Source organism: Zosterops lateralis, assembly GCF_965231275.1.
Source record: "Zosterops lateralis genome assembly, chromosome: 14".
Taxonomy (NCBI): domain Eukaryota; kingdom Metazoa; phylum Chordata; class Aves; order Passeriformes; family Zosteropidae; genus Zosterops; species Zosterops lateralis.
Genome location: NC_139774.1, coordinates 6,924,540 through 7,212,897, shown reverse-complemented (window position 1 = coordinate 7,212,897; position 288,358 = coordinate 6,924,540). Strand labels below are relative to the sequence as shown.

The 288,358-nt window shown below is 37.3% G+C and overlaps 1 protein-coding gene across 3 annotated transcripts; it reads right to left on the bottom strand.

Moving 5' to 3' along the window:
* Nucleotides 1-129,043: 129,043 nt before the first annotated feature.
* GABRB2 (gamma-aminobutyric acid type A receptor subunit beta2) lies at nt 129,044-265,170 on the bottom strand. 3 transcript variants are annotated; one of them, XM_083871413.1, is made up of 10 exons: nt 265,036-265,170; nt 264,821-264,912; nt 263,633-263,700; nt 217,857-218,077; nt 189,049-189,131; nt 151,417-151,554; nt 150,058-150,210; nt 146,646-146,890; nt 134,916-134,966; nt 129,044-131,230 (listed from the first exon to the last, which is right to left on the bottom strand). In XM_083871413.1, the coding sequence occupies exons 1-10, from the start codon at nt 265,110-265,112 to the stop codon at nt 130,883-130,885; spliced, it is 1,476 nt and encodes a 491-aa protein (XP_083727539.1). In that variant the 5' UTR covers nt 265,113-265,170; the 3' UTR covers nt 129,044-130,882. The 3 variants fall into 3 exon arrangements, with proteins under 3 accessions (XP_083727539.1, XP_083727540.1, XP_083727541.1); XM_083871414.1 differs by lacking the exon at nt 134,916-134,966 and having other exon boundaries at nt 146,586-146,890; XM_083871415.1 differs by lacking the exon at nt 134,916-134,966.
* Nucleotides 265,171-288,358: the final 23,188 nt, after the last annotated feature.

Here is a 288,358-nt window from a genome sequence, read left to right as displayed (position 1 = left end):
TTATTTTCCTCCCTAGACTCAAATGGTTGTTTCAGTGGAGGAAAATGAGCCATCACCATCATCCAGCAGAAGATTTCCTACAACACCATCTATTATGCACAATGGCTACCATTAACATATTGCTTGCCAAGAAGTGGAGTGTTAATCATTACTTCATTAATGCATTTTTTACCGTATTAGATAAAATTATGGAAACTGGGATAAAAGCGGGAACATGATTAAGCTTTTAAATAAATCCATCATGGTATGTTTCAAGGAAAGACTGAATTCTCTTAATGACTTGCAACTCCATGCTGTGCATAGAGAATAAACCGTAAATTTGAGAACAACTATATAGTAATGGAGATGAAAAAAGTTGGCTTTTTTTATCTCTATAGCCAGACATGTAATGATAGAACTTCATCTACCTTTTGATTAAGTCTGACCTTGAAGCCTGCCTTCTTAGAAACACTGCAAGTCATTCTCTAGTAAGCTGAGATTACAATTAAAAATAATAGTTTTGTTTGTATTACAAAACATTTTCGCAAACAATTCAAATATTTGCTTAAAAAATTAACTACATTTTGGCTATTTGCTACATCAACTGATTAGCTATCAGATCACATTCACTTAATTACCAATTGTTCATTTTCAGCAGTTAAGTTTGAATTCATGATCAGAATTCTCATTAAACTGTCTTCCCCATCAGACAGCACATTAAAAATTACACAGCAGGAGGAACGAGGCTCTCATGGGCTCATTGCAGACAAGCTTTGGACACAGCTCCCCCTTTGCAGCACAGGGTGGGGAAATATGATCCAGAAACTCCATCGTATAAAATATATTATTTTATAGTTTCAAGTGACTGTTGCATTTGTAAACCTCCTAAATCTTAACCTGTATGAAACAATTTATCTGCTCTTGTAAACCAGGATTTATGGAGCAAGATGATTATATTTAAGCAGAAGATTTTAAAACAAGTGCAAGACATTGACAGGTGGTAAAGTAAATAGTTATATATATATATATTATTACAAAGTTTCCAATATATGAAATGATTCCAGCTACTATGGGTAGATGGGGATATTTTCTGATTTTTTAAAAACCTTTGAGAACTCTTCAGATAGAAACAGGAATCAAAAGACAATCACTTGTGATAAATTTCTAACCACAGTACAGTTACTAAATCAAATAAAGATGGCATATTAGGATATGGATCTAATTTAAGTAAGTTTCTGTTTCAAGCAACACTTTGCAATTTAATTTTAAAGATATGGTGATGAGACAACAGTAATAGAAACCAAAACTATTTTTGTCAAGACAAGATATGTTTGCAGGATTTTTTGTTTATTGATTTCTCAACATCTTCTGCCCCACTTCAGGATGATGAAACTATTTCACTTTCTGATACCAACCCAGTTAGTCCCAAAGTAACTCTCAGGTGACAATTTCTGCCCTAACCGCCCTCCCTTTTTCAAGGAGACAAAACTGGAAAGAAAAAGTCTTTTGGCAAGGTGTTACTGAAACAGCTTGAGGCAGTGGCGGCTGTTCAACAGAACACAGTCAAATTCATGTCTGCTCCCTGCCAGATATACAGGAAGAATAAAGAAAACAAACAGGACAGAACAAATTAGTTGATAGAAACAAATAGACCTACCCCAGTCCTCTAAACTGTCTTTAGCTTCCCTTGGCAGTGTCTTGCAAATTAAATATGGAGGACTCAAGCAAGCAGGATAAGAAGCAACACCACTCTACTCATCCTCATTGGTGGGAAGAGGGGAGCTACAAGCAAAGGTTTGATTTGGATATTCTCAGCACACAAACAAAGCCATAGGAGAAATACTGAGTAGGCCAGAGTAAGTTTATTATCAATTATGAATCATTTAATTGCTTGTTAGAATGCACACTGAAAGTATAATCCCTCCCAAAACATAAACTAAAAGAACTTAAGAATGTTAAATGCAATTACCTGCTCTATAAATTGCCCAAAGCTTAAAAAGATATCTAGTTTTGACTATAGTTGAAAGTTGGCGGATTTTAAATTTAAATATCCAACATCAGTGGCAAATTAAAACTAATGCAGGAAGCAATTTAAGACAAACATAATGACCTACAATTTCTAAAAAGAAAATGGATATTGAGGACCAAATTATTAAAAAGTTAATCCCATCTCAGAAGTCTAAATCCATGTAGCTTGAAGTTTCTCTGATATATCTCTGATATACAGAAAGAACTACAATATTCTTGTAATAAAACTTGTTTTGGTATAAACTCTGACAGAACTTAAACATGGCCAAAAATTTTAGCTCACTGTAGAATCTGAGGAGTGTGGGCTGTCATTTCATTGGGTTTCCACAGAATAATACAGGAGGAAAAGCCCAACACTATCACAGACATGAAAATAGACCATATTTATGGAGCCCTAAGGGGTCCCAACCAGACTGTAACTAAAACCCAAACCCAAAACTGAGGTACTGCTGTGTATACCATAGTCATGGACTGAATGTATTAACAGGCTATGTACAAACTCTAGAGAATTACCAGGAATTTGATGTCGGAATAAAACTGAACTTCCCAGAGAAAGTGACAACCACACTACAGGTGAAAGAACAGGAACAGAAGGCAAGGATCTGAAATTTCAAAACAGTGCTTTGTTAAAGACAGTTTACTTTCAGATCCACTTAAAGCTGAATATAATTTGTAGGCTTAAAAATTCTGAAAATATCCTATCAAGTTGTCCTGGCTGAAGTCCAGCTCTGAATCTTCCTGTAATTTGGAAATTCTCTAAAGAGAGATTATATATTCCTGTCTATTTATTCTTTTTGATTTGAATAAGCTTTTATAAGCACACGAGCCAGCATATATTGTTTTGTTTTTGTTTTTTTTTATAAACAGCAACTGTGATAAATACAAATACAGTCTTTTGCCAATAAGCCAATTTAAATCATTGCTTAAATAAAGATTAATTGTTTGGTTTCATTTAACTTTGCACTTCCTGAAATTAACTGCCCTGCCTCCTTCAAGGAGTTGATTTACATCAATTTTCACTGACGGCTGCTGGGGAGAATTCATCATCCCTGTAACAGAATTGCCAATGCTGTCAAACATCATCTTTTCATTCTGCAAACATAGAAGAGCGCAAAGAGTGACTTGGTCGAGAAATAATTCTCCAAGACTCTCTGCAAATGTCTGGTTTGACAAGACACAATTTGTGCCCGAAGGAGCAGAGGCCAAGCAAATTTGAATCCAATACTTTTAAAAACTGCAGTTGAGGAAAGTTGAGTGTTACTTCACATTTTTATGAAAAACAAAACAAAACAAAACAAACAACCCCAAACCCAGAACACAACAAATCCACCTAGGAAAAAAAATAAATCTAACCTGAAACCAAAAGTATGTTTCACAAACTAATCAGACTAAAAGTAAATAATTCACTGACTTCTGGCTTTGCCTTTGTTACTGTTTTTCCCCTTTAATGGGTAATTGGTGGCAGCAAAGGTAGCTCTCATCTTTCTAAAACCATTTCCATTCAACTATCTCTATTCCATCCAAAAATTTGCACTACTATAGATCAATCGAAGAATCATATTGTGCTAAAAAATAAGGCAGTTTCTAGCATTAAGATACAATTTCTATGTGCCTTGAGTTTCTTTTTAGAAATAATGCATGTAGAGCTTAAAAAATTCTTCTCTGCAATGTTTACAAACATTGTCCTCATTTTATGGGAAGCTGAAAAGTGAACAAATGACTTGTTCAAGTAAAGCAAAGTTTTGGAAAGAGTCCAACAGACCAAGTTCTTGTCTCCTCTTATAGTAAGGTACAAGTATGTACAAGTAATGTACTCCTCTAATAGTACTCTCATCTTTGGAGACTTGTCAAATGTAAGAAAAAAATCTTCATATCTCTGAAAACATGAACCTTATCAGAGATTGAGTGAAAAGAAGTGTGTGGGAGAATCACAGATGCAATGAAATTCAGCAAGAACAAGCTAGAGGCATAGTCCTGGCAGACTAAATTTACAATTTCATATGAGGATGTATGACAATGTGTGTCCTATGCACATGGATCCTCAATCAGTGACATTTAAAAAGCAGTAACCATGTTTTATGTGTGGGGGATTCTACAATCAGGGAGATACTCCCTGAAAGAAAATGAAGTCTAGTGAAAATCTGAGATTTGAAACACTTGGAGTCTAACTTTTTGGAGTGGGTTTCAGCATCAAGATGTGATTTTAAGCATGATATCATTTGGAAGATGTCCATCAAAGGAACACAACTCACTGGTTTTGCCTTTTCTTTCAAACCCCATCTCAATTACATGGAAATGAACATGCTAGTTAGTTTGGGAATCTAAAGGGATGAACTACAGAGATTTTGAACTCCACTCCATTAAGACAGAAAAACTTCATTACCAAATATACGTGTTTTTAAATGCTTTGAAAGTAATACTCAAAAATTAAGTCTGAAAGACTGGAATTCACATGGAATTAATATGTCAACACTCTCAAATTACCTCAGTAACGTTTCCAGCTAATCACTAGGGTTAATAAGCTCAAAGAAGAATATTAATTTTTGCTTTTAGACCCACACATTTAAAACTCTGAGATCTACAGATTTGTATTACAAGGTTCAGAAAATCATTAGAGTAGGTTTAACTCTAACACTTCTCAGTTACTGGTTGCCTTGCTTTTACAATTGCTTAAAATCAAGAAAATAACATCTATAAAATCTATTCTTGAGATAAGCAGGGGTCAGCAATTCAGTTCAGTCAGACACAAGATGATTGTTGCATGTGTTCATTTTCTCAGTCTCACAGACTGGGGGCACTGTAAGGGTCAGACGATCATGAAAACCACAGTGAGGCTCCATCCCTAAGAGCTCAGCAAACAGAGGCTGCACACAAAGAGGAAAAAGTTCTGTCTGTCACTGTTTGCAGCTGAGTCCTTCCATTTTCCTTCAGACTCTGTCACTCCTGTACCCACGCAGCGTATGCAAACAGAAAACCAAATCCCTGTTTGGCTGTGCCTTCATCTATAATGGAAACAAATTGGATGTCTCTCAGAGCAGCAAGTTGTTGACAACAAAGCTTTCACAGTCAGAGACATGACTGCTCAGTAACAAACATATTGATATAAATGTGGGCACTAAAGCAGGTTAGAAGGAGAAATCATTCACCCCTGAAATAACACTTCAGATAAACACTAAAAGCTACCCTGAAGAAATAGAAATATAGAAAGAAGCTTTCTATATTTAAATAACATGCAAGTTCTTCAAAGTCTCATGAAGTCTCACGTAGATTAAACCCAGTGACTATCCATCACTTTCTGATATGCAGCAATTACTTAGATAATAAGAGGGTGAGAAAAGGACCAATTTCAAAGTGTCATTTAGAACTCAAGCACTCTTTCCCAAGGCAGATAGTGAAGGTGAAATGCTGCTCTCTAGAAATCTCTTTAAGGTCAAACTATTTTGTCCAAATTAACCCCAAGAGTCCATTTCACTGACATTGCACCAGAACTGAATGCAACTACAGGGTCCAATGAAGCAAACAGAACTGTATCAACCTGACTTAAGCAGGCATTATAGAAAGCTGCACACTATTTATATACAGAATGGAGAACTTCATCTTCATATCAGGTATGTAGAGATAATTTATTGTTAGAACAGATATTTTTGTGGTTTTGTTTATTTTTTTTGTTTATTTTTTCCAAAAGTTTAAAAAAAACAATTACAGCCAAAGAAGTACAGCACAATACTCTCATGTGAAGCAAACCTGGAGGAGTTTATTCCTCCAAAGCTGCTCTGCCATATTCTGTTACTTTTCAAAGAGCTTTAAGTCAGAAATCATTCCACTGAGCCTTTAAGGAATTCCTTGGCTTTAAGGAATTTAACAGAATGTTATATAGCTTAGAAGCTGAAACTGTAATATTTCATAGATAATTATATTCTTACCATACAGTTCTATCCAAAGAGCTTAAGAAACATAAAAATGCATTAATCTCTAAAAATGGACAGAATTTTAGAGTGATTTCTATAAAGTTGAATAGAATACTCAATGGAGAGTTTGTGCTAATGGCAGAGAATAGAAAGTTTGGCACTGTTAGCTACTATGAAACAAACCTATCACAATTCCTAAATAAATCTGAATAAGCAGAACACTTTGACACCAGACTGGGGCTTTGCATCGTGTGGCCATAGCATTTTTGATTCAGGGTGGAAGGTCCCCAAACCATAATTTTATAGTGTCTAACCACAGCCATGTTTTGGTTTCCTACCTTGTGGATTTGTTTCTGTGTTTTTCTTTAAAAGAATTCTAATTGCCTGATTTTTCATTGACTGAAAAGGTCTGTGATATCTTGATTTTTTGGCCTTAGCCAAGTACAGCACAACAGGAAGTTAATTTCTGGATAATCCTTTATTTTTCATAATAACCATCAAAAAGATAGGGGAATTGAAACTTGAACAAAATAGTCTTAATTAGCCACATGTTTAAGGTAAGTTCTCAGTAAACCAACTTGCACCAAATTTTATGCTTCAGAAGCTAAAGAAACGTGCATAAACAAGAGAATAGAAACAGCATCTGTGACACATGAATGAAAAGAGAGACCGTTTGAGAATAGACTAAATTATACTTTTGTTTGCCTTTGGTTAATTGGAATTTATTAAAAAGATGCCTTTTGCTACAGTCTGCAGTAAGAAATGGTGAAATGTGGTCAGTGGATTTCACTACTAACAGGAAACGATTTTTGTTATCAGAATTGGTTTTCAGGGAATTTGTAACTGCTTAGAGGCTTAGAAGCCATCTGTAGAATATGCTTTCTTAACCATTCTGCAGGTTACAACTCATATATCTGCAATTTGAAAATCAAGCTTCTAATCTATGAACAGTGAGCAAACAGCTTCTGCTTCTTACCTGTTAGGATTTTCATCTTAAATAGTTGAAATGCTAAAGGCAAGCAAGTGTGTCAGTGTAACCAGCTGAATTGGGGATCTTCATTCTTTGGCCTTAAGCTGGTTTTAAGGTAAAGATTTTTTTTTTCTTAATCCGTTTAGTCAATTCCAATTGAATGCAAAAGGACAGAGTTAAACCAGTAAGCTGAAAGCTAGATATATCCTGAAACCCATATGAATGTATTCTGGGTGATAAAACTGGAAGTTATAAACAACACCCCACAAAAAAAAAAAAAAAAAAAAAAAAAAAGGCACTTCCCAGTTAATCCTCACATTATCAAGAAATCTAAAGAAGACTTTTCTAAAATCAGTTCTAAGTGCTAACCAGCTAGACAGTATTTAATGCGATATATGCCAAGACTCACCTTTGAGATATCTGCTCATACCAGAAATGAATGATAAAACAGATTCCTTGCTGGCATGAAGAGGGAGAATCACTACACATTTTCCCAAAGTACTTCTATGCATAGGGAACCATCCTGTCATCACTATTAAAGATGTCAAGCTCTGGTTGCTTGAATAGGGCTAAAGTGACTACAGCACACACTTTGGTCTGAGGCCACCACCCAGGTGCAGGCTGGACAGCTGCACAGGCCAGGTGCCTCAGGTGTCACCACCATAAAATGAGAGGATTGTTCATCTGCTCCATGGGAAATTCCATGATTCCATGGCATAATGGCCTTTCAAACAGTCAGTCTTTATGCATGCACTAAAGGGGCAAAGGGAAATTTTCATAATTTCCAGTGTTGCCTAAAATAAAAAAAAATGGAAAGAGTAACTTTTTTTTTTTCTTTTCTTATTTTTTTCCCCTGCAATAGTGAGGATGGAAAACATTTAGATCTATGCTTAATAGTGGGATCCATGTACCCTCCTCATAATTTCCAAAACATGATAAAGATCAGATCTATGAAAATGAGAAAATGAGATCAAGAAAAAGTGAACCTAAGAGAAACAATTGTCACCATAGGAGAAAATATATAGTAATTTTTTTGCCTCAATTTCCCTGACTCTTCTTAATGTTCTTGAAAATTTTCTCAGATGTGTGGAATCCCTGCAGCCCCTCAACATAATACCCAGGGCCTGGCCTTGGCAGGACAGACCATAGTTACCTGCCCAGCCTGAGAGGGTTGGACAACCATGGGAACTGGGAGGACCTCAGCCCAAGGAGCGTATTTTGACATTTGCCAAAGTGACTAGAGACTGATTTACTATATTTCTGCACACACCTGAGCAGCAGGATGCTGCATTCCCTTGGCACAGCCCCCAGCAGCCCGTGCCAGGCACACACAATGCTGTGCTAACAACTACATTGCTCCAGGCACTCACGTGTCCAGCACACCCACCCTGGGACATGTGGTCACTGCACTGGCTTTGGTGCACCTACCAGCAAAATGCATTTAGCATTTAGAGACATGGCCTTTGCCTTCTGACAGGCACCCAGCCTGGAGCAGCAGAGGTGTTGGAGACCAACAGTTCATGGCACAACACGTGGCAGCAGCCACCTGACTTCAGCTTGGGAAGGATTTTGGGACAGTGGGATCCTCACAGCTCTAGAGTTTCACTGCGTTTGAGCACTTCAAGAAAACAGCAAGCATGGTTTGAGCTGCTTCTTTTAAGTAGTAAATTGATTAAAACTGAGCTATAGACAGGTTGAAAAACTTGGAAGCCTAAAATCATGCAGGAAGTTTGTTTGGAATACAGAGGCTTCCATTTAACACAAAAATATGACTGCATATGAAAGTGTTTTTATGTTATTTCATTTTTTAGACAGTAGAATTGTCCCAGAGAATATATTTTTGGGGAACTGATTGAATATTGACTCCTATGAATTAAATAATAGCATTAATGAAAAACAACTTGGTGCTTTACCTACAAACAATTGCAGGCTTCATGACACTGTTAAAAAGATTCATAGTATTAACCTACTGAGGTACTTCATTTGCATTTGAAAGTAATGACTAAGGTGTTCCTTAAGGCTTCTTATTTTATAACATCAGTCCAAATGCTTACATGCCCAAGGAGGAAGTGTTAGTAATATTTTAATTTTAAAAAATCCCAAACAATATATATATACCACTGCAGTCTATTTTAAATTTTGATTTTAAAGTTCTGTCTTTGTGAACTAAGTCAAATTCTCATGTTTGTGACAGTAATTTCCTTGGAAGAGGGACAGCATCACTGATTCTGACCTGTCAAAATTTTTTAAGCAACATGTAATGTTTACCTTAAAAAATAAATTAAAAAACACCATTTCCCTTTTCTAAACAAATATGTTTATGCTTGTTCCATAAAAATTTACTATTAATAAGATTGTGAAATATCTGTCCCTACAGAAAGAGGCATTCTGCTGTGACACACTGTCTTGTTTGCCTTTCATCACTGAGAACATTAGTGCAGTTCCTGCTGGGATAAGGATTTATAGTTTCTTAGATTTTTGAAAACAGTTAATTAGGGAGCTGCACTGAGTTTCAGTAAAAGGAAGCCCAGAACATTTTGCAAAATGTGAACTAAAACTCCATTTTCAACCCTTCAGTTCCAGCTGGAGGAGCTAGAAAGAAGACAACAACTGGAGAACCCCAAAAATAAAGGAAGGCCTTTTCTAGACATGGAACAATCCACATATTTTATAGTCTCAGCCTTGGCACTTCCACAATTAAGTACCAGGACAAACAGAAATAGGATTGTAACAAAAGTAATCTCTTACCTCCTTGGAGCATGCACTCAGGAAGAAAAGATCCTGTTTGAAGGGAAAGCTGGATCCACAATTAGCCAAGGGCAGGCAAACTTGGTTCAGAGTCACAGGTTACTCCTACTTTATTTGTTTTATTAGAATGTGAAACCAAAGTGGAACTGAAAAGAACTTCCTTAGCTGTTAAGATATAAGAAAAAGAGAATTTTTTTCCCCTGAGAGGCTCAGGAGAAACAGTTGAGCTAAAGATGAAGCTTAGGGTACTTTCCAAATTTTCCTCTTTATAAAGTGGTGTGTCATGTCTAGGAAGGAATAAAGGAGGAGTTGAGAAGTTTGATATCTTTAACCTCTTTTATATCTATCAGCTATCAAGCGAAGCAAAAGATGCTAAATGGACTAAAGTCCTTATTTGTCACTATAAACAACTCATATCCTGGAATTCCCCACTCCCTTGCAGACACGCTCAGATGGTGCTTTACACTTTCTTCTCTCTGGTTCTTGGCCCAGAATAACGAGATGAGAGGGGAGGTTATGAGCTGAGCAGCTCCTGGAGGCCCTACAGAAGGACTGGCTGTGCTCTCCCACATCAGCATGCCAGAGAAGGATCACTGAGCACGGGGGCTTCAGCAGGAATGTTACACTGAGCTTGCTTTCTTTCTTTTTCCTTTTTTTAAAAAATGATATTACACTGGAGTTTTCTATCCAAAGCTGGTGGGTGGAAGCAAATACCTCAGGGACTGTTGGCCTCCTCACATTAACTTGTTAATGTCTGCTCAGAGTCCTGAGGAATTTAATTGTTAACAATAGGAACCAGTTAATGCTGTAATAACCAAATAAGATTCTGCTCCCTGACATTAGCTAGGCAGAACTATATTAACAATATTGGATTTAAAGGAAAAAAAACCCCAACAAATACATTTTACAGTGTGAAAAGCTGAACAAACCTCTCCCATTGTTTTGGGTTTTTTTCTGAATAAGAACCATAGAACTACAGAATATCCTGAAGTGATGATCCTGGAGGGATCATCAAAGTCCAACTTTTATCCCTGTACTGGACACCCCCAAGGATCACAGCATGTGCCTGAGAGCAATGTCCAAACACTTCCTGAAGAAGGAAGGATTAGTCTGGGGAAAAAACCCCAAACCCAAAACCAGAAACCAAACTAACCCAACAAACAAACCATCCCCCACCAAAACAAAAACCAAACAAACACAAACAAACAAACAAACAAAATCAAACCCCCCTTCCCAAAAAAACCCCAAACCCCAAAACCAACCTGCCCCATCCTCCCAAGAAATCCTGGAGACATATTCTATTATTAGATTGCTTGAGGGAAATGAAAAAGAGAGCACTCTGAAGGAGATTTGGCCCTGGAAAATAGGTGAAATCTGGAAGATGTGAGAAGAAAAGCAGATTTTTAAAAGCCATCAGTCTATCCCTAAGTCTCTTGTCATATAAATATCTCCAAATTAGTGAGTTTCTATAAAAACTTGGAAGTTTTCATCATTTTAAGTTGGTAGGTTGTAAAGTCATCCTTATTGTAGACTATTCAGTTTGATTTTCAAAAGCCAGAAGAAATGATTTTGCTTTACTAATCAAACAAGAGTTCCTTACTGTGGTCTCTATCAAAGATCAGTGAATGTGCTCTCATAAACCCTGGCTGAGTTCTGAGGAGTCTTGTGTGAATGATTTGGATGTGAATAGAGCTGCCTGCTTGGAACAGCCAATGCAGTTAATCAGATCTGCACACTGAATACTCTGCTATTTGTACTATGCACAAGAAAGAAAATCCTTTGTAGCAGAGACAGAATTTGCACAGTTTTAGCTTCCACTGATTTCTATAAAAGCCATTTACTGACTATGCACAGCTTTAATAGAGAGTATAGTTTTCACACCCATTGGTCTATAATAGCCAAGAGAATTGATGGAACACCAGCAGAGGACTGGAGAGCAAAACTTTGGTTTTTTGGGGAATATTTTCACAGTACTGTGACAAATAGGACCTTTCCGAACAGTAAGACAGCCCCAGCTGTTTGCATATGCATCAGGATGGATGATTTTAGCAGGAGTTAAATTCTCTAGAAATGCAGAAGCATGGCCAAACCTGTAGCACAAATATATAATTACATTTCTATTCCATTTCCTTTGTTCTGCCAGAATCAGGCCAATGAACCATTTAATAAACCAGGTAAAATAAAGATGAATAATTACTGAGGCTCTTTGTTTTGAAGAAATGCAATATGGTATCTTTCTGAAAGCTATGACCTATGAGAATGATTTCAAGATAATTGCTCATAACTGTTGTCATTTACTGCAGCCTTAGTGAACACACTTGTTTTGCTGTTCCAGGAGCATTCAGAAGACAAAATCCCACAAACATTTTCATAGCAAGATAAGCAGAGACTGGCATTTCCAGGGCTTATTTCCTACAGTCAAAAAATGACTGTTTCTTGCTGATGTCTACCATCTTCTGTTTGCAACTTCATATTTATCTACAAACAGCAGTTGATAAAAGTCTCCTAGCAACTCTGCCAAGAAAGGAAACTGCCTCTTCCATCATATGGGAAAACACAGCGATCTTTGCCCCAGAATACATCTGCAAACACACAGTTTTTAAAGAGGAAATTATTAAAATATCAAGTGAAAGTCCAAATAATGCTATGACAGAAGACCACTTTTCAGTTAAAATTTTCACTGAGATATAATGGTTAATTAGAAAGACAGGCTGAAGGGGGCATTTTGGTTTGGGTGTGAGGTTTTCTCCCCTTCTTTTTTCTTTTTGCATTCTTACCATGTTGAGTATAATTGGAAAGTACCTTAGCTTTAATTGTTCCTCAAAAAAGGCACCTTAAGCTGAGCAATGACAGTAAATTTGAAGACCATCAATTCTGCTAGCCCCTACAATATAGACATTGCAAATCTGTTATGCAAGTATTAATCTACTAAATTGCAGTTCCTGTTGGAATGCCACCAGCAATACAGGGAAGATGGCCCAACAGGGAGGTCTGGGATCTGAAAACATCACAGGGGTGATACAGCCTCACATCATTTATAAACAACATTAAACTGCTAGTTCTAACTCTCAAGGTATGACTATGACTCTTGTTCAAGTTAGGAACATACCAGAGTTAAACACTTAATAAATAAAGCAGTTTGAATAAAATCCCACCTTTAATATGTATATTTATGTCATCAGCCCTGAGCGAGAAGACATGTAAACTAAAAAGGGAAATTTTTTCTGTCATCTGTAGGTAGTTACCTACAGACCATCAAAACAGTGTTGGACATGACATTGCTACAGAACTTCAGCCTGAGTGCCTGGCTGGAATAGGACATAAATCCAAAAAGCCCTGGTTAACCCTGTGATCTGTCTCATCTGAATGTCATCAGCCCCACTTCAGAGCGTTTACACTGCACTTGGCATAAGTTAAAGATTGAAACATCTGATGCTAATTTTAGTCCTACTTGTGACTTTCCGGGGTTTTGTAGGACTCACTCAGAACACTGATGCTATTCCAGGGTAGAATTCAGCCATGCCATGTTTTACAGAAAGGAAAATATTTAATGCAGAAGTACTGTGCTCACTTGGTGAGTGGTAAACCTGTTTAATGAAAGTTAAATTGTATCAGTCTCACAAAATGTGAATTTCTCTTGGGCTACATAGAACAAAAACACTTTATGGGCACGATTACAGCTCCAATACAAATGGCAGAGAAAAGTGTGAGATGTCCTAACCCAACACTGGCAAACGCATACTCACACATCACCACTCTCAAAGCAGCTCTTTTCAGTAACACAAGCTCTGCTTTATGGATGTGGATGTTTAGGAGCAAAAGTGCAAAGCAATACTTGCTGCAAATCTCTTCTATCATTTTTGACAAAGGGAGAGTATATTTTCTTGTCTCCCTCTCAACACTTTTTTCCCATGTTCTCTTTACAGTGCAGGGAAGAATATAATGTCAATTCTAAAGTTTAAACCAGTGAGACTAAAGCCATGGTGATGCTTCTTTAATTAAAGCATTTCTCATAAGGGCCTTGAGGTGCAGGAGAAAAAATAATAAGGCACAAGGATTGAATTTTATTCAAGTTCTTCATTGAATTGCAGACATATACAATCTGATTTAAATCAGTGAAGGAAGGGAGCTTGAGCAACCAGTCAGGCTCCACTCTTGCATGTTAATGAATACCCTGTAGAGCAGTCTGATATCCAAGAGCAGACTACCAAAATTATATTGCTTTTATTATTTAGAAACATTCCATGACACAATGTAATGCAATATCAGCTCAGCAGAACAGCTAAATGCCTTGGGAAGTAGAATAGTTATATCACAAGTATCTCAGCAAGTACTTACACAAGCAAGAAGCACAAGACTCTTTCTGTAAGCCTTTTAGACAGCAAGTCTGTATTTCCTTCTGAAATACTGGCAATTTAATTAAGGCAAATTAAATGGGACCCATCAGTTTAAACTAGATAAAAATCTGAAATCCTGGATCTCAGATGTTCAAATGTAATGGCTCTACATCCAACTTGTTTCTGGTAATTAAAGAATTGCTATAAAGAACACATTGTCAGCAAAGGTTTCTGGATGTCTTTTTTGGCACCACTCTTGCCAGACCAAAATGTGTTTGTTGGTATTTGGTTTGCTTTATTTAATTACCACATCAAAACCAGATTATTAATGTGACATTTTATCTCAAAGTGAAAAAGGCAAACTCCTTTTGGACTCCATTTAGAGTTTTCTTCTCCATTACCCAAATATGCACTGAAACTTCAACAGCAGTGCCACTCTTGCAAGTAGTGACAAATAACATCTGCAATGGGAACTGCAGGGAGAATTAGACAGACAGAATGTAATTACTTGCACTGGAATCTAGCCAAGACATTCAAATTAGCAACAGGACAAAGAAAAAAAATCTTGTAAAAAATCTGAAGTCACGAAACACCTGGAGTGCTCTTTTTGTTAAGCAAATGCAATATCAAAAGCTGGAGGATGGCAGCAGCAGCCAGAAACTTAGCAAGACTGACCCTAACACCAGATGGATGCCACTTGTAGGATGCACACAGAATGTCTGCCTGGAGGATGTGGCAAACCACCTCTAGCTCTTCCTCAAGCATGAAGGGAATTAAAATCAACTTCTGGACAAAAGGACTAGAACACATTGGCATGTGTAGAAAAAGAAGTTGGAAAAACTGTCATCAAGGATATAGTGATTTGGGCAAGTTTTTTTTTTTATATATTAGGGTTCGTTGCACTTTCCAGAAGAGATTAAATAACCACTGAAACTGGTTCTGACTTTATTCACTGTGATTAAATGAAATAACATTTATTTTCTTAAGATTTCACCTGTAGATTAGCTCTGCCAAATCAAAACCTAAGAAAACAGATCAGACACTCTGAAAACTAAATACTGCACAGAACTTCTGCTATAAAACCTCCATCTGCACCTATGCTGCTTAAAGATGAGATGGGCTTAGTGGCATAATGGTCTCTAACTGTTCAAATTAATTAGAGTTTGATTCTAGAATCAGCTTACTCTCTCTCCTTTCTCTACTCTCCCTTCACTGTAAAACCAACAAAAGATGTTTCTATCATAGAGAAGTAAAGAACCTGAAGGTCAGGATGAAGTCTGTTGCTCATCTCTGGTTCAATTTCTGCCTGGTTATAGGCAGCTGGGAGATGCAGATTGGCACCTACTGACTTTTCCATGGTGGCCCTTCCCCCTGCCTGCAGCTCCTTTCTGTACAAGGAAGATAACAAGGCTTGTTTGCTGGGGAAAGCAAAAGATAAAAATAACTGGTGTCGGTAACCGCTGTGTAAAAATGTTGTGTTCTCTTTAGATAACTCTTGTGTGAAGAAAATGAAGATGGAAAAATAAAATCTAAACTTGGGCTTGGAGTAACTAGGAGGCAAAAAAATGAGGCTCCTAATTGTTACTGAATCAAAAATATAGTAAACCCAAAAGATTTAGCCTTTAATAACCTTACCTGGCAGATTTTACCATGATACATTATTACTGGGGCTAAGGAAATGCTCCCTCTGTGATGCAGTATGGAGCACCCTCTTGTTGGAACACTGGCTGAATCTCAGTTGGTTTAATAACAAAGGTAACATGGCTGGTGATAGTTTGAAGATCCCAAGTTATCTGCAATATTTTGTGGGGATGGATTTGGCTGAAGGACAGAAGCACAGTCAGTAAGAAAAGTCCCAAAATCTGAATCTGGTGCTTTTGACAGAGTGCTGGGCAGCTCTGCAATACCACAGGAATGTAGAAGGAGAAAAGGAAAGCACACAGGCTAAAAAAAAAAAAAAAAAAAAAAAAAAAAAAAAAAGAAGAAGAAGAAAAAAGAAATAAAACTGCTGAACTAGGAATTCCAGCAAGAGCCACAATTATAATTTCTAAAATAACCTCTGTTCAAGTAATTTCTGTGAAATTTTGGTGTGAGAGATATTGTGTTATATAATACAGTCTCACTCCAAGTGTGTCTGTTATCTAAACTTACTGCTTGTATTTTGTTTACCTACATCTAGATTTCAAACCATCCAGCTCCCTTAATTTCAAACAATAACTTTTTGATTCTCTCAACTGTAAGCAAGCCAACATCAGAAGAAGCAAACAGCTACAGGTCATGGTCTGCTGGTTCTCAGAGAAGCAAGAAAAAATGCAGTAAAACTTCGAAAGGGCTTTGAATATCAGAAGCATCATTAGTAACCCCCAAAGTCTAGAGCATTTCTGAGTTATGCAAACATAAAGCAATAGAAAGGATGAGAAGAACAGAACAGGCTTAAAGACAGCCTCAAAAAATTAGTGCTGCTCGGAGGTTACAGGCAGCATGAAACATGCCACCAGAAAGGTGTGCAAGGAACAGTTTCCTGAGGAAGTTTCTGGTTTAATGTCAACAGGATAAGAAAAACACTGTTCTGCCATCCTGATGAGACAGCCTGAGTACACCCCAAAGAAATACTCAATGCATTTCCTTATGGATTATCAGTACTGTTGGTTATCCTTCCAAAAGTGCTGATAACCCAAAAACTGGCTTCAAATCATCATAGTCCATATGTTTCCTAATGCCTGGTCATATACAATGTCTCTGCTGTTACAGAACTCAATAAACACTTCCTATTTCTGACCCAGGACCAATAAGTGCAGCGAGGTTCCCAGTGAAAAAGGGATTAGAGTGGGCAAGTGTGCCATGAGTGAGGCAGGCAGGCTCCACAAACAGGGAAGCAAGAGCTGCATGCCAGCTACCTAATTGTGGAGTTGGTGTCTGCTGGGAAGCCAGCTGCCTTCCCAGCCTTCCAGATGGAAATGAGAATGTTTAAGATTGTAGACAATGAAGGGTACATGAAAATCAAATTAAATAAACACTCCTTGCACCAAAATTGTGGTCTGTTCTGGCTGACCTTTTTTTGGGAAAAGCTCTTCAGGGTTTTCCTTTTTCAGCATGAGGTAAAAAAGTTGAGTATAGAAGAAAATTATGAAAGAAAAAGGAGCAGTTTTCTTTAATCTCCAAGTGTACAACCACATATAGCAGCTATGAGGGAAAAGTTCAGAGTTTCCTTTTGAATTATTATAGTTTGCACTTTCCCATGAATCTTTTCAAAATTCTTCCCTTTTGAAAACTGAAATAACTGCTTGTATTTTCTTCTCTTTTTCACGCAGACAGTGATGCCAAGACATCCTCCTGGTCTTGATCAATGAGAACAAGAGACAGCAGCTCTTTGGAGCCCCAGAAGAGGGTAGGTAATTTCTGACTCACACAACATTTAGATGATGTCTGAGATAAGGTGAACAGTCATCTGAGCAAGCTTCCCTATACAGGATATTAGAAGAACATCAAGGGTTGAGCTCCAGCTGGCTCACTGATGTCAATACTGTGATATTTATTTCACCAGGGGATATTTATCCTTAATTACAAAATAAACCATTTTCAACAATGTCAAAAGAATGTAAAGTTAAGTCACACCCTCCATTGCTGGTACATGGTTATGGCCATTAAGCTGAAAATATCTGCAAAAATCTGATAAGGTCATTGCTAGAGTACAAATCACTACAACTTCAGTCCATCCAAATCACTATACAGTCCTCCCAAAATGCTGGATTTGACCTCATCAAGAAGTCCAGAAAGAAACATACATATTTCTCTACATGACATCAGTGCCCGAGTAGAATAAGAGCTAATTGGGGTGATTTCACACAGTAAGTTTAGATTTACATAAAGAAAGATACAAGTTTTATTACAAACAGAACAAAGGGGAGGACAGATAGGAACAAAACAAATCAGAATGTGAAAAAGTAGAAGTTTTGGGAATTTTCACCTGTCTCTTTCTCGAGATACAAATATTTTGCAGAGATACAACATGAGTTCTTAGGTTTTACAGGTATTTTCCTCCACAAGAAACAGCCCCACCAGATTTTACTGCCAGTAAATGTATCTAGATGTATATTTCCATATTTGTGCTGGTATTCTTATGAAAGAGTCAACTGATTTCAAGCAGAACAATAATCAAGTAATGCGTATTACAGAATCAAACCTAAATTCCTTTTACCCTTAATTCAGCAAGTTAAGTAATTCAGTTCTTAATGTTGGAAAAGTGTATTTTCCAGAGTTTCTGAACCTATAAAATGTAATGCACAAACAGCAAACAAAGATTTAAGAACAAAATCAGATTCAGAGAAAAATATTTAAAAGTTACTCTGGTATAAGGAAAAAAAATAACAGACCTAGGAAGACTAGTTGATTCTGAAAGCCAAATTTGTCCAGCTTTATCCATCAGCACTTTAGGAATTGCCTGTACTGATCATATACTGCTTCTACACTGAATTCCTGGACAGGAAGGATAGGGGAATCCTGGACTTCTCTCCATCATGTGTTTTAAAATAACAAAGGATGTTGATAAACATGGAATGCCACAATTCTACATTCCTAGTTACCTCCTCAGGTGGTATTTTCATAAAATCCTAGTTAGCAATTGCCTTCCAAAATGTAACATGTACAAACAGAGTCCAAGGTCATTCTGAAGATAATGAAGTCCTTCATATTACTGTCCATGGATTTTCTTCCTGTCAGGAACCCACCCTCTAAGTACTATTTGTCCTTAGTGTAATGACAGACATAATTTTTAAATTTTCTAGTGATGCAAAATTTAAGAGTTAGCTCAGGAAAACCAGAATGAAATTTGAAGAATCATGTATTAAATCTTTTTGTAGATTTCCTTAACCATTACATGGTTGAAGGAATAAGCCCAGGTTCTTTGAATTATGATGTAAGTAGATCAAAAGGATTTTCTTACAACCTGCCTGTTGCTGACTTATGGGTTCTGTCCACAGAGATTTCTGCCAGTAAAATGAACTTCTACCCAAGTTCACAACTGATGGAAACTAATTTGAATGTGCTTCACAATTGGTGTGAATTAGTGGAGCCCAGATGACCTTTCTCTAATTTGAGAGCTTCTACCACTCCAGATTTGCATTTAGAAATTACTCATCAATTCAAATTCCAAATACTTTCATATCCTTTCCAATCACAGAGACCATAAGAACTGTGTGTTCTTTGGCCTTTCTAATGTAATTATTAGTCAGAAAAATACTCCAGCTAAATGAATCTCTCTCTCACCATCTTTCATATTTTCTAGTTCTGCTTTACAATGCTTTCCCTCTACTTTGTGTTCCATAATTCACCTTCTTCTGTTACCACGACTGAAACCCAAGCACATAAGTAAAGCAAGCCAATGTTTGTTAAAGTGCTTTCTAAACAAACACAGAATTTGCTCCAAAGAGCAGTAGACTGAAAGAATGGAAATAGTTAAATTTTTCAGGGTGCCCACTCCACGATGAAACATTAAACTGGCTGTCTTGTAGCTAAATTAATTGGTAGGATGTCATTGATGAGTAGATGCCAAGCCCAGGTCCCCAGACATTCTCAGACCTTTAAAGTCCTGTAAATGTCTCCTGGAATGTGTTTAGAAATCTCAGTCAGTGTTGCAGGAGTCAGCCTCCTCCCTTGTCAGCACACATGCAGCTGGCAGCTGTCCCTGCATCACCTGAGAGCCTCCAGTTCACTTTTTCTTCCTATTCCCTCTGAAGTTATTCAGAATTCCTTTTATTTCCTTTAGCATCCTGGGAGTCCCTTTATTTTTCCACCCTCAAAGTGGTATTTATCAGGAAACCATTTCTGGCATCCAACACCTACACAGCATCCTTTCTTTCCGTTTTTATCATACCTATGACCTTAGAATGTCTCCTGTAGCTTTTCCACCTGACACTGCTGTAGCTACATGCCAGATATCTCCAGGTATAACAGATGGTGGAGGAGCTGTCTGTGCTTTCAGTTCAGAGTCAATCTTTTCAACAGGTTATGACACTTATGGAACTATCTATCTTTTTTTAATCTTTTTCTGCCTTTTCTTTATTATTTAAAAAACAAACACTACCCTGTGCTTTGCAGCAAGTGAGGGCAATTGGAACAAGGAAGATGTTTGGGGTGGTGCAGAGTTAATTACAGTTTTGATGTGTGAGTAGATGTGAAGTAGTTCATATTACTAGGATTGAGAAGATCTATTTCTTCACACATCTTTGTAAAAGTATCATTTAAAGCGTCTGTTCATTATAATTTCTGGCCTTAAAAGCCTCTGTCATCTCATAGTATGGGAGAAAGGGGAGAGGCAGAAACCCAAGTCCTATTTAGCATCTCTATTGCTTTTTAATGATCTCTTTGGAGTCTTAAATGATCATTTAATATCTTCTGTCATCATTTTTCAGCTTCACACAATCCTAAGCGTCACTGTTGGTTTTCATGGCTTTTAGCTCTCTAGAATTTCCAGGCACCAGCAAACTTTCACTCCTGTCTAAGCTGGCAAAGATAATAGTTATATTCATCACAACAGGAATTCAGTGACAATTCACTGAGCTCATCCTAAACATCCTCAGTGCAGTTCATTACTTGCAAGTCCATAAAGTCTGTTTTTCCTGTGCTCAGTGTGAATCTGCCCCATTTCAGCTCCTTTCAAACCACTGTCTCCTATACTTGGAACACCAAATGCTGCATATTCCAGCTCAGTGACATCAGTGCCTGTGAAAAGCCACTGCCTCTCATTTGGGTCCTTGCTTTACAGCCATCTATCTTGTTTTATAGTCAATTAATGGTTTTCATGTCTGCTAAATTCTAGTTTTTCTTTTTGTGGAACTGAAGAAATAAAAATTATTTTCACTGAATTTTTCTGACAAAAATGATACCATCTCCTTAGCAACCTCTCCTCTTTCACCTGTTTCCCAGGATCTCATTAAAATTTTGTTATTTTCTCCCCTGTTTTTATTTTTATCTTTGTTAAATATGTCTGTGCCTGCTTTCACATGTCTCCTCATTAACATCTAATTTATTACTATTTTATTTTGCTAGAAGTATCTTGAATGTAGTTTTACATTAACCTGTATCTCTCATAAGTTCATTTGAAATTAGGATCAATGCATATGCCCCTTTCTTCTGCTTTTACTTCTCGAAATATGACAAATACCCTGGAAAATGATGAATTTTTTTTTTCCTCAGGAATTTCTAACATCTGCTTAGACATGTATAAACTGATTTCCAAGTTCTAGCAAAACCAAAGCCAAATGATGAGTACCCATAGATCATTTCACAATTTGTACCCTCTAAAAAAATAGTAAACAAGCTATTAGAAATACAAGCAATAGGTACTCTCCAAAAATGAAAGACAAAGTGAAGGACGTAAAGGAGTAAGAGGGTAAGAGAAGAAGATTTTAGCAGCATTCAGAACCCATGTGTAAGTGCACATGGATGCCTGTTTTAAGCTTAGATGCCCCATACTGATCATGTGAAAAGTGTGATGTTAAAACATTTCTCTGAGATTTCCTTAAGATGCACTCCTTGGGTGCCTGTCAGGAGCACAGCCTCAGCTTGCTGAGATTACAAGGTTGGCAGAAACATGCATTGTTGTGCTTCTTTTTCTAGTTGTTTTTTTTCCACACAAGTTTTTCATATTTAGGGTTGAGAGGGAAGGGAAAAATACACCATGTGGAGGGCTGTTCAAAGTGAATAAATTTGTAACTTTTTATTTACACTGGTCACAAGGTACTTCCTCATGATATAGAAAGAGAGCTCCTGAAAGTAGAAACTCTGCTGAATTTCCCAGTCAGACAACACCTCCCCAGTTTAATGGATAAAAGCAAATTGAAGGGGGGGAAGCTTTCTTCCCTTCCCTTGAAGGAAGCAAAACCTACAACACTGGTAAAATCTGAAAATATGGTTTTCACCCAAGCTGAATGCAAAGATAGGTAGAAGAAAAAAAAATTAAAAAAAAAAATTTAAAAAATATATCTCTAAGCTCAAACCTACTGTTGTCTCTGTTGGGAGGAAACAATAAAATCCAACACTCCCTCCTCTGCTCCTATAAATTTAGCACTTGGCTAAATTTATTGAGCAGTTATTTCCAGGAAGCTTTCTCCACAATCATTCTGTCTTCTGACTCTCACTACAGTCAGCAGAGCTGGGAGAAGTGTGACCTTCTGACAGAGGATGGCACTGAGAGGAGACAGAAGAATTAGATGACAACTGGGCACAGAGTCATCAATTCTCTGGCTGGAATATTTTTCCTTTCAAGGTTTCAGATTAAAAAGTGTGAGTAGGGGTAAGGGAGAAGGTTTAAAGGAAGGCTCTGGAAGAGAGAGAGAATGGGGCAGGAAAAGCTGCAATGTAAGCAATATATATATAGGTTTGCAGGATGCTTTGTGTGTCCTGAATGGGAAGCTTATCAAAAAGAGCATAAAGCTGTTCTGACAAGATAACACGGTGCGTGGTATCAGGAAAAAAGGGTAATCTGTTCACAGAGCCTCACAAAAGGCTTTTTTTTTTTTTTTTTTTTTTTGTTACATAAGTGCACTTGGGCATTCATAAAGTGAACATGGCAAACCTCCCGATGAATGGCTTAAAGTTTAAATGGTTGGTCTCTGAGCAAACAGAAAATGCTCAAAGAGAAGTTGGTTATGGAAAGCAAAAACTTTTCAAAGAGCAAGATGCTGACAGGCAATTCAGTGTCTGTCAGAGATGTCAATACTGTTTTCAGGAAATATTTAACTCATGATTATTTACTTTCTATATGTGACTGGGGTTTTAATATTTTTTAAACTTCTACTTGTGTCTGGGAAACAGCAAGAACAAATCATGTGCTCTATCTGCTCTGGGTAAATAATGATTAACATCTTTATTTCATTGAAATTAGACTTTTTTGAAACTTATGCATGTGACTTATTGTTTTCTTTGGTTTTTATCAGCATATTTTGCCTCATATAATGCCACTTCAATATCTTTTAAATTTGGATGCAGGGCATGGGAGTTTTATTTGAACAGGCTTGAGAACCCCATTAGAATGAAAAAGCATAATCTCTTATGTTTTAAATATAGTTTTAATCCATAGTTATCACTGCAGATCGAAAGTTCCAGAATTATTCAGCTTGCTGTAAAATAATTACAAAATCACCAGGGACTCTTGAGGAATTTTTCAAGGAAGTTAAAAAAATTAAAAAAATCTGGGTGCATGCCTCAGAATTTTGATGCAAGGAGATAAGTTACTTGAACTGCAGGGAAAAAACCTGAAATGCATCCAATGTCCAGGCTCTGCTATAAAGGAGAACATGTATCACAATAAATGTTCTCATTCAAAGTTAACTAGGCAAGAAGGAGTTCACAGTTCATGGTAAACTGTTAAGAGGAATTAAACCACATTTTCTTACATAAGAACATAAGGAATGAAGGGTGGTCGTAGACAGCTGGGGGTTGGTCTCTTTCTCCTGGCAGCAACTGACTGAACGAGAGGACACAGTCTCAGGCTGCGTCAAGGGAAATACAGGTTGGATATTAGGAAGAAGTTTTTCACAGAAAGAGTGATTAAATATTGGAATAGTCTGCCCAGAGAGGTGGTGGAGTCACCATCCCTGGATGTGTTTAAAAGGAAACTGGATGTGGCACTTGATACCATGACCTAGTTGAGGTGTTAGGGCTGGGTTGGACTCGATGATCTTGAAGGTCTCTTCCAACCTACACATTCTGTGATTCTGTGATTCTGTGAATGGCCTACTGAGTAAGATATTACTCAGTGTTATGTTCTGCTCTGGGCAGTGCCATACAAAAACAGTTTTAAGAGAACAAAAGGCTTTTCCCTTTTGTACAGTCCCCTGGCCTTGCTGTTCCCTTGCTCCCCATCTCACTGTGGTAGTGCATCTAGAGCACACATTGCTGCAAAGTTCCTTTTAATGGGCAATTAAAAATTTAGTTCTTTTACAGAAGAAATGTGTCCAATTGCTTCTACTCCTGGCTGATACTGTTCAGCTGTCACCTCAGCCTGTTGTGGCAACAAATTCCATTAAATTCATAAACATCTTAAAAAAGTACATCCATTGTCTTAAACCAACCTCCCACCAGTCCAACCAATCTGTTTGTTCCAGCATCAAGGGATTTGATGAACACCAGTTTTTTACTCACTTTATTTTCATGACTTTGTAGACCTTGGCTGTGTTCCCTACTTTAGCCATTTTTTTCTCCAGACTGCAGAGACCCAGATTTCTTTTTAATTTCCTTATAAGACAATGTCCACATCCTTTCACACTGCAGTTGCCTTTCTTTGTGCTTTTTTCTAACTCCATCAAGTCTTGAAATGCAGAAGACAAATCTGCCTACAGCTGAGCACACCAAGGTTTCATTTACTCAAAAAGTGCTGCTTCTCTCTTGTTCCCATTTATTTTCTGACTGAGCACACAAATTTACCACCTTTACAAACCTCCTAACCTGCCTTTTCACTCTTCTTACATCCCTGATTTCACTTACATTTTATAAGCCTCTTAGTCCTTCCTTTTCCAACTCAAATGTTGTATCTCACTGAACTCTGTCACATACAGGAGCCTGACAAGGCTCATCCCATTCAACAGCAACTTCATGGACTGCAGTGCCAAGGAACTCTCAGATACTTCTGTTTGTTTGCAGTTGAGTGGGAATCACAACAGACCTGCCCACATCTACTCCCAAGCTACTAAAAAAGCCAAAACAAAACAGGTAAATTTAAACCACACTGGAGAAGGTAAAGTGGGGGTTTATTTTCAAGTTCAGAAATTCCCCTTTTGGTGTGTTGGGAGAAAGAAAGAAGAGAAAGCCTTGGGAAAGCCAATTGTATTTAACAAAAGAGAATAAATTTTGAGGATTTTTTTTCCTGTAGAGTAAGCACACCATGAATGACCTTAAAAACCTGATGATGCTTTCTCTTGGACTCTGAGCTTAGACTCCTTTAAGAGTTCCATCTATACCACAGGGAACAAGAAACTACTTACTGCATGTGTCAATTTTTGAGCAGAACTCCCTAATACTTCACAATTATTCCCCCTGCCACCCCTCATATATTGTACAGAAAAATAATCTTTATTGGGATTTTTTGAGAATTTTGAAGACACTTCTCTCTAAAACACAGCTTCAATTATCTGTACACAAACACTACATACTTGGCTTTGCCTGTTATAAACAAAATTCAGCACATTTTTTTTATTTAAGACTTTGGTCCTTTTCTCACTTGTGGCAAAGGTTTATTTATTTTAAGCCTTGAAGCTGTTCTAGGCAGCTCCCCTCACGCTGAGAGAAAAGCATGCTTCATCCATTACTATCTCTTCAAACCTCTTAGGAGATAATTAGGCATCGCAATTGATTGCAATTTATTAATCAGACAGTCCGCTATAACTTTTTTCTTGTCTTGTTTTTAAACCATAACTTTATAGTTTCAGAAAATGACGTGGAAATCTAGCCAGGTTTTCTTAAGTGCAATTCATTCTAAATCATTCTTGTTTTCTTTTTGTCCCTTATGTCTTGTCAAATATTTTTAATGGATCATGGAAAAGTGTTCAGTTACGTGTTATGGCACACACCAAATTTGTTTCATACAAGAAAACAGACAATATTTTATCCATCCATATTATACCACTGATTTTTTGGCTCATGTTTTCCTGTAACCTCTACTGCCCACCTGTATTGTTTGTGACTGATAAAAAAACCACAATCCTATCTCAATATTCATGTCTTACCATTTTTTTGGTCACCTACAGCAAGTTTGAGTATAATGTTCCAGTTGTTGCCCAGACACATATATTTTTGTGGAATTAAGAAACAGTCAGCCATACACGATTTCCTGAGGGAAATGCATATTTGGAAACAAACATATGAAAACATGCTTTAATTTAATTTTGTCCTATTGTGTGTGATGGCACTGCTGAAGGGCTTCCCTGACATGTTTAAGGATACCACGGGGACACATTACACTGGCATAATATCTGTGATGTGCCCAACAGCATTTCAAAATGAAATGGTGGCTCTGATCTCTCAAACCAGAAAACTACAGAACAAAAAAGCATGAGTTCTCAACAGATTAATTCAATAAAGTTCCAGTACTATATCCAGGCAAGTCAGAATCCCTCACCTACAGAGTGCTTATACTCACTGCCTGCCCTGCTGGAACTGTACAGAGCTGTTACAGTAAAGGCAGAAAAATCTTCCAAAGCTGAGCAGTAATCATTTACTGGAAACAGATAACACAGGTTCATTTTTAAGATGCATTTCCACAATACTGATTTCAGCACTTGCAACAGTGTGTCTTGAATTTTTTTTTGTTTTGTTTTGGTTTGGTTTTTTTGTTTTTTTTTGTTGGTCTTAGGACTCTTCCACAAGTTTGTAAATACACAAAGCATAGCAGAGGTGCCTTGAATGTTCTGCTATCTTTATTATTGTGATCTGCCTCAATATCAGTTTCATTTTCAAATGTGTCAAACCAAGATGACCAAAACCACTCCTCACTCTCTTCCTGCAGTACTTAAACTCTTCACAAGATTAAGAGATAATACACAGAAAACCAGTCATCCTGAAACACTGAACAAGCTTTAGAGTCTAGCATTGGAGTCAAAGGGAACATTGTGCTGGGCTTAGGAGCTTTTAGGACAGGGAGGCTGAAAGGTCTGAGTTTCATTTGTCTCAAGCTGCAATTGTCCCCCCCTTTTACCACAAGGTACACAAACCAGCCATTGTTTCTGAAGTGCAGAGGTCCTTTCAAACTGGTAATATTAGACCTTACTCCTGTTTTCATCTGGCTGGCAGATATTGCTCATTTCCAGCCTACGAGAAGGAGAAAAAAGCCCCCTCAGGTATGCTCCCTCTCCCAAATCTTCCTCAATTACAGCAATAAAAGTTCATTTATTTCCCATTTATCATCTCCCATACAAAAGAACTATACAGCAATATATAGTTATAGCAATCATATGCCAGCTTCCTGACCTAATTCTGCTCCTCACAAAACCTTTTCTTTGGGACACCTCTAGAACAAAATGGCTTCTCTATCTCAGTTGCCGTTTCATAAAAAAAACCAAACAAAACCACACAAACCACCAACCCACCATGTTTTTTGAGTAGAGAAAGTTATTCTGATGCAAATTTTGAACAGATATCTTGTCTTGACCATTTAACAGAATGACATTTTCTTGCCTAAAAGAGATGGAGATCTATCTATTCATCTCAAAGTCACTTGCAGCTCAGATCTACAGCAGAAGTTGTAATTTACAGCAGGAGAACGGTGATGCCCCCTCTTCTCCAAGAAATGGATTGAACATTACTTCAGTTTTGAGCCATTTTCAAGCTTTGCTTGGTTTCTTCTGGCTGAAAACCTATGTACATCTGCCCTATATCACTGCAATGAACTTTTACTGCTATAAAAGATTCTTCTTAAAATTCTTGGTAGATTGAGAAAAGAGTAAGAACATTTTGTCAAACTAAACACAACAAAAAGTACCTGTGTTAATCACTGGTTTTGCTGTGAGTGGGTTTTGCTGGAGATCTGTGAAAGTCCAGCTCCACAAGGATGAGCAGTCCTACACATGGCTTGTTACAGGAAAGAAGTGTTTAATTCAGTGTAGCATTTAACATTGCTACTCAGTTTTGAGTGGGGCTCTCTGTAAATCAGAATCTTTTTCGTTTAAGTCTTCAAGGATTGAATATTGTTGAACTGAGCAGGGAAATTAAGAGAAATTCACCAAGTTCACTTTGACCATAGGACTATAAACTGGTGTTTTACCCTGGTTAACTTACAGCAAGAACCCTTAGAACCTTTCTGACAGTATTTTCATGTGGTTGGTACTATTTCCTGATCTTTTACCATCTATAAGTGCAAGCTGATATGCCCTCTCATCAGTATTTCACACAGGCAGTGCTCTCCACATTACACAATTACATTTTTCTTCTCACGTTGATACCTTGCAAAAAATTATCAGTGCAAAGCAAGCAAAGTATGACAGGACCAGGTTATGTGGATAAGAATTGCTATTCAGTGCCAAAGAACTCCTACTGGTGTCTTTGTAAAGAATCACAACTAACTGCTGTTTTATAAAAAACATATTAGCTTTTTTTCCCTATCCTAGACACTATCTCTAAATACAGAAATTCTGGGAAAAAGCATTTTAACACATTAGAATAAAATCAGCAACTAGGCATTTGAGCTAAAGTTAGGGAATAATCAACATCCTCATGAGAAATGAGCATCTTCTTTTAATCACAGTATGCAGCAGCTGACTGTCAAATAGATGTCATTGCTTATTCTGCCAAAGAGAACCCTCTGAGCAGTTTTATTTTTATGGACTCTCTCAGTCTAAGGAGAGACACGTTTGTGACATAGAACACAGGCACAGAAGAGAAGCACACTGAGGTGAATGTTACAACACTCTTGCAATGGTCATTCTTTCAAATTTTATATTATTTTGCTTATTCCATGGGATTCTTGAAAGCTGAAGTTTGTGAATAATTGTAAACAATGTGAATATCCTCTACAGAAATGAGAGAGTATAGTCTTCCGGAATTTTGTGTCAGCTCACTTGATGCAAGAAACTAAAAATTCCTTTTACACACACACACACACACACACACACACACACACACACACACACACACACACACATATATATATACACATACACACACATATATATAAATACACCTCAGATAGGAAGAAACATTGATATATGAAATATTCATCTCAAATGTTCCCAAATTAGGTGAAGCACATAAATTCACAAAGAATGCCATTTTCTTACAGTCTTCCATATCATTGTATGGGATAGATTTTAATGATCTAAGCAATAATTCCATTCTGATAATGGGAAAACATTATTTAGGAGAACATACCAACTACATCTTCCTTACATAAAATTAATTGATGAATTTTCCAATCTCTATAAAAATAATGGTATCAGAAAGATACTCAGCAACTGAACTGCTAAAATTTTCTGCCTGCAAGTATCTGCCATCAAGAGTTAGGCAAGTCAGTAATTTAAATGTAGGAACCTAGCCCCAGGGAAACAGTGCCAGGAGCAGCAATTACTTTTCCAAAGTTAAAAAAAGATAGAGTCAACACTGCTGAGGTGTTGAAATTGAATGGAATATTTTATGCAGAATCCAGAAGCCAAAACTCATTAGCACTGCTTGTCCAGTTAATGTAAGTAACAATTGTGGAAATAAGTTTCCCAACCTGAGAAAACTGAGACACTATTAAGGTGCTAACTATAATTTTCCTGTTTCTAAAAGCATTGTGGATATAGAGCATTCCAGAAGCAGCTCTTATCTAAGGTCTCTCTCATACTCTCTTAACTAAGAAAATATCATGATTATGTCCTTACTAGTACAATTAAATGTTTCCAGTTTATATATGAAAGAAGTTTATATCCTACTCAGGAAGAATTTTTAAGCATTTGTAAGCTCAGACAGGTTTTTTGTTTTCTTTACCTAGCACAGTGGGCAGAAAGGGAATAGCTGGTTCTTCTACATGTTTCCACAGTATAAATAGTGTTTAAAAAAGAATTTACAGTTTAGCAGCTTGGGTAAGATTCTCCAAATCATCTTTAGTAGCCATACTGAAAAGACTTAATCTGAAACATTAACATTAATCTAAACCCCACAATTTAAAAAATATATGTCCCCCATATTGTTATTTCAAAACCGAGCCAAAGGAGTTAAGGCAAGAGCAAGGGGAACACGCACCAGAAACTGAATTGCAGACATCAGCATAATGAGAACAAATTGTTGCCATGTCCATGCTTGATTCTATCTGCTCCCCTTTCCTGCCTCTCACAGCAAATGACAGTAATTACTGCCTGATACTGCTTTTGGACAGTGTATGAAAAAGCAGGGGAGAAGAGGAAAGGACAGAAATTTTAAATCTAGCAAAATATTCAATCCATTTGCTAGATTTTTTTTTGCTTTATTAGGACCAGGCTCACTCAAATTTTTAAGTATCAGGAACTTGCAATCAAGGTGTGATGATGACAGTGGAATATATTTATACCATGAAGAACCTACAAGGGCTCTAGACCTTATGAAAACTCACAGGTTTCTGCTACTGGCAGAATTTGTCTCTTTATATAATGATATCAGATTGTGTATAAAAAAAAGTTTAATAAAGGTTTATTTCTCATCTAACTAAAAAAAAAAAAAAAAAATGGATCTCACATCTTTATGTGCCTGCTTGAAACAAATAACACTGATTATAGTGAATAATGTCAGCCTGTGGCAGATCCCTTTGATGTTGTATATGTCTATGCCACTCAAAAACCTTTGTTAGGAGAATGAGTTATGTTATTATTATTCTCCATTAGCATGAAGAAATTATTCAACAACATTAATCATGTGAAATTCTTTGCATATGACTCCTTTCAGTGCTATAAGATCAAAACCTAATCTTTTCACTACATCTCAGTTGGAACTTACAATATCTATTTAAGAACAAAGAAAAGCACTGTAGATAACCATATGACTTGCAAACATGTAGCTTTTGTCTTTGCAGTGCTGGGTTGTCTAGAAGAGATTAGTTACTTCAGTCTGGATAAACAGATATACACTTCAGGCTGTTGAGTTATTTTTTTCTCCAGGAGCCCCTGTGCTCCCCCTGTGACAGCAAACAAAGGAAAGCTGCAAGATGACACCTGGCCATGAGGATAGGTACAATCTGAATGTGCATTGCCAAGAGATGCTGGTTCTTCCCTTATTTCAGTTTGTTGGCATCAACATCCTGTGAGGACCCCAGAGGGCCGGCAGGCAGTGATCAGGAGTGGTGCAGGACAGATAAAAACATCCTGCACAGGGAGATTCTTGAGAGCCCTTGTGTCAGACGGTGCTGATATTGTCTGCTGCCCTCAAATCCTGCCTTTGGGGTCCAGCACCTCACAGGCCATCAGGGATTTCAGACCACACTTCACTGCCAAGGAATGCCTTTTGCTCAGCTCTCACTCTGTGCTTGTTCCTAGCCTTAAAATGTGAGGCAATCTGACACAGGCACTAAAATCCAATCCATTTTCTTGGTTTGTCGATCATGTTATACATTTTGTATCATCTCTCCACATTTTCCAGTGTGTGCAAACCCTAAACACCACTGCTAAAGGTGATCTGGTCCTTGACATGCATTCTTTTCTGTCACTTCTGAACACAGCAAAGATTTTGGAACTGGCAGCACTTGCAGAATATACCTGTGCCATTTTGGTATTTCATGTCATGCCTGTTCCTGAGAGGTTGTTCTAATGTGTGGAGCAGACACCAGGGACTGAGCAACATGCAGTCAGGTCAATCATGCAGAACTGAAGATCAGCAGTGCCTAAAGAATGATAACTTGTTTGCCACATCAGGACAAAAATCACTGAATGCTGTACCAAATGATGCAGATGGTGAACCTATTAAAATTTATTGCTTGATACCCAGCCAATTTATTCTACCCTGGATGTAAATTGACATGATAATCAAATGCTATAAACAAAATTAGAGTGCACTGTAGTACAGAATGATATACTAAAATTTCAAAGCAGATACCACATAATAGCTACTGCTTCATGATTTCGAAACTTTAAGAAAAAAAGTTACTTCCTTTGGCACAAATTAACAAAAGCATTAGCTACATACCTTAAAAAGAAAACCAAATTACAAAAATTCAAAATGCAGACATTTGTCAGCACAGATTATTTTTATTAGCATGAAACCAGGAGCAGATTTATTTGCTTTGTTTGAAATTTACACAATAAAAGTTCAGGCTTTCCCTGACTAATGTGTTGTCAGTGCATAACTGCCTGGTTTGATTTGGCTCAAGACTTGCAAAAGCAATCAATCACTGTGAAATGCCTGACTCTCCAGCTGAATGCACTGCTTACAGAGGGCTGAGCAGATGCTTTAAGGAATAAAATCATGAACATTAACGATTTCTCCTTTCTCCCCACTCTTCAAACAATTTTTTGTGCCCAGAAAGAATGGAAGCTTCATTATAAATATATTTATGACATCTATGAAGGACATGTCTTGCCCTTTCATGATTCTACTTATATTAATCTTTCCACATGTAGAGCTACTACTGAGAGATATGTAACACGCCAGTGATAAGGTTAAAAACTGAAAAAAATGCCATTGTACTAGTAAGCACAATTCGGCCTAATTAATATCTTTCTTTTCCAGTCTGGAAAAATATTCTAGTCAACAGAAATTAGCCCACTCCTTTATCTATCATCACCTCCTTTTGAAATTAATCTCTGTAACATTACAAAGGAAAAGTTTTTACATGCCATAATTAAAATAAAACTCCATAATATCACATGTGAGACATCCTGCATTCCTCTGCCAGATCTTGGTGAGACACACTCACATAGACACAAACAAAACTGAGGATCTGCTGATGACATCTCTGTGCCTGTGCAGGGATGTACAGAATGGTGAGATGCACCCAAGTTGAGATGATGAAAAGTCAGATATTACCCTCAAAATGTGGAGGGAGCTTGTCCTCCACTACCAAATTAACTTCTCTCTTTTTTGCTGCTGTGAGCACTCCCTGCTTTACCAAGGAGCTGTTGGTTTTGCTACCATTGACTCAAACAGTGCAGCAGTTCTGCTCTTTGTTGAGCATTTCCTCCTTCTGCTCATCTATTCAGCATCTGTGTACATCCTGAACCTAAATTAGGCACTCTAGAGAGGGCTGGAAGGGAAGAACCTATGAGGATGACAGAACAAATGGGCAGCCAAAAAAATTGTTACAATGGGAAAATCCCTTAATAGAAGTCAAGACTACAAACCAATCCAGAAATCATAATTAAATAAATGTTTTCCAAGCCAAGATTCCCTAACAAATAAAAACAAAGCCAGGTCAAGAAACTGATTTTTGTTGTATATATTTTTACCTTCCTTTTCTCTGCTGTTTCATCTTTTTCTAGAAGCAATAAGAGCAAGGAAAATGGACACTGTCAATCCAGTGTGGCCCAAGAAATTGTCCCTGCTCCTTTCTGCAAAAACTTTTTATTTTCTGAGGAGCTGGATAAATCCAAGACAGAGTAAAAGAGGTGTTTATGTTCTAAAACTGTTGAAATAATGTCCCTATGCTGCATAACTTCTCATCCAAGTACCTGCTGACAAGGTTCCCCAGTTTGAATAAGTTACATACAATCACGTTGCCTGGAAAAATGTGAAAAACAACCCCAGAATTTGGTATCAGAGATTTAGATGACTACGTACTCCATTCCATGACAGCTATTTAAGATAATCAACATTACTGAACTTTGCTAATTATGTGCTGCAATTTGTGTTGTGAATACAAATAGGATTCATTTCTTCTTTTTTTATCCCTAACATGGAAATTATAATGAGTAATAGGAAGGATTAGGCATTCAGAAACTTACAGTAAAATCCTGTTTGCTTATCAAGGAGAAACAGTCCTACAGAACTGGCTTGTATGCTTTTAAATTTTTTCCAAACTGTCATTTAATATTTTGGCAATAATAGGGAAGTATTATGTGATATTTTCTAACTTGCAACAAAGTATAAGAAGGTATTTTTAACTTGGTTCTCTGTTTAGAGAACAGAGTATTTGGGCACTGCTTTTTTTTTTTTTTTTTTTTTTTTTTTTTTTTTTTTTTTTTTAAATGAAATCAGTGACAATACACAACATTACTGTCTTGGCAGAACACAAAGAAAGAGATTTGACCTTAGACAGCATTATTCAGAAGCTTTATCAGTCCTGAAGTTCTTCTCAGATGGAACATATTATCTGAAAGGCAGTTATTTTTAACTGAGAAATTTGGTTCACAAGGGAAATTAAAGTGATCCCTTGCTTTCCTTCCAATTCTTCACTCTTATCATAGGAATATTTAGTAGCATTTTCCTAATAGACAGCTTAAGGGGGACAGGGATGACAAGGTTCTAGATCCAATACATGCATGTCTGGTGCTAATACACATTTGCTCACCTCCCAGCCATTCCTGGGCAATCCCTTTGGTCTGCTCCCAGCATTTGGCTCTATTTAGTAGACAGCAGAATCCTCTGCTACTCTCAGCCTGTGTAATTGTGCTTTGATTACTGTAATGTGGCAATAAACACAGCATGGACTCTGCTGTTGTCTCAAGACTAGGGCCTAAACCAATCCTATTATTCATACAGCATCTCAAAATGCACTAAAAAACAGCTCATGAACAGCTTGAAGCATTTGCAAACTTTCTTTGCAATTATTTTGCAATCTTCCACATTTCCTATTTTTTCTCCAGTGCAGCACAGCAAGGTGTATCTGCTGATTTTCAAAACAGATTACTTAATCAAATAACATCAATGCAAACTCTGTGGTCCTCAGCCCAGAAATTGTTTACTTATAAAAGACCCAAACAAATGCATTTTCATTTTACGGTTGATCTGCACTCCATGCTATTGCCTACAACACACAAAATACTTCTGTCAGTGATTTGAATGACCATTATCTATTTAGGAGATATAAACAAAATTTTACTAAAGCAGTTAAGTCAGTCTAATTCCTGAAAGAGATGCCCCTCTAGAGGTTGATCAAAATGCTGCTGGAAAATGAAGTTTCAATTTACTGTATACTTGCAATCAGAATATACCTCTCATTGAAATTAAGCTTTCATTACAGTACATGAAACAAGAGAGACTTGAGACATTTGATAGAACTCCTAAGATGATATTCTGAAGGAAACAGTTAGGGTCAGGCCTCTAGAAAAGATTGTTTTTTGATTTTCAGGTGTTTGTGGCACAAGAGAGAAATATTAACAAAGCACAAGATTTATGCTAAACATATAAATGTGGTAGAATGAGAAAAACTACATGTTCTAATGCAGACTGTGAAGAAACAGCCTCTTTCTTCAAGGTTAATTATTTTAGCCTAGTGAAGAGCATTCTCTGTGCCTTGGGGTTGGGTAAAGAAATTCATAGGATGTTCCAGAAGTTCAGAACTTTTTGACTTATGTTCCTCTGGCACTCGACTTTTGAAATACTCCCTGCAGCTGAATTTTAAGCAGGCAGAACCACCTGTTCCAGTCCATTTGTATTGCCCCTGGCTTTGCTGGCATCACTGGCTGTGCCAGAACAAGCCCTGGGATTGTCTTCACTGTCATTGCATTACTGAGCAGAATATTAGTTCTGAATAAAAAGAGTAAGGGTTTGTTCAGGGAAACAGTTTCAGGTCTCACCTAAAACCAACAGAAGAGGAGGGTCTGAGTTTCAGAGATACTCAGTTGAGAAGACCCTGTTTGCAGCAGTAAGAGGCTGGGATATGTGGTCACTCACCTGGGACAATTCCACTCCCTGGAGTACTGGGGAAAGAAAAACCCCCACCTCCACCAACTCCAGGTGATTATTTCTAGGCAACTTGCACTGTTGCATCTTTTAAGGAAAAACCAAACAAACCCTGCCAACAAACCACCTCCATTTGATTCTCTGCTTTTGATCTACTTTTCCAAATAGGAATTGCATTTAGGTGACAAGTTACAGACAATGAAAACTCCCTTCCAGGCAGGTTGAAAAATGTTCAGCATCTTAACTCGAATGAATACCATTCTGCATACTCTTGTATTAACTAATTAAGAGCTAATCATCAGGCTGTAGGTAGTGGTGAGTGATACCAAACTAAGTATCTGCTCTAAGGCAAATTTAAAAGAAAATAATATTTTCTGGAGCATTGAAGGTCATGGCCATCTAAAAAAGGATTTGTGACTATGTGAAATTGGAAAAGAAATTGTATATTCTGAAGCTATTTTCATGTATTAGCTTAAGTCAGAAAGAATAAAAGCAAATGTTGCTTCAAAGACTAGTTTAGAAATCTGATGTACAAAGATTGAACATGACTGGCACTTCTCCTTTCTCTCATATCTTTTAGATTGTGTTCATTCTTTCTTCACAGGAACTCAAGTGCAAAGATTTTTAAAAACAATTTTTTGCCTGTTTTCCAAGGACAGGATGACCTTTTTTTTAAAAAAATGATCACATTCACTATTTTAGGAATTTACTCTTACATTTCAGAGGACAATTGGTCAATACTCCAACAGCTTCCTATGGTTATTCACAAGCAGAACAGGCATCCTGATAGTTCACTTTACTGCATCACTATCACCCTCCCCTTTTTTAAAGCTACCTAGTGATATCAAATGATAAAGGGCTTGAAATATCAGTGACTCTGATCATTCTTAGGGCATTTGTGAACTCAAATTTCTTCATAGAGTCTATCTTTAATTTGTTTTATTGTAAATCTAATTGTTTTTTTAAACATTGGATGAAAAGTAAAACCTCAGTGTTTCAGCTGGAATTAACTGCTGCCAATTAGAGCTGAATAATTATCTCACCCATTTTCTGCATATGTCTCTTACAGATGAACTACAACAAAAATACAATGTTCTGACTGCAACATTATTTTTGTTAAGAGAGTTACAAAACATCTGAGAACAATGGTTAATCTAAAATGCACCATGGGAGTACCTTTAATTCAGTTAATATTTCCATGGAACAAGGCAAGAGTTGAAAATAGAGGTGCAAAATGAATGGCTTTGACTACATAAAACAAATAGATATCAAAGGGTAGTTAGTCCCAACATAGCTAATTATTATAGGTCTTAATAAAATTGGCTGAAGGCTCTTCAGTTCTAGCCACCATCTGCCAGGCAGCACATTTTACTTGGAAAGTACCAAAGGCCTTTTACTAAGGAGAATGTTCAATGAAGGCTTTTTGTTTCATTATATGTTTCAAATCAGAATTGTGAGAAGAAGTGTTTTGACTGCAAGTTACACATTTCAGTCAGCTCTATTCTTAATTTATACACTTTTTGCAACTTTAAATCTCCTGTCTAATAGTTTTGAAATATATACCCCCGACCCCTCCAGTTTTATGGCACATTAGTACCCAAAATACAATTCCATTAACTTCTTAGCTGTGAACATAAGAATTAAGGCAGAGGCACAGCATGCCTTTTGCACATAATGTGGGAAATGTGAAGAAAGATTTGAATAGCCAGGGAATATATTCTTTCACAGATTAAGGCTATAGAAGTATTTGAAGTTCTCTGGTTTAGGTTGTCTCTTGAAGTGATAATACTTGAAATGAGGAATAATGGATTTTTCTACTCATTGGATTAACTGGAGAGACAAATTGAAAGAGTAAGAATGTGAATATCGGGATTATTGCCAGATACTTAAAAGCATAACTAGAGTGTAAGTCAAAGAAAGAGGGAAAAATTAAAGTTGAACTCAGTTAAATGGGAGTTTTGAAAAATTTAATGTTGAAAATACACTTTGTTTAAAATTATTTCAAATTATGAAAAAAACTACTAGCAATAATTTTGGCTATAAAAATTATTGCTCAGCAGTAATTTGAATAAATTTTTAAAAATTTTATGTTTGAAAAATGCTCTGTAATATAAGACATGCAATTCAGGGTTCTTAGACACCTCAAACTGCATGTTGTTTGTGCATTGAAGGTTTTAAAGAAATCGTGTTATGGTGCCCAATATATAGGCTTTCTTTATTTAGGGTTAAATTCAATCGTCTTTGGTTTCTGTGACCAAAACCATGATGAAAACATTATTGAAAGTATATCTGGCCTCTACCCACCTGCTTTGCCCGTGGCAGAAGTACAAAGCTTGCTACCATTCAGTGAGTATGCAGAGGTACTGAACCTTCTCAGCTGGAGAGAGACCCCTTCTACTGCAAGCTCAAGATGCATTCATCATGGAATCTAGATGTTAAGGCTGGGATAAGTGTAACTCTCATGGGAGGAAATCCCTAACACTTATGTGCATGAGAGAGAAGAAGTGGGGGGGAAGAAGTTACCTGAGCAGGCTCGTAACAGCCAGGAAAAAGCAATTTTCTTGGTAAGGTTTGTGTTATTTGCATTTCTACATTTTCCCTCCTGGAAGGCAATTTTCAATCTGTTAAACCAACTGCATGGATTACCTGAATGTCAACTCTTCCTATATTGTAATATTGTAACCAGCCACAATATTATTCTGTTAATGTGAAGATGTGATGAGAACACAGACATCATAATGTCACTAGTTCCATTAACTCATCCTATTCTTCGATGTATTATGAGATATAAATTATTATGAGATATAAATTATCACAATTCATTAAGTTTAATTTAAAAGATTGATTTCCAAAGCATGAAATAACTGTTTTCTTCTGTTTCAGCCAAAGTGATGAAACGTAAAGTCTGGTAAAAACTCTTACATTACAGCAAATTGCCTTAGATTCAATCCATATACTAGAGGTCTCAAAGCACCATAATCTGCTTCAAAACCAATTCACACAGTACAGCAGCCAACACTAGAGACTGCACTAAGACTGCTACATCCATGCAAACATTAAACAGGTTTTTCCTATTTCTTTAAGGAACAATGGCTGAGGGTATTGTACTAACCAATAATTACAGCACAATAGTTTAAAAGTTATTTCAAGAGCCCTTTTCTCTCCATTACTTGTTGTCCTATGTTTTGTTTTCCAGCTGCTCCATTTCCCCAAATCTCTTTGCTCCCCCAAAATAATGCAATTAATTTATATACAGATCTACTAAGTAGTAGATTAGAAACTAGGACCAGAGGATATTTTTAGATGGACTTATTCAGTTATTCAAACCACCCTAGTTAAATTTAGAAAACACCTACATCAGCAGCATAGAGGGAAGGTTTCTGACTCAGTAGAAGAAAAGATTTAACACTGAATTTATTATATTTGGTCCACAGGGTCTTGGTTTGCTGAGCTGTAAAGGATTAAATAAGCCTCCAGGGTAACACTTATGATAAACTGCATAATGTTGGAGAGGTCCAGGTGATATTTGCCTGCCTGAAGATTGTGAGAATTGTGTCCCAACTGTTGATTGACCTAAGTGAAGGCACAGAAAAGGAAGCAGTAGGGAGAAGAATGTATTTCATGCTAACTGACCTCAAACTGCAGATGAAGAGCATCCAAGGTTTCCCTTTGCACCATTTATGTTCTTTATTTAAACAGGAATTTTGTCCTCATTGTTTCTCTATCTTTATAGCTTTTTAAAATAGCATATTATATAAGCACTGATGACTCTGAAAGACACAGGCAGAGAACCTCTTCTGCTCTTCATACACACCAGGGGTGATTACTGACTACTTCACTGCAAAATAGTGGTAGAATGGTAAAATTCAGTCAGGTCTCCCATCTGTGATTGGAACACTGAGGTAAACAGTTCCAAGTTAATTAATTCTTCTAGAATTCTCTAAACTTCTGTAATGATCTTAGCAAGTCACAAGTCACCTCCCCTATAGTTCCATATATCTAGAAGTTTTGGAAAAACAAAACAAAGAAGTCAAGCACCTGAAACAATTTTAAATGCATAATTTGGCTTAACAGCTGAAAATAACTGGACTGATAGCAAGGGAACAAAGAACACGTGGAGAAAAGTGAATTATGTCAAGCTATCTCTGCACTCTCTGAAACATTATCCTTGACCTTTTTGTACAAGACCACATCCTAAAGTCGTGTTTGAGGCTACAAGCCAGGGAAACAGTCAGCAATAATTGCAATTTTGTTAGTATGAATGTGTATTTAAAAGACAATGGGGTATGTTTGCAAGACAAATTATGCCAGTTTATGAGAGATAATAACAGTTGGTTGCTTGGCATTCCTAGAGACTGCACTCTTGAGTTATGTGCACGGCACCAGACTACACACAAATCTGTAAAGCTGTTTCTGGATCTTAAATCAAGTCGTTGTCCCTTCAGTCAAGGTGATAAGAGTTCATCACAGACAAAAGATGATCTAATTAATGATTAGTGAGAACAGGGTTATTTCTCACCTTACAAGGAAACCATGAATCACACAGGCAGGTGAACTGTGTGAGGGCACTGCCAACAGTTCAGAGACAGGTGCTTTGATTATTTTTAGAAACAGAACACTGCCAAAGAAAAACATACAGGCCAGGTTCGGAGTGGGGATTGGCACAGCAAATTAAACAAGAAGTGTTATTTATGCACTGAACCCATCTTTGTAGTCTCCTGTTTTCTACTAGAGACATGAGAACAGCATCAGAAAACATCAAGAAACACCATGCTGTGCAGAGAGCCCCATTCTGTATTCCCTCAACATGCCTGATCCATAGCCTGCTCCTCACCCAGAGGGACCAACACTGTTTGTATCTCTGGGTGGTCATGATGGAATAATATAACTGCTCCTGAGGATACTACAAGTATTCAAACTGGGATCACAAACAAGATTAATGCACTCTGAGGTAGTTTATAATAAAGCAAGCCAAAAGCTCAATTTAGTTTACAATAAAGCAAGTAAAAATCTCAGTTATCCCACAACTTCTGAATGTCACTCTACAAAATCTAGATCTCCTTCATGCTCTCTAGGGAAAGAGTGAATGTCCAGGATAGTTGTAGCCCAAATAAAGCTGGTCAAAGGGGCTTAATTTATTCTTATTATTGGAAGGGGATGTTTCTCAAGCAAGCTATTAATTTCTGAACTAACTTGACAGTAATGTCGCTTGTCCATCCATACTGGTCCACATAATAAAAGATTATGTTGTGGGACTCCAGAAGCTCCCCCATGATATGTGTGGAAGACAAATATTATTAATGAATATCTCAGGGACACCATAACTTTCAAGGGCAAACTTGACATAAGAAAGAAGAACACTTATATAAAGAAATTAACTTGCTCAATGCATTTCACAGAGTCGGCATCCCTCTTTCTTTTCACTGTGAGTAGATTAATATTGTCTTTAACCCAGCCAATTGTGTGCTACTTGCTTCCCTGATAGCCCTGCCTGCTCATTAACACAGAATTGATTCTCTCCTCTGGCCTCTGTTACTCAATCACTTGTCAGTGTTATCACAGGAGAACACGTAATCATTGTGGCTGTAAGGGTCAAGCTTGTCTCTTGGCATATTTAAACATGCCCCTTGTAACTGCTGTCTTCAAGAACAAGCAGCTTGGCAGTGCTGTCTCTGATGAGATGCTGAATTTTCATGGGATTATCATTAAAAAGGGCCTATTTCACAATCTGCTGGCAAATAGTGTTTATAATGTTAAATTCTAGAATCACACAAACCAATCTGGTTTGGACTTGAGGGTGCTTTTTTGTTCTAGATGTGGCTTTTTTTTTTTTTCCAAAAAATCATTTAATCAATAAGAATGTTCATGCACTGAAAGCTATTCTACCAGAATCATATCCTCTGGCAGAATCTTCTCTTCTGAAATTGACTATTTAATTACAAACTTTGTTAGGTTCTCAGAGGCAGCAAGAACTTAGGAAGAAAGCTAAGTAAACATGGTATCAGAGGCATCTTGAAATCATGATGAGTCATGTCTGGTTATCTTTTATTGCCTGACAGGATAGTGTGGAGAAAAGTCCTCTCTTTGGATCATGGAGTTTTATGGGCAGGTTTAAATCAGACACATTTCTAATGATACCTTCCAGAATGTTATTTATGTTGAATATTCCACAGTTAGATCTTACAAATAACAGGCCAAACAACACATTTAGAGCTTTGTAAATTGTTTCTGTCACCCAGACAAATTTATTTGGACAGAAAAGCCCTTTCAGTGTTAGTCTTCAACAGCAAAGTGGCTAAAAAACATGACTGAAGCCCTTGGTGTAAAATCTGTGCCATAATGCCAGATTATATCACTGCACAGTTATCACTCAGCTCAGATATTTCTGTCATGGATCATTAGCCAGGTGCTAAGGAGACAAATGGCAGCATTTGCCACGTGACAGCTTGTCCTGTTTTTATACACAGGAGCATATTTTATCAACAAAGTACAAATAGTTCTACCTGCCTGAGTCGTACTCTTCATGCTTACAACAATTCCATTAAGATGTTGAAGTAAAAAGTTTTACTAGAGAAAAAATTACTTTCTTATACAAAATTAGCTCAGAGTTTAAAACTCTAATTACAATTCATCTGCCATAATGGCATTTACGAGTTGTAATTCACTATCCTTGAACTTCAAATTTTGGGTTTCATTATACAGCTCTTCTGGGACCAGTGAGTTAGTGTTTCACAGAGCCGTCACACAGTTTAAAGTAGGAGCCACCACCAACTTTCAGTGATTGTTTTCCTTTAAAGATTTGTATGATAAATAACAGATCGATGCCATCTTCTAAGTCATTTCATTTTGCACCTGCATCAAAGGAATGGAATAAAGCAGGTTGTAAAATGGAGATCTGGATTGGTTTTGGGATGGTTATTTAGGTCTGATATAGTGTGTGCACTTACAGTGGCATTACGTCGTTTCGCTCTTGTTCCGTCACATTAAAACACCATCAACTGCTACGGGATACTGGAGCTTCACTAAATCTCTTGAATATTTTACAACTTGGAAACAGCTACTCTAAATTATTTAGATATGTATTTTTTATATACTTAAGGCCATGATGGCTTTTAGATATAGATTTACATATGATGTTAAGAGAAAAACATGTCTCTTCTCTCCTCAGGCGGGGTTTTAAAAAAAACACCAACCAAAACCCAAATACTTTGTCAGAATTTTAGTGTTAGTTGCAAGCACTTAGTCAAATTTACCAAAATCTTTCTAAGCACTTAGTGGAATTGGGACACAGTAAATAATAATTTAAGAGGTTCCAAGGGTGAACATAATTAGAAAAATAAACTGTGTCAAGAAAATAATTTTTTTTACTCAATATTATCCAATTAATTAGGAATCTTTAAAAAACATTTAAGACATTTACAACTCACATTCTTCCAAGGCCTGCAATATAATGTATGTAAGGCCATAAATGCAATGTATGAAAATGCATGAGCTTAGATCAATATCAATTGCTAGAAAATAAATTTTACTTATACTTTCCTGGTTACTTTATAACCTCAGGAAATAATTAAATGCAGCACAGGTGGATTTGAGTAATTGGACTGAGTTAGCCTAACTATCTGTAACAAGGTCAACAGCTTTGCTTTGAATAGCCTCAGATTCCTTAGCTAAAAATGGATTTTTGCTATTTAATATAGCAAGAATATGTTTTACAATGGAAATAACCAGGCAAATATGGTCACTAATTAGCTGAAAGAAATCTTCAATTGAATCTTAAGTAAGAGGCCTTCTAAGAATGGTGTTCTACACAATCAATAATTGTATTTAATACATACCCTGAAAATTAACCTTGCTTTGAGCAGGGGTTAGTTATTAAAAATGTAAGCACACAGCAGCTGCTCATTATTTAACAAAGAATGCCAATTTTTAATGTACATTTGGCTGTTTCCTCTCTGTTCCTTGAGATAAGCAGTATATGAAACAGCAAATAAATAAGAGGGCAGATATAAACATATCACAGTGAACTTAATGCAAAGAAGCTGAAGTATTATATGGTCCTGAAATCAGACAGAAGATGTATCTTAGCAAAAAACCCAATCTATTACTGACTACGTATAATATCTGTATATGCATCACGTATGTCTTTGGGTTTCCTCATGGTTGAATTAAAATTAAGTACAACAGAAATACTTCATACATTATTGCTAAACTTGAGATGACATGGAAAACATTCTCACAAAGAAGCAAACCTATCCTAGAAAGGGGCCTGATCTTCCCTCTTAATGAAGAGGGGACTAGAAAGTTTAAGAGACAATGTAGAGACAATTGCTGCATCCGTAGCAAAAGAAATTAAACTTCGGCAAAAAAATCCAAGTCTCAGATAAAAAGTCTCAGAGAGCCCAAAAGAGAATAAGCATTGACTTAAAAGAATACAATAGAGTCCACAAGGATAGAAACAAAGTGCAAATTTTCAAGAATGTAGCAGTGTTTGGCCATGACAAGTAATTAAGATAATTTCTAAAGATAAACTACTCGGATATTGTTACAGTGCCAAAAAAAAAAAAAAGATAAATCGGATCCATAGCTTGGGCTTTGAAAGTTTATGATGGCAGATATAAATCTCTGAATGCAAGGACTTTTCAGGGATGGTCCTTCTTTTAAAATTAGGCAAATTGATAATTAGTAATTTTCCCCTCCCTATGCCATTCTTCTTCATTCCACCTAAGAGCTTTGCCAGTGGATCAGAGCTCCACTGGTGCTTGTCCCCCAAGCAGTGGCTCAGTGTAAAAGAAATTTCCAGAAAATTCCCATTTCATGAAGTAGAACTCAATTTTGTTCATCCATTATTTTACTTGAGGACTCCTGCTTTTACAGGGAAAGGAAATATTTCTAATTTTCTGCTTCACCATGAAAGATTTTTTTCCTTGCTCCATGATTGGTTAGCCATACCTTTTTACACAGGTGACAATGGCTCTCTGCTGAGAACCTTTCACCCCATCAAAACTGGTCATTAGTTTTTCACTGTGCTGCTGCTTCTTAATCCAATCCTTTGACCACTTGACTCTTCTGGTCTTTTGACAGCTTAACCAGAGGTTCTGCTGGGGAGAACTTTCTAGAATATATTTTAGTACTCAAAACAGACTCCCTCAGCTGGAACTTTCATGCCAGCTTTCTTACTATCAGCTCACAGAATGTAAATGGGTTTTCTCTGAGTCATGACTTCATTTTTCAGGTTTTGCCAACTATCTCCCCCTTCTTTTGTACTGATCCCCATATCCATTAATTCCACTTATTTGGCCAATATGGACACCAGACTTAAATTCTAGTTCCTTAGACACCTTTAAAATCTCACATAGATTGAGTGACACACTAGCCACTATTAGTCTTCTTCCACACTTTTCCAATCAAGGGTATCATTCTACTCAATAGCTCATCTTTCCCATTCTTAATTTCTTGTTAATTTTATGGATTTATACCATCAATGCAATGTACCTAGATGACTCTGTATTTATATTGTAAGGAATATAAAAATTTCCAGAAAAAACCCGAGGACCTATTTTTCATCAGAATCAATAATAGATGGTAAAGAGTATAAATAACAAGGCAATAAAGGAGGAATAATCTCTTTTATATCTCTGTGTGTATTGAGTGTGTATCAATTCCTAGGATAGAGGATGCATTCAGATCATGGTTTTATGGCCACAGGTGAACTTATTTTTTATGAATTTGCTGAAGGACTCAATTTCTTTTTTTCCTTACACAATAAAGTTTGCAATAGGTTCTACAGAAGAAACATGAATTGCATTAAAGAACTCCAAAAGTTTTAAGAGTGTTTACACATTATTTTAAGATTCCGTCTGCTAAACAACATTTAATGAAAGCAATAGGAGGAATAATGAATAATCTGTCTCCTACTTCTCCACAATAGTAATATTGCTAAGGAAAAACCAGATATGAAAGCCTTCTTTTCCACTGCCTTTCACCCCTCCTTTTGTGGATATAAGCATAAAATATGAATAAGCATGAGACTAAGCATGAAAACAATTTAGATCTGTTTGCATTGATGTGACATATTTGCACAAAGAATTTCACAAAGAAAAAGGAAGTACTAGATAAGATAATTCTTACAAATTGTGTTAACCTGTAAAGGCATAACTCAAACTTGTAAAGTCATGCTGATCTAAGCTGCAAGTCTTTCCTTGTTAATAGACTAAGGAACCCACTTTATTTTGCCCGTCAACTTTAGTATTACAGTAAATTTTTCAAATCCATGAATTGAATTCATTAGCTCTGAGGAATAGAAGACAGAGATTTGAAAGACATGAGTAATTTTCTTTCCTAGTGCAAAAGGTTCTTTTCAACGCTCTAAAGGTTTTGTCTTACTTCAATGAACATGAGGGTGTTTGCACTGAGAATGTATAAAAAAAGAAAGTTTTACTTATATGTCAAAATACGAGATATCAAAAAACCCACACTGAATTTTCTGGAATGCTGGAAACTTCCTCATATTCTAAAATGCACAAATCACCTATTTATATGTTTATAGAGAAAGACTAGGAGAAAGCCCATAATTATGCAGTGTGGCCCTCCAATGGTTTTTGGATCACAAGTAATTACTGTTATCAGGCTTGGTGTTCAAGACAACCTGATAGGCTCTGGTAGAATTGCTATTATCAGGCAGAAGAAACCTGATAATTTGTTGGATTTTCATATATAAACATAAGCAACCTCTGCCAGTGGTCATTGCCTTCATAGGTCCAGTTCCAGAATAATTTCATCTGACAATTAGAAACTTTTGACACTTTCAAACTTGCACCTCATTAGCTAAAGATCTGTGACTTTTCATGAACTTAAAATAATAACGTTTATTGACTGAGGATCATGCAAATCCTCACTTATTTAGTGCACATAATAATGAATCATTAGCAAATAAAGCCCTGGAAAGAAGACATAAAAGAACCAAAACAACCAGGTTATAAAGATGTAAATTTAATGATTATTTTCTACTGGTTGTGGTAATATACATAACTGATCATAACTGATGAAAAACAACCCTTTCAGTAGTCTTGGATGGTTTCATGTGAATTTCTAACACAAAACGGTAAAATAAAACCAGAAAAAATCCCCACAAGCTACTTGTTTGTGCAAGTGATGACTAAGAATGGATTATGTACCAGGCATAACATATCTTTAGGCTATTAACTTCCAAGTGGGAATGGATTACTTAGTGTGGTCCTCAATGCATAACTGGAAACAGCAACATTAGATTATGTCAAAGAAAATGCAGGCTATATATAGAGAAAAACTCACTGATAGGAAAACGTGGTACTTCCTGAGAGAGGCAATAAGAACTAAATATCAAGAAATTGTAAGACTGTTCAACTCCAGTGCATTAAAAATTACATAATATAGGAGATTTACCTGAGGATAAGTACTTACTAAAATCACACTAATTCTGACTAAAGTGCAAGCAGGCTCCAACAGAATGTATCTTATTTCCACTTGGTTGGCTTATTAAGGTACTTGGGAAATGAGAACTCTCAGGATCTATCACCACTTTACAGTCATGAATGTTTTCCTAATACTCACATTTATTGCTGGCCTTGGGATCATAAGTAAATAACCCTTTCTCCTAATGTTCCAGCCAGTTAGTAAAGATGGACTGATGCTCCTATGCACCCCTGTGTTTTGGTTTCCTATAGGGAAAAGATATATTGCTCAAGATTAGCCTCTAAAGAGAAGGTTAGAATTATTGTTTGTTTTCTTTTAGCTAAAGCAATTGTTCTCTATGTTATTTGAAACAAGTTTTACATCTTTTTATCTTGCAAGAACAATGAGTGTCAGCTAACTAATAGATTTAATTAGCAGGCAATTCACTTAAGAAAGGAAAAATATCATCCAGGTCTCAGAAAAAACATCCCACTAATGCCTTCAAAGCATATCTAAAAACCAACTATCAACATTATTTTTGATATTACATCAGTATTGCAGATACTTGGGACTTATGAGACATAGCTTAACTGTAGGTACCCTCCAGGACAGATATTCACTCTTGATGTAGGTTTTCAGTATTAAATGATTAATATTTACCAGTAGGCTAAGAAAAAGGCAGATCATTCATTCAGTGGAATGACCAGTTCTCATTCATGTCCTGGTTTTTTTCTGTTACCAAGCAAATCAAATTAGCATTCCATGCTGTGCTCCAAGTCTCAGTGCCTCTGCACTCACCTTTCAAGAAATAGCTTTTCTCTAATAATTGATAGGAGCCACTGAAGTTATTTAAATGCCAAGCCGCACAACAGATTTTGATTTTGACAATCGAATTTCTAGATCTTTACAGATTAACTGGTAAGTTTCTCTAACCTCCCCTGAATCTTAATAACTTTGCATTTCATCAGATGAGCATCCCAGAAAGCTTGCTGTAAATGTGTACTTGTTTGGGTTCACATATCTGGATGCCAACAAGAATGTGCTTTGTGACTAAATGCTATTTAAAAAACCCCCAAACATTGTGTATGTGTATATACTCTATATATACAAACACATTTTCGAACAATACTGTGATGAATAGAGGTTAGAAAAGATCTGGTGCAATAATATAGAAATGGACTGGTTGTCATGGTGAATAAAGTGGTAAAGAGTAAGCCAAACATGTCTCATTTTATTTAAACTGCTATTTAGATACTCATGAAAGCATTTTTCTGTTTGGAAGAAAAATACCAGAGACCTACAAAAATGGATTTCATTGACATAAGTACATGCAATATAATGTAAATATCTTTTAACTTAAGGCAAAGTATTTACCATTTTAATATTAAAACAATCTCCTGTAGAATTCCACCAGAAAACCTGCTAGATCAGTAAGTTAGCTAAAGCTGAATACATGCCAGTGTCCCCAATATCCTAGGTGACAGATATCGAGCCTGCAGCCTTGGCATCTTGCCTTTCAAGTCCTGAGTAGAATGCATCAAATGCATCATTTGTCTGATAGATAGACCTTTGGAACCAGTGCTGTGTAGAAGCAAATACTGTATTCTTTTCCAATGATCTGATCTATACATCAATTTACAGGTGATAATTTAGTGGGAGTGCTAGTAACCAAGGTAGAGGAGGCATCACCTAACGGCCTTCCACACGCCCATATGCTTAAGTGTTTTTGCAATCTTGATCCTATGCTACAATGGCTCTTGCTATGTCTTCCCTCTGCCTTTTAGCTGAGAATATCCAAAAATAGAAATATTTCTCTCAGTAAGTTCTAAATGCCAAAACAATTATTGAAGTTATTTAATGCTACAAGAATATAATGTGTTTTTCACAGTTTGGTAGTTCAGCTTCATGCCTTTCAACAGTACCTATAGCACAAAATTAGGTCTTTTCATTTTCTTCCAGCTGCCACTGTCAAAACATGAGTGTATCAGAGGCAGTGAAATGCCAAACACATTTTGGAAAACACAGAACGTTGCCAAAGATTTACTTAAGTACTGTATGCTGTATGGAGTCATCAGTTCCTGCTGACAGCCACAACTCACTGTTGTTTCATACAGTAGCCAGGGCTTTGCAAGAATCCTAATTCACTTGAGTTCACATTTGAGTAGTTACTGTAACTATAGAGAATGCTCAGCTCCTAGCGAACAGCAATGCCTTGCAAGAAATTGAATAAACATTACTTTTATTTAGGCTGCATTTCTATGCAAATTTGTGCAGCATAATGGAAATAATTACAAATGAGTGACATTAATGAAAAATCTCTATAAGGAAAGAGAACAATGTAGTGAATCATATACGAGATGTATAAGATGACAAAATGAGAACAGTAGTCAGGTGATCAGCCTGAAAGTAAACAATGACAACAAACACTGCAGCAAACCATTTTTCATGCAGAAGGGATCATGAAATCTCTTTTGTATGAATTTTTGTATGAACAAGAAGTTTCTCCTGCTGAGTTCTGGAGATTCAACCCTGTGATATTAGATTATAACATCTATTTTCAATTACTTAAGTGTATATTTAAAACCTTTATCTCTCCCCTCCCACCACATCCTCCTTTAAGAAAAACAACACCCATGAAACTGCCTGGGAAACATTTTCTAATTATATGGTACATTCTGAGTATAAAGAGGACATGACAGACTTAAGTACTAGATGAAATTTTCTCAGATAATTTTTTTTAATTGCTAGAACTTTCAAGCAGGCTAAGAGCTAAAAAATTCTAAGCTATGATCTCTTAACATAGGCACTTGAAATAAACATTTGATTTCTCTGATGGTTTGGATGATGTGTTCAGAGCAGTCCATTAGATTTCAGCTCACGGTTTTGTAGCATTCCACTGGTTTCCGAATCACCAAGACTACAGGAAGAAAAAGTACAAATCTTTATAAGGAAAGGAGGCATCACATAAACAAAAGTTGGATGGAACAATCAAAGACAAAGCAATGTTTTCATAGTGACTTCTGACCTTAACATCATTCTGAGCTCTTTGCAAAAGTGCTGCTGAACAGACAACACTATTATTACACCTTTTTTCTCAGTGCAGCAATAGAAAATATTGCTGGATCCTCAGACCTTCTGCTCATGGAGAGTAAGGGCTGTTACACACAATATTATTCATTTTGAATATTTCAAATATGTACCTGTATGTTTACATCTTGTAAATTTAAGAGCTATTTTAAGCAATATAAAGCAATGACAGAAAATGAAAACCTTTAAGGTGCAATAGAACTGGAAAACTCTGTAACAAGTTGGAGATGGTGAAATCCTTGGGCTCAGTTAGGATTTATTCCTTTTGCAATTTATAATAGATTTTTTTCCCAGTTGTGCTAATTTCTAAAATAAATTAATATTTGTTTCTGGGTATAAAGTAGAAGAGCTCTGTATCTTTTAGGGTGAAATTCTGACTCCCTCACCCCCAAATATTTAACTTCTAATTGTTACTTAAAAATCAGAAAGAAAAGAATGGGTCTCACGTAGAACTTTCTTTGGTAACTAAATATTTCAAAGGCTGTCAAATTATATTTTCTCTCATCAATTACAACTTGATGCAAAAAAGCCTGATACATGTCAACTAAAATTCTACCCTTTTAGGAAGCAGCATTTCAGTCAAAGTAATTTTTAGCTCTGCTGAGTGAAGGCTGTTTCAGAGGAGTTATCAGCTCCATAATCCTATAATCCTGCAGATGAATGGGGAGCCATCACTTAGCAGGTTACAAGCAAAGCTTATTGAAACACAGCATGCTCTGGCCACCATCAGTCACAGCTTAGGGCATCCAAAGGGGAATAAAGCTGCTGTACAACCTTGACAATAAATGTACATATTAACATAGGTACACCCACAGAGCTTTTCAGTGCTAAGGTATTATTTCTCAAATTCAGTGCAGACTGACCCAGCTTAAGCTCCAGCAAAGGTAGCAAAACTTTGACAGTTTGTATTTAGAGGAATGTTGGATTTTTGTTAGGTTGGGTGGTTTCTCACTAGTTGGATCCTCTGCTTAGGATTAAAAATAATCAGTTTCTATACGTACACAAGATGCATAAAATACAGAAATTAAAAAAGATTTTAGCTGGACAAGCCACTTGAAGGCCCAAGGCACAGAGATAACAGATTAGTTAACTAAGAATTCTCCCTGCAGGATCTTTTGCTACTGCACTAAATTTTGCAAACAATGCTTTCTTCAAGAGAAATAAACTGCTATTCCACTTATGAGATAATTTATACTTTCTGACAACTGTTAACTCACTATTTGCTAGCAAGGAATGAGGAGCATTGTCTAGAACAGACACCACACAATGGAAAAGAAGCAAGAAAATAGTGTAAAATAAGCTACTTTGATGAGTTAAAGCTCTACCCACTATCATTTAGCCTCCACCACTTGCAGTTTGATGAGACATTTGAGAAAATCTATACATTATTTTCCTATCCAAAATGAAAGAAGAGATCTTCCCCTAAACCAAACTATTAAAAAAAAAAATTAACTCTACATTTACAAGCATCTGGTACCAGCCCACAATCTGGAGTAATAAAGATGCTCTGAACACTCCTTTTCAACAGAATCCAGGGGAAAAAAGGGGTTCTTAACAGTCTGTACCAAAACTTCTCAAGAAACTTTGGTGAAGTTTTCTTCCAAGATAAATATTAGATTACATATGGCTCTTGATCAGCAATACTTTCTCCCCTATAACATTAATCTTTCTTGTAGTTCTTTACTGATATATGATTTTCTTTTTAATACAAATTCACCTTCAGATTTTTTTTCTGTTTTCCTCTCTCCTGTTCTCTTGAACACTCAAATCTCAGTGGAGAGTTCTCAGTTGCTTTTTATCCCTTCTAAAGGGCCCATTACCCTCCTGTGTCTTAGTCAGGTGGGATTAATGCTTCATTGGAGCATCCTGCTTGAATTTTCCCCTTCTGCTTTCCTCTGATAGAATTCAAGGGTGTGAATGCAAAAGATTATTTAATTTATTAATGATCTTATTTCAGAGACTTACTAAAATCTTAAATTAAGGTTCTATTGAAATATATATGAACAAAAATATGCCACAAACAGCTTCCTTCTATTCATCCACTCAGAATCAGGTCTATTTGCTTTTTTTGTCAGACAGAAAATTGTATTGCTCTTTGGACTTATGGAGCTGATTCAGCTCCAGTGGGAATGGATTCCTTCTCCAGAGGGAAATAAATGGAATTTTGTTGTCCAGTCCACAAATATGTTGCCACTTACAGGAGGCAGTTTTGTTTAACTTAGGGAAAAAAGTTGCCAGGAATAGGATGATCTGGGAGTTTCCCACCCAAAAAAGTAAAAATAGTATTAATCAATTTTGATTTTAAATAATGAACAAACAAATCTTGATCTGAAACAATGTTGCAGGAAAGTGTTTTGCTACAAATGCACAGAGCTCCTTGCAGTAGTATTACATTCCAGCTGTGAAAGTGTTTGCCCCAGCTCTGAGAATGCCTGTTTCCCAAGCTAGGCTTGCATATAACATTTTCAAATCCAGTACAACTTCATCAATGTCATATTCAAAACCAGCCTCCAGAATATATTTGGTACTTTATATTCTAGTGGGCTTTAAAACTTTGTTTAAAGGTTCTGTTCTTTTTTTATTTTGGAATTTAATTTAGTCATGGAAGGTTAATTAGTCTTCAGATTTATAATTAGAGCAGTGAGTCAGCTCTTCCCATCCTGTGGTATGGCCAGTTTTATAGTAGAGCCTCAAAAAAGAGAATGCAATTCATAATTTTATGCAAATATCCAAACAGCTTTAAATGAAATGGAGATGGAAATCTTTCAGCTCTTCTCTGTATAAGACTCCAGTGCCAAAAGATTTCATTGGAAGCACTAGAAAGAATACAAAGGATTCTTCACATCCCCCATATATGTTCTAAATCCCTTATATATGTTCTTACATGCCTTATATATGGGCAACTCTTTGCACAAGTGGGGAATTAGTTCCTGAAGGGAGGGGAAGGCTGCACTTCTAAGCAAACTGGTGTGCATAGTTGTTTACACAGACCCCAAATATTTCACAAAAATGCATTAAATTCATCAGCTTTTAATAAAACATCATGGTAAAGATTTCCTACAATTAAATATTTTTACTCGACTGATAATCAAGTATTTCAATAAGCGAATTTTGCAGGAAGTATTTTTATAATTTAAGCAGAAAGGAAATTATTCTATTGTCAGAATTGCTGGAATTGAAATCCAATATTCAATCAGATCTTGAAATTCATCTATTAACCATAAGAGAGCAAAATCCTCAGTTATGCTTCTATCTTATATGGGCTGGTTTATTTCAGGTCACATTAAGAGGGAAATAAGAAATCCTTAGTAAAGAATCACATAATCTACAGACAATGGATGTATTCCTTATCCAGAATAGGCCATTAAAGTTCAGCAAAATTATGGCTGAATCAAAAAGATAAAGTTATTCTCACATCAGATGTAATGTTATACAAGCAAAGGAGAATATTTATGCAGACAGGTTTAACACAGTATGGGGAGAAATGTCTTTGGACATTCAATTGTTAGAGCAATATCTGAGAATGTCCAAAGTAAAAATTCAAAAAGACAAACGCAAAAGGATTTGGCAGATTTTTCCCACTGCATGCATTATGAATGTCTATAGGTTCATTTTTATATGTATTACATTTTTAAAATTTCCTGTAATAAACTTCATGCTAGGAATACTTCTCTCACCAGAGTTGAACCAGCTCAGCTGCCCCTGTAAATGTCCTCAACTGGAAAGAGAGAAGTGCTTTTTGGGAGTGACCCATTGCATCCCAACCAGACACAGGACAAATCACTGTTGAATGCATCTGCTTCTCCCCACTGATTATAGAGAGAGCCTGGACTAAATGCTTCATTTGTGAACATGTAGAAAAAAAGACGCCTGTAAAATGCAAATTTCTATTAAAAAGTTATTTGGGAAAAGAATACTGGCTAGTTTAATTGATGAAGGCCAATTGGAAATGAGAAAGCACTGAAGCAGAATTAGTTACAAATACAACCTTGGAGGTTATGGAATTTCAACTTGTTCAGAATTCATTTTCTCTACTCCCTAAACTTGAAAATAATGAGTCCCTGAAACAAAGAATTTGTTAGAAAGTAAAAGTTCCTGATAGCAAGAAACTGACAGCTGGTTTTCAGACATCATGTAACATTTCATGAGATAACTCCATGAGAAATGTAAAAAAATCATTATAAGGCAGTTCTCAAAACAGAAGTACATAGAAAATATATTCTTCTAAGCCTACTTGATCAAATCTAGCTCAGAGGAAATGTATTATGGCCTTAATGTACAAGAAAAAGCGCCTGTATATGTGTCTGCTTTCATGCAAAATTTTGAAAGAAAGGAATAACTACAGACACATCCTGAACAAGCAGAGATATCTTTTTCAGAAGGGTTGCTACAGATGAAGTAGCAAGGGGATGGAGGATCTAATGATCTAACAAAATTATCCTAAAAGTTTTGCATTACCAGTCTGGAGATAAGTACTCTAAAATGGAACAAAATTGTACCTCCTGAAGCCACTAGTGCTGCACACTGGGGACTGGAGTGCCATCAGAAGTACAGAAAAGCAGATAAAATGTTACCATCATGCTTCTACATTCAGTGAAGCTGTGACAGAAGCATTATCCCTCCTGAAATCTTACTCAGTGCTTACTGACTTCATTTTGCCTGCAGATACTGAAGGGTGTTACAGGACTCAGCCCAAGGATTTTCTCTCTATGGAATGCTCAGCTGCATCACACTGAGGAATGCAAGGGCAGCTCTGGATACCAAACCCGCAAGTGAACCCCCAAGTGTGGTCACCTTGCTCCCCTTGGCTATGACACAAAGAGGTTTCTTTGCTTGCTTGTAATGAGTCACCTGAGAGACATAAAGTGAGAACACTTAATGGATTACAAATGCTGGGTTGAACCTGTGTCCGCAGAAGTTTGTGTTCCACCCATGAAGGTATTTCCTAATGGGTTCCCACAGTGTTCCTGTATCACAGCTGTCAGCAGAGATAAAGCCTGAAAACTTCTGTACTAAAGCCTCTGCATTTCTTTGAAATGGAGCTTTCTCTATTCTACTGAAGCTACCCCATCTTACCCACCTAACATTTTTGATTCCATAGGGGAACTGCAGAAAATACATGCTCTAGGACAGTTTAGGACACACATAGTACACAGGGATTGTTGGGAAGATGAAAAAAGGATTTTTGTGTTTAAAATGTGTTTCAATTTTTGTCCATCTCACTAGATTTTCCCCACCTCTTTCACTGAAATAGCTATATTTCTTCTCCAAGCTAAAGTATTATTTAGAGGAAAATATAACTGATAGAAATGGGCTTTTTGTGGAATAAACTGTGACTTTGTTGGCAAAATCTGCACATCATATCTTTTTATATCCCACTGACAATGGCCTCATTTCAATGACATTTCCAGCCTGTCTGGTATTATCCATACCAATGGGTGGTTTAAAGTTTCAGGTGTTGTAGCATGTTGGCAGCTGAACTTTAGTCCTGAAGTTGGGCTTTTTTTCTATTCTACAATACAGAAAGGACTACAAGGAGCAAAAGAATAAAAGAATAGTAAGAACTGTTTGAAGGTGTAAATATGGTGGAGTGCATTACTAATAGCATCTGCTGAGGCAACTCAGCTTATTCTGTGATTTTGTGAATTCACAGGATAAACATTCATTATAGTGGGAATGTAAATGGAAACAAAATTGTCCTTATTAGTCCTTATTAGAAACAATTAAAAGTGCTGAAAATATTCCTGCATTAGGAATTTTGGGCCACAGAGTGCCAATATTTTCCTCACTAATGGCTTCATTTTTTTACAGCTATATGCCTTATCAAATGGCACATAAATGAAAGGCTCTAAAGTGACAAAGGAGCTGACATTATATTCCAACCATAAATGTCAAAAGGACCACCATTCCTCTGTTCCTAAGTGTTCTGCTCCAGCCCACCTCAGGTTTGACTGATGGAAGCCTTGCTGCTTCTGTTAATGACAGTGGGAGAAGAAAACAGCAGATTTGGAAAAGGCATCAGAGGACAGCAATCACAATACTGATTTTAGGCAAATAACGGAGGTGACTGAAGCAACAAACACTTCTAAAGGACAGTTCAGGTAACAGATATTAGTAGTCAGCCCTTTTTCCAACTCCAATCACTATAGAAATAATCAAAACTTGCTGAGCCTCTAAGGTTAGCATTAAAGTGGGATACAGAAACTGGGCAATGAAAATTCTGGGCTCCCAGGAAACACAACAATAAATCAGTGGGAGAGAGACATAGACAGAGAGAAAGAGGAGAGGAAAAAAACCCCAGCCCTTACTCTGGGTGTACTTATAACTCTGGAATAACTACACAAATATCTTGGATTTTATACCAAGAATTTAAGGGTAGTATTCCTACACATGTCCTAACCCTGAAACTGAAGTTCTACAGGATGTGAGTATTGGCTAGTGAGTTTAATATAAAGTAGCAATCCACCCTGCAGTATTGCTCATGCTACTGGTGTGTGGTTTTTTTTTTTTTTTTTTTTTTTTTTTTTTTTTTTTTTTTTTTTTTTTTTTTTTTTTTTTTTTCCCATGAACTTAGATTCCAGCAGCAATTTTTATGTTGGTGGTGGATTTTTACCCCGAATTTATTGGTGAAAAGAAAGTGTCTAACTGTGCAACACTGTACTGCAGTACATAAACCTGGATAACAGTAACTGGAAAGCAGACAGGTAGGAGGGGGTGTGTATCTCTGCTTAGTTCAGAAGCAGTAACCAGGCATCTCTTACAGCAGCCTGGCAGCCTCAGCCTGTGGAAATGGCTGCTGGGAACAAGACACATCTCTGGGATATCAAAGAATCTGGATAATTTTTAAATTTCTCTTTCATTCAACCTAATTTATTCCAGTCTCATACTCTGCAGACTTACGTGACTAGAATCATATCTTGAATTTATGTATAACTAAAAAAGCATTTAATTTACATTTTGAATCATTTAGAAATTTCCCATATTCAGTTTTTTGGTGTAAATTACAGTCCAATGAAGCTGGAATTTCTTATATTTCTAGAATATTTCAAAACTGGGTTTGGAATTCAGCTGTATTTTTGAATCTGACCCAGGACTTTCCCACTGACTTTAACTGATTTCATTTCACTGCTATGGCATTGTTTATACTTGTCACACAGTGTAATTGTCAGCTCATAATTCTCATATACTACTCTACATCCAGCAAGAAATCCAATTTTTTCTTTCAGTCCTCTTGTGCATTTTAAACAATATTCTTATGGAAACATAATGGTCAGTTTTAGAGGTTCTGGCAATAGGATTTCTACAACATCATTTCAAGTTTTATATCCACATCATTAACCCTTGTACAAGTCTTCAGCTTTTTCGCTTCATGGACTGTTCAAAATTCAGCAACTGTCATCTGTCTTCAGCCTCCTAATAGCTGCATTTCTCCCTCATGTTCTTCACTTACTTTAGCACTCTCTTACTGGCATTTTCTATCCCTTTCTGATACTCTATTTGCCCTTCTTTGGAATCTTTTCTCCATCAGATATCAAAACTGCCAGTGTCTTCTTAACTTAATTCCTAACTACTTTAAAACCCTGTCTCAAACATCTTCTAACCTGACCAAATAACATTACTGATTTTCTCTCAGCTTCTCTGTGAGACTGAATCAAGTGGCAGCTTCAGGTTGTCAGAGAGTTTGCTTGTGCTGTCATCCAGCTGTGTGACTGCGACAGAGAGTTCACTTCTCTCTTTTAAAAAGGAAAATTTGAGAGAGGGTGAAAGTTTTATGAAGGGATCTGGTTTGTCTAGTCCACTGTGCCACCACTATTTGTTTTGGATGGACTTCTGCTCACCTTGCCTATAGTAATTAGTTTCCAGAGAAGACTTGGCTGTGTCCATATGAATGTGCCATGTCATTCCTGTGGCCCTGCAAAAGATAACTATTTTTTAATTATTTTATTTATTTCAATTGCCTAAAATTGTGAAAGTTCCACATTGTAGCCTGTAGAAGTATTTGTTTAGGGTGGCTCTTAGAATGGGTGTTTAGCACCCCAGCCTTGAGGCAGGAGGGTGTGTGACCAGCTCATCTGAGGAAAAACAAATCAGTGGGAGCCAAAGTATTGCACTGTGTTGATGCCTTGGGAAGGCTGCCCTGAAACAGACACTGGACAGAACTAGTGGATAAAGTGTGTATTTATTGAAAGGCCTCCAGGATACAGCTTGGGCAGGACAGGGCCTGACCTGGGCTACACCCAAGCTGGACCCAAAATGGTCACAAAAATGGATGACAGGTCACAAAGTCTCACATTTTTATAAGTTTTGGTCCGTTTGCATATTTGGGTTTAATTGTCTAATTACAGCTCCAGGTTGGGAGGTCCCATCCTTCTTGTACTTCCCTCCAGCCCACTGTTTGTGCTTTTGAGCCTGAAAGTTGTCCTTGGTCCTCAGCAGGAAAAGGATTTATTTTGTCTCCCTGCTCTGTGAAGAGCTTACCAGCACTTAATATGAGGCAGCAGCACAGAATGTGAAAAACAAGAAAGTTAAAACTTAAGGGATCAGTGTGAGTCCAGCTCTGGTTGAAGGACCCTGAAGACTCTGTGGGCAGCTGTGCAAAGACTCCCAGAGAGATTGAGCTGCTCTGGAGGGAGCCCTGGAGGAAAATCAGGCTCTGTAACAGCAGGTGAGTAGATCTCAGGAGCAAAACAAAGAGCCAAGCTGACAGTGTAGGTGTTGCCTGAAGAATCCCACTCCATTTCACATCTCTATAATCACACCACTAATGGTATTAACTGGAACAGGTATTGAACTTCTTGGTAGATGAGCCAAGAACCTAAACAAGCACAACAAGGAGACTACAACCAAGATTTACAGTGAGTCAGGACAGAATACATTTCATATAATGCCTGGAATGTTATTGGGTACTTTTGTCAGTCCATTAATTTTCAGTTCCAGAGAAAATATTCACTTAATATACAAAACAACTACATAAAGTATCTGAGTTCCTGTACAAAACTTTTTAATTCTAGATAAAACTGAATAATATTTCATATTCATGTTGTGTAAAGGTGAGTTTGCTATCACTGCGGCTTATAATGCAATGAAGGAGGGAAATAATTGCTTTGTGTACTCAGTAGCCTGAAATTTCAAACAAATCTGGCTAATTATTTATGAAGTTCTGCCATATGTGGATAGAAACTAGTGAGAAGAATAAAATGCCTGTATCTCTAATCTAATGCAGTGCAATTCCTTTTCTAGGTAAAGATATTGTTTACCAGAACGCAAGACACAAAACTGATATTTCATCTCTTTGTCAAGACCAAATAGGAGTTCTTTTTATGTCTTTTTTAACACATAAAGAGCATTATTATGTTTTAAGATAGGAATTCCTTTTATGTCTTTTTTGCTTTCCAATTAATCCCTTACCAAATCAGACATATAGAACAAATGAGAGTATGGTCAGAGTTTTAAAACAACTGTCTTTGTGTATTTGACATATGCTGGAGTAACTTGTTGCACATGAAGAATCCAAAAGCCCAGTCATCCATGGTGTTAGTACTCATGGCTCAATACTCCATTATAAATTAAATATGTAATTCCATAGTGTCTTTGTCGCATCATTAAATTTAAAGCATTATCTTGCTTAGAAAAGCTCATCCAAGTTCAACTGACAGACTAATGCTGAAAAATGACCACTTCAAGGAATTGCTTAAATTATCCTTTATTGAAATAACATTTCCCCTTTAGAAGCCAGAAAACAGATCTTTGAATTATATGTTGCAGTCTACATAAGATGGAATAAAATACTTTAAAATATAGTGATTGCTTTTATTGTGTTGTGACATTTGTTTCCATGGGTTTTGAAATATATTGATAGCAATGTGATTTAAACACTAGATGTAATTTGAATTTTCACAGTACAAAAGCATTACTTGAAGTTTTTAATAAATGACATGTTATTTGCTATAAACACTCTACAAGAAGCCACAAGCCTGTATTAACTTCAAATCTTCTTAAATTAATATCACTCCTATTTATTGCACACCACCCTAATAGACAATAAATCCTCACAGGGGAAACACTTATTTGCAAATTAATAACTTACCTCATACGTCATGTAAACAACCCTTTTACTGTTGTTTCACCTCTAGCATTCATTGGATTTGACATATGAACAATTTTAAGTAGCTTTTATAATTTTTTTGTCCATAGTTTTAAAAACAATAGGAAATAATTTCCTAATGAATTCAAATGCAGTACATGGGCAAAATCCTGATATACATCAACACATACTCATGAATACACAGTAAAATGCATCCTAAATTTAGCTCAACAATAAAAATGGTCCAGAAAACATAAAATCTCTAAGGGGGTGAATATTCTAATGTGCTGTGCTTTTAGTCACATTACTCAACCTAACTGTGACTAAGACAAATCTGCCCTGTGCCTCTTCTAAGAAATGACAAATGGAGTGGTCCTTTTCTAATCAATTTATGGAACTGCCAACATCAATAGAGCTCCTGCTTTCATCTCTGGGTACACAAGAGCTAAAGTTGTCCACTTTTTTTTTTCTGAATTTCTGTAAAATGGACTTAAAACACAACATTAATATGAGGCTGCCCTGATCTGCAGAAATGGTCATGTTTTAAAATGACAGGAGTCACACTGAGCATCCTTGGCCTCCTACAGCCTGAAGACAGAAGTCTCTAGCTGTACCTTGAGTACCAGACTTGGGATCTTTGTTTTGGTATCACTATGGAGACAGAGAGCTCCCTCCCTCCTCCATCCCTCCTCCATCCCTGCAGATGTGCCAGACCTGAGCACATATTCAGCTCTTGATTTACAGCACACCACCCTGAGGTTGCTGTTGACTCTGATACCAGAAGGAAGCCTCAAAGCTTCAGTTTAGAGATTTTGGGGATTTGGTGAGCTCAGCCTACAGTCTAGGATCATAATAAATCTGTAAACTTACAGGACAGGATGTTCTGGCCACAGCTGTAACTTTTTAGTGACTCAGAACAACAAAATGAGCATTCACTTTTAGCATAACCTGTTAGTTTGTCCTACTAGAAGAGAACAGCTTTTTTACTCTCTACAAGGATTGACAATATTGGTTCAGAGCCTACAAATGGCTAACGTGGTTGTGCAACAAAATATTTGGTTACCTTTTATATTGCAAAGAATGTTGTCAATGGCTTAATTATGGTTTAAATTCTTTGCAATTGGTGTAAAGGCATGAAATTCTTCTTTTATGTCTAAGTTGACTGGGTACACACTCTGTAACTGCTATATTGAGTTTAATATTCTCTAATTTTATTCTCCTTCTTTCATGAAGATAAGCATTTGCAACATCTCATTTTTTCTTTGGAAAAGACTCTCCTTCACCTGAAACTTTTCTCTCTATGAACTTGGACAATTATGTCCTTTTCAAAATATGAATTTCTATCATAAGACAAAAAAATAAAAATAAAAATAAAATTAAAAAAATTAAATAAATAAATAAATAAATAAATAAATTAAGTCATAAAAGGAAAAGTATACAGCATTTTGGTGCAATGAATTTTCCCACAATGATGGATTCTTCTACTGAATTTTCTTCACCATGTGCTACCATTATTCTGATTTGTAAACCAATGCTTATTCGGACACGTTTTTATTTTTGTCTCAGAAATCTTATCATAGCTGAAACAAATCAGTGGGGAACTACAGATGCAGTATAATGCATTTTCAAAATATTTTATAAACATCACATATCAGGAAAAGCTATCATAAAATTATACATTCATTTGTGCATTTGTGCACAAATTTTAAGCAACTGAACATGAAAATTTGCTTATTTTTGCTAACTATGAACATTTGCCCTTCAATATATGAGGTTCTTTACATCAATTCCAGCCAAAGTAACCAGCCTCACTCACTAGGTATGTTTGTGGCTTAATTACAGTTTCCTGCTGGAATTACTGAATTGGAAAAGCCTGTCCAGAAATTAGAGTGTGCATGTAAATCACAGACTCACCACCTGACCTTGGACTGAATATGGAGGCTGAGATTCTGCCCTTCAGAATTCTGTCAAGTCCTTGCAGCTATTACTGTCTGCTGTTGGGAGTTATAAAAGCATATAATTAAGTAATTTTGGGGTTTAACCTCCTTATACCTTTGTTTTAGAAGCTGAAAATAACATAATTACTGAATTTAATAGGATGTTGTGAGGAGAGATATGAAAGTTGATATGTCTGAATATCTGGTTTGAGGAACATAAAAGCATCTAAGACAACTGAAGACCATCCAATTTAAATCTTGGATCTTCTCAGATCATATACAAGCTATGTGGAGAAACTAAAAATATGGTGCAAATTGCACATGTCTAATCATATCAGGATTTCCAGGTGTGAGAGAAAGAATGGGTGGTTTAGTGCCACCCTCTGATTAACCCTTATCTCAGAGGGGCTGGTGCTCTCATGCAGTGTCACAGCAGGAGGAGAGAACTGGAGGGAAAATGAAATCTGGAGCACTCAAAGCGCAGCAGGGTGGTCAGTGCTGTTGTGTCCAAGCCCAGGTTCCAGACCAGGGACAGCTGGGGATGCAGCAGCCTGGGATTTCAGGGGATAAAGTCCTTCAGGAGCAAGCAGCCTGTTCCTATCTATAACCCACAAGAGAAGATCCTCTCCCCACATTCACATCAAGACTTTCCTCCCATCTCTATCTAGCAGAGGGATCAGGAAAAATAGCTGGATGTTTGATCAAAGTCTTAATTGCAACATAAACCCAAACTGATTTGCAATTTTCATCTCCTCTGCACCCACTTCTTTGGAAACTATAATTGCTGAAGTGGCATTTTATAAGAGGGTTCTACCTGTGACATTCAGACACACTGGCATTTGAAAGAGGACTGAAGATAAACAAAGGCAACTCACAGAATCTCTCTGGAACTGCACAATCTGGTCATTTTATTATTTACCCATCAGTAGAAGCAATGGAATAAAAACAACTGTAATCTGAGGGGGAAAAATTTTGTTTATGAAAATCTGATTGTCTCCTCTTGAACTCTTACTTCCTGCCAAGCAGTTAGTTTATCCTGACAATTCTATCCATCATAGGTTTTTTAATTCTGGGCACCACACACCAGAGCTGCCAGGACAGAACAGGGAGGATGAAATGAGACACACAGTCCAAGAGGCCACAGCATTTTTCAGGAACCTAAAGGTTGTGCCTTTATATCACATGTTTTTTAAAATAAAAGTAAATAGACAGTCTCAATAGGAATATGGTGACTGAGTGAACCAGAATAAGAGATGCTTGAACCCAAGACTCCTTATTTGTGGAGCTCCTTATTAGCTAATTTTCCAAGCTATCGACATAGAGTATAATGAATTAATGCTTCAGTGTCCTGGAAATCCCATGGCTTTTATTTTAAAATACTGATTCCATAAAGTGCACATTCTAATGATGTGGTAAAAGTGAAAGTAACAATAAAACAGCTCCTCATTAATATTAGAAAGGTAAAAACTCAACAAACAGAAGCTAAGGCAGTTTTTCTAAACACGTCTCTCCCCATTTGAATTCAGAATTGAACACAGAAAGCACTCCAGTTGCACTTTTGCGATATCCTCATTTTCTACAACAATAAGAAAGTGAATTTAATCCTATGTGGCAATAAAAAGGTTAGACAATTTCAGGCAGTGGGCTCATAAAACAAAATCACTAAAAAAGCCCAACCACTGCACAGTAAAGATATCTGCAGTAGCTTTTAAATTCTGTTCAAGCACACCATTCTCAGCTATGCCATGTTTTGGAATCTGGTGCTGTCATTTTAAAAATGAATAAAGTATATCCCTATTCCTCACTATGAATCATCAGTTTGCATTAAAAAAAAATTAGGAAAAAAACCAAACCAACAAACAAAAAAAACAACAGCAAAATAAAGCAGAGAATTTAAAGCTTAGTGAGAAACAGGGGGATGGGGACAGGGAGGAACATCTTGAAACAGCCCAAAGAATCTTTGATCTTTATTGTGAATTGATCCTGTAATTTTGAAATTGCATAGGAACATCAAAGTATCTTTTTAAAATTTATTTCAATATGCTTGAATCAGACCCTTAAAGCCTTGTCAGATAATTAATGCTTTGCAATGCAGTTAGCAAATTTTTGTGCAATATTATTATTTTGACTTTTATTCCTTTTTATTGGATAAAACAATAGCAGATCACTGTCTACATTGTTAAATCTTGTAAATTCAAACAGAAAGACATATATTTATGATAGGGTTTTCTTTTTAAAGCAACGTTTGTTTTCAAGCCAAATTTCTGTGGGTTGGTACTCAGCACATTCTGAATAAAGTTAGATCCTCCCACACTGAAAAGATTCCAAGTCAGGCAGGCAAAATTGATTGCCTATCATTTTTAGCATCTTGCTTCTCAAAATTGAAAAGTTTGCACACAGTCTGCTCGATAACTTGTCTCTGAAAATTAGGTGAAGCTTAGGCTGAGAAAGTGATTTGTTTTCAATATGGAAATAATTAGTAAGAAGTACTAACAAACAAGAAAACTTTTCTTAATTGTACATTACAAAATGCAATTTAATTGTAACCGAGTAAGAGGCTTTCCATACATAGGCTTTGGGTGAAAGCATAAAGCTAAGCAGCCCACTTGAGACATTTACATTTTATAATGATAAAATAAAATGGAAAATGTACTTTTCCTACTCCCCATAGGATTTCATATTTGTAAATGTTATTTGCTCAGCTAATTTTATTACAGCTCTTTAGAAAATACTGCATCCACAATTATGATCCTTAGCTCTTTTCTTGTGAAATGGTGGAAAAGTCATATTTTAATACTTTTAAAAACTAATGCTTACTATTCCTTCATCCTTTTTGCCCAAATTTAGTAATAGTTCTGTCCATTAGTGTACATTAATACCAGAACATATTTCATTGCTGCAGAGGGAGGATTCTGCATCAGTTCAGAAATGTACTTGAACAGGGACAAAGTTCCTTAAGATCCAGGATATTGCATCAAGAACACCAAATGGATAAAGTGACTGGTTTCCAGTTAAATAGGGGGTAATCTTAAGGAAGATACCCAGTGGGTCAAACTCAGTTGTGTGTTACCTGAATTCAGGGCTATGTGAATAAATAATTGAAGCCCTGTTGCACCAGGAAACTGATGAAATAATGTAATTATACACATCCCTTGCTATGGCAGTGTTGTGGTTTGAAAGCAAAACGAGTGAGAGGCTCCAAGTCAGAAATATAATTTAATAAGAAAAAAGGTAAAAATAAAATAAAATAAATGCAATAACACAAAGGATCACTGACAGAGCGTTGATGGGCCATTAGCAGAAGACATCCTTGGGAAAACAATAGCCCACCTGGTTTCAACAGTTCATGAAGATGGTGAGAGAATAAATACTTTGTGTACATCCTACACTACAACCCAGGACAGGCAGAATACATAAAAATGTTCTATGGGTCTGATTGAAAGACACAAGATAATGGATCAAAAGTAACTTTTAAGTCAAGAAACAAATCAAATAAACCACTGCAAATACAGGTCAATTTTAGGGGATATGCAGGAATAATGAAGTGTAATACAACATCTCTTTATCCACCAAAATGGATCAAATAAGAAAAGTAACATGAAGTATTTTGTGATTATGGCATTCTCAGAATTTGGGATGTCACTGTGAGTTTTCATACAGTGGGGTCTTGAAGCTGTTTTTATAGATGTTTTTAATGAAAAATTGACCCACTTTTAAAAACGTCAGCTCCAGCATGTCTGGGGAACTGAAAGAAAGTTTCCAGTGTAGAGACAAAATAGCAATGCATTTAAAGACTACCAGTCACTGAAATTGAAGACATCTACAGATGCTCTTGGCAATTTTGGCCAAATATGTTAAGATTATGCTTATATCCCTTCAAGGAGACAATGTTCAGGAAGTATCATGTCATTGATGGCTGTTTCTCTTGCCAGGAGAGTAAATAAAACTGCCTGGCAGGAATTGCTCAGCCCGTGAGCTTCTGCTTGTTAGTGCCCTCTTCTTGTGTTTTTATCTCTTTTCTAAGGTCTGCCCTGACAAAATATTTAAATTGAAGTTCTATGTGCATTTTAATGTGATTTAAAAAATAAACAGTATATTTTTTCTTCATATAAATGCACACAGCTGTATTTGGAACATATAGCAAGGTATTTTTTTCATTCTTTTTCAGGTTAGCTCTCAGGTTTATGACATATTAATAATTTAAACAGTAGAAATCAGAGTTTAGAGATCAAGAAAAGGAAGTCTATAACATGGCAAATATCAGAGATCCCAAATTCACCTGTTAAATAATAAGAAATTTACAATAGGCTGACATTTGGAGCACAGTCTAAAGGGCAGCAAATTAAATTAATGAAAGATTATGAAAGCAAGAAAGACTTTAGGATAGAAGCATATCTGGAGCCTGAGAAATGATGATGTTGGTACTTCTGGACAAGTAGCAGGTGAAGCAACAAGTGGTGAAAGAGAAGCTGGACTTAATGGTGATTATGTCTGTGAATGAAGCAACTGAGGTAAAGTTAATAAAATAAATGCATGCTATGCATCGTATTAACTGCAAAACTAATTTCCAAATTATAAACCCCACCAAAACAGCATTACTTGCTGTTTAGCTCTAAAAAAGCCCTTTAGCAATAAAGGCCCTTAAGCTCTCAATTTGCTCTTTATCTCTCCCCATCTTTTCAGGAAGTATATAAATACATTTGATAATTTTCTGCCCATTTTATTCTCTTTTGCACACTCATATTTAGTTTGAGTAGAAGTGCTTTATTGGGTAAGAGAATGATGGGTGTTGACCAAGATTCCACATAATTTCACATATTTCAAGCCATAGTTGTTTAAATCCCAGCATTTTTCTATGTATCAAAAAACCACTTCTTTAACCGAAAACCTTTTATAGTGTACGTCAGATATCCTAGTGAGATGTTGATTCAATAACTTATTCAATTAATAACTAATAAGTTATCAATGGAAGTTTGCATTCAACTACAACGTTTTTAGTACATATTCAAAAGAAGTTAATGTCCTTAAAACATTCAGAAATTATGAATTTTGTGTCATTACCTTTCCTGGTATTTTACAGTTGTAATGATTATTCAGCATGTTAACACACACACACACACAAAAAAAATCATAAAGATTGTTCCACTGGAGCATTAAACTGATTTTTTTCTTTATGAATGAGTAGGTTAAGAAATTCTACACTACAACTTTATTTCTAGATTTTTATTTTCTTGAATTGTTTCTAAATCGGTGTGGGGTTTTTCTTAAACATAACTAATGCATGATGAAGACTTTAAAAGATAGTGATGTACTCTGAGATTTTGTGTCTTTTTGAGAAGCTTTTTCCTCACAGACCATGCCACCTTTGATAAAGTTGTTAATTCCAATTAAGACTCTTATCACATACTGTTTAAAGCCATAAATTCTAATATAGTTCAAAAAATTGCAAAATCAGTGTAGAATGTTGCATAAGAAAGAAGAAATAAAGCTTTCTTCTACTTTTTAAATAAATATATTTGAGTGGTTGGGATTCAGGCTTATAATTATAAATTAATATAATTTTGGTAATAATTACTGCTTTTCATCTACTCTGATCTCCTTTGCTCTACAGTTGATTTTCTTGGAATTCCAGTGGATGATCAACCTGAGAAATATTGGCAATATATCCAGAAGAAAAGTCAACAGAGCAGCTTTATCAAAAGTTAAAAGCTACTTTTATAAAAGCCACTAATGTTATAAAGTAGCAGCATTTCAATATGTATGTGATCCTGAGTCACACCATGAGCAGAGTTCACAATTAACAGAGCACACACACACAATCAAAAAGAAAATGAGCTGGCTGAAAGATGAGCAGAGCAGCATCAGTCAACACAGCAGCAGGAAAAACAACTTATTGAAGATACAGCTGCTTCTCCAGCACACGTTTAAAGGACTCCTCCAGAAGAGCACAATAGGAACGGCTCCTCTGAAATAATTGAGCTCTGCAGCAGCTCGTTAGTCAGATGAAGTCTTTTCTACTGGATTACATAAAAGATTTCTTAACAATAATGCCATTAAAATGAATCAAAAAGGAAAAGCAGCAAAGTCAACCACAATGCAAACCTGGTCTTGAAAAGAGCATCGCAGGAGCTGCACTAAAGACTGTTAATAATTTGAACATAATAAATAATTAATTTGAACATAATAGCTGATGTTTCCTCACCCTCTCCTATGATTTTGTCCTTTCTGACTTCAAACTAACCTTCATTTATGTTTGAAGTGCTGGTTTTGACCTTGGCTTGGAAAGAATGCTTTGATTCATCATAGACCGTACCATTTATTCTAAATTCTGCTTTTCAGAATTTTCTGATATAGCTGCTGCAGGCACCAGCAGCACGTTGGGCTGTATTTTCTATGTTCTATGGCCACACATACCCCACAGGTCTGTCAGAAATAACTTTGGAGACTCCTGATTTCAGTGGGAATAACTCATGTTTCTCCTGTTAAGACAAAACTAATATTGCCATGTGACACTGCACTGAAAGGGAACACGTGCACATTCCATGGTGGGAATAAATGACTTTTGTACAGCTCAGGAAAAGAGGAAAGAAAAGTTGACTCAGTCACAAAACCAATCAACTACTGTAGATGACACCTGAGACAGATAGTGAAAGTGTTACATTTCCTCCTGGACACCATTTGGCAAGGTTTGTGTTTCAATTTGTTGTATTTTATTTCATGGACATTGTAAAATTTACAGTCATGAAGCAAAGATTTCAACACCTCCTTATTTTCCTAGCAGATTGAATCACTGCACTTTACTGTACAGCTCAGATTGCCTGAACAGCCTGATCAGGGCAGCTCAGGTACCATGAGAAGTGTCTGGTTATCCACACTGTCCCCCTTAAGGCTTCACACTACCACACCTGAAACAGTTCTGATGCTTGATACTTGCCTCAGTTACTTTACATATTTCAGAGCAATGCAGGCATATTATACCCCATTTTCAGTAAAATTCAAGGCTGGAAGACATATAGAGATACAATATTCCTAGGCACTGGAGGCAGTTCTCCATGATTTTGAGGTTTACTCCATTTAATTTTAAAAAAGAAAGGAGAAGCATTGTCAAAGCAGAAGGAAGCATGGGCATGGGGTTCCACAAGTGTACTTTCTTAGTCCCTTATTTCATATTGTCCTGGCAGACAAAATAAAGATTAGGTTTATTAAATTTGCAGAATAAGAGAGATTGCCATGAGATAGGAAGATAGGTTCAGAACTCATATTGATCTCAACAAAAGGGAGATTTAGTCTGGAAAAAAAAAGATTCTATTTAAAAGAGTAAGATAAATACCTAGCAAGAATTTTAAGGCACATTAAAGTCAGTGTGAGCAAAAAATTCTGCAAAAGATGTTCCTGGGGCTATTATGGAGCCTTAGTTAAGTATATGTCATGATAATGAGTAAAATCAGCCGCTGTATTATGATATAGAAACACATTTGTACCAGCTTGAAGTTGGTTTTCTGCTCTTGTACTGACACTGAAAACACCCCAGCTAATGCTTTAGATCTGATTTTAGGCACTGCCAGTTGGAATACCAATAAGAGAACAAGGATAAAGATACAAGATTTAGAAACAGGTCCTAAATGTGCTAATTTCTTCCACAGGAAGTTGAACAGATAAGAGAAAAACATCATAAGAGGCTTCATAAAAGAGTCCTGGGGAGTGGTAAGGAGCAATCTCTTCTTGTCACTTGGTAAAAAACAGAACAAGAAATAATAGCAACAAATTTCAGGAAGGACTCAGGTGAGACATTGGGTAAAAAGCAGTCACGACGAAGTCTCCATGAGCCTTCCTGTAGAGCTGAACCTCCAGCCACTTAGAGAGAGCACAGTGACTGATACAATCTGTGAGAAGCAGCACAGCCCTGCCAGCACTGCCCAGACAGGGAAAGAGAGGAGTCAAGATGACCTTCTGCTGCTTGTCTTTTGTACTGAAACTGAGTTGTGAGTGGAGAAACATGTGATTAAACCTTATTCTCTTTAGTAGGGGGAGCTGGTGTGGGAGAAGGGAAGAAAACCCCTAAAATATAATGAGTATATGAGCTCCTCTACTACATCAACGTGCACAGTATACCCATACATCTGCAAACAGACATCATCCTTAGTCCTGAAAACTGATCTCAGGACGTGAAACACGGATTCCAGGGTCACTTTTAAGTTTCTTGGTTTAACTTTCATTTCAGAAACCTTGTTAGAATGATTCATGAATGTCTTGTGATTCTGAATATTTTTGCAACATTACCATGGCAACCTGATGTGATAGAAGGAGTGAATATAAAAATATATCGAGACATCTTTTAAGAAAAGAAAAAACAATGAAAATAGAATATAAAATAATGGAAATTGTATACTTGCAGCATTATATATACTGAAATTCAATAATGGATCCTGTGGAGGCACTAAGGATATATTCTTCTACTGCTGAATACAGGTGCAGAATTTACTTCTCAATATTGACACCAGTTCAGTAATAACTAGTTGAAGTCACCAAAAAAAAAGCATTATTGACAAAGAAGATGGCTGTTGGTTTCTGGTCACCACTATGAAAGAAGTCTTCATCCATCCTTCACCCTCCCTGCAGTTATAAAATAAAGATAACCATTATTCTTACTGCTTAGCTCATTTGGGGATTTCTCGCTTGCTTTTAGGGATTAACATTTGATTTAACTTCCCAAATTCCTCACGGATTACTCTTTCTTGAAATTTCACTATTTATAAAAATATGGCTTAAGCTTTTTTTTCCCCCTGCTTCTTCTCCTTTCTTATTCACCATTACTCATTTTGAAAACAGGTGCTGCAGACATATGAGATTTAGACAATTCAGAATATAAATGGCAGACCATTTCCCTTTAATGTTTTAATCACTGTCTTCTGAGATTGTGGCTACCTCATTTCAAATTTAAGAGGTCTCCATTTATCCAATTTCTCTAAGAGGTATCAAAAGTACTACTGAATTTCAATATCTTTAATTCCTCATTTTCTTTTAATTTCCCTGAAATACAAAGAATAGGCACAATTCATTTTCAGACATACCTTTTGACCTTGGCCTGATCAGACCAACTGTCTCATAACTACTACACTCTTCTATTCTCACCTAATTCCGAAGTGGTTTTGTATCTGGATACTCAATTTCCATTGTGAGCTCACTTTTAGTTGAGTCAGAACAAGTCCAGGTAGGGAGAAAGGACTCCTATTGCCTATACAGCCTGGATCCTTTCTCCTGTGAGAAAAGTGTGGTTAATGTAGGAGAAGGAAAGAAGAGCAATGATCTGGATTCAGAGACCTCCAACAGTTCTGCATCGTAATTGCAAAAGGACTTGAAAGCTGATCCTGCTTCTCTATTAACCACAGGACAGGTAGGTAAAGTTCATTCTTCCTTACAATGATTATTTCTAAGTAGTGCAGAATCAAAAAGTATGAAAGTGGCAGAATTACATGATGCTGACAAGTTTCTTACCTACTGGATGCTTGGTGAGCATGGAATTCCCTCAGGAGGTAACTCCCATCTTGCCCCTTTTCCAGATGGCTCCATCCCTTCTCTGATATGCCTTAGGGTTGCACTGTATTAAACACCATGTTATCATGAATTTCCGCAAGGAATTCCTTCTCTGTTCATCAGTGATAATTAATTGACCAAGAAATTTCATCTGTATATCAAAAAAAGCTCAAAAATATTTTTTCCAGAAAAGTTTTAAACTAAAAAATACTAATTCTAGGATGACTTCTTATTTTGACTTATAAGGCTAGTTCACTTTTTCTGTGAAACAATACCATTTGCTTAAAAAATATAATCTGAGTTTGCAAAAATTCTTCAATAATGTTGTGTAAAGAGCTCAGTGCTTACAGACTGCTTTCTCATAGATGTTTTGGTAGAAATCGATTTTTAATAGTCACAATATTATCATATTATTACATAAGCTGATGTGAGTCTTTTGCTTTGGCAGAAGCAGAATATCATGAATCTCACTGAGCTGCTGGAAGCTTTCAGGATCACACAGAGGAAGCAAGAGGGTCCTGGAAGATCTGCTCTCTACTTTTCACTTCTGTTTATATTATTTACATGAAGTCATTACATGAAGTCACTTCACTGACTTCAGAGCATAGAAACATACATACTACTGCATTTTCCTGTGCCCACCTCTCCTGATACACAGGACAAAAACCCACCTTTTCTCTTCCTGGCCTTCTGTGTCCCAAACCCAACCTGATTAACTGGAATTACCATTTTAGTGGTCTTTCAGGATTTCTGTATGGACTGGAAAGCTCCACACATCAGCTCTACCACACAAGTGAACAACTCCCCAAATGCCTGAATAAATCTCTTCTGCTTTTGAACTGCAGCAAAGAAAAGCACCAACAAATCCAGACCACTTCTTACATACTACACTCCTGGAATTATTATAAATCCTGTCTTAATTTAACAAGAGTTTATCTAGTTAATCACAACATCATGTCTAGAACATTCTCTTTTCTAATATATTATAGCAGACATCTTATTCTCTTACATGGCTCCAAATGGCAAAAGGGAGGAAAGCAGCTCTAGCTGCAAATGTGCAAAGCCATGAGCCATAAGCAGACAAGTGTGCCCAGCAAGGAGCAGGTTTAACACTGTAAGTGTTAAACACAACCTGTAGTCATGAAATTTTTCCATAAATAACCATGGTACTACATAAATATTGACTTTGTGACCCTTTTACTCGTGGCCTCCAGGGTCACTAATACTGCTGCTCTGACTGGAATGTGGACTTTTCACGGCTGTGGCACAAGCTTTTCAACTGTATCTTCTGCACACCTGGATGTTTAGTGTCAGTCTCAGCTGTGTCAGTGACACACATATCAGAGCAAAGTGCTGTAGCAGGCAGATCAAAGTGAAACAGCACAATGGACTCAGGAGTAGCACCCCTGTGCTTTCACTAAAGGTTCAGGGAATTTCCTGGCAGATGGAGGCAAGTATACTCACATTATGGCAATTCCATTTTCCTAATGAGGCCATTGCAACAACATCAATATAGAGCAGCCCAGCTGGCTGCAGTATCTTGTCATCTCTGATTAGGAAAGTGCAAATACATTCCTCTTGCTCTGCAGACTCTCCTTTGTTGCCATAAACACTTGTTCTCCCATAGGATGAGCTAGTGGATGGCATATTGTCTCCCATTTTTCAGATGAGAGTTTCTTTATTCCTCTCTACTCTTTACTAAATAATTTCATTACTGGAAGCTGAATTTTTCTTTAAGTGAGAGGTTTTTTTTGGAGAATATTGTCAAAGCTGTTTTCATCGAGTAGAATTAATCAACAACATTGTTCTTTTGTGTGTTTCAATGGGAGATTATTATCTGTATGTGGGCAGTGTAGCCCCTCAGTCCCCTCAAAGGTCTCAGAAGAGCTCTGAGCATTTTTACAAGCTTGAAACTTGCCTTTAGCCCAGAATAAATAGGATGAATATGAATTAAACATAGACTTTTCCCGTATTGGACCAAACAAGCTGTATCTGGTGAATGGGGTAGCAGACCTGTCAGCTGGACATTTCAGCACAGCACTGTTGTTATGTCCTCATAAAATCATGTTTATAGGAAATGAACTTATTAGAGATAATTCAGCAATATTTTCTCAGTTTATTTCCATTTCATTTCTTATTTATACTAGATTTATAACATATATTACCCATACATAATATGCATCCTTTTTTATTGTTTATAAAAAAATTAAGGAGATAAAGTGCATTCTCTACATAATTTGCATCTATCAGCATGCCCCCAATTCCCTTAATCTCAATTGTTAACACTATTATAATGCTAAAACAATAAGGGAGCATCTGGCTGGATTTTTTGAAGCAAATAGCAAACTAGGTTTATCTTAGGACTTCTAAGGTGCTACCAGAAGGTGGAGGGTGCACTGTTGTCCTCATATAGAATATACTGAATTTTCACTGTAGGAGAAATTTCCAATCACAGAAATCCCAAGAAGCTCAGGCTGATTACAGTTTGTTTGTTGTGCTCGACACCACAGGATAAATGAAAAGCTTTTTGGAAGGATACCCATTCCCCCTGGCATAGCATTCATTTAATGATGTTCACAGTTATCTTTACAGCAAAGATACTGGCTTATTATGAGCTATCACCGAGCTTGTGGTGCCATGGCTCTCGGAAGAAATTGCCAAAATTGATACAGACTGCATCAAAATCAAGCTGTGTAAATTAGCTGTGTAGGGAGTCACATAAAAGTGCATGTTAGGAATGGAGCTGGGGACACTCAGTCTGTTCTGTATAGCACAGATCAGTATGCAGTCACACGGTAAAAGAGGAATACAGGGTTTTCATACAGATGTGTCCATGGCAACTGACAGACTATTTCCACTTGTCTCCTAAGATGTCTCCAGCATAAAGGGCTCCATTAAAACTCACAGATAAATCCACACTCAGAAAGGATATCAACCAAGAGTCTTTGTTAAACTTATATTCTGTTTTGACAGGGGCACTGGACTTTGTTTCTCAAGCCATTAACCAGTCCATTTTTATGGCGGAAAAAAAAAAAACCAAACAATGGCAAGGTTTTCTATACACAACATATAAAATTCAGGAATTTAAGAACATTGTAAAATGATATTAAATTTAGATCATCCTGTACCCATCCACACAGTGAGTTATGACAGAAGGTTAAATGTCATCTATGAACAGCAAGAATCAAAGTCATAAACAAGTAGATGTTGGACCCCTTGACTGGAGCACACAAACAAAGAGACCTCAGAGCCTTGCTGGTCTTTCCCTGCCTGAAATAGCTGCAATGTTACAGTGCCCTTGAAACAGGTTTCTCAGAAGTGATGAGAAAAGCTGAAAGAACACTGAGGAACAGCACGCTATGAAAAACCTGTGATCATTAGATTACAAGGAAATTAAGCAGTTTGAGACAGTATGAGGAATAAATCACACTATTTGATTTTTCCATTAAGATGGCCATTGCACAGATCCATTGCAATGGATCACAATATTAAAGGAAAACTCCACATCCACTTCTGGAGCAGAATATCTACTACAAATTCCTACCAAGCATATGCCATATCATGCAGCAAGTCTTTTAGTCTTTAAAAAAGCCCATTTGAAATTTTGCTCCAGCATAGCAACTTTTCAGGGCTCTTCTGATTATTCTTATCATAGAATGACCTGTCTCCTCCTCCAGTTCAACATTGCTTTCATTGAAAAACAAGTAACATATTTCCCATTGAAAGTAGAATTATTTTTTTTTTACTCCATGGATCTTTCATATTTTTTTTTTATTTCACCAGATTTAATTGTTTTAATTTTAAAATTTAAAAGTTTAAAAATTAAATTAATTAATTTTAATTTTAATCAAAATACTTTTTTCCCCCCCAGTTCTTACCTTTTTATAATAAGCTTTCTGTCTTCTGAATCACAATTGTTTGCTGATCAATCTGTCCCTCCATTCCCTACAGGCTCTCTGCATAATTGTATTAGAAATTGTTATGAATAGTTGTGGGGGTTTAGATAAGTCTCTGCCTTTTCCCCAGGCCTCTGGCAGCAGGCAGTAGCTTTATTGGGGTGGCCAGCACCCCAAAACCCACTCTTGTTCTCAAGTTCTTTAATAATGGCTGATTCAGTCTATTATAGAATGAATTATTTATTTAATAGATACAAAGTAACAGAGCTAAACTAATACTATACAGGAATAAGGACTAAAAGAAACTACTAGTAGGTATATACAGTGTGAGGTTAAAGGTACCATTAATTTTATAGCTAGTGAAGAATATAACTTAGGACTCAATATATCTTACCATCCAATTGTTGGTGGGGCACACATTGTGATCCTTTCCCTCAGTTTCCAGGAAAAGTAACCACATAATCTGTGTCCAAACTCCAGGAAGGAGTCTCCCACACCTCCAGGGTGTGTGTGTAAGAGGCATCTGCCTCAGTGATAACTCGTGTGTCTTTTATAGTTTGTGAAACAGTGTCTCTCAGTCAAGAATATTTCTTTTATCTCTGCCCAGATCTGCTCTCCAGACTAAGATGTTGGTTCTTAGCTGGGCTTGAGCCCTTTTGGTGCCAGAGGTGACCCTTTGGGCCTTTCACCCTGAGTTATCTCTTCCATATGCACCAACTATCTGTGGTAGAGAGCAGGGGGACACATCCTGCCACAGAAATAAACTCACTTTTGGATACAATGAAGTGGGGGCAAAGTCTTTAAAGCAAGAGTAAGCTGTTTATTTTATTATACTCATTCAGATGAGGCAGCTGTGTGCCTCTCTCCCCCATGAGCCGAGTACACACCTTCCAACAAAATGGCAATTTTTAATGGCCTTTCGTGGCCAGGGCAGTCCCTGTCCCCTTTCCCATCAGCTGGGTACTCAGGAAATTACTTTCTCTCCTGAGCACCTACTTTTGTGTCCCCTCCCCTCTCGTCCCACTTCCTTTTGGTCAGGTCTTCAACCCGCCCCTCTCCCAGCTCACAGCAACACCCAACAGATTAACTGGAGCAAATCCAGTTATATATGTGCACAACACATAGAATCAGCAACTTTCATTCTTTTACCTAGCAACCTTCTGGCTGCACCAAAATATTACCTCACCTCTCATGACTGTAATATTCTTCTCTTGAGCAGTCACTCACCCAGTAGGTTTCTATTTCCTATAAATGTAAAACTATTTCCTGCAAGAAATTCAAAAGTTTGTAAAGACAACTCTGGGAAGCTGTGAAATATTGATTAATAACAACAAACTCAAAAATATCAAGCCTCATTGACACTGAAGAGTTTGAGCTCTTCAGCATAGCTGAATTCTCTGATGAGCTCTCTTAATTTCTCAAAGCTTGCCCTTTTGAAATAATTAAAAAACTGTAATTACTAATCCACTTGGTTTATTTTTCTATTAATTTGAAATGGACTTTACTCAGGGTCACTCAATCTGTAATAATTTCCTGGGAGCAGCTCTTTTCAGTAAGTTATCTCCTACCATTCAGGCTGCAAAATTATACAGCCTGTTTTTGGTTCGATGGTTAGTAACAAGTCTGTCATCTGGCATAGTCAGAAACTCATGGGACTACCCAATACTGTCAGTATTTTGTCTCCAAGCTACACAGAGGAAAATTAAGTGTCCCACAGTGAAACAGTTGTATTCAGAATAATAATTTGTTTCTACTAATATTAAATTGGTCCTGAAGTTTTATAACAATATATCAGAGACATGCCTGTGGCGTATTTCAGAATTATATTTTGCAGCAAACCTAAGCTTGAGGTTTCAGTCTTCCAGGTTCAATCTAAAACTCGGTGTATTTAGTGTCCAAATAAGTCAAATGGTCATGAATATTCCTCATCGCAAAAGCCACCAAGCAAAACGGACCTGCAGGATTTATTTCCTTCTTATTGTTTCTCTTGCTCATTTATGGTTAAATAGATTGAAGACATTCTGATGTTGAGGTCTGGCATATACCAGTTGCGACTTCTGAGTCATAAACTGGAGGCAAGATATTTAGCAGTAATTAGTAATAGACTGTGACTGAAGCAAAACCATGGAATCTCCCATTCACATCAATGATCTCTTTTCACTGTCATTTAAAGTCACAAGTCCCCTAATTTATCATAAATTTGTGAGCATACAGCATGGAAAATGAGAAAACTATGTGTCTGAGCTAACTTCGCTTTATTTCATCTAGAAAATTACCCTTTTAGTGGATAAGATATATTTTTCCTATGACATTCAAACAGACTCACACATACTGTTTGTATTTGATTCTTCTGCACCAAAATGGTCTCCTAATATTCATAAAAGGCCGTCATCAGACTTGTAGGCCTTTTCTTTCATCCACATTCAGCCAGGAATCAGATGTAATGGAAACAGTGCCTTTTGATGGATTTTCAAAATCCCTTTGGTACTTTTGAAAAACCCTGATTTAGTAAGTCCTCAGCCCTAGTCAGTCTGATTTATCTTGATGAGAATACACACATGCTAAGGGTACCAAACTGAAAAGAGATACAAAATTATACTGAAAACCTTGATGTTCCCTTAGAGAAACTTCTTAAGATAACACTTCTCCATGTGATAGAATTGCAAATGCAAGGCTTTCACATGATTAATTTAATGAATATTAAAACTGCTTTATTTTCATCTAGTTCTCATTACTTTCATAATGAGATATTTGCATGCATATGCATTTGTGTGTAGGATAATGTGCTCCACATCATGACTTAAGGACAGATAAAATGGTAGAATGTGTATTCGTGCTGTACTTGTTCAGGGTCAGGTCAAATAGGATGGTCTGGATGTATGAGCAGGTTCAACAAGCAATGGAAAATAAACCAAGACTTGCTTAAGAAAATATGAACTAAAATAAATGTACAAACATATCAGAGCCAGTGAAAGCACTAAGAAAAAAGACTTGTGGCAATATGAGCAGTTATCCATTCATATGACTAGGAGCATAGTTGATTAAGACAGAAAACTTTTCAGTATCTATTATTTTGAATGAGATTTAAAGTTAATTATTATCCACCACTTCAGTCCCTGCAAATCAGTATGAAACAGCCTGTTGTGTGGCTTGTTGCCTCTGCTTTATTTAGGAGTTAAGCTGCTTTTAAATACTTTTCTTTTTTTATTGGATCGTCAGTGTTCTTCAGCTTTGCATAGTAAAACAGGTTCTTTTAAACCTATTTGCATTTAATTGTAAGAACACAAGTAAGTAGAGCTTAACTTTTTCTTAATTAAACTCTAAACAAAAAATCATCATTACTACAATACCCTGCAGGGACAGAGATTAGAGACACATACCCAAACCTTAAAATCTGTTTTTGTGCCTGCAATGCAATATTTACAAAACTATCAGAACAGTTTGTGTGTTTGTTAAAAAGGCAAGAATATATTAAAAAATTATATAAGAGTAAGTACTTTATGCAGTTCCATGTTCTCTTCCCCAGGGAAAAGGATCGCCTGTCAGGAAGCAGCAGACACAACCAACAGTTATATTGCCTACATTACTAATGAAATCTGACCTTGAGTTTATCCTTCACTGACTCAGGGATCATCAGTACAGTCTGCCACTCGATGCTGGTGATCCTCCCATGGCTTCAACCATCCTATTAAGTCTGCCCAGACCTGAGGTATGTGTAGAACAAACTGCCAGCACCAGGCACAAAGTCCTATCTTGCTGATAGGCAACTTTGGCCATCTGTGATTAGAAACAAATTCAGGACAGGAACAAAAGAGTTTCAGGTTTATTTCTGCATCGCCTTTGCTTGGAGCAGTTCAAAGGGATGAGTTCTACTTTTCAGTATCAGAGGATGAATGTGAATCATAGCCTGAGCATTTCAGTGTGGGCCAATATCATGAAGAGAAGAACTATAATTTATATGGTTCATGCTAAGAGTAGCTGCCAGGCCAGTCCAGAGGACCACTGATGTCCTCATTACACTCCATCTGTTTGGCCATGGACGTTCAAGTGCCCAGCCTGAGGTGCCCTGGTCCATGATTAGTTTCTGGGAACTAAAATAAAATAAATACTAATGAATTTATATAGTCATATCACCAGTATTCTCACTGAATAATCATGGGGTGCACCCTAAAGATTTCTGAGTATTTATTAAAGACTACAGTTCCTTTGTTTTTAATTTTCTTTTAAAACCTGAATCATAGAGCTACAGGTCACATTTTCAAATGCTCATTACCACTGAGATGTCTATGACCTTACTTATTTTTCTTTTTTATTTATTTTTTAAAAGTTGATACTTTTAAATAGCTAACAGTATCTGTACTTGAGTTTTAAGGCAAAAAAAGAGACATGTTATGACTATCTGTGATTCAGAATTCACAGGATCATAATTAATCACATTCACCAAAGTGAAGGACAGTCTGCAAATAATATCTCTTTATGATGGTGTGTGAGAGGAAGAGGAGACAGACAGACAGGTGGAGGCAGATTCTCTGGCTTGAGCCAATTGCAGAAAGTCAGGAAGCACAGATGCATGTTATAGGATTTTCCTGTGAATGTTTTAGTTGTGAACTGTTAACTATTGGAGTCTGCCCCCTCAAATTAATCTTAATGGTCACTTGAGATTAACAATTCATGAAATAGCAATTCCTAATAGTGACAACCATACATGAACTTTAAAGCAGACTTTTCCTTTCACTTTTAACTTCTGATACTCTAGAAATGCTTCTGGGTTTTGAATTCAATGCTAATTAAAGAACACAGAGACCATGCCTGTTTTCCTTTGGGAGACCTTCTGCCATTATTTGTGAAGAGTTGAGTTGATTGATATGACCTATCCAAGTGAGTGATGAACGCATATATTTATTAAGTTCCAAAACAACACCACTCTTTGAAGTCTGAAAACATCAGAAGACAGGATTAGAACCAATTATTATATTATTGAAGCAATCTGATATTACAAATGCAGGTTCTCTCTTTGTCAGTAGGCAATTTCTTCAAAACAGGTCTTTGATTTCAACTAGAGAAAAATCAAGAGTATTGCACTTCTGGGAGAAAAGCAAACAATGTGGGAAATAGGCAAACCAAAGTAATCAATTCACTGCATGTGGTACTTGTTGTATCTCAGCTGCAGACTGTGTCTAACTCAAGCAATAGGTAGAATGAGTGGAGGAAAATCCAGGGAATGCAAGAATAATAAGCAACCTGGAAACATAAGATATAAGTATGGTTTGAAGAAATGGAATTTGTTTAATATAAGGAGAAGAGGTGAAATATAAAACTTCATATACACAGCAAGTGCCTGAAAAGAAGAAGAAAATAATCTGTTCTTTCTGTCAACACAGATAAGATTAAAAACACCCCAAAGGTCTGTAGCTGGACAGGGAAGACAGCAGGGATTGCTAAGTACTGAAACAGATGGACCACATGGGCTGTGAAATCATCCCCCAGCTAGCCTGTTTGGGTTTTTAAAGTAAAACTAATGAACAAAAGGACAGTTCTGCTTGGTATTAAGAGAAGCAAAAATAACCCTATAAATGACACTGCTTTAGTATGTTCTGACAGTAGGACATGATGGCAGTGTGTGTGTAGGTGTTGTAACACTCAGATATATAGGACAGCAGCTTCACAAGTTTTCCATTGTGATTGGAGCTATGTAGTCTCCACCTGGTAGCTCTGAAAAGATCACATAAATTTGTGACCAAAAAGCAAAATACAGATGATTTTTGTTGGTATTTATTGTGAATGTGTAAGTATTAACAGAAGAGGGAAGCTGGACTGCAGTGACTAAGTTGATTTGTTTATGTGGTTTTCTATTTTGCTATCTTTTTTATTGCCTTAATCCTGTGTGGTGTCGTTCAAGAGAATTTGATATAATTCCTCTTTTTTTTTTTTTTTTTTAAATAGATTCTGTGTTATGATACAGCTAGAGAACATTAAAAAAACCCAAACCAAAAAAAAATCCACAACACCCCCCCCCCCAAGATTGTACTTAAAAACCCCAACTTTTTTAACATTTCAAAACAGTCAAATACCTGATTAACTTCAGTTTTTAAAGATCAGTTCTGCAATGGTACCTTAATAATTACCTTAATGATGCATTCATGAACTACATGATTGGAGAACTCAAACATCTTTCTCCAAGAGTGAATTTCCTTGTGCAACCCTCACCCTCAATCATTCACGAAGGATAGACTCTTTTTTATGCCAAAAGTGCATACTGTTAGAGGACCTAGGTAATATGAGGCTGCTGATGGACAGACATCCTTGTCACAGTGAGGGTGGCTGTGACAAATCTTTGAGTCCCTGACTTCAGGGTGAGTGTAGTGTGAAGAAAAAGGAACAGAAACAATGGAGTACCCCAAAAGAAAATTACTTTAATGAGAAATAAGAATGGGTCGATGCCCAGACACCAAACGCAGTATAGGGACAAGCTCCAAAGCCCAGAAACAAGGGGGAAGTAACAGTATATAGTCTTTGGGGTGGAACATTCTGGAAACAATATCATATATGGAACACAAGTAACCAATAGGGGAGTAGACCTTGGACTAATTAACATAAAAACTCCAAAGGCTCTTGGGAGGAGATTTCAGGCTTCCCCCTGAGTTAGATGAATGTTTCCCAGGGCTTGAAGCCAAGGCTTGGCTGGTTAGGGATGAAATCTGGCTGAGCCTGTGTCCCAGTCAGGCTGACTCCCACACATCCTCAGAATAGGCTCATACATTCTCCTAGGCCCTATTTTCCAGGCATTTTAGGCCCTTTTAATTCAACAAAGGTACTTTATTTCTGCTTTATAAGCCCAACTGCTGCCTTAATATAAGGTAGTGGGAAATAAAGGTACAGATATAGAAATAAAGGCAGAGGAAAAATTGGGCTATTCTCAAATCCAATCTACAAAGGGATAGGACACACAAAGGGTGAGGATATAATGCTTTCTATTTCACATACTTATATCAGTGGGACAACTTTTTTGCCAGCATCAGACAAAATGTTAAACAGCCTCTAATAATCTGTTTCTCAGACAGGAAAAGAAACGAGACAGAGAGATGTACGTTCTTTGTAAAACATACGTACCTGTACTGCAGGCTGGAGTAGAGTAGAAAATACAGCCCTCTCCATTCCCAGACATCTGCTCAGCACAGTGGATTAGACCTGATTGGATAGAGGAGAAGTCAACTTTTAAAGAAAATACACAAAGAATATGCTTCTAGTCAGTGCTGTTATTTCTTGGGAAAAAAAGACAACTCCTCACCCCCCAAACATTTTTCAGCTCACTGATGATTTTTAGGCAATAAACATCTTGTTTTAACATCTAGCATACTTAAGATCTTTCCATTGACTTGGGTAAATACTTATTTGTTCAATGTCACTGCTGTGGTGGGGTTTGTCATTATTGATCTGCCACCAGAACAGATCCCGTCAGGACAGAATACTTTGGCTGCCTGTATGGTATTACTACTCTGAACTAAAGGAGAAGACACCAAACTTCTTCCTCTGTTATCTGGATCTCAGTAAGAGAAACAAACATTAATTTCACCTTAAAAATGCTTTTGGGAAATAGAAACTTTAATTCAAAGTGACAAGTCTAATAATATTTCCCATTCTATTTTGAGCTTTCTTCAGGTTGTGGAAAAGAATTTAAAAAAACAAAATGAAATTATTTGAGCAGAAGGAAGATAGAGAAACTTAAACAAAGGGGCAGACACCAGAGGTTGCAATCAAGCAAAAATATGAAATTAAGTATGTTAGGTACATTTAGTCTTTAATAACCGTAATTAAGCCTAGTAAACTTTTTGTGGAATACTTTTTAAGCAGTAGCAAAGCAATTTAAAGTTGCTGTTAACCACTTTTATATGGCCAGTATTTTCAGAGACAAGGATCAGAGCAGATTTTAGTTTGCCCCTAGAGTACAAAATAACCCTTTCATTTCAGTCATGTATTATACAATACTTATATAGTACACATCAAAAGAATAGAGTCAGAGGCTTAAGCATGTTCTGAAAACTGTGTTTTATCCTGCTCTAGGAATTTGTCATGACAAGGAGAAAAAACCCATAACGTTATCTTCTATGTACTACACATCAGACTATCTTTCCTTGGAAAGTACATCTGCTTAGTAGCAATCAAGTCAAAACATCAACTGAGTTATATTTAAGGACATAACTCTCTAGGATAAGACTTTTGCCACATTTATCTGAGGGTACTCTAATTTGATGTCCTTTTATAATTCAAAGTGATTACTAAAGGTAAAAAATTAGGTAGATGTCTTTGTCAATGTATAGGTATGTTCCCATAGAATGACATGATGTTTACAATTTTATGTCTCCAGCAGAATCAAGAAATAAGAAGAAATAAGGAGTAGGAAATTTAAGGCTCCAGCAGCCTAAGTGCTAGCTTTTAGCTCCTGTATGTTTATTACTTTCGAACCTGATTGAAATGATGTAATATCCAATCTCCATATTTTATTATTTTACCCTACATGCCTTTCACTCCAGTGACTGACCATAATTCCCTGCAGTCATTCTAATAATGAAAGAAATCTCTTTATATGATTTCCTCCGTAGAATATTTAATATTCAGAAGACCTAGATAACATAAATTATTTATATTGTGAAAGTGAAAGGAAGAAGGCTTCAGTTCTATTCAAAACTGAAATTTTCAGGTATTTTTAACAGTGCCTTATTATATCTTTAATATGCCAACTGACCCATTTTGACTTCATATCAACTGGCAGAAAATGAGCTTTTGGTGAAAGAAGAAAGAAGTGAAACTAAATTATAACTATTATGTAATAATATTGTCTGGTCATAATGCACTTTCTTCATGTAGGTCTGTTTTCATGAGGGCAACTTGATTATGTATGAAAGGGAAAGAAAAGGGTTTCCATAGAGTTGAAACTGCAGAATTAAATCCTGCTTCCATGGAATTAAATGAGGCCAAAATTTCATCTCTGTCCTTACATTTTCAAAATTAACCTCCTAAAAAAATTTAAAATATTTAGGCCTGTTGAATTGCTGGATCTAAGTTCTCAAAAATCTCCTTGGTACCTTAAAAAATGCAGCTATGTTAAATTCAGGGTATGAACTGAATAGAAGAAAAAAAGCATTTACTTGTAGGAAAAATTTTGGACTTAATATTCCTTCTTAGATTTAACAACATATAGTAAGGTGATAAAACTTATATAAGAGAAACTTATAAAAGAGAACACAGTGGAGATGGTTTGCAGGAAGTGATAATGGAACTCTAACACTGGAAGTCTTCCTTGAAGTAAGTTAAGGGAAAAAAAAAATCTGAAATGGACAATTTCATCAGATACTAAAGAAGAATAGGAATAATCTTGGCAGTTCTCTCTTATGAGCTCTACTTCAAGTGGAAAATTTTCATTTCACGTAATCCAGAAATGCATGTAGCATCTCGTTCTTATCTTTCATTGAATGTTTTAAATATTTGAAACTCTGGAAAAGAGAAAAGGGGAGTTTTTTGATTGTGTACCCTGGACAATGCCAACATTTCTTAGAAAAAAGAAATAAAGCCAGTGCCAAGAACAGAACAAATTTACAATATATGGCCTACTTTCTGTGAAAACCCACTGCAATTGTTAAAGATGATAAATTAAAGATAAAGATATGGTGTATTAAATATTTATAACAAAATAGGAATTACAATTTAAGAACCTGTAAATCCAGGAAATCATGACTTCTTTGCAGCTACTTAAAGACTTTTTACTAGACTATAAAAGAATATATCATCTTGATATATTTCAAATTGTATTTGATAATTTGATACTATAAAACATCTAATCCAGTCAGTATAAACCAAGGTTTTACCATACATAGAGGAAAGAGAGGGGAACAAACCTCTTGCTAAGAATCCTAAGGCAGAGAGACTGTATTTTGTAGTGAAGATGGTTCACTAGATCTCTAGAGCAAACTTACACCTAAGTTTTTATTGTGCTTCTTATTAGGTCACATTACATCTTGGTCCCTAGGCTCCATTGTCTTTAGATATTCTATTTTATTAAGTGAAGATAGCTAAATTCAGCTTTCTAGTAGCAGACTGGTGAAATATATTTTTTGAGCACATTTTAGAGCAGATTTATTTTAAAGTAAACAATTTTGCTATTTCTTAGTTGACTCTCAGAAATGAGGCAACAACTTATTTTTTCCAGTTTTGAATGTCTGAAGACAATCATTGACTTTTAAATATTCTTCTTCATAACATGTGAGGAATAAAAACCTTCTAGTCTGAGTGTGCAAGGCTCTGTCCTTTATCAAAGTGTTCTTTATCAAAGGATGGTGACTTCTGATGTCCTTAACACAACATTGGGCTACATAATGTACTTGAACAAAATGAATCCAACGATTTTCATTTTAAGAGCAAAGCCTGGCCTCAGATCATACAACTCCCAAGATGACTCTTTATTGCTTTCATCACTGCAGAATTCACTCATTGACCAGGGTGAATGAGGAGATTCACAATCTATGCACTCAGTTTAAAGGGTGATGGTTCAGGCTAGTAACTCGTTCACCATCCAAGATTACAGACATGGATTCCTGGAGTCACTGTTTTATATATGCAACTCTAAGAATTAAAACATGCTTTTAAAAGAAATCACTCACATCACTAGGGGTTTATTATCTTTAACTGTTTACCAAAATGCATGGGAAAAAACATTACATAAAAGGCTGTTTGAGAAACATTCTATTTTCCATGTCAAATGGGTACAGCAAGGTACTGAATGTGGTGTTTTGTATGAATTCTATTAGCAGCATCTTTCCCAACCTCCTCAAGCAACTGCACTTACCACTGATGTAGTAAAACCTGTAAAACAAATTGGAAATAACTCTTATTTTGTACCCATCGGTAAATTACATGACATTTCTGCCAAAAAAGCCTCACAAGCTGCCATACCAGCTGGAAATCCTTCAGTTTAGTATAACAAGTGCAACCCTGAAGAGCTTTTATAGATATGACTAATTCAGTTTATCTTCATTCTAAATTAATGCATTGGGACAGCCAATAGTAAAGCTATTAAAAGAGTGAAATGACGGTGTAATTGTCAAAATTTCTCCCTTAGCCAGCATTTAGAAAGACAGTTTTAGCTACATGGGTTTCCAGTCAGTAGCAGAGACAGGCATACATTACATTCAAAGTTACATGAGGTTTTTGGGGACAAGACTTGAGGAAAACAGTGTTAAGCACTATATGCATGCATATGAAATTTATTTAACATGACAAAAGGGATGACACTGAAAATAGACAAAGAAGACCCCCTATCAGGCAAAAGCCTGTCCAAGCAGATGGGCTTTCCAATACACTTGAAGGTCAAGAGATTCTAAATCACCGAGTGTGTCAGTAATCATGATGGTTAATAATCTGTCTCTGATATACCTACTGGATTTAATCTGTACATATCTCAGCAGTTAATACATAAGGTCCTGAAGGAGCTGTCCAAGCAAATGAGAAAGAAACTACATCCTCTTTTCTAAAGAGAAAAGAAATCTTGTTGGCTCCATTTGAATCAGGTAAATACAGAGAGGTTTGTTTCCACTGTGGGCTTTCACATAAGCAATTCTATGAGAATAATTTCTCAAAGACACAGCAGGCTATCTTGGTTTGAAGGACAGGTATGTAGCAAAGAAGGTGGGAACCTCTCTTGGAATGGAAAATATGACTCCCTTCCCTCCAAATCATTATAACTGTGAAATTAAGGGTCTTTTAGGCAAATATATGGGAAAAGGAATAGCAGTGCTTTACTGCTCTGTATGTGTATAACAAGGCAAACCACAACAATGGCTCCAACAACAACCCAAAGCAGAACCCAGCGAGAGCCTTCCCTGGGCTGGGCAGCCTTTTCCCTGGGTGCAGTTCCGGTCACGGCCGCCAGGGGCGCTGCTGGCCCCGGGCCGGGCAGGGCGGGTGCAATGGTTCCCCTGAGTGCAGTTCCGGTCACGGCCGCCAGGGGCGCTGCTGGCCCCGGGCCGGGCAGGGTGGGTGCGGTGGCTCCCCCGCGGCTGCAGGGGGCGCTGTGGGCGGGCCAGGCCCTGTCTGCCCGTGGGTCATGGCGGGCGGGAAAAGGGGCTTCCCCCGCAGCGCCCCAGGGGCGGCCGGGCCGGGCCCTCAGGGCGGGGAACGGGCGGGAGCCGGAGCCAGGTTGGGGCTGGGAGGGCACGGGCAGCCACCCCACGGGGGAAAACAAAGCGCAGCACTAAGCCCTAAGCAGTGACAGAGGCAGAAGCCACGAGGGGCCCTGGGAGGCGCTGGGTGTCAGGATAAAGTGTAGCAAAAAACCCAAAGCAGCAGCAAGAAATGCCTGGGGCAGTGCAGAGGCAGCCGGGCTCCCACAGGCAGCCGGGAGAAGCTCCCTCAGAGGGGCTCCGGGCCCTGGGTTTTCCCCTGGGACACCCAGTAGATGGTGAGGGCTCTTTTCCAGTGAGGTCAGGTGTTGATAAGGTCCCAGTTCAACAGCTGCTGTTACAAGCTCTCACCCGCCATAGGAGAAGCTTTGGGAAGACAAAAGCTCTGCACTGGCAGCAAATCCTCTGGGCAGCAGCGGGTCTGTCACCAAACCCCATCTGTCTCCAGTCCTGAGAGAGAACAAGGAGTCGAGCCCAGCCCCTCACCCCCAGCCAAAATATCACAGTTTCTCTGCCCTTCCCAAGGGAAAACCCCTCAGCTAAGAGTAGCCAGCTGCACCCTCACCCTCCCTCCTCCCATCCACATCTTTTTATCTCCTAAGTACTGGTTGTTATCATCTCTTAGGCAACAAATAGGAGAAAATTTCCTGAGAGAAAGAAAAGAAAGGAAAAATCCTAACCTCCAGCACATGCAGTGGATATTTAATCCCAAATAATGATGTCAATATTATAGTTTCAATAAATAAAATGCTATGTTTTGTTGTGCTGATACAAGTCTTGCATAACAGAAAAAAAAAATAAGTGACATTAAGTCTATGTGAAAGCTGTAAATAAAGCCATAATTTAAGGTTTTCATAGTAAAGTTTTCCAGGATGTGGTAGTCAAAGGATGTCAGAAAATTAAGCTACTCCCTAAATTGTAGTGGTTGATAAACCCTCATTCTTCATGTACCCTTTTTAAAAATCTCTATCTTCATCTAAATTTGCTTTCTGCATTTACTTTTTTTTTTTTTTTAATCTCTGTCCCTTGTGTCTTAGAAGACTACATTTGAACAAAAGCACCTACAGCTACTGGTACTTAAATCTCTTGCTTTCAGTGAGGTTCTCTTGTCTCTTAGTCTTTGCTCTTGATTAATCTGTGTTTACTTTATCCACTCCTTCTCTCCTCTTCTTCTTGAAATGGTCTTCCTTTGTTTTGGAAGAAAAAAAGAGTTCATAGAATGATTAAAATCCAGCCTGAACTCTGATAAATTACCATCATCTAAAACTAAATGAAGAAAATTTTAATCACCTGGAAACACTCTTTCTTACCTTATTAATCAAGCCCATTCTTACAGTTAAGAACATAGAGGGAAACTATTTCTGTTTCTTCGCTGTCTGAAAGGATGTTCCCTTCCATTTCTTCTCTTAACATGCTCCTCTTTGTCACAGGGAACCTTTGAATCTCCCAAGCTTAACTTTAACATGTTAAAGAATGCACACCCACTCATCCCCCCAGCATGCCAGATGGAAAATAAAGCAGTAGTATTTAAACACTGGACACAATATGAGTCACTCCATCTTCCTGGATGTATACCATCCTACCAGACCCTATTTCCTGATTTCTTGCCTATATCTCAAAGCAATAGTTTGTTTTGAGAACCTAGATGATTGTCACCAGCACCTTATTTTGGGATTCCATTCACCACACTAACCCATTGTAGTAGCTCTGCTCTCTATCTCTTTGTAAAGAAATACTGCAGGGATTTATGTTTCAGAATAATGAAAGATGCCTCTCTGCATAGCCAATATCACTACAAGTCAGAATGAGGATGATATTCTTTAAAAGACTCATCCCTTCTGTCAACCCAGCACAAGTGTGTAGTGCAGTGTAGGGTTTCAGTCAAGAAAAAGTCTGGTTTTCTTATTTTAACAAAATGAAAAGTTTTAAACATTAGAGAAATGAATAAAAGAGCTGATGGCAAAATATGCATGTTTAGCACTTCTAAGACATGTTTATAACTTCCAGTCACCCAAATGAAAAAAATTATACAGAAAAACCAGAAGTGTGAGGATCAGGGTGACAAATAGCTATACAAGAGACTGTAGAGCTGAACAGTAAATGGATTGGAAACTACTGTGGTTTGGACCAAATCTGGTTAAAAACAATAGTAATTCATTAGGTCAGTTCCACCATCAGATGCACCATATGGTCATACAAGCACTTGTGCCAGAACAAGTGAGAAACCAGCATGGAGACAGAGATTAAATGAATGGAAGGATACTGTGATTACACCTTTCAGGGACAATGCTGGCTTTCAATGTTTGCAAAACAGCAGAGTAACTAGACCATGACATTTCAACTCAGAAAAAAAGCAACTGGAGAAATATAAAGATGGCAATACAAAAATTTAATAACTCTTGAATAAAATTTTGCAAAAATCATGAACTGAAGGCAACGAATTCCTACTTCATTCTTCATAATGGATGTGTACCAGTTTAAAATTATCTGATAATGCTTTCTGTACAAGATAGGGAAATTATTCAGGATTATCTTTGCTTTCAGTTTTAGAGGTTCTTTAAAGGACTTGAAATTTTTTCAGTAATTTGATCACCTCTGTGACTAAAAAGGAATAAGTGGTTTCAGGTTTTTTTATATAAAATGTAGTATTTTTAAAAATATTTGCATTTTTTGGTCTATGTCTTGTACTTCTACTTTTCTCCCTTGCTAGATCATAGTGAATGAAATAACAAACTGGAATGGATAACCAGAAACTTATAACAGATACTCTCTGCAAATTTCTTTCAAGTCCAAATGCTGACAACTTTCATTTATCCTTCCTCTGCACTGGGGTAGTTTACATTTAAAGTTCCATCCGTGACAGATTCCATGAAACACACGGGTGTTTAAGCTTAAACATTTGTGATGTCTATTAAATTTTGAAACTTGTTTTTTATTTCGTTTATTACAGTGTTTTGTTTATTTACAGATGATATTAACAACACTTTTTGATATCATCCTCGTCCTAGAACAGGGCAAAGACAACATTCCAGTTTTCCAAGATCATTATGTCTCCAAAAGCTTAAAAGAGAAACACATCTTCAAAATGGAAACATAGGTTAGAAAGCAGTTCATGATGAGCAATCCTTATAAAACACTGATTCTCACAGAAGCTCACAATTAATGACAGTTCTAAATTTAGATCTGAGTGTTGAAATCCATTTTCCTTGTAGTGTTCCAGGGATATTTTTGTTCTTAAGGGAAAATACACTCACGGCCCATTTACAAGCTATCACATAATCCCGTGGCTCTCAAAGAATATAAAATAAACAGCACTAAATCTCCTTCAGTTCTTTATCTTTCCCACTTCATTAAAAAAATTGCTTCAAGTGAAAAATTTAATAACTGAGGTTCTTCGGCCTATGAGAAATTACATAACAGCTCAGGGAAATCCATATGGCAAAAGTTTCAAAGTTGAACCACAGTTGAATTTGAATCACCAGAGATATCTTTAAATAAAATTAGTGAGAGAAAGATTAAGTATTCCAAAGGGCTATTTCTGCTTGGTATGATTCATGCTGGGAAACAGCTCACTTTTAAACTAATAAGGCCTAGCACAACGCCAGATAAATTAGGCCATGATTCTGCTGAAGGAAGGCTTTGAGTGGCTGATCCTGATGCACCCATATACTTCTGTTACTATCCCAACAAAAAAGGAAGGTGAGCCTAATATATATAGAGCAGGTGAGCCTATAGGAAATAGGAAAGATTTTTCATATTATTGCAGACTGTCTTAGTGATTTTTTATTTTTTTTTTAATTTGCCTGACAAGTCTTTAAAACCTGTGTAGGGATGCAGGGACAAGTGTTGCATAATACACAAAAAAATGCAAAAGTCAGCATTTAGAAGATCCAGTAGCAGAGTGGTAAATGCAAAGCTATAACAAAAGAATTGGTTGACGGTGAGAACATTCACTTAGGGCAGTGTAACACCTTCACCTGTGTTAGAGCCACTCTTGTGCTCCATGGATCTTAGTCCTAAGCAAGCTGCAGCCCTGAGATACATAGATAAAATCTAGAAAGCAAAAAAAGTGAAATGTTGTTGGGTAATTTTTAGTTTCTCATGAAATACTAAACAGCATGTTTTGAGCTTCAGTCTGTGTACGGTGAAAACTGTCTGAAGTAAATCAAGGTGTATTTTGTTTCTAAAAAAAGTTGGACAAATTCCAGGGTCACTTACAAAAAGCAAAAAAAGGAATAGGAAAAAAAAAAAAGACTAGACCTGTTACAGAGAATTAAGTGATAGGATCATATTCTCTTGTCATTTTATGTGAACAATTTTCAGCCTCTGTGAGTTTTGATAAATGAACCATTTTTACTCTCCCTTGACCTGTCTAGGGAATTGATGTTGCTCTCTGTTGAAAGGATACTTTGTATTAAAACATACAATCATTTTGCGCAGCACTAAGGCCTCCCCACCTCTTAATTCATGTTTCATATACTTGTACTGGTCCTTCCTCAAAAACCTCTTTTGAATTAAACACCCAGATCTTTAAATCTCAGAAATGTGTGCAAGAACGAATTCCTTGGCAACATGACTCACTCCAGTGTCTTAGCCTCATTAGTAAGCAAGGCAGATGTCCAGATACCAGTGCTGTCTGTAGCACATACATTTTTATATAATATTTCATTATTTATATATAAATGTATAATGCCTTATACTGGGCATACAGCATCAATTTTTGGTCAAACATTACTAAGATTCACTCATACTTAGAAGTGTCTTATTTATTTTAGTCCACTTCATGGTTTTCTTCTTTAAATTTTGCCATGAATTATGCTTGTTTAGGAGAAAGCAACCCCCCTTTGGGATATTTTCCCCTGAATGCATTGCATATTATAAAATGTCAGTGGCAGAATCTCTTATGGTGTAGCAGTTGACAGTCTGCATACTTAAATTAAGCCTTAAAGTTTTAATTACACTGCTAGAGGCACTGCATTTACATTTATTTTCTTTAATAAAGACTCTGTGAGAAATTTAAAAAAAATAGAAGAAAAGGTAGAGTTCCTTGGGAAGAAAGAGGAGGGCACTCCTGTTTCTTAAACACAGACAAATCTGATCACTGTCACTATGAAACAGTCATTGAGTGTTTTAGGTTGGAAAGGACCTTAAAGGTCATCAAGCCTGACCTTTAACCCAGCACTACCAAGTCTAGCACTAAACCATGTCCCTAAGCTCCACATCTACAAGCCTTTTAAACACCTCGAGGGATGGGGACTTGACTTCTCTTGGAATCCTGTTCCAGTGCTGGAAAACCCTGTCAGTGAAAAAAATTCCTAGTACTATAGAGCCATAGAACATCCTGAGTTGAAAGAGATGCACAAGGATCATCGAGTCCATCTCCTAGTCCTGCACAGCACACCCCAAGGATCTCACCATGTGCCTGAGAGAGTTCTGCAAATGCTCTGTGACCTCTGGCAGGCTGGTGCTGTGACCACTGCCCTCAGGAGCCTGTTCCACTTTCCAGTGAAGAACCTATAATATCCAATTAGAAAACTTCCTCTGGTACCACTAAAAACCATTTCCTCTTTACCTCTTGTACTATCACTTGTTACTCAAGAGAAAAGACCAACAGTCTTTTCCCCACCATCTTTCAGGGGACTGTAGAGAAGAATAAAATCTCCTCTGATATTCCTTTTTCCCCATGCTGAACACCCTCAGTGCCCTCAGCTGTTCCTTGTAGGACTCATTCTCCAGGCCTTCCCCAGATCTGCTGGCTTTCTCTGGACTTGCCCCGGCAGCTCAAAGTCCTGAATTGAGGGGCCTAGAACTGGACACAGCACTCGAGGTCCCTCCCCTTACAGGAGGACAATCCCTGCCCTGGTCCTAGTGCCATACTATTGCTTGTGCAAGGCTGGAGTCCAGCCTGGAGCACTGCGTGGTGTTGCTATGACCCAAGAGCAGGACCTGTCACCACTGGTCTGAGCCCATCAGCCTGGCCTGTCCAGAGCCTTCTGCAGAGCCCTTCTGTCCTTCAGGACATCAGCACTCCCACCCAGCTTGGTGTCCTCTGCAAACTGCCTGAGGCTGCACTCAAGCGTTGCAGTGTGCATTTTGGGTTTTCTAAAGTTCTGTATGTTTTTGTTATTAAGTTTCTGTAATGGTTCATTCCTACCACCCCCCTTTCCCAAATCCCTGTATTTTCCCCTTACAATAGCCTCTCCCAGTTCTTTGTAATTCTTCCTTGATAAGACCCATTGCCACACCCTTAAGCTTGAGTGCTCTGGCAAAAGCTGGTGACTAAGCCAGGCTTCAGGTATCGCCACTCCCCTTTTGCCCCAAAATAGCCATGCCAATGCCCCCTGTTCCTAAGTCACTCCCCGTCATTACCAAAGGTAATACCCCCTGTACTTAAGGGCATGCAAGCCCCAGGAATCCACACTTGCACCTGGGGTTTGGGCCTGAATAAAACCATCCTGGTCCCCAGGTGTGAGTCTGCTCCTTCTTCCAGCTGGGAACAGGTCTCTGTCTGGGATTTGGATCCACAGATAAAACTCATTTATATGGTTATCTGAAGAGCAGGGCTGGCCAATGGACAGCTTGGAAGTAACCATACTCAAGCTCCTATTCTGGATCATCGATAAAGATGTTAAATAGGACCGGCCTCGATACTCAGCCATGGGGGACACCAACTGGATTTAGCCATTACTCTCTGGGTCTGGCCATCCAGCTTGTTTTTTACTCACTGAACAGTGCACTTAGCCAAACAATGAGCAGCCAGTGATATAATTTGGTTGGTTTTATGCCAAAGAAGAGAAAAATGTATGTTTGGTACTATTAATTATAATGCTTTGGATACTGTAACTTTTCTAATAGCAGAACCTTTAAATAAAATTCTCCTCCCTACCCATTTCCCTTTTTTCTGTCTTCTGGCATTCAGCACTGGGAGTGGGTAGCCCTGTGCAGTTGGGAACTGTGCACCTGAACAAATACAGCTGTAAGAACAGCATGTGTCTTGACCTATTTAAGCTCACCTTGAACAATGTTGAGGCAGGGGATTTTAGCTTGGGAAATATAAGGTTTTACCAGATGCCTGCTTTAGGAAAGAAACGCACCATTATGAAATATCTGTTGGCCTTTGAAATTGATTAAAAAAAAAAAAAAAAAAAAAAAAAAAAGCAGAAGGGCCCTGCTGTCATCTATTGAAATAGAATTTCTTCTCTTCTCAGAAGGACAGCACAATTTCTCATCAAAATTCATTTTAGATTTAAATGTTATGCTATCGTCATTGAAGTCACTATGTCAGATCCTGTTTAATAGTATTTTATATATATCTATATCATTAAATAAATTTAATTCATGATCTGTTTTTGATGGCCTGTACTTTTGGGTCTGAATTCATAATTTACCTTATGGTGGTTTGTTTTCCCCCAAGGATGAGCTCATTAGCCATGGGGTTCCTGATTTCATTCCAAATCAGGTAGTACTTTCTCTCTACAAATTCTCTTTAATCTTCATTTGGATGCACTGTATTTCTCTCCCTAGTCTCAAAGTAGTATTTGTGTAGCATTACTGTTAGAAGCTTTTCCTCATTCTTTCCACACCATAGGTATCAGAACTGTAAAAGTGAGAAAAACAATCTATATGGGATGAGTAATGGCTGGAAGTTACAGATAGAAGACACATTATATATGGGACTATTAATGTATGTCACAGTAGCAAGATAACAGATATTTTGATTAAAATTGCACTCAAATACCAGATCAGGTTTCTTCACAGTTGTCTTGTTTGACTGAGCAAACAAATACAGCACATATAAAATGTTTTAATCACCACAAACCAGATATTCCAGCTCAAAAAAGGATTTAAATGTCTAATACATAAATTACATGGAGTTTGAACTCCCATATCCAAAAACACAGCCTTGAAACTATTCCCTTGGATTACACAGACTCTAGGTAGCATAAACTGAAGAGAGAATTAAACATAAAAGTTCTTCAGAGAAAAAAAAAATCTAACTTCTTTAAATGATGACAAATAATTTATTCCTGGAAGACTTAAGCATCACGTACCTCACTGCAGATGACTAACCTGCATTTCTCTGTCTCCCCTTCTAAAGAGCTTGTGCCAGAAGGTTTTAAAGCACAATGCAGACTCATTTCCTCTTATAAAAAAATATCCCATAAATTGTTTTCTTTTTCAAGATGATCAGAAAACAAATGAGATTTTCCTTTCCCTGGCTTTTAGACCAAAGCTCACTCTTTGGAACAATGACCCAGGGTTCATTCTCGTTCTGCCTTTAAAATGGTGTTCAAACTCATGTAATTACCAGATAAGAACATGCATAGAGGTAAAGACAGAGGTGCTTTCAAGCTTCCTATGGAGACTGTGGCATTTTCCATATAAGAATCAGGCACTACAGGGTATTTAGAGGGAGGAGAAAGGTTGAGTTATATTCCCTGTCCTAGGAGTAACAGCGGGCAACAGGGGAGATGGATTTCCAGGCTGACCTACAGAATAAAAACACAAACATAATCCAAAACATTAAGGAAGATATTTGAAGGAAAAGGGATCCTTGTTTAAATGTTATCCATCTCTCTTCTTTTACTTTTTGTTCAAATGGAACCCATTCCCCATCTTATGCTGATTCCAGCAGCAAGTACAGTACGTGACAGTGCAGTGCCTGCTTATGTAACAACAGATCTACAACTGTTCCTATCTGGAACACAGGTGTCCTCTTGTGATATTTTTTTGGCTAGACAGACAGCATGTTAATTTTTTGGACATCCCTCACAGCCATTTCATAAAGACAATTGTACATCTTCCCTGCCACTAATTATAGTAATCATCTTACTTAATAACAAGCCAAGAGCTTGCGCCAGAGCAACTAATTTTGCTTTTACTCCCAATTCCCAATTCATGCTACATTGTTCAACCTTGTCTCAATTAAAAATTGTCTAAATGTTTAGCTGGACTTAAAACAGAGGAAGTAATAATATTTCCTTTAAGATGTAGATTGGCTTCCTGATGTAGACTGTTAAGCAATACTGTATTAAAGTGTGAAGCAGAACAAACCACATTTTGAGGTGTTTATTTTGCGATACCATGTTTACAAAAAAATTACTCTTTTTGCTTAAAAAGTACCTTAAATCACTGCTTATGTCAGTGACAACATTTAAAGCAGCTCTCAATATTATTTCAGTTTTGAGATGAGAAGGAATAAATAAATCAGTTGTGCCAGGAATGCAATTCAATAGAATGTCAAAAGTTTTATGAATATATTTGAAATTAATGCTCAGCATTCTGAGAGCCAAAGAAATGCAACAATGGAATTAAATTGCTGATGGATATACTTGGTAAAACCTCTGAAATAATGACATTTTAAAATCAGTAACATTCAGAAAATTCTCACAGAAATGTCATGACTGATCTGAAATTTAGCTGTGACACTGTAAACTACAATATATGCAGGAGTATGTCAAAAGTTAGAAATTATTTAGAAAAATTTGAATAGTGATAACATAAGATATTACATAATTACTATCTCCTGTAAATTCCTTGTGATTTCCTGTATTTTAAGGATAAATATACTTTGTCTGACCTGTAGGCATCATATCCATAGTCTTCTTAGCTTAGTTCTGTTCCATAATGAATCAATTATAAACATTTTGTGGATTTAAAAATATTTTTTACCTATGCAAAGGAGACATTTTTGAGTAGTATTGAGTATATTGCCTCTGCCTAGACTATGAGAAAAAGCTGAATTTTCTGCAGCCTGTTTGAGCTACATTTCCCTGTTTACTGGGTTAGGAGCTTAAGTTTTGAGCTCAGAAATTATTAGTTAGACATACAGTAAGGGACTGATCTGTCTTAACTCAGGTATCTAAGAACCAAATTAATAAATCTGAATCAGTCACATCCTTTCCTAACTGAAAATAGGCATCTTTAAATGTTTTTATTTTGATCAGATAAATTGCATATCTATCTTTCCCTCTCCCCCAGCCCAACAGTTTACAAATAAAGGAATTATTCTTGAAAACTAGACATGTGATCACCTTAAAATTATTAAAACTTTCTGTGTCACCATTTTGCAGTGCTTTGCTCACAGCTGAGAGTGCAGTGAGAGCAAGAGTTTCTTGAATTATAGTGCAATATCTCCATATCTTTTCTATACTCTTCAATGTTAAAATCTTGAACTCACTAGCTTGTAATAGAACTTCACTTGTCATTCTCTGTTTCTTCATAGCCTTACTGTCCTTAAGTGTTCTTGAGAGATTAGGACAACCTTGAGAACAAAAGAAAAAGCAGAAGTAATTTATTGCAAGCAGTACAACTGCAGAGGGTTTTATGTTGATAAGGGAATAGCCCTGGAACATGACAAATGCAAATAAGGCAGGCAGTAATGTACTGCATGTTTAAGAACTACTTATATAATAGATAAACACTGAAGAAAATTATTTCATATTGAGCATGGCAGCTTTTGATATATTTTGTGAACACCAAAATGCCATTCTTGGAGATGAATCACTGCTTATCAATCCTCTGTCCCTCAACACATAAATACATTCATACATGTGCATTTGGAAAAATTATTAAGAAGAACAAGCTGAATCAATTGAAAAACCTACATATTTTAAAGAGAGTGTGCTTGTTTTAAGTCAGACAGCCAGCTCAAATATGCTTCAAATTACTGCAACCACAAGAGGTAATCAGAACAGTATAAGCAGAGGTAGATAACTTCAAAAACATCCCCCATAAATTTTATGAAGTTATAAAATTAAAAGAGGAAAACATGAATGTTTAGTAGCCTAGGGTTTTGCATAGGGAATACAGCATTTTCTTGCTTATGCTCCACTGAAAACATTTCAGAACTTCCAAGAGTGTAGTAAGGCATTTCATGTAGCTAATGGACAAAGGGGGTTCTAGTTCATCCAAAGTGGTGTTAAGCAAGCAGGAATTAACACAGAATAATGAATTCAACATTAATTATTCATCTTTTTACTCGAGGATCAGATCTCCTTTTGCCTCCACCTGACTGTTTCATTGTAGTATGCTGGTCTCTGCCATGTCCAATATTTTGATGTGCAAGGAAGCAATATTCTTTAAAAAGACTTGAAGCTTCCTTTGGTTTGCCTGTTACAAAAATCCGCAGGGTGGAAAATAACTCCCACAGGACCCTTTCTTCTTTAAAACTTCTAAATCTAAAATGTTATCCTTTTTGCCTTGTTCATCTGGAGAGCAGAACTGCAGAACATATTAAGGTACACATGAGTCACTTCTTCAAGTGAGCTGGCTAACAGAATAGGAGACATTTAAAACATACAAAATGCACAAAAATGCCTTTCAGATATGTTATGAACAAAGATTGATTGTTGTCAAAACCAAACATTCAAAGAAATTCAATCTGAAGTCAAATGTTTCACTCGATAAAACTGCCACAGAAGAAACATACATTTGAATTCCTGTGTCTGTCAGTGATAAGTTCACAGTGACGTTGAACATCTTACCCACATCAGTTAGCTGAAACTCATGACATTTCCCCTGCAAAATCAGGAAGGAATTCAACATGAACATTCAGTAGATGTGGAAAAGAAGAAATTTTGTATCCGATCTTCCAGCTAAAGACTAATTGCTCCAGATTTTTTGCTTGAACTGATGACAGAAGTATTTGTCAAAACATGAAAGAGTTTTCCACCATCTTGTACAGAAAAAGTTTTACTTCTGCAGCTATTCCACATATTTCTGTTTGGAAGTCAGCCTAGTTAATCCTATTTTATCCAAAGAACTGATATGCTCAAATCCATAGTTAAGTTACTGGCATTTGTGACAAAGTAAGAATGAAATCTTTGATCTTTAAAATAGAAATATCTTTGTTCTACTGGCCAAAGATTTTATTTCTACTTCTTTACAAGTAAAAATTTTTCAATATTTTCATATTCCTGTCTCTATTATCAAATAATACCAGATTTTCTGAATATTTTTTAATTAAAATTGCTTTTTGAAATTGAGTTCAGCTTTTCAATTGTAATGAAATCACATATTTTTTAGCTTTCCACTTGGTATTTAACAGAGACTTTCCTTGCTTTAGATATTCTAATTATTTTTGCCTAGTGAAGCTAATGAAGATTTGTACAGTATATGAAGATATTGCTCTCTGCTCTACAGACTTGTACTTCAACAATGAGGATGTTTTCTAGCAATGCATCCATCAGAAGTTTAGAGACTTCTTTGCCAAAGAGTTGCTACAAGGTGCTAATGCATAAAGAATTCCAATGCATAAACTATTAAACTGGGAAGAATTTGTTGTTTTTCTCTCCTATTCCCTGGTATAACTCATCATGTACATCTTTACCATACTTATTTCCATATACTAGAATATATAATCTTTTCTTTCTCTATTTCTTAAAATAAGAATATTTTTGTCCACTTTCTGACAGGTTTTGGTTACAATCTACTCTCTAACTTGGAAGTAACGAGACCCTGGGAACATTTTATTCACTCTCTCCTTTTGATTTCCCTGGTTGGATATTTTGGGGATTTTAGCTATGCCACTGCTTGTTTTCCTGCCTTGTTTACAGTGAAGTTGAATGTGTGTGTGCTGGTTTTGAGGCTTGAAGTCTTGGGGGACATGAAGTCCTGGAAATGACTGCTGAAAATGCAGAAAACCAACCTGGATATTTAATCCCTTTTTATGCTGAAGCAAAAAAAGCTCTTAAAATGATTTTTGGGCAGGTGTGCCGTCTGTCAAGAAATTTTCTTCATTCCAGTCCAACATATTTCCGTAGTCTAATGTCTGTGTAAGAAAGCTTATGTTGAAGAAATTGTGGCTATTGATATTTGTATTCCTCGCACAGTCAGAGCACCCACACTGTCTAGCTCATTACCAAAATTGCTTTAGAATGCCTTCAGTATGAAAGGTGCTATTATAGTATCAAATTCTACTCTAGTCTGAATTTCAAATTCTTGGTTAAAACAACGTTTTGGGCTAACAGGTTCTCTATTAACATCTCACCTATATACTTTACACTGAATAATTCCAAATTATTTGTTACAGCTAAGGAAGATTAAGGCTGCTGCTTAAAATAATAGTCTGCTATTACTGCTTCAAATGAGATGTTTATTGCAGCTGTGGATTCAATATTATAAAATATTATATTCTATCAGCTACTGCCAGTGAAAGAAGCTCCTGAACACCTGTGGGGAGTGGGAGCTATAAGACTGATGTTAGCATCATACACTGGTATCATTAATTCTTTGAATATATAAGTGAACAGTAGATCAAGAATTAATTTTGTCATTCATAGCAGAAAGAAATAAACTTTGATTACATGAAACTAAACTTGCGCAGACTCTCTTAGAAGTAAGTATTATGTATAGTTACAAATTCAAGAGATCCTGGTCCTATTCTTACTTTTACTTGTGGGAATTTAATCAGATACACAACCTTAATGCATATATGCCCATTAAGGCAAGCACATAGATGGGTTTAAAGGAATTTAAAATAAATTCCAGACCTAGAAAGGCATGGCCTTTTTGTGCTCTTGTTTCTATGATTTTGCATCTCTTGCTGTGGATAGAAACAGTTCAGTACTGGGGGAAAGGCTCCAGGGCTGTGTGGGCAGTGCCAGGGCTGTGTGGGACAGCCTCAGGGCTGGCTTGTGGCCATGTCCTGACAAGATTGCATCCCACTTGTAAAGTGTGGCCCCAAGAGACAATCATGGAATCACAGAAGAGTTTGGGTTGAAGAGACCTTCAAGATCATCTAGTTCCAAGTCTCCTACCATGGTAGGTCATCAGAAGTTCTGCCTTACTGACAACACAAAACCCTTTATTTCCTGCAGATTTGCAGTATCACACAGGCAGGGTGATGCACCCCACAGAGTCACTTTCCTCTGTGTAGGTGTAGCTGTCAGAAAATGCCTTGGTTACGTGTTTGGATCTTGTCCATAAACAGGAAAGCCCACATCCTGGAATATAGAGGTAGGAAATCACTGAGCCTGCTTCAGAAGGATTTCCTGCTCAAGCCCCTGAGTAGGCTGAGACAAAGACAGCTTCAGAAGGGATCTCAGAAATTAGGTCAGACCTAGTTACCATCAGGGTATGCCAATCCCTCCAAGTGACTCAACCACACCTGTAAACAGCTTCATCAAAATACATTTTTGACATGTTTACACACAGGAAAAATTCTTTCTACTATTCATACAGTTGATTTCCAAAACAAATTAAAAAATGGTAAGGAATTTTTCTCCTCTCCCAAACTCCCTAAATGCTGCACAGCAGTTAAATTCTCAATGATTCATGCTCCCCAGGCAGGCAGCATCTCCCCAGGTGCCAAGTGCTGACCCATTCCTGTGCCCTGTCTTGCTCTGAGTTTGCGCCGAGTCTTGCTTCTATTTTGGTCTGAAATTCCAGTGCAGCCATGAACTGAAGGATACAAGGCCAGGTGCTCATTGTGCAGCCCACACGCAAAATACAGTCCAAGACAGACCCAAAGGAATCAAAGTTGATGCTCTGAGAAAACTGGGCAGGAATCAGCAGTGAAATGTGGTGATAGAGAGGGAAGTGCTGTGATCTGGAAAGGAGGGAAGACACGTAATGCACAAGCCATCAAAGAGAATATAATGAAATACTATGAAGGAAGAAAAACTGGTGGGCTCAGCACACCATGACCTGAACAGTGATTCTACAAAGCAGTCAATAAGCCTGAGAAACAGAGCCCATAAATAAATAAAGAAAATGAAGCAAGACAAGCTGAGGTAGAGATGATATTCCAGAACCAGAATAGGTTGGACAAAACTTATACAAGAGAAAGCAGGAAAGCCTTTGGCTGTGAGAGGAAATTTTTTTGGAATCCACATGGAAGCCAAGATTCCTGACACTCATGGTTCTGAACACTAGCATAGCCATTACCCTGCTGCTCCTTCATCACATTTAGTGCTAATGAGCACCTATCAGAGCCATTACTGCTGTCAGTAATTTCAGTTCATAGGTCAAACACCTATTGGGTAAATATAATGGGTTCCCTACATGCTAATCTTGTATATAAAACGAATATATTTTGATAGTTTTAGTGCAGGTTTTGTGTGTACAATTTTTATGTTATTTTAGTAAATGTCTTGCCTATGTCCTCAGCAATATAAATGGCTAGAAATAAGTGAAAGCAGCATGCCTTTGAATTTGAACATACATGCTTTTGGATTGTTGCATAGGATTGACCAAACCCCTGTTGTTTCATGCTGAAACGTGTTGGAAAGTCTGTGTAAAACTGCAGAAATGGAAGCACTGTATTAAATACCTTAAGAAAACATCAATTTAAAAACCACAAATGAAAAAGACACCTTCCCAGCAGGTAATAGAACTCAATAATCTTTGAGATAACCATATGAATGAGCTACAACAATGTGACAAATTTCCTACATGTCCGGTGAACCCTCAAAGCCAAGCCTACAGCCAACAAAATTCCTTTGCTGTGAAGCTCAGCTCCTACACTGCATTCAGGAGCACGTGTGGGTAACCTGGGAGAGACACTACATTTTAGAATGCAATCAAGAGTCAAGCTTCCTGTGTCTGGCCTTGCAGTATTTGCCATTCTTATTTGCTTTTGTGGTACCATTTTACATTTCATATCAGAGAGACAAGGCTGAAATCCCCCTGTACTGACAGGCAGCCCAGTATCACATATCCCAAGAGTAAATGAATTGGGTAAGTGCCTGCACTGAAATTAACTCAGAGGTTAATGGTGAAACAATATGAATGCAAGAAACTATATGTGATTAATTTCAGGTAATCAGTCCTTCAAATCCAGATGATGTCAATTTTTATCACTTATTGAGTATTTTCTAATGTTTTAAAACTTCAAAACCATCCTAATCTGTGTTTCATCCTAATCTGTTTTAGTCTTGTGGTCCACATATATGATGAAGGCCTTTGTTATATTTTCCCTTTCCTGTCCAGCTGTGGAGGGCAGTGACAGAGAGGCTTTGGTGGGTGTCTGACATGCAGCCAGGGCCAACCCACTACAGGAACAAAACTATTACCAATTATTGATATTGATCTGGTTGGAATGAACCATGGAAAGAAAACAGCTGAAGATTACTGTGTAGAAAGAAGCAGGGCAGGAATTGTATTGCTACAGACATTTGAAATTTCAGAATATTCCCACGGTGTATTACAACAAACTAAAGCTCTGTCAAAGCTTTTCCTGACAAAGGAAAGTGGGCAGAAGAGGGAGAAAAGACCAAAACTACATTTTTAGCTACTATTTGGATGTTCACTTAGGCTGTAGGGAACCTGCATTGTGGTTTTCAATCTTCTGTATTGAGAGCAGGAACTTTGAAGATACTTTTCCTTTCACAGGCACTACAAAGCTGCGGGTAAGAAAATCCTTTGTTTTGCTCAGAACCAGTCTCTTGGCTGAACAGAAATTACCTCCAGGACAGGAAAATGGTTCTTTGTAAAAAGAAGAGAAAAGTGTATTCCAGTAGAATGTTTTCTTTTTTATAAACTTTTCCTTATTGAAAATATATATAATCAGAAAATTCCTACTTACCTCTAGGAAAAGAAATCTTCATACGTTTGTTTCAGTTGCAAGCTTTGTCACTATAATTAAACCATTTCTTTTGTAAGATAAATCTCTTCAAGGAACTAGCACTGTATTTGCATTTCTATTAAATATTCTATTTTCATGTTATCTTGAAAACACACTGCTTATATTAACAGCATTTACTTTCTCAACTGTTTGTTTTGAAGGCATAAGATTTTCTCTGTGCAGATATCTATGAAACTTTTAGTAAGTAATTCAAATGTTTGGTTATTAAATCAAACTGTTTCTCATTTCAATTTAGAATTCAGTGTTTGTTCATTTCTCTGGTCCAGTGTTTGGAATCAATTTGCTCTGTGCCGACACAATGTTTATTTTAATGCTCAAACTTTAAAAAAAGGCTTCTGCAACCATAAATCTATAAAATAAAATGTTTAGGAATGTAACCTATGTTTCAATCTTTACCTTCTTCCAAACATGAATGCAAAATTCACACTTTTCAGGATCAAACATGAGCAGTCCAGCTGACAAGGTGTGATATGAAAACTGACTTACCTTTCCACCCGCCTCAAGCTGGGATACTTGAAATATTAGTGGGGTAAGAATGCCTAGACATAAAAGCAGAGATAAAGTTAATCAAGCAAATTTCTACCTTTATTCTTTTACAATGTAAGCACAACTAAATTGTGAAATTACTGTCTGATGTTGATGTATGAAGACAGCCACATTCTTTTTCTAGGCTTTTTTCTTTAGTCATTCAGATTTTTGCAAGATACTCTCTGCTTAACAAAATTTTGTTTTGTTGATTTTCAGGAATTGTTGTCTTTCTTGAAAACACTCAGTTATATGCTAAATAATATATGTGGCAGTTTTCTCTCCACCATATTAATGAAGATTAGAGGGAAATCGAACTCCTATGATTAAATTTTCTTGTTAGAGGATAGTATATTATAAATCAGCAGCAATAATGGCCTGCTACAAGTAAAATACAATAATTAAATGACCACTGTATGACAAAATGTTTCAAAGACCATAAAAAGTAATCTCATTAAGTATAAACTTAAATAAAAGGAGTAGAGCTGCATATGCCAAAGACTTCACATGATTTTGAAGTCAATATATAAAAGCAGTTACAAAAATGGAATTTCATACAAATTCATTCACAAATTTAAAGGGTTATGTTGTCAGGTATTAACAATTTGTATTAACTCCTGTTGTCAAATACAAATAAATGTCAGTAGTCATTTAAGTCTTATGCTAATATTTTAACTCAATTCCTGTGTCTTAAAAAACTCTTTATAAGAAAAGAATGTTAATCAAATCACTTTGGTCTAATTTACAAATAATAATAAAAAGAGCAGATGAAACATCAATGACTGTAAACTGGTGTAATCTGTGTGCAGGATGTGAGATCACACTATCACACATCTGAAGATGTGGCCTTTACTTATTTTCCTCCAGGAACTGTGTGTGATTTACCTTTTTATGATAAACAGCAAATAGGTCTTGGGCTTTCTGCTTGCCAGATGCTATTCAGAATTCTAGAACTAAGTCAGAGATAGTTATTGGGAGAAAGCAAAAAGGAGTAAGGTAAGAACAAAGATAAAGCTTCACACAGAAAAAGACTTTTCTGTATATGCATGGGCAGTTAATGTTATGGCCACCATGTCTGACAAAAATCTTAAAGCTAAGACATCCCAGGAGACTAAAACTGAATCTGTGGAAATCAGGTAGTGATGAGAGAGAGCAGAAAGGTAGTGGGGAGTTCATAGGGCTCAGAGAAGAGACTCCCCTTAAGTGTCAGAAATTGCACTGTGCTCCTATCCACAGCAGCTTTAGTCCTTTCACATCATCTTCATTTCTGTAGAGTAAAAAAAAAATACTATGATTTGAAAAGCTTTTGAATGTTTTTGAGCAGGTATTTGCTTTTAAATGAGAACATTCATAATTGCCACATGTATTTTTTACTTTATATCCAGACTTTTTAGTCTGGATATAGAGGACAAGTTCCGTACTGTATTTAAATGTAGGATTACTCACCTACAGAAAATAAGTTATGTTTATATATTATCTACCATGATTTATAAATTATTTACCATGAGAATTGCTCTTCTTGGCAACAATACCCATTTATTGGTATAATAAAACAGCTAAGGGTAAAATAAATCTCTCAGGGCAAAGTACAATCATAAATAGGATAAATATTATTCAATTTACATAAACTAGTTCTATATGTCTGTCTCTCCAAATCCAATTTTTTCCCTTTAGATTTAAATAAGGTGTAATTTTTCCTCTAAAATATATTCTAACTTTGTGTTCACTTGAGTAATTTTTTATTTTATGGCCAGTTTCAGTGAGATCTTAGTTCTCTACAGATCTTTTTGATTTTTAAGGTGAAAATTATAGTAAATGCCAAAGACTCTTTATGAGGTTTTAGTTGCAGCAATAATATCAGCAGCAAATCGAAGATAATCCAGGAAATTCTTGTCAATGATCTGGTCTCTCTTAAAGGTTTTAGACAAAAGGTGAAATAGTGCTTGGGACAGTGTCTTCCTGTCTAATATGTCATTTTAGTTTTCTATCTTCTCTTGTCAAGTGTAAAACTTGTTAGACTGGTCAGATAGACTCAGGTGAATTCAGTTTCATTTAATTTATCTTATGTGTTTTATACAAAGAATCTCAACTGGTGCCTGAATTTAACAGTTACTTACAATAACTTTGTGGATAGCTGTTAAAAAGAAATAAACCTCAAATCTCAGCCACTGTCACAGCAAAAGATTTATGCAAGTCTATTAACCCAGAATTACAGGATTTCAAGTTGTTGCCACTTACTGAAAGAGGCTCCTTGGGAAGTGAATATCTGAATTCCCAACCTCAGGAGGTATCAGTGAACTAAAACCTTTCAGGGTGCTCACAGTGTCGCAAGCACGACACGAAAGGAATGACACTCACCAGTCAGGTTGTGAAGTGAGCAGAGAAAGAAGAAGTTTATTATGATTTGGAGTTTAAATAGGATTTGGAATTTGATCAAAGATTGGGGGACGAGAGGAACAGCCTTCTGACCCCAGTGGTCAAACCAGCAGTCTATCACAGAGAGGAATGAAAACAATCTACTTTTGTTTATGTTAAATGCATGAGAAACTCCATTAGAATTATGTAAACAATGATCAGAAGGCTGAAAATCAGGATGACATTTACAGAGCACCCAGATCTGTATTGCAAACCTGACACAGAAAGACCTGCCTGGATGTTGTTTTAACTGACATCATCAAAAATTTGATGAGGATACCTGAGCATCTGTATAGCTGCCCTCCTCTAGAGGTCATATATTCAATCTGACCCCACAAGGAGAATCTAACATTTATTAACTTGAAAATTAATGCAAAGTACATGTTTTAGCACTGCAATGGGACTGTTGTCCGCCCTGTTCCAACTGGCAATATAACACATCATTTTGGAATGACCAGACATCCTGCAAACTGCGTACAAAAGGCCTCTTACCTCTCAGATAGCAGTGAGCCCTGAACAAAAATACCAAGCACTTCAGGGTGGGTTTTTTTTGTTGCTAGGGTTTGTTTTGTTTTTAATTTTTAATCAAAGAATCTTCTAGATAGAAATCAAGCAGATTAAATTATGGGCCAATTATATAAATAAAGTTCCATTAAATAACAAAAGCTAAAAAGAAAACATAAATTACTGTAAGGCAAATCTGTCAGTCTTTCACTGCAGGGTGCCACTTGAATGTGTGGCATTTTAGCACCATGTTTGATTCTGTATAAATGTTTACATTTTTTGTTCCCAGGAGACAGAAGTTTCCCTACTCTAAGCAAAACAGTAACTAAATCAATATTTTTTAAACATATCAAACACGAAAGGTGCTAATGTTTAAGGGGAAGGCAAGACTTTGAAAAAGAAGAGGGGTAAAAAATTAATTCTACCCTTTTGCTTGGTTTTTGTCCTCCAGCCAATGTCCATTTTTTAATACCCAGTTAAAGGCTTCCCACTGCTGTTTATGCCTGGACCACCTGTTCCCACAATGCACTCAAAGCAGCAGGGCTTGGCACTGCATTAGACACTTCATAAAAATACCAGTTCAAGAGTAGGCATTTAGGGTGACCGGACTAGATCCTATGAGCTGAGTGCTATTTCACTTCCAGGAAAACCTAAATGGTTATAGTTAGGAAGAATAAATATGATTGTAGGCCAGGCTGGTGGAAGTGAAGGAAAAGAGACTTTGAAGAAAAGCCTCAAGTGTATTTGTAGAATGAGTGTTAGAGTGAGGGAAAAGGGGACAGTGAAAAGAATGTAGACCATAATTTCTGGAGTTAAAGGAATGCAAATGATGTTGAATAAAGAGAAGGAAGAAACAACTTATCTATTGATAAATTAGAATAGAAAGAGCAGGTGATAACTCATTTCACATAAAGAGGTAAATGATTTGTGTATAGAGGAACAGAGATGAGAAGAGAAGGTGAAGTTGTAGGTGACATGGAGATTAAACAGGCAGGCTAGTTAGGTAAATAATTAGTGAGTGCCAGTTTTAAAAACTCTCTGAATTTTAAATTTTAATTCAACCTTCACATTTAGGCTCTCACAAAACTTTATTATCCATAGGTATATATTCACCTCTGGAAGAAAAAAGTCATGAAGCACAGTTACAAGTCTTTTATGTTTATCTCATAAGAAACTTTTCTAGCTGCAAAGCTGGAGCTTTCTGGTTCCTTTAACTTCTTCTCATTGCTACAGACATGAGACTCTGCCTAACAGCTGACATGTAATGGAATTAAGGTACTATTGCATTCCAGGAGATGAGGAGGAAAAGAAAATCTTCCTCCTTTTGGAATAAAGAGCTTTTCATTCACATCCAGTAGAGTAGCAGCCTCAGGCCTCTATCATTTGACTTTGCATGGAGAAAACACTTTATTCCAGGTCTTGGCGCTGTAATGTTCTTTAACATTCAGTCCATGGGGGTATTATCCCACACATAACACCACACAGAGGGGGAATCCCAACCTTTCAAGTAAACAGCACTAGATCTCAAACATTTTATCCACCAAATCTGAAATGGTTTTTTGCATACTTTCACAAGTTGGAACTGAACGTAGACCCTGACCAGGTCTGTCCTCAGTGAATATTTCCTGGTGAAATGAGATGCTTGCTTGGATAGAGGCAGCTTTCTCTGAAAAGAACATGATACTTAGCTAAGAGCCAAGTTAGTTCTGGAACTTGAAGAGGGGTTGAGAGAGAGAGAGGTTAAAAAGTCAAAGTAAAAGGTTTCTTTGTATGAAGTTCAGGAAGGTAGAAAAAATATTAATGATGGAATAGAACACAAAGGTTTTATGAGCCATCTTGTACCTGGTGAGCTGATACAGATCCAGAGCCAACAGTCCAATAACCTCCTTCCTCATTCACTTCTCTGTCTCTACCTGGAGCCTTACAATTATGGGTAAATAGTCGATTCTTTAGAGCTGTGTATGCAAAGAACTGACTCAGATCCACGGTCCTCAATGTTTTCATAATGTACTGAATGGTTTCTTCATACACTTTAAGTGTAGCTCAAATTTCCTTGTCCATAATGATCTGCAATCCAGAAGATAATAGTTTTAAAAATCTGATATTTTAAGGCAGTTAAACTCAGTCTTTTTATCCTAGACAAAGCAGAAATCTAACTTTTTAGAAAACATTTAAGGAAACTAGAACAATGTGAATGCAAAGTATTACAGTAATACAAATCCTCCTTCAAATACACACCTCCCTTTGGGATTCTGCCCATGTTAATACCACCATGATTTGTTTTAAGATTTCACCATGAAGTGGATGTTAAGAGACGGCTGAATTTAAGAAAAAATTATTGAAAATCTTATTTGACTGAGGCCCAGCTGTCACATAGTCTCTTTTATTGCCCCACCATAGAGGATTTGGGACTTCTGCCCCTGCCTTTCCCCTGGTTCACAGCCTTCCACTAATTCTGAACATGTGCATATTTCCTACACTTTTTGACATCATCAAGCTGGCAAGTGTCTCATCCAATTTGCTGGAGCAAACCAAGGTGCTGGCATGGCTTTCTTCAATGGTAAATATCAGCACTGAGTATGTAACAGCTGAGAATGTTGCCTCTAGCATCTGCCCACATGCTGCAGGATTATCTGGCATATCCACAATCTATTTGCTAGCAGGAAAATAAATAAAAACCCAACAAAAAAACCAGCCAACCAACCAAACAAAAAACACCTCCCTCAAAAAAACAAAAACAAAAACAAAAAACAACAAAAAACCCCAACCAACCTACCAAACAAACTAAAACAGCAAAAAAATCCAAAAGCAAAAACCAAAACAAAAACCCCACAAAAAACCACAAAAAACTCCAAAACAAAACAAAAACAAAAGAAACAAAAACAATACAGACACAAACCAAGCATTCAACTCTAACCAAAGTTGTCTTTATTTAACAAACACAGAAATATGACTTTATCTGCTTCAAAAAGTAAAGTTAACAATGAGATCACTTGTGCTGCCCACACACTCCTGCTCCTCCTGCAAAGCAGCAAACATGATACAGATCCAGAGGAAAAAATTCTGTCAAATTTCATGTGGTTACTGTTGCTTGGGAAACCACTTCCTTGGTAACTACAATGCATTCTCAGCACGACCCAGTATCAATTTCTCTCTGCCTCTGAGAGACACAACCTGCAGTATAGTGTGAACAAGAAAAACAAAAAACCAATAACAAGAAAACCAACCTGAAGAAAGGAGGAGAGAATGAGAAAAAGATTTCTTGTTGCTGTGTTTTCAAATGTGTCTAAATGAAAAATAATATAATCAGAAGTCTCTCTGGAAATAGTTTTTAATATGGTTTGGAGGAGAACACATTGATAGATGTCAGAAAGTGTGTCTTGAATCATAAGTGTGAGGTTGGAGACAGGTTCTTGTTCCCTCTGGAGAATTGGCACAGAGCCTGCTATGGAAACTTGGCTGTCACTGGTGTTTTCTCTGTTCCACTTTGTCAGGACATTTGTTGCTGAATCCACACTACTGAATGCAGTTTAAGAAAAGATCCATAAGAATAACTCACTAGTATTTTAAACATAATTTCTAAAGAAAATGTTTGTAAAAAGAAGATATAAACCTTAGAATCCTTTCCCATATTGCTCCAAAAGAGTGGCTTGGGGACACTGCTGCTAAACCAGTGACAGTTTCCTTACTGCTAAACCACAGTGATCTTTCTTTTAGAAGTATTGATTTGAGCTCTTTACACAGAATGCAAAATTTGATTTATTCATTGTTTCACACCAAAATCTTGTCTTCTGCTTACCTGGACCTCCAACTTCTCTTTGAAAACAGGCATGTAAGCAGCTCAGCACAGTTTTTGTTCTTGAACTGCATAAGAGAAATTTAATTTTTATATGAAACAAATAGAAGAAATTCTCTAGTTATAGCACTGGAAATTTGTTGGTGTGGTTTTATTAATTTTTTTTTAGTTTATCTTTTTCTGGGCCTTCAATCATAATGATTTTTGTGTCATTCCAGTAGTCCAAATTAAGTAGTAGGGAAAAAGAGAGAGAGAGGAAACACTGAGAATTAATGTCATTTTAAGTGTCCTATTCTTACAGGCAAAGCAGACTCACCAGCCTGTACTGTCCATAAATGTGTGTGCACTGGAGGTTTCTTTTTACACAGCTGGAAGTGATTAGGGTGGCAAAAAGGAGGCATCATGACCTCTCTACTTCAATTTCCATTAAGTAGCTTAGGACAGAGTGACTCTAAGGAAGCATGAAAAATAAGTAAGGATGCTAGAGATATCAGTTAAATCACGCTCTTTCTCAGTACAACAAACTACTCCTTTTATGTATGTCTGTTTAAATATATAGATTTCTATCTGTACATAGACACACTGCCTTTTCAAGGACAGTAATAAATTAGTTTTCTACTTATTTGCAGACAAAAAAAATAACTGGTTGAAGTTATTTTGTTCTTACAGAAGGAGCATCAGCAAAAAGCATTAATAGTGTCATTTTAACACCTTTAGTTCAAGCATGCCTTCCACCCACACTCCAAATGGCAGAGGATATACAGAAATCACATCTCTTCCAGGAATTCAGGAACTTATTGAGTCAATGCAAACATTGGTGCTAAACTGCAATAATATATTCATCCCATTTCCTGGTGCTGTTTCCTGGATTAAATGCAGGGACAAATCAAGAAATCTGAAAATTAGCTGAGTTTATCCTTTGCTCCCTGGAAATATAGTAGTTTGTATATCTGCTCTGGAGTTCGTGGCTGTGGGGAGAGGGCAGGAGGATATCCCTGGAATTCTAGAAAAGATCTGATGGAGAGATGGGATAGATCTGGGTAACAACAATGGAAAGGGCATTCTCTGTTTTGGTGTTGACTACCTGGGTCAGCACTAGTTTCTCCTCAAGTACAGTGTCTTAATTCAGAAAAACAAATTAGGAAATCCAGAGGAGCTGAAGTGATATTATATTCTGCTACTATTTTCAGGTAGTTGAAATACTTCGCAGCATATGTTTATGGTACATTGAGAATGAAAAACAACAGTGGGAAATGCCAAGTCTTCCACATTGCTGAGATAGCACTTAAAATGTTTTGGCAGTACTCCTTCCCCTCCCTGTGAAGTTTAGTTACTCTATCCAAAAGCACCAAGTAGCCATTAGGATCAACATTATTTGGACACTGATGCCATGGAAGCTCTAGACTTGAATGTGAAGTTGTAGGTCTCCTGGTGCATAATTATTGTTTCCAAACAATTCTTGGATTAAAAGAAGGAAGTTACATATATGTTAGCTTTTTAAAAGTCAGAACTTGTATATTTGATTTCTCAGAGGATTCAGTTATGTCTACAGTCTACAGGATTGAATTAAGATAATTATTCATGCCTTTCAGGCATTCATTTGCAGGCACAGCAGATTTTCTCTGAATTTTTTTTAAGTATGTTTGCCGTACATCTGAGGGAGGAATTCATTTCACATGGAATGAGTAACAGACTTCCATTTATCTTTTACCATGGTGAAGATCAAGGTACTAACTTGTTACCTCACTGTCCAAGAGATAATAGGTTTTTTTGAGATGAAGTACAGTGTGATTAAACCTATTTCAAGTATGGTTTCCTTACAGAATTTTGTCAGTATTTGTCTGTGAAGTGTTCCAAAGCATTCTCAGAAGGCTTTATGGCTCTTCAATATTAGGGTACATGGATAAATTTTCAAAAGAAATGTTTTCAATATATGAGGTTCCTGTGAACAATTTTTTCACAGACAAACAAGATGTGTTATTCAGAGAAAAATTGCTGGAATAACGGGGACCTGTAGTCAGAGCTAGGATTTACACAAAACAGGAGCAAATATCCATCTCTCTTGTACCTTTGGTTGAAGTCCTAATTGCTGGGATATTGGTATTCTGTGCCATTGCCCATACTTCTTTAAATATGCATCAAACTAATGAAGGGTGATTTGGAACGTCGCCCATGACATTAATGAATCAGGAAGAGCAACATCTCAAACCTTGGGCTCCCAGCAGCCAGCCCATTGTCATTCTCTGATGTTCTCACAAACTTAATTTGCATGGTTTTAATTTGTTTCAGTTCAGAATAAAGAACAAATGTCAAACCCCTCTAATTTTAACAGAGCTTCCATTTTTCAAGTAGGCTTCCCTACCATTTCTGAAGACTTTTTCTTCAGAGGACTGACACTATCACAGAGAAAATCCAAACGCAGTCCCATGGAAGTTTGGAGCTCTCCTCCAAACCAGTACAAATGGGCAATTTCTTTGGATAAACCTTTCCCTGTGGCTTCAGGGAGCCCAAGCACAGTCAGCTCCAGGCAAGGATTGATTTGCAGAGGAGCACACTGGCCCATTGAGGCCAGACCAAGACCCTGTATTTCCAAACATCCTTCTAAACCCTGAGCAAGAAGCACCTTTGAGGATTTAAGGAAAGTATCAAGGAAAGTCCAAAGAACACCAGTGGGCAGTGGGAGCAGCTATGACAGAGGAAAAGCAGGGAAATTCCAAGGAAATACTCACAGAGTTTTATTAAGACTCATTATTTCCAGTCCATGGCCTCACCTGTTCTGAAAATTGCACTTCACCCCCACAACCACATCTCTTCTCTCATATGTCCCCAGTAAAATGAATTTTTGTATCATAGCAACTCTGTTGCCCCTTAATTCCCTTTGGATTTCTTCCCACTTACAGTGTATGTTTTATCCCCCTCACTGGATAAGTTTAAGGGAGGCAAATGTACTTGCTGTCATGTTGTCCTTTTCCCTTGTGTTTTTCATCCACCACTCTATTCATTATCATAACGCCCATGACTATTAGTAAGTAAAAGTAACTGTTTTTTCTGCTGTTACTAATTGATGTGCAATTAAACTGTGTCGCTTCTAGCAGACAAGTTTTCAAAAAATAGTGGCAAGAGATTAGCTTAAAGCATTAAAAAAAAAAAAAAAAAAAAAAAAAAAAAGGTTTCTCCCTTAATGAATAAAAATTGGCACCCCAGCTGGCACAACACCCCCTGGACTGAGCCACCTGATCATTTCAGCCTCCTCTCTCCTAATCACCAGGACATTCATGTGACCACAGCCTCAAAGGTCTCTTCAGTGCACATTTGTGTCCCACAATTTCATGGTCGGACTGACTCAGACTACCACAAATGATTCAAATAATTTTCTAAAGCAAATACTTTAGAGCTACTGAAAATAAGGACACAGCTAAAATGTTGTGTCTGGCATAAAGTTATTTGCTTTTTGCTTTCAGCTTCCTAAATAATAGTGCTCCTGTAACTGACATTGTTTATGATACTTCTGTTAACAATTCAAATACAACCAAATGCTGAACATACAGTCAAAAGTCAGAGATCTTTCTTCTCGTGTTTTAAAACTTTAGTGGCATCATCAGTCAGGTAAAAAGAGAAAAGAAAGGGAGATACAACAGAGATCTATAAAATTATGAGCATTCTAAGAAAACTTAACAGCAATATCTACTCTTTGTTATAACAAAATTACTAGGAAAAAATTCAAACCAAAATTAGAAGCAATTTCACACAAACTGAACAATGGAGATTATTGCTAATACACGGAATTGATCCAGTTTGTATGGATTTGAAAAGTACATCTATGAATTTCTGGAATGAAAATTGGGAAAAGTAGAGCTTTTCCTTTACTATCCTTAAAAAGTGGCTACTCTGTGACAATGTATTGACAGACAAGGGACCTGAGAGGTAGCTAAGACAGCAGTTATTAAGATGGAGGGTGGCAGCTTCCTGAAAAATCAAGTAAAAATTGATTCTTTCATGCAGCTCCTGCCAAAACAAGAGCAAAGCACAAAGCAGTGTGTTGCTTGTATGAAAAAACTAGCTTGAAATTTAAAGCCTAAATACTCAGAAATTGCACAGTGCTTAAGGATCTGAGTCATACTTTTGCAGATAAGTAGGCTCTTGTTTCATGTAATGGAACTAAATGCTTGAACTCAGAGTTTTTCCTTAAATGTAGATTATTTCTTCAAATAATATGAATTGTTCTAGACACAACATTTTCTTAACATTGGGATGACATTCAATTAAGATTTCCACAAAATTGAGTAAAGAGATAGTCTAGTCAAAAATAAAAGTTTTCTCTCAGTTATTCCTCTTTTGCCACAGTAATTTGGCACTGTAAATACAAATCATAATTTTAGGAAATACTTGTATGAACAATGAGCTTAATTATGTTGCTTGTATTGAACTTGAAGTAATCCCAATTGCACTGAATTTTCTATACCTTCATCAATGAAATGAGAAAGAGAAATGGGACAAAATGAACAATTTGGGTTTGGAGCAATAGGTTATGAACGGATCATTTCTTTTTTTCTTGGTTGGGTTTTTTATTTTTTGTTTGTTTGTTTTTAAAGAGGACTTTTTGACCACTGTGTAATGTTTAAACACAGCCATCATATGCCAAGAAAGGCTTTCCCCTTTGGCTGCTGCCTCAAGCCTTGCTCGTACTGCCCAACATAGTTCTGGTGTCACAGTTGCAGTCACACCACAGACCAAATGTCCCCAGGCCTCCCAGGACACCTTCTGCAAAGCTGATGTTTTCCAGTGGTAGGAAATGGCTACTCCCAGCAAAAGTGTGAATAGGAACCCAAAATTCATATGCTCATTTTCTTTTACAGCACTAAAAAGGGCCCTTTTTAATAAACTTAATAACTTTATTACCTTCTGTGGAACCATCAGATCTAGTCAAGAAATTCTGGTGTTTCCAAGTCTGACAAGACTTCTAATTAGATTGTTGAACTATTTTCCTATCCAGGAGTAGTCCAAACAAGAATAAAAACCAGTCACTAATTACAGTCTACATTAACCTTTACTATTCAAAAATTAACCCATGGACACTCTGGTTCTTCATTAAAATCAGCTCTAAAAAATCTTTTTTATTATTTACCAACCTCCAGGATATGCGTGAACTTTCTTGAGGTCCAGCTGATCAAGTAGAGCTTGTCAGCTTCCAGACTCCACACAGCCTACAAGGCTGAAATTTTAAACCCTCAAAAGTTTTTGCCCCAGACTCCTGACATTTTCACTTCATTAACTTCCCTTGAAATGGTGATACGTGTGTGCATCTCTTTGACCCTCACTTGGGTATATCTTCTCCTTAAAACACTGTAAAGTCAAAAGAAAGTTGCAAAAACTGCTGCATAAACAGGTTTTTTTTTATTGCAAGTACAGAAAGGGCAAGTTTAGCAAATTGCTAGAGAATATGTCTTAGTGTTTACTTTAGTACCATTTCAAGTCTTCACATGAACAAACCTTATTTACCCCTCACTTTTTGAAAATGTGTTTTAAATTCAATTGAATGCAACTTTTCCTGTGCATTACTGGTGACAAACACAATTGATTTAAATCTATTTAAAAAATCAGGAGACAGGACACATGATGTTGTAAAAAGATCAGGATAACCATTCTGAGTTTGAAATTTTAAATAAAAGCCTTGGGATATATGATATTCTCTCTTCTGAATAGTGAAACAGCAGGAGCATTCAGAGACAGTGAGGAGTCCTTTCCCTGAATTCCTTAAGTAACTCCACAGTTCTCTTCTGTTTTAAATAGAGAGATTATTATTCTCTTAAGAAGGACTCCAAGAGAAGAAGAAGGGGTAAGAGCTGTTATTTACTACTGCAAAAACTACCACTGTTCCATAGCCCAGCATTCAACTAAATATAATACATGAAGGCAAGACATCTGGAGGAAGAGAATTTCCATCGTCCCTCTCTGCCTGTCTGCGCTAGTTTGGAAACAAACCAGTGGGAGACTCCAAGTCAGAACTGCAGTTTAATAGGAAAAATAAAATAAAAGTGGAAAACACTGGCATAAACTGACAGAGTCAGGATACAACCTGACACCCTGTTGGTCAGAGGGGTGGTAGCAGTGTGATTAAATGGTGGCTGCAGTCCTGTTGAAGTGATGGATGTGGTTCTATTGAAGCTGTGATCCTGTGGAAGGGTCTGATCTTCCTCTGAAGGTCCCTTGGTAGTCATCAAGCTCTTTTCCACTGGGAATGCAGTAGGAAAAGGCTGCCTGTGGTGTTCCAAGGCTCAGATGATATCCAGGTAGGAATGCTTGGCTCCTCCCCCTGGTGGAGCATCTCACAGTGGGATAATGTGATTTTATCAGTCGTGCAGTGAGACTTGATGGCACATTAGTGCAGGTGGCCCACAGAGGGAGTTACCAGGGATGAGTCATGAGATCAGGAGCACTGCCGCATCTGTTTAACAACTTATGAAAATGGTGACAGAATATGCCACAGACTGAGAGACAGAACTTCAAAAGGGGGGTGCAAACATAGTCCAAGCAGAGAGCCTTAAGCCAAAGCTTGAGCGAAAATTGGTCAGAGGTCGAGCTGAAGTCATTGAAATCGAAACAAGAAAAGGGGTAGAAGTCATTTATTTTCCTCTCAGTTCAGTTTTATATACTGTTGCAGCTCTAGGCAGCCACAACCCTAAGCAATCATATCCTCAAGCAAGAATTTCCCACTAGTTACAGAATTAGCCTATTGTTTTCATTACTTGGCAGCCTCACAAAACGACATAATTTCAAAAACCTTGATATCTGCATATGCTGCACTTTCCCAGTTCGTTTTCATGTCTGTGATTGTTTATCCCATGGATTGTATCTCACTATGGGCAGGATATCTTGATCTACAGACTCCACTGTGCTTTCTGTTCCATCTCTCATCTGTTCTCCCATAGAATAAATACATACTCCAGAGGGAGTTAACAGGGATGAGTCATGGAGGAGATAAGGAACCCTGACTGCCCCATCTGTTTTAACAACTTATGAAGATGGTGACAGAATACATACTTTTGGTGACACCTTATACTGTAACCCAAGACACTGGCCAAGCATGGAAATTGAGTTTATGGCCCAGAAGAGTTCATTATCACAGTACCTCAGTTCCATGGTTTTCAGGACCAGGGGATGCCATTTTCTCAGGACAAAAATGAATTGAATTGAACAGAATAGAATACTTCAGTTAGAAGGGACCTTCAGGAACCATCTAGTCCAGCTGCTCAGGTTGTATGCAATCACTTAGGACCAAGGAGATATTTTTGGCCTGAAAGGAATAAAATTGCTAGTGACCATTTTGGGGTGATTTAGAAATAATCAAACCAGGAAATTTTCAAATTTTCTGTCCTCTTTTCTTCCCTGTATTCACTTATAAAGTTCTATGGAGTGGAATATATTATCAGCTATTTAACCCTGTCAAGAAGCCATATCAATTAATAGCATAAATGTCTTACTGTATACTTTTCTATTATAAGTGAGCTTTATGGCAGAATTTCTGTGGACATACTTCTTGCAGATAATGATTTACATGGTGTCCTGAAGGCATTTTAAGCATGTCTCCCTTTCTCCCCTTAAAAGAGTGAAAATTTAACACAAAATCAGAGTTTTGTTTTTAAAAACAAAGGGTGGAATTGGAAGGATTCTTACTCATAAAAAAAAACACACAAAAAGCTTTTAAAGCTCTCAAATAGGGCACATTAGAAAACTATTCAAGTAAACTTCCATTATCTATATGTTAGGATAACTTGTGCTTTAAAGTCTTTTCTGTCTATTTGCTGTGCAAACTGCTTAGGAGCAGAGGAAACCATAAGCTCCAGGAGCCAATCTGCCACTGTTGTCTGTTTATGTAGTCTGATAGAATTTACATGGGCTGGCAGAAAAAAATTGCCCTTTGCATGCTTTGTCTCTAGGGGAATTTGGAAGTATGTCCAATTTTTATAAAATAATGATAATCACACAATGCACCAGGCACAAATAACTGATTTTCCAAGGCCATTTCTAAGCAAGCTGAGTCTGTTGACGAAGAGAAGATAGCAGATAATACTTAAAGGAAAAGGAAAACCAACCCATTTATGCATCAAAGTTAAAGTGGGTCACTCTGCAACATAAAGCACATTTTTAGTGGATATAAATTTAGCAGCTCTCTGCAGCATTATGCATGACAGCTGTCTTGTGATATTTCAAGTATAGAACAGGTCCCTGGAGACACCCTGTAATTTATAATGGACTAACCATAATGAACCATAGCAGTCAGAGGAGGAGCTGGTTCCAGTGAAATAAAGAATGTTGGTCTACTTGTCTTATAGAAACATCATGTTGGAGACCTCACTTATCTGGGATCAGACAGGAACAGTGGGGAGGTCAGTTTATCAGCCACAAGAAAGGAAAAAGCCAAAACAGAAAATCTCCCCTTTGTCTAGAGTAAGAACTTAAAGTAAAGAAAGCAAATTCAAAGGATCACAATACACTTTTTCAGCAGACTAATAACTAGCAACCCTTTTCTCCAAGTGCACAGCAAATGCCTTTCTGCTGCTTGTGCTGGCAATGCTTTATCATAATTGGTGCAGTAACAAAATCCAGTGATACCTGCAGGGCCAAGAGCTCCGCCTTCCTCAGCTGTGCTGCAGATTAATTAGGCCCCAGCTGTCTACAAAGGCACTCTTTATTTGTGATGTATCTGTTACCTCATTATTTCACAGGGTCCTTGCAGGTGGACTGTGGGTGTCTGTTTGCTCTGTTCATGGCTACCAGCGACTGATGCCAAACAACCTGTACACAGTATGGGAAATGATAAGCAGATTAAAGGTGCTCTTTTCCAAAACACAAGGGCATCTTTAGCATGTCCATTCAGTGCAGTGATCTGCACACTTTGTAATTTATGAAAATTTAGGTTAACCTCTTGCTTTTTAAGGCCTGGAAACTTCATTTCTATATCCTAATTTCTCACAAGCCTTTGATGACATGAGAAATTATCAAAGATATTATTAACATGATGAGAGTTTCACCTAACATTCTCCCATTTTGTCGCTTGTTCCTTCAAAATTACAGTAACAAAGTGCTCTAGTTACATAATACTTTGCAGTTATCAATTAATGATATAATTAAGGCAGATGTATAACAATACTATTGACGTGATAATTAACATCTAATTCAACAGCAGTGGAGGTAAAGTGTCTAGGAGAGAAGAAGGGGGATGCCACATGGGATGCAAATCTGAGGCAAGTCCCAATCTGATAGAGGCTTACTGTCTATCAATCAAATGTTTTTGGAAATCCCAGAACTTCTTTCCAGATTCACAATATGCATAAACTGTGGTAATCTTAATTTAATTCCTCATAGGAAAGTGTCAGTGCTTTTACACAATTGTCATCCTCTTTCAGAGCTGGGATTCAAATACAGATTCCAGCAAGAGGCAATCTGCCTCTGCTAAAGAATGGTGCAGGGGCATTACAATTTGACTTTTTGTATTTTCCAATGTCCATATTGTTCTGTTTCATTAGAATTAAATAAGTCACTTTAATTCTTGCAGGAATGAGCAAAGCCAGCTCTCTTCTCAGCAGTGTACAGATTCTGCATAAAGTGTAGTTTCTATTTAAACAATATGTATGAATGCTTGCAAAATCTAGGCAAAGCATTTTCATTTACAGGGCAACAGATTTGTCTTGTTATCTCAGTTTTTAAAGGAGAAAGTTCTTTCCTCCTCCATTGATACAACCACTCAAATATTTTTTAGGGTGTGCACAATAAATGGAAATTGGTGCTTAATACCTTCAGAAATCCTTTGGGCAGAGTAAAGGGAGCAAGATTTGGTATTTGCTTTCAAGTATTGTCAGATGTAAAATACTTTTTAGGAAAATACTAGGGAAAATGTAAGGATTTGGATGCTGGATATCCTTTCCTTTCATCAACATCAGGAGCTTTTATCTCATATTACTTTCTTGTAAGCTGAAATGGGAAAACCCAGGTGATGGATGGCTGGACTGCAGTAAAAAGACAGGGAAACCTGTTATGCCAGAGGAGCAGGTAGTATTTTCTTTAAAATCTTACAGAGTGAGGAAACAACCTTTACTTTTCATCTGCCTGTCTTTCCCATTTTTATGTTTCTTCCTTTTGTCCAGACCTCATAGAAAGATTTCCCCCTGCCTCTTTGTCTCATCCTTAGGTTTGAATGTCAAACCTTTTCAGTAATCACATTGCTTTGGGTACTAAGCAAGGCAAATAAATAATGCTTAACCTTTCTTAAAGAGATTTAGAGACTCTTCCAAAACCAATTACGGCTTACATTTTTCGCTGGAATTAGCCAAAGTCATCATGCTAAATTTCCAAACTTATCTAAGAAAAAGACTCATTAAAATTAGAGTTGGGGGAGGAGAAAAAAAAGTTTGTCTTTCCTACAATCTTAAAATATTCTAATTATAAAATATGCTATGAGTGGGAGAAAAAAGAAGAAAATAAATTAGGTGATCATGTTGCACTTCATGGCTGCTTGAGAGAATGGAAGGGAATATGCTGGATTTCACCACACTGGTGGGTTTTTTCGTTTGTTTGTTTTTGGGTCTTTTACTTTTTTCCCCCTTTTTTTTTTTCTGTCCAGCAATATTTTTTCCTGTCTGTTTGGCATATATTTCCAATTCAGATGTCTTTTGAACGATGACAAACAACACCAGCAATAAAAAATGATTTTTCATAACATAAAACACAGAAGCACATCAAAACCAATCCAATTTGTCTGCAAACCTTGCAGATAAATCTTGCTGTCGTGCCATGTAGGTTTTGATCTGTTTATTATCCACATTCCTTCTCCTGTCAGTGTATTCTCACCTAGAGAAACAATTTCTTTGCATGACATGGAAGTGGAGATATCACCCCAGTAATGGAACTGCACTGACCCTACCATGACCACATTACCTTTTGTGCTGTGGGTTTATCACTGCACATCTCGCCCTTTTTGCACTGTCAAAGAAGAAATGACAGGACTTCGTTTCCTGTCTCCTGCATGACATTGCACTCCTCTGTGATGTCTCTCCACAGCACCTTCATGAGTATCAATGCCATGAAATGTCAACAAAGGCTTGGAGAGTAAAGAGTGATACGATCAGTCAGAGTCTTCAGAAAAGATCTTTGGGAACGTTTAATGAGGAGATCTCAAAGGTCACAGTCCAGTGTCCTGTGGCCTTAGAAAGCAGCAGATTTCAGACATATCAACCAAGCTGAGAAATGTGAGTATGTGTGACCATAAATACCTGCTTATACACAGAGCTCTACTCAAGTCCCATCTGAAAACAAAACAGCACCAAAACCAAAAATGTGCGGTTTACACAATTTAGTTTTTAAAGCTTTTGTAAGGGAACTTATGCAAGCTTTGTTTCCTTGGCTATATTTTTTTTCCAAAAAAGAGAAAATTTAAAGAAGTGGTCTCAGCTGGAAGCATGCCCTTAGCCATTAGAGTGCCAAAATGAATGCAGTATGTCAGCTCTGACAATCTGTCAGAAAGAGAGAAAACCTCCCCCCTTTCATTCCAAGAATAAGATCTATTCAAAAGTTTTGCCCTAACATTGAAACCAGCACTCCCCCTCTCCCCAGAAAACCTGGCCCAGAGTCTCAGCCAAGGGAAGCACATCTCCTTTAATACAAGCAAGTTTCCTCACCTGAATAGCCAACCTACATTTCTTGACATAGCCATATCTTTAAAAAAAAAAAAAAATGTATCCCTTGATTAGATTCATATGAACACCATAATAAATGAGTCATTCCAGACATCCCTCAAGAATAACAAGCATTATATATTAATAATGTCATGCTGGTCATTAATTTTGATAACCACAGAATTTATGTTAGTGAACATACTTGCTATGTAGTTATAATGTTGCATTTATTTATATGCAGCAGTCACAATGTGTTAGATGCCAGTTCCCATTATTTCACTGTTTCACAGCTGTTCAGTATTTGACAGATGCACAATTTCATTCTTTAAAATACTCATTTTCCTTTTATAAATTAAGAACCGTGATGTTAGATAATTTCTCTCCTGTTTTGTTAATCTTAGATTATCAGGATATATTCAACAGTGAAAGTTACCCATGAGAAGTCATTACTAAGGTTTCTAATTTGCAATCTAGGAATTGAATGAAGGAGAGGTCATGTTGCACAGGTCATGAAGTGTTAAAACTCAGAGTAAAGAAAAAAAATTACTCAAATACCCAATAGTACTAGCCTTATTTTTGTGCCAGTTGATTTGATATAGCTCCTGTTAGGATGTGATAACATAAAATGCATTTATTTATAATCACAGACAAGTGAAATAGTAGTTAGACATTTTTGATTTGGAAATGACACTCACCAATTAATATAAATATTTTTAGTCTCTGAAATCATGAAATCATGAACCAGTCTTCAAGTTGAAAGCCTTTGCTTCCTAGCTTGTAATAATCTCGAAATAAGGGGCAACAGTATATCACAGAGTTGTAACAAAGCAACTGTGCTGACATTTCAGTCTTTTTTTGGAATTTTGCTCTCCTTTTCGAAAGCTTCAGAGGAAGATGTGGTATTTTAAACACTGAGGGAAAAAAGTCATATCTGAGCTTTCCTTAAGAATCTGGGATATTTAACGTCTCATGTTCTGTCTCCTGACACAGTCAGCACCCAGCAGCTCCTCACCTCAGTGCCATCTGTAAGACTCAAATCTTCCCATCTTCAACCTCTGCTCTTTCTGTGCAGAACTGGTGCCCTTTATCCACAGAAAAGAGAGACAGAACAGATCAATCATTAAAGCAGTGCTGTTGTGGGGCTGGTACAGAGAATAGCCAGGTGGACAACTTCAAAAGGAATTACCAACTGCTGTCTGCATTTCCAGACAAAAATGAGAATTTGGCAATTTTAGCTTTTGGCAGCCTTTTGTCTGATGGCCATTTGTTCCCTTTTCTGGTGCTCCATCTGCTCCCCCCGGGAAGGATCCACCCAAGAATCCACTGCAGGAATGTGCAGCTAAAGCTACCAATGAACACCCTGTAGTATCCCCCATGCAGCAATACTTGGGGTTTGGAAACACAGCCATGGATTTCCTTTTATTAGAGCTGGGAGAGCAGACAAGAAAAACTATTAGACATGAACTGTTCACTCAGCACAGCCAGCAAACAAGTGTAAAAGTCTGAAGTATATTTAAGGCTCAAGATTCCACTAAGACAGAAAGAAGCAGCAAAACCAGACCTGTATTAGTGGATATTTTACTCCTTTGGAGCACAATGAGAGACCCAGTTTCTAGTCCCTGCCACGGCCCTGTCCAGAGCAGTCAGAGTCTCTCCTGACCATGCCTGACTGCTCTGCTCATCTTGAATTGTTCTTCAGCTGAACCACTCCAACAGCAAAATCTAAATCCACCATCCTGAAAGGGACAGTAATTTGTCATCCAGAATCTCTCCTGTTAGAGCCTAAGTAGGAAGAGGAAGGAATGAAACTTGGGACTTCTATATCTGAAGTCCACAGATTTGAGACCATTTGCTGTAAAAGGAATATCATCCCCTGCAAAGAGACCCTTCCATATTTCTGAAAAGGGCACACTAGCAACTCACCATGGGTGACAGATTCTCAAGAGTTGAATCTGAGGAGGCATTACTGAACTTCTGAGATTTTTCAGCTCTTCCCTCTCCTCTCAGCATTTCCTCACTGGCCAGCACCAGGCTTCTCACTGTGCACTGATTAACCTGCCCAGACACTCCAGTCCCCCAAGGGCTGCACAGGCAAATTAACACCATTCCCCCTTCCCATCCTACACCTACATTTCAGGTGCCTCAACACCCAAATTCTGACCCTTTCTGACCCAAATTCAGAGTCATTCACTTCAGTTGAGAACTGAAATCTGCAGCTTTGAGAAAAGAGCCTGCCCAACATAACACAACTACATGTACATATTTTAGGTTTTCTTTATTTATATTTTTAAATTCAAGAATTACACACTAGCCAACATTATTATATATTTACATGCTGAAACTGGCTGCAATAATTTTAAATTCAAGAAAATATCTCTTATGTGCTACTCATTTACAATCATCATTTTACTACCTCATATATCCCAGAGGTTAGCAGTCCTTTTGAGAAAGACATGAAGATCTGATGCAATGATATCCACTAGTATTTTGCATTTTCTAGCCATTGGAAAATGTGCATTATGTGCATATAAGAAAGGCTACAAGGTCATTAGTAAGGCTGATGATTACTACATTATGAAATAAATAGTACTAAGTAAAAGATAACTCAGAACTGTGCAAAGACAGTACTAACAGAACCATTTAAACACCCATGCCAATAAAAAGGTGATAGAAGTCAAATCATAGGCAATTTGTCAGAATTAATCATGTTTCAAATGTTCTTTTTGTCTTCAACTGAAAGTAACAGGACAGACCATGAACCATACAGCCTGGTGAGTATCTGCCAAATGACAGGAACAGTGAAAACATACAAAATGCTATCAAATTGGAATAGATGACCTCATGTCTGAAAAACATTAAAAAAATACAACCCTTAGTATGAAAGTAGAGGTGAGATTTTTCATCATTTAAGTTTCATTTTTTTTTGTCAAAGCACTTACAAAGAAAATAATTTTATATTTATGAAATGCTAGTGTTGCATATTCTTGTAGAGATGATCTATTTCAATTTTATATAACGGATATTTAAATTATTAGTATTTTTACAAAGTAGAATAGGGCAGTCTTTTTGATCAACAACATTCCATTTGCTTCTTAAAAATTTAGACAAAGTTCCTAGTGCATTTTACTAAGCTTTACCTTTGGTGTTAAGCAGAGACTTTTTAGATTTCCCTTTTAAATAATTTCTGGAGTGAAGATTCTTTGGCTTTGGGGGACTATGCTATCTAACGACAGTCAAACATCCAGTTGTTTTTAGTTTTTTTGTTTTTAAAGAAAAATATAAGCCTACTATTAAATATCATAAGAGACAGATTTCAGAATCAGACAGATGCAATATGCAGGCTTCTGTAATGAAATCGCCGAGAGCTGAATTCTCACTCACCCTGGGCACCTTCACCTCTCCCCTCACTGGAGCAACATAAAGGTGCCTTTATTGTGAGTGAGAACCAGGCCCTGCTTGTTTTGGCTAATCTGAGTACTGAGTGTGTGGCCTGAACATTTTCACCATACAAAAGAATCAGCTGTGCCAATAGGAACACTGCCACGGTGGCTATTTTACACTACAGCACTTCCTGTACTCTTTTATATCTGGAGTCCGAATCTGTTTATGCAAAAGGGTGTTTAAATTACTCTGCTAGAGCACTGCAATTATTGTACTTAGTAAAAAAAAGTCACTGAACAAATACTGTATCTATCGACCGCTCATTTACAGCTTATTTAATTATTTACATAATTTTAGGACACATTAACCTAAACCATAAGTAGAATTAGCTTTTTGCCTTACCATAAAGTACAAATTAGAAGTTAAAAATGTTTAAGAAATCTGATAATATTTACACACGTTCAGCTTAAGTTATGGTTGCTCACATTGTATGTTCTATGTACACATAGCAAAATGTTTTGATCACTACTGATATAGTATTGTACCCTGGCCATCCCACCCTAGATTATTTTCTAGAAATAGTTACTATTTTTGCCTTTTATTTTCTTGGCTCCCTAAGGAATTTGTTGGTTTTTGAAAACTTACTAGTGGACAATGCTGTTATAAAAAGAGAGAGAAGAAATAGGCAAGCAATGTGAGGACTAGTCTAATTCCAGATGCAAGGAGGTACAGTACTATCATCATGTCAAACAGTGCAATACTCCATACGAATCATAAGCATTGATCTGCTGATATAGAAATGCCCAGTTACCCTGTAGAGTAAGTTGTTTGGTTTTTTTTTTCTAAATACATTAATCTTTTTTTAATTTTTTCTCAAAAATATATTCATACACTGGTTGATGGTAGAAACAAAACTATTATTAGCTTATTCCTTTAACACACCAACATGTGAATGTGTGTGCATATATATATATATATATATACTCAGCATGTGTATATATACACACATATGTCCATACAGACATTTGGGGGTATGTCCATATGCACATACAGTTGGAAAATGTTTCACATCTGTTCACCTATGTTTAGCACTGTGTTACAGGATTGGAACACTCTCTAATAATTATAGTGAAAATTAATTGAGGTCTAATTTTAACGCATGTTTTTCTGAAATAAATAGGATATTTTCCCCAGGTGTAAGACCACCACTCGTTTTCTCTATGCATTGTGCTTTTGTACCTTACAGATTTTATGTCTTTTTTTATTAGAATGTAAGAACTCTCTGAAGAACTCTGCCACGTGCTGTTATCTAGGACTCTGTTTTCCTCCCCTGGGAATGAGAAAAGAAATGGTCACAATGTCATTGCTTGAGTCTTTCTTCCCAGTCATTGAACTGCGATAGGATAGAAACATAACATTCCTTATGCAAACACAGAAACATGTTGCATGAATTTTCAGTTCTGAAAATGTGTATCATACTTACTAGCAGTCATGTACAGTATATATTTACAGATTTGATCTCAAAGATTTCATTAAAACTGTGCCATGTTATAATTCCCCCATGAATTTCACAAAGATGAAAAACACCTTAATTGCTGGCTATTATGTCTAATAGAACAATAAAATGTGCAACTATAATTATATTACAAGTTTTATCTAAATTATTAACTCTGCTATTTCATTTATCGAAACCAACAACAATTAACACGGTTAAAAAGATCTAGAATATTCATTTTCGGTCAATTCTAAAGTAAAGTAAATTTATTCTAGTTTACCTGGAGGGTAGCACACACAGCAAACCCCATTATCTCATGTATGTTGGCATCATTTCCCACTTTCACTCAAGTATCTCAGGAGTAAGTGCTTACCTTGGGCTCGAGTTATGCCTTTCCCTTGATAGTGCCTCACCAGCCTTTCTCACCCCCACCTTTTTATATCACAGTGTTAAGCCTTAGTACAAAATGGTAGAATCTTTCTCTTTCACTAATTTTATACATCACATTAATAGCCAGAAGAACATAGTAAAAGCAAAAGTGCTCCTTCCCCACAGATAATTTATCTTTCCTAGTGACACCTGAGCAGAAACCAAACATTTTCTTTCACTCCCTGAACAGCAACATCAGAGAGTATTATGGCTTGTACTGTAGCTTCAGAAAAGTGAATGTGCAGTTCCAGGATTCGATCTCTGTGGTTTTTGTAATAGCTGAAGCAGTTACCAATGCAGAGAGTCAACATATTCCCTGTAAGGTTTTATATTTGATGTGTATCAACCACAGACAGGCTGTGAGCTCCCTGCAGTCACACTCTGCTTCTGTGAAACAATAAAAGGAGCTGTCAGCTATCTCTGAAATGAAAGAAAAGCTTGTACAGAAGAATACTATAAGATTGCTTTCATTTAGGATAATTAATATATTTTTTAAAGAACAGAGTTTGAAGAGAAATACTGAATTTTGATATGCTCCATTTCTTAAAATTGGGAAAAAAAATCCAACATAACTCATACCTATCAGCTGAAATCCCAAATGCATCTACAAAAATTATTGAGTTCTGCATGAAATGCAGTCACAAATTAAGTGTTTGAACAAAGGGCAAAATTTTGACTTGGGAAGTTAATCACATGAGGAAAACCTGAAACCTGTCTCTACATATTGCAGAGCCTGAGCCTGGAGGCAACGTGTGAATGTACACAACTTCCTGACAGGTAGGGTGTATTGCAAGTCCCATCCCAGGCTCCAAAACTGTCCTCTCTTATTTGAATCAGAAATAAGCATATGAAGTGCTCAAATAAAAAGTCAGAATATTTGCCTAGTAGCTCCCAGAACTATTCTCCTCCTATTAGTGTCATTCACTGTCAAATGATGGGGGCGGGGGGAACCCAAAAATAAAACCACAGAAACTTGTAAGAAAATTACTCTTTTAAAATAAAAACAAAAAAATATTTTATGAAAAATAATCCAAAGAAATTTTTTAGTGCCCTGAAAAAAGACTTATACTCTCTAGTTTCTTTCAAAATTTTTCACATGGATGAGAGGTAGTATGGATGCAACAGATGTGGCTTTTGCTGCTTGAAACATTGTGTCAAACAATATCAGGGATCTGATCTAGGAAAATCCATCAATTTTTTTTACTTTTTATACAGTTCTAATGACTGCTGTTTTCATTACAAAAAATAGTTCCACAGTGGAATAGGTGACAATTTTTTTTTTTTGTCTAAATTATTTTTTTCTATTCTCTTTTGCCTGTAAAAATAAAGCTCAATGGAATGAAAAATACTCAACCTTTTGATCCAAGAAGATTCCCAAAGAAAAACTGAAATTTTCTAGTTTTTCAATGGAAATCACCCAAAAGCAGGAAACATTCAAGAGTGTACTTAAACTCTTAAAGTGATGGCTATGGATTTCTTTCCTTTAGAACAGTGCATTAAGGAAAACAAAAAGTGAAATGGTATTGCCTAACCTAGACTGAGAAAACACCCTGTCAGTACCTCTTGTACAGAAATACATGTGCTCAGATCTTGACTGCTGAAAGAGGTACAGAACCTTTAACCAACAGCAGGAAGCAAATGCTGGAAAGGTGAAAACGTGGAAGAAATCACACAACTCCACACAACTATTTCAGACTAAGGTGTGTACAATGACAACATTCATCTGCACCGTGTATATACATATATATGTACACACACACTTTTATGTATATGTAGCCTCCTGTCTCCTTGTCCCTGCACTTTGTAATTGCTCTCTCACTCTCCCTGCCCTAGAGAAAGGCAGGGCACCACTGGTTTCCTTCAGCCATCTACAGAATTACTATTTGGGCAATCAATTTTGGCACTTTGGACAGATTCCCTTTCCCCAACACAACCCAGCAGCATCTACCCATTCAGTGCTGATGCATTTTTATCCTGTCCCTACATTCCTCTATTGATCCCAAACACAGTCACTGTGACAGTGAGCATATATATTCTCTCTTTAAAATACAAACAAACTAGTGCTTCTTGCTTCAGCTTCTGTGCAAACACCCCAACCCCATTATTATCAGTCAAAGGTTCAGTTCTTTCAATAAATAAAAGGAAATACCTGAATATGGTTGGGAAACCTCTGACCATCATCATCTTGGAAAGATGATAGGCACTACTTGTTTTCAAGTTTACACATTTAAAAAGTAAAGTGTATGTGTTCCGTAAGCGTGATAACTTCGTACACTCTCTTACGTGTGCATGCCTTGGATATGCACTTTCCCTAGAATGGCATGTACTGCTGTTGAAATTAAAACTTGTTTCTCAAATGCTGCTCTATAATTTGTACAACTGAACTCAAATGGCAATTAAAAAAAAAAAGAAAAGAAAAAAAAAGAGACAGAAGTGATTTTCAAAACCCAACTTGCCTTTACACTCAAAATGCACTTATATTTTGATAAGGGGATGTGTCCATACTGTAACTTAACATATATATGGTTTAGCAGATACAACCAAAACATAAAAACAGACCATAGAGTGGGCCAGCAACTAAGGTGTTTTAAAATAAATTTTTGTCCTGAATAGAATTTTTCCAAGTCCCACTTTTGGCTGTACAACCGATTTGAAGAGAAATCCAGTTCTTGCTTCATGCGTGGCTTTGTTTCTTAGTTCACATAGTAAAGCCAATAGACGATGTTGAAGAAGGAAAAAACCACGGGGAAGAATATGCGGGACCATCGATCTATGGCATTGACATCAGTCAAGTCAGGGATGGTGATTTTCAGCTGGGAAGCACGTCTCCTTAACCTGCTCTTCTTCTGTGCCACATGTCGCTCCAGGGCGTTGCGGCCGAAGCTGTGTCGAGGCAATCCAGCTTTCCGGTACTGGATGCTGGAAGTGTCATAGGCCAGCATTGTGCTCCTAGGGTCCCCAAGCCCCATCACAGCCTCCGAGGCAGCCATCTCGTTTTTGATTTCGAGCGTGCTCAATAAAATATTTTCGTGTGGATCCATCTGTAAGAAAGTAAGTAAGCGGATTTAGCGGGAGAGAAAGGAAGCGCGGTCAGCTGCAAACTGAAGCCATGCTGATAAGGGCCATAGCTAACATTACTAATTTATTGGATGTCAGCCTAAAAGACTCTAAGCATAGCTGTGATTATGTTTATAATCATTTATTTGTGAGCTCAAGGACAACTAGGGCCAGTATAGAATAATGCAATAAATGTATTTCCCTAGACCCAATGTTCAGCAAGCACAAGCAATACCTGGGAACAGAGAACACGCTCAGCTCCTCAAGTGGGATTCTGCCACTGAGTAGGATATCTGGGGAAAATATTGAACTTTTCAGGGGTTTTGGAAGGAAATTGAATGGGAAAGGATCTGCTTTGTTTTGTTTTTTCTTCTTTCAAATGAAAGCTTTGGCTCCAACATAAACATCATGAGGTCTCTCTGCCTCTGTGAATGAGGCACAGAGCACTGCACATGAGAATGCACATTTCAGGTCCCCATATTCCAAACAGGAGTGCTGGTTACATGGGAAAGGCACTTGTCTAACTATATAGTCTAACTATAGCTATGTGGAGACTCCATGCCCCAGTAGTAATAAATTTCATAAATACAGTGCATGTTGTAATAGCATGCTGCTGTAATAGCAGAGATCTGCAACTTCAAGCAAGGAAAAAGATATGCAGAATGTAATCACATCAAATGTACATTGAACAGTTGTTTCAATGGGTAGATTTAGCTACTATGCATTCTTTAAAGGCAATTCAGTGAAAAAAAAATAAAGCAACATTGTAGAGAAACCCCTTAGACAATCAAGAGGATTTCAAAGATAAGGAACTGAATTCCACTCTTAGGCAATCTGGAGAAGATCTGGAGTGTGGTAGAAGATTTTAAAAACAATCCATTTATAAAAAAACAATAAAAGTTATTTAGGAAGTTCTAATTCTTCTCAGCCTTCTCTCTAAGCATGTATTTTGAATTGTGTGGTAACAGATTATAATTAACTAATAGTACTTAAAAACAATAATAACTAATGAGAAGCTAATTACACTAAATTAGTGATGGTAATGCAGATGTACTCTGGGCCAAATAAGAGAAAACACCTGTCCCAGAGCTCCTTTAGGAATAACTCAGCCACATTATTCATTTGTCATGTACAGAATATATTCTATAATTATTACTCAAAGTGCAAAAACTGTGACTTGTGTGGATTTCTAAACAGTATCAGGGTCTTAGTATATTCTGTAATATTTAGAAACTAGCTGTCAGCAGTAGGTACCTCCCTGCACTGCCCAGTGCAGACTGTATTTGCCATTATTAAAGCCCTATGTGATATTTACCATGGCAAGCTGAGAGAACTGGGTTTAAACCAGTTCCTTTTTAGTAGCACCCTCTGGACAGTGTTATGAACTGAGAAGTCAGACACTCACAAAGATACTTTGGACCTACTGAAACACTGTTATTTGAGTGATTACATCTGTTCAAGTGATGCACAAAATCTAGTGTTGCTCAGGTGACAAATTTCCCTCTCCCTCAGTTTTTTCCACTGGTCTATGTGAGTTTGCACCCCTCTAGTTTCATTATATTTTAGTTATAAATCAAATGTCATGACTCAATGTGAATCAGAGAAACTCTTTGGTTTTTTGTTTGCTTTTCATCAAAGCCACATGAATTTTTTTGAAATTCCTACTGTGTTAGAGAAATCAATCTTTACTTAAAAAGCACTGTAAAAAGGGGAAAGTTGAGCTGGAACTCAAGAAAAATTCCTTTAAGAACTCTGTAGCATGGTGAGGGAACACTGCTTCTATCCAGGAAGGCCATCAAATCAGTTCTCATCTGCATTGGACAAAACTAAGGTACAAGTAGTATTCCAGCAAAAGCATGTATCTGCAAAAGCTTTCAAATACATCCATGAAACTTCTCAAGATGGATTTGAAACATTATTTTCTAATTTTATGATTTTTTTGGGTAAAATGAAAAGGAACTATTTTTTGTTATTAGATCTCAGACCAATCAATCCCTGACCAATCTCAGGGCACTAAAAATAAAACAATTAATTACAGGCACTTGACATTCATTGATCCCAAAATGCCTAAAATCACAAGAGGTACGTTTCCTACGTGAGGGGTGCAAAGTCATTTGGAAACTCCATTTTCTATATTTTCATATAACCTCAAGAAAGAAGTTTTAGTTCCAGTGACATCAGGGGAAGTTTGATATAACATCCACTAATGTAATGGGTTTACCCCTTAGCCCAGAGCCTGGGTTATTTTCACCTCAATGTTGTGCATTCTAGGATACTATTTTTGGAAAGATTTTAGTGCCAACAATTTTTTTTCACATCTTAAATCTTCTTAGGATGAATCTACTTTAAGCATTTTATCCTTTTGATCTGCAATGATATTAGAAATTTGAGTGCTCTTTACATATTTGCATACATTCTATGCAACACACATGCAAGAAAGGCTATTTTAGTCTGCTAGAGTTAGACACAGACATGTTTCAGCAACATGATATCACTCCAGTCAACTTTTTTTCTTAATGCAGCAAAGTGCTGCAGATGTCTGACAATCTTGGAAGCAGTTAGTAAGATTAGTGATGCTGGGTGGAAAAACATTAAGCAATATTCTAAACTATCTTTTAGGGAAAAATGTCTTCTTTTGTACAGATCACACTCATATCAGAGTTGAAGCACAGCATTTTTCAATATTCCAAGACTTTTTCAGAAGAAATAATGCAAAATACAGTAAAAATTAGTGATGGGCGAATCTTCTTCAAGTGTTACAATACCCAGGTAAACACCACAAAGTTCAGTTGTTTTTTGAGCACTAAAAAATTTACCCTCCTGCATCTGGAATAATGAATTGACCCTAAGAACAAGTGCATTTTTTTGTGATATTTTGAATTTCCAACCCAAAGGAATGGGAAGGGAAGGAGGAAGGAAGGAAGGGAGGGAGGAAGGGAGGGAGGGAGGGAGGGAGGGAGGGAGGGAGGGAGGGAGGGAGGAAGGAAGGAAGGAAGGAAGGAAGGAAGGAAGGAAGGAAGGAAGGAAGGAAGGAAGGAAGGAAGGAAGGAAGGAAGGAAGGAAGGAAGGAAGGAAGGAAGGAAGGAAGGAAGGAAGGAAGGAAGGAAGGAAGGAAGGAAGGAAGGAAGGAAGGAAGGAAGGAATCTATCTCTTCAATCTTTGTCAAAAGGTTCCCTGTCAGATTAGAGAAAGCTGGGAACATTTTTTCTACCAAGAAGATTCGCCCAACCCTAACTAAAACATGCTTTTGTAACGAAGTGATACCTGAGATAGAATGACAGTGAACTACATTTATTGTAAACAGCACCACCCATTCAAAAGGATCCCAAAGCGCTTTACGAGCATTAGAAAGAAGAACCACTTCACTTCCCAGTGAAGCACAATCACCTCTGAGGTGAAATGTGGTGACTGACAGTGCAGAACAACACACTTTATTTTAGTCGAGGAAATGGAGAATGTTGTAGCCAATTGAAACTATGGGGTGGGTGAGTGGTGGTGGGGAATGTTGGGTAAGCAGAACAGTTACATAAATTGATATTTGGCCAGGTGCTTGGGGTTGAGATGACCACGCTATAAAAAAGTGCCATGGGATCTTTAATGACCATAACTGGTCAAGACCTGAATTTTACGTCTCTGAGGATAAAAACATTAGAAAACAATGAAAGATACCTTTGTTGAATACATTTCTGGACAATGATATGTGCCAATTATTCTTCTGTCCTGTAAGTTAATAAAATCAAGACCAGTTTCCTTAGAGATAAGGCAGCTATTATCTTTCATTTAAAATTAAAGCACTGTAGGATAATAGTAGGTAGGACAAGTAATTAAAATATATATAGGGACCTCTAAGCCAACAATTAGCATAGGTACATTTTGGCTTCTGAGGTACTATTACTGCCTTGCTCTGCTCCTCAAGGTAACATAATGCTGTGATGTAAATGTATTTTTTCCAACTGGTCATTTGACCAAGGAAGATATGATGATATGAAAACAATTATTAAAATTATTTTGGGGGGAAAGTAAGTGTAAGAGTGGTTTCAAAAGGAGGTGGAGGAAGGTTAAAAAGATCTCTTGGTGCTGAAGGATTGTTCAACCATAGAACTGGACTCTTTATGGTGAACAGGAGAGCTCAAACTTAATGGAGAAATTCCCAGGACAAGAAAGGAAGGGAGGATGAAGATGAAGATGAAGAAAAAGCAGCAGCAAGTACTCTGGAAATAAAAGGTGAGGCAGGAGTGGAGGAGAAATGACCAGAGCTCAGCAACCATGCAAGACACTGGGGTTTTTATAAATCAATCTTAAATGTGAATGACAAAATATATGATGAAAATGATTCATTATAGGTCCAGGTCAAATGGAAGAAAATCTGACTCTGGAGCCTTGAAAGTGGCCATGACTTTTTTTATGGTCTCAAACAAAGGGTATACAGAGGAAAGCACAGAATTGTTACCATTATATATTCTTCCTGACACCTAGAAACTCCAAAATGATGGCTTTCTTGAGGAATTCCTCTTACAATAATACATTAGCAATTGTAAAATACAAGGAAATTACAACTCCCACACACATTTATAAGGAATCCTCCAAGGATGACCAGACCTCTGAAATGATTAATTTTCAGTAAATCAGTTCCTTGGTGATTATCTTCTGCTATTCTGCCAGACACAGCTTTATAACACAAGAGAAATTTATACCAATGAATCGAAAAGATAAAACCTTGACACTTCTCCTTTATCATACAGTGTTCATTTTCACCTACACCCTTCAACTACAGGCAGGATCTGATGGCTCCTTTTATGGTAGAGCGGCTCAGGAACTGTGTATAAAATAGACAGTAGGGATGGAATTCCTGATAGAAAAACCCTTTGAAACAAAATAGTTTTAAATTGAAAAGAAATATCTTTTTTTAAGTAGAGCTCAATTTACTGCCAGTATTGCAGTTATTGTTTATGAAACCAGGCTAGCATGCATTGTTATACACCTGAGATTTGGGTCAGGCTGTAAAGAGTGCAGTTAGAGGACAGAAAAATTATAATTTCAGGTTGCTTCACTTGGTTTCAGGTCAGAAAATTTGGAGAAACTTTGCAAATTACAGAAGGATTTTCTTCAGGTTCTTGACCTTCTAAAAACTAAAAATTCTAAGCACACCCTGCCCTCCCCACAAGAAACATGTAATAATTTAAGAAAAAAAAAAGTTGGTGAGGAAGAAACACAAGATCTAAACATGGAGCTTTATCATTGCTCTAAATACTTGTAAATCAATTCTAGACATCCATTTTTACCTTCTGATATATGTGACTTCTTGATCATGCTCTTTAGTAATGCAACGATAACTTGGTTGCAAGTATTGTAGGATTCTGGAGAAATGGTTGAAGACATAACTTCCTGTTGGTAGTCATTAGTTAAACATGGGATTCTGTATATAAGGCACTGAAGGATGAGTGTCCAGATAAAATGTGAGAGGGTAAAGCATCTTTGCTTTGATGGCATTTGAATAAAACCCATAAAACATGAACGTGTTCAAACCGCTGCACAGAATCCAATAAGCTTGAAGTTTATATCAGTGTCTTCTCAAATACAATTTTCAGCAACATTTTTTTACCACTGAGACATTTAGGAGGAAGCAAAGGCAGGTGATCTGGAACAAAAGACTTCTGGGGTAGCAATTAGCAACAGCTTAAATCCTACTGTTTCACAAGAACCAAGGTGTTAGGCAATCCAGATTCTTAGTAACACTGCTCTGATGAAATTATTTGGTTTTTTTGGTTTTTTTAAAATATCATCCCATTTACAAGTATACAATTAATTTTCTTGAAGATAATATGAATTAAGAATTCATCAGCAAGAACCTGCATTTAAGAGCTGCTCACTTCCATCTGTGATTAATAAAATCAAATTTTCATCAAGCTTTCATGACAATTGTAAGTCTCTCATTATGGTGTCGTAAATTAGTAGATATACCTAGCACCAAAAATCTACTACAGAAACAGAGAAAAATTGGTTATATAAGAAAGTGTAATGGAAGATGAAAAAATGCTTCGAACACACGATTATCGCCACAAGTGGCAAAATTTCTAGGCTCTGATTTGGATATAGTTATGGTTTTGAAACATGAACTAGATGGTTAAAATAAGGTTGTTTAGTTGCTCCTCTAGAACAGCTTCTGTAAAATATACTAAAGATGTCATTTTTCTTGTTTGAAGCCAAAAATATAATGTGCAAAGAACTATATAGCACATCCTTGTCATGGGAGTGGGTGGACTGAATGGCAGTCTACCAGTTTCATCCATCTGACCATGATACACTCACTTGTCAACAGATTTAGGCTTCTGGTTTTGGAGAAAACATAATTCTTGGGCCCAGCCCAAACATGTTCAGAGACAGCAAGAAGTCCAAGGATAAAACTCTGGAGAGAAACTGCAACTAATTCAACAACAACAATGAAACTAAAAGAAAACTCCTGAGATTTTTTCCTATGGAAAAAAAAAAAAAAGAGAAAATTTTGCTACAAAGAAAAGAAAGACGAATTTCTAACATTTTATAACAAATGTCCAAATTAAAAAAGATCCAGAAAAGTGTTTCATATGATCGTGTTCAGTGCTGATTTAGAAGCCTGAGACAGAGACAATTTCACAGCTATAGATACTGCAGGGCTCAGAGGATTAGTTCTGACAATATTAAAATGAAAAGTCTTCTGCTTTAAAATTATGAAAAAAAGAAAAAAGTTAACAAAATTAAAATGTTTCTGCACTTGTACACTGATAGTCTGTTTTTCAGGGAGAGTCTAACATTCTGTCACTCATTTCAAAATGAGTGACAAAGAAAAAATTTTCTTGCCAAGATATGGTTAGTCATTTAAAATCTGTTTCTGAGTAAATTTCTGTATATACAAAATATATACCAATATTATGTATACTTAAAAACATTGTATTATACTTTGTTTTTGTGTAAGCATTAATTCTAGGGAAAATAAAACCTGGATTATAGTTTTCTTCATGACATGTTGGCTTTTTCTATCTGTACATTTCAATCAAAAGTGAGTTAAGTCAGTTAAACATATTGTACTTTGAAAACTTATATATGGATAGAAAGTGGTCAAAAAAACCCTATTACACATTAAAAAATCAAACTGATTTAGGCTCTGTGACCTTTACTGTAGCATCCTTCAGGCCACAAGTGTTGAGTTTCTGACAACCACATTACCAGAACGCAGTGCTTGTTTTGAGAACACAAGCAAGGACAGGTAGGTAGAGCTTTCTGCATACAGCTGTAAGATGCACTAAGTTCAGGGAGAAGTCTCAATGATTTTTACATGAAGAAAATTATATTCAAGTCTCTAATCCTTCTTAAAAGAGGAATAGAGACATAAGAATAAAAAAGGACATAGAATTCCATGTTCCAGTACAACCTTTTATCATTACAGAAGTAGTCTTGAAACTAGTTTCTAAGGAGTGAAAAAGATATATTCACATATAGACATATATTTTCTCTATATTCACATATTTGAGTTTAGGCATAATCCTACCAATCTACCTACCTAGTGTTTTCCTAAGCTACACAAAACTAACTCCTGGTGTCCACCTTTTTCTATCTGCAGAATTCTGGGAAAGCAGTGGAACCCACAAGAATTTGTAACTAAGTGAATTTACCAAGAAACATAGGTCTTCATAGGCCAGCTTAACTAAATTAGCACATGTTTAAGCAATACAAACCCTAACATGCTTTAAAAAAGAAGAAAGTAAGTATTCAATTTCTGCATGTCTAAATGGATGCCTCCAAATGCATCTAAATGGATGGAGTCTTTAGAATGTGTTCTTGTATAAGTAAAGAGACTGAAAAACCATCTCTGTAACAACACTATAATAGTATTTTTGCCACTTAGTGATATCCAAGTGTACATAATCCAGTGATCTCAAAATTCCTGAGCACAACTAGGTTACCTTCTCTAGCACATACTACTTGCAAATACAACTTTTGTTTTGGATAGGAATTCGCCAGCTCCTGGCTGCTGAATTAAACCTTGATAAACTTTTTAGAGCTGATGTGTTTCAGGAAATCAATTAACTAAATTCCTTAGCCAAACATACCTCCTGGACTCCAGCTACATACATTTCTTCTACTTCACTGTACATAATTTGTCTTTTTTGTGTCTTGTTTCTTCACAACTTGGTATAATGACCTAAGCTGCACTAAGGGATTCTTTTATGAACTAAAAATTGTTTTCACCCCTGTGCTCAGGGTCACAGGCTGTAGATGCAGTACAAAAGCTAAGGGGAGAATGTGCTTTAAACAAGTGTACAGTCTTACATTAATTAAATATGGCATTCAAAGGAGTGCAACTGGAGAAAAAAAAGCCTCATGCAGTTGACTTGACCTTTATTCAGATGTCATGTGGAATACCAGCACAGATCGTGGAAAATCACCTTCTGACTGCTTCTGCAAAGTGCTGTGAGCTAAAACTGGGACCTCCTCAAATTTCAGTCCTATCCAAACTCTGGCTTGATAAAACATGAAGAGCCTGGCCAAACACCCTCTGCATTGCTGACTCTTTCATAGGCACGTTGTTTCTTGAGAATGCACGAATGTCAATTTAGGAGAAAGGCTAAGCTTTTATAATCCATGCCTACTTTATTACAAGTCCTTCAATAAACTGCTGTGTAAGGAATACCTTCTGATCCTGAGTCAACAATCAGTCCCCGTGCAGCTTTACCTGTACTGCAAACAAAAGGAAAACTCTCCTTGGAGAGAAAGAAAGAGGATGAATTCTTTCACTGACATCTGGACAGTGGCAGCATTAGCTCCAGCAATATAAAGCAGTAAGGATTTGAGACTGAAATTTTAAGAGCTTCCTGTTGCCTTAGAGCTTTAATATCCTGTTCAGTTTATTAACCAAGTCTGTGCATATAACCAGTTTAAAAATCCTCTTTTTAACAAAAGCTTTTACATCTTGTTGTAAACATGTTATATGTACTCACTCATGTTTTATACCAGAAATACCTCTAGTCCATAGGGTATAAAGTGCCATTCTATGTAATAGGTACTGACTGGTTTTAGGTGTCTTTGCAATAGTTTCTTCTCCCTGAAGATGCATTATATGATTTCTTCAGATAGAAATGAATAAATATTGGTATGAACTGAAAAGGCCAGCAGCAAGCCAGCAGTAAATCAGTGGGGAAATAAAGGCATTAGCCAAGCCTAATTGTTTTGGAGCATTGCTTTGGAGCAAGGTCTATTATCTCGGGCCTACAGCCCTGCTAATGCATCTTCACACCACAGCCTGAAAATTGAAGAGAGTGACCTTGTCTACTGAAAGCCATCACAAACTGCAAAAAGCCACAGGTACAGAACAGTGCATTCACTTTGGCTCAGGTTAACACACTCCTTCATCTAATCCACCCCTCCTTTTCTAGAGGCATCTATGGATATGACAGGGGAAAAAAATTACACAGGCTCTTCCAGTTATTCTCTGGTAAAGTGGTGAAAAGAAGTTTGGGAGCTCTCATGGGAAAGGTCAGGTAGTACAGGAGCACCTGAGCTGACTGTGCCATTTCCAAGTGCATTTCTGGCACAATGAACTAGAAAGTTCTCAGTCTCCCTGCTCCAAGAGCACCCCTAAATCAGACAGCGAATTTGAAAGTGGGCAACTGGGGAAGGAGGATGCTGTGGGAACCCCATTTCCCTGCTAGATTGCACAACTGCCAGTCCATCCTCAGCCTACCAGTTGTGTAGCTGAAATAATTAGGTGTAATCACTTGTGAAACAGTAATTGCATGCTTTTATTTCTCTCAAGGCTCTGATAATGCAATGGAGTTCCTTTAGAGTGAAAGATCTGAGGAAATTTATTAAACTTGTCCAGATAAACTTGGTCAGATTCCTTTCCTTGGTCAAAAAGCTGTAGGGGAAAAAACCAGCAGCTGAGACATCTTGAAGGGGAAGAAAGTTACCAAGTGCATCTGAGGGCAGGTAAAGCTTCTATTTGTTGTTGGCTTGCCACCTCACCTCCATTAGCAACCCTGTGCCAATCCAGATTTAACAACAGTGGGCCAGGAGGGCAATGAATTGCAAAGATATCTGTATTTGTTTAAACCTTCTGAGCTCCCTAAGCCCTTCATTAATTTTTTGAGAACACTTCTATTGTATTCAAATCTATTAATATGTGTTTGAACTCACTATCATATTGACATTCCATGTTCTTGGCACCCAAATTTTGGAATGAAAAATGGCATTAGTCTGACAGCTTCTCTTGTTCATGATTTGCAGTATGAGCAGCAATGCACTGTCTCTTTCAGGTGTGCTGACTGAATATCTTATATAATACAGAGAGGTCTGAGTAAAGAATTACTCATTGTTTTAAAAATACACTCAGTATATTTTAAAAAGTGTTTGTGTTCAGAAAATAAACCTTATCTAAACATGCTAGCAATGTCACTTCACATTTATTTAAAGAAAATGACTGAATAAATCTGTATAAACAGTTTTACAAAGCATTGCATAATACGCTGACATTTTTTCCCCTCTTTCCCAGAGGGGAATTGCTGTGTTACTGCTCACAATAACAGAGTATGATTGCAAAATTAAAGGTAGTTTTATTTATGTGATTTTTGTTATCATATACTTCAGGTATATTGCCTGTGCATTGGAGCATTCTCTGTGCTTTAAGCCAAGTTGGAAACATGTAGACTTTAATGATTACTGCAACTGCATCCAATCTAAAGCCACATTTGGTGATGTATTTACATGTATTTTACATTATGCAAAACATAATGCTGCTTCTGCGAAGTGGCAACCAAATTATTTGGAATAACATAGCTGTGAAATTCTATATAAGGAATGCTAGTTTGCAATAATTAACTCTTATAAACCTAGATGATTTAACCATAAAGAAAAAAATTAAATAATTTAGAAATAACTTAAAATACTACCTGGATGATATACAGGTAAGAATTAGAAAGACTAGAAATGGAAGAAAGGTGCATGAAATCATTATGTGGTAATGCCTCTGTAAGGTTTGAAATCTGAGTTGAAAAAAGGAAGTATCATATCCTGCTTCTGGGTAGTATCCTGGTAAGGAACTATAGTGGTGTTGAAGAGAAGACTGACCAGGAGCTCCTTGAAGAGACAGATCTGTGGCTCTTCCTTTGATGAGAGTTTTCATGTAGGAAGTGCTCCCTACACTCAGTGACTATCACCTCTGCTGCCTGACACATTTCAGCCTCTGATGCTGTGGAAGAGGATGGCACAGAGCTGCTTTTCCACGGGAATCACCTCTTGTCAAACGTTCATATGGCAAGAAGCACTTCTTTACAGAGGAAGAAGAGTCAGCCTCTCATCTACCATGGTCTTTAAAGTGGCAGTCCTGGTTTACCATTCTAATGGAGGTTTTCTGATCTATCCAGAATAACAAATGTAGATTTAATTGATACTGGAAAGCATTTTCACACTACTTACACCTCAAGAGTAGTCAATTAATGTACACAGTAATTTGGATCAAATGATTCAGATGAGCAACTGTAGAAAAACCAGCAATAGAATCCAACAGATGTAACAGCAGCTTATGCAGCTGGTTGGAAGGAAATTTATTAACACAGGAAAATATAGAACATGGCAGGTGATCAGACAGCAAATGTCTAGAATCTGTATCAGACTCATCACAATGGTCAGCATCAGCAAGCCCATCTAAATCAGAGTTCCAAGATGGAAACATCCAAGGTAGAATTATTAGAAACAACAAAATAAGAGTGAATTTAAAAGTCTTGAGAAGGCAAAAGATGATGAGTTAGACTAAAGGAACAAACTGCTAAATGCAGCTTGAGAAGTTTCAAGAGTGGAATGATGATACTCAGCCATTTTTATCTGAACTCAGTGCAAAGAAATTCAAGCAAGTCCAATAGGATTTAACAAGTCTGTGGCAATGTATCTGCTGGTAACTGAGTCTGAGTCTTCCTTGAGTTTATGTTCTTTAAATTTCTACATGATTTTACTACTCAGGTTTCAGTGTCCAAGAAGCAAATCAAGATATATGCCCAATTCCTTCTTTGCCTTTCCATTACCCTAAACAGGATCAACAGTCTTTGAAAATGGAGTGTATCTTATGTAATGATTCTGACTAGATATATGGAAGAATTTTTTTTTTTTTTTTTTTTTTTTTTTTTTTTTTTTTTTTTTTTTTTAATGAGAGTGATGAAACAGTGGAAGAAGTTGCCCAGAGAGGTGGTGGATGCCCCATCCCTGGAAATAGGGATCCAAGGTCACATTGGATGGTGCCCTGAGCAACCTGATCTAGCTGAAGATGACACTGCTCATTAAAATGAGATTGGAGTAGGTGACCTTTAAAGGTCCCTTCCAACTCAAACTACTCCATGATTTAAAAACAACCAAAACCAGAACAACCCCCTAAACTACCATATTTTGCATATGATATAAATATGATATGAAATTTAAATAAAGATTTGGCCACAGTTTCATCTGGAATAGCCCTGGGGAAGCTCTGCAGCCAGCCGGATGGAGTTCACTCAAATGGAAAAAACAGGACACCTGAGTCACCCGATCTCCAAGGGATTGCAATGGATTCAGCAGATACCACAGCCATGGAAAAAAGCTGCTGTTGCACACTGTGTTGTAAGTTCTCTCGTATCTTCTGAATAACACCAAGCAAAAATAGAGAGATTACCAGTGCCTGTGTCCACCCTGGAATCTGTCCATGAAAGGGAATTCAACAGCATAAAGGGAGCATGAACTAACTTTGGTTTTGCAAGCAGTTGTGGATGAGAGGACTGATCAGCACTTCTTCTCTCACCACCTTCTGCTGATTGAAAATTATATGAGATTATTACCAACCAAGAGTGTTGGAACTGCAAGAAAGCCATTACAGATTTTTCTAGTCTATAAAGTATAAGCAAAGATGCTGTGCTGCAAATAGCAGTTTCAATAATGATTTATCCACCTGTTTTACAGTGTCAACACTGAATGCAGTAACAGAAGTTGTTTTGTGTAGAAGTTTTCATCCTCATGATGTGAGGTTTATTCCTCATGGCATCAATCTTCTCTTGTACAGTATCTGGTCCTGATGAATTCATAATATTGCACATAGTGACCCAAGAGGAATCTTGTAATATCACAAAAGAACACTCATACCTTGTAAAATCAGTCCTTCACTATTGGAGCCTAGTTAAAGATGGAGTGTTTGCATGATCCCATTTCTAAAATATGTTTTTGTTTAATGAAAAACTGTTTCTGAACTAATTTCAGCAGTTCAGACCCCTTTTTGATTCTTATAAATGAAAATAATTACATAATATTTGTCTCCCTTTAATAGATAAAATATTCAGGTCCATTAAATATTAATATGTTTTTTCGCTGCTGGTCAAACAGGAACAGCTGTCAGCTCCTTCCCTTCTCCCCAGAGCAGCCTCCGTGCAGTAGGACAAGTTCTCTGATCCTCTCCTATTTGATTCCCTGTCTATTGCTTAAAGGATTGCAAACCTGATTACCAGATCAGAGTGGATACCAGAGCAGAACTGCCACAGACTGTTAACCATGCTGGCCTAGTAAATTAATTAAAAGGCTCAGTATAAAAAATATACAAATCATGTAAAGCTGTTACTTGTGTTCCACAGTATACCTTGCGTCAGTCCTGCAAGCTGGTAAATTTCTGCAACAATTATTGAAATTAATTAACTCTGCCTAGTGAATTGGATTAGCATTCCAGTTAGTGCCTTCAAATTCTTCTTCATGATCAGCAATTTGTCACTGGACTTTGGATATTCTTTTACACAGCTGAAAGATCTATTGTATGAGCAAGAGTATTGAAAACACAAGTGAAGCAAAGTGTGCAAAAATATACCTTAGCTAGTGGTGGCACTCTGACATCTATGGATCTTAAATTTCCATTGATTAATATTAGAGGAAAGACTTCGGGTAAATGCAGGTCTAGCCTTACAAAATTACTTACAGGGTAGTTTATAGCATTTTTAAAATGTAATTTAATTTTTAAAAAACCAAAAAACCCTTGAAAAATTAAATAAAAAATTCACAGATTTTTTTCATTGCCAAAAATCACCAATAGAAATAAAAACCTGTTAGAGTGTCTTCATGAAGTTTACAATGGTAAAGGATGGTATATGGTAACATAACATCGAAATTAAAGTCATCATTATGAATATGCCTTAACTGATTAAAATTGTTTCTCTCCAATCAAAAAGAAAAAAAAATAAACCATTGAATGGATGAGATCTGAACCATGGTGATACAATTCTCCTTCTTAAAAGATATAAATTATAACCTATAAAACTATTCTGTGCTAACAACTTGTGATGGATTTTTGGAAAAAAGTGTTCTGTCTGCAGGCCCACTGTGTGTGTAGGGGCTCTGAAAAAATACCAGAAATTTCACTACCAGAGCTTAAGTATGAAACTTAAGTTTCCAATTGACAAATAATCCTTTGTTTTTTTCCTAATGCAGATTTTTTTTTAATTCTGACTTTGATTTTTTCTCCTTGAACTATCATGATGAATTATAACTCAAAGGGCTTCCCCTGACAAAAAAAAAAAAAAATAATCCCACAACCCCCTCACCCTCTCCAACCCCCCGCAAACCTCCAAAGATGATTCAGCCTTATTTAACTTTCCAATTCTGCGTGTGAAAGTTTATACATTTCAGACTGAAAACATTTTTGCATTCAGCACAGATTTGCCACTGTGTCAAATTCATCCCAAAATGGTCAAAGTGATAAATTACAAGTGTTTTATGATAAGTGCCCCATTTGGATAATGGATAAAGCATAATGGATACTTTCCCCAGAAATGTGTATCTTGGCAAATATCTTTTCTGCCTCAATTCTCCATCCCTAGGGGGCAACTTTTAGACTCAAAATTAAGTACACAGCACATTGATGGTTTATTTCTGAGAAGTTCCTCATTTAGTCAATAGTATCCTGGCCCATTATACATTGAAAATATGCAAACCTGTCAAGTTTTAAACATTTCTGTGGCAAATATTTCTTATCCAGATCATCTGAAAGATTTATGAAAGCAGGTTAAATTTAGGTTTTAGTTCCAATGTTCCATACAGCTCTTACTATAATATACAGCCATCATTTTGGATTTATTCCTTTGGAAACAGATAGTACATATTCAAGTCTACATTCTGACTAAGAAAACATCTCAGTAAAGCTTCACTGACTGCATGCTCTAGAGACAACTCATTCAGCTTTCCAGGCTAGAGGGCAGCATTCACTGCTGAGGTGGCTAAGAACACTGCCCTGCAGAGCTAAGACAAGGTCATTACAATTCCACTCCACTCATTTTCTACAAGAAATTACATTTTAAAGCACTGTCTGACAGAAGTGAGAGTCTGCCTTCCTGGGGAAATGCTTAAAAATTTATCCCCATTACAGTTTACCTTATTGACATCCATTCTCAACTTCTCATTGTTGGCACTGGCAGCTTTTTCTGCTGCTTTCTTTTGACGCTGAGGTCCCCTGCCAAAGAAGATGTAGTTGACCAATGCATACTCCAGCAGAGCCATGAAAACGAAGACAAAACATCCCATAAGGTACATATCAATGGCTTTCACATATGGAATTTTGGGAAGAGTCTCTCGAAGATGGGTGTTAATTGTTGTCATTGTGAGCACAGTTGTGATTCCTGGAAAAAAGAATTGACAAATCTAGTGATTGAAATAATTTTAATTTGTTTTCTAGAATAATAATTTATACTATTCAAATGCTAGAGTTGAAAAATAATTTATTTTTCCCTTGGTGGAAAAAAGATATCTCTAACCTTTGTCCACATTCGCAGAATTCTAGAAAGGTTTGGGTTGGAAGGGATCTTCAAAACCCTCTAGTTCCATGGGCAGGGAACCTTCCACTAGACCAGGTTGCTCATAACCCCATCCACCCTGCCCTTGAATGTTTCCAGGGGTGGGGAAGCCCCAACTCCAGCCAACATGATCTACTATCTCACTACACTCACAGTGAAGAATTCCCTCCTAAGATCTAATCTAAATCCACACACGGTCAGTTTAAAGCCATTCCCTGTCCCAAGTCCCTCTCCAGCTCTCTTGGAGCCCTTTTAGGCTCTCAAAGTTGCTCTAAGGTGTCTCTGGAGCCTTCTCTGCTCCAGGCTGAACAATTCCAACGCCCTGTCTTCATAGAGAGAGGTGCTCCAGTCACACAATTATCTTTGTGACATTTCTCCAGCCTGTTAAAGGTCCCTCTGAATGGCATCTCTTCTCTCCAGCACATGGACAACACCACACAGCTCAGTACCTTGCTGAGGATGGAGGATGCCCTCAGTCCCATTGTCCATGTTGCTGACAGGGATGTTAAGCAGCACCAATCCCAACACAGACCCCTGAGGACACTTGTCACTGGTCCCCACTTGGACATCAAACTGTTGACCACAACTATTTAAGTGCAGCAATCCAGCCAATTCCTTGTCCACTGAGTGGCCCATCCAACAAATCCATGGCTCTTCAGTTTAGAGAGAAGGATCTCATGTATAACAGTGTCAGGTGCTTTGCACAAGTCTGGGTAGATTATAACAGTTGCTCTTTCTTCATCCCACCAGTGTTGGGACCCTGTTGTAGATGGCCACAGACTTTGCCAGGCACAACTTGCCCTTAGTGAAGCCAGGTTGGCTCTCATGAATCACATCCTTAGTTTCCATGTGCCTTGGCATAGTTTCCAGAAGGATCTGCTCTATGACCTTGACAGGCACTGACATGAGACTGACAGCTCTTTAGCTCCCCAAGCCTTCCTTTCTTCCCCCTCTTAAAAAGGGGGGCTTTGCTTCCACTTTTCCAGTCAGAGAAACCGCCATGGCTTCTCAAATATGATGGACAGGGTTTTAGACAATTCATTTGCTCAGGACTTGAAGGTGCATCTCATCAGGTCCCAGGGACTTGTGCTTGGGATCCCCAGGCTCCTCAGATGGTCCCTTAAGCAGAGGGGTCTTCATTCTCCCAGTCCCAGCCTTTGCCTTCTGTAACTCAGGCAATGTGTCCAGAGCACTTGTCCATGAGTATAAGGCATTAAAAGGTGTTCAGTACCTCAGGCTTCTCCAGACCCTGGGTATCCAGGCCTCCTGTTTCAGAGAGGACTCTCATTTTCCTTTAATGTCTTTTAGCACTGATGTACCTATACAGAAGCTTTTCTTGTTGCCCTTCACATCCCCGGACAGATTTAGTTCTATCTTGGGGCTTTAGCTTACCTAACCTGATCCCTGGCTGCTCAGATTATTTTTGTGTATTTCTCACAGGCTACCTGACCTTGCTGCCATCCTCTGAAGGTTTCCTTTTTGTGTTTGAACTTTTTCAGGAAATTCTTGTTCAGTCCTTAACTTGGACTTGGATTTTTTTTATATAACATAAAAAAAAAATCACACTTGTAATAAATTGAGCTCAATCAAGTAAACAGTAGTTGGATTCCATAAGTATATTTTTAAGCAGCTAAACTGCAACCTTCTGTAATGAGAATCAGTTAAAAATTACAGGCTACAGTCACTTTATCTTGCTATTCTCCAGCACTTTCAGGATGTCTGCAGTATCAAATTCTTAAGGCAAAATGCTACACAGGAAGGTCTGGTAAAACTCAGATGTATTCTATAACATTAAAATGTCACATTCTCAATGGCATCTTTTATGGGGATTTACTCATTTTAGCTATATAAGAGCTGTACTGGCAGGAATCCATCTGATTTAGACAAAATTTGGCAATAGATAGAGATACTTATTTTTGTAACATGCTCCTTTTGATGAGGGGCACAGAATAAACAGACACACATGGGACTAGTGATGAGATGTACAAATACTCTAGAGATTAATTAGGGAAACAGTCTTGCTTTTGGAATGTAAGGTAACAGTAAGGAAAAAAATAACCAGACTCTTACAACTGTTTAGGTTGGAAAAGACCTTTAAGTCCATTGAATCCAATCTCCAACTCAGCACTGCCATGTTCTTCACTAAACCATGTCCCCAAGCACCAAATCTACACATCTTTTAAATCCCTTCATGGATTGTAACTTCACCATTTCCCAGAACAGCCTCTGCCAGGGCTGGAAACCTTTTTGGTGAAGAAATTTCCCCCGGGATCTAATCTAAGCCTCTCCTGGAATAGCTTGAACCCATTTCCTCTTGTCCTTTTACTTGTTACCTTGCAGAAGAGACCAACCCCCAGCTGGCTGCAACCTCCTCCCAAAGAGTTTTAGAGAGCACAAAGGTCCCCTCTGAGCCTCCTTTTCTCCAGGCTGAGCTCCCCCAGCTGCTCCTCATCAGTTTTGTGCTCCAGACCCTTCCCCAGCTCTGTTCCCTTCTCTGGACACTCTGGACACTCAGCCCCTCAATGTCTGTCTTGAGGTCAGAGCCTTGAACTGGACACAGGGTTTGAGGCACAGACTCCTCACTCCATATAAGGACAAGGGAGCTATACAACCCTGGTAAAACTTTATTTAATTCTTGAAAGGAAAAGCAGTTTATAATCCAAAACACCATGCTGAACGTGTGTTCTGGACTGCCATGGGCAAAAGCAAACTAAGTGCATTCTCTTTGGAGAAAAAAACAAGCAGCAAAAGAACAACAGAATATGTTGAGACAATTATACAGTTAGTTGATTCAGACATGAAATCTCTTTGATTTTTATTTAAATTCTGATGTTTTAAATGCTGATTCAAATAATACAAAGCTTAACAAGCCAAACATAAAGAGATCTAACATATATTTTTTTCATTTTCAAATCATGCATTATCCACTCAGCCAGAAGCTAGGAAAACCATTCAGCTAATGCACACTGCATGAGATGTGTAAAAATGCCTACCTAAAGCAACTCTTGCAGCTGAAGCATCATAATTAATCCAGAAGGAAACCCAGGACAGGATAGTGATCAGAATAGAAGGCATGTAGGTCTGCAGAATGAAGTAACCAATGTTTCTCTTAAGTTTAAAGCTGAGAGACAGCCTTGGGTAGGCACCTAAAAGAGAATATTTGGTATGGCCATAATTTATTTGCATAATGCCTGAAAACATTTTTTTTCTGTCATTTTGGTTTTATTTTTTTCATTCAACACAGAGTACACTCAGAGCTGAAAGATCCAGAATATTCAGCTGCAGAATTTCTAGCAAGAATTGGGATTAAATCATCTTTTATGGTAAAGGTACAAAGATGCTCTAGTTGCTTATCTGCTGGTAATCATTCAACAATCAACAGCCAAAATACACATCAGAGCAACAAAGCACAGAAATGCCTCTTCCCTGACAAACTGCCAGATGCCAGCTTCAGTGTAACCCTCATCCTAAACTTCCCTCCAAGAAATCTTATCCTTATCCTAAACTTCTCTCCAAGTAATGCAACACTCATCTTTTGTCACTGGACACCAGAAATATTGTAGTGTATGAAACATTTGTTAATATGGTGCCTAGAAATAATTCTTCAAGTCCTATTTCTGGTTGATTTTGAGGAATTTGGGATGTACAGTATAGTCCCTCCAAAGATGATTTCTACCCATATGTGGAAAGTGAGTTTTGAAGATAATTTGTATTTAACACATCTAATGGATTTCTCAAGTGGGTAGAAAACATCTCCTAGTAACAGCCCAATCCAACTCTTGCCTCTTTTGAACAATTTAATATGATTGAAATATGTTAGTTTTTTGTTGTTGCTGTTTTGTTTTTTTTTAAAATTTCATGAAATCCAATCTGATTTTCTGCTCCTTCATAATAAGCATCTTTTCAGCCTTCAGAAAGTCATACACTTGCTAGAACAGGGTAAACTGGAAATCCAGGAACAAGCATTTTAAAGATTTTATATTGAAGACAAAATAATTAGTCTAATACATCCCCAACTTGGCAAAAGAAACATCTAAAAATACAGAGAAAAAGTTTCCTAAAATTCCTACACTGGGTTGGGTTTATGGCACAGAGGTGTATAAGTGGCTAAATCAGTTCTCATAGATAAACAGAAAATACAGCTCATTTGATGAGCCTTAACGTGACAGATTCCTGTGCCCTCTTTGCATGCTAATGAATGATGCATTACACACTATGGAAGCTGTAATAAAAACTTATGCTTTCCAAATTCACAGCTGTTGCTCTGTTTTATTCCTGTTTTTACAAGTTGAGAATTAATCCAGTTTTAAAAGTCTTTAAAAGAATTCCCCTTTTAATTTCCCCTCACAAACCTGTAGAGAAAACAACATTCTTGGTGATAAGCTTGTAGTCCACAATGGAGAACTGTGGCAGCTCGATCTTTGTCACTCCTGTGACTGCATTATCACCCCCACGCCAGTAAAATTCAATGTCATCTGTTGTATAGCCATCTACAAAAACAGGAATAAACAAGTGAGAGGCACATCTCTGCTGACATCACAGGGAACAGTTCATTAACTCAAAACATACAAAATATATTTCCAAAATTAAACCATTTATAAACATACTGACACAGGTCATTCCAAATATAACTTCAAAAGGCAATCCTACGTGTATTTTAGTATTTGTTTGGTTTGTATTTTTTTAAGATATGTTACATGAATGTATTAACAAAACAGACCTTTAAAACCAAATTAAGACTACACACATCCCATCTCTAGGTAGCAACTGTACATCAGCTTAATGTGACTTCTGATCCCAAGGATGGATAAAATGGGATGAGTTTGCTGTAAGTTCTGTCCCTGAGCTGAAACATCAGCACTGTCACTGTTTAGTTTTCAGTTGTAAAAACCAGCATAATTCTTTTTCTAAAATGGCTTGAATGCAGTAAAAGAAAGCCACATTCAGTGAGGATTGTAAGAGTCCTCATAGGAAGCAACTTTGGCAGATGCAACACCCATTCCTGGCAAAAAAAAAATTCCCACAAGAAATCACCAAAGGAAAAAAAAATCCCACCACCCAAAAAACCACCCAGAACACAGCACATGTTCACACAGTCATAAAATATATCCATGAGAAAGGAATCTGGTTTCCCAAATGGCAGCTGAGCCAAGTTGTATGGCCTGGAGTTGATGTACAGAAATGATCATGAGACATCAGAAATAAATCTATTGCAAAACCAGGAAATACAGCATTCATTAATGTTTCATTATACATTAATCCAAAGATTTTTGTCGTTGAAAGTTGTAAATAAAATCAACTAAAACACAGAATAGTGACTATGACTTTTTTGCAAATATAGATAATAAATATATAAAACACCTTGATTTTAAGTCCTCATCCACAGACAAAGGACAAAACTGTACACTAAACACCATTTTAGAGCGCTCAAATACCACTGAATTTCTAGGAATAATGCAAAGAATCTATAAAACTGTTCCTGTGCATCATTAATTTTTTGATAATCCAGGTAAAATCCAGGTGTACAGCATTAGCAGAAGGCAAGCAAGTTTGAATGAAATAATCTGCAAAAACACTGAAACAACTATAAAAGTCTATCTAATACACACAGATTTAAAAAGTATTTTCGTAGATTCACTTCTACAGTATGTTGACAGCAATTCCAGAGTTTTGTATAAGTGACTCTTTTACTTTCCTGGTCACAAGTCTGTCTTCAGAAAAGAGGCAGACAGCCTACCCTGCCTAGAAACACTTTATGTTTGACAAATCTTTCTCAGAGAGAGTACAAAAAAATCTAAAATAAAATAAAGTCTAAAATAAAATAAAGATTAATAATTATATTGGCTGATCTTGAGATGCGAAAGCAACATACTGCACTTCATGTTATGAAAAATATAAAAGCACATCCTTAGAAAGTTTAAGAAGGTTGATATTAATTTTGTAGGAGTGTCTTTGTGATATTATAAAGTTTTACTGATGTTCTGATATCTACCCTACCTTCCAATGGCAAGTTCCAGATTCTAATGCCATTTACTGAACTTGGTGGGATTAATCAAGGTAATTTATTTAATTCTGAGGTAACTAAACTGTTAAACTTCACAGCCAACAAATTGATATCTTATTTTACTTTTGTTTATTTCTTAAAAAAAGCAAATGCTAAAATAGGTTTCAGAAGGGAAATCCCCACTTTTCTATGTAAGAGAAAAAGTAGATTTGTTTGTATTTTTCAGAATATCTGTTAGAAGAACTTTTTTGCTGAACTGCCTAGGAACAGTTCAGCCTTGAACACTCTAATCACACCAGGGTTCACACAGGAGAACTCCAGGATTTATATTCCAGTGACTGCCAAATGCTTCAGTATTATCCTCTAGAAGGAAAATGTGCTTCAGCTTCTCCCTGGATTCTCACAGCCTTAGCACTAAACAGACATTGACAACTACTGCTTAGGAGAGAGGAATCCTCGGAAACTCTCACCCACTAGTGAGACTCTTCAAACCAAAGATCCCAAACTCCACAATGGGTGGCTCTGGGGAGACCTGAGCAGAATGTCCTGCTGCTTAAGGGACTTATATTGGGCAAATGATAACCTGAAACTGGCCAGAATGAGAAGACTTGTTAGTAGGTATCAATAAGGGAATTTCAGGAAGTCTCTTTGAGCTTTCATTAAAATACTTCTCCTTCTTTCCAAAAAGGATAAATTATCCCATTCATTTCAGAACGTGGAGAAGGAAAGCAAAGAAAGTTACAGTCATCTGCACATGAATGCTCTTGTGTTACTGCTAAAGTACCCAAAGACAATTGGATATAAGTCTAATATCTGCAAAACATCTGCCAAAAGAGAGAATGGGCCCATTCATGTCTCTAGTGGATGTTTTACAGTGAAGTCCAATTACCTGTGGCTGTAATAAACTCTTTCTGCAGGTATCTGGGGCTCAAAACAACCCTACTTACAAGCTAAAATTATTTAAAGATCAACCAATTTAAAGTAGTAATAAGCAGTCTAGAAAAACCAATCTGTAGCTCTTGACAAGAAAAGACAAGAATTAATAAAGGCAGTTCAATATTTCTAAATTATCGGACCACATGTTGGTAAAGCAGAAAGGAAAGCATACTAAACCCAGAAATATTCTGAGTAATCTTTGCAGGAATACGACTTTAGCACAGAACATTATTTGATTTAGACTGTAAAGCAACTGTTGGTTTACTATATATTAAATTGTATGTAGCTCTGCTGCCAGCAGAGAGCATCTGATTGATTGCTTTTCCCTCAATCATTTATATATCATCAGCAGCACGATTTACTTCACGTTCAGAAAGTTCAATTTCTCATTTCTGTCATGCATCACACACTGGCAGTCAACCAAATCAATACATTGTCCTGGTAATATGGCACCAATCCTGAGAGAAGCAAAGCATTCTTGACTCCCATTAGCAGGGACAGGGAGTTTATCATCGTGTATACATTGAGGAATGACAGATGATGAAGCACTGTAGAGGAAAAACAAACAACTAGTAGAACATAAAATAAAACCCCCTTCACATAGAAACTATAAAAGCACCAATTTTTTCCCCAGCCTATTCAAGATAAGTCAAAAATAGGAAATTCTTCTAATACAAACAAACCTGAAACGAAAGCTGAAGCGTTCCTGACTGAAAATGGAAATATTTAGACACAAGACAATTATCAGAAACACCATACAATGGAATAAAAGAGGCAGATTTTTCTGAAAAACTCAGGATTTATCAGGATTCACTGTCTCACAATGCTGCAGTTTATACGTGACAGCCGGGAGGTATTTTACATCTACAGGGTGCACTGTGTGGGAATTCAAATGCCCCACATTGCTGACACTGTGGAGCACCTGGAGACTGAAGATAAGACAGCTGTTGATATAATTTGGTTTTTTGGGGGGTGTAGGGATTACATAAACATGGAAAACAGTGAAAATGTGCCTAAAACAAAGGGAGGATCCTGAGGCCATGCCCTAATCTCTCTCTGCTCTGACCCATCAGGAATTTGTGTGAGCTTGGGCAATACCTGTGCACATCCTGCATCACCTCTGAGCTGAGGAGAACCACTTCAGCAGTCACAAGGAGACACAGGAGACAGAAGCATCCTCTTGGCAACTGCCTAAATCCTACCTCCAGCTGCTAAAGCTTATCCAAGTAACAGTTCCTCTAGTTACAACCCCTATCTGTGATTCTGAGAGCACGGAATTATGATGAAGCACAGTTCAGCTACTTCCAAATTTTTGCTAGCAGCTCCAGAGTCTTGGTGAAAGCTGGGAGCACACCACCCCTCTGATCACCTGAGGTATTTGTCCTTTGCTCACCAATAAAAAACATATGAGAACTCAGTTTACAGCAGATTCTGGACTTAAATACTATCACAAAGCAGCCATTTACAAGATGAACACCATATACCTGGTGGAGAATAACAGAGTTGCATTATACATTTGGCATTTTTGGGGAAAAAAGTATCAAAAATGCACATTATTATATACAAAAACCTATGGCCTCATAGATAGGGAATGAGTAACAAGCCATTTAATTTCTCCTGCTGCTATCAAATGGATTCTCTCTGCCTAGCCACTCACAATATGGTAGCTTCCCCCCAAAAAATGGAGAGAACTCATGTGATATCTACACCCATCTACAAGTGAATGTTTTGATTACAAATATACAAAATATTGTTACCTAACAATCATAATACATTAATTTATATAAATGCAGGTCACAAACTTTCAGAGTAATTGAAGACCTTGACATCTAAAGGTCCTGTAAAATGAGATGAATATTAAGTGATTAATCCTGTTTGTAAAACAGACTGTAGAATACCTTTAGTAGAAATATCTATGCATTTCACTTATTTTTAAACATGGAGCCACAACTTCCTCCTTTTTCAAGATTTTATTCAGCAGTTTTGCATTTACTCAGAGTAAACAGTAAATTATACTTTTATACGTAAAATTACTTATAAAAGACGAAGTAACATGCGAAGCATATTTTGAAATTCTGAAGCCTTTCAGATCTCTCAAACTTGTTTCACTGCATCACTTCAGCCTTCATATATTCAATTCACTTACTCATTCAAAAAACACAGCCAGAAAGAGTAAGTTAGAAGTGTTTCTTGGAATTTGCAGAGATGTTTAATGCTGAGGAGAACACAAGACATGAGGTGCTGAAACCAGTGGGGTGAGACAAGGGTGAGTAGGACAAACAGAGTCTGTGTGCCAGAGCAATTGGAAAAGAGCCCATCATACTTGTTTCTTTCTCCTCTTCCCCATCCCCTCTAAATTCTGTATTTCTGCATAAAACATTAGAATTCTTCTTACATTTCACTTCAAAGGCCTTTTCCCCTAAGGCTCTGAGGATTTGGATGCAAAGAGGATGTACAATTTTCTGACTGTAGTGAAATTCAATTGATTTTTAGATTGAATTGGCAACATTCTCAAAAAACAATCATCCTCAAGTTGTACAAATGGCTCCTTACTGGGGAGAGTAGGGTGGGTTAAAGAAAGAGACAGAAATATGATGCTGTAATTACTATATAGAGTGATTTAAAACCAGAAAATGTCTTTTGGTGAACAAGTGAAATGACAAATTTGATTCCTGGCCTTAGAGTAGGATTTTCATGATAGCAGAATCAAGTTTAATGTTCATGTAGGTACTTCAGGCTGATTCTTGCTTACAGGAAGCCTGGTAACTTACAGAACAGGTATCCTGGTGGAACTCATTAAACTTTTTTCCCTAATGATTTCACTGAAAATCATTCATGCTTTAGAGCACCTCCTGCAAAATGCTTTCATAAATATATTTCCACTGCTGCAATATTTCTAGGAAAAGAAAGAGAGATCAGAAACAGACAGGGAAAACTGTATCCAGGCAATAACACTCAAAAAGTTTTTATCTCCTGGAACACAGCAATTTCTTGCAATCTTTCTGCTTCCTGAATAAGTTCAGTTACTCCCACCAGTATGAATGATCTAAAGAGTTGTTGGATTCAACACTGTGGAGATCCTGCAAGCCCAAGAGCTCCTCCCCAGTAGAGACAAGTGCGGAGCAGAATGTGCACAGTGAAGGGAAGGCAGAGGTGGCTGACTGGCACAGGGAGGGGGCCACAGCATCAGGAACAAATTCCTTCTGGGACTCCTGGACAGCTGGACACTCTCTGGGTAGGCTGGAGCACAGACCTGTCCCACATCCTGCACACATCCTTCATCTTCTTCCTTCTGATTTCCATCATCCTCTTGTCCTGCAGACCAAGTGCTACGTTTATGCATTAAATATATCCCAGGACACAACAGAGTACAACACATCTGGCTCAGTTTTTATTTATTTGAATGGCTGAGGCTCAGGGATTTCCATCACTGTGGAAATTACGTATCTGATTTCTGTAGGCAAACAAATACCATTAGATAATGGTGCATGTTTTATACAGTACACAGAAACATCCTATCCCCTATTTCTGCCACAGTCTGTATTCCCTAACCCACTTACTTCATTTAGCAGATGACCTTTTCTGAGGATAAGGTTGACAGAATTATGTCAGCACATTGATTAAGTCTGGATCATCTTGAAGGTTATTTCAGTGTAACATGGGTGACATTAAGCAAATATGTGAGGAAAACATGGGTGGCAACAGTTGTCAATGTAAAGTTAGAGCTAAACATATTTCTCACTTCCACTACTACTAAAATTACAAAGAGAAAAATCCTTAATCTTTATATTTAAAAAAGCAGATTAGTATACATTAGACTTCTGCAGTAAAGTTTATTATTTCCCTATTACACATACCACAGAAGAAAAAAAGAGTTCTGGAACATAAAAGTAACTATGTGAGACATGAAAAATCTGTCCTAGACATAAAAGATGGTGGGAAGCTTAATTTCATTTGCAATTAAAACTAGAATATGGTAGAAAACTGTGAAACACAATATTAAGAAACCCAATGTAATGAATTATTTTCTTAGATCTTAATTTTACTGTCAGTGACAGAGAAGAACCAAGAAATTTACTTTCACTTCTCATAATGGTAGATCTTCAAAGATGCAATAGGAAATTGCAATATGTAACCATGAAGACGATACCAATCATTGCTGAGGAAAGCAACATTTAGGCAGAAATAAATTTCTATTTAAATGTGAATTGATGTAAATAGGATAAAAATGAATGCATGAATACTTAAGTGATCTATTTCAATGCCATTAAATCACAAAATAACAGAACTCAAGTGAAAATAACCATTGAGAAAAGACAAGTGCAATCAGGTATAAGCAGGCAATGCATTTTTTTTTTTTTTTCCAGAACGATCAACAAACAGAAAATATAAATTATTTCCTATGTTTAAAGACTTAAGATTTTACTACATAATTCACAGGTATTTTCTTTCACATTTCAATCAATAAAAACAAGTCAAAGGTAAATAAAAAATAATAATAAAAAAATACCCTCAATATCACACTGGCACGAAAAATTGCTTAGAGGAAAACAAATGCTGTTTACCCTAGTTCATGAGATGTAATCTCAACCAGATACAAAGCCCATGTCCCAGAAGGCTGAACTGGGAGATCTGTGTGGAAGAGAGAACCTGGAATGCCAAGAGACAACTCAAGGTCTGCTTGAACCTTCTGTAGTACCCAAACCCTCCATCTAAAGAGCACGACAGTGACGTGCACACACTTTAATAAACATGGCTAAAAATGTTCAGCTGAACAATTCAGTAAATGAATGATGCCTCTCATATATCAACTGGATCATTTTATAAAGTCCATAAATTTGCATAGGTAATCTCATCAACCCCCACAATCAAATATGAAAACTCTTCTGTGTTTTTAAATGAGGGATATGGATAAGTAATGATTCAAATAGGAAGTATTGTGTTCTTTTGGCATAATATTAAATGGCCAACTTTGGTGCAAAGGGAACACTTTTTTGTACTTTGATGCAAAAATATATACACACTGAATTTTTCAACTGTATTCTGAAAAGGTATTTTTGAAGATTGATGGAAATGTCTTAACCCTCAAATCTTTGTGTAAAACTAAACACTGTTTCTGCTCTTTAAAAGTAATTATTAGCAACTGTCTTCTACATTTGAAAGGCCATATTTCAGGAACAGACTTTTTATAGTAAAATGTACATCCATACTGAGTGGGTGTAAATGACAAATTATTTTCTCCTCTCTCCCTTCAGTAAGGACAAGGCTCATGTAGGGAAGCCAAATACTTATATTTGCACCCATGAATTTAATCACTGCAGCCTGTACTTCATCCTCATGATATGAGTGAATTCCTATACTTTTATCTCATTTGACTACATTAACTAATTTAGGCATAGGAAAATTGCTGTCCAAAACAATTTTTATGTGATCTGGAAATTATGAAGGCCACTGAATATTGTTCTCTATTAGACAAACAAATCTCACAATTTACTTATTTCAGAGAGGACTTCCTGAAAAGACAGTGTATGCTGTTTGCTCTTTTGTCTGATTTAAGAATTGGTCTTTTTGAAACTGGAAATAGAAATGAGGGGTATATCCAAACAAATGAATCAGCAAAGCATCATCTCCACAAGCTCAGTTTTTAATACCTTAGATATGTAAGACCAAATGTTCTAAGCTTCCTGCAACCCACTATCAGCCTACATTTGAATGCTGATGTATGTTAAAAAAAAGAGAAGTAATATGAACAACATCTGGCAACCTTAACCTTATTTATAAAATTGCATTAATACTCTACTCTGCTTAATTATTCCATAGCTGTATTAAAAATACAAAGCCACGAGGAGAAAAATGCAATTTGTAGAAGAAAGCCCTTCTGTTTGTGGCCATGCCATCTTTTTCAATTTAGAAAAACATTTATTCATTATGATATGTTAGCTTACAATTCAGTGTGAGGTAATATTCTGAAATATTATTCCATCTTTGCCCAAAGTACATCACAGTATCTAAAACACTTCTACTTTTACGTAAAGATCTGGGGTTATGAAGATTTAGGAACATTGGTCTCATAGACTGTTCAGCAGGAACATACTAAAACCTGTGATTGCCAAGAGTGAAACACCATTAGAATGTAAAAACCCCCACAGGTTTTTACACATGTAGGACAAGGGTTGGGTTTGGACTCTCAACTGAACCTCCAGAAATTAATTTTCTTTTAGTAAAGAGCAAGCTCTAATTAATGCTCCTTCTAAAGTCATCCACACATATAGATTTGGGAACTTTTTCTTGCCTATCTGGAGAAGTCTTCTGTCATCTACAAGTTCTTCAAGGATAATTGCATGTACCTTTGATGTGGAGAACTATTTATACAGTACCATGTGAATGAAGTTCATAGGAACTTTAATTATAGACCATGATATTGTTAGAACTACATCATTATTTTCTAAAAATTGCAATAGTCCTGTAACATTTCTAGATGTCCTTCACAGAGCTTGCTTGGTATCAGAAACCACATCCCTGCCTCCTCAAAATATTTTAGTGGGAGCTGTGTGCCTCAAGGCTCAGAGGACTTTCCTGCAGGAAACTCTGCTGTGACACCTCTATCAGAAAAGACAGCACAGGTTTGTTGGCAGCATCCCAGCTACTTTCCTAGGATGCTGAAAGAGGCCAGGATAAATTCTTTTGACACCCATCCCTCCTGCTTTTAGAAATGGTATGCAGAGAAAAGTTACTTGGGAGGTAACAAGATGCTAATGGTTGTGGATGGGTAAACACAAGGTAGCAGGAATTGGAAGTGTTTTAACAGGAGATGGGGACAAGGCCAAAGGAGAAGGAAAGCTTCTTCAGCTCTCTGCATTTATCTGGCACAGGAGACTAACCCTGAGAGCCTCAAACACACTGTCAAGCAGCTACTTCTGTAAATCTACGGCAGATGCAACCCCATCCCACATTTTTTTCACTAGAAAAGTTCACTTGCCCTAGTCCAGTTTAAAGTTTTTGCTTTTATGTACCACAAAGCCACATGAAATCCTGCTCTATAGGTTATACATTGTTTTAATCAGTGCCTGGTATTCTCCTCTGATCTGCATTGATGTACCATACTAGGTTTCATTACCACAATTCAGAAGTTTATAAATTCACAAAATTGTCTATAACTTTTCTAACATTCAGTTTTCTTCTGAGCTGTAACTCCAGGCATTGCTTGAGGCTATGCCTATTTCATGAAATGGATGTGACTGAGACAAGATAATGCCAACCCTTAAAGGGACTTTTCCCTGCAAGCAGATTTTAACACACTGTTGACTTTTATTCTATTTTCCTCTAGCTCTAGTATTGTAACTGTGTCAATATGCAAATATGTATTACATAAGGTTGCCTCTTGGGCTGGAAAAGCAGGATATCTGCATTAAATGTTCATTAAGAAGAATCCAGTACAATATTTTAACATACATAAAAGGAAATCAGCCCCAAATACAAAAGTTTAAGAACTACAACTTTTTGCTGAGAGCCCCATGTGGACTGCACCTCTCTCGTGCTTTTGAAATAAATACCCTTCTTCATAAAAAAACAAAGAGAAAAACACATGAATAATACAATAATGTATAATAAACCAGGCAGCAATGGAATATGTTAAAATTAGTACTTCATAACCACTATACTTTCCATATACAACTGCACTGAATCACTCTTGAAGGAGTTATGAGTCAAATTCACCTCCATGAAAAAAAAAAAAAATCATCCCAAACCACCAATGTAACTATTTTGAGATAATTCTACAGTATTCTATTATTCTATACCTGTCTCACAGAATCACAAGGTTGGAAGACACTTCCAAGATCATCAAGTCCAACCCAGCCCTAAACACCTCAATTAAACCATGGGACTGAGTGCCACATCCAGCCTTTATTTAAACATGTCACGGAATGGAGACCCCACCACCTCCCCAGGCAGACCATTCCAATACTTAATCACCCTTTCTGTAAAAAACTTTTTGCAAACAACACATCTAACACAGTCCTCCCCTGGGGGGCTCACTTACCAACCACAACAAAAATTTGTCCTCAATACATTCTAAAAACTTCCTGGACTGCCTCTTTTCTGCTATATTAAGTTCCCAGCAGATATTTGGTAGGTTGAAGTCACTTAAAAGAACAAGGGCTGGTGGTTCTGAAACATTCTCCAGCTGCTGATAGAATAAGTTGTCCACCTCTTCTTCCTGGTTGGGTGGACAATAACAGACTCCCAGCAGGATGTCAGCCTTGCTTAATTCTTACCCACAGGCATTCAACTTCTTCATCACTAGTTCCAATACCTATGGCATCAAAAGCCTCCCGAATATAAAGGACCACCCCTCCACCTCTTCTCCCATCTCTGTCTCTCCTGAAGAGCCTGGAGCCATCCAGTGCAGCCTCCAGCCATGTGAGTCATCCCAGCATTTCTGTGATGGTGACACATCCCAGCTCTGCTGCTGCCCCACGGCCTCCAGCTCCTCTTGTCACCCCTGCTGTGTGCACTGGTGTAATGCACCTCAGCTGGGCTGCTGATTTCACCCTAACTCAGGTTTGCCACCCTTGGGCTGCTTCCAGACAGCCCAGCTGCATCCCCTTCCCCCTTCAAACCCAGTTTAAAGCCCTCTCAATGAGTTCCACCAGTTCATGAGCTAAAATCCTTCTGCCCTTAACAGAGATGGATCCTGTCCAGTGCAGGCCAGATGCTAAAAACATTGCCCATGGCAAAGAACCCAAAATTCTGCTGATGACATCAACTCTTGAGCCCCTTGTTTATAATGTGGGCTCTCCTATTCCATCATTTTTCTCTGTCACCAAAGCAGAGCACAGCCTGTGCTCCTGCCCTATCAACCACTTGACTCAATGCCCTACAGCCCCTGCCTGTCTGCTTCTTATTTAAACTGCCTTTTCCTTTACACAGGGACATTCATTCCCAGCTTATCCTTACAACCCAAGGCTTATGTGCATCACACATGCCATTATCTACATTTATATTCCTAACTTTGTCTTTGCTTTGGAAGTGTTATCCTGTGTCTGTGGGCTTTATGAATCAGAAAAGTTGCTACTTGTAGGGAACACATTGCTTCAGTGCAGAACAAGAAAGTACAGAGAGCTCTGCTACTATAAATATGAAAATTGCATTCCTCCTCTGCTCTGCAGCATCCTTGGTGTCCAGGAAGCTGTAATGGCTCAGGAACACATCCATGAGACAGGTATCTAACAGCCAACTTGCAAACATGATTATCAAACAACTGTGGTGCTCCCAACTTTGCATCATTAAATTACTGCTGTACTCTGTTTATGTTAAAAGCACACATGTGCTTTACAAGGAAATATTTTATGACTATTATTGCATAAAGCAATTATTTGTTCAAAGCTTAAAATGAAAGGCCCCTTGTGTGGCATAGAATAGATGTGAAACACTTCCTTTCTTTGGAAGGCGTTGAGTTGAGCATAGTGATCTCTCTCATAGGAGTTTTATCATGTCATTGTGTCACAAGTTAGAAGTGGGAATACTGAAAAACTGTCCTGTCCCAAGTGGCTTTTAACAACAGCCACTCTGACTTGGAACATCTCACAGAGCTCTTAGACAAATGGGAGGTATGCAAACCTGATCTTTTCCTGGGCACACGATCTGTAATAACATCCAATTTGTGTGTAGAGTGGTGAAGGTAAAAGATACTTGCATTACCTTTCCTGTACCAAGCACAGATGCAGAAAGACAGAGTCTGATTCTTGCTTTTTGAAGTATCAAGAGCTATTGAAACAAAGAAGCGCTGCCAAGTCACTGGGGAAAGCATAGGACACTTTTTCTTCAAGAAAAGTAGAGGACTCAGTGAGTCCTAACCTAAGCACCAGAAGGATGTTTCTCTCTTGGCACCTACCTGCCTCCCAAGTTCTAGTAACTCCCAGAGCAGAGTGGTGCCTTGCACCTTGTCCTTAAGTTCCTCATCCTTAAGTTTTGTTACTGCCACTAAACTTAGTCTTGTTGTACTATCACAGCCCAGTGGCTGCACAATGAGAGCAAGGAGAAAAAAATAGCAATAGTGATCAGCATAACAGCCATTAAATCTTCTCTGATGGCAGACAGGGCAATAACGGAAAGTGGAGATTCAAGCCCATGCCACAATTCTTTATTCAGTGTGCCTTTTGTCAGACAGAATTAGAGCAATTCAGGTTTTAGACCCAAAACCCCCTGTAAGGTATCTTAAGTAATGTTTTAGTCTCTTAAAAGTGTTGATTCCTACACATTGCAGAGATTTAACAGCGGTGCTGCTGTAGGAAGAATTAAAATACCTGATTTTATAGATGCAGGTTATAATTGGTGCTAGGTGCACACACAGGAATTGAGGCATTTCTTTAATCAACAGCTCGCAGCCACTTTTCAGCAGATAATTAAAGTCACTTGCTGACTGAGAGCTGAGTTAGGGTAACCAAATGCTCTAGGTGAGAAGTGGGTTGGAAGGAAATCCACTGTGCACAAACAAATAGCAATCACACAGCACATATCATACCCTGGAGGCTTTCTTGCCAGTGTAAAAGCAACTTCACAAAAACAAACATGTTTTCAAAATAAATCAGATTTGTTAAAGCTGAATATATTTAATAAAACTACTTCAGAACATACAGCAATTTCTATTGTTTTGGATGGCTTGGTGAGATGGACTTCTAAAGCATTCTTTTTTCTTCTCAGGATTACAAGTAATTGCTTTTATTTCATCTACCTTAAGTTGTAGCATTTAACTTGGAGAAGCAGTGATATATAGATTTAATTCACAATTTCCCAAATCACAAGGTTTTATTTTGCTTTCAGTAAAATTAATTGAAAGCAATACTGTGCATACACCTTCATATTATGATGAAATTTTTTATTTTCTAAATTGAATTAAAATTCTTATGTGAGAATTATAGTAATGGCGCTCCATATTTCTGTTATTCAAAGGGCAGCCTTGAGGCAAAGATAATTTTTTTTAAACTCTCTTTGCTTCGAGGTTTTAAAAATTATTTTCTCTCTCATTATTTATGTAATTGTCAAAGCTCAAAGCTTTAATCTTGCTGCTTTATTTGTTCTGCACTGTAGCTACATGTGGATTTACTAACAGTAGGGTTCATTAATGCTGGGTTTCTGATATGTATTCCTTTCCTTTCATCACTAATAGGATGGGATTTTAACTCATAAGTATAATGCTGATGGATATAATGAACAGCTTAATCAGTGGCTTCATTTTTCATCAGTGAGGTAGTCCAGTGACTTGATGTTAATGATAATGAAGTTGCCAGTGAACCTAGAGAAAAAAACATTAACTGCAGTCATTAAAGATAGTAGAATTGAATTTGGATTTTAATTCACAATGTTAGTGAATGTAGCAACTTGCCAGATATAGAAAATGCTTTTATTAGACAATATATCCCTTCTAGAATTGTAAATGAAGGGTATGTTTCCAGGGATGTTTTGCACATGTATCAAAGCAAATACAAACTTTCTCTTAAGCAAGTAAAAAAATACCAGAAGAATATAACAGAAAATAGTGATGATTCAGTTCATGGCTTTAATTAATTTTTAAAATTTTTGCAGCTGAGAACACTTAAAAAAATTAGTCATCTGTATTTCAGGAGGTGTTCAAATATCTTTAGGTAAGTAAGTGTCCTCATTGCTACTTTGGGCATGCAAAAGGTAAATAGTGGAATTTAAGAAAATCTTAAATTAATTCAACTTGAAAAATATGATAGAACTGAGTTTTCTTGGTTCTGCTTACGTGGCTGGGAAGGTGCTCTTGGGTATCCTCCCAGATGGGACATTCCCAGTTTCACTCCCTGTTTATCCTCTCTGTTCCCTGACCAAGGGAATGACCTCAGGGTGGCTCACTTGCCATGTGCTGTGGCCACTGCCCTTGTGTCCCTGTGGCCACTGCCCTTGTGTCCCTGTGGCCACCGCCCCTGTGTCCCTGTGGCCACTGGCAGGGCTCACAGGGAGCTCTGCAGCTTCAGAGAGGGGAGGCGAAGGATGCAGAGAAATGGGACTTACACCGTGTGCAGAAATAGGAAAATCAGCATTTCAGTGCTCCCACAGGGCTGCTTGGGTTGGATTAGGATTTTGGGATGAGTCAGAGACTTCTGCAGCAGCACTGGGAGCTGAGAAAGCAGCTCTTCTCCAGTCTAAGAGAAACAAGGATCTAAATACAAATGGAGGGTAGGAAATGCAACATAAATTATGACCAAAATGTTTGTTACTGCATATTCACTTTACACTTCAGAACAGGTGTTAGCCACAGTCTTCTGGCAAAATTTTATCTTTGCTAATTAAATTCTGCCCTGCTAAATTCCCCCTGTAATTTTAATTGGTTTTTGTATTCCTCAATGTGTGCCATAAATTGTTGTGTGAGGTTATGCTGTGCTATTAAATGGCTGCATTTAATTGGTAGCTGGCATATTCTTTAATGCCTAATACATATAATGATAATTTGGGAAATGATTTAAAATTTATTAATTTTAGTAGCTAAAATCCATGAAATCTTCATCTGACTAAACCACTTCTTGGTTTCTCATAGTTTTCTCAAGTGATTTTATTTGGCTTAAAACTGTGTTAGAGAATTTTCTCTAGGGAACGTACAGGTAGAATTGTAAACTGTTTCTTGCTTTCTCTAAAAAAAAAATATACCCACCTTTATCCACGCTGGGAACTAATTGAAAAAGAAAGTACTGCAGTATAAACACAGCAAATGAAACTAAGCTGCAATCACTGAGAAATTAGAAGTCCCTCATCCTCAGATCTCCTCCCCCTGTCCTAATGATGTACTTGAAAAAAAATAAATCAATAAATCAGTTAATAGAAAAGAATAATAATAATAATAATTCCTTTTTTTTTTTCTGTCTAGGAATAACCACTGCTAAGGTGCATTAGCTGTTACTGAAGACTGGAGAAGTCCCACCTTATTGGCATTTAGACAGCTGTGATCAATATGCAAGGCTGAAGTCACTTTACCATGTTATTTTTTCTCAGAATATTGTCTCTTCTTCATCCTAATAATGAATTGCCTTAATAAGAAAAGGCTTATAAGTGAAATGGGACAAGGCAGCTGTAAGAAAAAGGAATATGCTTAAATACATGACTTTGCTTTTATTACATATCAAAACCATCAGATTTCATCAATAAAAGCTGGGTTTATTCATGATTTAACAGTGCTCTACCACTTTATCAGTACTCTATTACTTTAGGCTTTACCTTGGAGACTTAATATATGTGGCTTTCTCACAGTGAAGGCAGCTGTATCAGCCTCTTTCCAAAATCAGATTTCAGTGTCAGTGATCTCAAGCAAATATGTTCCACACATTCCACATCAATTTTAGATTTTACTCTGTAAAAAAGTAGGTAATAGCATAATCTCATCATTTAAATTTGTAACCCCATGTCAAACAGAAAGCCTCCACAGCATCATATTTCCTCTAGATCTTCAGCCCTCAACTGTTCTGACCTCTCACCTGTGCCGTCAGGATTTACATTACAGGAGAAGGGAAAAAACCCAAACAAAAACCCCTGAAACCCCCCAAAAAACCACTTTCAAACCCATCCTACAGATGAAAACTGGCTGCTTGCAAAGATGAGAAAATAACTGCAGTATTCAAACCAGCATGACCTTGTTGAGCAAGTTTTGTTAAAAACTCTGACCTGAGGGCTTCTCATTGAAATATTCCAGATCTTCATGTCTCCTTGAGCTCTGCTGCTATTAATAACATGGGCAGCAGGGCTTATTCTCTTCTCTGGTTTGGGGTTTTTTGCAGCGTTTTTAATTCTTCAAAGGAATGTCTGTTTCCTGTGACAAACATTTATTCTCATACTTGATACTCAACAGTTTTATAAGAAAAGACAAATAATTCTCTGTCCTTGTTGGAGATTGACTGAGACACAGAAGCAGGATTTTTTTTTCCTCATTGCAATCCCATTCTTATGTGCAAGTGCCCTCGATATTCAAAGTGTTTAGTCAGTCAACTTCCTATACAGTAAAAAAAAAAAGGCACTAACTGAATGTTTCAGATAAAAGAAGGTTGGCTTGAGTGTTTCTGAAAATTACTCTAACTAGCTAAATTCCAAGTACTTCTCTGTTTTGTAAGAGAAAAGAAAAAATCCAAAGTTAAAGAAATAGAGAAAGGGGACTAAATCTGGAATTCATGCATATGTTACATAAATGCAATCAGGTGGAGTGCATTTAATCCCCTGGATTTCAATATACCTGCTCTATTTTTCAAATCTTGTTGGTATAGAAAATCCCTTGATTACCTGAAATAATTTGTTTTACTTAAAATATATATACATAAATAACACTGGATTCCTTTTTAAAATGTTATACATGAATATTGATAGGATATAAAAAAACCCATATTTTAAGTAAATGTGTTGCAAAAATATAATATAATCTGTTAATTGTGTTCAAGCAGGCCAGACGGAGTATAGCTTGTAATCTTCGGGGAGAGACAAATCAGATTACTGTGCTCCCATACACTGCCTAATGCTATCAATTCCTGCTTGCAATCTGTAAGAAAGGCAAAAAATAATAATTGGAAAATTAATGTGTAAAAGTCTATAGTATTATCTTATTATGCAGTTTGCACTAATGGGGCCAATCTGTGCATGGTCTGCTTTCTCTTGGGGGGTCATTAGGTGCCTGAAACATAAAACTTGTGGAAGAGGAAAAGATTTACAAAACCAGCTTTAAATAGAGAGGCAATTACATGCAAAGGGCATAACGTTGATAGCAATTACTGCTGCTAACCTGGAAATACAATTGACTTAAGCAGCTCTCCCCAAGTAGTACTGTTCCCTATGAGAAGCTGTATGATATTTCACTTCTCTTACTATGGGCAGCTTCTTCCTGATGTTTTATGCTCCTAACAATCAATCACTCTAGATTATGACAGCTTCAACTCATGCAGTGGGTTTGCAAGAGAAACATTAATACATTATAAAATAAAACTATAGCACAGATAAATGTCACCACAGGTCACAGAAGTGACCAAATTAGTAGTAAATGTAGAATCAGAAATCTGTTTCCCAGTCTGGTGCTTTTCCACACCAGCTGCTCATCCTTACTGGGACACAACTCTCATAAATGAGCTTTCTTTAGGAGATACAAATTTTTGTCAACCTAATAACAACAATCAGTGACCTATAAAAAGAAATGCACCTTGTTCTACACTTTAGAGCAGCATCCCTTAAAAGGGAATTTTTATCAGGTGGAGTCTCCAGGGCCTGGTGCCAGTGTGCACCACTTGGAAGTGGGTTACACACCTGAGATACTTAACATTTCTTGCTCCTTTTCTTTGTAACAATTGTACTCACATATCCATTAGCACTTAATCACCCGTTTTCTCTACAGAGCACAAATATAACTAGAGAAATACCACTTATATGAGTATGGCATGTTGTCACCAGGTTGGCTTTTAATCCCTGAACCACACAGGAGTGAGCTGTAAAGGCTCTGCTCAACACATAAGAAACAGTGCTGAGTGATGGGCTGTGCTTAGACACCCTGGAAATTGAAAAAAAAAAATCAAGGGAAAAGTGCACACAATGTCAGAGACACTAAGCCTTCCGAGGTTATGGTATTAGCTCCTCTAGCCCAGATGACTGATCATTCCAAAGATTACTTTGGAATTAAGAATTTTTCTCTGAGAGAATCTAGAGATATAAATACTTATAACACATAAGAGGTTTTTTTCCCTGCGATAAAAGAAGATGACTGAAGACACACAGTCCTTCAAATCATGATTATACCTAACCTGAAACCATTATTATTTTGAATGAACCACCATGATTAAAACCTCTTAGGATTCAAATATATTTATACAAAGACAGGTACTCATTGGCAAGCACTGAGACACATGATCAATTGTCCAGATTATAGAGTTGCTGCCTGGACATAAAATGTCCATTCCATAAACACAGAATAGGAGGATTTGAGGAAATTTCCAGTTTCACCAGCAGAATAAATAAGACAGAGTATATATTAAATGTTGATAGTGCAAAAGGACAAAATTAACATAATAAGAATTCTGAGGATTTTAATAGTGCAATTCTGGCTAGAGAGAGATTTAGCATCCCTAAATTCACAATCCTAATCTTGAGACTCAGACTTGACACCTGGACTCAATATGCAGGAACTGGAAAGAATTAACCTCCAGAAGGGTACATCCCTTTGATGACCTGATTTTGTGGGGATATACAACTTTCCATTGGCAATACAGGTCCAACAATTTATTTAGCTAGATCATTATCCTTAGGTGATCTAAATACTAATGCATCAGAAAAATGCCACTCTAAGGCTGTTTTTTTTATTACTCTCAGCATTTAGGAGAGCTCAGCAGAATCACAAAACACAAGAACATTCTCCTGAACCAAAGGATGGAATTACTTTTAATATTGGTCTCATAGGGAAAAAACAAAGAAAAAATTATGCAGACACAGCCAAGCCACAGTCATGAAATAATATGTTCAATTTGCCTATAAACTGTGCCATTTTTATATCTGCTATAAGGTGTGAATACTAATAGTCTCAAGAATTGTAAAGCATCACAGACACATGGAGTGCTGGCATGTACCTGAACAACACTAAAAGGACTTATACCCTCCAACATCTTTCTTCTCTAAACTATATGAAGAGTAAAACATGGGAGCTCTTAAGCCCAACAGTAGATCCTTCTAGTTGCAATCTGTTTAATTCACTGTGCTGTATGCTTGCATTGACACAGTCCACAGTAAGTTAATCACACAGCATTTTACCCACACAATCCTCCCTACCACACAAAACAAACCAATACAGACTTATTGTTCTCTCAGATACAGAAAATATTTCAACAGCTAAAAGTAATTGTGGACATGGGTATCTTTTGTGGCAATCCCATGCTTTCCTGTTACAGAATCTACAAAACTGGGCATTGATTTCTCTCCCACAATCACGAGTCTTAAAAAAAAAAAAAAAAAAAAAAAAAGAGAGAGAGAAAAGAAAGAATACATAAAAGAGGTATAATATTCAGTTGCATACATCTTTCAGGGTACCAAAAAATCACTCAGAACAAATGTGATCTGAATACATATGTAGTAATAATTTCCATCCTTATTTAAAAGGACTGCTCTTCCACAGCAATGTATTAGACAGGATTTCTACAGTCCTCCTATAATCTATCTAAAGTAATTATTAAATTAAAAAAACTTGGCTTTTAAAAAGTGTCTGGATTGTATTTAGACAGCTCTACAAGTAGCCAGAATCCAGGGTGCCTGATCATTTGTGGAGAGCTGAGCCTTTCCAAGCCCTCACTGTAACAGCACGAGGAGAGATGGCAAGTTCCCCTCCTGGGCACTGACCTTTCCCTGGTGCTGCAGCATCAGGGAAGTGACAGGGCTGTCGAGGCTCCCCAGGGAGCCCTGAGCTGGCAGGGACAGGGACATGCCATCCCTCCACAGTGCCTTGCACCTGGTCCCCCCAGAGCCCTGGCAGGAGATGCCTCCTCACCCCAGGCACAAAGAGCAGCAGCTGCACAGGGCCTGTCACAGGGCTCAGCACAAGTTTACCTCTGAAGGAAAAAAATGGTAGAGAGATTTCTGCTGTCACAGTACTTGATTAATGAGTGCAAGTATTGCCACTGACATAAAAATATGAGGAAACATTTTAACTGTATCACATGTGAGATTTTGAGAAAAATCAGATGGTTCTTTAGTGATACATTACAGCCTATCACATTAAAAATCATGTCCATCAAAAAAAAATTGAATTAAAAACCCTTCCATAAGACAAAAAATATACATTTACCAATATGAATTCTGGAACCTCACTGCAACTCAAAATTTCTTTCATAATTTCTATAAAACCAAGCAGCACAGTAATAAAACCCACAGTTTATAAATTGCAGCATGTTGAAATAACTCAGGAGTTTTCTTCAGCATAATAGACAGAGCTTTTTCAATTCCACTTCCACTGGAAAAGAACTGAACTTGATTATTCCCATTCCACATTGCATGGAATATTCCCATGAAATTATTTCTGTCAGAGCTTTCTCTGAACAAAGTTTGTCTTTCACTTGTATTTCTATCAGGTCTCTTTCCTGGGTACACACTAATGCCCAGAGCAGAAGTCAGCAGCAGCACAGATTTCCACAGAGCAGGCTGCCAGTCTCCAGCAGGCTTCAAACTAGATGCATCATTTCTATTTTTCATAAATTTATAGAGAGAAAAAAATCATTTGGTTATGACACTAAGATTTTTCTGAATCAAACTTGTTCTTTGCATTGTTCTACAAAGACGGCAACTTTCATTATCCTAATAAATTAACAAGAAAAGACATCTCTGTTGCAATCATGTTACATAAACATCTCACCGATAGAGATATATCATTAGATTATATTTTAAGCTCCCATATGTCACTAGAATTCATGCTGAAACCACCTTACAATGCAATCTTTATGACAGATTTCTGTGGATTAACCAGCTTCCAGTTTTCTCTGACATTTTGTTAAAACTTTAATACTCTAAGCACTGTCGTTTGACATGCTTTCTGCCACTACTTTTGCCAAGCACAAGCATATGCTACAACACAGCAAAGGCTGCTCGTTGACTTATGTCTTTCACAAGAAAAATATCTTGCACTGACACTGCATATTGTTTTAAAAGTACTCAGCTGAATAATACTTTATTTTATACATGTGGGACCTTGCTTCCACATGTTTTGTTAATTTTCTTACTATCTGTTTAGGTAGAGCATATTAATAATATGAAGATCACTGATTCTTTAAACTTGCCATCACTGCCTTTCCCTATCCTAGCAGAAACCTGCTAAGGTTAATCACAGGAAAGAACTTCTTTAACTAAGGAGTAAGACAGAACACAACACACATAAAATGATGAGGACTGAAGACAGGAAATGGAGAGGCTTTTTCCCCTTTATGGCACAGAGCACATTTCACAACCATGCTGTCAGGGGAGTTCCTTGGTAAATCCATATTTGAATAAAAATGTATTGTTCTCCCTTCTTGATAAGGCTGATTTTTTTTTTTTTTTTGTGAAAAATCTTAGGTTAATGAAGATTACTTCCAGATTTGAAACTACAGATAATGAGAAGTTGCAGAGCACGAAGTATCTAAAACTAGATTTGCTTCACTCCTACATGCTCATCTGAAAATTCATGGAAATACTTGCTGCAACACATGATCTTCAAATGATGCAGCATGTCATTGCCTCCCTTGCTGAGTCAGCTCTGTAAAGAAAAGTGGAACCACATCATCACCATTTCTTCGTCACACTGGTCTCTTTTTAGGTATCAGGACTAACTAGAACCTGATACCCAAAACAATTATTCCTATTAAGCAGTAATATCTGAAGAAACTTAAAAAGAAAGTGAACATCTTACCCTAATTTCCAGGACATTGGAAGCAACCAGAATAGTGCCAATTTCATGAACACCTAAAAGCCAGGAATACTGACAAACAAATTGATCAAAACCCAGCAATGCCACTGTAAGTTCTTGAGGACATTTTAAGCAATATTGCACATTCTTATGGGCCTTTTCTTTCATTGTTAGAAGCAACAGAAACAAAGAAAACACACAGAGTACTGATACAGGGTGGTAATTTCCCTCTCAGAAAAAAAACCCAAAAAAGCCCAACCACCAAAACCTCTAGTATTAATTCTATTTTAAACTATTTTAATAGCACATACACACACAAGGTAAGAGAGAGGATAACTACTTCCCATAGCTCAGAGGAAAACCTGAGATAAATTTACAAAGTCACAGCCTTTTATAAAGCTCAACCTTGTCCTGTGCCTCCAAATATTGAAAGACAAACATATCTATGCATACTCAAATACTACTCAATATGTACAGCAATACACTTGTTATTTGCTGATGCTTGCATGCACCTGAAGAGGGAGTGTACACCATCAAAAGGAGAAAGTGTAGACAGCCTTCTACCAGAAAATAAATCAAAATAACCTTTATGATCTTGATTATACTCAGAGACACCCATTCTAGCAATGCTTCAGACTGGTAGGAGGAAAATGCAAATATAGTCTTTAAATAAGACATGTTGAGTTCTTCATCTGCTTTTCAAGCCTTACTTTTGGGTTTTAATCAGCTGTTTGCAATGATAATTTCATGCAGCTGTATCCATCATTCATGCAAAATCTATTTATCAGCAAGGTTAGGGGCAACTGTACCTCCACAGTTCCTGTCAAATGGTTTTCTGCTTGTCTTGAGAGCCCTCCTGGTGTGGACACAATGGATCAAAGTCCATCCCTGCATCTCACTCTGGTTATCTTTGTACTTCCCATTCCCACCACCTCCACTTCCAACTTTCACTGCTGCAATTCCAGATCTTTACTTCTTGTCCTAACCAACATGATAGAGAACAGATTATCTTATTACACTGCAGTACATTTTGTATATTACAAGACTCACACACCTCTTCCTTCAATTCCCCTTTACCAGAACAACTCTTTCTTCACATTTTCTAGCACTTGGGTTAACTTTCTTGCTATGCCTCTGATTTCCTCTAACAGATCCAAATCTTCCCTGAGGAGCAGGCCTTAGCAGGACACAGCCTGACCACCACATATTGCCACTGGAGGGCTGAACAGAAAGATTTATTTATTTTACAAATAGCATTTCCATTTACAGACCCTGATGTCAGCCTTACTATTGCTGCCAAGGAATCAGGGTCACATCACAACCCATGATACCTCCCCAAGGTTGGGCTTTTTATTCTGTTTTGATTCCCACACCCCTGCCCTGGGCTGCCATTCACACCTAGTTATTTCCCAGTTCTGAGATGTCAGTATTAGATGTAAAATTGGGAATTTGATTTTTTTCAGGCCACCTCTCTAGCGAGAACCATGAAAACCTAACTCTATCCTTTCAAGCTGCACAAATGTTTTGAAAGTTCCATGATCATCAGATCATTAAATGAAAGCAGTGAAGAGGGACTTGATAAAAAATTGTTTCCTTCCTGTAAACTCAATAATCATGTTAAAGTTATTTTCCAAATGTGGTTTTCTCTAATGTGTGTTTCCCCACCTTGTTTATAAGAATGTCATTCAATACAACATCAGGAATCTTATTAATGTCAAAATATAGGACATCTACTGCCTCCAGCAAACAATTCTGCTGTTCAGAAATCATCCAGGCACCACCACATGGGATCCACTCATGAACAGGAGCGTTAGGTTCAAAATGGAAAAGCAGCCACAAAAATAGGAGATATTTGCATTGGCAGAGGGGAGATACAGACAGCTGACCATTTTTGCAGACCAGAGGTTTAAAATTAATAATTGGGCAAATAATTCTGTTGCTCATTTTAAATCATTAACATTTCCAGGTCTCACTGTGACTGCCCAGAGGTGATTTTTCTCTGGAGACTGTGCCTCTAACAGTGCCATTGTACTGGCAGCAGTCTCAAGGGCTCCTCAGCTGGCACAGGGGGTGCAAGGTCTCCCTGCGCTGCCAGCTTTGCAAACACTCTGGTGAATGTTTTATTAAAGAAGGTTTAGAAAGGAGAGCAATCCCTTATTGATGATTCAAACACAAGAACTCAGAGAACAAATATCAGGTTCAGCATGGAACAGTCAGTAGTGAGATGGATTTATGGGGACTCTCCCTATAATGTGGCAGGGCAGACACACAAATTGCATTGACTCCTGATGTTTGTGGCACAGCCCAGGGCACACCATTAAAGGCAGTAAAGAAAAATCTAGAAATTACATTTCTGAGTGAGGCATGTTACTGCTCCACTTAACAGAGCATGGAGGCACAGACATACCTGCATTTACTCCTAAAAGGGAAATGGTGACAGAAAACACTGACAAAGGCAGTGGCAATCAAAAATCCAAACAGCTCAGAACTTTCACAGCCATAAAGGTTACTTGTGAATTTTCTGTGTGCTGACATCCTTTTAGGAAAATAGTCAAGAAAAAATTTGTGATTTGGTCATAGGTATGGACAAACTCCACGGGACATTTAACGTGTCAGGAGTTAGGACACAAATCTCAAGCAATTCAAGTAATCAGTAATAACATGGGAACATGAAAGGAGTCAACTTGGTTTATAATAGATGGATAACAACTGCAAAGCTGGTGCTGGGCTCCCATTCTGACATTGTGAAATTACCAAATTGTTGGGCTGAATGCAGATATTGTGGAGCTTGGAAAAAAATGTGATAATCTAGGGATGGGTGGAATTTTACAGATAGGTGCCAGACTTTTTATTGCTCAAGAGGCCTGTGATAACTTTACCCTTCTTTAATATATGAGAAAAAAGTGGTTGTCTGTGTTCTCCCTCTTTCATGCACTGAACATTAATAAGCAAGAATGGATATTCTCAGAAATTTTTGTATTTCACTTTAACAACCTGAAAACTCAAATCATCAACATCAAGCACACAGCAAGTGAACTGACTGCGTTCCTTTTTCGGAAGATTAGAGCCCTTCATGTTCAGAAAAGAGAATATTGAGACAGGCACCAACTCCAATAGACCACCTTTTCTCTCTTAAAATACCCTGGAAGTTACAGAACATTTTCATTCTTTACTATCATTATTTTTCCCAGAAGTCAGACAGAGCATGCAGACAGGTAAAAAATAGATATGGAATGAATAACCCTGTTATTAAAATGTTCAACCATTAGCTAGATTCATGGAAGTACAAACATGTGCATTCCATAAGCCAGCATGTCTACTCTTACAAACCAAATTTCTGTGATATCTATATGGTCATACACTTCCCAAGGCCTTTTGCACTAGTCTGAACAACTTAAAATGCAAAAACATGTAATTTAGCTGCAGACACATAGTAAATAACACCCAATAATTTCCTCATCAAAAACTGTTATAGCTAAAGAGAACTACTATTCAAATGTGTTTAATTAAATTGTAAGATTTATTCTGAAAAGCAGAGCAATTTTAAATATTAGTATTTATTTTTGCATTTCATCTCTTAGTTGTAATGCTGTATGGTCAAACCTTGCTGTATTGATAGGTTGAGAACTATCAGTCAAGAAGGATTTCATGCTGCGTACACTGAGGCACTGATGCCAAATTTAGGAAACAGTCACAGGACACAGGATCCCCTTGAGACAACACAAAGCACCAAACCTTGCCTTGTCCAGATGGCACTTGGAGCAGACTGACCTCACACCTTTGATATTTATGAGTAGCCATCAAGAAAAGACTGAGCAAATTTTTGTCTGAACAGTAAAAATCTCATTTAGCCACTCTGTCCCACGGATGACAGCAGAATGGTTCCATGGGTAAAACTCCATACCCTGATGGTATGTTCCCAAAAATCTGGAATACAAACCTATTTATTAAAGACTCTGAGTATCACCACACATCAACAGTATCAGTTATTAGGAGAGACCAGCAACACTCAGCTCAAAAGAGGTACAACACACCTCAGATTGCACGTTCCAGTTGCAACAATGATGACTTGAGATGGGAACATCTCTTACACAAACCTCTTTAAAGGGTGAAAGCTTTTGGTTAACATTTATTTGATCAGATTTTAGTGAGACATGAGGACTCTGAATCTCTTTTAGCGACATTGAGCAGAAAACTACATTGACATCAGCCATTCCCATCACAAACAAAACCAGAACTTTAAAGTTCCACGTGCACTGTAGGAAATAACACTGACTTATTGACAGATCTGCCTTCTGCAGACAGCTGCAATGCAGTGGACAAAATCTAAGACAACCAAGGGGCTGAAAATAGTCCAGGTTAAAGTACACAGAGCTCCACATCAGCTCATCTGCCCTTCTTTGATTCTGTAAGAACAGATGTACACTATCTGCTAATTATCTTCCTCTATGCAACAGACTCCGATATTTTGCTGGGATATTTTTATAGCATACTTTGATATTTTTATCATGATTGGAAAAACAATTTAGATAAGGAAAGATCTAACTAAAAGGCTTGCCTAGTCATCATTCTCATAATTATTTAGGGCTTACATTCATCCTTCCTATGGAAGCAGTTTGCAATCTATTCTGAACAACTCACTAGGGATGATAGTGCTTGAGCTGAGAGCTGAGCTTCTTCGAAGGTCAGACACTCATGGAATAACCATTATGCATCAGCAAATTAGGAAATTCAGAGATATATATTTGTAATAACAGAATTATAAGCCCTTAATACAAGGTATTGCCTCCATTTTTACAGACTGAGTTAATTTTTGGCTGGTCAAGAGGCCCCATGTGTTGACTTCTGAACATGTCATGGAACCAAGACTGCTGTATTTTCAGTCCCAGCTGGAGTCTCCTTTGTGAGCTGTGTTCTACCTTCTGGCTAAAATACTTGCCACATTTATCCAAATCCCTGAAGACAAAGATGACTTTAAAAAGCCCCAAAAATGCAAAAATATTAAAAAAAAAAAACTACATAGAACAAACAGCTGCTCTAGGTTGCCTTGTGCTTAGGGAAAACATGCTGCATCCCAAACCACACAGTATGTTCCCTGTAAGAGAAAGAAAAATTACAAAATGACATTGTTTCTGTGTAACCTGACATCCTATTCACCTCTAGAGCAGCCATATTGACATCTCAGTATTCATTCACAATAACACTTTTCTAGTCCAAGAAGAAACAAACTCAAAGAAGTAGTCAGAGGAGCTTGGCTTGGTAGGAGGTGCTGGCTAATGCTCAAGCAGGAAAGACGTGCACCAGCCCCTTCAAAAAAAGATCATCTTCCAACAGCAGATTTCATACCCAGAAAAAAAGTGCAGTTTTAATCAGCCTAGAGAGCTCCCTGTAAATGCAAGTCATTCTAAGATATAAAGTATGAAAACACATTACAATGCCTGTTCACATGGCCATTAGAGCTATGAAAATAATCCTTAAATGATAATTACATCACTGGTTTTACAATTTAATGTCTGGCAAAATTACGGACATACCATATGTAACAGGCATATTGACCTAATTTATCAAATATCTTTTTTAAAATTCGTTAAAATCAAAAGCAGTTTGGCATCCAGCCATAGAACAAAGTGTCCCTGAGTACAGCTTCAAGGCCAAATAAGAGCTAGCACATATGTAAATATGTGCAAATAGGAACTAACTGTTCAGTTACAAAGACCTATCTCTGTGACTGGAAGTCTGTTCATGGATCACTCAGCAGCACAAATTGACAGGAATGTGCACAGGACAAATATTACTTATATTTGCATAATTTTCAAGAATCCCCATCCAAAATGAAGATTTTTTAAAAGCATATTTTTAAGATATAATTTTTGTATGTAGAAATAGAAAAATAGCTGACAAGCATTCAGACCTCACAGTCATCACTCAGCAGATTTCAAATATCTCCCATGTTTTGCTGTGTTCATAATTCCATTACACTTATAATGAAACACACAGATACAAAAGTTAAAAAGAGTATTTTATTTTTTAAGGAAAGTTAACATATTTAGCAAGCACTTTGTAGTATTGTAACACAAGCAAATTTCCCACACTTATACAAATCAATTCTACAGTAGTACCAGCAGTACATAAAGAGAAAGGGGGAAAAATGGGAAAAGAGGACAGAAAAAGAAAAAAGGGAGGGGGGGGCGGGGGGAAGAGTGAGAGAAGGAGATAGAGAGACAGAGAGAGAGAAAATGAGATCAAAAGGGCAAAAATAAAAAAAAGGGACAGCTATGCTCTACATAGCACAGTACAGGGTAAAAAGCCAATTTTGGACATAGTGAGATTTTCTGCAGCTTTTCTGCCATCATAGCAAAATGTAAAACCCAGTCCTTTAGTACCATTTTCCCAAAAATGAATAAAATAGAGAGAAGTAAAAGATAGTTCTTCCTGAGCAGCAAGACAACAACTTTGATAGGACATCAGGTCAATTTTGCAGGAGGAAACTGTCATGCATTTAACTACAATGCTGTGGAACTTGCAGGACTTGAAGAAAGTTGTTCTTGAAATCTGAAAGGAAAGCAATACTCTAACTAGTACAAAGTGCACAGTACCACTACTGCCTACCTGTGCTACAGCAACATAAACGACTTACAGGCATTACACTTGGAGCACTTTGATGCAGATCTGCTCCCCTGCACATCCCCATTAGCTGCATGTGGAGAATGAGAAGCTCTTGGGCACGGATACCATCCCTATGATAATAATTCTAACAGAATAGGAGTCACTAATATTACTATTTATATTACTCATTTTTGGTCTGCAAAGAAGACAGGGAGATGACAGAGGAGGTAGGACTGACACTGAAGAAAGCTTCGAGCATCAGCAACTTATTATCTAAAAGTCCCTCATACCTTTTCTATGCAGCCTCCCATGGGCAGCTCCACACAGCTCTGACTCTTTCTTCTCTCTTCCTTCTGCAGTTCCAGCTGGCTCCTTCCTGTCCCTAGCACAGCCACCTAACCGTGTGTGACCCTTGCATGACATCTCACCTTTTCTGCCTCTTACATGACCTCCTGTCCCGTCCTCCTCACAGCAGACTCCAACTGACCCCAACCAGCTCACCCACTCTTTATCACACCCATGGCTGTGAGGGCAAGGCTGTTCCACTCTTTGGTAATTAATACAGCTGCAATATATTGGGGACAAGATTGCCTTCAGCACCATCTCTATCTGTCCTCCCACAGACAGGGCCCATTGGTAAAATGAAAAAAGTCTACCGTGGTGCCTCTTTGTCACTTTACAGAATTTTCCCCATGTTGTCTGCCAGGAACGGGTTACAAGCATCCAGACACAGAAAGTGCCCAAAGGAATAAAATCATAATTCACAAGCAAAAACATAACTTACCAGCATTTCAGTATCACTCAGGTTGTCTGTGTAACGTTTGAAGATCATTCTTCCAGAAATCAGCTGTTGAAGGGATGATTGTTCCACCAATAAACTGTTGGTTCCTTGGAGTCCCCTGATTTTCACTGATGGGCTTCCACACAGTGAGATTCAGGTGCCTCCTGTGCTTTTATGAAACTTGTTCCCATAGCAGCCCACAATAGGTGTGTTTGCCTTGAATAAAGCTGTGTCTGATATTGGACAAATATTCACTTCAATGTATGCTGTCAATTAACTGTTTAACCGGCTAAAAAGTGGTCATTTAGCAGAAAACTGACACGTAAATTTATGCAAAATTCACAAAATACTCAAGCAATCAACTTTCACCCATCAATAAAGGGCCTGGATCCAGCAGAGTACTTGATCTCATCCATGCAATTGCTGACTCCTGCTGTTAACAAGGTGTTATTTCCAATGTTGCGTGGTACCAGCTCACACGATGTCAGAGTGGAAAGGTTCTTACACACAGAGCCAAATACTGACTCCTACATTGTTTTTTCTGTTATGTTACCCTCTTTTTATGTGAGATTATTGGCTGGGCTCAGGTAACATCTCAAATTGTGGCTGCACTGACACATCAATCTCCATATGAGACCACCTTGTATGAGAGGAAATTCACATTGTGGATTGCTCTGCAGCTGAGGAGTAGAAGTATGATATACCACAAGTTCCAAATCTCTGCATTTCCAACACATTCCGGCAAAACTGACTGATCATATCTGTGCTCCACACCCAATAAAGAAAATGTGTATGTTGTACAGTCATAGAATATAGATAACTGCCTTTTAAATGCATACAACAATGAAGATGTCACTGAGCCAAACCGCATAATGAAAATTCTGAGATCATTATTGGGGGAAAAAAAAGCCTTATTTTGAGAGTTTTCAAATTGTAACAAACAGTGACAGAGACACTTCAGTCTATATAGTGGAAATAGTACCTGTGTGACTGAACAGAGAGATATGGAACAGATTATACCACCAGGTCATACATGGAAGAAAAACTGTATTGTTAACTCTGTTAAATTACAAGGCTACTTGCACAACATACTGATTTATTCAGAGCATTCTCATGATCTTGTCATTCTGTTACATGACTTATAACTTTTTCACAATGCAGGTCATACATTGTGAAACTTAGGTTTTATTTCAGATCAGTAATGGTAAATACTTATTCCTGATTCTGTAAGGCAGATGTAGGATCCCAGGGCAGGATAAATCAGATAGAAAATTTCAATTAAACTTCTTCACTGTTATGGTCGGGCACTGGAACAGGTTGTTTGGGGAGGTTTTTCAATCTCTGTCCTTGGAGGTTTTTTAGGCCACACTGGACAAAGCCCTGAGTAACTTGGTTTGACCATTTTTTAAATAGATTAGATGAAGGACCTCCTGGGGTTCCTTTCATCCTGAATTATTCTTGAAGTATACCTTGAAATATAAGTACATATTAATCTACTTGGTGACTTCTCTTTCCTCGTGTAAAAAGCAACATTGAGAAAAACAGACCTTAATTATTGCATAAGAAAAAAGGCAAAAATAAACCCCAACTCTTTTATAAATATAACATAAATGATAAAGACTATAATCTTTATTTCTCTCAACCACTTAGACATCCTTTCCTTTATAAATGTTCACAAAACATGTTCCAGGCTACTTAGACTAATAACAGTATTATTCATGTTTCATTTTTGCTCAGAACAAATGCATATAATGAAAAAGTTTATCTAAGGCTTAGAATATTTCACACATAAAAGATATCTTGAATTTCCAGCCAAATAATTTTGGACAGTGTGTCAGAAACACATTGGATAGTCTAAGTGGCAAAGGTATCAAACATTTCTAAAACTATAATAGTTTTCCTGTGTAGAAAAATGCATCATCTTAGCAAATTTGCAGCAGCAGTTTCCCACATGAACTACAGTGGCGTCAGATGGGTAGAAGATAGAAGAATAAGCCAGAAGATAACTCCCCTAGTACTGCCAAAAGTTGGATAATATAAAGGTGAATTCTTTTAAAATGAATGGCTATTGTAATAAGCAATACTAACTTTGACTACAATATATAAACTTAAGACATAAGAAAATGGGACTGCATCCAGTAAGAGAAAGCAGCTGTTTTTTTTCCTAAATACAGGTGGATTTTGATCAGCCTGACTAGCAGTACCAAATAAAAAGAGCAAATGAAAACAAAATTAACTTGTTTCACAAAGCACTCATCATTAGCAAGGTGTGATCAAGGGATGAAAATATTGTAATTTTTAAGTTTGCCAATGTTGCTTCTAATTCAATTTCTTCTCTGTTATTCCACCAAACAATAGAGTAAAATAATGTTTCCTGGGCTTGTCTGCTTGAAAGGTCAACCCTTCCTCAACCCAAACCTAATGTCAAAATCAAAACTAAAGATGATCTTATTATTCACTCTGGCTTCTACTTGCTGAAACAAAACCAATGAAATTGTTTTCCTGTTCAGTGACCAATGATGCAATATTTTGTATATGAGCATCTGTAGGAAAAGGTAAAGAAAACTTGGAGTTTGGAAAAAAACAAAACTACATTGAACAAAAAAAATTACAACCCTGCTTGAGAATACAGATATTTATTTTCTTTAACAAGAGCCACTGAAGAAGGTTAAGCTCATATTTGAGAGATGATCCTCCAATTCCTATTCTAGAAACTTAGGACAAATGGACAAGTATCAGTGACCCAAATACAGCACAACTCACCAATCTGGTCATTTGGCTTGCTCCTCAAGCAGCAAATTGAATTTTTTTCAGAGAAGGAACCTCATGAGCACTGCCACATCTTGTCCCAGTCCAACTGCTGCCTACTCATCAACTATCTCATTTTGAAAAAGACAGTAGCCTGCTTAAGTAACCTGATACCATGAAGAATAAGCCATTCTTAGCTTTCAGTACCATCTCATCCCTTTCAATGGTCTAAAAATTTTTTAAAAGAAGGACCTAACCACATGTGCCCTCCAAGAACATAATAAAAACAAAGTATGAAAGTAAAAATGTGAAACCATACATTACACCCTGCTAAGGTATGTAACAGTATCACATGAATTTTCCAACAGCACTTATAAAGACCTATTTTTCTTGAAGAAGTCACCAGTACCAAGGCATCTGAAAAGAATACAAGACCTACAGAAAAAAATTTGCCTGAAGTATATCATTTTATAGCTGAGATCCTAAAAGAAAATCAACCAACAAATAGAAAGGTGAATATTTACCTTGTAAAATTCATACCTTCTCAAAACAGGACTGCAAAGTGCTAACCCATCAGCCTTCCATACTTCCACATCATTTACTGGATATAAGATTATCTGAGCTTTTGTTTGAAGTATATTCTTTTCTTTTGGAAAATATCTTTCTGCACAAGAGATGCCTTCCTGGACATGTAATTTCTTTCCCAAACCTTAGGAAATACATTTGATACTTTCTGAACATGGACTTCTTGAAAACGGCCCTTTTTGCTTCAATAATCCCTTGATAAAACGATTTATCAGGTTTATTTTTAATAAGGAAAAAATTACTCTTGTTCAAACTGAATATAAAAGACAAAATACAATAGAAGTTTTAAAACCATTCACATTTTGTTTCTGTCTTTTTGATTATATATGTTCTCCATATTCCACTGTAGAATGATAAAATAAATAAAAAGGCAGTTAAAATGATTAATTTCTCTGTGGAAATCTGTGTTGCCTGTATGGTCTGGGGCTGATAGGCACAGATTAGATATCTATATATTGTGGGATGATATGGGGTTGTAGTTGTTAAAGTTGTTCAGGTTTATGTTCACCAGAAGGGCCTGTGGGAAGGCTCAGCTGCAGGCTCTGGGTGGTTGGAGGTCACTGGGGGTCAGGGGCAGTTATGGACAGCAGCTGCAGCTGAGCAGCCAATAGTGCCCTTCTGTTAAATTCTGGTTTTGTCTGGTTGAGATTAAAGGTATAAAAGGGGAGTGATTTCTACAATAAAGCAGATGGGTGCATAAGGGGGTCCATGTCTCTTTGTTCCCCAGTGCTACAGAATACTGCATTCCCTTTTAGATTTAACTCCAGGTAGCTTGAAAGCATTAAGAGTCTGTTGCAGAGCTGCTGTACAATTCTTTCTTCATTTGCAAACACTGCATCACCTTGTTTGTGCTGTGAGAACTCCCAGGATGCAGAGACTGCTGCAAAGATGTACTGAGATATACTGAAAAAAAGAAAATACTTCCTTCTTGCATACCTGTAGGGTAATACATCTCGGGTGTTTTCTGAGCTCCAGTCTGAAAGCCCAACCCCCAGCTGGGTGTGGGGGTGTGTGTTACCAAAACCTCACAAACACTAGTTCCCTTGTACACAGCTCACCCTGATCATATGCACTGATGGTGAATCTAAATTTCCTTCCCCTCTTCAGACTACACAGAAGAATCATCTACTGCTGGGGATTATTTTAGCTCTTCCTGAATCATCCTATCTCCACGCTGAAGAGGAGTCAAGGATTTCCTGTTCATTTTCAGTGCATCATGCCACTGAAATTATACCTTTTCTCTCCTCTGCATACTTGAGATGAAATTACTGAGGACAAATAAAGAACAAGGTACCTGCCCCGAGGAAGCCACACTAGAAGCTGCTGGTGCCAAAACGGCAATGGAACTATGTGGAATTCATCACTGTTTGCTAAACAACCCATGTCTCTGCTCCACACACAGTGCTGCACAAGTTGGATTGGCAGGGAATCTAAATTGGGAAATCTGAATATGGAGATGATGAAGAACATGAAGAAAAGGAGCACTTTGATAAGATCACCTTCTGGTGATAGAGGAATATCCTCTCTGCAAGGGCCATGATGCAAAACAGACTCAGCTGATGAGACAAAGGGGATGGAATACATAACACGTTTGATGAAAGGAAGAAAAAAAAGAATTAACAACTTATAAAATTCTAGCTGTCAGTGGCCCCAGAGTCATGTGTTCAGCTTTCCACTTACTGTGCAGTCGTTGGAAGTCCCCTGTTGCCATGGCATCCTCCTATGCTCAACACCCTCTGCTGGGCACGGGGTTCCTTGCCTGGCATCAAACACATCCCCAGAAAAGCCTTGCCTGGTCAGCTCCTGGAGCTCCCCCATTTGTCCCGTGTGACCTGATTACAGCTTTGATCGATGGCCAGAGCAGCCATCTGCAAAGTGCTCACAGCTTCAGCAAAAGGCTGCTTTGATTCCTTTTCAGTGCCTTAAAAGTACTCAAAAAGTCACCTTGAGCAGACAAAGATGACTTCTCTGTCTCTTGTTGATGAGCTTCCACAGATGATCTGATTAGAAAGAGTTTGGTACTGGGCTGCAATGCCACAGAGAGGAACTGATACTGGTTTACCTCTGTTTCTGGCTTTTTCCAGATTCTCTAACTGCATGGAAGTTTTTAACCTAGTGTGCTTCTCTGGTGGTTTTGTGATGAAGTAGAAAAAAAAAATTCTATTGATTTCTGCTCCAAACACCCCAGGCTTTTACATAAATGAAATGTCCTGAAAACAATTATTTCTCATTCATCAGCAAAGCATTCCCCCTGCCCGTGAATGCTTTTCCCTGGTCAGTACAGCTGCATGGGGAGCTCCCAGTCTGCCAAGGCTGAGGACAGCAGGGCTTTGATGTCTTTAATGACTCTCGGTTAATACACTGTGGAAAGTGTTTCCGAGGATACGCTTCTGAGGAGAAACTCTGTGCGTTCTTGTTTGTTCCACAGCAACAAAGAAATGGAAAAAAAAACAACCCAATCCACTGTCACAAGGCAGATTCTGAATTTTACCTCAGTATAACAGAAATATAGCCAGGCCTAACATGTTACGAAACAAGAAAAGAAGGAATTGAAGTAATTTTTTGTCTTTATGTGGCACCACATGATTGAAATGGACAAAGGTCCAGATGTACCAGATGAATCTTGAATAATTGCGTTTAAAAATATTCAAAAGAACCACAATCATTTCTGTTAGGCTGAGGATGTGCAATATGATATTTTATTAGTTTATAGGAATATGAAGTATTCATCAAATTGCCTTGTACTTCTTATTGCCTTTGAGCTCTCACTAGTCTTATGGATGATTAGCTGAGATATTCCTTTCAACAGTTACAATTCCAGAGAGGCAGGAAACAGCAGAGAAATAAAATCATTCTCAAGAATCATCAGAAACTCAGCAACACAAACTGCAGTGGCAGAGGTAGGGTGCAGAACAGACAGGTATTTACTGAGTGAAGCCAATATTCAACTAGAAAAGAAAAAAAACCTCTCTGTTGCCTACAAGTTCGGAAACTAAAAAATTAATATATAAGAAAATTAGTTTCTCTCTGAACCCTGCTGTTCAGTATGTTGGAGAATAAAAAAAGAAAGGAAGAAGTAGAATACCACAGAGTAGACCCCCTTGGACATGATAGCCCGCAGATTTAAAAGCATTTTAGCAAAACTGAATATTCAACAAGCTTCTGCTTTTAAAGGACCTCAGAGTGTAACTAGTTATACATGGTAAAAAACAGGATTTCATTTCTCAGAATTGATATTTTTAAAACTAATGGGGAATAGTCCTCTCTTACACTTTCCATCTCACTAAGACTGCCCTAGACTGAGATAGGAAAAATAAAATATTTTTATCTCCTGTATCTTAATAAAATATTTTTGTCTCCTGTGTCTTAATAGATGGCATCACCCCCTCTAAGTCATCTTTTATATTTTATACACAACCCTTTTGCACAAGAATGTCTAATTTGCAAATTAATCTATACTTATGCAAATCTAGGTTAACAAAAACCTAGCATTGGCCACAAATTTCAGTAAACACTATGACATGAAGAAAAAAGAGGGATATCTAGTTTGTGAATCCCAGTAAGACTTTGTCATCTCAGAAATGCAGAGACACAGCAAGACCTTCTTGGCCATTTAATACTGTAAACAGAGAGAAAGGATTTCCTCTGACTCTCCAGCTTCCCACCTTACACACACAAATGGAAAACAGAAATACCAGATCCTTGCTATGAGGACAATTAAAAGACACTGTCATAGGAAAAATTTTCTCAATAAAAATTTCTGTAAGCCTGAATTATGCTAACAGTTTTCTCACACATTATAATCAGCCTAATATATATATCAACTATATACTGGTTGTATAATAGCTGGCTGCAGGTATGAGATTCTGAATCAAATGCTTTCAATGGAAATTCTAGACTGAACTACAAAAAAACCCCAAAACAAACTAGATTTTATCCACTCTCAATGTGAAGTCCATCACTACATTTGCTGCTTGTGAATATAAGTACACAGAATTTTAATGATAATCTCACTTGCTTACTTATGCATAGAAATTATTTCAGGCAACAGTGTCACAAGAATTTTAGCATATCTGTAAATTCCAGTAAAATTAATTAAATTTGGGAACAAATATACAACACATTCTTAAATGCTTTCTCAAAAAGAAGTTCAGCTGTACTGAGTTCTTACCAGACTATGGCACAAATTAAACACAGAAATCCCACATATTTTATAGTACAGAACCTATTTTAAAAATAGACATACTTGTGTACTGTGTATTAAAATGGGACATTAATCTCGAAAATTCTGATATAATCTTAATTAGAGTGTTAAAAAACATGCTTGCAATATTGTCATTATAAAAGTGATCATGAATCTTTTTCAGAGAAAAGAGAGCTTTTACTTCACAAGTTTTATCTATATAAAAAAGTTCAATAGACACCAATATTAAATCACTCTAAATAAACAGACTGTATATCTGCATTGAAAGTTTAACCACAGCACAATGATTAGGAAAAAATCCAGAAAACACCTTTTTCAAGGACAATTCTAACCTCTTGCCTTCACTTATAAATGGAAACAAGCTGCCACACAGTTCAGCAGTAAAGGAGGATAAAGAACTGATAATAATCCTTGTGCTCCTCACATGAACTCCAACAAGGCATTTGAATGAGACTTTTAAAGCTGTAAATTGTCCATCAAAATACAGAATAACTTTTGCTAATCCTCATGGCCACAAATTACTAATCCATCTGGAAAGCTTTTTTTTTTTTTTTGCATGTGTTTACAAGGATCTCAACATCATCAGACAGAAAGACAACTGGGTTAGTAGCATGGGACAAAAATAAACTGAAAGAAACCTGAAAAAACAAAACCCGACAGAAATAAAAACTCTAAAGCAGTTGACCAGAGAATAAGGAGGATTTGCAGAAGTACTTACAGCTTTCAATCTCCAGCGTGCAGTTCTGCTCATCCAGCGGATATCGCCGCAGGTCCATCATACAAGCAGCTGTTGTCGTAATTCTGGGAAGGAAAGGGAAGAGTTTGTTAATGTGCCCTGTGCTAATCTTGCCTCCATCACACTTTGCTGAAAGAAGAAACTGTATTTCTACATAACTGATGCCTGGTTTTACTTGGACACCATGTCTGCTGCTTGCCTGAAAGCAATGCTGTCCTAGGGAGGTTATCCCAGCCTGGTGATCATGAGCAACTTCCCCTTGACATGAGTGTTTTCTGCTGGGTGTTCAGCACAGCTGACTGGCCAAAGCACCTGGGGAACCTGCTTCCACACGTTTAGAACAATGAGAGCACTGTGCAGCAGCCGTTTGTACAAGCTTTCTTCCAGCTGAAAGGCTGACCAAATGAATTAGCTCAAACTGCAGAATCCAGGATGATGATCTCCACAGTGGGACCCAAGATGGAGCAGATGAAGTGCCTACAGCCCATGCAAGCACTGAGACATCACAGGATCAATGTCTTTCCAAGGTATTAATGAGAGACTGGGTGACCAACAGAATCTCAAAATCCTGTCTCATGTATGAGGTTTACTACTGGTCTTTCATAATGGATATTTAGAATGTTCAACAGCAGTTCAAAACCCTCTTGCACAATCTTTGTTCTGAGAAAAAGACTTCAGAGAACTTTCATTGGATAGATCTTATTATTTCTCCTTGAATACCTAAGAAGTGTTCATTAGTGGCAGAAAATGACTGTTGCCTGGTCAAAAATGACTGTAGCAACTACTTCTGCAAGGTACTTAAGAACCTTCATAAGTATCCTTGCTGTCCTATCCTATTGGTCTCGGAGAAAAGAAACATCTTTTGGCACCAAGTTCTTTCTTCATTCCATACAGGGGTACTCATAGGATTGCTTTAGATAACATAATGTTTTTAATCAGTGTGTGTTACCAGAGCTGCTTCACAAGAAAGCAAGGGTAAAAAGATTCCTTTGGCACCACTCAGTGAAAGCCTTCAGCTTTTAACAAAATCAGATTGCTGAGGAATGCATGTGCATTGATAGCAAATGCAACTGGAGCAAGCAGCAGCACATATTGGTAAAAAAATCTCTTGGCAGTTCTTAAGGAACCTCTCAGTTCCTTATTTTTTAAATTTTAAGAAAAATCAAAGAAATTGCCCTGTTCCAGTATCATTTTAAGACTGATTATTTTGAGACAAACTTTAAGAAAGGTATAGTGAGACCAGAAAAGAATCACAGCTCACATTTTTTCTTAGGTTATGTTTGGGTTTTTTGTGGGGAGGTTTGTTTTGATTTCCTCAGTATTTCCATACTTACCTGTATATTATAGTCAGGAGTTTTACAAGAGGAAAAGGCAGAGCACAGACTTACAGCCAGGGTTTAAATGCACAGAAGGGCTGTGGTGAAAGCTAACCTGGTTGACACTCAGTTTTCTCACAGCTTTCTCTGCACTGAACACTTCCTACCAGCGTCTCCCAGATCCAAGGGTTCCCCACAGAGACAACCCCCAGCCCGTGGGACCCTCAGCAGTGTCTGCTCACACTGATGGAGAGGAGAACTCACAATTCTCACACATTTCCAGAGGATTTTTGGTGCAAAAAACCTGAGAAGGGTCAAAGGCTGCAGATAGTTGGGATAAAATCTCTGTAGGGAACATTAGCAAACCAAAAGACACAATGCCCTACCTCACCAGAAAGTAAAGAAAAAAAAAGTAGCACAGTGAGGAAAATGATTGGTAGAGCAGAGACTTAATCAAGTCAAAACAGAATTTTGAATAATGTATTTAATTCAACTTGCTTGCTCCTTCTTATCCATAATGCAAATCCATTGAAATAAATCAGAAATCTGTCCTTTCCTCTCCTCGTGCCTCCCTCATATTTTTAGCCTGGCTTCTCACATTTATAATAACGTAGAAAAAGTTTTCTTTCATCTTCATAATTATCTAAACAGCAAAACTACCTTTGGATAATTCTTGGTGGTTCCCAATTCATGGTGATTAGCTAAATCAAATTACCAAAGCAAGAGAGTGCAAGAATTACCACCTTGGAATACTTTTAAAGGCAAGAGACATGACCCACACTTTTTCAGACAGAGGAAGAAACAGAAGTTCATTTTAGAATTTGGGAACACTTGAAACAGGCCCAAAGCCTCTCCCCCAGAGCAGAGCTGTTTCAATTTTCACAGCAGGATTAAAAATATTTTTATACAGTCTGTACTAGAGCAAAAAATGTAACATTGTGTTTTGCATAATGTAACCTTGAGAACAAACAATGAAAAAGTGAAAGCTTTTAAAAAAACAACACTGTGACTCAAGGCACTGCAGTCATTAGGGATTATACACAATAACAGGACTCAGAGAAGCACCACATGAAATGAAACACATCACAGAACTGTCTCTCTCACACACTCATCTTTTCATCTGTTGCTAAAGAAAGAGAAACCTTGTGATATTTTATGATTCCCAACAATGAAAATGAGTTTTCATCTTCCTCTTTTATGAAATATATTTTGAATGTTGGCTGATTATGAAGCACAAAAAAAAGCAAACCCTGAAGCACCACTAAACTGACTAAGTAAAGTATTATTCATACTTTTTCTGTAGACCTACAGAAAACTTCATGTGTTAAAACAAGCACAGCTATACTGAAAAAATCTGCACCACCACTGACTTGCAGGGAAAGTAAACTTTGCTGTCAACAATACAAAACAATTCAGATAAACTCTGAGAAAGCTGAAAATCTGCTCACCTCCAAATCTTTAGAGGGTTTGTGATTTGTCAGAAATTCACACTGCTTTTAGAGGCCAAAGGTGAAGGCCATAAAGAACTTTTCTTAAACATTTCCAAATTTAAAGTAAGGCAGAAAATAATACCTGTATTATAATACTAGCCCAGAAGTGCTCGTAGGTCTTATTTTTCAGTTCTTTGAAAGGAACAGTTTTGCAAAGTCCTACAGATTTTGCTTTTCTGACAAGTTCAAACAGGATTTGAAATTCAAAATAGCAACTTAAACAGTTCTGACACCACTAGTGAAGAAAAAACAGCACTGGAAGGCAGGAGAGCAATGCTAATGACGTGTGGAGATGGACAGAATCCAACTCCCTCTTGGAGCTGCAATGGCTTTGCAAAGCTGTGGAGAATAAGCAGTAAGAGAAATTTATCTCTGCCCTGGAAGGAAGCAGCCCTGACCTGTAATTACAGGTTTGCAGACATGCAGAAATGATGAGACAGTTTCAGATTGCTCTCCTGAGTGCTAGTACAAGAACTCTGTAACACCCTCCCCTCCTGTTCTAGCTCTGACAGATCATGGTCCTCTGGAGTCAAAGAGAGAGATGAAGCCCAGGAAAATACAAAACCTGATTCTTTCTCTAAATGTATGCATATATATCCTGTTGAAAGCAGAGTGAAATTCTGCTTCAGATTTGTGTATGTGTAAGCTGACTGACTCCCCATTAACAACATCAGGAGCAATCCAGAGAGCTCACAGGGACAACAGACTGAATCTCTTTATTGAGGACTTTGTAAGAATTCTCTGTGACTGAGAGTCAGGAACTCTCTAAATTAGGTACTGAATAATGTATTGCAGCCAGACTCACTGTTCACCTTTGCTTCTTGGAAAAAGTCCTCCTGCATGACAGCCGGAAATACCTGGGACAGCAGCAGCCAGCAAAACCAATTTTAAATACCTGGAAATTCTGGGAACAAAACATCAGTGGGATAAATCTCTCTCCTGGATGATAGTATTGGATTTAAACATATGTCAGGGTTGATAGACATGCTAACAGATCTACTTTTAATAAAAGAAATTTATTGCTAATCAGAGAGCTCACAGAATTTTTCCTCCTTCTGCTTATTCACAGAAAAGAAAAGCTTCCCTTGCATGATCATAGGTTAAGAGTTGTCTGTAGGAAATGCCAAACAATAGTGATGTTTTTAAATATTCAAAATTAAATCTAAACATTCAGCTACTGAATCTTTCAATTATCAATCAGCTATAAACTTTCAACTGTAGACAGCATATCGAGTCTGGTGTAGTTTTACAGAGAAAAAAGAACAGCTGTTTTATTGATGTTGATGTCTCTGTTTGAGATGAAACAATATACACATGCTACCCAGAATCTGTAAAATGCTCTCTTGTAACACTCCTCCTCAACATTTCCTGAGTATTCCAACCGAAGTGCCAACAGCTCACTTTTCTTACTCCATTTAGAACTCGTTATCTAATGACATGTAGATATTTCCCCCTTGTTTCTGTACTGTGCAATCCTGAGACAGTGAGGTGTTCTCTGAAAGCACCAAGTATATTTGTCAAAGCTGAAAGGCACAATCATAATACAAGTTAAGAATACAAAGGATATGATACTAAAGCATTATCTAAATGTGATACAAGAGAAGAAAAACACTTGTGTAGCTGATAAAACACAGAGTCAGAACCCACACAGAAACTTTGACTTCATTAGGTTTTGTTGTTGCTGAGACTGTTGGTAAAAGAAGCAAACCAGACTTTTAATAGGAAACTAAAATCTCTATGCCTCTGAGCTTTCTTGGGAAGATGTTCTGCATTTCTCTGCCAAAGTACAGCCTATTGTGCCATCTGCATGCCAGCAGGGAAGAGTCATGAAAAACCAGAGAACTGGGCTCTTATTTCATGGTAAAAGAATTCTGTCACAGAGGAATCAGAATTTTGCTGCAGAGTTCCACTCCATCTTCTGCTATACTGCTATATATATGTAGCTCTATAAATTGTTCTTTAAGTGAGATAGCATTTCCTACTAACCTGTCACTGTATCCAAAATTCAGCCACAGCATCATCCTAATTTAAATCCTTGCAAAAAGCACACATCACACTGCAGTAAAATCTTCTGCTACAAAAATCTCAGCTTTAGACTGAATTCATTCAAACCTTTCTCTGAAGTAATAGGCTCTTCTCTAGAAAATAACACCTATATAAAATGGCAGAAGAGCTCAGAGGAGCACTTCGCAATTTTAATATTTTATCACTGAGAAATGTATCCTTGTCTTTCAGCATTCACTTCACTTCTCCCTTTCAAAAGAAATAAATAAAAGGGAGAATGCTAAAATACTACAGGACTTACGGAAAATGAAACAATATGAGCGTGATCGGCAGTATGAAACAAGCAACCTTGAAATAAAGATTTAGTACATCTCCTCCACTTATCCAGAGTTTATATTCCTTTTGCTTTACTAACCATCATTGAAAACCTGAAAGTCTTACTTTCAAATATTTCACAAAACATGTTTCTTACTCTGGCTGGGAAAATTACAGGTCTACTTCACTCAAATAATGTCAGCATTAAAATAAAAAGTGCATTATTTCACTTTCTTTCTTTTAAAAAATTTTATTGCTACCACTCAAGTCATACTACATAAAATAAATCATATATACAAAACATTTTTAAACCAGTTGTTCCGATAATGCACCACATTAAATACAGACTCTCAAATTATGGAAGAGAGCTAGAACTTTCCAAGGAGACACATGCATTGGATGGGTTTTTAATCAGTTCTCACTACCTAAAATAATGTGCTTAGCTCTAATGTGTAAATTGCACTGTAAACGTACCCCATATTAACAATTTTTATTCCAGGAAGATAAAGATACAGTTCCTAATTAACTGAAGTCCTAGAGAAAACAGGGAATATCTTCTCCATAAAATATGCACTACTTCAGTGCACTAATTGTGCAGGTAATACTGCATCCAAAAACACAGGAATAAGGAAGTACAAATTATCACAGGTAAAATAATATGAACCTTGCCCTTGCAGAAGCCAACCTCCAGCCACCTCCCTCTGTCAGTGAGGAGCTGGAGAATGAGCTCACACAGAAAATGCAGTCACTTCATTATGTTCTTAATCCATGCTTTCTGTGTATCTGATCTCTTCAAAACCCTCCCTTCTCACAAAATGCCACCAATCAAGACTATTACCCATCAGTTGTCTATTCCAGGAAACTGAGTGGAAGCTGTTTTCTCTGCTCTGGAGGAAAAAAGTTGAGTTAAAAACTAATTGAGTTAAAACTAATTGAGTTAAAAACTAATGTGAAAGTCCAAACAATCTTCAGTAAGAAGTTTTATGATTGTAGCTTATTTAGCAATTCTTACAGAAGTAGTAAGATGAGAGCCCAAAACTCCCTTTTCTCTGGCTTTTGTGAGTCAGACAGCTCATTTCCCACAGGAAAGTGTCAACAGAAATAATAAATGCAAATAGAGTTGTAATAAGAAGAATTACTCCCAGATCCAAAAAGGTGGGAAAAGTCAGTAAAAACCCCTATAGCACAACCAGAAATGATTAAGTTTCTTTCGACAACCCTTACAATAAAGCAGTAACCCATGCAATTATTACAAAATATTGAAACAAAAGTAAAATGAACTCGCCCTGTCCTAAAACAGGAATCACACTTTAAAAACAATCAAACAGGGAGACAGTTGAGAGTCAGCAGGAAGGTGAGCTGCAAGAAGCACAGTAGAATACCAGACACAGGTCATTACTACTTAACTCCATTTTTATTAGGAATTTTTATCCACACAGACTGGAATGCAAAGAGAATTGCATTGCCCCTGTGTAGGATTTCTATTAGACCATTTACTTTCTATGCCTTTCCCCCCATTAGACAATCTACTATATACCTTTGCATTTCTGGCAAAAAAGCAAGGCTCACAAATATGCAATTTCTTTCCTCTTCACTCTGCTCTGAAAAGCTTCACCTGAGCTAGTAATGAAGTGTTTGCTCACCTTTTCTTATTATCTTTTTTTATTTTCTGTCTATAGACAACCTGACCTTCCCTAAATGCACCAAAAACTATTTCAGTAGCATGTCAAAGTGACATGGTACACACAGCCATGATTTTCTCACCACAACAGAGAATAAGGGAAAAATCCTTCTCCAAGCAGATCCTCAACTACATCATTATGTGTTAACCCTGCTGCCTCGCAGTCACCACCATTGCCCAGGATTCTCGAGTGCCCCAGTTACTGAAACTTTCTAGAGAACATTGCACTAGGCCACTTCTATCCATGACAGAGTCTTATAAAAATGTAGATTTTTAATTTTTTAAATTTTATTTATTTATTCGGTTCTGCTTTTCCTGATGTCCAAGAAGATGATGTTCCCCATTCCTTACTCCCTGAATAGGTCTCAAACCAAACTGTCATTCAGCAGATACTCAGTTTAAAAATACAGAGCACGCTAAAGGCTGTCCCAGAATAAGAGCCACAGCTCTGTGTCCCAGGGAAGCACATCCTGAGCAGCCTGACCCTCTGCAGCTGTAACTGCTCTCTACTTGCCACTAAGTGTTCTTGCAAAATGCATCTCCTTACCTCTGGTAACACATCCTCTTTCATTCTTTGAGAAGTGAGCCACTATCAAACAGCTCTAGAAGACAATTTTATTTTTTAAAACATTTCCCATGGGAGCTGGAAGCACATGCAGTTGCTCAGTTCATCAGAAGGAGAATGATGTAGCCAAAATCTCCCCTGTCCCCACATTCCCTCTCCCCTCATGCCTCTTGGAGGCTTAAAACAGTGTCATAAGCAAAAAAGAGAATGAGAAAAGTCCCTTTTTGTCCTGCTATTGCACAAGCTGATTATATCTTCTGTAATCTTTCAGTAAAATAACCCAAATATCCTTTTAATTGACTATTGTCGTAAGATCAATATCTCTAGCTTTCCAAATAAATATTTCAGCTTATTTCTGATATTTAGGGCAGAGTAAGAGACACGTACCCAAATACTTAATTTTACCCTACTGACATCTTTTCAAATATCACTGTAATATCAACTGTCAATAAAGGCAGAAAACAAAAAAATAACACAAATGATCTTAAAGCTCCAAAGCATCTGAAGTCCAGCCCTCAGACTTTATGTCTGCTATGCTAATGTATTACACTACCATTGGGTAGATTAGCACACTGACACTAATATCTCAGTTTAATTTTATTGAATGGCCATTATTTGTAGTTAGTAGGTCATAATACTTCATCCCTCTGTGGCAATAAGGGGATGGGGATGGTGAAGTGCATGGGTAGGTTGTCATGTCCACAGCAGGTTTTTTAAAAGAAAAAAAATCTGCAGTGCACAAAAATGTGTGTATGTATGTATATATATGTGTGCGTGAGTGTGTATCTCACTGGTAAAACAGAAAGTAATATAAGGGATATTACAATTCAGTGAGAATGAGACTGTCCATAGTACATTTATCTTGCATCTCCAAATCCAATGCATATAATTCTAATTGCAAGCATGTTTGCATATCCTCACCTCATCAGCATCTCCAGGGACTGTGTAAAAGCTTTTAAAAGGAAACAATAAGAAACCAGCTTGCCCCCCCTCTCCTGCCCCTTTCTTTTGACTGCAAGATTCATGACTTGGTACTTTTAAACCACGTATTTCAGGACTCGGCTCAAAGGAAAATGGGAACTATGTTTCACCATACTTAAAAGTATCTGCCCTCCTATAAACAGTGGGTCTCAAAGTATATGAAAACACGATTTGAAAAGAAGAAAACAAAAATAGCTTTGAAACACACAGAACAATCAATTGTGCAGCTGTATCAGAAAACACTATTAATTCTATTTTCTGTTCATATTCATCATGAGTGACAAGCAACACAAATACACACATATATAACACACACACATATATATACATAACAACATAAATAACATATGCTCCTTCATCACACTTGATGAATGCTCTTTCTGACTTTTAGGGCTTATCTCTGCAGCTGTATTTTCCTCTTTTTTGCAGCCAAATACCATTTTCAATCCCTTCCAAACAGGCTAAGAAAGATTGGGATTCAGTTATTGGGAAGTATCTCACCAAGTTTTTATCCTTGATTTTACACAAATCTTTATAACTAATAATTCCTGAACTGCACTTCATTTCTGCATCACCCAAGTACATTTTTAGATTTAACACAGAGAATAGAAACTGACCACAATATTAATTTCATGAGACCCAATAATACCTAGCACTGATCTATTATTTCATTCCTAAGAATCCAACTTTTTACCATTGTTTTTAACTAGTTCTTTTTACATAATTTGATTTACTGATCCCTGCAGCTCTTAAAATAAACAATAAAATTGTTGTCAGCACACCTATCATCTTATCCCGAGTGGGTTTAGGTTTTGCTTTTTATTAGAAAAAGCTACTGCATATGACTGCAAAAATGTAATAAGTATAATTGGACTGAATTATTCTTTTTTTTCCCCCCAGCTCTGATGTCAGCAGATCACACACACTGCACACAAAGACATCATTGGCCAGTTTTTAAAACTGTGTTTAATTCATGCCCTTAGGAGTGTCTACATGGCAGCACCAAGGGCCTATTTCCAGATATTAGAGTGGTACAACTGACATAATACATAATGACCTGGAACATGGCACAGAATTAAAAGATGCAGTGTAGAATTACAGATAAGCCCTTGGGGGAAGGTTTTAACACGACTTTTGCAGCAACTGTTATGTCCATAGAGTAGTGATTACAGAATAGTGTCAAGTCTATCACTTAGGAATGAGAGCATTTTTCCCTAGAACAGGGAGAAATTTAATGGGTCAACAGCACTCCAGGTAGTTAAGTACAAAGAATATGAGAAAAAAAACTCAACTAAGATCCAAAAAATATATGTATAAAACCCAGTTTTGATGCTGGTGTTAATGTTAAGGCTGCACCACAGAGGTAGCACTTCACACATCCTCTTGCACAAGCACAGGACTGTAGGACCTGTGGATCCAAGTGTCTCAGCCCATTACAGGCATCAGACACTGATACCTCACCAAACTGCAGAGGGGTAGGATAAAGAGATTTTTAAGACAGAATGAATACTTTCAGTGTTAGAACTTCAATTAAGATTCAAATCTTTTAGTCCAACGTAAGGCTAATTACATATGACTTTCAATTACTTTTCTCACTTTTTTACTTTGTTAAACTGAACTGCTCCTCCTCACCTGCCTGCCATGATCTACAGAAAGGCTGACCCTGCACTGGTGAGTGGGCAGGAGGCAGTATTAGCAAACAAAAAAGGACAAGGAACTCTGCTGCTAATTGCTCCTGAATTGCTTTGTTTTGTTTCAGTGATGTTTCTATTTCCAGAAGATTGATTTTGGTTGCTTCAAGGATATCACATCATTTATTCTGTAGAATAGACTGTTAATTAATTTTTTTAAAAATAGGTTTTATTTATAAATTAAAGGTTCAGTGCCTATATTTAATCCTACAAGTTACCTAAGCAGATGTCCACCTATACCAAGCAGGACACCAAATCCTGCGCAGAATAAATAAGATCTGACAAACATAGACAGTACAAATACAGATAGTTTGGTATTCTAAACCAATATTTTGAATTTATAGAAGAGAAGTCGCTCACTTAAAATGACTACCAGAATTCTTAAAAATGGCTACAATTTATTCAATGATTTGTATTAAATTATTACCTACAAAGCACAGATGAAAGAGATATGTATGTAAATCATCCTCTCTATGTGCCAAATAGAATTAGCACCTAGGGATATAAAGGTACAGATCTCCATCCTTCACTTGAATTTGGTGTGTCCAGAGTGTACCTGGGAATTTTCTTGAGGCTGTTTAAACTGTCTTGAGCAAATCACCTGTATGCATTGTAGTTACACACCTCAGCTCAACAACCATTCCCATGTGAACAGGATTTAACTGAATAAATTAATAAAGATTTAGGAGATATTTTTAGGCCTAATTCACAGCAAATGGGTTTCAAGTTACAAATTTCTATTATCATCAAATGACTTTAGGTAAGGCTTCTGCAGATAAATGCTTTAGGATAGGTCTGACATGGGCAAAGTATTCTGCACATTTTATTCTTAGACACTGCTATTTTTCCTGCTCAGGCTAATCAGCAAGTGGAGATCTGTGGGGAAAACCCATTTTGCAGCTATTTCTGATACTACCTCCTCTTTTCTCTTTTCTGACAGATAGGTCCACTGACATGCCCAAGCCAGTACATTTTTTTTATTTTGACAATGAAAAAATAAATTACTTAGAATTACCTTCTATCACATTCCAGATGTCATGTCTGGCCTCGGTGCTCTCCTCATCTATGTTGTTAGGCTTGTATTGCCCATTTCATATCTGATCCATTTGGGACACCAGATACTCTTATTGCTTTAATACATTATTGAAGCAGCAGGAATATTATTTTGAAAATGGGAAGCCGTGTTCTCCTTGAACATTTCAAAATCAGTACCTACATCAATTCAACTCTGTCTTAGCATTGAGTTTACTGGATGTGTGAGAGAAGCATAACAATGAGTCAAATCTAATGACTAAAATTAACAGGCGTCTAAGTTAACTCCAGCCATCCTTCTGGAATCCAATTCCCAAAGGCTACATCTTCTCCTGTGCCAAAATTAGGATGCTCAGTCACGACCTTTCTCTTCCTCATCCTAATTTCAGAACATTCGTAACTTTGTCCCAAACAGAAACAGGAAAACTACCCAAAAGACTTCTGACATATCAGCTGCATCATACTGGCAAAAAACTGAAAGCTTGATAAGCTGTATGACACACTGAATGCTGAAAATCTAAATACAAAATCTGGATAGGGAATATTCAGTTGGTCCTGTCCTGTTTATAAAATAAAACTTTTGAAAGTTCTTAGTAAGCAGATCTCAGTGACCAAACTCTAATCCATGCAAAATGCACCCCCCTACCCCCGAAAAAAGGGAGTTTCCTCTTCATTATCATATTTTCCTACAAAATATGCTTTTTAACAAATTCAATCTCTATTCCCTTAAGAAAAGCTTCAGAAATCTTACAAAAGTCCCTTCCTTTCCATTCTAAAGCTAGTAAGATCCATCAGTTTTTGCAATCCAAGTTATTTGCATTTATAACCACAAAGCCATTAGACTTGGAAGATCCGTGACTGATCTGCCAGGATGACACTGCTCACAATCCCATTAGCAGACAGGGTGTGACCTGAGTCAGATCAGAATCACTTGAACTCAAGACTCTGAGACTAAGGGTCTCAAAGAGTGTCTGAGTTCAACTGATTCCAATCAGAGTTTAATCAGGTCTCTGTTTCCCATAGACTAATGCAGACAATGAAGATCACTTTTAACGTTCTGTGCAGCCAGAACTGCATTTTAATGCTTCACACTGCACTGAAAGTTGAATCAATACATGGGCTACATAAGAAGCATGTCTTTGTATTGTGCACATTTATAATTTAATTTAGAAAACATCTCCCTCATTGCTTTTTCTGTTACCTTGTCTATACATGAAACTTCTTTTCTCCAAGAAACAATTTAAAACTAGTTCGCATTTGAGGTAGATGAAAAGTCAGCTGGAAAATGTCAGTCCTACCCAACACAGCAAACACATCTGATGAGAAATTAAATGTTTATCTCAAATATATCAGACCTGTCTGGGAGCCATTCCTTCAAGTCAGGGAATTTTTAAAGTGATCATTTTGTAGAAAGTACACCTTTCTTTTTTTTTTTTTTTTTTTTTTTTTTTTTTTTAACCAATCTCTGAAATTACTCCTATGCTTTACTTAAAAGTCTTTTATACATCAACAAAAGGACAACACATGCTGCAACTCAGTAAATCAAATTCAGAGCCTTGGGAAGCATTTACTTGATTAAATGCCCAGGTGCTTTGAGGTGACTGCAAACACTGGCCATAAAGCAAAAGCACCACTGGCACAGCAGGTTCAGCACAGAGCCATCCCCGAGGCACAGCATGGACACTGGAGCTGCTGTGTCCCCTCCTACACATCCTCACCCACTCTTGAGCCCATGTGAGCAGTGGCCATCCAGCCACAGCCCTTCAGCAAAATCTGCAGAACCACAGAATCATGTACATGTCAGGACTGCTGTCACTTACCATGGTAAAAAGTCATGGTGGCTTCCACTGTCCACCTGGCAAGAAGACCTTTTAATTTGTTTAATGTACAAGGATAACACTAACACAATAACAAACCAGCACCCCCTCCAAGAGGCAGAGTGTTCATGGGAAATGTGCTGGAAGAGTTTTTTAAAAATAACTCCTCAACAGCAAAGTCTTAGCAGGGATGGGGACTTCAAGATAGTGCTGCCTGCAATATGAGGTCAGAAGGAGAGGATGCTGTGTAACAAAATGGCCACACTTTTATGGGTGAGCAGGTTTCCCAGGAGACAACCATGGGATGATACAATAAAATTATCTGTGCCATGTCTTAAATGGGTAAGACAATTCTGTATAAGCCAGTTCAGCATTTCTCTCATTTCCCAGTACACATTCTCAAGTATGTAGTTAAATGATGTGTTAGGAGAAATACCCATCTGTTTGAGTTTCATTTGGGTCACTCAGAGTTTTTTAATTGTCACAACATATCAGTATTTTTGATACAAATTTACTTTCAGATATTTCAAGCACTGACCAGAATTCATCACTACTGTCATGCATTATCTATGTTCACTTAACTTAATGCTAGAACCAGTGACTCTGCAAAATCTCTCTCAGGTAGTAAATCTCATTTCTAACCATAGACCAGAAATTTAGTGAACAATGTCAGCAGTTTAATAACTCTCCTGTTAAGGTTAAATGTTTTTCTCCTGCTGCCCCTCCAAGCTGACAAAAGAGAAATCACATGAACATCAGTACTGCATTATAGAAAACATTCTTTGGAATTTAGTCTGTTCATATTGTGATCCACATTTCATAGAGACAGAACCTGAGGCAGTAAGCAGCTTGCTCAAATGGCTCCACTTCTCAGAATTTTCAGCACTAACCATCTCAAATTTTTGATGCTGAAAGCATTACGAGTTTGTTATTGGTGCAGTGGATCTGGATCAGCTTTCCATTTACTCCAAGTCTCCTTCTATTGACAGATTCCAGCATGACTGCAGTGCCTTAAAAGGGTATTAATAATTTCTCTGTTCTTGGAATAGCAGCGACCCTCCAAAATTCAGAATACCAGCACCTCACTCAGAGAGCAAACTTCAGAGCCTTTGCATTTTCTCTGTTAGGTAACAGAAACCATGCTCTGGGTCAAGCCTACAACTCTGTGTGGAGGAAAACCAGGTTCCTTCTACTTTTTAGGTCACTTCTTCATTCACATTTCTGACTGTTTATATCCTGGAAACCTTGACACATGCCAGACACAGCCCCTCTCTCTCAGCATCACTTCTGTGTGTCACTCCCAAAGGTTCACCATCCCCTGGCCCCTGCAGGCAGCTTCAAGTCGAGCGGTGTTCATCCCTTATGGCCACAAACAATAAATATGTATTTGCTAAGGAGACACCTGTGGTAGAACTCCCATTGCCAAGAAAAGAACTATAGATTTTAAAAAGTAACCATGAACTTGCTTTAATTCTACCTGCAGCACAGGATCTTTCCTAAACAAAAAGCAAAATAGACCAAACCAAATTGCCCTTTGCCATTATTTGCAAATAATGTTCAGGAACAGAGCAGTGATATTTAAAGGAAAACAAGCCTTTAAATTACAAGTAAAATAAATAAAATTTGTGACTACTTTGGAGAAAAAACCCAGAAAATGTTTGAACATAGAAATGTCAATACTAGTGTGTGAAAGAAGCAATATTAGAAGATCCAGAGAGCAGAATGGCCATGAAAACAGATGAAATCAAAGAAGAAATAAAATTTTAAGGAATTGTCCTCCTTAATTGTGCCTAAATTACTCCTGTTGTTTCCTGCAAACCGTAAAAACAAATGAATGCATGAGTAGAAAACAAAAGCAAAACAATAAAGCAGTAAAAGTATTTATTTCTTTTCTACCTGCCATATACAAATTATACTTAAATTCTAGTAATTAAAAAAGAAATGCTTATAGTGAAACTTCAATACCTGTAAATCCTGACTTAAGTTCTGGCAAGTTTACAGACTGAAAAGTCTGAGAGTCTCTTGAACACGTAAGGAATGACTTAGAGCTACCCACATAAACCTGGCACTGCAAATTTCACATGTTGCCAGTAGGAATGAAGAAAAAAAATTCAGTGCTCTTGGCTGTGATTTGCTTGAAGGTTTCAGGCAAAGCTTGGCACAGGTGTACTTGAAAGAAGAAAGTGCACGTGCAAATTCTGCCTCTTAGCAACAAGATGTGATCATAGTATTGGGTTTAAAAGGCAGGTGATGAATCACAAAGCCCTCATAAATAACAAGATGGCAATACACCCTCTTTGCACAGTGTAAATGCCACGAGAGGAGGAGATGGAAAGGGAACTATCACATAGCTAAGCCACTGCCATCTGCACAATTAATATATGCTCTAAGCAATGAGGGAGTAGGAGGAAAAGCATCATCACTTATGACTATGTAGTCATTAGCCAAGATCCTCATCTTCATTAGACAAATAAATTAAAATTCACATTTACTGAAGCTGTCACGGTGGCTCCAAAACAATACTCTAAAAATGGTCCCACTGGATTTGGATGAAAATGATGCCTTTTGAAAGAGTGGTTGGTAAGCAGAAGCATGACATCAAATACACTGACAATCCTGTGCTATTAATCCAAGGCAAGCCTCCCTTCCCCCTCTTCTACAATAAGGAGAAAAAAAAAAACAGAGCACATGCTAAATTTTAGTGGAAAACAATGACTCAGGATAATAAAGGTCTCTAATTCAATAAAAAAAAAAAAAAAACAAAAAAAAAAACAAAAAAACAAAACAAAAAAAAAAAAAAAAAAAAAAAAAAAAAAAAAAAAAACACCACCACCTGACTACAAAACCACCCTGCTTTTCCAAAACGTTAGAGCTTGGAGAAATTTTACATTAGAAAATTGCTAAACAGAAAGCATAGATGAGCACAGGGATGAGGTAGAACCAAGGAAAGCCAGAAGGGAAGAGTATAATGCATTTTCAAAACTATCATAAAAAGCAGGAAAATTTGGTCAGTGCTAACACCATATCTGATGAATTAAAAATTGGGAGGGAATTTTTAGGAGGGGTAGGGCACTATTTTTATTACTACTCAATATTAAAAATAACACAAAAGTTATGGAGAAGAAGACAAGGGGAATGTTTCTGGTAACGCTGACCCTTTGTACCAAGATTGAGAAGGACGTGTTTACCTACATGGAAACTCTTCCATTTTCCTGCACACATCTTCCCTAAAACATTTTTAGTAGATAAATCCCCTGATGCAGAGCTGACACCCTGTTCTCCTGACTGGCATCACACTTTCAGAAGGGAAGACAATGAATTGTCACACAAGGCCTGACCTGTCAATGTCTTTTAAAAAGCACTTTAAACATCACGTTTTCCAGGGCTGGTAAGAGGTGCTTAACAACAAATAACTGTGAGGAATAAAACTTTTCACTTGCTCATCTCTGTCTAAACTGATGAGCAACATGAATCCTGATACCTTGATCTTTTCTCTCAACTGAAACAGAATTTTTAAAGTGTCAAAGCTAAGTATAAGGATACATTATCTTTATAAATAGGGGTTTAGTTTAGGTGTTGTGCCATGGGCACAATATTAAATTTGCCACATTCCTTCCCTATTTTGCAGGAGTAGGAAATTTGGGATTCTAGGAGTGATATTCAGCCCAGCAGTCTCCAGGTTTATCAGCTGGGCCACCACACATCTAACATCACATTGGATCTACTGATCCAATACTTTACAAAGCAAAATGAAAACTGATCTTACTACATACTGCACTGACAAATACAACTTAATAAAAAAGTTATCCAAGTTAAAAACCTGCTTTACCAATGCTTTTTTCTTTCATATGGGTAATAATTATCTTTGCCTATCTAAAGTTTGAGCATTGCATCCATTAGTCATGTATTCAACAGCAGCATTCAACATTTTATCCATATCCTTCAGTTTTAATGATGGGCAAATAATTTGCTTGTAATTATGCTGTGACTTCTTTATAACCTAAAACCACCCTGCATCAGAAGATGAAGATAGAAGGCTATAAAAAATAATCTTGAGTATATCTTCAGTATCTCTTTCTTCAACAAGAAATAGACTACTCTGGTTGGGAGAAGGGGTGAATGTTTCTTTAATACACAGCAGTGTCCTTAGAAAATTCTTTTTCAGATAAATATTGCAACTCTTGAATGCATTTCTGGAAGGCATAGCAAAGTTACATGAAAATGACTAATGGCATATCGTTCTTATAGCTACTCTACCACCTCTTTAAAAATCCAACAGCAACAAAAATTGTCTTCTCTCTGTTATACGTGCCATTTCCCCAGCAACACTAATGCTGTGAAACAATATTCAAAGGCATTTCAGGATAACCATAATGTAATATTTGTGATACATTCCAATTGTATGTGCTTTGGAGACCCCCTTGTAGGAGCAGCTCACACAGACTGGTGTTTAAAGATGCACAGTGCCTCACTCTCAGTTGTTTGCCAAGAATAAGATATACCCTGGGATGGAACTATGAAATAAGCTCCTGGTGTGTGTAATGAAAAATAGACGGAGAGAGGGATGAATATTCAGTATTGGCCTCCTTGCTTTCATCTTGTTTTCCATCTTGTGCACGGATGGTCTTCTCTGCTTTTTAAAGGCAACCAAAGGGAAAAGACATGAGCCACCTCCTAGAGAGTGAACAACATGATGAAAACACAGATGATGATAACCCCCTGAAAGGATAGAGTTTATCAGCAAGGTTTAACAATAATTTACCTCCTCAGCTGACCACCACCTGCAGTCATCTGAGTTCAAGGGATTTCTAAGTTCTTTCCAAGTAGTTTTCATTGCCGCCTGAAATTTGGTTAACATTTTGGTAAAAATATCTATGAGGTAGAATGTAACAAGCTTTATGATTACAATAAATTAATGTTTTCTTGGTTTCCCACGTCAGCAGAAGCATTCCAAATTTTGTTCTGAGTGGTTCTTCCTATGCAGTATCACCCATATTGTCTTGTTAAGGTACAAGACTATTATTCTAAAGTGTACATCTTGTTTTTAAGTTAAAAAACCCCAATGCTACATGAAGATCTATTGCTGAGAGCAAATTTTTTTCTAGCATTTCTGCCAGTAACAAATGCTGAAAAAAACTGCACAACAAAGAAAGTCACAAGAGCAAGGGACAAAAAGAGAGGACAGATTCTGTGGATGTCAACATTGTGATGAAGAACATTTTCCTTCTAGCTCCAACATTTCTGATACTTACCCAGGTATCTCCAAAGGGGGATAGGTTCTGGATTGACAGAAACAGCTCACTGAAGTAGGCTGAAAAGTTATGATCCCTAAGAGAGAAGCCAGCCAAATAATGCTGGACCCCATGGTCTTAACCCTACTGTTCCAGTTTCCATTAATGCAAATTAAACTGAGATCTCAGTGTTTCCCCAGCAGCTACACATCCCTTGTTTTCCTCCATACTAACACGGAAGAGAATGTACCATAACATTTCTCAATATATATTGAATAAATTTTCCATTACCACTTTAAATAGGAAAAAACTGGCATGCAACACCTTCTACAGAGATATCTCAGTCTTGCAGGGATTGTTAAGGTCTATCACTACTTTTCTATGTGAAAACAAATGTTAGCTTTATAATCCCCAGTGGCTTTACAACCCCACAAAGGGCTTTGGGAAAAGGAGATTTTTCCACATTAAAAGGTCATATGCTTTCATATGCCTTTCACTTTTCAAGATAAATTTTTGGAGCAAATACTTTAAAATGTCAGAGTTTTAATAAACAATCCTGAGACAGATCTCTGTCAGTGAATGATAACAAAGCCATAAGCTATAAATATTTTTTTGGGCAACACACATGAGGAGCAGGGGGCCACTGTGCAGCAGAAAAATTGTGATATATTTGCCATTTTGGAAATACAGTGGGAAGACTGGCACCACTGCAGGGCTCAGTTCAAGGCCCCTCCCTGCAAGGAAGATAAAGATGAATTGGAGCTTGGAGCAAGTCCAGAGAAGGGCAGTGGAGCTGGGACAGGCTTTGGAGCCTGTGTCTTACCTGCAGCACCTGAGGGACCTGGAGGTGCTCAGCCTGGAGAAAAGGAGTCTCAGTGGAGACCTTCTCACTCTCTACAGCTCCCTGGCAGGACAATTTTAGCCAGATGAGGGTCATTCTCTTCTACCAAGTAACAAGCAAAGAGCACCAGTAAGCAGCCTCAGGCTGAACTAGGAGAGGTGTTGATTGTATATTAGGAAAAATTTCTTTACTGTAAGGGCTGTTAAGCATAACAGGCTGCCCTAAAGAGGTGGAGTCACCATCCCTGAGGGATTTCAAAGATGTGCAAATGTATCAGCAACAGCCACCATAGAAAAGAAATAGTAAGCTGTTGAAGAATGTAATATGTATTCGATATTCTGCAATTACTGCAGTATTTTTAAAAAGGTGTTCTCAAAAATGACATGCTGTGTCACATGAAGATGGAGAAAACAGTGACCTGACAATTCAGAAGCTGAGCAGGATAAGGCACTCTGGCAAACCCTCCCTGTGAAAGGCTGAATGTGGACTTCAGCCCATATGTGAGAATCATTCAGGGTCCTGAAGATGTGCTTGTTTCTGAACAACTGCCAGAAAAGATCATGTCCATAGAACGCTGGGGATCCTCACTGTATTGATTACACCACCCTGAAACACCTTCTGCCACTGGAGCAGCACTTTCTGGGGGAACAGTCTCCAGGTCACGTCAGGGAGGTGATTGCTGAGGTCCTTTTTGTTCTGACACGAGGAACATGCCTCATGTAGTTCTTTCCTTGTGACTTGATCTCACAGTCTCCTCCTGGCCCTGAGACATTCCTGCCATCTGCTCCCACAGATGGCACATTCGTGTAGATTTTAAAAAAGAGTTTTCCAAACATTTCCTATTCTCTCACTTCTCGTATAGTTCTAGACTACCAGATGCAGTAAATGTTCTAGGAATGACTATTCAGAGAGGGAAAAAAGCAGCAGGAAAAATAAAATTATGATCTTACATACGTAATTTAGAGGAGAAAAAAATTTCTAGCCACTGAACAGCAAGCAGAAATATCTGCATTATAGTCTAAAAAATCACTGATAGGCATAGCTTTAAATGCTCTTCTGCAGAGGCTTACACATATCCCAAGTCTGGAGAACTCACATGGAAGCACAAACTCCCAGAATTCCTTGTAACTTATCCTAGTTTCTCTCCTAAGCAGGACTGAAATCTGTTCCAAGAAAAGCTCTCTTCAATTACTTTGCACATTGAAGACCACAAGAAATTTCAATTTTCAGAGAAATAAAGAAATAGACCCAGGAGATGCAAGGAAGAAAGACCCCAAAAAACCCCTTACACTTGAGGAGTTTAGATAATTCTTATCTCTCAGAAAACATTTTACCATTCTGTGAAGTTTAATAATAAAGTGGGATAAAACACTGGGTGAAAAAATCAGCCATTATCTTCCCAGAAAATGCATTAAAACATAAAGGAAATTTTTTTTGGTTGAAAAAAAAAATCACCCAAACTAGATACTTAACTAGAATAAAAACTAAATCCAAGTACTTACATCTTCAGATAAGACATTTGGTAGGGAAAAAACCCCATATTCTTTCATTCAATAAATAGTATTCTGCAATGTCTTACATTAAAAGTGTAAAAGAAAAGCTCCAGCTATAAAATCACAACAACTAGAAAGTGATTATACACGAACCACAAGAGCTATTACTGATTCTACAGACAGTGTCCTAACTTTTATTTTTCTTACACATGCAAGGACCCAACCCTGCTCCTGCTTCTGAGATCCACCCCACATTTTACCAATTTTAGTAAAAACCCCCAATATGTGCAAGTAGAATTTATACATATACAAATATACTGTATTTATTTATCAAATATGCATCATATATTTAAGCATGTGTTTGTAGACACACATTTAGCATCTATCTCATTAGCACAATCTTGATAAGAGCATTTTGAGATTTTATGATTTCCTTCCAGCTGGAAAATCTCCCTTCTCAGGATCACCAACTACCAGCTCAAATGATATGATCAAAGACACTGCAGAAGAGAAAGATAGATTGCTGTAATTCTAAATGATATAAATGATTACATTTTAATTTAATATTCAATGTCTGGTGACCTCTATTTGTTTTTGGAATATGCAATACCCTTGAAGCAACTTAAAGTATTTCACAGTTCTGTAGCTGATTGAGTTTTTCTTACTAATAAAGACTAAATGCCACAGTCTGTCTGTAAGGCAATAAAAGTCAGAATTTTTTTCACTTCATTGTAATGGAATAATTTTGGATAATAGGGCTTTTAATGGAAAGGATTCCTGTGACTTAAAGCTTTTTTTTTTAATTAAGCTTAATTGAATTAATTATTCACATACTAATGACTTAACAGCCACTTCATAAAAAAATAAAAGCAAAAGTCCTTTCTGAATACTTACCGTTCTTAAAATCTAATAAAGGGATTGAAATAGAAAGATATCTTTGTTTTCTTTCAGATAAGGGAGATATTTAAACACAGCTATTCTCCCTCCTGCTGAGGATGAATGGCGAAAAGATGCCATATCCTACAGAAAAATGCATAATAATCTATGAGTCCTTAATTGAAAAGAGGTATTTATGAGAGTCAATGACCTCCATTTTTTTCCCCAGAAATTGCATCTTTCCTTAAACTGGCTTACTTTGTGAATGGGCTGCTATGTAGGAGAAGTGGAACAATGTGATTCTGAGAAAATAAACCAGGTTTGTATCTATAACCTGGCCATCCCAAGGTGCACATGAGGGCTGGCATTTTATAATTCTTCATAATAATGCTTGGCAATTATGTAGTGTTTTATGGGATCAAAGCACTTTACAAACTAATTAATTAATCTTCACAGCACCCCTGTGAGAAGGTAGGTTTTAGCATTCCAATTTACCAAATGGAACAATTGAGCAGAGAATCTGGATGATTTGTTTCATGTCCAAATCTTCAGTTCATAGAAAGATAGTGCTATTAGAAGTAACAGTAGTTGCATTTCTCTGCTTTATTCTTTGGAACCTACAAAATAACTATTTTCATGAGAAAGGAAAACAGATTCTGGGCCACACCTTGGGCTGATACCTTGTTTATTTAAAACAACAATTAATTCACTTAAGTGACATTCTTGGATTCAAGTTCCTTTCCTTATTGACTGTGCAAGAAAAGAGCCATGATCAGACTTGTCCTGCCCCAGGATTTCCAAATAATGAGATTGGGGTGGTAAGGTTTCCTTCTTAATGCAGAAATTCTTTGTACTTGCAATTCTACATAATTGTACAGTATTCAATTTTTCCAGGTCTTTGCAACAACTGCATGACTTCAGTTCGAAATTATGTTTTACTACATTTGCATTTATTTCTGCAAGTTTCCAAAAAGTTCTTGCTTTACCTGCATACAAGACTTAAAGGTTTTTACACATGTCTATATATAATAACAGCCTTGAAAATCTGGACATAGAAATTGAATTCACCTCATTTCTTGTGCAAGACTAAACAACTGCATGTCAGACTGTGAATTAGCTTTGGCAAGTGTTGGCAAAGGAGAAGTCAGTAATTGCATCTATAGGTGTGAGCACCAGCACAAAAAATTACCTACTTAACACAATGGAAATGCTTCTTCACAGATTGATATTCTCATGTTCGAACAAGCCTTATAAAAATTACTCTTCACTTCCTCTTTGCAATGCCTATATATCCAAAATTAAGAAAACTTGTATTTTAATTGGAGAAAAAAGCTATTGATACTTCAGACATCCTAATAAAAATATGCATAATATTTACTTATTTATTTTAACAAATGGCAACACTACTCTGAGATGCTATTGATGCTATTTATGCTGCAGGGTACCTCATTATAATGTTTATTTTCTCTTCTTCCCTGAGGCTAGACATGGCCCCAGTTGGCATGAAGGGCTGCACAGCTAAGAGAGATGATGACCACAAATGTGATGGAACCAGAAACACCTGCCCCCTTGACAGGTATCACAACCAAGAACAGAGCAGCCAAAATACCTTCTCCCCTGAAAAGAAGTTCAGGTTCTTCTTATCTCCTCTGAAATCCCCAAAGTGAGAAGGATTTAGAGAAAATCTTTTGTTTAACATGAATGTGCATTAAAAGTACTTACACACACCTTCTGTCCAGCTGCTGAAAATATAATATTGTAGCAAAAAGGTAGGACAGGTCTCTTGCTTTCTTGCAGAAGATATTTTGGAATAAAAAGGATATTAGAAATATTGCAGGCAGTCCAATGACTTAATTTTAATTCACAGAATCACAACATTTTAAGGGGTTAGAATGGATCTTAATGACCCTCCAGTACTAAACCCCTGCCATGGGCAGGGACACCTCTCATGAGGCTGCTCGAGCCCCCTCACACCTGCCCTTGAACACTTCCACAGTTCCAGCTAGTACAAATGATTGTATGATTTTAAAACTGAAAAATGGAACTTAACCTCCAAATTATGCTTAGGATTTAATTAAAATTAATCTCTATCAGAAAAATAAATCAAAATATAAAATAAAACAACTCCCCCAAAACAAACAAAAAAACCCCCAAAAACAACCTCCACAGCTGCCCCGCCCCCCCCCCCAAAAAAAAAAACCACCAAAAACAAAATCCGACAAAAACCCAGAAAAAAGAAGAAAGTAGCAAAATAAATATCAGATGCTTTACTGAAGGGTAGTTGATGTGAACAATTCACCTCTCAAAGAATAATGTCTGGGAACTAAAGATACTTGCAGAGCAGTCGCTTTTAAAATTGTCTGTCGGATTTCATAGACAATAAGCTGCCTGTGAGGAGTCAAACTGCTGAGCAAGCCTAATAATGCAACAAAAATGCCCCCAAAATGCTGTTTTACCAGAGCAAAATGTGGGAGAGCCTATTTAACTTGCAGAAGTGAAAATTTCCAAGCAGCTGAAAGCGAGTGAGCAGACAGCAGAAGGCACAGCTGAGAAAACACAAAATACAGTCATCCAGGACTGCTTAAGATTCATGTGAGTCAATGCTGGGAGCAGGAAAGAGAGAACAAAGCAAGGCCATCATACACATAATTCTCTCATTTGTGGGAGATTACTGTGTTCCATCAGTCAAATAGGAATTATTGCTGGCTGAGTTGGAGACTCGTAGCTGGTAACGCATTAGATGAATCTTGGCAAGTAAGACTGGGCTTTCAAATGGGAAAAGTCTTTAATTTCTGAAAAAAACTCTTGTTTTCTGATTCCTTTTGTTTTCCTTTTGGCTAAAAAGGATGGGAACATCATTACTTCACAGAACGTGGCTTGTATCAGGAGTTCTGTATATATTCCATTTTTCTGTAAAAAACACCCACAAAGTTCATTCCCAAAAAGCATAAAACCATCCTACAGAAGAGATGCAAAGCATACAATGCTCTTGGTCATGTAATTATCAGTTCTCTACCCACAGTCACAGGGCTCTCATGTGAGGAATGTTGGGAGAAGTGTATGCAAGAGTCAATATCTCTGTAAACGGCCTTGTAATGGTGCAAAACCACAGAAAACATCTTGATCTTCAGCCACTTCTTCAGCTGTATTTCATCCTTGTATTCTAAACTAAATTTCCCCCCTTTACTCTGACACATGGCATTGCAAGACTCTCTACCAGCAAAGAGGCAAGTTCCAGAAAGATACCATAATGCAGTTACACCAAAAGCAGTAATTCTAAATTGGCAATAGAAGGATCTTACTTGTCACCATTCTCAAATCTTGCATTCCTATCCCTGGAAAAAAAAATCCAAAAACCTGGTTTTTGCAGCTTTCAGAGGCTGCAAAAAATCAGAGAAGTGATACTTCCCCAGGCTTACCCAGAAGAAAGCAGAAGACAGCTGAACTTTCCATCCACATTTTAGAACAGGTTCGATGTCAAAAGTCAGGGGAAGTTATATATACATATATACATATGTATGTGCAAAAATAAATCTAAGAAATAACAAATCTTAGCACCCATTTCTGCTATTATATAAACCACATCTTTTAACACAGAGAAATTTAGTTAAAGTTGTATCTTTTCCTCAGTTCTGACTGCATCTTATTCAAGCTTTACTCAACCTACTGTTAATCTAAATTTACTGTTCTAAATGTTGTCAAATCACTAATATCCTCTTGCAAGTCATCTTAATTTCCAACATAGTAATTTTCCCTGTAATGACTCTTCATTTAAAACTCACATTTACAATTTTCTACCACTTAGGTGATTTAAGTATATCATCTATTGAACATCCTGGTCTTGGCAGCAATGAATAATTTTCTTGACAGATGGAATATGAAAAAAAATAAATAAAACATTTTCCCCAAACATAAATAGCTGGCAGTTATCCCTCAGAAATAAAAGTCCTTCTTAACTTAAAAGCAACCAGCATGTCAAAAAAAAGGTCAAGAATTTAGTTATGCCCTTAACTAATGCCCTGTCACAATGAAGGCAGGCTATGAGAACAACACACCAACCATTTAGATGTCTCTATTGATTATTAGCCATTTTTCTTTTTTCCCCTCCTTCTCTACCCTCTTTCAGCAAGAGCATAATCCAGGTGCTCACAAATCTGCCTCTTAGACCTTCCTGAAATTTACCTTCCCAATGTCAAATCTAATCAGATGTGACGTGCACACCATGTATGAATTCTGCTCACAAAAACAAAGAGAGCAACGTTAAGGGATCACTGCTTGCTGTATGAAATAGAAATTCAACTATAAGGACACAAAAGAAAGGGCTGATTAAATTTATACTGATAAGACCACCTACAGTTCAATGAATTTACAGCAATCAAGGTAAATGCAACCAGATTCACAGCAATATTTATACGTGTGTGTGTATTATGATGATGTTTATAAATAGATGTATGGGGAGGGGAAAAAAAATCAGACTGATACTTAAAGGAATGTCAGTTTAGAAAAATGAATCTTGAAGTAAGAATATGTTACTGCAGGTATAAGCTAAACCAAATTAATACAGCAACAATAGTAGTGATTTTCAGAATAATAGTGTACACGGGGTTTTAGATATGTGACAAATACAACTAAGCAAACATTTTTAAGATGTGGAAATTACTAATAAGCAAGAATTAAATATATCAGTACTGTGGACACTGGAAATAATAACTTTTGAGTGGAATTTAGATGAAATAGATAGATAAAGCTACTTAAAGCTATAAAACTAAAACCTTAATATTAGAATGAGAGCATTGATTGCCACTCGGTCCAGGGAAGGCAAAGGGAGAATATTGCCAATCCCATGGCCCTGCTGTGTTACCACTGATGCATCTTCCCCATCCAGCCCAGGATCTGAAAGATGTTTTAGCCAGAAAGCCTTTCTGAGACCTGCTGAGCTGAGTCTGAGGGGGAGGAATCCATTCTACATCTCACAAGACTTGTCTGTGGTTCATTAACAATCAGGACATATAAGAAGGGATTTTCCTACCACGTCATCTCTTAGATATCTGTAATGTTCCATAGTCTCTGCACCAGGACACACAAGGAGCAGCAGCGTCCTTCACCTCTGTGCTGTCCAGGCACACAGCTGCCTCAGGAGGGAAGGGAACTGCAGTCCCCAGTGTCAGGGCTGCCACAGGAGGGAGGGGAACTACAGTCCTCAGTGTCAGGGCTGCCACAGGAGGGAAGGGAACTGCAGTCCCCAGTGTCAGGGCTGCCACAGGAGGGAAGGGAACTGCAGTCCCCAGTGTCAGGGCTGCCACAGGAGGGAAGGGAACTGCAGTCCCCAGTGTCAGGGCTGCCACAGGAGGGAAGGGAACTGCAGTCCTCAGTGTCAGGGCTGCCACAGGAGGGAAGGGAACTGCAGTCCCCAGTGTCAGGGCTGCCACAGGAGGGAGGAGAACTGCAGTCCCCAGTGTCAGGGCTGCCACAGGAGGGAAGGGAACTGCAGTCCCCAGTGTCAGGGCTGCCACAGGAGGGAAGGGAACTGCAGTCCCCAGCGTCAGGGCTGGCTCGGGCACTGTGGGGTGACAACCATCCTGCCCCTGCCCTCAGTTACAGCTCATTGCATCAGAACAACGTCAGAATTCACACCCACCATTCCTCTTGTGCCAGCTCACAGGGCAAAGAGAATACTTGAAATGCAGCAAGTAGAGTCTTAAAAGAGATGTAAGAATTGATAATCTCAAATGTGAGATTGCTAGGTAGACCAGAATACTAGAAAATTATTTCCTAAAGTGAACTATTTTGCCTAGGGAAAAAAGCTGTCTAAAGACCTTTAACTCTGGGCTGTGCTACAAGTCCTACAATAGGAAAAAATCCCATTTTAGAATTATCCTAAAACCATTTTGGAAAACATATTGTGAATGCAAGTATTGAAGAAAATAACTCAGGGAAATAAAAGCTCAAAGCATTAATAATGATTCTTCTAATTACATTAAACTGCTTTAAGTAAAAAATAGACACCATTTCACTTTATTGCATCTCATAAAAGACATTAAAACTGATTCACTATTTATGCTGAATGAAAAGGAAGAAAGGTTTCACCCAAAACAATGAAACAGTACCAACATGGGCTCAGCTCAAAAAAAAAAAGAAACAAATAAAACCCTCAAAACCTTAAAGTATATTTCACGAAAGATTTTAAGCTTTTGAAAAACAAATGAACATCAAAAAGAAACTCCCAGTAAACAAAACTTTGTTTTACTTGGTTCTTCTATGGGCAATTGTTTGTGAACTCTATTTACTGTTTACCAACCTTTTAAAAAAATAGAAATTATTACACATGGTTAAGTAGCCAGAATAAAAAATGCCATAAATAGAAAAAAAAAATAGCATTATTGAAGACATCAAATCTGGCATTTATTTCTAATTTATTCTAGAAGCTAATAATAAAGATTACAATTTCAGAATCTTAAATTGAAAACTACACCAAAACCATGGTTATATAGCTATCACTCCATTAATATAAATGTGTGTAATGTGGTTGGTTTATATTTCACTTTAAACTACAACTGCATTTCAAGGAACCAAGGATGTGTTGGGTCATTGAACAATCACAAAAACTCCAGCCTTACTCCCAGCCATAGCGGCAGAGCCTGAGCTGCCCCCAGGGAAAACACAACTGGGCACAGCCCACACTGGTAAATACAATACCCAGCTCTGCAGCGCTTTCTGTTGCGAACCCAGACAAAGCTCTCAATTATTTATTGCTGAGAAATGGATTATTTCTCAACTATTATTGGTTGAGCAATAATATCAATGGATGTTGCTCACCTATTATTATTAGTTAACATGACTAAATAGACAATTTCCCAAGTTTTCAGAACTTCTCAAGAGTGAAGCCCTTTTGTTGATTTCTTCAGTCACCCCTCTCCAAATAGTCATACAGAACAACAGGCTATAAAACATTTCAAGTCATACCTGATCTTAGTGAAAATCAGAAAGCTTATTCATCTGGGTCACATACAAACCAATGTAATATTTAATCAAAAATATTTTTGAAACGTATCAGTTAAACTATCAGTTCAGCTGTCATATACATTTTCTGGTTTTTCCTCTAATCCTCATTTTGTATTTCATATTTCAATTCCTTTGAAGAAACAGTTCTAAACCAGGCTTTTAATCCAGAATGAGTATTTCAAATAATATTTACAGCCTTATCTGTTCTTAATACAAGTCTCTGAACTGTACTAAAAATGGCAGTTTATCTCAAAAAATAGTATTAAAAAATCCTTAGATTCAGAATACAAATTTAGAATACTTCTTTTTTTCTGGAATATCATCAGTTATATAGAATACAGAAAAAAAAAAAAAAAAAAAAAAAAAAAAAAGAGCAAGGAATAGTTTTTATTTTTAGCTTTTTAATCATGGTTTTAAACGAAGAGACAGGAGACTTAGAAAGGGTTCATACTGACCTGAGCCCATAAAGGACTGTTCCATCTGGATGCAGGCGAATCATTCTGTTCTTCACAGTGACACCATGAACAAATGACTTCTTGTCATTCAGGAAATAGGTGTCGGGCACCCAGAGCTGGTCAGCTACTCTGTTGTCCAGAGTAAGGTTTAGAGGTATTACATTATAGGACAGCCTCTTATCCCTCCACGCCTGCTGGAAGTACATTGTCAAGGTATAGTCCTGTGATTAGGAAAAACAAACAAACAAACAAACAAGGTTTGCATTGAAACAGATGGCATACCTATGCAAAAAAAAAAAAAAAAAAAAGACAATTCAAATTCACATGTATTCATTGTAACTGTTCCTAAAGGCAAATGTTTCTGTTCAGAATTTCTATAAGTAAATTTATTTCTTTTTACAGTACTGAACATCTTGTATACACTTAATAACAGCAGTGAGAACACAAAGAAGATGGGACATTTACATTTTATGAATGACTTGGAAGTTCTCATTTCAATATTTAAAAATAAAATTTTAAAAAATTGTAGACATTTAACAGCCTGCAATTTCTGTAGCACTTTACAAGCCTGGGAGTTCTAGGAAATAGGAACATTCACAGATCCAAATTTAATTTCAAGGTCTTCACTGTATTCAACAGAGCTCTAGATGAAGCCTTCTGTCTCTGAAGTTGTAGTCACCACCTAAAGACTTCCCTAAATTAAAATCTCTTCAAAGTCTGCCAACTTTCCCCAGGGCACTGAAATCAATGGGAATTTTTTGAGGTTCCTATGTCATACACTCTTAGTTTTAGTTGTACAAATGAAGTAACTGGTTACTTCAAGGGGACAATTCAGAGAGCACAATTAGTATCTCAGTAAATATTCGCAGCATTATGAGACTTGCATGGTCTTGCCTCTGGCCACCACTATACAATGCTTCAGAGATGTTTTGACCTCTTGGTTTTTTAAAGAATAATATATTTACAAAGGTTACATCTTTGTAAAATCTATTATACAGACACAGAATAATCATTACATTTAGTCTACCCTAAAAATTCTCTACAAATAACACAAAAAGTATATTGAGAGCTGTGGAGAAAGACTTGTATAAATGGCAATGTTAGTTCTTATTCTCTGTTTTATATTTCAAAGAAGAGTCCACTGTTTGAAGTATTTTTTATTACAGGTGGAAAATAAAAAAATTATCTTCCTGCTGAACTACTTAAAAAACATATGCCAGAAGTATATTTTACAAAGGATATTTGACATATGAACACTAAAAAAAACTTCTCAGAAAATACAAGAATGTTTTTTTCTTATTCTGCAGTTTCACAGACTGAACACTCCAGTAAGAAATCACTGAAATTTTGTTGCTGTAATTCTTCTCTTTACAATGTACAATGTGCCCCCTTGAACTAGGGAGGGCGAGTGAGAAATGTGGCTATTTCAGCACAGTTCTGTAAGCAATGACACAGCACTCTGAATTAAGTGACCCTGCCTCTTCTGCAGAACAGTGTGCACTCAGATGGATCAGTATAAACTGGTTTTTAATAGAAATGTGCATTTCAGTGGTGGAAACACTCTTATTTTTTGGCTCATCCCTCCCCAGAAGAGCTCATGTACATGGGCTTCAAAATACCTCTTCAATTTTCAATTTTCAACACCTTTTCAATTTTCAGCGAAGCAGGGGAAAATACTTGTTCTGCTGTGAATAGTTACTGCATTTCTTCCTTACCAATAGAACCCACAAATGCTATTGGTGTCCCTTCAGTGCACCTGTTAAAGGTCAATCCCCTTCCCTTGTCGTGCCCTGCACCTCAGCACCTTTGGCCAGGTGTCACCACAGCGACACTGCAGGGACTCCAGCAGGTAAACACCAAATAAACCTTCCCAACTGTTTTACTACCAAACATATTCTCACCTGGTAGCTGTTCTACAACCTGACCAGTTTTAACGATCTGGAACCTCCTCCCCTTCCCCCCTCCCCAGAGTCAGGATAGATTCTGCTTGCAAGAACACCCCACCTACAGCTGAAGAATTTTCCTGTTATGCTTCATGGCTGCTCTGCAGGATTTGATTCATAACCAGCCATCAGAAAATCTTCAGTAGGAAAATTTATTAGTCTTCATTATACTAACATATCACAGCATCAAGTAATGATCTGTAGCAATTATTTCTCTATTATCCTTGGAATGCTGCATTTTATTCCTATTCCAAGGAATAACCTACATGTATTAATATACTGCATAAATACATAGGACATGCTGTCCTTTTTTTACCTCAGTAAAAGAGGAAAAGAAGAGGAGGAAAAACCCTAAACATACATGGTTGATTGCATAGAAGTGAATTACATAAAACTGTAAATTTGGAGCACTGGCATTGCTGAAAGAAAAGCCAAGTCACCAGGCTGGAGTTTAAAATCAAACACACTGTGTTCCAGAAAGAGCTGGTGTTCTGACTAAAAATTATTTGTCATCTGTTGGCCCTAGTTTTCAGATGTGACTGGAATTTCTGATGGTCAAAACAGAACTCCTTTGAAATTGTTATAAAACTCTCATAAGCTTTTGACTTTAGGCTTTTATTTTAAATAATTTTGATAATTAAAAAAACCCCAAAACCCACAAAAATCAAGATGTTCCAAGGAACATATTTCAAAGTGAAATTGATAAGATAGGAAAAAAGCAAAACCTTTCACAAAAACTGTGATTTATTCCTTAGAGAGGAAAGAGGCATCTGTTTTCAAAATCCCACATGGAAGAGTCATTCACAGAAGATGTGTTGGTACAAAATGTCCCTAAAGTATCCCAAGACCCTCATAGGAATACTATAAGAAAAAAGTCTGTTAAACACATTAAATACGGGTATTTCCCTCTATTTTAAGGATAAATATCAAAACAAATGTAAATATCCTGTCTCTAGGAAGGGATGCACACAAAAGAAGTAAAGGAATAGACATAAAGGATGATTTTAATTTGTTAAGGTTTAGCATTCTTTAAAATTCACAGGGTGGGATTGTTAGAAACAATATAAGTTTGAAGAGGAAACAGGAGCAAATTCATTTTCACAGCCTTGCACAAGGGACTAATTACAACGAGCAGAGGGAACTCCAAGGCCAAAGCTTGATGGTGGTGTCTGTGTAAACCATTACACAGACAGAAAGTACAAAGGTACAGACTCTTTGCAGCACAGGCACATAGACACATTTCTTCCATAGAAATAAAGAGTTTCCTCAGTTGCCCTGGACATGAAACGCTGTATAAAACCATATTAGTGATGACAAAGTTGCAAGAAAAACCTAGAATATAAATAAGCAAACATATTTTCTGTAAATAATATCAAATTCGTAGCTTTCATTATCATTCCATTGTTTCCCTAGATTTAAATTTAATAAAGTCTTTTGTTCTGTCCAGAGCAAAAATTTAGGCATCAGAAAATGGATCATTACCCCTATTCTATTGTGAGCAAAGAAAAGGTGTCTCCTCTTTTCCTCACCTCACCTTTCCACTTTTCCCCTTATTTCATACAATGAACAGAAGAGCAACAAATATAAGACAAAGTTCATCTTAATGCATAATTTTCCATATGAATAAAAAAGTATCAAACAGTTTTATTAGAATTAGCATATTCATGAGCAACTTTTATCCTGCACATTAACTCTGTGCAGTGGTTGCCTGCAAACACTTTAACTGCTGGAAGTGTAAATACACTGAGAGATTTAAACTTGTATTTAGATCAATAAAAGTATCACAGACAGACGTGTTGTCAGTGACCACCAATTTCAGATACTGGATAGGAAAGCATCAAATCTGAATATTGGCATTCTTATTTATATTCTCACAATTCATTCATGCTCTCAAATAAATGTTTAAGTCAAAAAAAAAAAAAAAAAAAAAAAAGAAAAATCAGTTTGGGCCAATTATTAGTTTAAAAAGATTAGAACACAGGCCTTAGCTAAACCTACCCACGGGCCAATAACTGACATATTGCTGATCCTCTTTTTATATTGGAAAATGGATCAAGGCAAAAAGGGAAATAGAGGTCATGAATATTCACAATGACAGTGGGTGTCTAATGCAAAAGACTCTACCAGATGTAAATCTTTTCAAAGCATAATAATAAGGTCCAATGTGAGAAAACATGTTTAAAATATAGCTCACTCTTCTGCATTACACAAATCAGGACTGATTCACACTGCAGCTTAAAACTGCAACCAACACTTGTATTAACAGGGCTAGAAAAGAGCTACTGAATCACTGGAAGCAATAAAGGCAGGAAACTTCGGGGGAGAAAAAACAGCACAAGGAATATATAATATCTAATGTATATAAAATTGCAAACATAGTATAAGACAGTATGAAGTTGAAGTTACTTATCACTGCTCCGCAATAATGAATGGAGAAAGGATTTGTGGTTTGGCTTAAGTCCACTCCTCATCACTTTCCTGGTTATTATTAACTTGTAAAAATGCTTTACTACATTTCCATGGATGGCTATTTTAAAATAAAATTATTTCCTTCTGAAAATGATTGAAGCAGAAGATTTTGTCTGAACACTATATTTATTGAACACGCACATTTAAAAAACTGTTTGTTGATAACATTTAGAAGTGCTGAGTGACAATCCTTTCAATCATCTTTTTGTTTAAAACCAACCACTACAACATGTTTGATTCAAAATTATCTATCTCTGTCTCTTATTGAGAATAAAATAATGTAAAAGGTCTGCTTAATGCTGGAGACACCACAAAGTGGACAAAGTGACTTATATAAAAGTAGAAAGAACTGTTGAAGGAACTGGTGATATCAAAGAAGTGCCAAAATAGTCATATGACCTTTCAAAAAAAGTATTTTTCACATTCTGTAAATTTTTACTTCAAAATAAATGAAAAACACCTCAAAACAAATAAAAAAGCCAAAAACAAGGACATCAGGAACCTTACACAGAATTCAAGTTGAACTCTCTCAGTCTACCAAATCCCACTTCCCAAGCTGACATTAAATCTGTGAAACATTTGTAATTAACTGAACTAAAACTTACTAGGGGAGTTTTCCTCAATGGGAATTACATCTTCTCAAGTTTATGATCTCTTTGAAAACAAGAAGATCCCAACACCAACCTTACCATTTATTTTGCTGCAACTCTCCTGGAATTATTCATCAGCAATTCTCATTTATCAGCTGAACAAAGCAGCAAAGACGGGCTGTTTATCTCCTACCACAGTTCTCAGAAAAACACTATTACAGAATCAAGCAAGAGACTTGGGTAGGAAAGCCAAATGACTGCCAGCAGAGCTTGACTCCTTAGCATGAAAGTTTTGATCCTGATTATATGAAATCTGTAATAAGAGACTGTAGGATTTCAGAAAGAAGCGCATAAATTTGCGTCTCCAAAAAACTACTGAGGGTAGGCAATATTTATATTATTTCTCCATGGTGATTTAGGTAATGACACAGCCTCACAGTACAATGCACTGAAGTGAAATGAAGCAGTTCTGGCTGATATGTTTTCTGTAACCTTAATTAGTTTAGCAAGATGCTGTGACACTTGATTTTCACTTCTGACAAGTCATCCAGACTGAAGCATGAGACTGCACTTTTCCCGAGCCAGCAATCTGCATGTCACTCCAATCAATGAGCATCTGCCATAGGCCTTTTAGCTCTCTCTGATTTGCTGTCTCTTGATAATAATAATAAGATTGATTAAAGTGAACCTGGACTGAAAACTGCAATCTAACTGCTACTTGGTTAAGAGAGTCATGTGTCTTGAGATCCTCAGATTGTTCTCTTTTGAAAGGATCTCATCATCCTGATACAGCACTGCAGGATTCTCAGATGAATAAAGCAAATGCAGAGTATGATGAATAAATGCAACTATACTCACTTAAAAGAAGTTATGAAAACAGTAATTTTCTGCCACAGACAAAATTATTATTTAATTGTGTGTTTGAAGTAAAATAAAATTTTAGGCCACAAGAAACATCCAAAAGTTTATTTATATTTGAATTTCAAAGTTTTCTTTACTCATGTATCTCAAGTTATTTCCCAGAGCTCACAGATCATTCTCTATCTAATTGTCTAATTCCACAGATCTTCAGAAAGGTAAATACCTTCAACAGAAATTGTATTTATAATGTTTTCTATTATAGCCTATCATATAATTGCTTTGCAAAGTAGGAGAGAATTTGTTAAAAATACTAAAGAACAAAAAATCATAATAATCATTAAGTAGAGTGGAAATAAACCTGTGGTTAAGAAGAAGTGGAGATCCAGCTGAAAGGTTTGATGAGAGCAGATGGTGGCTTAAGATATTGTTTTGCAGAAGAGACTCAAGAGTAAAAAACCATAAACAACAACCAGAACCTTGAGTGTCTACTATTTTTAGTGGGGGGGTAGGGGAGAGGGGAAGAGGAGAGGGAGGAATTCCAGGTAAGAATATAGTTATTGATAGATTAATTCTGGCTTAAATCTGAGAATTCAAGTTTTGCCTAGATGCAGAACTAAACTGGCATAACATTTAAATAAGTGCTCTTTTTCCTTATGCTTTACAGATTCCCAAGTTCCTTCACAAATCAACAAAGCCTTAAGAATTCAATCAGAGACTGAAAGGATTGGCAAGTTATTGCTGCTCTGGATCATTGCAGTTAACTTCTGAAAAATGTACTAAATCAGTACTAAAACAAATAGCTGTTAATCTAAACCACATAATACTTATTTTTAATACAAATATTTTGTAATATTTTTAAAGGAGATTTATGAAAATGAATAAATATTCCCAGAATTTATTTATTTATTGTCGCGCTGACGTTGGAGACAGGAACGCAAAAAGAACACACTGAGGTTCTTGCATCAACAGCCGAAGTTTATTGTAGGGCAGGTTCCTTTATAAGGCTTGCACATTTCCCCTGCTCACAGACACGATTGTTAAGGGTCTCAGCTCTGCCCAGCTCCGTGGCCAATGATATATCTGCAATAAGGATTCAATGGGCTGGGCTGAGATCCCTGCTTGAGTTTGATTCCAACCTATCCCCGCCTTATCTGGGGACTTTTTTACTTCTGTGCTGGCTGACTTTGGGGGCCAGCTTCAGTGATGCTTCCTGCAGCCGGGGTGTGGCCAGTCCCGGGCTCTCTGATGATGCACCCGGCGGTGGCCTGGGCGGCGGCAGCACTGGAGAATCTCAATGTGATGCAAACACGGCCAGCATCGGTGGCTCTACACGTGGTAAGGGCATGGGCGTCATCGGGAGGGCTCCAGCTGTGGAGCTGCTGCCTTCTCTTCTGGTTTATGGCGTGCACAGTCCACCATCTTGAGCAGCAGCTCCTGCTCCACGTGGCAGCCGCCATCTTGGGTGACCCGCATGGCGGCCGCCATCTTGGGTGACCCTCAGGGTGTCCGCCATCTTGGGTGACCTGTGTCTGAAGCACATGGCGTCCACCATCTTGGGTTTTTTGGCGGGCTGTCTCCATGGGGTGTTATGGGGTGTGAAGCCCAAAGATGGCCCCTATAGCCGGGGTGTGGGCGGCCATAGGCATTCTGAGAATACACCCGGGCGGTTGCGGCACGGGCAAACCCATGCGCGATACAGTGACTGCTGATGCTGGCAGTGGGATGGTGCTGCAGGGATAGAGAGACTAAGGAACAGCTGCCCCCACCTCAGTTTCTTGCCTGTCTTCTTCACCCGCAAGCCCAAAATGGCCTCTGCTCCCCCTGTGGCTCTGCCCCGCTGTCTGCACTTCCAGGCAGTGCCTGCGGCATCTTTACTGCTGTCTCTGTGTCTCGCTCGCCTTCCAACTGCCCCAGCAAGTCTGAAACAGCTTTCCAGGGCTTTATAACATTCAGGCTGTGGTTCCCAGACCATGCCAGCAAGGCCAGCAACACCTGCTGCATGTACTTTACTCCCCATCTAGGTGAAAGGAGAATCCATACCTTAATGATAGGGTTTTCTTCCAGTGAAACCCATCCTTTCATATTTCATGGTGCCGTCCTTCTATTTACAAGGGATATTTACAAAGGAGGTCTGGACTTTGGTTGGCTCTTTATGCCGTTTTTGGTCAGCTCTTTATGCCATTTTGGCGGTACTCCTCGCTCACTATATTTCTATACAGCCTGATGGGCTGTTCTGTCTCTCTCCACTCTGCTGGCGGGATGGCTGCTGTCCTCACACGAGGTCACCACGTGTTATGTGTGGTCGTAGGTTGGAGACAGATTCACGACTCAAGTCCAGTGATCATGAGACATACAGCAAAGAGTTTATCACAGCAGATCTTTTTATAGGGGTTTTGAATTTCCCAAGTTTAGACAGTTGATTGGTCTGGGTCTTTACACTGCCCAGCTCCTTGACTAGTGATATGTCTGCACTCTAGATTGAACATGACTGGGTGAGGCTCCTGTATGGGTGTGAATCCAACTTATCCTCGCCTTATTCAGGGACTTGTTTACTTCTGGGCTGGTTGAATCTGTGGGGCAGCTTCAGCCAAGCTGCACTGTACCAATTTATAAGCATATATTACACAGATTGAACAACAATCACACAGAGAATACTGATGTAAGAGATGGGCAGTGAGTGAGCATAAGTTGAAGGAAAATATTTATAAAATAATCCAAAACATTTCCTTTTAATATTTAGCTCATTGCAGAATTACAAAAACAATGGGATATATAATATTTCCTTTAATAATGTGCTGTATAACTGAAACACAATTAGACCAGTTTATTTCTTTAGGTTATTATGGTCTCTAAAAGCTGCTGATAGTTTACACAGATTTACAGATCAAAACCAGCCAGGTCTGTGCATGACATTGCCTGAGTTTATTTTTGCTTTATTTTTCCTCTAAATGAGCTCAGAGTCCTTCGTCTTTTGTCTGTATGCATACATTTTCTCACATACTACTACTACTAACCATCACAGATATTTATGCTGATTTTCTTGGCTTCTTTTTTTTTTTTTTTTTTCCCTAAATCTTTGTCAAATGCACACACTTTGGAAACAGAAACAGAGATGTTTCTAGGCAAGGGTGATCTGGCAGTTTTCTCATGCCATTCCCCAGTCCCATGAGGAGCACCAGCAGCAGTTCTCTCCTGTTAAACACTGTCACATTCCACAACACTTCATCCCTCTGCCCTGCTGATCCCCAGCTCTCTAAAACGGTTCATTAATTCCGCAGTAACAAACTGACACCTTGAAAGAAGCAATGTGCTCTGGAGACCACAAATCTCCTCCAGAAACATCCCTAGAAGTGTTTCTGAATCTTGGTGCAATATGCCAGAGGCTGCACTGCAAACTGATGGGTTTCCTCCGCATTTACATGTAAATCTTGTGGGAATAGATAAACCACCCTGATTCAGCCCTTCCTCAGTCAATAATCTCTTGCACGCTGCAACCTTATGTACAGATTTCATGAAATCTGAACAGTGAAGAGTGTGACGATGAAAAAAAGCAATGGTGTCATGTCACCTAGACCTTTTCCTGTATTTAAAATGCTCTCCTCCCTGAAGCCCAAGATGTGACAGGCTGTTTCCCCTCAGAAATGTCAAGCACTGCAGAGAACTGCCAGCACTGAAGTAAAAAGGACAATTTATTATAAATACATATCATTTCTTTCAGTGATGACAAGGCTGTGGAAGCTGGTAGAAGGTCCAATTTGCATGACAGCACAACACTTCAGTGAAGAGAATACACTTAGTTGAGACACAGCAAGAGAATAAATGATGTATTCAGATGAAAGAAAAATTAATATTATTATGCTCTAGGAAAAAAATCTGGAAAAAAAAACCAGGTGGAAAAATATTGCATCTGTAATACTCATTAATTATACTCTAAATTGTTCATGGTTCAGCGAAGACAAAATCTATTGGAATATCTCACAGCAAAAATTTCATTACAAGTGTCTCCGTTACAAAGGTTTATTTTCCTCTAGCTCAACCTCACACTCAAAGCAAGAGCAACTGTGAAGTCAGACCAAGTTGCTCAGGGTTTTATCCAACCTGGTCTTGCAGACCTTGAAGAGTGGATTAGAACAAGACTTTATTAAAAATGAAATAGCTACTTGCATTTAGAAAGAAGCTCCTTATGCTTCAAAAAGGAAAACCCTAATCTAGCACTGACTGCAACTTAATTTCAGTTTGATTCAAAATCAGCACTGTCTGATTTTTAGAGCCATTGCACACTACTGCTTTTATGTGTTCTGTTTAGTGTATTATTATTCCAGTCTTTTTGTGTCATTTTCTCAGCAATTGCCTCCACTCTTTAATCTCCCAACTATTTGAGACACTTAGAAATCAACAGGATTCAGTTACCACTGAGGTTTTGAATGCATCTATTGTTCACTATTTCCTATATGCTTCAATTGGCATCAACAATTTCTCATGAAAATATTCCCTGTAACTATACAGTATATGATTTTTGCCTTTTTTTTGTTGTTTTGTTTTTCTCTATTAATCTTCAAGGTTTCCATCTGTGCCAAAGAATTTTCTATGCAATGAAATAATTTATTTCCACTTTCAACACTTGTTAATAGATACTTTGTAAACCATCCTGATTGTATTTTGTCAGACTGAAGCTATCCTCTCATCAAGAGCTACTAATGTCTCTACACTTGTAGTATCAGTTCAGAAATATACTCCAAGAACCAAAAAGAAAAAATTAATTTGGCATCTTTAACTACCAAATGGGTTTATTTATTTGTCACTGATTAAATACCTCATCCCAAACTTCAAAATATGTCAGCTACTTGGTGGTTCACTATTTCTTCCAGAGTTCAAGTCAGACTTGTTCAGTGACCAAGTGGAAGTAGCCGTTCTGACAGCTGAAAAAATCAAGAACAAGTCCCAAGAGAATATTTTTTTCAAGGAACGAAAGGTATATGATTAATGGAAATGGCATGGGAAGTATTTCTTACTTGGAATTAATACAAGTCCATCCCATTTTAAAAAATTAAGGATAAATAAGAACACCATACTTATTTTTTCCCCTGGTCAGACTACTTGTTGGGAAAATGGCAATAAAAGTATTATTGGTTCCATGCTTTTTAGCCCTCCTAGCAAATACCAATATAAGTGCATCAAGAAATCATTCAGGAAACATGGATAACATTTTTAACTAAGCTGCTTCATTATAATCATACTTTAAATGTATTTGACTTGGCAGACACTCTTCTGAAAACACGGCTGGGTTTTAAGCAATTTTAAGATCTTGCACAGAGCTAACTTTCAACTTACACAGCAGTTCCCTCCAGCTACTCTTACTGGAAGGCATTTACACAACCTGCTGGGACTCAGTTTGACATCATTCCATCTGGACATCCAAACCAGCAGTCTGGATACAATCTTTCCTGCCTTCTCTCTGCTTCACACACTTGACATCCATTGAAATTTCTGGAAAATGAAATGCCTAAGAATCAGAACTCTATGAATACTGCAGAACCCCTTGAGAAAGGGTTTTGCTTTTTCTTCACAGCTGAAAGAACACTAAACCAGTGTTTCCAAAAGCAGTAGTCATTTTTTCACAGGTAAAAAATGCAATGCCTTTGGTTCTTTTTTTTTTGACATGTGGATTTGGATTATTTTTCTCATATCTTTATGTATTTGGAAACAAATCAAAATTAACCAAGTCAATGTGTTCTGTTAGAAAGAAGTCTAAGGACACATTCCAACTTAAAACCTTTCAATTCTTACATTAAAAACTCTCCAAAATTTGATAAAAATATCAAATCAACTAATCCATAGATCAGAAACAAGCACTAAATTTGCAGGAGAAACTATCATCCAACATTCCTTAAAACTTACACAAAATGTGTTTTCATTCATAAGATGACCCGGCAAAAGAGTTTCAATCCCTCTTTATGACAGAACCATTATTTCCCTTTCCCTCCAATGGTCAGTAGTTATTAAACATATTTTGCAGTCTTACTATTGGAATTTTGGAGAGAAATGAAAATAAAAAAATCAATCACACAAAACCACAATAATAATCAAAAAGCTCTGTGATGACTCCACTGAGATCGTCCTGAAAACAATGACTCATCTCCTGGCAGCTTCATGAGTCCTGATGAATCTGTAACACTGGATTTTCTGAGTTAGTTTTCTACCTTCACAATAAAGATTTCGTTAAACATTTTAGTGATAATAGGTTCAAAATTACATTAGCTGAAGTGCTTTGCTTTTTCTCTCAAATTGTTAGACCACAGTAAATAAGTGCAGAGCCACAGCAATAAGTGCAGGGCTGTAGCAGGTGCTACACAAGCAAAACCTCCAGTAGCTCATGACCTCATGTGCTGGATATAGTATTTCTGCTTGAGCACATTCCGTATTAGCTGGGAAGCAGCACACATCGATTTGATATCTACTAGCTAGTAGCTGGTTAATTCATGCATGAAATGCACTTATATAGCAGTTCACTGGTTTGATTGATGACACATCTCTTCTTTTAAAATAACAGCATACTTCTTGTCTCGAGTCACGAAAGTGCTTTACAACATATTCTTATGTTGCTACACACTACTTGAAATTTATTTTTTTTTTTTAAATAAACTTTTCTTTGAGAAGCATTCCCCATCATGGCCAAATGAACTAGGAGCTCTATAAAATTTTCCCATTATGAATTATTCTGTTTTATTTTAAAAAGTGAATTTCTAAGTAATGCACTTGCCAAGAAAGGGTATTTTGCTGGTGTCAGTAATCTCTTTCTCTTCTTCATCCCAGCATTACACGCTACATTTTTTTACCTACTGGGCTTTGCTTATCGACACTCTATTCTTGAACTCTGATCATTATCTTTCCCAGAAAGTCACAGGGAAAATGAGGAAGTATTCAGATCCACATTTATAAGCAAACACAACAGAACCCAAATTTGATACCAGCATCACGGATAAAAAGCCCTTCTTTGTTTTTACAGACAGGGCTTGGGGTTTTTTAATGTTATTGTTTCCAGCTAATCCATAACCAACCACTAGGAAGCTTGAAACCTTCTTTGCTGTGAAATAATTAGAAAAGAAAGGAAACACAGCTCAGAATAATAAAAAAAAGTAAATTGGTAAGTCCTGCCCCATATTTTCTGCCCTGTTCTTGAGTAGAGAGGAGCTGTACAATTATTTTGAGACAAGAGTTCCACACCTAAGCATATTTAAATTAAAGGTATAAGTTTATAAGAAACTTTGCTTGGCAAATGAGACTGGTATATGGGGATTCTACCCCCAATTCTCTCTCTTTTTTGTAGCACTTTCCTGAAACAATTGTTGCATCTCAATCCATTATAATAAACAACATAGAGAGTAGATTAGGTAACAGTTGTAGATCTTGAAAAAAGGAATCATGCTAGTGAAAAGTACTGGCTTTATAGTCTTGTAACAATATTCTTTTTTCCCAAATGTCTAAAAATCAATTTAAGTACAAAGACAGGAAATATAGATGTGAATTAAATCAACACAATGACTAAAAATTATTTGCATGGATGAAACTTTTTTTGTTTTGACTTAAAATATCAAAAAATTATGAGAAGAAACCATGTTTTCAAACACCAATTCAAATCATAAACATGCAAAGGAATTTGAAAATCCTATTTAATAGATCTTCCTCTTAAAAACAGGTATTTATATTTTGTCATGGCTCTATTATCCCAGTACCTAGGCCAATCCTAAAGTTCAGAAAAAAATCTTCAAACAATAACTATTCATTACAAACAGCATTTCAGAACCAGCACTTACACACTCCTCCCAAAAATGTCTTTATTGATTCTACTTAAAGTAGCTAATTTATTGTCACCATTTGCATATAACTTGAAGTTCTGATTTATACCAATGTAAATTGTTTACTGTTTACATTTTGCTGTGTTACTTGATGCAACATTTCTTCCTTACCTGTCCCAAACGTCTCCTCCTGAGCTCTACAAAACGTTACAGGTGCTTGGAGTATGTTGTATTAGCACTGATTTTGCAAATGAAAATATCACCCAGACGCAGATACTTTTCTAACACATGGTCTTATCTAGAAAACTAGTGCACAATTTGGCAGGTTTTTTGTTTGTTTGGCGGTGGTTTTTTTGGTTTGGTGGGTTTTTTTCTTTCCTTCAGTGGGTATGAAGAGGGAAGAACAGAGAATATAAAGCAAGTTCATATGATCTTTCAAGGTCCTTCCCAACCTGGGTGGTTCCAATGAACGTTTTGAGACAAGCACACCCTAAATTAATTGCTTAATTTCTCGTATTAGACAACTTGTTATTAATGTCACCAAATATTCCAATTAAGTACTCCTCTTAAATTATCTCCTCATCTCTGCAGTGTTCAAAAAGTCAAACTAGACCTCAGCTGGCCTACGGCATAACATGATTATCTACAGCAGCTCACAATTAATGAATTACACTCTACAATGCATGCGCTCTCACACACAATTATTTAGGAACTCACTGAAACATGAATTTAGTGTCTGCTTGTTTGAGCTATTCAGCAAGGAATATTTACAACTGGAAATGCTCTCTGAGCCTGGGAGAATTAAAGGCTCTTTAGATTAAATGGGAAAAAATACCTAAAATTAATTAGAGCAAAACCTGCACAAACAGAAAGGAAATACAGTCAATACTTTATAAAAGGACTTTTCCTGAGGAAAACATTAAGTGCTTAAAGCTAAGCATGTAATTTGGGGTTTTACAAAAGAGCACTTTATCAAATCAATAGTGTGAAGGGTCTTAAAAAATACAAAAACAAAAAAAAAACCCTGAAACAAAACAAGACAAACCTGAGTTCAAGAAAATCCTTTTTGTACTTTATTCCATTTCTAGTAACTTTATTTCCCTTGCTTTTTATTTACATTGCTATCATACTTTGTAAAAAATGTACCCATTAATTGCTTAAATAAACAGTAAATATCTTTTTTATCTCCTAGTCTAAGTTTACTTTAAATCTTTACATGAGTGATTCCTTTGAGTCAAATATATACAACAGAATTAAAAATCAAAAAAACTTATACAGCCCTGAACTTCTCTATTTTTTCTTAGGAAAAAATACATCTCTGCACTCTGCTATATAAAGAAGTGTAATTGTAAATAACTCTGGCTGATTTAATCAAAAAACGTACCCCTCCATATCACAGACCTCAACTTTTATGACCACACCACATTTATTTAATTAAAATTTAACCCCCTCTTCTACGCAGAAGAAGTTACAACAAAACAGACAGAAGTAGTAAATTACTGAGTATCATTCTTAAGGATATCATGACACTTTAGTACCACAACATATGGATTTTCATGACTTTAGAACATGAAATAGAACAACTGGAGTGAGTGAGCTGGGAAAAGCTGGTATTTAGATGTTATTTTTTAATTTCTATGTTCAAGAACAGCACAATCTCACAATAAATTCCTAGTTAATAGGGAAATCTCAGTCTATTCATTACTTCATGCTCATTTGTAGCACAATAGCAATTTTTAACATTTATCTTAGTTCAGTATAATTAACCATTCTGCTTAGAATTGAACAGACAACAAAAATGAAGGGGTAAAAGAGGATTCCGATTGCAACCACTGGATAATTTACACAATATCCACACATATTGTCTGTTATTAACACTAAAAATCACATTTTAAAACCTGAATGTTGAAATCCAATATTCCTGGCTGCCAGCCAGGCATAGAAAGCAGACAGGCTAATGCTAAAGAAAACAATTTTTTATTCATTTACCTTCTGTGGGAAATGAACTGTGTAGTGAATATTTTAGAAGATGAAAATTGTAATTGCGTGTGTAATAAAGCTGAAAATTAAGGAGAAACAGATGGAAGACTTAAAGTTCTTTTTTGTAAGTGATAAGAGGATGATTCATAAGTATTTGACATTAGTTAAAATTACTTTTGGAACAAATGTTTATAGAAAATGTTCTGCTTAGGACAATGTGCCATCTCACAATCAGCAGTGAATTATTCTGATGGTGATCCCTAATCAAAAAGAGAAAAGGAGAGTAACTAAGAAAGAGGGAAAAAAGCAAAACTTGTAAATTTCTCCTGAACTTCAGTGACTTGTGTCTTAAATTTCTACCTCAAGAACGGAGGCATTGTGGATCACAGTAATTCTATTAATTTGCAGTTTTAAGATAACTTTATAATGTCACCAAATAGTAATTAACTTTCTAAGGTCAGTTCAACAGAATGTGAGAAAAAAAGGTGACATGGAAGTGCATGAGACTCACGGTGAAGTTACCACATTTTGTTGCAATAACCCCAAGGAAACACTATTTTTAACTCTCCATCTACTACTTCTAAACAAAAATTGACAGGAAAGCCAAGGATCTTATCCACACTTACATGGTTGCATATGACTTGAAACATATTAAGTGTAAATTTTCACTTAATTTAAGTACAATTTAAGTACAGCTAAGGACTTAAAGTAGTAATTACTTAAATAATTAAAAATGCATGGATTAATTTCTTTTCATTGTTTTCCTAATACTATATCATGAAAAATGCAGCTGCTGTACAGCTGATGGTTTTGTTCAGAGTAAATAGGCCAGAACTTTGTGCAATCAATAGTTCTCTTTGACATTAAGAGACTATTTCCAGGCAGTGCAGCACCAGCCTTGCTGCAGGAGTGGGTAGTGCAGAACAAAACACAAGTGGGTTGTTGTGGTCTTTAGCAGCAGAGAGTAGGTCCCTGTCCATTCCAGTGTCAGCAGTAATCATGCTGCAACCCAGATACAAATCTGTGGGTAAAATCCAAATTATATCTGGAGCCAGTAATGCAGTAAAACACATCTTAATTAATCTATGAATTTTTTGCTTTAAAATATACAGCTGAGTGCTGCTGTCTCTTCACAGGATGTCCTCTTCATGGTCACTTTCTCAATCATTCACAGACATATTGCTATGCAGAGGTATTTATAAAATAAGTTAATCACGTCACAAGTGGAAGGGTTCATTAAGAATTTCAATAAAATAGCCCCTAACTTCTATTAAGTGTTAATAAAATATTGAAAACTATCTACATCTTGGTCTTCCTCTTCCACACTGGCCATTTAAATTGACAACTGATAATACAATAGAACCAATTTGCTCTTCGGTGTTGTTTGAAGACAGAATATAAATGACAAAATGAAAATTTCTGTTGCCATTTTACTTCAACCAGCCACTCAAGTTTTGCTTCGGCTTAAAAACTAGAAGGGAGTGTTCCATGAATAATTAATAATTTTTTGACACTGTCATCAGAAACTCTGCATTGCTAGTTTGACCACAGTTATTTTCAGATCTATAGAAGTGTACAACCCCAACAGAAATTTGCAATATTCTGCAGCCAAACAGGTAGAAGGTCTGTTTGGTCAGGGGAGCCTTTATTCTGGTCTTGTTCTCCATTACTCGAGGAACAGGTAATTGCACACTTGGTCCAACCCACCAATTATGGCAGTCAGGGTCACCTGTCAGCTGCTTCCAATTTTTCCCAGGTTTTTACTCTGCCAATATGTTCCATATAGTCACCTCATCAATATAGAAAGTTTAAGAGGGTAAGTTACTCTGATAGTAATTAAGGGGAAAATAAAAGTCTTGACCTCTTTTCTGTGGTGGTTTGGGTTAGTGTACAATAACTCTCCAGTCGATTTTGTTTAAGGCAGGTTTTGGTATCAAAGAGAACAGATCAGCAGAACCTACACACCATAATGCACCACAGTTACACAACAGACAGACTCAAGCTCCCAGGAAGTTTAAAAAAAAATGCAATATTAAGTGCACAACTTGTGATATACTTACAGAGCCAGACAGTCTTTTCAACTGTATAAAAGAAACCTATAGATACACATACCTAACAGCAAATTACTTGTCTGCAAAAGCATCCAAATGTTAGGAATTTCTGGTTCTGCAAGACAGCATTTCCTATCTACTCTTATAGATCAACAGTAACATTAATATGCATTGAAATATCTAAGTGAAGCACACATCTAATAAAAGCTCAACTTTTCTTGTTACAAAACAACTGAAATGGATACTTTTTAATACCCAGGGAAATTTACCATGAGTCAGTTTATTTTTTTGCCTAGAGGGGTTCAAGGATATTAAGCAATTTCACCACACATACTGGTGTTTGGATATTTCTTTTAATTAGTTGTTCACATTTTTATTTTTATTTTTTCTTGCAATGATCCATTTGCCTACATAATCTCTTGTTTTTTCTGTCTTCCCACAAAATGGGATTTCAATGACTATATCTAACTCTAACTGAATGGGTTATTGAAACCTAGATCACAACATTACATCTGTAAAATCAGTATGAGAAAATTGAAGAAATTTTCCAGACTACAGCACAGAATACAAAGTCTGGAACATCAACAATCTAAACAGCAAGTTTCAAAATGTCAGTTAAAACACTTAAAACACCCACCCTGTGAACCAAACATCACACCTAAAAGCAAGAGGTGCCATTGTTACCCATGAACAACAAGTTTAAACATGGACATAATTAAGTTCTAAGAAATCACTTTGGTGCTTCCAGTTGACAGACTGCTTCCAATCTTTTGCTGGTGGATTTTACTGCATGTATTGCAGACTTATCACCTCATGTTCTGCATGGCTATTCTTTAAAAATATAATTTTGTTATGCCAAGCAAAGTTATCTGCAACTAGCTATGGGTATACCCCACATCTGGGAACAGCCCGACAGTGACAGGACATGAGCTGTATTCATTCCACAAAAATAAACCACAATTTGCACATTTAAGGAAGAAAAACTGCAATGAGGCAAATACAGGAATAGATGAGCACAAATTGTGAGGTTTGAGAATATAGGTCATTCTACAGAGATCTCCGGATACAGATATCATTTCAGCCATAGAACAGGCTGAGAACTTTATTGGGGGTTTTTTTGTTTGTTTTTTTTTTTTTTTTTTTTGTTTTTGTTTTTTTTTTTTTTTTAAATTTCCAAATCTAGTAGATGATTTTGCACTGATCACTTCAAGTTTGGTGAAAAAGAGGAATAAATAGGCAAGAAAATTACTGCAGAAAGTGGAAGGCTGGTATCATAATACATGGCATAATTCAGGACCTGATGCAGTGAGTAATGTTATCAAGACTGAAGTCCAAAAAAACCCAAACCAAAACAGAAAAGGACCAACAGAACCAGACAATGACATATCATAATGCAGCTTGCAAAAAGTAGAAGGTTAGTTGCATGGCTTTCTAATTAAAGCTTTAAGATCTCACACACACTCCTCTAAAAGTATCATAAAAAAAAATTCCTTCTTCATTTGTTCATACCTTAATAAAGTCTTAACACAAACATGTTGCAATGAAGGGGGAAATCAGATCAACAGAAATTAGCTTCACGAACTACCATAAACACTTTGTGTTCTGCATAGAAGGAAACACACCTGGAAAATTTCTTTCTGTAATATGCGTTACTTAAGAGATAATGTCAAGGAAATAGTGCATTCTTAGAGGATAATGGTCTCCTGCTGCTATTAAATGCCAAGGCACACCTAAGCCATTTGCAAAGCAAGGGATATTATTCCAATGATAACATTTGAGTACAAATGGCATTTCTACTATACTAAATGGAATATGTTGATTCAGTCATTTGATCTGATACCTGCTATTGTGACAGAGCAACAGTTGCTTAAAAATGCTGCTCTAAAATTGCAGCATTTGAAGTGAACCACCTACAGAACCTGCAGCATCTGCAAAATTTAATCCAAGCATGTAAACATCAGCCAAGTCTTATATGACAATATATATATATATATTTATGGCAATTTGGCACATTAACTAAGACTTGTCCTACCTTATAGTACAGCTTAGCAGAAGAACTAGAAACAAAATGGAGAAATGTTAAACTACAAGAGAGACACACCCCCCTACTGGTGTCTGCAACCATTGGCTAGCACATAGAAACTTGGATGTGTTTTATACCAGCAGCATGAAAGATTTGCATCCTTTCAGCCTTCCGAATGAGCTACTCTGGATGCCAAAAAGAGGGCATGGAGGGCATGTGGACATCACATCTCCAAGATTTCACATATCCTAAGAAAGGAGATTGCTCTTGCCTTCAAGTTGTCATTCATTCCTCACTCCTGCACAGGAGGGTCCTCAGAGCACTGATAACTCAGATTTGTTCAGTCTCAGAAGCATCTGACTATCACTACTTTAAAAGTGTTTGTTTTCTGAATTTCTATGCTGAGATGAACAAGCAACTCCTTGAAAAGGTTCTGCAAACCCTTCTTCACCTAAGGGCAAAGCAGGTGATTGGAGTGAGGTTCACATGTCCATGAAGCGGCTGGACCTTCAGAAATGCTTTCCATTTGGATGGAGATTTTGGGATGGCCTGTGGGGAAGTCTAGTGCAAAAGAAGAGAGAACATGGGCAGGGCTTGTTGTCATTGCCTTGGTGCCTGCCCATGGATCTTACTAAGAATATACCACAGCTGTAGGTAGAAAGAGCAACTGCAGCCAGCGTCAGCTCATCAAGAGCCATCCTGAAACACACAGAGCACGAGCAAACCGGGAAAGCAACAGCTGGACAGTGCTGTTGGAGAAAGAAGCAGTTATTCCATAATTAAAGACAGTTCAAAAGACTCTTTATATGAAAATGGAAACCCATCAGGGGTCCCAGAGCCACACAGGACAAGACCTCAGTGACAGCAGAGGCACCTTGACTCTCCTTGCACAAGTGACTGCTGGTGAAGAAGGTCTGCCCAGTGCTGCTGCTGCTGGCTCCTGGCACACGAATGAGGGGACAACAGCATCTCTTCTGACACACACAGTGGCCTCTGGGCTGGCAGGGCACCTGGGGCCAAGAGACTTAGCAGTGTCACACAATCAGGAGCTGTGAGCTGAAGAACCTGAGCCTTTCTGTGCCCCAGTTCATAGCCCAGTATTTCAGTTCTGAATAAGCACCTCCAGATTTCAGAAAGAACTGCCAACTGGCTGCTTCTCTTCCCTAACAGCTGGTGAGCTGGTTTCCTAACACAAACTTGACAGAGTGGATAAGCACCACAGTGCAATGCAAACTCAACCATGATTGGTTGTGTAATAACATAACTGAAAAGCAATTTACTAATTAAAGCAAGGATTCCCCTGTGGTCCAGCTGAATAGAGAAAAAATTAAACTTGACTATAACTCAGACACCAGGCGCTTGAGAACAAAGGCACAAAAGCTCTGTTTCACATTTTAACAACTAAAAACATCGTGAAACTTGGGAGCGTAAATCACATGCATATTCACAGCAAAACACACATACAGACAGCCATGGGAAGGAAGAACAAGACTGTTCTAATGATAATCATATTCATTTCAGCAACTGATAGAAGACTGCTACATTATAAACTTCATGAAAGTGTTGATTTTTATAAGCTTGCTTCTAATAGTTCATTTGGTTTGGTAAAACTGTCATTCACCTACTTCTAATCTACAGCCACAGATTTCATGTTTAGAATTACATGTTACTGTATAGCCTCAATTCTTCCTGTTAGGAACTTCAAGGACCATTATATTGCACAGAACTCTATTTATTGCATTATTTTTTTCTTTCAGTTTGTATTTGAATTTTGAGTTATTCCTCAGGGAGCTTACAAAATAAGTGAAAGCACTGAATTTGTCACAAGTAAAATCATTCATATTAATCAATTATTGGGAGGCAACTTATGTCATCAGCACCCATCCAGTTCAGACCAGGAAGTGGTACTGTGAAGGCAATGTGACATAAAATCTTAAAATGGTTCTCTCAAGGAACTCCAAAGCATGCAGCCTTGATAATTTTTAGTTTTTCTTTTATTTTTTAATCTGGAAGAGGATATTAGGCCCAGAGCATTTTTACCCTCTTCTCTTTTTATGCAAACCTCATTTTATGGTCTAATGCTCGTCCAGTGATTTGGGCATTAAATCTCAGTTACATTTCTCTGCCTTCTACAAACTTTTTCTGTGATCAGGAATAAACCAGTTAAGACATTCTGTAAGTTCACTCTGTTTCCCTCCTGGGGGAAGTGCCTTAAGTACATTGTATGACCTGGTCATGCCAAAATTTGCTAGAATTTGACCAGAAATCTATCAATACTTAAATTTATCACAGCAGACATCAAGACACCACTAATGCTCTGGAGGCAAACTAAAATTGCACATGCTGCATGTTTGTGCTTTTGCTTGTCTCAATAAAGGATGGTTATTTCCTTTTTTGTACTCCCTGGCATAAGGTAATGTGGCAGCTAAAGCAAACAACACCAGACAGACTTAAAAATTGATCCTACAGTTCATTCTATGTGTTCCTAAGGGCTTTTCATTAAAAGCACCCAAAGAGTAAAAGCATAATTTACCTTATGTAAGGTAAAGTTAATTATCTCACATTAAAGCCCCAGTGACTAATCCATAAAACAGCTGGTAGCATCTATTTTCAATTGCAAAACCATTGTCTATCTATCATTTTGTTTCCAGAACATTACATGCAATTTTTCTTGGTAATTTTTGCCTCATAAAAGTTGACCCGACTGTTGTCAGATAATACCACATCACTAATGTCAGAGCTAAATAGACTCTGATATGTGCAAAAAGCACCTCCTATGGTTCTTATCAAAGTGTTCAGAGCATCACCTATCCATAAAATATACTTTTCCTTTCAGGTCTTGTCTCGTTTTTAAAAAAGTCATTGTGCACATAACACCAAACCAATTAGAAATCTTTGCTGATATTAAATACATGAATACTGAGAGCCAAAGAAAACTCTTTTGTTCAGAGATGTATAATAACGTTACTGCTGCATGACTACACTTCAGGCAAAGCTTACCAAAATTATTTTCTTACTCATATTTCTATGGATAAGAAGAGAGCTTTGATGAGAACAGAATTTGCTCATTTTTCTAAAAATGCAATATAACACCTTTCTTTCATTTTTCTGTCTCATGTACTTCAAAAAGTCTAAAGCACTTCTGAAAAGAATAACTTAAAACCTGCCATTGCTGCAGAAATGTTTAAGTGATATTACTGGCATACTACAGAAAGAAATCTCATCATAGTAGCAAGATGTAATAGTCACAAAGGGCACAGAGACAATGCCAAATCTTAATTTCAAAACATGGTGATATATGTTAATGAGGTACTGTGAAAAACTCCAAGTGTATAAACTTGGGGATTACCAAACACCAAAGGGGAAAAAAAAGTCAAAAAAGAACATATGAAAAGAAATTGGTGACCACATTTATGCAGTCATGAATGAGCTCCTTTAATCTTAAATTTAATGCCAGTGAACTTATCAGCATAAAACAGAGCATGATAATGAACCAGAAAAGACTCTTAAACACAGGTGTTGCAGTACCACCAACTCAAATGCCTTCCCTCTGCTGAAATTGCTCTTAAACCACAGACATTTCCCTCTTTTCCTCTGCCCATTTTGGATCAGTCCCCCACAATACATATGTGTTTTTCAGAGTACATAAAACTCCAGATTCTTGCTGCTTCAAATTAGCTGTGAAATTAATGTACAGCATATACATGATAATTTGGCCACTGAGAATCCATGGAGGTGAATAGGGAAGTGTTCTGTAGTATTCTTAGTAATTTACAAAATGTTATTTATTTCTGTAATAAGCTTAAAAGCTGTCTTTGAAAGAAAATTATCTCTTGAGCAACACAAAACCAAATTCTGAAACAAGTATTTACAGAAAAATAGCAATCAAAAAATCTTTTACCTGTCAAAGTAACAGTCTTTCAGTTCATGTCTCCCTCTAACAGAAGCCTTGCAGGGTAACGCAAATCTCTAAATAACATGTTTTTGTTCTTCCCAAAACCAGATGCTCACATGAATATTACCTTGAAGCTAAATGACTCTCCAATCAAGTAATTTTTACCCCAGTTAACATAACTGCAAATGCTCTCAGAAGTAAATCAACTGAAAAACAAAGAAAAACCTCAAAAACCAGAACCCTTAAAGTCCCTTAAAAATGGTGCTCAAGTAGCTCTTGAGGTCCAGACTTCTCTATCCTGACCATACCTGTGTGGCTCATGAGGGATGCTTTGGCTCCACAGGATATTTGTCTTTCTGAAACTCCTGCCCTGTAAGCAAGACCTCCCAAAAGCCACTTCACAGCATTTATAGATAAATTACTCTTCTTAAAAAAAAAAAAAAAAAAAAAAAAAAAAAGTTTTAATAAAACTCTGAATGGAACAGATTTTCTCAACTGCAATTAACATTCTCAGGTTTGCAGGTAAGATTACATGTTTCTCACCTTGTTGAAAGAGTGAGGAAGGGAGGATCGTGCAGAAAGGAGGGAGAAAAAAACCAAGGCCAGCATCTTTATTGCTACTGAGGTGAAAAATTAATTTACTTTTATCTGAGGCTTTGGATTTGTAACTACTGCTATTCAGTGCTTTTTAATACGTCCGAAACCATGGCAGAAGTGTATTGATTCCACTAAAATTTCTAATTTCAGTGTTCCTCCAGACAAGCAGGAACTTTGTCTGCCTGAAGATTTATCATGGGACAACAAAGAATATTACAGTGAGCAGAATGTAAATAGTTGCAAAAAATGTATCCCTCTCTCAGCAAATATGGACAGACCAGAGCTAAAACCACCAAACTACCCAGCTTTGGACTAGGCAAAAAATATTACTTCCACACATCCAAAAACTAAAAACTACTGTGAAATATAAACTAATATAGTCTTTAAGAAAGTGAAAATAAATAGTAGATAAACTTGAATAAATCTCCTGTCATTGATTTCACTTGGGTAACATCATTAAAGTCCAATTCTTTTTAACACAAATTTCACATAGTTCTGTTCTTCCTTTACTGTGGGAACTCTGAAAAATTACTATTTTCTTCCTCCATAATAATTCTTCATCCCTTAACCAAAAGGCTCCATTAAATACCTTCTTTTTTTCTCGTTCAAGCTGTCTTTTTTTTTGTTTCACACCTCCTGAAGTGCCTCCCTATACAGGTCCACTCATTTCCATATAGCCACTGGGAATCTTACAGCAAGGTGTCTTGCATTCCTTACCTCCTACCTTCCAGTAATGTAATGCCTCTTTGCATCCCTGCTGCTTTTACTAATGACTGCATAGAAATGTTTCAGTGTCTATTTAAACTCCTCAGTATTACAGGTTAAATTGTGATGTATAATAATAGCTCAGAAAATAAATCTGCCTGTAATTAATGGCTTTATCCACACGATTAAAGAGTCATGCCTTTTCCCAAAGTCTACTTGCCTCAGATTCTTAGTGTGACACCAGTAACTGCACAAATGTTATTGCCTGTGGATAGTCCTCTAAGTCTCTCACTGCAAATTAAAGCTCCAATAGGCCTGGACTAGGCCAAATACATTAAAAAAATCGGCCTATGCCTTAAAACATCAGTTGCATATCACACCATTCAACTGTTCCAAATTTCCAAAGCTGCATCTTCACAGACTTTGACCTCAAAAATCAGAAATGCTGCACTTTTCAATTATACACAGCTTTTTCCACCAAACAGAGCCATCGGTTTTGCCTGACTCTCCCCAAGCGACCTGCTTGGTCTCCTCATGTTGTGGTCCTCAGGTAGTTACCCGTACGTACCTTCTAAATAGGTCTGACTCATTCAAACCACTCTCTAAACCAACCTCCTTTGTGTAATTTTGCACTTTCCAGCATTGGCCAGATGACTTATTTCTTATCATAGTGCTTCTGAATTAAAATACAAAATCACCAACAGGAACATGTGCAATTATATGCATAACAGAATGCTCCAGAAATTACTGTTTCCCTCAGTACAAAGTAGAGGTATTTTACATTTTAAACCCAACATTTTGTCTTTTTTCTCAACATTCATTTTATGCAACACGGTTCAGAATATGGCAGATAGATGAGAGAAACACACTTCAAAAGAAGAAGCCCTCAGACTCTGTGTGGTTCTGACACAGATACCTGTGTCACCACCTGCTTCTAAGAATGTTGCAAACTTGAAAAGACGTGTTCATGAAACCACAGGTCTCATTCCCCATCAGAAAATCCTCAACAATCTCTCCACTAAAAGTCAGGAGTAAGAAACGGGGAACATTCTGGAAAGTGAATTCCCTGCAAACAGGAGGCAGCAGCTCTCAGGTCACAAGCCCACACAGAAGGCTGGGGAGCAAAGGCCCTTCAGAAGGAGAATATGTCAAAAGCTCCAAGCAAAATCCAACTCCCTCCTTTTTACAAAGGTTAGCTAAGGGTTAGAAAGAAGAAAGGAAGAACCTGAACCTTGTTTTAGAGTATTTAATTCCTCCTATATACCTCACAATTTATAAACTGAACATGTTACCAGAGAGGAAAAGGGGGAATTTCCCAAAAAGGGAACATAGCCACATTCAACACTGAAAAGAATCCTCATCTCCAAAATGTTCAGATAAAATAAAATATGAGGATAGAAAGGTAACACAGTTGATACGGCCAGTAAGATCAATTATTAATACATAGAGATTGCAGACAGAACTGAGATCTCTCATCACATCATGAATCAGTTGAATATTGCTCACAGCAACAAAATGATGTCACTAATTTGAGTTTATTTTGTTAAACTTCATTCACTTCTTTAGCTCTTGGTTCACTTGACTTCCTGTCATAAAAATTATAAGCAGAATTAAGAAACAAAGCACTTTTCTGACTACTAAACATCAGCTAAGAAAAACTGACAACATGAAAGATAATGGCTTCTGCTCTAAAATGAGTATTTCATAATTTTCAGACTCCAATGTTTTCATTCTTATCTCAACTGAAAACATTTCCACTGAGATATTATGCAAATGAATTGTGGGAAAAAAAGACAAAATTTTCTACCATGAGGACTATTTATGGAACAGAACCAGTCCACACTGATGCTGAGGAGGGGATTAAGGCATGCAGCTGTAGTCTAGAGGAACCATCCATCACTATGAGCCTGCTGGTTTTATATGAGTCACTTCACTTACACTTTTTTTTTTTTACTTCAAATCCAAAGTCAATTACTGAGATATTGAAGCTTTCTTGAACCACACTTTTTCACATAATTAAGGTCCCCTGAAATGGCAGTGATTTTTAATTACATTGCAAATACTAGTTTGGATTGTGTGCCCAAAAACAGAGGTGATAATTTCCAATATAGTCTTCTAATGGCTTCTGTCTTTCATCATTACTCCCAATTTCCAATTCAGACTTGAGATGTAAGAAGTAATTCCTGGGAAGCCCAGGAAGCCCAATTCCCACCAGCTCCAGCACATGCCACAAGAACACTACACAGCTCTTGGTCCCCGAGAACAACCCCACAGAGCTTAAAGCACAGATTGATGAAAACAAGTCTGTTCTCATTAAAAGTGACAATTTCATCAGGAGTATAGATCTGGAATTATGTGACAACCCTAAAGTGCCAGAAGAGGTTTGGAGTGCAAGAATTTTCCTGGAGATTGTTAGATATGTTATACTGAAATTTTCACAATACATAAGCCAAATATTTCCTTTACAGAATATTCTGCATTGGAAGGGAGCCACAAGGATCACCAAAATCCAACTCCTGACCCTGCACAGCACATCCCAAGAGTCACACTCTGTGCCTGAGAGTGTTGTTCAAACACTCCTTGAGCTCTGTCAGGTTGGTGCTGTGACCTTCTTCCTGGGGAGATGTTCAGTGCCCAGCCACCCTCTGGGTGAAGAGCCTTTTCCTGTTATCCAGGCTATTCCTCCCCTGGCACAGCCTCAGGTCATCCCCTCAGGTCCTGTCCCTGGTCACCTGTGCTTTCTCTCATGAGGAAGTTGCAGATTGCTTCAGCCTTCTGTGGGTTTATAATGGAAACTGGCTGCAGTGTGCCAGCACATCACTTGTCAGCTGCACATTGCCCTGAACAACAAGCAGGCCATTAGCTGCTTACTAATTTTAGCTCATTCTATGCATTCTCTCCTTTTTTTTTTTTTTCTCTTTCTTTTTTTTCTGTTACAAAAATTAATAAAAAAAATTTCAAGAGGCTTATTTATAATAATTTAGGAATGCATAAAGAATGAGCTGTGTTTTAGGTAAGCAGAGCACAGCCTTACTGCTGACTTATTTCCTGCATTGCTTTCTACAGAGTACAATACATGCTTACACAAACATACAAAGCTATGCCAGTTTTGTTACATTGCAGTTAACAGAGATAATCAGCTGGGATAGAAAATATTCAAAGAAACACATTTCTCAGCTCAGTGGGAATGCTATGGATTATAAATGTGTTAGACAGGAATAAGGCATACATGTTGTACCTTGAAAACAGAATTCAATGCTTCTGAAAATGCCCAGTCATAAATGAAATTCTACATAAAATAATGTACTCACCAGTGTAAGGACAACAACAGTGCACAGTTCTAAGTTAAATTTTGTATTTTCAATTTTCTTATCTATGTTCCTGCACATACTCTTTCTCCATCAGAATGTAATGACTCTAAAGGCTGTTTATATATTGTGTGCATGATTCAAGTGCCCTCAAACCCAAACTGGAATTATTTTTAAAATGCATCTAAATTTTCTATTTGGATGATGAGACTGATAAGAGCAATGCACATTTCAATATACTTAAAAAAGAGCAGGTAAGATTCTGCTGTAGGCAACTACATTCATTTTACACATACTCATTTCAATTTTTAAAAGTACATTAACTCCAGACAATCTGCTGAAAATAACAAGGCATTGTACAACTGTAGAATATTGATAGCAAAAAACTGACATATTGGTCAAGCTCCTTGTACGTGCCCATTATTACTGGACTGAATTTCCCATTCACATCACCATTTTTCCTACAACCTAACACACTTACACATATAATGAAGTCCCCCCAGACACATAACACTTCTTCAAGGCCACTCTGACTTGCCCTCTACCAGCACGAGAATAACCCCAGGCTGCACTAAAGAAAATGTCTGTGTCATAGGACTTAAACATCTCATATCTAGAGTTTTATAAAAATATAAATAAAAGCTCTTCTCTTTGGAGAAACAGCACACAGACATCAAAGGCACATTATTCTTTATCACAAGTGTCTCTCAAGATGTGTTGCTCCCCTGTGACAAAGTCTGTTGCAATCACACTTTCTGATCCACATTAATAACAAGATCAATAAAATTACCTTGGCCATAGAATAATGGCATGTGGAAAGCTGCTGAAGCTGAAAATTATGTTCTCCCAGCAACTTGAAAGATAAATTAAATCAAATCACTGAACAACAATAAAAAAGCATGACTTTAAGATAATCCTGCAGAACTGAGGCTCAACCACTGTCTATCCTCAACTTGAACCATTTAAAAGCAATAACTTAACTGTCATTTGCTGACCTAGATACTTGGCTTGTACTCCAGATGTTCTCACATTCCCTGTTGCTGGATTTGCTTTCTTACAGGCAGTATGAATGGGTACTCCATTAAAATTCTCAAAGCACTGGATAGTCACAGTAATACAGAAGTGTTTTTCACATTCTTTCCTAATGCTCTTATCCTCTTTTTTTATTATTTTTTTTCTTGCACTGTTTTCATTCAGCAATAGAGGTCCGGAAAGTGTTAGGGAAAAATTTGAAACCGGCTGTTTAAAAAAAGGGGCTAACAGTACCTGGGGAAACTGTTAACAAACAATTATCTGTTGGTAGTTTTTAGTGCATAGTCATCCCTTCTGTGAACACAGGCTGTGGAACACTCAGAGCAACCTCTAACCAAAGTGCTGCTGTCACTACTTTTTAGTTAACAAAACGTGCAATTACATTAGTGATTCTCTCTGTGCTACTGATGAGGGAATCACTCATCAGCACGAGGACAAAAGTTCATCATTAGCCATTTAATGTTAACTATTTCACTCATTTAATTTGCCTTTCAAGCTCAAGGATTGAAAGCAGAGATAGAGGAAACTGGGGTTCATATCCTATAACCCAAGGATTTTTATTTATTATTTTTTACAGAACTGGGAGGAGCCCTGGAACAGTGTCCAGATGATCCAATAGAGGAGGCACTAAAATTACCCTCCACAGATTATTTTATCAGCCCAGAGAACTGCATGCTGTATTCCAACCATATTTCCTTCTCTAGGCACACACTGACAGTCTACTAAAGGAGCATTTATGAAGATGCAAGAGGAAAAGCGACAGCATGAACAGTATGCAGTTGATAAAAAATGAAATTTTATCTACATGGAGAAGATAGAAGGGTGCATTAGAAGAGTCATAAATGGAAAAGACAGTATTTATCTGGAGCTGGTACTCAATGATATTTTAGAGTGTTTACTTCCAAACATACAAATGTTCTAGCTCAATTACTACTGTATAGATGTCACTAGTAAGTGATGACTTTTAAATGCAGTCACTGCAGAAACTATTTCAAATCTTTTAAAAATACCAAGTCGAAATTTATGGATAAACACACATAAAAGCTAAAGGTCTCATATCCTATCTGAAGACTGTTACAGCGTCAAATTTATATCTGAATGAAATAAATCTTAATCAAAAAAGGAGCATAAGCAGGCAAAATGAATAGCCCCCAGAGAAAGCTGCTGACAGCAGATGCCTAAAGAAAAGGCATTTCATAAACCAAATCTCCTCTACTGTAGCATCAGAAGGAAAGGTTTCCCGTTCTTACAAACACTAAAAGTACCTTCAGAAAAATACTTGGGTTACAAAACAAAACAAAACCCACCAACAAAGCAACAAACAAACACGTCAGAACTAAAACATAAAAAAAAAAAAAAAACAAAAAAGCCCACACAAATTAAAAAATTCAAAAAGTAAGAAAACTAAAACTTCCAATTCTTAGCCATGAATCACCTTCTGCTATTGCCACATTTTAATTAAGAAGAGTACAGGTAAGATGGACCCAAAAATCAGAAAAAACATCACACAGAAATAAAGAACTGCACAGTAACAACAGCAGTGGAGCCCCAGCCAAAGAGATCATCCCGAGGATTTTGTGTGTCACTGTCAGGCAGATGATTTCCTGGGAGAACTGCAGCCACACTTTTGGTTTGCAATGCAATGACAGCATAGCTTTTCTCAGTAGGAGAGAAGAATACTGAAGAGTAACCTACAAAATTTGAGTGACGGTAACTAAAAGAAAGCTAATTTTAAATGACTGCCCTCACATGAATACCTTTGCAGGTCTGAAGAATGAGAAAAATTTGATTATGATTAATCATTACAAGCAGAAATACTGGTTACTTTATTCTGCCTGTGTCCAGTTAAATGACTATTTTTATAAAAACACTGATTTTTGAAAACTGATATTGCTGATATGCTGGAACAATGGGTTCAGCTGAGTTTCACCTGTTCACTTCAAACCTCCTCCTGTCTGCTACTCTGGTTCACCTTCAGAGAAATCATTAGCCTTTTCCCACTAGACAATGCTTTAGGCTGAGGAAAGGGGAAATGAAAATCTCAGAGGAAGATGAATAATTACTGCTCTCTCGAAATTAGGTCTTAAAATATTTTGAAAGTGCTTCCACAGTTGGATTCTATAAACAGAAGAGAAGCACAATCACTAATATTACAAAACCTCTTTGCTGTAGCTCATTAATAATCCCATCTTTGCTTAAATGGGTATTTCCTTATGAAATTATTTTCATTTTTGCCAAGTTTTGGTCACTTAAAAAAATAAGTGACTAATATGATATTTTATTTTCTGTAGATGTATTAATGAAGATGCCTTCAGGAGCCAGACTGCTGTTGAGTTATATTTAAAAAACATGAGGGCAAATAACCCAACATAGCAATTCTTTTCTGCTGGTGAAGACTTTGTTGGAGACAGAAGCAATGCGGCAACTGTTCTTACCTTCACAAATAAAGAACTATATAAATTCTAGCTGTGCATTAGCAACCAATAATTTCAGAAGAAAAAGGGGCTGAAGGATGGGAAATTTTTCTAAGGTCACTAACAAGCCCCATTTTGGGGTTTACAACCTTAAACTGAAGGCGAAATTGAAGCCTTGTTGATAATGCAGCCATTTGTCCAAAATCCTGTGTCAGCGGTGCACAGAGGTAATAGAGGGAACAGCACCATTGTTCCAAAGCACTTAAAAATATACAAGTAGCATTTTGGAGGCCCAGGCACATAGGACAATGAAGTTTCATCATCAGAGAAAAATCTGCTCTCACATAATTTACAACTATTGGATGGGTAACAGTCATATTGCTAAAAGTCTAGCAAAGGAGCTAATTCTGTGAAATAGGATTGAGCTCAGAAGGATTGAGAGGTCTTTCTGAAACCCACATGATTTTATCCCAAAATTTTTAAAGTTTTCATCATATGTTAAGATAATGAAAAGCAATGATTGTCATCATATTGATAAAAGCTAAGAGACATTATAGCTAATGCCCATTCACAATTAAAGTAATCAAATAACTTCATTCTCTCTTCCATTCTTTAAGTAGATGTAAAGGTAAATTGAAAGTAAACAAAATTCACTGCCCCCTCCCACCTTGGCCAGCTCTAAAAGGTCATCCAGTAATTTAGTACAAGAGATTTGAAATGAGTGCACTTGAAACAACAACTGGGAAAAAACAAATTACTATAACATTGGTCTAACTTAAGAGAGAGCTCCAAGGTTTAACATATGCTCAAACTGATAAAAAAATGACTTTGAGGTCTTCAGACAGGAGGAACTAAAACCTTATTTCTCTATTACACCATTGCTTTTTATGAAAGTTCATCTAAGACTCAAATTCTCTTAATATCAGGACTACAGCTACACCAGCAGCGACAGAGAAAAAAACATAATCTAACACACTCCAGTAAAATTCTGCCCATAAAAATATACCATTCCAGCCATTTCCCTGTTGTAAATTGTGGACTAAAGTTACTGAAAAGTAAGTGTTGTTTAGGGCTTTTCCTGAATTCATTGTTTTGGTTTGTTTGCTTTTATATACAGAAAGAACCCAGGTGAGATAAAACTTCACCTCTCTAGAGGGAGATGTTTCCACAGTGGAAAGTTTGTAAATGTGCACTACACTGCCACTGGTTCTAGAAACATTTTTCTCAGTAGAGAACTTCAGAAAAAAGTTTATCATAAAACACTGCATTTAGTGACAGCATCACAATGTTTCTCTCGCTTTTTGTAGAAGCTTTTAGACACAATTGAAAATTCATCTTTTGGGGAATCTTTCAGTTAGCATGGGAGCTGGATTATTGGTTCCCACTTGAGACAAAAATTGCAGTTCATCTCCTTCAAGCAAAGGATCTTTGTCATTTTTACAAGGGGGTCATTACCACAGCTTGGTGGCTGCTACTGAAAAATAAAAGGAAACTGTAGCATTTCATAACCCATAGTTTGGAAGCTCTTATTGATACAAGAGGAAGCCCACAATACTATCAAGCAAAAGTTAAAAGCTGAAGACAACTTTTACAAAAATTGAATTACGTCTCAAAAAGAAATAATTTTTCTTCTACTGTCGTTCATATATTACCAGTGATTCCATGTGCAATCTGATTATTTTTTATTCTTTAAGATGTTTGTGACATTGCCCAGCAAGACAAAGCTCTCACTCCCAAATCAACACCTTCCTCTCCTTCTCCCAGAAGAAATTAGTTCAAGTTTTACTGACCTCTCAAAAACTAATGTTTCACCTTGCAGTTCCCATTTTTTAAATTCCAAAATTTAAAAAATTCGAAAATTTTTAGTTTTGGTGCAAATAAAAACTTGCATGAGTGCTTGCCTGCAATGGTGGCAGTGACATGTTTCTATATTTACAGGAAGTTCAGGCCATCACAAAAGCAGCAAGTAATTAAGGTTAACTCTGCCCATGGCAACCAGATTAAATGATAGCTGCAAATTTCTCCCCAAAGAAAGGTTGTTTTTCCATCTTTTCACTTGGCCTCTAGTGTACCTGGACACTGTTTAAGTTCAGTACAGTTGATTATTTAAAAACCAATTATACCTAGCTTTATGAATTGCTACACTGCTTTATATTCTAAATGTAATACTCTGCAGCAAGGTAAACTTTCTAAAAATAATACTAAGCATATTTTTAAAAGTCTATGGAATCTGATGACTATATCAAAACACTTCTTAAATTTGCAAATCAGGAATTGTGAATTTTAAATACATTAATTACTTCATATTTGCTACTCATGAGTCAGCTTTGATCTGCTAAAATAACATACAAAAGGCATTCTTTCCCCTCTCAAGATTTTTATTTCTGCATTATAAACAAAATGCTTTTGTTAGTATTTAAAAATGACATTAAGATGACACAGCAAAGTAGTGTGGGTGAGAATGTGTGGGAAGCTGATCAGAAGCACAACGAACTTCTTGGATGTTCAGAGAACAGTGGATCCCTCCAGGGAAATTTGGAAAAAATATTCTGCATAGAAACAAGTCTGCCTATACATCACATTTTATCTTTTTCTCCTAAGGTTCTTTATCACTTGAAATATTTGCTGGAAAACAGATTTTCTGTCTTGATGGTTGTCTAATCTGCTACTTACAACTGCAGACATAATCCTGTTTAGGACATTGCCATTGGTGACAACGGAACGTCCCCCCCCCACCCCATCACCCTCCACACTGAGGTCAGGATGATCCAAAGGACACAGTTCAGCAAAAACACTTACAAGCCTAACCTCAAACATATGCTGATGTCTTATGGGTGTGTGTCCTCACCAAACGAGGATGTGAGGACAGAACACGCAGAACTCCCGTCTGTCCCTGGGAAAGCGCGCGGGTTGTCACTGCTGCAGTCAGAGCCACGATCCAAGGGCAGGGCCAGGGAGATCAGGGCTGATGGTCAGACATTTACACACCACAACTTCACTGGTTCTGTTTGTGAACACGCTCACACTGACGCTCAACCATCAACTGCATCCGCCAGAATGAAATAAGAGACTCAGTTGTGTGAATAACTGAGATCTCTTACACACACGGCAAGGGGAAGAGGCACACACAGGCACTGCCAGGCCAAACTGGCAGAAATTAGTGAACAACAAACAGGAAAAACAAGATCAAGCAGTGGAGAAACACATCAGCTATGACCAGGAAAGGTTTGCATTCAACTGTGCTCCAGTTAAAATGCAATACAAAGCATTCCATGATTGCATTTCAGTTTATATGGATTACTCAGCAAGAAAACATATATACACATTCTTTGTTTTCAGAATGTTTAACTCAAGAGACAATTTAAGTTACATGAAACAGAAAGTATTTCCTTAATAAAAAATTGTGACATTAAAGGGAATAAAACAAGCTCTTTACCAAAACTTATCCAAAAAGCAGCAATTTTGATTGAAATCTTGTATTCTCAATTTTTACTAAATAATTGCTGCCTTCATGAATAAACAAAACTTTTATCCAGCCAGCATATTATTGGGCCACAGTTATCTACCATAAACTCCCATATGCCATATCAAAAGTTCATACACCTTTGCCTTCTCAAAAAATCAATGCAACTAAAAAATTAATCAAAATTTATTTCTATGCTTTAGACTTTGCACTACCATCTAGCTCACCCAAGATGAGTCTGTGATTTTAAAAAGTTCATTTTTATTCGTTTAACTGAGAGTAAAAAAATTATGTCAGGGAGATTTTGATGTCAAGTGATGTCTCCCATTTAACAAGAGGCAAAGTCTGGCCCTGGTAGGAGCCACAAGAGCCTCCTAATGCTGTCTCAGGCATTTTGTTATAGCACACACTCAAGACCAAGAGTAAAAAACCTGTACTCTTCCTATGATTGGACTAACTGGCTTTTAAATATCCTTAAATCAAATCTGCCAGCAAGGCTTTATGACTTTCCAGCCAATTAAAACCACCAGTAAAATCTACTCACTTCAAAAGAGCACCTATTGCACAGCAACAATTTTGGAGACTATTATCCAGTGCCATTTACACTTAGAGGCTGAGACATTGTAAGAATCATCTTGAATTGCATTTCAAGTCACTCAAGTGCCCACAAATCTTTTGGAAACCCATGCAGAAATAGCCTCCACGGAAAAATCAGCTTCACATTTACACATTTTAAGACTTCAAAACAAGCCTCACGTGGGACCTGAGCTCACAAAAGCATTCTGCAAAACCTATGCACAGAAGTGGGTACTTTTAACAGTATATTTGAATGCAGCTGGTTAACCAGAATTATTATAGATTTTTCTGTAACTGGTCACTTGTGTCACATAACAGTAGATTAATGAAAACTGTATTCATTTCCAGGCATTTACACTAACAGGAACGATTATAGTTAAGGGTCCCCTGGCATTTCCGTTACAAATCTATTTTTTGAGGATTCATATATCAGCTATAATAATATATTTTTAGCTGAAACTCAATATGAAAGGTCTCAGCTATTCATTATTCAGTAAACGTTCCCACACCTTTGAAAAGGCTTCTTTCGAAATTAAGAAAAGGGATTAATTTTACCTCATTTTCCTATTTATTGTGGTTGTTGAGCATTTTATTTTGAGCAACCTAAGGTAGCATTTGCTACAAGATACAAACATTACATTGTTAATTTTATTATGGATGGACTTCTTATAAGTATCTTGCATTGCAAAATGTTAGTGAAAAAGAGCAATTGAGTAAAAAGAGAAAAACAGATTGAACAGTCACATAAGTTTTAGGAAGATTTCAGGCTGATTAAAAGCCTCTTTGGTCATTTCTGGACCTACATGATTAGAGAAACAATGACGGAATTAGTATAAAAATGCTCCTTTTCATTTGTAAATGATGTGCATATTTGTTTAATCCTATTTCCTCCTTCTCTGTATATTATCTAAACAAATAAACCATTTTCTAATAAGGAATAACAAAACAGTTACACTCCTAAATTATTTAATTTATGAATTCAATCTACTGGACCTTCAAACTATTTTTTCCCACCTAAATTTTATGCCTCCTTTGGTGCACATCTTGTCAAACATGGATTAACACTCTTATTCTGACACACCTGAGAGAGCCAGCAGAGTCTATTGGGTCATCAGTCCTCGGGAGAGGAAAAAGATTCCACAATTTCTACAAGTTCTTTGGAGCTACAGGGTCCATTAACTCAAAAATACATTTATAAAAGAAACAAATAAGGATTAGACAGTGGACCATAACAATTTCTGGACTATTGGGTGATAACTGTTATGCAAATGACAACATATTCATCCTTACTGACCAAAAGCAATTAACAGTATTTCACAACTTTCACTGTAGTTGCAATAATGTGCCTCTATTTTTAAACAATATACATTTTTAAAGGTTTATACAGAAAATTTAAAAAGTCTGAACACTAATTTTAATCAGTCAAGCAGAAAGAATCTCTTCCAATTATTAAAAAACAATTCAAACTTCCATAGAAAAAATATTAAATCAATTTACAATAGAAATTAGGATCAGATTTTCCAAAGGCTTCTGCATCCATGCCAGTGAATGGATTTAAAAAGGCTTCAGTATCTTTTCCAGTACTTAATTACTACATTTCAATAGCTGGTTCTCACTGAGAAATAGATGCCTTCAGTTCCTTGAAAGCAATAGGAACTTCTGGCTACTTCACAGCCATATGTAATGCAAGAAGTAGAATGAGTAAGACTTCTGAAATCTAAATCACAAGTCACCATTCTGAGACATCCCAAATATATTAAAATCTGCACGCATTTCTGGAAGAGCTTCTCATCTCAGCTGGACTTAGCATGACCTTTACTTAACTCTACACCTTATAACAACTTCTCTCCAAGGGTTGTATCTAAAAATAACACTTACAGCATTTTGCACATCAGGGCCTTCTGCCCCATGTCAATCAAAACCAACTTTTCAAGGCAATTGTGATGACTAATCTCTGAAAAATATTACATTCACAATCTGCCATTTTGATGATTCAGTTTTCTCAGTTCACAAAGACCTGTCCTGCACATCTACTCAGGAAGGAACTGTTCCAAGTGAGCAGGCATGTTGTTTCTCCTGAAGCTCATTCAGACAGGTTGACAATATTTAAATCTCATGCAACTACAGACAAAGTCAGCGTGCTTAGGTGATGTCTAGTGTAACAGTCATGGCTACTCAGTTTCATAAACATTTCCAGTGACAGAGAAGGCAAAGGATGTGTGGTCAGCCTTTCATAGGTTAATTCATGACAGGCAAGGCCTGTCTGGTCCCCTGACATCCAAATGCTCCCACTCCCAAACACCATGGGAAGTGTTTCCATCTAGAACATTCCTTGCAGCCAGGCTGTTCTGCAGCAAGGGAAGTAAAACACATGGCCATGGAAAAGAGACATTCAAAAGCAGTAATAAGGACACTCAACTGTAAAGGAAAATTCTGGGGTTTAATCCATTGTTGCAGAGTTGCTTGGTTAATAGAAACGCCTGTTCATTAAAGAAAAAAAGATAGAAGAAACAGTCCAGAAAGCAGACACTGGAACAAGAACTTTCCACTTCAAATAGCTGAATTTTTTGAGTAATGCTTTCACCAGGGTGATTTAATATAGTGCTCCTGTCCAAGGCCAAGCTTTCTGTAAATTTCTTCTACTTGTTCAAAATTTATAAAGCTGAGTTTGTCTTTCAGCACAATTACAAAGAATCAATGGTTTGTTTACAGGAAAAATCAGTGGAAATACTCAGAAGTGACATATCTACTATAACAGCACACACTTGAATTGCAAAATGCATCTCTCAGAAGGGTTGATTTTCTCCCCACACAGTTAAATTCTTATTACTTGAAAACTAACAAATTAATTCCTCTGTCAGTATTTACAGAATAAAAATTAATAGGCCTTAGCTTTGATGGAGATACGCAAAAAAAAGCTCAAGATACACAGAAATAGCACAGTCCCCTTGTTCTTTTAAGTCTGGGGACAGGGGAAGAGCTCACACTCCCAGTGTTTTATCTGGCCTGTGATAAACTACATTGACTATGTACATATTCTGTATTCAGTTGCATATATGTCAATTTCCTGAATATTAAATGTCCTCTTATTTAGAACAGAACTTCCAGTTTTTATTGGGAACTAATTACACTTTTATTTGAAAAACTCATACAAAAATGTCATATGCAGTTGGTGTGATTCCAGGTCTTGGGAGGATCTTTGCATTGTTCAACTAATTTGAAAATACTTAGCCAGAAAATTTGCATGCAAAGATTTTTGTAGGAAAAAGCTGTGAAATGAGAGCACTGCTACTTGCCTTCAGACAGGCAAGGCTGCAACTGTATCTATGCCCCTATGTCACTTTTCCTCCAGGGTTTGTGCTGTCCTGGCTGTTATCCACCCCCTGTACACAGCATCTCTGTCAAGAAATGGGAGCAGGATGGGAATCCCTGTAGAAGCATAGTTAGAATAATTACAATAGACTACAAGGGCTGATCCTGTCCTGGTTTTCTTTTTGCAAACCCACAACTGACATTTGCCAATGCCTACAATTCATATGTAATTATACACAGGTACAGACAGATTGCATCCACTCATAATAGCAAATCTGTCCGTTTTAATGACTCCAGACATTTGATTATTTCTGAAATTATCATCTCTAAAGACAAACAAGATACCATCTTCCATCTCTTAAAAGAGGACTTACAAAAATTACCTTGTGGATGAGCACCATCCCTTGAAATGAGGGGACTGAACCTTGTTTACTTAATTCATACAAGCACTAGCAGAGAACTACAGCATTAACCACGACGAGTTTACTAGGAATCTGGATTACTTTTGGAAAAAAAGAATTATTATTATACAAGACTGTGCTTCAACATGATTGAATACTAAAGGTTCTATTATAAACCTTGAAGAGGGTTGCATGATGTATGAGGATAAAAAAGGGAGGGAGGAATAATAAGGATTTAGTCATGATGCACTGACAGACTCTGGAGTCACGAAGGAGCACAAATACAACCCCTGGAATTGCTTAAACTTGTAGCAAGTTTGTCGAGTACAACATAAAAATCTTTTATTCTACTACACGGCTCATCTATAAAGATTTTATGTGATTTTCAATAGAGGAGTTATGAAATAAAGCAGCCTATAGCAGGAGCTAACAAGTGCACTTCATGTTCATTCCCACGCATTAGCACCAAGACACTGCCCATAAAATATATTAAAGATAAATTTATCTTTTCTTCTGTGGCAAGAGCCAAAACACTTCAATATTTATAGATCAAGGCTTTCTTAAAGGAAAAAAAACAAAAAAAAACCCACAAGACAATAATTATTAATTCAGTAGTACAAATCACCTCCAAGGCAATCTCTTTAAAGTACTAAAACCCATCCTGTGGTCTGCAGAAGGGAGTGATCACTTTGAAAAATCACCACCACCAAACAAACAAGACTTTTCTACTGATTAAAGTCTTGCAACACTGTAGCACACTGAAAGTGCAATCCAATTAACAAACCATTTATATTGACCTTAAAGAAAAATGAGAATTTTGTCATGCTTCTAGAGATGTATAACATAGATACACATCATATATATAAATATACACAATAATTTAATACTTGTGAACTATCTTATAAAAGTAGTTACAAACTCGCTATATTCCTGCATATATGGTCTAAATGAATCTTTTCATGCTGTGGCTACATATATTCTAGCAAAACCAGCATGAAAACTTCAATTCACATGTGGAATATCAATAGGAAGACTCATTTTGGTCCTCAAGAATAAGTATTTTATTTGGACATAGGAGATCTTATTTGTTTTCACATACCTTTAAGCTAAGAAAGGAAAATGCCTGAATCAGAGACACGTAGTAACAAAAAATGGAAATCCATACTAATGTAATTTAGTTCAGTTCAAAAATGTCCTGTGATGTTACTCCAAAGAGTAACTGAAGGAAAAGGTGAAACAAGGTTTTCAGTAATAAGTTCTCACTTCTAAGACATACATCACCTGCTCTGCATTCACAGAAGTCTCTGTAGACACATTTTGGTATGAGTCAGTAATGTATAAGCACAATAATTTGACAGGAGCCAAATTCAAACTGTCTGCTGAGAAATGCAGTTTTATGTGAGGAAACATATGCATTTATGACACAGAAAAACTAATAAGACCAACTGTCTTTGGCAACAGAAGTATTTAGCCAAGCAGCACCTTCTCAATATTCCAATATTTCCTTTTGAATGCATTTTCAGCCCTGTTCTCTCCATTTATTCTCTACAGAATATGTGCAGCAACATAAACAACTAGAAAGGATTAACAAAAGAAGATATTGGTGACAGAAACCATTTTCATGACCATTTTCCTCAGCTCTTTCTACACCAGTGTATATAGGACAATTTTTCCTGGTTTCGTTTTACTTTATCAAGACCTTTCCATGGAGTTTTGGGGTTTGGAAGAGCTTCACTCTATTTCCTTTCCACTTAATCACCACTTCTTTTTATACCACAAACCATCTCTTCCCTTCACATACATACAATTGCTGCTACTTGAGAGGCAGCAATGCAGCTCCTGTTGTTTTCTTCATCTAAACCTATTTCAAAATCTAAACCTGAGCTTTGTTAATGTCCCCTACTGAAAATACCTCAAGAAAAAGGAAAATATTTTAAGTAAACCAGTAGTGGGGTTCCATTATCACAAGCAACTCAAAATCAGAGGTCTACCATCAAATTACAGCTTTTCCTGCACATTTCTGAGAATATTCTGATCTATGAGTATTTTACTTATTGTTTTGTGCAACTTTGGCAAAACTCAAATACAGAAGTAAAATATAATATATATATTGAAAAAAAAAAGCTTTTGTTTTTAGAGCTTTTAAGCTATTAGGCTCTGCTATGTAAAACTTGGCACACACTAAGAAATAAACCTTTCTCTGATAGATTGTAACAGCTCCTTTGTTTCCCCAAGTCCCTCTTGATGGAAGGATTATGCTCTCAATCAACGGTAATGGCTCCCACTAAGACAAACCAATCCATCGTCTCTAACCTCACACACACTACTGATCCATGTGCCAAAACCTGCCCACTAAGCAAGCACATGCTTGGAATTAAATAAGCACTTCAGATCCTTCTCTGCAGACCCCAATGACCCACAGAGTGAACAGTTATATTTAATTATATCTAGACAAAAAAATCCCAGACAATAGTGATACTAGACCATACAGTCACCCGAGGACACATACACAACCTATCACCTCAAAAAAGTGTACATTTCCTGAGCAGAATCTGTAGCTACACAATATTCCTCTCTCTTTTCAAGACATTCTGTACTAGAATCCCAGAATAGCCACAGGCCAAGGGGAAGGAAGAAAAAAAAAAAAAAAAAAGGAAGGAAATGTTGACCTATTTAATAGGGAATAAGCCAAGACATTGAAAACTAACACATGACCAACAATATCTATAGAAATCCTCATGTCTTATCTAGAGATCAAATGCACAATATGTTACACACAGAATCTTCAGGGGTGTCTAGGGAAGAACATTTATTTCTGTACTTCTTAATGAAGCTGTACCAATTTTCACAAAGAGTTTATTGAAGGAATAGTTGGGAGAAAAGGCGAGAGATTTAGAATGAAGAATAGTCTTCATTGTTACATTTTCAAAGGGTCTATTCCAAAAATTAACTGTGAGGAAAATGTGGAAATGTGAATATTGCATTAGACTCACTGCAACATGGGTAATCTTACATAACATCAAATTCATTAGCCCAAGAAAACCATTTAAGTGGCCTTCACAGATCTCCATCTTTGTTCTCCATTGTTACTTGATTAAGAGAAACCCTAAGAAAATCTGTAGTATAACTAAAATAAAGGATACACTCAACAATATTGCAGGACCTGGTGGAGAGTAGAATTAGCCATAATCCTTACTGTACTGCATAAAATACCTGCTGTATATTTTTTCTTTGCAGAATAACAAGAAATTAATTCACATAGTCATGATATTTGTTGATAACCACATACACTTCAAGTTCTCGCTTTTCTCATGTGCATCCAGTGCATTCCCCAGAGCTGGAACAACTCATGTTCACAAGTACCAGTACATTGAAACCATTTCTGTAAACTCAGATAAATTCTAGTTCGAGTTTCTCACTACCCAGGGTAAACAGCTTACACTTTCAGCTCTGTTGCATAAAAGAAATAATTATAAGGCACCTGCAAAGCCTAATACACTCTGATTTCTTTATGATGCAAGTACTTATGACCTCTTTAAGAATTCAAAGTCAACAATAATATTCTTGAACATCCTTAACATACTTTTACTTCCTATAAGAGAGCAAGTCTAAATTCTCCTCTTCAACAAAGTGAAAACTTCATGATTTACTTCATGACACTGGAGTGACAAAAACATTCTACCTGTAGGGTGGCACAAGTTTGTATGGTAGATGCAATATATCAAGACTGAGAAAAAAAAATTAACTTTAAAATAAATGAACAGTAAAATTAAGAGAAATTATCTCAAGATGAATAACTATGATTATGAAGCCTTTCCACCAAGGCAGAAGTTTGATCCCATGAATGTTAGTACATGAGTCCAGGCAATGATCTGCCTTTATCTAAAGTCAGTAGTGTTTGCCATGACTACAAACAAAGCTACAGCAAGGCCATGCTTAGAAAAAAATAGGTCCAGGAATCCAAAAGATTCTTTCTGTGTCTCTTGTTATCTCAGAAGGCTTTGCATCAGCTAACATTCCATGGTATTCCTCCTGGTTTCTACTCCGAATTCTGGTGAATTTGCAAGCAAAAAAGCCAAGGCCTTGCATACTAAGTACTTTGCTGTTTCCTTGTACGTGTCTCTCCTCATCCATTTCAGGTTATATTCAGGGTATATCAGGACTTGATACGTTTTACAGACCATTGTAAAATCAAGTGTTACATTTTGCAATTAAGCAGATTATAATCTTGGTTTGGAATCTCTTTTGAAACTGTAAGTGAAAAAAAAAATTATGTAACATGATTGCCTGGGTTTAAGAAATAGGTGGCTTCTTAAAGTAAAATAAGCCCAGAGCTTAAATGCTTTAGGCAAATTAGTAGGACAAAATTGTCTATACAGTCCCTCTTCTGAGTTCTGCAGATAGTCTGAAAAGACTTTTTTTTTCAGAAAGGTCAAACATTTCATTATAGAAACACAATAAACCAACCACAGAATACTAAAAATAATAGTGCTTTATATAGTCAGGCTCTAAGTGTCAGATCACAGTATTCTGATTTGCTACCACCTTTAATTGGAGACCAAATGTCTAGAAACCACTTAAAGAAACAAAGAAAAGATTCACAAGATTTTTTACTATTTTTTTCCAAGAACCTTCCAGTTCTGAAGGGATGGGAGGATATAACACTGACCTGGTAAATTGCAGTCCCAGCAAGGAACCCTCATCGTTCCCTCACTGCTCAGGGATGTCTAAGAAATAACTCTATGTCCCCATTTCTCCTACCCATAGTTCTCTTAACGAAAAATAAGTTGTTTAAAATACAAAGTACTTTCTTCCTCTGCACTTAAAGCTCCTGGAGGGTGAACACTAAATAACAAGTTTAGAGATACAAAGTTTGGGTTTGGAAGCCCCTTTTAGCCACTGAGAAATTTTCCTGAAGTAATGTTTCAGAAGTTTGACATTATTCAGGTTTCCGGGTATCTTGAAAAAGAGCAGCATCAAGCTCTCTGTCACCAACACCTCCCTGTCTCACAGTAAAATCACCTGTAATGTTATCCACAAATTAGGCCAAGGGCTTTATTTTACATTATGAAAAGACTCCTGTACGTCACACAAGTCGTTCAGATTGAGAACGAATGTTTGCCAATTCATTCAGTGCAACATCTCTGAGAACCCAAGCATGACACTGAGGAGTTAAATATTTTAGTAATACAATGATATTAAGACAACTGATAACTTTCCAGGTGTTATTATCAAACACATAATTACAGCCACAGCAATAGCCCTAAAATCACTCTTGTAGGTAGAAAGATGTTTACTTGAATCTTCTTCAAGAATAATGGAAAGTTTGCTTCAAACAACAAACTTCCATTCACAAATACTTGACAAAATCACGTTTATTTTGCATCACTCTTGTATCATCTGCTACTAGGCTTCAGTGTCTTTTGTCAATCTTTATAAGCCCCTATGAGTGTTAGGCCAAATCCCATGTCCTTAACCAATTAACATGCAAATTAGGATAAAACTTGACCCCAAACATTTCCAAATAATAAAAGTGAATGTTAGTAAAGTTTCATCTAAGTCTCTAAGACTCTCTTCTCTCTAAGCCTCTTCTAAAGCATGAATCAGACTTGTCCAATTTTCTCCACGCCTCATTAGTCTCCCAGGTGATGAAAAGTGAAACACAGGAAGCACCAAATTACTAACTTCTGAACAAGTTCAGCATCTGAACACAACCAGTTCCAAGTTATTTATCTAAGAGAGACAAACATCTTGGAAAAAAATAAACTTCTAAAACCACCGATTCTTTCATCACCATCCGAAACAATGCCAGGCTGGGGGGCGGGGGGGGGTGAAGGTGAATTTTGACCACACACAGCAGTAAAAACCTCTTTTTTTGTTTGTTTTTAATCGAAAGCGCTTTGCTAAGAGACAACGGAATTACTGATTTGGTATTTTGTTTGTTTGTTTGTTTTCCCCAGGCCCCAAGCCGCGCCCTCAGGCCGGCGCCGGGCGGGCCTCGGGCCGGTGCGGTGCGCGCGCGCGGCCGGCAGGGGGCGCCGTTGCTCGCGGGAAGCGCTGAGGGCGGGAGCGGCCCCGGGGCTGCCGCAGGGGGGCCCCGCGCACCCCGCACAGCCCGGCCGGCCCCGCCGCTCCCGCCCCGACACCGCCGCCACCACCGACGGGGCAAGGCCGCCCTCGAGACCCCCGCCGACCCCCCGAGCGGCCCGCTCTGCCCCGCCCCGCCGCCTCCCCGGGGCAGAGGCCGCGGCGGGTCTCCCCGCACGCCCGCGGGCACCGCTCCGCCTTTGGCACGGGCGGGGGAAGCGAGGCCGCCCCCCCCATTCCGAGAGCAAGCAGCCCCCAACCCCAGGTACTCACCATATTGACTTCCGACACCATATCTATACTGGCAATGTCTATGTTCATGCCGACAGCCACTGGGGGACCTGCAAACCAACAAGATGGTCCGCAATGTGATCTCTAAGAACTTAACTCATTCTTACCAGAGTTAGCAGGGCGAACGCAGCAGCCCTGAAAACGACTGTGTTTAAAACACAGCCAGAAAGTCAGGAGGGGGGCAGAAAGTGCTTTCCCCCCACCCCCACTCCCCGCTTTTTTTTTTTTTTTTTTTTTTTTTCCCCTCCTCAGCGGGGTCCCGCCGTGCGGTGCTGGGGCGGGCAGGCGCGGTGTTTTATGTAACACACTCACACACACGTGCCGGCACCGGCACCGGCCCCGGCCCGGCCTCTGGCACAGCCCAGCCCCGGCCCCCCTGGCCCCCGGCACAGCCCAACCCCGACCCCGGCACAGCCCAGCCCCGGCCCCGGACCGGCCCCCCCGGCCCTGGCACAGCCCAGCCCCGGCCCCGGACCGGCCCCCCCGGCCCCGGACCGGCCCCCCCGGCCCTGGCACAGCCCAGCCCCGGCCCCGGACCGGCCCCCCCGGCCCCGGACCGGCCCCCCCGGCCCTGGCACAGCCCAGCCCCGGGCACGGCCCGCACCAGCCCCGCGGGAGGGATGGGGGCCAAAAGGGGTGTGTGTGTGTGAGGGGGGAAAGGGTCACCCACAGCGAACACGTCTTCGAAATAAACAAACTAGTTCGAAGTAGGAGCACGCAGGGGGTTAAATGACTTCTTTTTTTTTTTTTTTTTTTTTTTTTTTTTTTTGTATCAGTTTAACGGCACATCTTGTACTCGAAAATAGTAACTGTGATCACAGGCACATTTAGGCTGGAAGGAACAAGCGCTGGGTGAACTTAAGAGGGATTTGCATGTCGGTGAAAGCAGTTAAACAAGGGTTTAATTACAGGTTAGTAAAGTAGCATCACACACACCAGTGAAGGAGCGATTATGAATATACAAGTCATTTAAGTGATCGCATCACGAGCATCCTGTGCTAAGAAAATTGAGAAACAATGGGCTTAACTTTGGATCATCTACAGGAAATGGCAACACACACCCCCCCCCCCCCAAAGCAACAGCACCCACAAAGCGTTTGAAACCGCCCCCACACACAACGCACCCAGCCCGGATATGCAACCTCTCTTATGCAAAAGCAGTCAAATTACCTCCAAAATCTGGCCTCAAGCGAATATCATAGCCCTTCAGCAGTCTATCCACGGTCTCTTTCACCAGTGACATATTACTAGGGTCATTGACACTGAGGAAAAAAGAAAGAATAACACTGTATCATTTCTGATTTCTCAGCCCCCAGCTGTACATTCCTGTCAGCAGCATGCACTGCAATTCAAAGTAAAGGAAAAGAGATACCTTAATCACTTACCTCTGTGCACACACCGCAGCTATTATTAAAGGGAATGACCATATCCCAAAGTAACCCTTTTTCCGGACTCTCAGCATCCCTTTAGCTTTCGATATGATTTAGGGTTTCAGTGAAGAGAAGAAGAGATCCAACTTATTCTGGCCAGTGCAGTAATTCTAATGTGAAGCGCATGCGCACGGCGTACCACAACATCAAAAGGAGCAGTGGTTGCTGCTGGAGATGGAGCAAATTTCCTTGAAAAAAAAAATTAAAGGGGAAGAAGGAAATGCATTATTTAAAAAAAAAATATAATAATCCACAGGAGGATCCGGTATATTTTTGTTGTCCTTTTTGTTATTATAGAGTATAAATCGCAGCAAGAAGAGAAGTTTTAGGAGTTGCGGGGTACAGCGGCTTTGCAACCTAGTTTAAGCGTCGGGGGGGCTGGACGGACTCGGATTAGGCACAGGGAGAATAGTTAAAAAGGAGAATGCACTGCGTACGTATGGGGGCAGGTGGGGGGAGAGAGGGGGCAGCTTAACTTTTTAGTCCCTGGAAAGAAGCGCCTGGAGCGAGGAGAGGTGCGGGCAGAGGAGCCGGCGCTGGCAGCGGAGGCGGGCGGTGGGGGAGGAGGGAGATGAGCGCCTACAATATTTCTCACGGAGGAAAAAAATATGATGACGAATAGTTTCTTGTAAGAGAGGATTAGGCTGTTTCTTCCCTTGCTGTGATGCCAGGCGCTGTTCCAGGAGCAGAGGCAGCGGGAGCTGAGGGGTCGCCGGCTGCGGCCGCGGGCTGGCTCGGGTCACTGGCTGCTGCCCGAGGGGGGGCTCGGACCCCCCGACCCCGCTGCCCCCGCGCGTTCTGCCTGTACCGACCCACGGCTAACCCGGGGATGGAGCTCTTCAGGTAGAACGAAACCTGGCCGGGGAGCTGGGGGAGGGGGCCAAGGGGACGAAAAACACCGCTCCGAAAGGCTTTCAGTGACCATCCAGACCCGATGCAGGTGCATAAGCCCTCTTACCTTAGTGGGTAAAACACCCAAACTCTTCAAATGCAGCGTGTGATCCAATTAATGCCTCGGAGGAAACCGGAGACGAGCGGAAAGCTGATCTGGGGATGCTTTGAGTGACATTTAAATCCTGAGCAGAAAAAAAGATAGGAGAGAGAGAGAGAAGGGAAAAAAACAAACCCCTGAAAAACAACAAACACCGGAGTTAAATTATTCCTCTCAAATCTGCTTTGTGCCCGTCGCTCCTTTTACACCACCTCCTCCTCCTCCTCACGCACATACCCGCTCGGCCCCGCGGATCTGTGCTGCTTCACCGAGCGGATCTGGGCGTGCACACGTCCTCGCTCGGCCCGGGCGGCGCGGGGAAGGGATTGGGAACACTTTGGGCGTCAATTAACAAAAGAAATATTTAACTCGCTGCAGGAGAGTGGAGGAGCGAAGGAAAAAAAAAAAAAAAAAAAAAAAAAAAAAAAAAAAAAAGAAAAACCGGCGGGTGGTCGGGGAGGGCCACGGGTGAAGGTGTTGCACAGAGATCGAGGCGGGCAGGAGAGCCGCTCGCTCCCCGGCTGGCACGGCGCGGTCCCGGCGCGGGGCTGGGGCGCTCCGGAGCTCCTGCCCTGCCCTGCCCTGCCCTGCCCTCCCCCGGGCCCGCCACCGCCTCCCGCTCCCCGGGAGAGCCGCGATTCGCCTCGCACGGCCGGGCCGAGCCCAGCACACACCCAGGCGCGCCCCGGCCGGGAGCAGGAGAGCCGGGAGGGCTGCGGGGCCGGGGGATGCTCGGGGAGAAGAGGCGGCGGCGTCTCCCGGGAAGGGCGAGGGGAGGAAGGGCTGAGGTGGGGGCGGACGGGCAGGCGGTGGGATGGAGCCTCACCTAGGGAAGCGGCGGGGTGGAGGGTGCGGGAGGGGGAGCTGCCCCCGAGAGACGGCAGAGCCGCTAATAGAAATAAACAGCCAAAGCGTGAAGCAGTCGGCAGCCCCGAAAAGCAGGCAGCCATTTAATACAGCCCGACAGCTCGGCTGGCCGGAGCGCTCGGGAGCGGGGGAAGCAGCATCCATCCACCTGCCGCCGGAGCGGGGCTGGGGCTCTCCCCGGCTCCCCCCGCCCGTCCTGCCCCGCTCCGCTCCGGCCCCGCTCCCGGGGGGGACACGCCGCCCCTCTGCCCGCACCGCCGCTGCCCTGAACCGCCACACTGTGCCCGGCAGCTACAGCGAGGAGCTGCTCGGGCTTTCCTTCCAGAAACAAAATAGTCATCCTTTGGGAGGGGGGGAGACTGAGGGCAATTCGTCAAGACGTTTTCGCTACCTTTTCCCATTTGTAACAATTGGAATTGCACAAACTGAGAAAACACACTTTTTTCCCCGCTGAAACAGACAAGATTGTGTGGGTGATGAATTTCTCGTTTGTGTGTTCAATAGAAAAAACCCCAAACAAATAAGTTAAAGAACGTTTAAGCATTTTTAAAATCAAAACACCCACGGCCCCCACCCCATTCTTCAGCGTTTTGTTCCGTGGCTAATTTTACAGCCACTCTCCCTGTTCACCAGCGGAGGTTTCTGTTCTCACACAGCCAGGCTGTTTCACTGCCAAACCTCTTGAAATATAGCCCTGAAAGGAAGATGGTGGATATGCTGTGCAGTGAATCATTTGACTTTAGATGTATAATAGGCACACTTTTTTTTTTTCTCTTTCTGCAATCATATGATAAGACCAGGAGATCTCAAGATAAAACACTAATCCTGCACTGTGAAATTCACCTGCAAGTGCTAACTTGGGACCACATCTGACACTCCTGAGCTGTTTCTGAGTCTCTGCTATTAATTGCCATTACACCACAGAAATGTGTCATTTGCCACATCTGAATATGACCAGATATTAATATGAACCTGGTGCTGGTAATATTTGGTGCTGGACTGACAGGAGTTTTTGATATACGTATTAAGAACAATTCAAGCAATGCCAAAATGTCTCTGGTCTGGTGTATGCGCTGACAGTCAGAGAACACTTGTTCCAGGCCCAGAGTACCCCTGTGCCATGTGTAGTGAAACCTACTCTCAGTCTGGCTGTCCTAGCAAAAAGGAATGGAACATAGCTCAAATAAATTCAATATATGTGGATATCATGGTACATTATGTGTGGAAAATTAATATATATCCTTGGGGTTGGAAATTTAAAGGTTCTACTGAGCCATGTTTGGGTTGATCTGCATAACTCATTTTTGCTAGCTGTAAATACACTGATGTCTAAATGTATCTATAGCAGTAAAATTTTCTTACCAACACTGCAGGCTCTGTGTGCCCAGACAAGCCTATGGGGTAGGGATTTTATCATTATATATTGACACCATACAAAGTCATAGAACACTTTTCCTTTTACAAATGTGTTCATGTTTTGCTATACACTTTTGACAATACCACTTTTTCTCTGACTACAGGGCTCTGTTCTATCTCTGCCAGTTAAAATTTCATCACCTTCAAAATTTCCCGTTTATTTAAAGCACCTTCTTGTCAAAGAAATTGTTTCCCTCTTTTTCTCACTTGTGTCTGTGTGTTTGATTGAAAAGTAGAGGAAATAACTGGTGTGAACACCAGTATTGGCAAAATGCAGGACTGTTCATGGGATATGTTTAAGGATTGTTAAGATTTTGGGTGTCTTACAATGGGCAAACAACCTGGTTTATTAGCTGGATAGGGTACTTCTGGTTCTAAAAATATCTCAATTAGACTACAAGTACTGTAATCTCACAAAGAAGCCAGCAAAGATGGTCCTATTTTAAATGGCAGTTGCAGAGTATTTTGATTCTTAGCTTTCAAGATGGGAAAAAAATACCCCTCAAAAGTGAAATACTCTTAAGTATGGCCCACAGCCCTTGCTGAGCAGACTGTGATACTGTGCAAGAAATGGGCAATAAAGTAACATCATTCTTTTCCATCTTGTCATCCCTTGACTACAGCATTATTTTCCTGTCACCACAAGTAATATCCCAGACCATGTACTAAGACCTCTAAAAGGTTTTCAAATGGGTTGCTGTAAATGTGTTTGTTATGCAAAATAAACTTTCAGATGGACTAAGAGTTTCAAGATAGGTTCTCTAGAGATCCAGTCACTTAAGTCAGTAGAGACAGGAGATGCTGATTGATGGTAGCCCAAGAACCTGTATCACAAACAGTGTCACTACAAAGTGCAAAATCCCACTTAAAAAAAAAAAATTCTTTTCACTGCACCTCAACAGGCTGCTGTGTTCTTTCAAAGTGATGTTTCCTGAATTTTTTAGCATTTGGATAAGATGCAGCAGTATCAGAAATTTGCAGGTGAAATTTGTTTCCATGTATCAGATAACATTTAATTCTCTATTTGAGAGAAGAATGTTAATAATAAACTACTTGGATGCATGATTTCACTTTTCAAGTCCTGTAGAGCTATAAATTCGTGTGAAAGACAACACAATATAGTCAACTGTTGCAGAAATTTCCTGAACAAGGTTTCAATATACTTTAGCTTGGTCTCTTAACTTTCACTGTAGATCTTCAGATCTAGTGTGTCCATGCACCATACACCATCCCGTTAGCAATCAGCATGTCAGCATAAAGATACTTGGTAGATCACATACATAGAAAAACAACATTCATGCAATTGTTTGGATTCTGCTGTTCATGGAGAATGGAATTCACATTTTCATAGCCACAATTTTCTGGGATTCACATCAGCTTCAACTACTATGTATCTAAAAGAATCCAAACTGGTAAATTTATTGACAAAAGCAATATTATAAGACCTTCCAGTTATACTGCTCTTGGCATCTTAAAAATTATCTTAAAAAACAGTATCTTAAAAAATAATTTCTCAGTATTGTGCAGAAAATGAGTCCAATAAGTTGCTCAGGAAACAAGTAACACTTGATACAAGCGTGACTGCCTCTTAACTGTAAGAGAAGAGCAAATGGGAGGGGCAAATAATAATTTCTTCTTGGTTTGCATAATTCTGCAGGATTTTAGATGTTGGAGCTCATATTTTTTTCATTCTGTTACTCACTACATGCATCTCCACAGGGTTAAAGACACTATAGATAAGACTCTACCCTGGTTCTTGACCCAGGCAGTATTTTATCAGTCCAGGACCTCCATCTTTAAACAAAAATCTTTTGTGTAGTTTGAAATCAGCAGAACTTAAGTGTATATTGAAAAAAGTCTTTTAACGTGAAATTGAATAACAGATTTAAAAAACATAATAATTAAAAAAAAAGACAAGTAAAAGGTCGTGCAAAACATCCCCAACTGCTTTGATTGCAGACAGTTGGAAGCATCTCAGTGAGGACTGGAACAAAATACAAAGTGTCAGGCACCTAGAATTACGATGGATTGAGAACTGAAGTCCTCTTATCAAATCAAGAAATCACCACAAAAAGCTGCCCTAATTCTTTCAAAGTGGCGGAATAAATTAGTTTAACAGCTATATAGACAGCAATTTTTTTAATTCCTTGATTTTAGCTACATTGGCACTAAGCTAAGAAATATCTGCAGCATCCACATCCTTTGATAGGAAGGCAGGGCAAGGCAGAATGAGTGATTGCATAGGGTGAGGATAGTAAAACACTTAAAAGACAGCAAAAAATGTGCACCAAGATTATGTCACTCTGTGTCTAAATTTCCTTCATGATGTTTGTGTAAGATTCAGCCCTGAAAGTAGATTGCAGAAACCTGATATTAAATTAATGGAGTGGCATTTTTCTGGATTGATTGATGCAGGATTTGGTCTTCCTTTCTAAGCTTTCTTGGACAGAGAGTTGGTTTCTGAAATATTTTATATTCTGAAATACTGTTATAAAAGATATCTGAGGGTTCCAAAACTGTTAGGTTAGAAGCTTTTGATGAAAAAAAGACAAAACTTTTCTTTTTAAAGCCATTCAGCTTTGAATATCAGTCTCAGGTCTGGTATAGCTGTGTGCAAGTTTGAAGATTAAAATAGTTTTAGCTGGATTTTTCTTCAGCTGGAAGGTCTTCACTTTTTCAGAAAACTTCTCTTCTTTATTGCCACCACTTTGATGAGGTGAGGGGAAAATGGGGACAACTGAAAAGAATTTAAAAAGAAGTAATGTCAGTGGATTTAAACAATAATCAAACTGCATTTCAGACATAATTTTTTAAGAAATAACTGAAGAATGGAAGTTTGCATCTGATTGTAAAATATATTACAGTCATCCCTTTATTGGTGTTCTAGAAAGGGAGATGAAAGTGCTTTCATCAGTGTAGAGTGTTATTAATTCAAGCCTTCCTTGAGAACTGAGAAAACACAGTGCTCTTCACTGTCTCCCACTTGGTTTCATGGCCATCCCAAATGGGTTTGTGTCCTATTCTTTACCTGACACCCTGAAACCCCAATCCTAGAGAGGAGATGTCCCCCAGTGCTGCAGGAAGCATAAATACAGGTCCTGTAGGACACTTGGCCTCCAACTAATTCTTTCTGACTTGGAGCATGCAAACCAAATATTTATGGAACCAACACTTGCTTTACCTGGGATCTGCCTCTGTTTCCAGATGCTAAAAGGTAGAAATTTCACTGAGAGATGTTTCTGTTCAGCAGCAATGGCCAAGTATGAATAAACCAGTTTTGCTGAGTTGAGGGTGCTTTTAAATACCTGCATTATCCTCTACAGAAAGAGTATTGTTGCCTAAAGGGTATGGCATGAGATAGGCTGAGGGCCAGTCAAGATGGCAAGGCACCTGTGCTGCAACTCAGGCCTAGAGGAGATTATGATAATCCTGGGAAAATTCAGAATGCCAGGACAGGAAAAAAAATATAAAACACTCCCACCAATCACAAAACTTACTGTGGAATAATCCCTTTCAAGAAGCTATAAACAGCAAAAACCTCTGGGAATACTGTCAATATTTACCACTTTGCATTCAAGGATCTCTCTCAAATATCTCAGTGTTACTGTGGAGAGTTATCTTTCTTTCTCTCCACCCATCCTGTTTTGTGCTCAGACTCAGTAGTTTACAAACAGCTGTGATCTGGAAGAGATCTCATTCATACAAGTTTCTACAATATTACTGTGCCAGATTCAGAGGTGAGGTAGGGGAAGAACACACTGGCTCAGCACCCAAGACAATCCCTACTGAAATTAATGGCAAAATCCACTTCAGATCAGGAACAGCAACATCAAGGCCCATCATACAAAGCACCAAGTGCTATACAACTGTAAGACACAAAACATATATGATTATTCAATCATTTTACCTGCCTGGTCTCTACCACATTTACAGGGAAATTAAAAATACTTTCTAATTTTTTATCTAATCAAGTACTAGATGGAAATGAAAACATCCTCAGGTTGTTATATTTTTTGAGGCTACAGCTTTCAAACTAAAGGATGTCTTAGATTCTCTAAGGTCCTTAGTATTTCAAACTAGATGTCTTAGTAGAGAGGTCAAAGGCATATGTATGCTCAGTCCTCAAGAAATGATAGGGAGAGCTCAGAGAGGGTGTGAAGCCTTGATGAATTTGTTTTGTGTGACCTCCCCCCTAATGCCTGGGGGCATTCTGTATTGATTCCACACAAGCCAATCATAAGGTCACTCAGACAACTCCTATCAATCACTTTGCCAGACATGGGCAGATCAGTGAAATCCTAAACAGGGTGACAAAATTGTCTTCAGAACCACTTTTAAGAGCTGTGAATGAACCAGTCAGAACAAGAGTCTGTCACTGGAAGCAGAGCAGCAGCTCTGGGTAGTCATACTAATCAAGGTATTAACTTTGTAAATTTATTCTCATACGTGGCAAAAGCAGCTGAGTAATACCCATACTTGATGTTGTTACACAGCAAATTCAAAGTACTGCTTTGCATTTTATCTCTCACCATGGCAACTTTAGACATTTTTTACCACTGTAAATCAGGAGCAACTTTACAGGTTTTATGCCGTTACAAAAAAAATCCCAAATACAACCCCCTGACACACACACACTAAAAAACAATCTAAAAATAAAGTTAAGGGAAAGACCTGTAGGGAAAGACATGCTGTATGCCCAGAAGATTTGGCCATTACTGCTACAAATAATTCTGCAACACTTGCCTTTTTTTTTTTTTTTTTCTTAAGGCCATTACAATATAAAAGTTTCTTATGATTCTAATTTACACTTCCTCTACAATCAAAATGATTCTTTCACCATTCCTTCACTTCAAACTTGGTTTTGAGGAAAAAAAAAATAAACAACTGACTTCCATTTCCTTCTGCTTCAAGCATTCTCATAATAAATTTATTTGCAACAACAAACTTCTTTTTTGCATGTAAAGCAAGGGCTGCAGTGTCATGGGTTAGAATATCCTCACTAGTAACCCTTTCTTTCAAGAAAAAGATTTTCAAGTTCCCACTCCTAAAGCCTATATCAGGATAGTATAATAAATCCTTTTGAAATACATGCATTAGTACAAGAAAGAAATAAGTAACAAAATCTGAGAACATGAGAAGACTTTGGTATGCTTCAAAGGGTTTAGGACAAAGTTTGTACTTCAAAAACATGACAAGATAAATATTTTCAGCCAATAACAAAGGACACAAACACATAAACAGGTTTCTGACAAAAATCAGGGTCCATGTGAACATATAGGAATACATAGTGTGTTCATATTGAATATACAAAGTTAAACAGGTGTATACCATGAATTCTGAAATGTACAAATTACAAGTCAAAGGTTGTTTATAAATGTTACCTGCAGCACATCTTTGCATTGCCCTGATGGCAATCACTCTGTTAATGCCCACATGTACACAATCCAGCAGTGCAATATTCTGGAGGTCACACCAAGTTCTATTGCCTGAATATGGTACAGTATCAATGTGATGTGAGAAGTGCAACTGTCTGTCCTCCCCACCCCAGCAATGCTGCCTTTTTTTCCTTCAGTGGATGGGACTGGACTGCTCCATGAAATTTCTGGTTCTGTGCACCTGAGAGGTAACTCTTAGAATAAGATGGTCTTCCTTGGGGCAGTTTAGAGTGATTTCTAAGTAAACAATATTGTATATGTCGGTCTTACGTCAGAATCCAGATATTCCATACTGCACTACAATGTGATCCACACTGGGGAATACTTGTACAGTTGAGTGTGTTTGCTGGTTTTCACAGAGAGTAAAACAACCTCTAACAAAGTTTGTGAGGACAACTATCATGCCAAATATATCACAGCATAAAGTGGAGAGACAATTTTGAAAGTAATAAACAATTGCATCTTGCAAGAGCTCGGTCTGAAGCATAGAAGAGAAAGGGCTATTCTTGACTTTGCCTCAGGTAACTTTCTGAAATAATTCCTGTAAGTAAGTATGATTGACCTGCTAGAGAAAAAAACTTAATATAATTAAATTTGACATGTTTTGTGAGACCAAACTAAGCAGTACTTTGCAACACTGGAATTCAGGAGCCAAATTCTTTTTAAATGAGTAGGCTATAGCAGTTCAAAAGACAATGAAGTAAAAAGAATAGAAAAGTAAAATCCATAGGAAGCAGCCTGGACAGCATGCTGTTATACAGTCAGGGGAAAGCTCTGAAAACTCTCGCATACCAAATCAACAAAAATGCAATGAAAGGAGTAAGTTTAAATATAAAGTGGTTTAAATATAAAGTTGGCCTTCAAGCTGCTTTTTATCAATGGAACTCAGATTACGGCAGCAAGGAAGATTTCTAACAATGGCTGCCTTAGGAGGCTACAGTTCCAATATGATTGCCAAAAATAAGAACTAGATAGAGTAAAAACCAAACTTTGGAAGCTTAGCAGAATGCATGTGGGATGTCAGTACCTCTAGAGATCTTTCAGTGAGACAATCATTTCACTTTGCTCTTTAGACATAAGTGAATATGAGAAACCCATATACAGAGCAGTGAAGTAGAAAGCAGCTTTTGAGGCATCCCCAAAGATACAGATATCAAAAGGTCTGCGAGTAGTGGGTATAAGAAGACTGAAGCAGTGCATTGCCTCTGAATTTTGTACCTTTCAAAATACACATCTCCACTACTGTATCCTTGGAGGGGTTTCTTGTGGAATTATATTTAGCCTGGGTATCAGGAGCTCAGCTCTAGCAGCATGGAGCTCAGCATGCACTAATTAGTCAGGCTCCTCAGAAAGCACTTGCAGGCCATGCTCAGCCCTGAGATGCTGCAGATACTGCTGGCATTTGAAACACACACCAGCCTAAACAGTTCATTTGGTTTTCTTGTAACTGCACCAGAGGAGATCCTGCAAAAAAGATGCATTTTGCCCTTGTGTGCAGGTCAATGCACTTGCATTGATTCAATGTGCTTTCTTGAAAACAAGACACCAGGAAGTTGGGGATGAACATATACATTTATTCCATGTTATGTCATATTTTAATTGTGTCTTCATGTATATAGAGAGAACATATACCTGTATCATGTCTTCTGGCTTTTTCTTTGTTTTACTTCAGCTGGAAGTTGTATGTTATGCACAAAACAACTGCATAATAAGTAACAAAAGCATGTTATTTAATTCTCGAGGGGGAGACCACCAATTACTGTATACTGACTGTTCAAGGGTGTTATTTTTGTAAACAAGAAAGAAAGTAAATGAGCATAGAATTCATCATTAGGAAATTGTCTCTTATTCAATTAATAAACATTCAAGAGAGGCCCATATGCATGTGCTCTAGTCAGTGAAGTACTGCAGGAAAATAGGAAGAGATCTCCCAGGGTGCAGCACACCCTGCTTTCTCTACCATATGCCTTCTAAATATGTTCCTCTGTGTCACTGCACTCACAAGGCAACTTGCTGATTCTTGGCAGATTCTGATACATTGATTCTGATACATTAAAAACATACAATTCCTAAAGAATAGGATTTTCCCTTATCAAAAAAACCACCCCAAAACAACAACAACAACAACGACAATGACAACAACAAAACAACAACAACCCCCAAAACCCAAAAAAACAAACAAAACCAAACAACAAGCAATCAAACCTGTCAAATCACCAAACCAACCACCCAAAGAAAAACACCCTTCTGAAAGCAATTGGTGAATTCTGGCAACAGCCAAAAACTTCCAAAATCTGGAATAATCTACTTTTTCCAAATTATGGTCTCAATAAGGTCCTGAAAAACAGAACTTGAAAAACTTGAGAGATTCCACGGTGCATGAAACATATCAGGTGTATTTATTTGGTTGAGGTAATACAGACAAGAATTATTATAAATATAAATATTAAATATTATTTATATTCTGAAGAATATAAATATTCTTTAGAAAGCCTGACAGATACAGGGAAACCATAAACACTTTTGAGATTAGCCTAAATGTGGATAAAATAAATTAGTGAATTTTCAAGAAGTAAATGCTAGAGGAAGGCTAAGGAGTTCAAATAAATAAGCTGCTGGTAAAACACAGATTTTAAATAACATACTAAAATTTAAATTTATGGTGTTAATTTTCAGTGCTGTTCCATAAAGTTGTACAACAAATTGAGCAGGAAACTTTTTTCTTAAAAAGAGACTTTTAAAGACCCTCCAAATAGTCATAGAATAAAGAACCACTAATTAAGAGGAGAAGGAAACATAAAGGACAATGGAAGAAGAATTAAGTGATTTATATTCAAGATATATGAATACATTTTAAAGAGTGTGTGTGTGTTACAAAAAAGAATAAAGATGAACAAGGGGAAATTAAGGCTGGATGAAGGTAAAAGTAGTAATAAAGTAGCATCTACAGGTGTAACTGAGATTAGAAATGCAGGAGTTGAAACATTAGCAATCACTTTTAGAAACTCTTTGAGGATTGAAGAGGTAGCAATTGATTGGAAATCAGTGATTTGTTTCAGTACTTTGAACAGCTTTCTTAAAATTACTTAAAATAGCTGCACATCTGCAAGTTCTACTATCTCTGCTGTGGTCTTTAAAAACAAAAATTCCAGCTTCTGTGTTTTCTGTTTGCCTCCTAAACTTTAAAGGAGTAGGAATGCTTTTCCCAACAACTCAGGAACCTGAATTTCTAACCACACAGCCTGTGGTTTTCCTGAGAACTGGCTGGATTTGGGGATAATAAAATGTTCTAGTGCTTACCATCCCTTTGCACAGCTGTGAATCCCAGAATATTTTGTCCTTTTTATCTGAACTTTTGCAGTCACTGAACTCCTAACTACTAACTGCGCTGGAAAGTAGTTTTAAAACCAGTTCTATTAACTAGCAAATTCCATTGAGTCCAGTGGGCAGAAATAATAATTAAAGTGTGTATAAATTTTCAATGTTATTCAAGAAACAGGCTTGGAAATAGATACACTCACAAGACCACACATTATGTGATATAATAGGTTGCTTTTTTACAATACCAAACAATTCATTCTTAATACAGAACCTTTTTACAAATGGCTGTTTCAAAATATGAGCAGAAAAAAGTCCATCTGCAAATAAGATAAATCAGGGATGTAGTGAGTATTCACTGGGTAGATATGATTTATTTCCACTGTGCTCCAGAGAATCCATCAGAATCTATCACATACAATGTATAAAAGATGGGTTCTTTGTTAAGAAGATTTTAGTGTTTAGAAGGCTCAATATAAATCTTTTTGCAAAGTAAAGCAAAAGCTAAACAGTGTATATTATGGTAAAGGGAGTCCAAGGAGGATTTTGGTTACAACTTGACAGTGACTCCTGCCATAATATCATGACTCTTAAAACTTAATGATGTGCATTTTGAGAAATTCAACCATGTTATAAAAATCTCAGAGAAATGGAGCTGTCTTATTTTATATTCAGAACAAATCACATACTGTGCAACACATTTTATTTATCTTGACTTAAATTCTAAACAGACAAGGCCTTAGTTCTAAAATACCACATAATAACAAACTATTCAGTGACCACTGATAGCATCAGTAATATGGGGCATTGCAGGAGTTTCTTTTTTTCCCCCATGTTTGAAGAGTAGCTTTCTGTTCCTCAGAAAAATACACAATTGGACATTTGAATCTGAGGCATTTATTGTGCATCTATAAATAAACCTGCTGAATTCTACACTGCTTTCACTAAGTTTCCACCTATAATCATTGTGTTTTACCTTGCTGTCCTTGGTATCAGTGAGTCTGTGGCCTTAAGACTGGTCAGTTCCTCATACTCAAAATTTCCAAAGTAAAAAATTCTTATTCAAGCATTTTAAGAAAGTTGCCATCTTCAACTACAGGAAATAATGTAAAATATTCTTATTACACTGTTCAGAGAGATTGGTATTTAAAGTAACTTTTTATTATAAATAATTTCAAGCTGTTTGCACACTGAAAATTGCATTCCAGTTATTCCATGACAACACTAACACTTGGTATCTAATTTTTTCTTCCTCAAATTTTTGTTAAACTTTATCTATGCAGATATTTCTCTGGCTATTCACATTTAAAAATCTTTGAGACCGTTTCAAAAATGCAGTTGCTAATGAGAAGGATGATTAAGAGGCCTAGTAGTTTGCTATTAGCATATAGAAAAGTGAAACAGTTTCCATCTGCATACCTATTTTTATCTCTCTGTTTCTTCTCCTGCCCTCAAAGTAGAACTATTACATCAAGGTAATCTGCCTTGTTAAGGCATTGCAAAAGCAATCCAAAGTGAGAAGCATCCTGTGATTGCTGATGGAAGAGCCCAGAGCAGCAGTGGCTCATCTGCACATTATCATCTTTGTGCCACCACAGAATGAGCAGTACAGTTGTCTCAACTGACAAATTTCATTTTAAACTGGGGAGGATTTGGTCAAATTCTTTGATTGATAGTATTTCAACATTTCGCATAAATAAAGATGTTTACAAAGATGTCACATATTAACAGAAAGTTAACTGCTGTGTGTTGTATGCTAAAGATTTCCTCCAAGATCATAATTTAACTTTTGGATTTGAGCCTATCACGAATAAACTGTATTTGAAAATTGCTTGTGAATATTCAATGCAGTACATCAGGCCTAATCTCCAGCCTGCAAGGGTAAATCTGCTAACAGTTTCTTATTAAGCACCAGACCAAAAAAAGTTAAACAAATCCATCTTTAATTAGACCTTTACACTTGTTGTTTGGTGTGGGTTTTTTTGGTTTTTTTGTTTTTTTTTTTTTTTTTTTTTTTTTTTTTTTTTTTGTTTGTTTTGGGTTTTTTTTGGGTTTTTTTGGGTTTTTTTTGGTTTTTTTTTTTGGTTTTTTTTAGTAACAAAGACGATCCAATGCTTAGGAGAATTAAGAGATTGAAAAGTAGTGACAATCTAAACTTTCAAATGAGTCTAATGTTGGATCAAACTTAGAGAAGACATTAATTATTCTTCAACACTGCAAAATGACAAAACAACATGTATGATTAAACCCTCAATCTGCATCACATTCTGAAGTACTGGCTTTGAATTTCTTGTGTTTAGGTTGACCCCAGTGAAAAGCCAGCATTGCTTTTTCTGCCTTATACATTGTCTCTTTATTAAAAGGGCACAAAGGGACCAAGCTCTGACACATCATCTGCAGGTGGCATCTTTCAGTGAATATCCATCAGTGGACTGAGGGAATTTTTGAATTCCCTCTTTACTGCTTGACCATACCTGAGTCAGGAAAAGACATCCTCAAACCACACCTCAGCACCCACCAACAGACCAACTGCAAGAAGAACTTAGAGATGTTTGAATTGTGTAGCTTTCCTACATCCTACAAGAAAATGCCTTAGCCAGGAATTTCAAATTAAATTTCAAATTTCCTAAGCCAGGACTTTCAAATTAAAATATCTGATGTTGTTACTTTAGTCTTTTAGTTACTAACTATCCTCACCAATTTCTTCCAACATGAACAAATAGGTAGCACTTCCCATGTTCAGTGCTTATGAAGGGTTTCTTTCTCTGCAAATGAGATCCATTGTTTGGCAAAAAACCCACAAAAAAACAACAAAACAAACTTAGAAAAACAAAGATTGAAAATTCAAAGGTTGCTAAAGACCAGAATATTAAAAGTTACAAGTTTATGATAGTGCTAGAAAGAGAAAACTTCATTTCAGTGATGAGGTGATGGTGGAAATTAGATTAATAAAAAAAGTGAAGGAGACAGTAAGTAATAGAAATTAAAAGTTATGTGGCATGGATAATGTAGATATATTATCCTTAGCCCAGTAAATCTTAAGATATTTAAGCATATCTTTGGTTTTCAAGTTTAATTTCAGGACTAGTGGTACAAAGAACTTTTAATAAGCTCTTTTCTTCATGTTTCAATAAGAAATATAATTATCTCAATCCACTCTGTCTCAGTTAGAATCCTCTCCCAGAAAGTCAGACTGCTAAGATTAAGTCAATTCTGTAATTTTTAATTAATAAGAAATTTTGTAGGTTTTTTTAACTACAATTAGAAAAAAACCCAGCCACAGTATAAATACAGTAACAAATTATATAATTCATAGTATAATAATTAGAGATACAACTTTAAAAAATACAACCACTAATACTTTATATGAAAAAAATACAAACAATAACAAAGCACAAACACGAAACCCCCAAAGAGTACTAAAGGAGAGGAATCAGAGGCAATCTCCTGTCTGCTAGTATTACCTTTCTAATAAATCATGGAAAACTGGAGTAACTCCAGAAGATCAGAAGAGAGACAATGTTGTGTCCATACTAAAAATGCCAAAAGGGATGAATCAGGTAACCACAGGCCAGATGCCCACCTTCAGTTCTTGGCAACATAAAAGAAAGCTGCTGCATCTGTTTGACAAATTACAGAAAAATATTTAATTCCTAGCTAAATTATTTTAGAGGCAATGGGTCTGGACTAAAAGCTTGATTTTATTCTTTTAAAATATTACAAAGACTACAGCTATACATTGTTTTCTGAATTGAAAAAATGTCTACAATTCTGAGAATATTGGCATCATTTAAGGATGCAAATAAAATGCTACTAAGAAAGGAGAAGCTGAAAAATAAAGGTACTAAACTATCTCCAAATGGTACAGTAGTTTTACCTTAAACCTATTCTTTACTCCTAATATAATCATAGAAGCATCCAAGAGTAATTTGGGCCATTAACTCTTTGCAATGTGATATCAACTCTTCACCAAAACCAGGTATTTCTGTAGGCAATGATGGTCAAGTAAAATCAGATACTGAAGGCAACACCGAAGCAAGGGGAAGTACATTATCAGTCATGACTTTCTAAAGATATCCCCAAGAACATGACTTTGCTTTATGCTATCAAGTTGCTTTTTTCAAAAGTAACTGAGAAAAATAGACAGAAGGAGGCCTTAGTCACCAACAGATTTTTGGTTGAAAACAAAAGATGTGTTCCTACATTGTTGAAAAAAAATATATGTAAAGCACAATCAAGATGTTGAATGCATCACTCTGCAGGCTATCACTATTTATCAACTCATTAATGGGAATAGGACAGGCTATTAAACAATTCTGATATAAGTTCTTATGACATAAAAAAAGGGGAAGCATATAAGCAGCTCAAGGCATGTGAACTTCCATTCCTCTGACAATATAAAATAAAAGATTGTATTTTGTAACAGATCTAAGAAACTATTGTTTCAGTATGGGCTTCTGGGTTTGTTGGGGCAGGGGAGGGGATTGAGAGGTTTTTTTGCTCCTTCCTCTCAGACATACTGTGCATATCCCATAGTAGAAACAGCCAGGAAGAAAAAAAAAAACCCAACAAAACCAAGGCACATCCCCCCAAAACACTATAGTTGCTACAAAGAGGAAATTTGCAATTCATTACTCATTCCAGTCAAACATCCAAGGCATTGCAGATGTACTGCTTCATGTGGCTTACTTCAAAATAAAAGAATCTTAAATTGTGAATCATTTAGTGCTACTTACTTGTGCAACCTATGAGGTGTCTGGCACTTGAAACTGCCCACGACTATAATGATCAATTGGAGGATGCAGCCAATCACATTTCCCCCATGACAGTTTCCAAGGTAACCAACAAAGATACTGACATGGACTGCACGCAGTGCAAAAATGCACAAAACCACTGCTACATTGCCACTTTTTTTCCCAATACTTTGGATTGTGTATTATAAAATGCTAAAAATCCCCAAAATTAGTATTGACAAAACCAGTAGCAAAAAGGCCAAAGCAGAATTAAAAAATAGTGATGACGAACTTCTGTCTGCAGTGATTCAGGAAGACTCCAGAGACTTCTTGAAGCTCTGCTGTTCATTAGCTACAGCATGGAGCCCTCCCTTCCCTGGTCAGCTACAGAAAAGGAGAGCTGTAGCTCATTTACACAATTAGGACACCTCCTCTGTTTTGTTCCTGTAAATACTTTGCTTAATTGATATTTGTTTGTGAACTGTCTTCATCATGAGACAGTATGACACATAGTGCTTTTGACATAGATTTATGCTAGAACTTTTAAAAAAGCCCCTCCAGAAAAAAAAAGATCAATAGTACTTTCATATAAAGGAGTCATCAAACTAGTCATTAGAAAAGCTCTCCCATCTTCTCTCCTTTCTCACCCCCTCCTGTCAATCAAAGCAGAATATGCAGGGGGGAAAATGTTGGGATTTTTGTTTGGGTTTTCCCCTCTTTCATGCTCACACCATAATTTCAGGCCCTAGTTTCTTTTAATTAAAATATCTCAAAAAATCATGAACTGGGCAAAATGAATCTTGGAGCCAAATTGAGCTTCTGTTACTTAAAAGCTTAAAACTGGGATTTAGCAACACATGGGTTCTGTGAAAATAGAATCGAGCATCGGGACTTTTTCAATAGCTATTATTAAGAATAAATAACTCACACCTGATATTTGGCTCTGGTACATGAAAGTTTTCCTGAGAAGCACCTTGGCATATTATCTAATATCTATATTATAGAGATATAGATATAGATATAGATATAGATAATTGGCATATTATCTATTATCTATATATCTAATTCTGAAGCTTTCCTGATTAGAAAATTTCAGTTGCATTTCTCAGTGCAAAGCCACGTAGTGGATAGACATCACTTTTCCCAGAATCTAATACAATCCTGAGGCTTGATTTTTCTTGTGAAATCATCAAAACCCAAACCTTTGATCTCCAGAAAAAAGTATTCTGCATCAGGAAAAAGATGCTTTACCTTATCCAAGAAAGCCCCAGGAAACAAACCAACCAACCCCACGCCCAAAACAAACAAAAAACCAAAGCAGAAAACCCAAGCCAGTCCACGCAAAACCACACACAACAGACTTCAGTCACTGGAACTGTTTCTCTCTGATTATCATGAAGGCAAGTCCTTCATGAAGGTATTCAATTGTCTTCTATTTTCTAAAGCACAGAATGACAGAAGCTGTTTGATGATGTCTGTGGAAAGGACTTCAAGCACACAGATTGCTCTGACTAATTTGAAATGTATTAGAAGCTCAAATGATTTGAGTAATTTTACCCAAACTGGTTAGGTTATTAAATTTAAAAACTGTGCAATAACTGCTAAATAATTTTAAATGCAATAGTGCTTTTCAATTACTGAAAAATTTAACACTAGCACTCTCTAAGATAATCAAATATACAAGCATTAGAGTAGATCCAAAGTTGGCAATCAAGTCTTTATTTTAATTACATGTACTTCCTATTAAATCTTGCTGTAAGATAAAATGGTTTCAGAACATAACCCTAATTAATTTATATTCTACAACCCTTGTTAAAAAAGAGGCATAGTGACATCAACTTCCTATGTTGTTTAATAAACAGCTTTGTAAATAAAAGGAAGGCCAAAGTTTGAAAGCAAGGTGTAGGCAATGAGACTGCAATAATCTTTGTTTGCACATGCAGACAGGATAACAACATCCTTAGCCATCTGTCAGCAGAAATACCAGCTTTTATTCCTCAGCTCTGAAAATAGAGTTTTTAAACTGTACCCTGAAACTTCATAGAACACAATAAAAAGTAGAATTTATTTTTATTGTTCTCACACTATGTAGTAGTAAACAATAACAACATTTCTTGGAAATATAAAGATGCAATGCTCCTAGCTTGCCCATTTGCTGCTTTACATTTCCCCATCTATTCTGACTGCATTGGGTGGGAGAAAGAATGTGTTTATTAAAAATTTGTATGAGAACAGATTGACCCAAATGTCTGTTACAAAAATAGATTATATTAGCTAGAATCAAGTGTGTTTCTTCCATGAAATCAGCAACAGCCTTATGAAAATGTCAGCTCTTATATATACATTCTGATGCAGGATAAGTCAAATTCTTTTTCAACTCTGAAAAATAAATACATTAGCAATACTTTGCTTTGTACCATGAGCACGGAATATAACACTCCTAGAAACACTGTTCTTGTAATCAGTTTCTCTCAATGCTGAGTTTTATTCATCACTCTTGGTAGACTACCAAAATAAATCAGTTTCAGGCAGTCCTTTAGTCATTAATAATTCAAATTAGCAGATAGACATTTGCCATGATCAATGGTGATCTCTGGTAGACCAGTCTAGAGCTCCTTATGTCTGGTCAAATCATCCCCAGCATGAAAACACAGCGGCTCATTCTTGTAGATTTCAGATCTTGTATAGTTGCACTGTAGATTTCAAAGGATAGGACAAGTCTCTTGCCCTAAAAACCCCTACAGTGCTTCCATTTCATCCTGCAAGTGAGGAGGAACCCAGGAACCCCTGTATAACAGACACCAGAGCATTTAAGCGTGTAAGGACATTAAACCTGCAATGTTTTGCAACCTGCCGTATCAAAGATTGTCCAATTTGCTGTATTCCATCCTTTTTTTTTTCATAACTGTTTTTCATCTAGGTTTTTATTTAAATGTATCCCTGCCAAGGCACATAAGGGAGAGCAATGCCTACTTCAGTCTCAATAAGTTAACAGCTATTTCACTTTTATCCAGAGTTTTCTAATAATTAGCAAACACAAGAGTTCTAAGATCTGGGTTAGGTAAAATTTATTGTAGAGTTTGGTGTCAATTTTTAATAATGAACTCCAGAACATTTCACAGTGTCACAGAATCATTTGCAAATGGTCAATCAAGTCTTGTTAAAAAAAAAATACAGCAGAGAAAGAAACAACACAAATAAAGCAGGAACCTCTTTGGGGCCAGGAGCAGCTGACAAGAGTTAATAAGTTAATAAGGTCACTTGCTATCACCATATATCACCATATATCACCATATATCATCCGTAAGCTATTTCTCTCAGTAGACCCTCCTCCACACATTGTTTGTACTTGCTAAAACATTTACAACTCTATATTTATGTACAAATGATCAATACATTATTATTTCTTCCAGCAAAGTATTTTGTAAGTCATGACTCTTTAACCACCTTCTGTTTTATACATGAGAAATGCTACTGGCCTACTTAAAAACTACTAAGTGTTGTTGCTTTATGTGTTCACTCTTTATACTTTTCAGTTAATTTACCTACATCACTGGAGTTACCTCTTATTTCTTTCATTTCCTGAATAGACTATCCCAAAACCTATTGGGAAGCATCCAAGTATTTACCAGGCACCAGGCACAGTCACCTGCTGTCAAATTTATGTGCTACCTTTTCATTAATAATCTTGCAAACAGGATTTTCTTCCTGAAATGCAGGTACCAACCAGCCATGGATAATTCTCTGTGTTTTACAATAAATTAAATCTTTAAACACCCTTAATGATTAATATTAAAAAAAACTCCCTAGCCTGAAAGCTCAAAGTTCAAGCATTAATGTTAAGGCTCTAAGTTTCTGGGTTTTATATTAATTGATTCATTATAAGAATAGGTATCTAAAAAATAAATAAATACTATTGGCCTGAGACCATATCAGCACCCCATTAACCTTATCTACATTTTTAAGAGTGAAGATTTGCATTTATTGTGAAGCCAGGCATTTACTGCACACAGATTTAGCTTTATATGATGCATCTGGAACCCTGTTCCATGCATTCAGTTGAATAATATGGTAACATCAATTGAGACTGGAAAGAAAACCCCTGTCCACTCTCCTCTTCTGTGTTGTGGCATGACATTGTAACAGATGACTGTATGTGAAGATGTGCTTCCCATTGTGTTGGTTATATGAGTGGTCTGTTAAATAAATCCATAAAAATATATGGCTATTTCTTTTAGAATAAAAACATTGTAGTGGGGGCTTTACTCATCCCTAGTCCCTACTACTGTGTAAGTTTAAAAGTAGAAAAGCTTAATATATATTTAAAAGAAAAAGCAAACACCAAACACAAATTTATGTCCCTCATTCTGTAGGAGTTTGTTACTTAGCAGATTCCGTTCCTACAAGGAAATAGCTATACTTACTTAGATTTATGATTATTTAATTTTAGAAAATATTAGAATTGGTATTCAGCCAGCAACATTTAATAGTCCAATTTCTGAAAGAAAAAAAAAAAAGAAATGAGAAAAAGGAAAGCTGATGAAAGCACTGCAGTTGTGATTACATTTCTTACAAAATTAATTATGTTAGTGCAAAGTAATATGCGCAGATGTTTCTACCAGCCCATACTGACTAAATGTCACAAATAATTTTAATATCCCCATTGAACAATGGTCTCCAAGGCTGAAATTCTTGTTAATTTGAGGACTAGCCTTAAAAATGTGATTTTCTTCCAGTAGCAGAAAACAGAAGACTGCCTATAGCTTTAAAAGATTTTCAACTGTCTTTGGGCCAGATATTTAAAGTTCCTAAAGATGTAGAAGATACATATGGGATTTATAGAAGTGACTAAGTGAAATTCAGTGGGAAGTAGATACTGCTGTCTAAATTGCCTTTAAATAATTCTGTTAAACATCTGACTGTATCGTCAAAGCACCTAAATAGATCTTTCTTTAGTAAATGCTTCTCTTCATTTTCAGCATTGCTGGACAACGTGCTTAGTTGTTAAAGATATTTTTTTTTGCTTAGCAATCACACCAACTTTAGGATGTTAAAAAGCAATGGGTTATTTAGAAATATTATTTGCAGTAACTAAAAAGTAGAGTGTCTTGCAGCCCAGAAGTCATATTCCATTGAAGTCTCTCAAATTCAAAACCAAAATACTGCCAAATTTTTCTACAAAGCCTCCACTGTACAAAATGAAGTCTTCATTCAGTTTCGCTGCTTTCAAAATAAAATGTCTTTCCAATGATTTGGTTACACTTATTTTATCAGCACTTTTTGGGGGGATCATGTTATACTAAATGATGTCCCCAGGGGGGAGAAAAAAATAATAAGAATAGAAGAGGTGGCAATATCATAAACACACATCTGACAGAGCAATTTACTTCTGGATTTCTTAATTCAAATTCAATTTACAAACCAACAGGAAAGTTACTTTGTTATCATTGGACCTGGGTTATCTGAGAGAAGAATTCATACCAAGGCATCCTATCAGACAGATTTAATGCAACAGAAGAAAGTATTTTCCAACTGCATCTTCCACCTTGTGCTCCATGACTGAACTGAGAGCAGTTATGTGGGGCTTTCTATCTCCAGCCATGGAAATCCTCAGATCTGGGACAAAACCAGCACCCGCCTGTACATGGTCACTCAGAGTCAACACTTCATACTCAGATGGTGCAAAGCAAATAACCAAGTGTTATCCAGAAGGACTTGAGAAATACTTACTTTTCAAAGACATGAACTGTGATTAACAAGCCTACTAATTTTTAAAGTATCATGTCCAAATCTTGATAAAAGAGATCATATTTGCTATCAGGAGTTATAGTTAAAAGTGAAAGACAGCAAAAAACTGTTGAGAATTCAGTACAGTGGATTCTTAGGTGACTTCTTGAAAAACATTTTTTAAGAGATGGTTTTGCTTTATAAAGGAAGATTATTAAAATACATACCCTTCATGTATTCTAGTTATCATGTATGGCTTTCCCTTCCAAGGGTTTTCTTATTCCCACTTAGATGAAGGGAGAGAAGCAATTTCTAATGCTCTCTGAAAATCCAGGAGAAAGTGTTAACTATTCAAATTAGGTTTTGGTCCTACATTTACCACAAAAGCCTGACTAATTCCACTCGTCTTTCTCCATAGATATTTCTCCCAGCCATAAATGAAATTTCTCCTTCCAAATAAGTTGCTGCCCACCATCTGATGAAAGAATTACTCTACAGATCTAAAGGCATATTTGCAGGTTTTGCCCACTGCCAGAGAGTGGTGATTCTACCACAGCTTAGAAACTCAAATGTGATGAAGTTTTGCTGCAATTGGTGAACTTCTGCTGTCAATTTTTCCATGATCAGGAAAAACATAAGTGCTTTAAAAATTAGAATAATGAGAATGTTTTAAATAAAAGATGTTAAAACATCATCTTGTGCTCCAGAGTACTGAAAAAGTCTCCACATATTCACATTCCATGACCCTATCTAGTTATACACATAATAGTTATTTATATCAAAATATTTTG

Excerpts from the sequence above, each read along its gene's own strand:
- GABRB2 (XM_083871414.1), bottom strand. The coding sequence starts at position 265,112 with ATGCTGAGAGTCCGGAAAAAGGGTTACTTTGGGATATGGTCATTCCCT. Across the intron at positions 146,891-150,057 it reads AGCTGCAAGAGTTGCTTTAG|GAATCACAACTGTGCTCACA; the intron begins GTAGGCATTTTT and ends TCTTTTTTCCAG. Across the intron at positions 131,231-146,585 it reads GAAGGCAGACTCTCACTTCT|ATGGATCCACACGAAAATAT; the intron begins GTCAGACAGTGC and ends ACTTTCTTACAG.